The 288,358-nt window shown below is 46.0% G+C and overlaps 1 protein-coding gene across 1 annotated transcript; it reads right to left on the reverse strand.

The window, feature by feature from the left end:
- Positions 1-20,639: 20,639 nt before the first annotated feature.
- LOC140396925 (zinc finger matrin-type protein 4-like) lies at positions 20,640-243,298 on the reverse strand. The gene is made up of 7 exons (XM_072485858.1): positions 243,123-243,298; positions 219,124-219,228; positions 179,375-179,464; positions 124,336-124,489; positions 102,585-102,797; positions 80,377-80,473; positions 20,640-24,823 (listed from the first exon to the last, which is right to left on the reverse strand). The coding sequence occupies exons 1-7, from the start codon at positions 243,207-243,209 to the stop codon at positions 24,805-24,807; spliced, it is 765 nt and encodes a 254-aa protein (XP_072341959.1). The 5' UTR covers positions 243,210-243,298; the 3' UTR covers positions 20,640-24,804.
- Between the last annotated feature and the right edge of the window lie 45,060 nt (positions 243,299-288,358).

The following is a 288,358-nucleotide window of genomic DNA, read 5'->3' on the forward strand; positions in this document are numbered from 1 at the left end:
TCGAATAAAGTGAAAGGGCAAGTTCTCATCAACTCATGTCCGAGTTAACATTATCACGGATAAGGGTCTCAGCAGCAGATAAACAATGGACAGAAACAAAGTCGGGCACCAGCAAAGAGGGTAAGTTGGCCTCGGACCTTTGTATCCAAGTTGCAGAGTGTTTGTATTGTTTGAGTTTTCACAATTTTGCACTCACTTTTTAAAAATAACTTTTTATTCCTCCACCAATTCTGCTGGGCTTCCCATCTCATGCACAACCCTCATGACAGCTGCTTGGCCCCCTGATTGTTCAACACCTGTGCAGTTCAGAAACCATTTTGTGAACAATGAGCTGTTGCCATTCTAACTTCATTTCAAAAATAAAATAATTGCAAATGCAAAAAAATGTTTTTCGTTTAACTATACTTTGTACCAATGCAAATGGCTTCAGCTGCATATTAATGTATTCTGACTTCCAAAACACAATAAAGCCAAGTGCTCTGAGGTCATTTCAGGATATACTTGTGACGTTTGCAGCTTCATTGGAAGATGTATAATTCCAGTCTAGCGTGAAGCTGTCTCTTCAGTGAATGTTTGCATTCCACCTTTAGTATTAATATGAAGCTTGGTTCCTGTTTCTCACAAACAATGGTGTGTAAACAGGGTTAGTTGCAGATGGACTACAGAACCAACTACATTGGAACCAACAGCATTTGGTGGTTTCAAACCCAATTGCTGAGCTCAGACTGTGGGGTTGATGTGGTTTCCTGCCATTTGGGGTTACAAACTGCATATAATTTCATGAAGCATGGTGTCAGCCATGGCCCAGTTGGAGAATGCTTACCTCTTCAATGAGAAGGATGTGGGTCAAAAATATAAGCTGGCACTCAGTGAAGTACTGAAGGCATGCTGCATCGTCAAAGGTGAGGTCTTTTGAATGAGACGATAAGCCAAGACCCTGTCTGCTCTGTCAGGTGAATGTAAAATACTTTGAAGTCGTGCAAGGGAAATCTCCCTGATGTCCTTGCCAATATTTATCCCTCAATCGACACCACTTCAAAAAGGGATTATCTGGTTATTGTCAAATTGCAATTATTGGGAGCTCGCTGTGCACAAATTGGCTGCAGTGTTTCTTCCATTACAACAATTAAAAATAATTAAAAATATCTCTTCTCGGCCTTTTGGCTAAGATGAGCGTGAGGTCAGGTGTAATGCCTGGACCTGGTATGTCTCTCTTGTGGGGACCATGAACTGGATTCAATTTGAATTGGTTTTTGGAGCATGCAAGGAGCTGGGTTAGGGGTTTGCCCCTGTCCACACTCTGAGCTCTGGCTTTGTAACTCTGATAAAGTAAGAAAAGAAACAATTCAAAAGGACTTCACCGGCTGCAAAGTGCTTTGGGACATCTTCTGGTTGTGAAAAATGTGAAGGTTAGGTGGAAAGGCTATGCTAAATTGCCCCTTAGGGTCCAAAGATGCGCAGGTTAAGTGGATTGGCCGTACTAAATTGCCCCTTTAGTTTAGGTTCAAAGATGTGCAGGTTAGATGGGGTTTATTGGGTTACAAGGATAGGGAGGGGTAAGTGGGCTGAGGTAGGATGCTCTTTCAGATGATTGGTACAGACTTGATGTGCCGAATGGCCTCCTTCTGCACTGTAGGAGTTCTATGAAATGTGCACGCTGTGAGTGCAATTTAAAAAAATATAAATGTATGCATTCTCCAATTCCTTCACACTCCTCAGGGGACAATTTTCAATAAAATTTTAATGCACCTTGCTTAAACAACAGTTTTATGTTCAAGCGTCATGGTCTTCAGCAGTCTTTAAGCACATTGTAAATTCTGAAAATAAGAGCATGACATTCCACAAGATTTTGGAGGTCATGTTGGAGTTTTCTGTGAAATGTCTGATTAGGTCCTGTGAAATTTTCAGTTCAATATCTAATTTTTTTTTCATAATTGCAACTGATTGAATGTCAACCTGGAAACGAAAGATAATGTAAGAATTTAGCCAAGTAACTAGAACATTTAAAAAAATGTAAATAGCATTTCTGAAGTGAAAATGTACATGAAGCGGGTAGGACAATAATTAAGAGACACCTTAAATGATAATCCAATGTAAGTCTCAGTAAATATTATTTCAACTGATTAATGAATTGAGAAGATCCCTTTCATATGAAACTTGTAAAAAGTGTTTCTGTTTCACAGAGATTTATCCCTTGGCATTGCACTCCTCCAGAAATTAGGGTTTTCATCAAAAATTCGATACTTTTGTAATTCACCATTTAATGCTGTTCATTGTATTGTTATCTAATACATCACACTTCTACTGTAGAGCTTTTGCTACATTATATTTCCATCATGATACTCTCTCAAGTATTCGTATTACTGACTTTAATGTCAAGCGTGACTCAATTGGAAACACCATCACCTCTGAGTCCAAAGGCTGTGGACTCAAGCCCCATTTTAGGACTCGGAGCACAAAAACCATGGTTGCAATTCAGTGCACTTCTGGGAAAGAGCTGCACTGTCGGAGGGGCTGCCTTTTGGATGGTTCATGGAAAGGAAGCGGCTACAAGGAAAGGTAGAATAGAAAGGGAATGTGGAAATTGGTCCCATGTCTGCAGATGCTATCGCCAAGAGGCAGGGTATCGGCGAGGAAGAGGGGAAATTCAAGGATAGCCAAGGTTGCAGAATCAGGAATGGGAGGGAAACACTTCTGCCAATGTTCCAGCTATGACTGAAAGAGGACAGTATCCCATTCAATGGGAAAGTGGAGGTGAGGAACGGTCTTCTATGGCAAAGACTAAAGAATGATTGAAGAGGGCGAGGTGTAACTATGTACCTCAGTCACAGAGAATGCCATTTGTAACTTTGTTTTTGATGTTTTGCAACTATGACAGAGGCAAAAGTCTAATTGCAGAGATTCAAATTCAGTTGTTCGAAAGCTCCACAAACATGTAGGAGGTAAACAGCATTATCAAGAACCATGGAGAGAAAAGGGATGTTAAAGATTGCATGATAATTTGCAAGGGCAGAAGGGCTGAGAGTGACTTTATTTAGCAAGTAAGTGGTAACTGAGTTTGAAAGGGAGGGTATGTTTGTGTGGTTAAAATACTATCCAAGAACAAGAAATAGAAACATCAAAAATGTTATGATAAATAACATTAGAAAATAATTATGATCTTCGGGCCCTGTCTTGCAGTCTACTTTGAAGGATGCTTTTCTGACACTGATAGAAACAATTTAATATTAATTATTATGGAAGTTGCATTTTGATAGCCTTAAGCGCAGTAATTAACCTCCGAGTCTTGGCATGATTTTTGAAACCCTGACCTCTGGTGAGTTATTTGATCCTGTGGAAGAGGAAAACTTGCTTTGTCAAATGGTGCGCATTTCACACTTTTTGGCAGCTGTTAATAAAATTTGGCGCTTACTTTGCAAGTCAACCATTTCAGAACATTTATACTCTGAATATTGTTATTAAAATCACATGATTTTGCTTTCAAGCTGCTATATTTTAGAAGAAGTGCCAGATGCTAATCTTACTTAAAAGCCAATGCACTGCTTCTCCATTTCACAGTTGCATTGCACAGGCTGTATGTAAGTGTACTATTGCAGCCATCAAATTAAATATATTCCCTGTTCTGATGCCTGCTGTGAGGAGCTGATTTGATGCAAATGTGATATTTCTTCCCATCTGTGACTGGAAGCTGCTGTGAGCAATTAGAGACTCTGAGCATTATACAAGAGATCTCTTCTGGGTTGCAGTGTTGCAACATGTTTGGGTTACATGATACAGTTTGAAGCCTGTCACTCTTGTTTTCCTGGTTAAACCCACTGCAATTGTTGACCTGTCTTTTTTTAAATAGCTCACGGTTAAAATATTCGGACCATTTTGGGCATCACGGTGACACAGTGGTTAGCACTGCTGACTCACAGCACTAGAGTCCCGGGTTCAATTCCAGCCTCGGGTGACTGTCTGTATGGAGTTTGCACTTTCTCCCGTGTCTGTGTGGGTTTCCTCTTGGTGCTCCGCAGTCCAAAGATGTGCAGGTTAGGTGGATTGGCCATGTTAAATTGTCCCTTGGTGTCTGAGAGGTTAGGTGGGGTAACTGGGTTAGGGGGATAGGGTGGAGGTGTGGGCTTAAGTAGGGTGCTCTTTCCAAGGGCTGGTGCAGACTCGATGGGCCGAATGGCCTCCTTTTGCACTGCAGATTCTATGATTCAAATACTGGCAGGAATTAAGCATTTTACGACGGAACATTTGTGAAGCGCACTGACATATATATGAAAAGGAGGACTGGAAAAAAGTCGTCCAGATTTGGACAGCCATTAATCCATTCCTTTACGTGGAACAAAACTGATGCAAATTCAGGAAATTCACAGGAATTTTCTCTCCAAATCCATAAGTCAATCCAGAAGACTGCGATTCCCCATGAATCATCGTTATTTCAACTAATAGCTCACCATCTACATCTGGATGTGTCTTCTTCACTCAGGAACTTGTCAAGTTGTCTTTTAAAGGGTCAGAGTGAATTTAGATCCATGGTATGTTCCCCAGTTCAAATACATCCATGAAAAGAAAGGCTTCTCAATTTCCAACCTAACAATGCACCCAAAGATTTTACATGTATGCCGTTCTGTCTTACCATGACATTGTGCCACAAATACATATCCGACTTGACTGAATCACATCCATTCATCACTTGAAAAATCCGAACCCTCCAAATCTGTTAATCTAAATTAAATAGCCTGAATCCTTGGGTGCCCATCCTCATAAGTAAGGGACTGAAAAGGTAAGTTGTAATTTTCTACTGAACCTCAGCATCCTTTCCCATGTGAAGGGATCAAAATGGAGCAGGGTGTTCCCAAGTGCATCTGCCCCAAAGATTAAAATAGCTCATGTATATTGTGGTCTTCATCTTACACTCAATGTCGTAGACATTGGAAAGTCAGCCATCAGATCTCCATCATGATTATTTACGAATTCAGCCACTTGACAAAAATAACAAGGAGACTTGGAGTTTGCAAAACATGACGGTGCACACAGCAAAACACAGCAAAGTTTAAATGACACCAATTTTCACTTACAATTCTCGCTTAATTGTGGCCTTGAGCCTTTAAGGAACATTGAGGCCAGAAGATCCATAGTTCACCAATAGCAAGGAAGACAACAGAATTGAATTTTATCTGATAAAGGTAGAAAATATGGGAAGAAACTTTTCCAAGAAGATGTATTCAAATATCTGGGGTATCAAGGAAGACTTGCAAAGGACTCGATAGTTTCACATTGAAGCAAGAAACCTGATACAGGCTCCCTCACAAGTCGAGAATACAACATGGTTGGTTTATTTCAATTAAATACAAAACAAAACAAAATAGAATAAATGTTTCTGATGTAATTGATTTGGATCCAGAGACAGAAGGGACAATACTGAAATCTAAAATAATTAAGCTGTGAATTTATTTGTATCCACGCACAGGGATTATTGTGGCCAACATTCTTTGGTTCCAGAAATAATGTTTTCTTTAAAACTGAAGTGGAATGTACTCATGTTTTGCTCAATGTCACCTCGTTATTTAATATCACTAGTCACTTAATCCAAATTAGAAAGAGAATAGATACAGTACATGTGGTGCCCCAAAACATGAAAGTTGACAATAGAACATTACAGCGCAGTACAGGCCCTTCGGCTCTCGATGTTGCGCCGACCTGTGAAACCACTCTAAAGCCCATCTACACTATTCCCTTATCGTCCATATGTCTATCCAATGACCATTTGAATGCCCTTAGTGTTGGCTTAGTTTTGGGACAGTCATATTTTTGGATGAATCTGAAATGGTTTCCGATGATTTTCAAGAAAGCCTGATCTACGAGCACCACTAAAGAGCTTTGTCCACTTTGCGTTCTGAATGAAAAACCAAACTTGGATTTACAGGGCAGTGAGACAGCAAAACGGGCCGCTTGTGATTAATGGCTACTCTGTTGATTGGGTTCTGGCAAGTTACCAATTAAGCTAAGTGCACAGAGGGAAGGTCACCCAAATGTGTCAGTCATTTCGCATGGATATAGCAACATTAGTTTAAGGATTAAGGATTAGTTAAATTATTCAATTTTTGCTTCTAAACTCTGGAATTATTTCCTGGAATAGATGAATTACTTAGAAACCCATTCAACTCTGCTGATGCCGGATTGAACGACCACCAGGCATCTACCGGCCTCACCGAGAAAACTCCAGCCGGGCGCCATTTAGCACTGGTCCCCACAAACGGGGAGCAGGCGGAATGGCACTTGGGGAGTTTCCCAAGTGTTTGGAGACCCCTGGATGGTCAGCATCTGGGCAGGATGGTATGCTGGCAAAGCTGGTGCCACCTGGGCACCTTGGCACTGCTAGCCTGACACCCTGGTAGCATCATACGGGTGACAGCCCGTCACTTCCAGTGCCCGGGGAACTACCAGTCTGGCAGGGGTACCGCCAGGCTGGCAGTGCCATGGTGCCAGGCTGGCATTTTGCCTGCACCTGGGATCAGACCTGGGGATGCCCTGTCCACGTGAGGTGGGTTGTGGGGAGTGGGGGGGGGGGGGCCCAGAGGACCCCTTATAGGCTTGGGTGTTGGAGGGGTCCAGGGGTCACTTAGTGGAGCTCCTTAGTGCAGAAAATGACACTACGTGCGGTCTCGGGTGGTTGGGTTCCCCGCTGGGGCCCGAAATAGCAACAGAGTGTCGTACGATAGCGGGGTTGTTCCCCGGCACTTGTACAATCCTGCCCAGAACGGACTCTTGATTTTGTTTGGTTCGATCGCGCCCAATGACTTTGGCCTTAACAATGGAGTGGGGAATATTTCTGCTCATCAATACAGGATGTGGGACTAGGAGACGCAAAATCAGAAGCAACGGAAGGGTTGAGAGAGTGGTGGTGAAGTCAAGCTGGTTGTACATATTCATGTGGAATCTGAACTTATGTTACAGATGGCTGTCTGGCCACTGGCTTGGGTCACTGTCTGTGAGGTGTCTGTACGTTCTCCCTATGTCTGCGTTTGTTTCCTCCGGGTGCTCCGGTTTCCTCCCACAAGTCCCAAAAGACGTGCTGTTAGGTGAATTGGACATTCTGAATTCTCCCTCTGTGTACCTGAACAGGTGCCGTGAGTGTGACGACAAGGGGCTTTTCACAGTTGAAGGGACTGGGTGTGGCCTGTGTGGGGGGAGGGGGTGTCCGACCCCGGGGGGGGTCCTCCGTAGTGTCCTGGCCCGCGATCGGGGCCCACCGATGGGCGGGCTGGCCTCTCTGCCCCCCCCCCCTCCTTTCCTCTGCGATGGCTCCTGTAGCCCTGCGCCATTTGGCGTTGGGGCCGCCGCGGGGATGAAGGCCACTGTTCATGCGCTAGTTGGCGCCGGCCCAACTGCACATGAGCGGACCCCGCAGCACCGGGTTCAGGCCGGGATCGGCAGCTGGGGCGGCGGAGGCCACTCTAGCGCCGTCCTCGCCCCCTGTGGGCCGCAGAATGGGGTCTCGGAACGGGCGCCGACGCCAGAGTAAAACACTCCCGTTTTTCCTCCGGCGACGGCTCTTAGCCGCCCGTTGGGAGAATCCCATTTCTTACTCAAGGTGCTGTGTTGAGGCACCTTAGTTGTCCGATTGACTAGAACAGTCTGGTACTTTTTTTTTCAGGGCTCCTCTCTCTCCCTGATGAAAAGCAGTCGGTCTTTGATGCGGTCCCTCTGTGAAAAATAGCTTGAATTTTATCTGTTATATCTTTTACAGAGAGCCAAGATGGCCATTGTACCATATGACCTCACATCACTGCCAAGCAAGGTCCCAAATAAGGTACTGTAATAATTTGAATTACAGTCTACATCATTCTCCCACCTGCAGTTCTTTGTTCTTGATGAGGACATATTTGCATTCTTACAATGAGCGCTGACAGAATTTAATTTATCTTCTGGTCTGACAAACATCGAGTCCATATTGAATGAACAATTGTCTTTGTCTTCTTGAAAGATAAATACAGGATGACTCTCGGAGCTATCTTGATATTAATAATCTGTCGCGAGGAATTAAAACACAGAGTTGTAGGAAAGATGGACACGGATTTGTAAGAAGTCTTTTTAAAAGTGTAGATGTTTAAAAGGAAGTGACAATATTGTCACGCCAGAATGGAGATGACACATGATGGATAAGAATGGCACCCAGTGAGGGGAGGTGGTCCTACCCAACTGAGGGGAAGGATTGGAGGATGGTGGCGTGGTCAAAAGCTGTAGACAGTTGAAAAGATGAAAGAGGGTAAAGTTTTACCCCAGACACTGTCACATCGGATGTCAGTTATAACTTTGATGTGGAGATGCCGGCATTGGACTGGGGTGGGCACAGTAATAAGTCTTATAACACCAGGGTAAACTCCACCAGGTTTGTTTTGAATCACTAGCTTTTGGAGCGCAGCTCCTTCCACAGGTGAAAGAAGAGGGGGGTTCCAGAAACTCATATACAGACAAAGTCAATGATGCAAGACGATACTCCGAATGCGAGTCTTTGCAGGTAATTAAGTCTTTCCAGGTCCAGGTGGAGTGACTTTGTTCAAGGCTGTACCAATGCTGCGGCAGTGTGGAATTCTGACCAGAGGAAGAATTAAAATACGGAGTTGCAGGAACGATAGACGCGGATTGGCTCAAAGTCTTTGGAGAAAATAAGGAAGGTTGAGGCTGGGGAAGTTGTTTGCAGGGTCAGAGAGCTCAATGGTGGTTCAGTATACACTGAAGGATCAATAATTGAGGCATGATAATTGCAAATGTAATTATCAGTGAGGCACACTTTTGCTATGTTCCAGACTTTATGCATTCAAATAATGATTTATAATTTGGTCTGAGCTTACAATACAAATTGAAGAAATACAGCCATCACTTTGGTCACTGAAAAGTAGCCAGTTTTAATCAATATTTTAGAAGCTAAAACAGCAACAAGCAATTAACTACTCTCTAGAGCATACTATATTGTCTATTAATTATTATAATTCTAAATAGCATTTGTGTGACAGATGCAGGGAGCAACATTTTAATAGACTTCTTCAGTCAAACACAGCGAGACCCTAATGGAGCATGTTCATCTCTGAAAGAGGCAGGAAATAATTTAAAACGCTATGGGAAATGTCCCATAGATTATTAAGCAAGCTCAAGGTACAGAATAAAATCCTGCATCTCTAGACGCAATGAGACACTTGTAATGATTCACAATCGCTCAGTTACTATTGACCACAGACACACCAGTCAACAACAGATCTTTTTTCAGTGAAACAGCGGGTGAACATTTGCTGAAGAATTCTCAGTTCATGAAGTGGAGTTTTCTATGTTATGTATACAATCCTTCCTCAGTTTTGTTACCTCCTTACCCGTGATAGGCCCAATGGCACATTTAGCTGAGAACCTATCTAAATCTGTTACCTGTTTTAATCTTAGCTATCTGTAATAATGCTCATGAGGCCCACGGGGATACCCTAATTGATCTCCCCCTGGTACTTGTGGAATTCGAGCTTCCTTGCTAGTGTGTGGAGGCCCACCTAGTTGGGCTCATTACTAGACGATATAAAAGTCAACGTGGACAGAGACTGGCATCTTGGTAGCCCCGACGGGGACTTGTGTATGTACACCGCTGTAGTGGCTGTTTCCTTTGACCTAAATAAACTACCGTTTACTTACCTTCTCGGGCCTCCCGGGTCTTCATACTGGCGAGGAGGCAAGAGCAGCTATTATGATTCTGGACACCCCAGCCACATTAGTATATTACTCCGCAGAACGTCATTAGTGAAGTTTCAAAATACGTTCTTCAGGAAATTAGAGGCCTTCGAATGTAGGATTGGCGCAATACGGCAAACGAATGCGTTACTTCTTCCAGGCGAACGGCATCAGTGGAGAGGACCGACGGAAGGTATTCCTCCTGATGGACTGCGGGGTCCCAAACTTTGGCATAATCAAAAGCCTCGTACTCGGCAGCCCCAGACTCAAAGTCATTTGATGAACTAGTGGAGTTGGTGTCGACCCATTATGACCTGAAAGCGTCTGTGATTATGCAATGGTACCAATTTCACAGCTGCGTGGATTCCGAGGGCATCGATAACCTACTTTGTGCCACGGCTCAGAAGGCTGGAAGAATATTGTGAATTCAGTCCATCCCTCTCGGAGATCTTAAGGGACTGTTTGGTGTGCGAGATTAACAACGTGACAACTCAGAGGATGTTGTTGGAAGAATTAACATTGGACCTGAAAAAAGCCATTGAGATTGCCCGTCACATGAGAACACGAAGAAGGGGGATTCAGGAACTCATGAGTTCCATTGACTACAGCGTCCATCATGTTAGATGACTCCCGAACTGGAGTGCACCAACTACTCAGCGCAGTACTCGCATGACCGGATCGCCACGGAAACAGCAACCAAGTGCATAATGTTGCGTTTGGGCTCAATGGTTAAGGGCCACCACAGACCAGTGTGACAGCTCCCCGGAGGAAAGTGGGGAGAACTAATTGTATTGCCAAGCTTGCGGTTGCAGAACGCGCAGCAACAAAGACAGCCAGAATCAGCAAAACGCGCCACCCTGGGAAGATGACAAGGTTGCGTTGAGCCGAGACCTTGTATGTGGCCAAGCCTGAGAAAGGTGACCTGATGCAGCTGAATTGCATCATGACCCCTAAAATGGTACCGATTCGGACTCAACTTCAAGTCAACAGGCACCCCCTGGTAATGGAGATCGACACGGGCTGCCATCTCCATCATCAGACCTTCTGCCGGCTTTGCATGGGCATTCTGCCCTTGAGTTTATGCAATACCAAGGTCCAGTTGTCAACATATACTGTCTGGACCGATATCTCACGCGGTGTGTAGAGGATCTGTACACGAAGTTAGCAGGGGGCCATTCGTTCACTCGACTGGATATGCGCCACGTGTATCTCCAACTAGAGCAAGACACAGCATCTCGAAAGTTTCCATGAATAGCCATAGGGGTCTGTATACTCAGCTCCCCTTTGGGGTCTCAACGGCGTTTGTGATATTCCAGAGGGTGATGGAAGGCATTCTCCAGCGGCTACTCAAAGTGGCAGTATACCTGGACTTGCACGTGCTCATTACGGGGGCCACCGAGAAAGTCCACTTGGATAATCTGGAAGAGATCTTCAGGAGGTTCTCCTTAACGGGCTTCCACCTGAAGAGAGGCAAGTATGTGTTTCAGGTGAAGATGGTCAAGTACCTGGGATACCACAGACAAGAATGGCATACACCCAGTAGAAGGGCATAAATGAGCTCTAACACCATAACATTCACACCTCTTTAACCTGGTGTTACCCCATCTCTGGATCTGTAAAGATTTAATAACCTGCTAATGCTCGCATTCCAAGCATTGTCTGGCATCTTTGAATCTGTCTATATATATATTTCTGGAACATACCTCTGCATTCACCTGACGAAGGAGCAGCGCTCCGAAAGCTAGTGACATCAAACCAAACCTGTTGGACTTTAACCTGGTGTTGTAAGACTTCTTACCATAAAATACGTCCAAACTGAGGTCTTTTTTGCAACTTGTGAACTGTTACGGGAAGTTTATCTGGAATTTAGCCATTCTTTTTACACCTCTTCATCCTCATGTGCTGCTAAAGAATAATCAAAGATGGGAATAGGGAATGCCACAAGAGGAAGCGTTTGCTAGGGTGAAGGGGCAGCGACTATCTTCCCAGCTGTTGACACATTACGTGCGATGCCTCCCTGTATTGCATTTGAGCAGTGTTAACCCATTGGTGAGAGGACGGCACAGAATGCTCAATAGCATATGTTTCTCGGATCCTGGCCGATGCGGAACGCTGCTACACCCAGATAGCGAAAGAAGGGTTGGCCATGATATATGCAGTCAAAAAATTTCATCAGTATGTCTGAGGATGTCAAATCTTTATCATCACAGACCATAAGCCCTTGCTGTACCTTTTCAAGGATTAGTAGAGTTCCCCATAGCCTCAGCCCGGATCAGTGAAAGGCCTTGTTATTAGCGGCTTACGAGTATATGTTTCAGCATCGCCCAGGTATGCAGACAGCAAACGCCCTCAGTGGACTCTCGCATGAGATCCTCTGCTCCACCAGTAACGGACAAGGTCGTGGCAACGCTGAATTTTAAGGACACTGCCGATAATGACCTTGCAGGTTCATACATTGACCCATAGAGATCCCACATTAGCAAAACAATGCCACATCATCCTGCACGGTGGGTTACAGCGAAGCACCCCAGCAGCCCCACAGTCCTACATTACGAAACAGCAGGATTGCAATGTGGAAGATGGTTTCCTCCTATGGGGAGCTTGCGTGATAATTCCATGTCTGGGTCAAGAGACGATCCTACTGGACACCCTGCCACCCCTAAGATGAAGATGTTAGCAAGGAGCTATGTGTGGTGGTCTGGAATTTATGGTGACATTCAGAGCATTCACAGTAAAACAATGTCTGGCATGCTACAAACACCAGAAGCTCCCTCTGTTGGCCTGACTCCATCCCTGGGAATGGCCAGGGCACCCCTGGGTGCGGTTGCATGCTGACCTCACCAGGCTGTTCATGGGGTCTATGTTTCTGGTCCCCATGGATGCCCACTCCAAGTGACTGGACGTGCAGCAGATGCCCACCACCACCTTGAGAACTACCATGAGGAGTGGTTTGTGTGTTCCAAGTGCTAAGGCACATTCAGACTGCACTATCCTCGAATGGTTTGGCGGAATGGGCGGTGTAAACATTCAAACAAGGCATGAGGAAACAGAATATGGGCTCCCTTGATACAAGGCTGTCAAAGTTCCTGTTCCATTCTCAGATCATGACTCATGTCACAACTGGGGTAGCACTGGCCGAGCTATTTCCGGGCCGTCACCTTTGAACCCCCTGAGGCTGACATTTCCAAATCTAGGGGAGAAAATAGAGTCAAAGCAGGAGCTCCAAAGGAAGTACCATGACCACCTTGGAGACACCGTGCATGTCTGTAATTTCAGGGACAATGTCAATTGTATCCCTGGTGTCTGTTTCGTACAAGGTCAGAATCTGAGAGAAGACCGCACGGAAACATGTGGACCATCTCAGAGGCAGAGAACCCACCTCTGAGGAAGCCACGTCAGGTACATTGGTGTCTCCATCGCCTCTGGAACCGGCTCACATTCCAGAGACACAACCCTCTGTGAGCCAGCATCCGGACTGACATGACAACGACGACCAGTGCACAGACGCAGAAGTGTCAGTACTTAAGGATGCCGCTGCAACTGGAGCCAAACTCCCGGCAGTGATTCTCCATTGTTTGGCGTGAAAAGGGGATCAGCAAATCGATACACACACGCACACCCCTGGATGTGGCCCCACCACTGAAAGAGGTGCAATCACACGAGAAGCGGCGAAGAAGGCCTCCTCCTCTGGCCACTGGAGGGGTACTGAACTTGGGGGAGGATGTAATAACCCTTATGAGGCCCATGGAGATGCACAAATCGATCTCCTGTCGGGACTCTCGGAATACGAGCTACCCGCCAGTAGGAGGAGGCCGGCCCAATTGGGGCTCATTATTAAACTAAATAAAAGACAACTTGGAAACGGACCAGCATTCTGGTCGTCTCAACAGGGATGGTGTGTACACCGCGTAGTGGTCGCTTCCTTGACCCAAGTTGCTTCATAATTGGAGGTAAATAAAATCAGCGAATCAATGATGGCAATAAATTTGACCATTTGTTTTTTTTTTAATAAACATTTTATTGAGGTATTTTTGGTATAGTGACAACAACAAAATAAACAATATACATGAAACCATAAACATAGTGCAAAAGCCATTTACCTCTCGTACAGGTCCCACCCTTATTGACCCATTACTCTAATCTAAACTACTCCCCCCCCCCCCCCCCCCTGTCTGCTGACGATTAATTTCCCACAAAGAAGTCGACAAACGGTTGCCACCTCTGGGTGAACCCTAACAGTGACCCTCTCAAGGCTAACTTGATTTTCTCCAAACAGAGAAAGCTAGCCATGTCCGATAGCCAGGTCTCCGACATTCGTGGGCTTTGAGTCCCTCCAAGCTAGTAGTATCCGTCTCTGGGCTACCAGGGAAGCAAAGGCCAGAACATCTGCATCTTTCTCCTCCTGGATTCCCGGATCTTCTGATACCCTGAAAATCGCCACCTCTGGACTCAGCGCCACCCTTGTTTTTAACACCGTGGACATGACCCTCCACCTTCTCTTCCAACCCGATCGGGGCCCCCCAGCCCTTCTACCAGCTCCCTGTCCACCTTTGGGAAATTCAGCCCCTCCAAGAAGTGCCTCATTCCCTCTGGCCCCAGAGGGGGTTCCGACCTGTATAGCCTGCTGTAGAAATCCCTAAATGTCTTATTCACCCTTACTGAATCACCAACCAGGTTCCCATCTCCGTCCTTTACTTTCCCTATCTCCCTAGCTGCCTCCCTCTTCCTGAGCTGCTGTGCAAGCATTCTGCTGGCCTTCTCTCCATGTTCATAGATCCCTCCTCGCCTTTCTCAGCTGCTCCACCGCCCTCCCTGTGGTCAGCAAGCTAAACTCCGCCTGTAACCTCTGCTGTTCCCTTAAAAGCCCTGCCTCTGGGGTCTCCGCATACCTTCTATCAATCTGTAGTAACTCCTTTACCAGTCGGTCCGTCTCCGCCCTGTCCACCTTCTCCCTATGGGCCCAGATCAAGATCAGCCATCTCCTGACCACCGCGTTCAGTGCTTCCCACACCACCACTGCTGAAATTTCCCCATGTCATTGACCTGCAGGTAGCTCTGAATACATTTCCTCAGCCGCTCGCACACCCGTTCGTCAGCCAAAAGTCCCACATCCAACCTCCAGTGCGGGCGCTGGTTACTCTCTTTACTAACCTGCAGGTCAACCCAGTACGGAGCATGGTCTGAGACTGTAATTGCCGAGTAGCCCATGTCCACCAGCCCAGCCATCAAGGCCCTGCTCCAAATAAAGAAATCAATCCGGGAATACACTTAATGTTTCTGTGAGTAGAAGGAGTACTCCTTCACCCTCGGCTGCCCAAATCTCCATGGATCCATCCCACCCCCCCATCAGCTCCATGAACCCTCTTAGTTCCTTTGCCATTGCTGGCACCCTGCCTGTTTTCGAGCTTGATTGGTCCAAGCCAGGGTCAATAACTATGTTGAAGTCCCCATCCAATGACCAACCTGTGCGAGTCCAGGTCCGGTATCTTCCCCAGCATCCTCTTTATAAACTCCACATCATCCCAATTTGGCGCATACACATTTACTAATACCACCTGCACTCCCTCCAGTTTCCCGCTGACCATAATGTACCGACCTTCCACGTCCGAGACTATTCTACCCGCCTCAAACACCACACGCTTATTGATCAGGATAGCGACTCCTCTAGTCTTTGAATCTATTCCCGAGTGAAAGACCTGACTGACCCAGCCTTTCCTCAGTCTAACCTGGTCCGTAACTCTGAGGTGCATCCCCTGCAGCATTACCACATCCGCCTTCAATCCCCTAAGATGAGCGAGCACACGTGCCCTTTTGACCGGTCCATTTAACCCTCGAACATTCCAGGTGATCAGCCTAGTTGGGGGGCTCATTGCCCCGCCCCCCCCCCCGCCGATCAGCCATCCCCTTTTTTGGGCCTCATCAGTATCCAGCCCGTGCTCCGCACCTCCACCGGTCCATCCCCAGGCAGCCCCCAACTACCTCTCTGTCCCTCAGCCCAAGTCCCTCCCTCGTCAGCAGAACATTCACCCCCCCCCTCCCCCCCCAGTAACAACATTCTGTAATCCAACCCCTTTACTAAACCAAACATATGCACCCCCCCCCCCCACTGCGCTTCCGAGACCGAGCTCGCCCAGCTAGCTTGGTGGCCCCCATTCCCAGCGCCAGATAGTTTCCCATTTATTGTTCCCACCCCACCCTCCATCCCACTCATACAAACAAACCCCAATATCAAACAATCCCCACACAAATGCCCAACAGAATAACACCAAGATCAAAACAAGCACCCCTCCATCCCCCAACAATGCAAATGAAAACCTTAACTCACTCAGCTCTACCGCTGGTTCCAAATCAATGCAAACGGCATCACAAACATCTTCCTTGAAAATCAAAACGGGAAACTTTTTCCAAAAACAGAGAAACAAAAGGAAAAAACAAAAACGTGAACGTTGCAGCCAAGTTCAAAAGTTCTCAATCCATCACCAGCTCTTTCTTTTTCGCAAAGTCCAACGTGTCCTCAGGCGACTCGAAGTAGAAGTACTGATCCTCATGCGTGACCCAGAGACGGGCTGGGTATAACAGTCCAAACTTCACCTTTTTCTTAAAAAGGATCGACCTGATCTGGTTGAAGCCTGCTCTCCTCCTGGAGACCTCCCATTTACAGCTCTGTGTCTGCTTGGCCCACTGCGCTCCTTATCCGAGAACCTGTGGAATCTCACCACCATTGCCCTCGGGGGATCTCCCATTCGCGGCTTCCTCGCGAGTGCTGTGTGAGCCCCATCCACCTCCAAGGGCCGGGAGAATGCCCCATCCGCAGCAGCTTCACAAACATGCCTGCGATGTATTCCCCAGCATCCGTTCCTTTGGACCCCTCCGTGAGCCCGACAATTCTTAAGTTCTGCCGGCGGGACCGATTTTCTAGGTGCCACCGGAAGTTAAATTTGACCATTTGTGAGCTAATGTACTTCTGGAGCAGTGTTTCTGCTATAAAATATATAAAATGGGCAAGATTTAGTGAGCCTGTTAACCCAGTAACCCCCTCTCCACTCCAAGCCCCCACAAACCTCAAGCCCAGAAGGATAAAAAAATAGGAAAATAGTTTAGTTGGGAAAATAATTTGGAGACAGCAGCTGCAGGTGAGAAGGGTGTATGCTGAATTAATTTATCCTTGATCCCAGAGGGAATGTCCAGGGAGGGGGAGAGTATGTTGGAATATGTGCTCATTTCACTGTCATGTTGAAAGGCACAACTACCATGACTGAGTAAATCTCACTCGTTTTAACTAGTAAATCTGAATCTATGTTTCAATATTGAGTTCAACAGCTTTTGACTGTGACCTGTCTCCTCCATCTTAACCCCTTTTTATTTTAATATGCCAAACATTTTCTGTCGCAGTGTAAAAATTCTCCCCCACCCCCCTTCCATACTGGGCCATCTGTCTCTTGTTCTTAAGTTTGTTACATCTTTGTGGCAATCTCTCCCAGCTACAGTATAACATCCAACACATTTTCCTTCTCTTAGTGACTCATGAAGAGTGAAATGGACTTGAAGTGTTAACTCAATTTTATCTCCCGGCAGGTGCTTCCAGGCCTACTGAGTTTTTCTGGCAATCTCTGTTTTTGTTTCAGCTCCCAGCATCCGCAGTATTTGCACATTGAATCTGTTTATATTGACCATTGTCTCCAGTGACTGCTTCTGCCGATTGCAGTGCATGTCGATAAATATGTACAGATAATAGAGATTCGACATACACAGAGATATATATTATTTATTTTCCTTCACACATTGCCAGCTATCTAAAACAATGGTGCTTTTGTTTCAAACCACTACAGTCCAAAGATGTGGAGGTTAGGTGGATCGGCCATGCTAAATTGCCTCTTAGCGTCAAAAAGGCTGGGTGGAGTTACTGGGATAGGGTGGAGGCATAGATTTTAAGTTGGGTTCTCTTTCCAAGAGTTGGTTCAGACTCGATGGGCCGAATAGCCTCCTTCTGCACTGTAAATTCTATGATGAATAATTAATCATTATTCCAAATCTCAATAGTTTATGCCAATTTACGAGACAGGATAATCAGTGGCCACTTATCATGATGTTAGAACATTGTGTCCTGATTAAAATGAGGGATTAGCTGGGAAGCATGGAAATATGAGGTGATCAAGGGATTGAAGGTATTTATAACACAATTGAAGCATGAGGAAAATTACTGACTGGAAATTGGGTACCTAGAATTTCTCTACTAATGCATAAGGAAGATCATTTTACCTTACCTGGACTAGAGTGCAATACCAGAGCTTTAACAAGTGTTTTGAGAGAATGGACTTGAGATAGATCTTTTCCCACAGATGATTAGTCTTGGAGAATAATCTCCCAGTTACATAATTTCAGGCCACTTTGAGTTACGCCTTTTAAAAAGGTAATAGTTAGCAATGAGCTTGAGGATTATGATCACAAGTAGAGAGACACTTTTAATCATTCCTGGGGTGTTGGCACTGCTGGCTAGGCTAACATTTATTGCCCATTCCTAACTATTCTTGAGAAGGTGGTGGTGAGCCACCTTCTTCAACCTCTTCAGTCCATACAGTATATCTAGACACAGGTTGTGACAGTGAAGGAACAATATATATCCAAGTCAGGATGGTATGTGACTTGGAGGGGAAGTTGCAGGTGGTGTGTTTGCTGCCTTATCCTTCGAATTGGTAGAGGTTTGGAATTCAGAAGATGCTGTCATAAGGGCCCGGCTAACTTGCTGCAATGCATCTTGTAGCTCTTGTAGAAAGTCATCTGGGAAGAACAGTGCACAAGTTTATACCATTTCATAATAGCATGGTCATTGGTGGTCTTTTTTATCATTGTTGCTTCTTTATATACAGAGAGAAAGACAAGAGTAACAATGCTGCAGGAATACTATTGTCTCCAAACAATCCACAAAAAAGCATATCCTGACAGACGCACCACCATCGTCTCGAGACAAGGAGGGATGACCATCAGATTCAGTCATGCCAGTCAGTCAAGTGCTAGGAAATGTATTGCATGACTACCTTCTTCATTGCTGAAGTGGCTTCAGGAAGCTCTTTCCTCTTTCAGGCATAACGTCTTTTATCTTCAACAACTCTTAATTATGTATAAAACCTGACTGCCAAATACTTGAGTACGGTCCCCATCCCAAAGAGGTTATGGTAACACCTCTTTGGGATGGGGACCGTACTCAAGTATTTGTGGACACATCTTATCAATGAAACTTGCTGTCTGTAAGGTTACTGCTAGTTCATCTCTACCATTCAACAATTCTTTCTCCATCACATAAACATTCTTAGCTTACTCCATCAGTATTAATTTTTCAGAATAAAAAGAGAAAATGCTTGAAATGTTTCACAGGTCAGGCAATATCTGTGGAGAGAGAAACATTTAACATTTCAGTTCTATGACCTTTTTTCAGTTTTAATTGTTGTTTCACAATTACTGAATTCCCCACCTTCTTCCTGGTAGGCTCCAAATATACTACTGGAGATACCTTTCTTCCTTTTCACATCTTACTGCATTCAAGACTGATCAGATAGTCTCCTTTGTCCCCAACTACGTCTCTCTGTCTTCACTAACATCTACAACTTTCAAGATCTACTTCGACAGCACTTTTAAAATCTGCAACCTCTACCACTACAAAGCAAAAGGGCACACATTAGCACCTGCACGTTTCCCATCCAAGTCAGGCTTGGAAATATGTAGTCATTACTTCATTACTATGGGAATGCCTACACCACAGTGACTGTAGCAGTTCAAGAAGGCAGCTCTCACCATCACCTTCTCAAGAGCAATTACGAATTAGCAATAAATGCCGATCTTGCCAGAAATGCACACATTCCATGAACCAAATGAAATCAAAAGGTTTTTAAAAACTTACCGAAAGAGCTGCTTACCAATTTATCTTCTCCTTTGCTTTTAAGCTCTAGTCTATAGACTGTGTCCTTCCTTTTCGTTTTTTAGGAACAATAAAACTTCCACTTGTGCTCACTTTAAATATCGACCAGGCCTGTGTTTTTGTTAACAGCAGACCTTCCAGTCCTCAATGCCTATATCCAATTCATCCATTCATGCAAAATACAATGTAAATTCCAGTAACTTTTATTTTATGCGAGTTGCTGCCACTTTTATTTAATGCAATAATGGCACACAAAATGTCTTTGGTCAATGTTATGTTTTATTGCACACAGGAAATGCAGAGATCATCATGGAAACTAAATACACTTTCTGTACAGTATTTTTCAGACTTTTGTCACAAATACAAGGGAAGAAACAGCACAGTTTCTCCCTCGAGACACAAGGAACTAATCTGTGAGTGTAAAAAAAAGCAGCAACATAGGTTTACATAAAGATGTGTACACCACAGAAGGCCACACTAGCTCATTGGTGCTGACGTCATGCCGTCACAACTTTAACACAGTCCAAAAGACTTTCCATTCAGAGTTCCTAGACTTAAGATGAAAAACATTCACTGAAGTAATTAAGAGTTTGCTAAGCATTCTACGTCGTGCTTCCCTTTGAAAACTAAATACACTTTTCTGCATAATGTTGTCCAATTTTTATCTTTTTAGTTTGAATATTCTGAGGACTTGTGATTGGATAACTTTATCTCCTGGCCATGGGCAAGATGCAATGACTCTTCTATCTACTTTGCAGTGTCACTGGGTTGTTTCAGATCTGTGGTGCATTTCCAGCATTTTCTGTTTTCATTCATCTGCTGTCAAGACTTGTTTAATTCTGCATCATTTCCATACCTTCTTCAGCATGAAGCGCCAAGTACTTATGTTGAATGGATGATACGCAGCTTGACAGAATGATAGGACCAATTGCCCTCTTAACATCCCCTTCCCCACCAGGGCCAGTGAGAGAAATTATTGACCCTGGTGCACCTTCTGTTTTGGTGTCCCTCATCTCGCATTCCCTCCCCCCCCCCTCCCGCACTCTCCATTTAATCCCCCACTTCATCATATCCCTTGTGTGCTTAGATTTGGGAACTGCAGTCACATAGCAAAACTTCTTGGCTCTATTTACAAAGCCCATTGAAAGCTCAGCTTTCACTATGATACACTTTACAACCAAGGCTTGGTCAGACAATTACACAAAACATGGTTGTTTGTATCATGCAATCAGCACCGCTTCTTTGAAACTGGTTCTATGCAATATCCGGAGAGCAACATCCAAAAGGCTTGAACTTCAGAAGCACTGCAAACAACAATCCCACGAAAAAATTAGAATACTTAGAACTAACAGTCACATTTTCTATTGGGTCAAGACTCCTGGTTTCACTTCCAAGTTTAAAGATGGCAAAACCTTGCAGTAAATTAGCCCATTCACCAGCAATAATGCTACTGCTATCCCCCCAATTGGGTGTTGCGAACAGAAAAATTACATCTTGCATTGAGTATAAACATTTTCTCATTTTAAATTGAAACTAACCATATATACTTTTGTCCAGCATGGAACATATAAGAGAGTAAAGTACTGCAGATGCTGTAAATCTGAAATATGAACAGAAAGTGCTGGAATCACTCAGCAAGTCAGGCAGCATCTGTGGAGAGAGAAACTGAGTCAAAGCTTCAGGTCTATGGTCTGCACTAGCTGCACAGATGCTACCAGATGTGCTGAGCAGTTCCAACATTACTGGAGTAAAAATAACACCAATGGCCAGCCCTCTGAAAAGCAATCAGAACACGTGTGAACTTACTTCAGTAAGAAACCCAGCAGTAGATGCCCGACGTTTGATTTGACACATTATTAAACATGAATTTTTAAAGTTTTATGGTATGAATAAAACAGAAAAATTGCTGAGCAAATAAAAAATCAAATTATCAATAAATTGATAATTTTACAATAATGAGTAATTAATAAAAATGACCATGAAAAAGTGAGAAGCAGCAAGGCTAACTAATGAAGGCCCTTGTGGCACACAATCCACTCTTGCACACACTCATGCACGCAAGCACACGTGTACTCACACACTTGTATTCACACACACATGCTCTTACACACATGCATGCACGCACATGCACACGTGTGCACTCACATGCACTGTGTATTCACACACAGATGCGAGCTCACTCACTCCTTTATATACATGCTCTCACTCATTCATCACCTCACACACATTTACTCACACAGGGCTTTGCCATCATGGAAGTCTTAAGGAGAGATTGGCAGATAAAGGGCCCCAGGCCCAGAGACCACCTACAGAGGGAGGACTCAGTGGAGAGGTTAGGAAACCAAGGGCCTTGTCGGGATAAAGTAAATATCGAGGTATTAGGCAGCTTCTCACCAGGTGGGAACTTAGAAGTAAAGAAAGCAGCTCCTGACGAGGCCCAAAAAGTTCATGAGGTTACCAAGAAAGTGGGGATGGGGTGGGGGAGGGGGGACGACAAGGGAAACTGCTAGTTCTGGCGCCTCCTACTTGACTGAAGAATGTTGCTGTTCAGAACAAGAATTATCATTGACCATACAGCGGACGGCACGATGGCGCACTGCTGACTCACGGCACCGAGACTCAGGTTTGATCCCGTCCCCGGATCATTATCTGTGTGGAGTTTGCACATTCTCCCCATGTGTGGGTGGGTCTCACCCCCACAACCAAAGATGTACAGGGTAGGTAGATTGGCCATGCTAAATTGCCCCTTAAGTGGAAATTAAAAAATTAAAAAATCAATGACTATACAGATTGACAGTCTACTTAACCAATTAGCCAAGGGTCCCCTGGAGCACTGGACCCAGTGATCAGCACTCGTGCATCTCCCTCTCCAGGGCCTTACTCCCCATAATGTACAGTCTTTGTAACTTTGTCTAATTTTTTAACATTCCAGGCATTCTGTTTTCAGGTACAGCTATCATTTCAGAGTGTTTTCTTTAACGTTCCGTACACTAGACAAAGTTTAAATTAAAGCAAACTGAGAAATGTTACGCAGATATATTTTCTCATAATGATGTATACTTTTCAGTTGCCAAAGAGTTAATCAGGGATTAAAACTACACCTCAGACAGTTGAAAATTACGTTCTGGATATATTTTGCATCAAGGTGTTTCCTCTTGGTGTTTGTAAAGAATCAAAAAAAATCAATTATAGAAATGAGAATTCTCAGTGTTGGGTGACTTAAGATGTTATATTGTACCCTTGTGAAACCAGAGTGTGATCTAGCTTGAACAGTAAAACTTAACGCTTTCGAAATACATTTCAGCATTCTTGTTCCATTCTAAGTTGGCAAAATCAAGTCATTGATATGAAGTTGCTCTTCAAAGTCACTTCTACGTTCTCTGCAAATGAGGGATTATTTGTGAGAAGACTTATTGTCTTGGTTTGGGACACCAAATAGCGAAGCTGACACATCACAATCTATTTGGAAAGGCCCTTCCAGCACTCAAAAGGGCATTTTCCATCAACTAGTAGACATGAAAATCTCTGCAGATAAAAATGACAACGTTGAGGTGCGGCATCACCATGCTAGAAAATATAAATTAGAGACCAAATTTGTCATTTCATGCTCATATGTCCAGCCTTTTACCCACCTTGATTGCATTGCAGTGAAGCAAGCAGTTTGAACACTGCCCAGCGGAAACATTGCTCTGTCTCCTGGCTGTCAGGACCCCACATGAAATAAACTTCTCCAGCCTCAACTATGCTAAAAGTGGATGAGGGCTTCAGCATAAAACCATTTACAACTTGACAACAAATTGAAAACCATGGCCAGGGAGGGGGATTAGCAAAGTTTGCCTAACTTGACGTCATTCAGGGAATTCTTCTGAGTTTCATACCAAGGTGTATCCATAGCACATTTGGCCTGAAATGTTCAGTCCTGACACTGGGTTACAAAACTGGAAAAAAGCACTCCATTCCTCCCAAGCAACATATTTTGGTTCTAGAAGAACAAAGGTGACCACCGCTTTAGTATCACACTTTAAATGTGACAAACATATTCATTTACTCTCCCAATCTTCTTTCTCTAAAAACTCGTAAAAAGTAGTTATATTAACCTTATTAACAGTAATATTTTGTTTTAAAAGAGATCACAGAAAATATTTTAACATAAAGTACATTCCTCCCTCCCTCTTGAGTTTTAAACAGTTGGGAATATTGAATTATTGGACTCATAAAAACTGGGAATGCTGTTGACCATGCCCAAGATAATTTCACCCAAGATCCATACATCAGTCAAAGGCAGAGATCTTCATCCTGTGAGATTGAGCTACATTGCAATCCAGGCTCCGGAAAAGAATAGAGTTGAGTGCTAATCCATTGAATCAATTTCTTTATTGCCCACTCAACTCTCAGTCAGTAGGTCACGGGCTCAAACCCTACTCCAGGGACTTGAGCACAGGTTCTAAACTGCTACTTTAGTGCAGTACTGAGTTCGTGCTGCATTATCAGACGTGCATCTTTCAGGTGAAGTGTTAAAACCAAGGTACCATCTGCTCTCTCGGGTGGATATAAAAGATCTCGTGGCAAATGTAAACAGCAGGGTAGGTCTACTGGTGTCGTTAGCAATATTTATCTCACTGCTTTTTGTCATACCCAACTTGCATTTCCCTGCATTACAAACATGAATAGACTTGAAAAATACTTAATTAATACTGTAACACTTTCAGACATTCTGTGTTGTTGTGACATTTGCTATACAAGTACAAGTTATTCAATGCAGCTCTTCAAAAATTTCAAAACTTCAAAAAGAACATTTTGGGTATTTTCTTGTTGGAAACAGCCTTCTTCACCATAAACCTGGGATAACCAGAACTACAAATGACTGTAATAACAACTGTGTTTTAGGATCAGTTCGGAAAAAGTGTGCTTGAAGTGCTCTGAGTTTTCCCTGCCACCAAAACAAAGTGCTCACTCTCGTGCTTAGCTGATAACCAATGGAATTCGCTTGTGACAGGCAGATTAGATTGAGACACCTCCATGAGTTCCTTCTGTTTTTGGAAAAAAAAGAAAAAAACGCCATTTGAAAAGTCTCCAATGCACTTTGAGGAAGATGTCCATCTCTGCACGGAATAAAATATTGATGCCCCGTAAGGAAAATAGAATTCCTTCAAGTTGAACTCAATTCACAAATTTGCTCTTGAAGGATTTCACAACTGGTTTTTCAGGCTGAAATGCAAAAAAAACCAAGTTAAAACAGCCAGAATATGTATTGCACACCATTTAGCAAAGATAATTGCCAAACTATGCTGCAAAATATATCATAAAGCATATTGTTGCAAGTCTTTGTGCAATGGGATTACTGCCCCATCAGTTATAATTATATTTTGATGATTTGTCACCTTTGAAAATCTTCAAGCCTCGAATAGAGACCCAAGTGAGAAATTGCAGGCAATAGTTTCTTCTCAGACCTTTTTATGCTGCCTGATAACTGAGCAGCACCTCCAGGTCACCTAGATTACTGCTTGCCAATTACTTTGCTTTTCCCTCATCCCCTGTAAACAATTGGATGAAGCTCTGCTCATCACCTCATAGTGGGAGGGTAGCAGACAGTCACGACATTATACAATCCTTCACAAGCAGTATGCTTTCACACACACTCGACTAGGTTATCAGCTAGGCCGCTTCTTTCCCCTTAAAATTGCACTGTGTGTGTGGGTGGATTGATAAGTGTTGTGTTGCCTTACCATTGCGTGGCTCAAGGTGGACCAGTGGCTGATGAGTTTGAAGGTGGTGTTAATTAATTGCCATTTGCCTCCGTATAACACATGCAAATCACAGAGCTATTGCACGGTGCAGGAGATGCTCCTTGGAAAGAGCAACTTTGAAGAAGTATTCTTTATGTGAAACTACTCCTGGTGCAAGTGAGGACACATTTGTTATTGATTTCCTCCATTTGGCAGGAGATATTTCACATAGAACAGACTCTGAAGACAGTTGCCGTGAGGAGCTACTTGATTGGATTTGTTTATTGTCACGTGTACCGAGGTACAGTGAAAAGTATTTTTCTGCAAGCAGCTCAACAGATCATTAACTTGTATGAATTCTGAATGATGCAGCTGGTGAGTTTGTCTCTGGATGGGTGTCAGGAGGAATGAGGAATAAGGAATCTCAGTCCTCCACTGATGTATGAACGTACACAATGGCACCAAGCACAAAAAGTGCCTGCGGAGATGCTCTATCCAACATGAAAGCAGGACACCAAACAATACTTCATATTTAATTTGACAAAACAACGATATTACAGGCTGCAATAACTTTTAATACCTGATTTTATAAATATTTAATCTTTTAATCAAATGATACCAGGTGAATTTCAACAATTTGGAAACTATTATTGGTTCTAATTAAACTGGCAGCTGAGGGTTCAATGCAAATTGAAGTGTCACTTTTCTTTGCTCAAGTGTGTAATTACCGTTGACGACCATGCATATATATAGAACATAGAACATAGAACAATACAGCGCAGTACAGGCCCTTCGGCCCACGATGTTGCACCGAAACAAAAGCCATCTAACCTACACTATGCCATTATCATCCATATGTTTATCCAATAAACCTTTAAATGCCCTCAATGCTGGCGGGTTCACTACTGTAGCAGGTAGGGCATTCCACGGCCTCACTACTCTTTGCGTAAAGAACCTACCTCTGACCTCTGTCCTATATCTATTACCCCTCAGTTTAAAGTTATGTCCCCTCGTGCCAGCCATATCCATCCGCGGGGGAAGGCTCTCACTGTCCACCCTATCTAACCCCCTGATCATTTTGTATGCCTCTATCAAGTCTCCTCTTAACCTTCTTCTCTCCAACGAAAACAACCTCAAGTCCATCAGCCTTTCCTCATAAGATTTTCCCTCCATACCAGGCAACATCCTGGTAAATCTCCTCTGCACCCGCTCCAAAGCCTCCACGTCCTTCCTATAATGCGGTGACCAGAACTGTACGCAATACTCCAAATGCGGCTGTACCAGAGTTCTGTACAGCTGCAACATGACCTCCCGACTCCGGAACTCAATCCCTCTACCAATAAAGGCCAACACTCCATAGGCCTTCTTCACAACCCTATCAACCTGGGTGGCAACTTTCAGGGATCTATGTACATGGACACCTAGATCCCTCTGCTCATCCACACTTTCAAGAACTTTACCATTAGCCAAATATTCCGCATTCCTGTTATTCCTTCCAAAGTGAATCACCTCACACTTCTCTACATTAAACTCCATTTGCCACCTCTCAGCCCAGCTCTGCAGCTTATCTATATCCCTCTGTAACCTGCTACATCCTTCCACACTATCGACAACACCACCGACTTTAGTATCGTCTGCAAATTTACTCACCCACCCTTCTGCGCCTTCCTCTAGGTCATTGATAAAAATGACAAACAGCAACGGCCCCAGAACAGATCCTTGTGGTACTCCACTTGTGACTGTACTCCATTCTGAACATTTCCCATCAACCACCACCCTCTGTCTTCTTTCAGCTAGCCAATTTCTGATCCACATCTCTAAATCACCCTCAATCCCCAGCCTCCGTATTTTCTGCAATAGCCTACCGTGGGGAACCTTATCAAACGCTTTGCTGAAATCCATATACACCACATCAACTGCTCTACCCTCGTCTACCTGTTCAGTCACCTTCTCAAAGAACTCAATAAGGTTTGTGAGGCATGACCTACCCTTCACAAAGCCATGCTGACTATCCCTGATCATATTATTCCTATCTAGATGATTATAAATCTTGTCTCTTATAATCCCCTCCAAGACTTTACCCACTACAGACGTGAGGCTCACCGGTCTATAGTTGCCGGGGTTGTCTCTGCTCCCCTTTTTGAACCAAGGGACCACATTTGCTGTCCTCCAGTCCTCTGGCACTATTCCTGTAGCCAATGATGACATAAAAATCAAAGCCAAAGGTCCAGCAATCTCTTCCCTGGCCTCCCAGAGAATCCTAGGATAAATCCCATCAGGTCCCGGGGACTTATCTATTTTCAGCCTGTCCAGAATTGCCAACACCTCTTCCCTTCGTACCTCAATGCCATCTATTCTGTTAGCCTGGGGCTCAGCATTCTCCTCCACAACATTATCTTTTTCCTGAGTGAATACTGACGAAAAATATTCATTTAGTATCTCGCCTATCTCTTCAGACTCCACACACAATTTCCCATCCCTGTCCTTGACTGGTCCTACTCTTTCCCTAGTCATTCGCTTATTCCTGACATACCTATAGAAAGCTTTTGGGTTTTCCTTGATCCTTCCTGCCAAATACTTCTCATGTCCCCTCCTTGCTCGTCCTAGCTCTCTCTTTAGATCCTTCCTCGCTACCTTGTAACTATCCATCGCCCCAATCGAAACTTCACACCTCATCTTCACATAGGCCTCCTTCTTCCTCTTAACAAGAGATTCCACTTCCTTGGTAAACCACGGTTCCCTCGCTCGACGCCTTTCTCCCTGCCTGACCGGTACATACTTATCAAGAACACGCAGTAGCTGATCCTTGAACAAGCCCCACTTATCCAGTGTGCCCAACACTTGCTGCCTACTTCTCCACCTTATCCCCCCCAAGTCACGTCTAATGGCATCATAATTGCCCTTCCCCCAGCTATAACTCTTGCCCTGTGGTGTATACTTATCCCTTTCCATCATTAACGTAAACGTCACCGAATTGTGGTCACTGTCCCCAAAGTGCTCTCCTACCTCCAAATCCAACACCTGGCCTGGTTCATTACCCAAAACCAAATCCAATGTGGCCTCGCCTCTTGTTGGCCTGTCAACATATTGTTTCAGGAAACCCTCCTGCACACACTGTACAAAAAACGACCCATCTATTGTACTCGAACTATATCTTTTCCAGTCAATATTTGGAAAGTTAAAGTCTCCCATAATAACTACCCTGTTACTTTCGCTCTTATCCAGAATCATCTTCGCCATCCTTTCCTCTACATCCCTAGAACTATTAGGAGGACTATAAAAAACTCCCAACAGGGTGACCTCTCCTTTCCTGTTTCTAACTTCAGGAATATATGGAATATAAATATGACTGAGGACCCAAAGATAAAATACAGCAGATTTTGATCTGTTTTATTAACAGCAATGGTTTAACATATATAATTACTTACTGTAACCTTTTCGAATTCCGATTCTACCTCCAACAATCTGTTGGTTAAAATGCAAGTTACTAACCTCAAGCTGAATGAAGTCTTCCTCTCGCACTGGGCCTGTCATTCTCAATGTGAGAGGTATAAGCATGCCATTATGGCCATGTCAAACCATCAGAAATCTACCCCATTTCTGAAGGAACACATGGCTTTTGTAAAATATTTTAAGAGCCCTGTTATTAACTCTGAGACAAGGTGGGAGTCATGGAGGGTTGGGGGTAGGGTTCCAATATTGCATGAGATATCTACAAGAAAATACAGAATTTCTGATGTTAGGTTTTTCACAAAATCATCCCATTTGTAGCCTCTGGATCATTTCCGGGCTCTGCCAGAGACACATCCAATAATTTGTGACACGTATATGCACAAGGTAGGTGATTGATGATATGTTCACTGGAGCTAGCAATTTCTGAACTTTGCATGCAGTGATGCCAGTCAGAACGTGGGGCTGCTTGGAGTTCTGTGTCTGACTGGTTTCCGTTGGACACAGGGCATCTGCTGCACAAACCTTGCAATCAGTGTGCCCCAGGTCAACCAGGAATATTAGTCAACAGCAAGGATATCGACACGACCAATGCTTAACTGAAGTAATACCACAAAAATCTATCGATGCAGTTTTGTGCAAGATTTCAAGATTACTGTAGTGTTTCAAGCTTTCAAACATCTTTTAACCTGCAAGCAAACTTGAGGAGTATCTGTTAGGAGATGAGGGAGACTCCCATTTCAAACTTGGCAGTTGTCACCTGTCAGAAGGTTTATAAATGAGGTCAAAAAGTGCGACAATGAATGTCATATGACCATTGTTACCGAACAGGCCATCAGAATACCTAAGAAAGGCTTTAGACGTCAGACAGATCTGGAGGTGCCCTTCAATATGTACCAGCCAGGGTGATGGCATGCTGTACTTACAGGAGCAAGGAAAGAGCAGACCTATAGCTGGGTGGAGTTCATTTGATGAGCAATAGTGATGGAGGGGTAGATGTAAATGTGAAGAAGTGCAGAGAGGAATAGGTACAACTGCAAAGTAAGTGGATGGAAGGAATAATGTGAGAATTTGAGAGAACATAGGTGAGGGGGAATAGGACGATGTGTGCAGCAAGATGTAGCTGAATGTGCAAGTGTACTCTCCTGACCTGGTGAGATCATTAAAGTGCTACAAAAGGGTGCGGATGGTAGTGACATTGCCAACAGTTGGTAATGCTTGGCCACGTTTTTTTTCTTGGGAGGTTGCAGATGGCTGGTACTGCCTGACACAACAACCTGAGCTTTCTGAAAGGCTACAGTTTGACTGTACCTAGGAAACCCAGCCTCTACCTCTATACCTTGGCAGTGCCTCCAATAAGTTACTCTCCTCTCTGCTGCCCAGCTACCCGATTCATTCATTGCAAGCTAATGTTGCTGGTACTGGTCATATTGGGCCACATCCAAGGCCCAATAAAACACAGACAAGGTACCCCACCCCATCCATGCGCCATATGCTGTGACTCAGAAAACCTCAAAGTGTATAAGATAAATTCTCATTAAAAGTACTGTGAACAAGTCTATTCCCACCAGCAGGTAAGAAAGCAGCTATGAATACTAAGAAATATTTCCATGAGAAGGATTAATCTCAATTTGCACTGTGTTCATGTCATTTCATAGAATTTACAGTGCAGAAGGAGGCCATTCGGCCCATCGCGTCTGCACCAACCCTTGGAAAGAGCACCCCACCTACGCTCACACCTCTACCCTATCGCTGTAATCCCACCTCGCCTTTTTTGAACACTAAGGGCAATTTAGCATAGCCAATCCACCTAACCTGCTCATCTTTGGACTGTGGGAGGAAATCGGAGCACCCAGAGGAAACCCACGCAGACACGGGGAGAACGTGCAGACTTTGCACAGACAGTGACCCAAGCTGGGACTCGAACCTGGGACCCTAGAGCTGTGAAGCAATTGTGCTAACCACTGTGCTACTGTGCCACCCTTTCACTGGTGAGTTTCAGGAAGCCTGGAATCTATGGAAGTTGAGTTAAGTTTCAAAGTGAATTGAAATATTGCTCCGATTGAGTGATTAACATTTGTTGATTGTCAACCATCTCTCTTGTGAGGGTTGCATGCGAGCAGCCAAATGTCCTCGAATTGAACAGTGAAATCAGTGAATTGGACTTCCCAATGTCAACCATCTCTCTTGTGAGGGTTGCATGCGAGCAGCCAAATGTCCTCGAATTGAACAGTGAAATCAGTGAATTGGACTTCCCAATGTCAACCATCTCTCTTGTGAGGGTTGCATGCGAGCAGCCAAATGTCCTCGAATTGAACAGTGAAATCAGTGAATTGGACTTCCCAATGTCAACCATCTCTCTTGTGAGGGTTGCATGCGAGCAGCCAAATGTCCTCGAATTGAACAGTGAAATCAGTGAATTGGACTTCCCAATGTCAACCATCTCTCTTGTGAGGGTTGCATGCGAGCAGCCAAATGTCCTCGAATTGAACAGTGAAATCAGTGAATTGGATTTCCCAATGTCAACCATCTCTCTTGTGAGGGTTGCATGTGAGCAGCCAAATGTCCTCGAATTGAACAGTGAAATCAGTGAATTGGATTTCCCAATGTCAACCATCTCTCTTGTGAGGGTTGCATGCGAGCAGCCAAATGTCCTCAAATTGAACAGTGAAATCAGTGATTTGGACTTCCCAATGCGTCTGCATTTTGTCGGTATTAATATTCTGCTCACATCCAAACCCACGCTTGTGCCAAAACCGCATGAATGGCCATACAGGCGTAGCAACTTGAGGTTAATTTTTCAGCCATCCTTTTATATTTAGGGATACCTCTTTCTTTTCAAAGACTCTCAACTGTCATTCAAATCCTGAATGAATCCACATCCCATTCACAGATGCTCAAGGTGCATTGTACATTATGCATATATATTACCAGCAATGTCACTTTAATATCGCTCTGATCTTTCTTCTATTCAGTAACATAATACAGCAGAGTCTTTATCACTAATGGGAGTTACTAACAGTCTAACTGATGTGATTTGATGATTACTGCATTCTTGCATCTCTTTTAATTAAATTATAAATTATGGTATCACTCTGTTTTTGAAGCTGCTTAACTCAACCATTTAATGAGTAGTTTGAGGTTAAAATGCTGATTATGCTATTGCTGTATTAAATGACAGCTCCTTTCCAGACAGTAATACATTTTTGTTAACAGCGCTGTTTTATCAAAAGACTTCATGTCATTCCAAGAGCTACATCAAACATATGAGACTCGGAGGTTGCTAATTTGTGCAATTTTGCATATGTGAAAGATACATGAAAAGCCTAGCCAATCTAGTTAGTGGGAGGATCATTATTCGCACTTGAAATTACCAGCTCACGGGTTCCCAAATGTCGAGGAGTCAGCAATTTCTAATTGTTTCACTCGTGCAGCACACCAGTGTTGCGCAATCAGAACACTGCTGCTTTCGGTTAAGCTGTTGCTTTCAACCACTGAATATAGATTTTGCGAAATGTTTCACATTCCAGTTTCTGCTGTTGATGGTTCAACTTATAGTTCATTTTGGTTGCTGGGCAGGAACTTATTCTTCCACAGTAACGTTTATACCAGAGATTTTCCATCAGTAATGCCGAGAATAATCTAGTTTTAAGTTTTAAAATTCATGGTTATGCATGGAAAATGGTCCCAGGGATCAAAAGTCACATGGTTTCTCAATAATATCATAGCCAAGAGGAATACAATCAGTTGCAGCTACCAACCATTGGAAGAATAGAAAAGGGTACTGTATAACAGTAACAGGGGCAGCATGGTAGCATTGTGGATAGCACAATCGCTTCACAGCTCCAGGGTCCCAGGTTCGATTCCGGCTTGGGTCACTGTCTGTGTGGAGTCTGCACATCCTCCCCGTGTGTACGTGGGTTTCCTCCGGGCGCTCCGGTTTCCTCCCACAGTCCAAAGATGTGCAGGTTAGGTGGATTGGCCATGATAAATTGCCCTCAGTGTCCAAAATTGCCCTTAGTGTTGGGTGGGGTTACTGGGTTATGGGGATAGGGTGGAGGTGTTGACCTTGGGTAGGGTGCTCTTTCCAAGAGCCGGTGCAGACTCGATGGGCCGAATGGCCTCCTTCTGCACTGTAAATTCTATGATAACCTGCACAAGACGGGGTTGGAGAATTATTCTCCCTGTGAGCCTCGGCGAATATGAGCTCCCCTGCTAAGGGGGCGGGGAGCCGAGGACATTCATGATGGGGATCTGTATAAATTCGGCCAGGTATGGAACTGACAGAGCAGACCCCGATGGGATCTGATGTACATTGTAAGTATAATTGTTTGCAATAAACCAAGTTTTCTTTTGACCAACTCAGTTCGGACTCATTTCTGGCTGACTAAAGGTACAATTATTAAAAAGTTAGGAAATTTATATAATGAAAGGGAATAAAATTTCACTAAATTTAATTTGAAAATCATTGTTAACTGCAGCTCACTGAGCGGCATCCTCAATTCTGAGTCATAAGGTTGTGGGTTCAAGTCCCACCGCAGCGCTAATGCACAAAGAAACTAGACTTAATTGCACTCTGGTGTGGTACTGAGGGAGTGCTGTTCTGCCAGAGGTGTTTTTTTTTGATGAGACAGCCAACTACCTTCAGCTGCTTCATCAATGACCTTCCCTCCATCAGAAAATCAGAAGTGGGGATGTTCATGGCAGATTTCACAATGTTCAGCATCATGCACATCTCCTCAGATGCTGAAGCTGCCGGTGTCCATGTGCAGCAAGACCTCGACAACATTCAGGCTTGGGCTGATAATTGTCAAGTAACATTCGTGCCACACTAGCATCAGGCAATGACCAACAAGAGACAATCTAACCATCTTCCCTTCATATTCCATGGCACCATCATCGCTGAATCCCCCACTATCAACATCCTTTAGGTTACCACTGACCATAAACTGAACTGGACCAACCATATAAATACTGTGGCTACCCAAAACCTGTCCAACAAGTCAGGAGTGTGATTGAATACTCCCCACTTGCCTGGATGAATGCAGCTCCAACAATATTCAAGCACTTTTACAGCATCCAGGACATAGCAGCCCACACCAGCTTTAACATTCCCTCCCCTGTACCGCCAATGCACGGTGGCAGCAGTATATACCATCTGCAAGGTGCACTGCAGCTACTCACCAAGGAACTTTCTACTAACTAGAAGGACAAGTACAGTAGATGCTCATGGCAACACCATCACCTGCAAGCTGCCCTCCAAGTTACACACCATTTCGAGTAGGCACTATATCACAGTTTGCTGGCCCACATCTCATCAAGAAGAAATGAAACTGAGGCCCTGCCGGCATTTTTAGGTGAATTTAAAGATCCCAAAGCATTCTTTTGAAAAGCAGGAAGATGACCACATTAGTATGTATCCCTCAATCCACATTCCAATATAAATTATCCAGTCATTATCAGATATCTGTTTGTGGGTGCTTATTGCTTCCAAATTGTTGCAGTGCTTTCTACATTACAACAGCAAATATACTGCTGAGAGAATTTTTGGCTTTCATTTCTCCAACCTGCAGACCATTTTTTACTAAGTCTGAAACCCGTCACTTCTCGATAGTCTGCAACAGTTTTCTGTGCATTTATGAACCCCAGTCTTTGGTGAGATTCTTGGCAGCCAAGCTGTCCTTCAGGACCATGGACAGTGCAAGCACACAGCATTTCAGCAGCACCCATTTCTCCTCATTAGCACGCTGAGATATTTATGTTTAATCTCTGTTTCAAAAACATACAGAGCTCATACAATCCTGGGATTATTGGCTAGAAACAGTTTGGACATTTGCAACAATGCACAGCAAGTTACAGGTAAACTGCTGCACCATCAGCATTTTTGCAAGGTTGCATTCCTCCTGTAATGAGAATCCTACAATAAATTTGCAGCAAAGGATTTTGGCTCATGCTGATCAGCATTTTAACTCTGTATATTGCCACAATTCATACCACAAGATGGATATGATCATTGAACTCAGTTTCCGTATCCCGTTTGGATTTCTCTCAATTTGGATATTTTCATTGGACACGACTGCAATTTGAAGTTTGTTGGAAATAGTAAGGGTGAGGTTTTCCCATGGGTGATGCAAAAACATGTACCAGTTATCACCTTGCTCCAATACACACACAAATATTTCAGAAAATGTCAACACCCAGGAGAGGTCCTTATTCACTTCAGCATCAGTTCGATATTGTGTACTGAAATAACAAATGCTTCTCATAACCCAGCCCCCCTTCTGGAGTGAGTCGAGTAACGTGGTTCATTTTAGAATGGTGATCACCAATTTCAGGATCAGCATATGTCAGTTCGATTTCTAGGGCCCATTATTGCAAAAATATTAAGTCAATATTTGGCCTCAGTTCGTGAGCCTACCAGCCTGCAATTAGCTAAACAGCTTCACTCTTTTTTTCAAACTGTAGAGCAGTCAATCTATCAGGTGCTGTCTTCACTGAGGCCAACTCAGTCTAATTGTGATTCGGACTGGGAACATTCCAGTCTGTATAGCTCAGTGGTATACACCAGGCAATTCGTATTCTTTCCAGCCATGAGGGGCATAGATAAGGTAGATAGTCAACATCTTTTCCCAAAGGTAGGGGAGTCTAAAACTAGAGGGCATAGGTTTAAGGTGAGAGGGGAGAGATTCAGAAGGGCCCAGAGGGGCAATTTCTTCACTCAGAGGGTAGTGAGTGTCTGGAATGGGCTGCCAGAGGTAGTAGTAGAGGCGGGTACAATTGTGTCTTTCAAAAAGCATTTAGATGGTTACATGGGTAAGATGGGTATAGAGGGTTATGGGCCAAGTGCGGGCAACTGGGACTAGCTTAATGGTAAAAACTGGGCGGCATGGACTGGTTGGGCCGAAGGGCCTGTTTCCATGCTGTAAACTTCTATGATGTAGTCCACTGAGACATCCTGACTTCTGAATCGAGGAATATGTTCCTATAAATAGCTGTGAAGTAGTAGCCTATGAAGGTTAACTGTTATCTGCTGACACTTTGGAGTCTCAAGGTACTGGATGTCTCATTTTTACCTATTTATGAGCCTATAATTTCACATTGGAAATGAAAACAGTGCACAAGGCCCTGACACAAAGATGCCAATCTCTTCAAAACAAAAAGTGATAAGCTTGGATTTCAACACAGCAATTATTCATTTAGGCATGTTTTGACAAGTGAAGAAGCACTGATCAACTTGTTTATTTTCTTGGCTTCAGTCTTTAAGGTCCTGGGAGGATTCGAGGAGGTGGGGAAGAGGAGAGCAAAAATGAGGCTCAGCACAAGGCCATACTTTGGAAACTGCACGAGATTTGTGCTCCCACGTGGTAAATCTGCCACTGCTTCATACTGTGTAGAGTCTTGGGACATTTTATTATGTTAAAGTGACTACATAAATTCAAGTTGCTGTTGCTGAGATGAGAATTATTGGTCCAATTGGCAGTCAAATCATGGAATCCCTACTGCACAGAAGGAGACCATTCGGCCCATCAAGTCTGCACCGACTCTCTGAAAGAGCCCCCTCCCTTGGTCCACTCCCCTACTTTATCGCCATAACTCCACCTATCCTGTAGATCTTTGGACCCGAAGAGGCAACTTAGCATGACCTTTCCACCAAACGTGCACATCTTTGGACTGTGGGAGGAAACCGGAGCACCCAGACGAAACCCACGCAGACACAGTGAGAAAGCGCAAACTCCACACAGACAGTGACCCAAGGCCAGAATTGAACCTGGGTCCCTGTTATGTGAGGCAGCAGTGTTAACCACTGTGCCACTGTGACCTCCTTTGATTTTTAAGGGTGGGGTGGGGTAAGGCAACTGACAGAAAAACTAACGTAAAATGAAACGGTCATCAAAGATGGCATGCAGTATCAGGTGGAAGGTAAGGTGGGATTCTCTGATAATGGGGCTAAGTGTTGACGCCATCGTAAACGTCGGAGCGTTTTATGACGGCATCATCTGGCCCCGAGGAGCAGCGATCCTGCGCCACACAGGGGGCCAGCACGGCACTGGAGTGCTTCACGCAGCTCCAGCTGCCGATACGAGTGCCAGTACGGGTGGCACGAATCCACGCATGTGCGCCACGGCAGGCACGGGTCCACGCATGCGCGCAATGGTCGACGCGCGTCCGCGCAAGCACGTGAGTTGCCTTCTCTGCACCAGCCCCGGAGCAACATGGCAGAGCCCTACAAGTGCCCGGCGTGGAGGAACATATGCCCCCCCGGGATTAGCCCACCCGCCGATCAGATTGTGGGCCTGGCCACCGTGGATGCCCCCCCCCGGAGTCAGATTCCTCCTTCCCCACACCAGGACGTCCCCCACAGCATGAACGCCGAGGTCCCGCCGGGTAGGACCACATGCGAACGACGCCGGCGGGACTCGGCGCCAGCGCCTTTGCCGCCGATTCTCCGGTCGGCGGAGAATCGGTGGTCAGGCGTTGGAACGGCGGTGCGTAATTCGCCCCCCCCCCCCCCCCCCCCGCGATTCTCCGGCCGGGCGTGAGGTCAGAGAATCCCGGCCAAGTTGTCAGTTGAGGACACAAGTCAGCAGCCAATGGAGAATGAATGTATGCGGAAGATGATAGTACCGCTGCGGTCCAACTCAGATGATCTGTCTTCTTCTGGTTCAGTGACAGCACATTCAGAGTGACTTTGTGCAACCACAGAATATCTCCAATGTCTGGCCTTGAAATTCATCAATTACAAAAGGCATTTTGCAGACATAAAAAATGTTCCTTTAATCGAGAACCACTGAAATCATGTGTTTCTGTTGCAAGGGAAATACATTTTCGGAAAGCCTTTTTAAACATATAGTTTAGTCTCCCTCCCCTTAAGCAGTTTGAAAATTCCATTTCGAAATCATTGTGGAAATTATTTTATTTTTACAAGTTTAATTGAACGATCAGACCATCTCTGATATCATTGTCACGAGTTCATGTCAAGTGGGACACTTTTACTTATACTTCAGTGAGCTTGTTCTCTTGAATTTACATTCAAATAGGAAATTCAATCTCCACGAGTACAGTACACGCGTGTATTGGGCTTGAGTTCTCCTCTATCTGTAGAAACAAACAGCCACCAAATGTGCAGGACCAGTGTTGACAAAATTGGACCTAAAAGGCTAGTGATAACACGGAAACCATTGTCTCTGACATAAAAACCCACCTGGATCACTAATGTCCTATAGGGAAGGAAATCTGCCATCCTTAGCTGGTCTGACCGACATGTGACTTCAGATCCACAGCAATATGGCTGACTCATGACTGCCCTCTGAAATAGCCTCGCGAGCCACATGAAGTCAATACCATTACCGTTTCACAATGAAAAACAAAGTCCAAAATGCTATTTGCCTGACAGCAGAGTACTGACAGCATGCTCTTGTTGCAAATATCCCTTTGGGGTTTAAAATAAAAGTATAGAGCTCAGAACAGGTCATGTCACTTGAATTTGAAACTACTGGCTTTGGGGAATTCACAAAGGACAAAAATTGTTGGAGTGCTTGTCTGCCTGAGTCGTGTGGCATGAAATCTGTCACTTTGTACTTGGATACCTCCAGTTGGTGCTTGACATCAATGTCTCCACATTCAGCATTCTCTGGAAACTGCGAGAGATTTGTGCTTACGTGGTAAGATGAGGTCTCGCTGTGCCCTTTTTCCATGTGTCTTGGATATTGACAGCTTTCTGACCCCGCCGCGAGATTTACAGATAAACTTCATATGCATTGCTCCATTACAGGTCTGACAGTGTGTAGCGCACAAAGACTCCATGAGACGAATAGAGTGAAGTCGATGAGGCTTTATTAAGCGTGTCTGTTCCCCCGCAGCTCGATAGTAAACTGGCCTGCGGGGGAAGACTCCGGCTTCTTATACTCCGCCTTCAGGGCGGAGCTTGAGGTCAACGGCCAACCAGGACCCGGGATCTGTCAGCCAATGACATTAGGGCTTCCAGTCCCACATGACCCCCAATACATACTACCACATTCACCCCTTGTCAAAAATGAACCCGTCGGGGTGATGCTTCGTATGGTGGTAAGGGTTTACAGGGCTGGTCCTGGGAGGACAAAACATTCACATGGCAATACAGTATTGGACAATTTCGTCCTGTTGCAACTATTTACAGAGGGTATAGGAAGAAAAGCAAAATGTTCTTGTGAACAGTCCATATTTGTTTTACATCGACGCCACGAGTCGGTCGGGCGTCTGGTCGTCCGTGTCGATCGCCTCGGCCCCGGCGGTGGTGGTGGTGCTTGTACTAGTGTTGTCGCCTCCAGGAGCCGTACGGTTTCAGCTCGGGTCGGTGCTGAGGGGAGGGGAACCGATCCTCCTGGGAAGGGGGCGGTCGCGGGGTGCGGCGGTGGCAGGAAGGGGGGGGTTGGGTTGATGGTGTCGGGGGGGTGTGCGTGTTGCCGGCGGGCGCCAGATCCCGCAGGGAGACCGTGTCCTGTCAGCCGTCGGGGTACTCCACGTAGGCGTACTGGGGGTTCGCGTGGAGGAGGTGAACCCTTTCGACCAACGGGTCCGCCTTAAGTGCCCGCACATGCTTTCGGAGCAGGATGGGTCCTGGGGCCGCCAGCCAGGTCGGTAGCGACGTTCCAGAGGAGGACCTCCTAGGGAAGACAAGGAGACGCTCATGAGGCGTTTGATTAGTGCTCGTACATAATAACAACCGGATGGAATGGAGAGCGTCCGGGAGGACCTCCTGCCACCTTGAAACTGGGAGGTCCCTGGACCGTAGGGCCAGTAGGACGGCCTTCCAGACCGTGCCGTTCTCCCTTTCTACTTGCCCGTTCCCCCGGGGGTTGTAGCTGGTCGTCCTGCTTGAGGCTATGCCCTTGCTGAGCAGGAACTGGCGCAGCTCGTCACTCATGAAAGAGGACCCCCTGTCGCTGTGGACGTATGCGGGGTAACCGAACAGTGTGAAGATGCTGTTCAGGGCTTTAATGACTGTGGCCGCGGTCATGTCAGAGCAGGGAATGGCAAAAGGGAAGCGGGAGTATTCGTCCACTACATTAAGAAAATATGCGTTGCGGTCGGTGGAGGGGAGGGGCCCTTTGAAATCGAGACTGAGGCGTTCAAAGGGGCGGGAAGCCTTAATCAGGTGCGCTCCATCTGGCCTGAAAAAATGCGGCTTGCATTCCGCGCAGATGTGGCAGTCCCTTCTGACTGTATGGACCTCCTCTAAAGAGTATGGGAGATTGCGGGACTTGATGAAGTGGTAAAACCGAGTGACCCCCGGGTGGTAGAGGTCTTCGTGGAGGGTTTGGAGGCGGTTAATTTGTGCGTTGGCACATGTGCCGCGGGATAGGGCATCGGACGGCTCGTTCAGCTTTCCGGGACGATACAAAATCTCATAGTTGAAGGTGGAGAGCTCGATCCTCCACCTTAAGATTTTGTTGTTTTTGATTTTGCCCCGCTGTGCACTATCGAACATGAAGGCTACCGACCGTTGGTCGGTGAGGAGAGTGAATCTCCTGCCGGCCAGGTAATGCCTCCAATGTCGCACAGCTTCCACTATGGCTTGGGCTTCCTTTTCTACTGAAGAGTGGCGGATTTCTGAGGCGTGGAGGGTCCGGGAGAAAAAGGCCACGGGTCTGCCCGCTTGGTTAAGGGTGGCCGCTAGAGCTACGTCGGAGGCGTCGCTCTCGACCTGGAAGGGGAGGGACTCGTCGATGGCGCGCATCGTGGCCTTTGCGATATCCGCTTTGATGCGGCTGAAGGCCTGGCAAGCCTCTGTCGACAGAGGGAAGGTCGTGGTCTGTATTAGGGGGCGGGCCTTGTCTGCGTACTGGGGGACCCACTGGGCGTAGTACGAAAAGAACCCCAAGCAGCGTTTCAGGGCTTTTGGGCAGTGTGGGAGGGGAAATTCCATGAGTGCGCGCATACGTTCGGGGTCGGGGCCTATTATCCCATTGCGCACTACGTAGCCCAGAATGGCTAGCCGGTCGGTGCTAAAAACGCACTTGTCCTCGTTGTACGTGAGGTTCAAGGCTTTGGCGGTCTGGAGGAATTTTTGGAGGTTGGCGTCGTGGTCCTGCTGATCGTGGCCGCAGATGGTTACATTGTCGAGATACGGGAACGTGGCCCGCAACCCATGTTGATCAACCATTCGGTCCACCTCCAGTTGGAAGACCGAGACCCCGTTTGTGACGCCAAAAGGGACCCGTAGGAAATGGTATAATCGCCCGTCTGCCTCGAAGGCTGTGTACTTGCGGTCACTTGGGCGGATGGGGAGCTGATGGTAGGCGGACTTGAGGTCCACGGTGGAGAAGACTTTATATTGGGCAATCCGATTGACCATGTCGGATATGCGGGGGAGAGGGTACGCGTCTAGTTGTGTGTACCTGTTGATGGTCTGGCTATAGTCAATGACCATCCTTTGTTTCTCCCCTGTCTTCACTACTACCACCTGCGCTCTCCAGGGACTATTACTGGCCTGGATTATGCCCTCCTTTAGTAGCCGCTGGACTTCGGACCGAATGAAGGTCCGGTTCTGGGCGCTGTACCGTCTGCTCCTAGTGGCGACGGGTTTGCAATCCGGGGTGAGGTTCGCAAACAAGGACGGGGGTTGCACCTTGAGGGTTGCGAGGCCGCAGATAGTGAGTGGGGGTATGGGGCCGCCGAATTTGAACGTAAGACTCTGTAGATTGCATTGGAAATCTAATCCCGGCAAGGTGGGGGCACAGAGTTGGGGAAGGACGTTTAGTTTGTAGTTTTTGAACTCCCTCCCCTGCACCGTTAGGGTAACTATGCAGAATCCCCGGATCTGTACGGAGTGGGATCCTGCAGCTAGGCAAATCTTTTGTGCGCTGGGATAGGTGGTCAAGGAACAGCGTCTTACCGTGTCGGGGTGTATAAAGCTTTCCGTGCTCCCGGAGTCGACTAGGCATGGCGTCTCGTGGCCGTTTATTAGTACCGTTGTCGTCGTCGTCTGGAGTGTCCGGGGCCGGGCTTGATCGAGTGTAATCGAAGCGAGCCATGGTTGTAGTAGTGGAGTGGAGTCAGTTGTTGCCGTCCAAGATGGCGGCGGGGATGAACAAAATGGCCGCCCCCATACATCGCACGTGGCTGGGGGGTCACAAGATGGCGGCGGGGTGGACAAAATGGCCCCCCCCCATGCGTCGTACAGGTCTGGGGCGGTCCAAGATGGCGGCGCCCCTCCTCCCCTCGTGGTGGCCGGGACCCAAAATGGCGGCGTCTGCGGGTCGCACATCGGCGCCCCTCCTCCCCTCGTGGTGGCCGGGACCCAAAATGGCGGCGTCTGCGGGTCGCACATGGTGTGCTGGGGGGGCTGGGGAGTGCTAGGACCGCGAGCGCTAGGACCGCACGGAGCTCCCTCACCGCGAGCGCTAGGACCGCGAGCAAAAAAGGAACGCGTGGAGCTCCCTCACTGGGGACAGCGGTGGTCGGGGCCCAAGTCGGCGGCGCCGGCGGGTCAGGCGTGGGGCCGCGAGCGCTGGGACCGTGCGGTGCTCCCTCGCCGGGGACAGCGGTGGTCGGGGCCCAAGTAGGTGGCGCCGGCGGGTCAGGCGTGGGGCGCGGGGTGGGGGTTAGGGTGGCGTTAGGGACGCGGAAAACCCCCTCCTCTCCGTGGAGAGTGTTGGCCGGGACCCAAAGCGGTAGCGCCGGCGGCAGGTCATGCATGGGCTGCGGGGAGGGGGGTTGGGGAGCGTAGGCGGCGTGCAGGGCTCCCAGTTCTCACGGGACCGCGGTGGTCGGGACCCAGAGCGGCTGCGCCTGCGGGTCGTACATGGCGTGCTGGGGGGCGTAAACTGCTTGCAGGGATCCCTGTGCTCCCGGGACGGCGGCGACCTCGCGGGACCAGCACACAACCGCATAATGGCCCTTTTTCCCGCAGCTTTTGCAGATAGCTGCGCGGGCCGGGCAGCGCTGTCGGTGGTGTTTCGCCTGGCCGCAGAAATAACAGCGGGTGCCCCCGGTGCGACTCGGCGTTTGGACCGCGCAAGCCTGTGGGGTGCTCGGGGGGGGTAGGGGGTTTGCCGCGACGGGTACGTACGGGGCCCAATGGGTTGCCGCGCGGTCGGGGCCGTAGGCGCGGGTATTACGCGCGGCCACGTCTAGGGAGGCTGCTAAGGCCCGTGCCTCTGAGAGTCCTAGCGACTCTTTTTATAGAAGTCTTTGGCGGATTTGGTAGGATTGCATACCTGCCACAAAAGCATCGCGCATTAACATGTCCGTGTGTTCGTTTGCGTTCACCGACGGGCAGCTGCAGGCTCGTCCCAAAATCAGCAGCACGGCGTAAAACTCGTCCATCGATTCTCCGGGAGCTTGCCGTCTCGTCGCGAGCTGGTAGCGAGCGTAGATTTGGTTAACTGGGCGAACGTAGAGACTTCTCAGTGCTGCGAACGCCGTCTGGAAATCGTCCGAGTCTTCGATGAGGGAGAAAATCTCCCTGCTCACCCTCGAGTGCAGGACCTGCAGTTTTTGGTCTTCTGAGACTCGGCCGGTGGTCGTTCTGAGGTAGGCCTCGAAGCAAGTCTGCCAGTGCTTGAAGGCTGCTGCCGCGTTCACTGCGTGGGGGCTGATCCTCAGGCATTCCGGAATGATCCTGAGCTCCATAATCCTTTTTAGGCACGCTTAATAAATTGTAGCGCACAAAGACTCCATGTGAGGAATAGAGTGAAGTCGATGAGGCTTTATTAAGCGTGTCTGTTCCCCCGCAGCTCGATAGTAAACTGGCCTGCGGGGGAAGACTCCGGCTTCTTATACTCCGCCTTCAGGACGGAGCTTGAGGTCAACGGCCAACCAGGACCCGGGATCTGTCAGCCAATGACATTAGGGCTTCCAGTCCCACATGACCCCCAATACATACTACCACACAGTGTTTTTGTTCCCAATGAGAACCACATGAAATCATTCTAAGAAATCTGGCAATATTTTCTATGATTATGGTGTGGAGGTGGCTCTAAACATTCACTTTGCCGTTCTGTGAAGCTTTTCAAACAACATTGAACACAATTATTCCGGAGGTCACAAGAAATTGCGTCTGGTTGATGATCAGCTATTATCGCAATTAATATTTACACCTTCCATTATTCCATAAAAAAGTACGAAGTCTTACAACACCAGGTTAAAGTCCAACAGGTTTGTTTCGATGTCACTAGCTTTCGGAGCGCTGCTCCTTCCTCAGGTGAATGAGATCATTCACCTGAGGAAGGAGCAGCGCTCCGAAAGCTAGTGACATCGAAACAAACCTGTTGGACTTTAACCTGGTGTTGTAAGACTTCGTACTGTGCTCACCCCAGTCCAACGCCTGCATCTCCACTCCATAAAAAAGGACCATGCTGGTTATGAAACAGAATGTTAAAGGAAGCAAATCACAAGACAAGGGTTGACAGCTGTGTCAGCTGCCAGTAATACTGCTGTACTCAGTTTGCCACCCCATCCAACACTTTGAGCTGCCTTTAATTCCCACTGTATATTCAAATTATGTAAGGAGTGGTTAATGACTCCAAGCTGACAGCTGAGAAAATAAGTATCCCTGTTGGTATGAGGCTAGACTTTGACAGAAGTGATTTTCAACAGCGAACCAACTGACACAGTGAATGGCAGTTTCAAGAGGCTGGGAGGCTTGCATCTGTGGGGACATGAGCATGAAAAAAATGACGGCTCGCCCGCTGATTCGCCAGCCTCCTGCCAACAAGTTGGAGCAGCATTTCAGCTGCACTTGCTCAGCCAACCCCAGCCAGCTCGCAATAATGACGCCGAGGAGACCAGCCCCAAGATTTGGGGACCCTGACCAAGGGAGGCTCCTAGACGTGGTGGAGGCCAGGAGGGATGTCTTGTTCCCCCGAAGGTCCAGGAGAGTGAGCCACAAGGCAACCAGTGCTGCCTGGGACGAGGTGGTAGCAGCCTTCAGGTCGGGGAGTGTGACCAGGAGACTGGCCTTCGGTGACAGAAAAGGTTAACGACCTACACCGGACAGCATGAGTGAGCCGACATCAATGCCCTCCCCCCAACACCCCAGGCGACCCCCACCCCTCCCTACCCCCCTCCCCACCATAGTGATCCATGCATTGTGTCTCTTCAGGAAAAGCTCGTCTATAATTGGCGGGAGAGGGCATGGAGTGACTGTGGGGTGCTGGGCATCAGAATCCTCATCTCCTTCAAGGACTGGACCCTGGAGGTGATGTGTGGTCGAGGTCAGGGCGGTCACCAAGGCGGAGGCTGGCGGATGCCGCAGAGGTGAGGAACTACTGGGCTCCACCCGGAGGACCTGTCAAACATGTACTTACTGACTGACCCATTCCCTCCCATTGACCACATGTCCATTCTCCCCCAGGTCCTCCAGCCCTGATGGTTGGCCCATCCCGGGCGGCCCCCTCTCCTGACTCCGAGGAGACCACCTCGGAGGAGAGCTCTGAGGATGCATCTGTTATATTCATGGCAAAGCTCTCATCCCCGCCCTCCACCAGCGTAGATACACATAACTCAGTGAGAAATACCAGTGGACAGGTTCTTGGGCACAATCTGGTGAGCACCACACTGCTGCTGATGTACATCAGGTGAAGGCAGGAACCCCCAGACGAGACAGTAGTCGGAGGGCTCCTGGATCCCAGGACCCAGCTGGATCCCAGCTGATGCTGAGCCTCTGGAAGTGGGTAACCTGAAGCTGATGGAGACGATCATGATGAAGGTGCGAAACAAAAATAGACATTAACTCACACGGAGGGAACCTTCCTCTAACATAGCGAAGACAGAACTAATCCTACAAATCCCTCATCCCCCTCCAGTTCTGCTCATCCTCCCCCCAAGGAAACATTGGGCTAAAGAGACTGTAGACAAATCCCTAACTCAGCATTCAGCATAAATTGAAAAAAATTCTTAAATCAGGATAACCAACGGTGCAGGACATTGTACCCTGAATATTCACTTCTCTGCAAGCAATTATGCTGACACCACGATTATTAGGGAGTAAAGTCCAGGATAACAAGTAACATGCGAGGAAGATATCAAGGTAATGACTTTTCCACCGGTGCATGAAGAATGTGGAATCAAGGATAAAGCAGGAACAAAAACATCGAGCAATATTCAGGATCTTCCATGGATTCCAGTGATTAAAACATGAAACCTCATTGTTTCCAGCAGGCCATCTCACTCAAGCAAAGACAATGGGTGCGGGGGATGGGGGGGCCTTGACCAGCATCAGGAACAAGACATCGGACCAGGGGCCACGAGGCCAATCCCACCCCCCGGTCTCAAAGATAGCGTTAAATATGCTCCATCGATGGTGCGCCCTCTGCAACAAGAACCTCTTAGTGTGCCTCCAACACCTTCATGAAAACGTCTCGCAACTCTTGAAATTGGGCACTGATGACTTATACCGCAGAGCCCAGACATTCAGGCGGCTTAAAATTATCGTTATCAGCCACTATCTGTCGGTGCACATAGCACCATCAGGACGGGAGACCTCCCAAGAGTAGCTGCGCCATTGAAGACAAGGCCCCATCCCAACTCCTTCCAGCCACCATGGATCAACGAGGACTTAAGCATTTTGTCTCCATTCGAAAGTGCCGAAAAACTGACCAAATGGCATAGTAAAAACTATGTAGACCAAGAAAAGACATAAAGTAAATGTGCACACGGATAAAAAAGGTTAAAAGATGACCAGAGTTGGAGCTCACAAAAGACACAGCCGCTCACGCACTCATCACGTGACACCCCATGTCGGAGCTTTGACACACTTAAAGTACCGTGAACAGTTCTGGCCTTCAAATTACAAAAAAGAACGCAGAATTGCTCAAGAGAACACAAATAAAAGACTAAATAAAGGAGGAAAAGGGGACCGAGTGATTACAACTATCAGGAAAGACTGAGCCAGCCAGAAGTTTTTTTTAAGGGTAGACGGTCAGGTGATTTCGTAGAGATCTTTAATAGGGCTCACTGGGTCAGAGGTCGAGCTGTTTCCACTTTGGAGGAGTCCAAAATTATGGACTATAAATACAAGATGGTTCACAATAAATTCACGCGGGAACTCAGGAGAAACGTATTTATTCAGAGACTGGTAAGAACGTGGAACTTGCTGATAAATGGAGTAATTCAAGTAAATAACATGAGTGCATTTAATGGAAAGGCAAATAAGCGAGAAGGGAACTGCAGGAAACATCAATCGAGTGAGATGAATTGAATAAAATAGGAGCAGGTTTGTGGAGCGCATTAACACTGGCATAGGCCTGTGGAAAATCCCAGTTTCTCTGTTGGAAGTTCTGTGTAATCTAATCTCAGGTTGATAAATTAATCAAGCTTTGCTCTTATTATCTGGACCCCTCAATTCAGATTGCGGCTTTTTAATTGTTCTTAGCTATCCATTATTCAGTGTAATTTGTTAAAAAAACAGATGGCATTTTGGAAACTGCCACAAGACGTGCTGTAGTGCTCTTGTTTATATCGCATCAGGTTGTCCTACTGACAATCTCTTCCTCCTGTGGGAATGAGCTGCTCTTGCTAACTTCAGTGAAGCGTATCGATGACAACCACTCAGCTTAATTTAACGTAACTGCACCGTATGAAAGGAACAAAACACAAAGGAAGGGAGATCTGAATTTGAGGCCAATGATGATTAAAGTCAAATGGCACAACCTGTGGAATCTTGGCATCTTCCACAGTGAAGAAATGGCCCTTATTATTAATTGGAAAGCCTTGAAGGCAACTTTTAATGGCATACAAATTTAAAGTATGCATTTGGAAGCATACAGGTTTAGGATTGCCAGTGCTTTTCCAGAAACGCAGCTCAGTACATCAGTTCTGTCCTATTACATTAGTTCTTTCTTTCTCATGGAGCTGTTGCATTTTAAATCAATCGGCAGCTTCTGGCACTGTGTACGCAAAGATTGGCACAGGCTGGAGATGAGAAGATTCTGACTGCAGAGACCTAGTTTCATATTTACACTTTGAGTGGCACAGACCAAGGCACACTTTCCCTCCATATGAACGTTGGACTTTTATCCAGTAAGCACGTTTGACTGACGAATGTTTGATTTTTGCATTCCAGCAAGCCACGTTTCTTACACTGAACACTACAGGTCCAGAACTACACTCTTCTAATTTCCAGTGTCGGCGGTGTGTAAAGATCTGGGACAGATTACAGAAAACCCATGCATTGATTTTAAATTTATACTCTGGTTTAGACATAGATGAAGAAAAGTATTGCAGAAACAGAAAATGTTGGAAGCGCATTGCAAACGCACTGATGAGAGTCAGAAAAGGTTTAAATGGTTCCAGGGATGAGAAACTTCAGTTCTGCGGCTAGATTGGAGAGGTTGGGACTGTTCTTGGAGAGAAGAAGGTTAAGAGGAGATTTGATAGAGATATTCAAAATCATGAAGGGGATGAACAAAGTAGATGGAAAAAAAGTTGTTCCCATGTGTAAAAGGATCAAGAGCGAGAGGACACAGATTTAAAGTGATTTGCAAAAGAAACAATTGTGATCGAAGAAATACATTTTTTCACACAGCGAGTGGCTCGTGTACGGAATGCACTGCCAGGAAGTGTGGTGGAGGCAGATTCAATCAAGGCACTCAAGATGATTACTTGAATAGAAACAATGTGCAGAGGTATGGTGAAAATGCAAGGGGCTGGCACTAAGTCATGATGCTCATTTGAAGAGCACAATGGGCCAAATGGCGTAGCAATTCTGTGATAGTGTGAAATACTCAACAGGTCAGCAGCATCTGTGGAGAAACAGAGTTAATGTTTCAGGTCAATGCCTTTCATCAGAATTGGACGTCAGAGAAGGGAGTGCAGCAAGCTCAGAGACAGACAGGTTGGAGTGAGTGAGGGGAGCAGAAGGCTGGTGTGACTCTGGCAGATCACAATGAAAAGACCACGAAAGGGGAAGAGGACAGGGTGAGTGGTCCAAGTGAAGGGCGAATATAAGGGTCCACTGTCATGGGGTGCACACCCTTCCGTATTTGATATGGAAGTGAAGCTGATGGAAGATGAGCTTAACATCGTGCTGGGCTTAGGATTCATTGAGTTGACGAATGAAGCTCAAACCTTTGTTCAGGTCAGAGCGATCAGGATCAAAGACTAGAAGGCCGGAGGTTACTGTGAACTCATGGCTTGGGCTGAGATTAGAAGAATTGATGGGGACGGAGGGAAGTGAAGGAGAAAAAAGAGCTGGAGGGATTTGTACCCATGAGTCATAGTAGCTTACAATTCTTCACACCGGAAAGGAAATAAAAGGTTTTCTGTTATGGTACCAGATGTGATGAAGGATGAAATAATACTGCAGTTGGTATGACTGAAGGGAGAGATTGATAATGTGTATGCAAGGGCAGCACGCTGGCGCAAGTGGTTAGCATGGTTGCCTCACGGCGCCGAGGTCCCAGGTTCGTTCCTGACTCTGGGTCAGTCTGTATGGAGTTTGCACATTCTCCCCGTGTTTGCGTGGGTTTCGCCCCCTCAACCCAAAGATGGGGATTGGCCACGTTAAATTGCCCCTTAATTGGAAAAAATGAATTGGATACTCTAAATTTATCTTAAAAAAAAAGAGAATGTGTATGCAGCATCAAGCAAGTATCACAGGACATGACAAGAAGAGTTGCTTTCGGAAAAGTTGTCTATTCAAGAAATATTTACCATTGAAAGTGAATCAGAGACATGAAGAATGGAATTTTAATAGAAATCCATGTGGAGGGGACTTCGGTGGCGCAAAATAGGGGAAAAATATATATGAGGTGGCTCCCTTGAGAGTACTGCAATTTTTCCCTTTTCTCTCAGTTTCAGGGGCATTTTTCTTTTGAAAACCCACATAATTAATGGGGTAAGGATCCGATATGAATCAAATGCCCAGAAATGTCAGGGGAAAGAAGGTGGACAGCAGACATTTATCGGTGAAATTGGAGACCTCACAGAGTTCATCGGCAGATAAAATGGTGGAGGCAGCCTTTGGGGTACTTTCAAGTACCTTGGCTAAGGAATTTGATAAACACTGGCGTGTTGTATCGGAGGACGTCCAGAAATCAATGGAGGAGGCCATAGCCCCCATCCAAGCGGCTCTGGAGAAGACTAATGAAACCGTAAAAGCCCATGAGCCACGTTAAAGGATAAGGAAGTGGCCCTTTCAAGACACAGTGATCATATTATTTAATTGGAAGCGGAGATATCTTTGGTGGCTGAAGCAAACAAATCATTGAAGACCAAGTTAAATGATTTAGAGAATCATCCAGGAGACAAAACATTTGAACTGTGGGGCTGCCAGATGGGATAGAAGGCCCAATGCACGTGGAGCACTTTGCAGAGATGTTTGGGAAGATAGTGGCAGAGAGTGGAATCGCAAGTCCTCCTGAGTTGGACCGGGCCCACCGTACAGTCCGGCAGAGGCTTCGTCCTGAGTTCCACCACATGCGCTAATAGTGAAGTTCCATAGCTTCAAAGACAAAGAGCGTGTTCTGAGATGGGCAAGGGAGCATGTGGCTTAAAATGGAAAGACCATGCCATTAAGCTTTACCAAGATGTGAGAGCGTAGCTGGCGAAGAAGAGTGTTGCATTCAACAAAGCCAAGGCCGCTCTGTACAAAAGTGGAGTTCGGTTCAAACGTGGTGCACCCGGTGTGGATTAAAGTGACTTTCAAGGGAAAGGACTATTTATTTGATGCGCCGGGAGAGGGGGACTCCTTTGTTAAGAAACATGAGCATATTGAATTGTTGGGGTTCCATTTTTATTTTTGTATTTTCCTGTTCTTGTTGAATCTTTACAGTTTGGGCTTAGGTTTGGGTTCAGTCTTATGTGGGGTTCTGTTCCAGATTGGTTCTGAAAATATATTGCTCCCTGTTGGAGCACAATGGTTGAGGGGCTTTAATATGTTGTTGTATGTATCCATTTTTCTTAGCTCTAGTTGGGAGCCTCCCTGCTAACCTAAGAGTTAGCTAATGGGAGCAGTGTTGAAGGGTTAGCTGCAGCTCATTACAGTAGTTTTCTTAGATAATCAGCTAAGAGTTCTTGTATGCCTATTTGGGTGTGGTCATATTAGAGGGCAAGGGCGGTCAGAGGGTGGGGGTAGTATGCCGACGGTACCTGCAGCTGGGTTACTCTTGGGATTTGATTTGGTGGCCATCTTGGGTGGGCCTGGTTGTTGTACCTTTTATGTATCTTTGGGTAATCTCTCTTGGTGGAAATGGCTTACTCGGAATTGGGGCAGGGGGAATGGGAGACCCCCAAATTTGTTTGGTTATCTGGAACATCAGGGGATTGAATGGCCCAGTGAAAAGGTCGAGAGTATTTGCTCACTGAGTTTCAATTCCGATGTGGTGTTTTTACAAGAGACCCATTTGTGGGTCAGGGACCAGATAAGGCTACGGAAAGGGTAGGTAGGACACGTCTTTCATTCGGGCTTTGATGGTAGGGCCACATTAATTTATAAAAGGGTTCAGTTTTCTGCATCTAGGATCTTGGCCAACCACAATGGCAGACCTGTAATTGTCTGTGGCTCTTTGGCAGGCACTCTGGTGGTTGTGGTTAAATCTATGGCCCAAACTGGGACGGTATGAATTTTACAAATAATCTGCTGGCCTCCCTCACCGGTTATTTTGGGTGGGCACCTAAATTGTATTCTGAACCGAAGTCTGGATCAATCCAAGCTCAAATCTCTGACTCCATCCTGGGTGACCAGAGCTTTGTTGTTTTTCATGGAGCAGATGGGAGGGTCGGGAGGGGTGTGGGGGGGGGGGGGGGGGGGGGGTGGGGGGGGGGGGGGGGGTGTAGATCCTTGGTGTTTTTGCACGCTGGTGTCAAAGATTTTTCATTTTTCTCATTTGATATACTCATCAGGTATACTCACAGTTCGTTTTTTTTTGTGGTGGATAGGTCTCTCCTCCCATCTGTGGTGGTGGCCGTGTATTCAGCAATTGTGATTTCAGACCATGCCCTGCACTTTGTTGATTTAGCACTAGAGTTAGGTCCCTCCCAGCGTCCGTCATGGAGGTTGGACATGACATTATTAGCGGTCAAGAAATTTTGTGAATCACACCCTCCATGCTGTGGGAAGCCCTTCATGTAGTTCTCAGGGGGAGATTATCTCCTGTAAATCGCACATAGTAAAGTCAGTGAGGGCAGAGCAGCAGAGACTGGTGGACCTCCTTTTTGAGATGGACCACCAGAACTCACTTGCCTCTATCCCAGAGATGTTGGCAAGTAGGAAAAAGCTGCAAACACAATTTGAGCTATTGAATCGTTCTATCGGGCTCTCTAAAGATTAGACCCTCCAGCTGAGGGAGCGGCCATGCATTTCTCTCCGGTAAGGTTTTCCCTGAATCCAGTGGTGGTGTTCACCCTCAGAATTTGGAAATAGGAAAGCCCCAGAACACGGTGTTCAAGGATGGGGATCATTGATGCAGGACATTGTTCCCTTCATCCTGATCCCTGTGTAAAACTCTGAGTTCTCAGATGCAAGAGTCAGTCAAATTGACCTTAGTATCTCAAGGACCTTGCCTTTCTTATTGTGAGGTTTACACCAAGTACACTTTTTAAAGATGTAACCAACTTTATTGCTTAACACCATGCTGCATAAAGGGCATAGTGCTGCAATTCAAATCCATTTTGAATGCAGATGCAATAACATGTGGAGTCCACCTGAGTTATGCTATTAGTCAATGTGAAAATAGTGGTTAGCAAAGTACTTTCAAACAGAACTGTACATCAATAGTTTTAATAACTGTAATTTATCATGCTTTCATTTTGCAAACTTGAATGGGTTTATAGATATTTAAATGCAAAGGGAAAGTACTTTGTTCATTTTAATGAGGTATAGACCTGCATTATGTCTTCAAGCTTATTTGCCTTGTGCTGTTTGCAACACAGGAGAGCAAATAATTGCACTGAACCTCAATTAAGAAGTGGGACAGGAATAAATTTGATGATTTATGATCAGTCTTCCTTGTATTGTTACTCACTATCCACGTGCAGAATGTTTGCAATATCATCTGCTAACATTGTTCAAGATGTGTAATGAAAATGCCTGCAGCATTAATACAGTGCAAGATCAATATTTAATGACTCGCTGATATAATAATTCTTCTGTTTTCAATTAAAGGTAATGAAATTGAAGTTACTGAGTGGTTTGCTCTGTTTGAATATGAGTGGCTTTATCCTGTTTGAATTTCAGGAACCTGGGGGTTAGGAAATTACTGCATTTAATACAATTTCCACATTAGTTAAGAAATGCGAAATCAAAACACAAGATTTGTTCGTACCAGCAACAATGGATTTCATCTTGTTGCTCCAGATTACACATCTGGGCTGCCGACAAAAACAAAATCTTGAACAATCCTGCAGCACAAGCCGTTCTCTCCACCGCCAGACAGGAGGATAGAGTGCCACAGCATGCCCTGACGGTGGAAGGAAGCAAGGAAGCAAAGTGTGTGCAGCAGCAGGCCATTTAGGAAACCCCACCACGCCGAATGAAAAGGCATGGGAGAATTTGTGCGCAACGACTCAAATTGTGGGTTTGCGACTCCCGAGGCAGATGTCAGAACACAGAACGAATGTGCAGTTCTGTTTGAACGGGGGTCAGTTTGGTGGGAAGCCCACCACACGCCTGAGCCGCCTCAACACCACAAGTGCCATTGCGTCAGAGTACCACAATTTTCGGGATGTGGATGGCTTTGGTCATGAGCTGGATATTAACACCTAGCTAGTTCTTGCAGCACCATCCAGCCTGCTCCTCCGCCATCTTTTTTCAAAAATAATCGTTATTAAAGCTGCAATGAAGTTACTGTGAAAAGCCTCTAGTCGCCACATTCCGGCGACTGTTCGGGTACACAGAGGGAGAATTCAGAATGTCCAATTCACCTAACAGCACTTCTTTCGGGGCATGTGTGAGGAAACCGGAGCACCCGGAGGAAACCCATGTAGACACGGGGAGAATGTGTAGACTTTGCACAGACAGTGATGCAAGCCAGGAATCGAACCTGGGACCCTGGAGCTGTGAAGCAACCGTGCTAACCACTGTGCTACCTTGCTGTCCCCTAGCACGTGCTCGAGCCCTCTCTTCCAACAAGCCATCCGAATCTCTACTGATGGAGAGGCGGATTCCTGAGCAGTGGTTCTTTGAGGTTAGCAGCTACTCATAATGGGAGAACACTCTGGCATGAGAGACTCACTTTCAATGTGCTCAAAAACAATTATTCAATCATTACCCAACAACTGTTCACCCTTAACCTCAATTATATCATTGACGGGCAGCATTGTGGCGCAGTGGTTAGTAAGCACTGCGCCTCACGGCATCAAGGACCCGGGTTTGATCCTGGCCCCTGGTCACTGTCCGTGTGGAGTCTGCACATTCTCCCTGTGTTTGCGTGGGTTACACCCCCACAACCCAAAGATGTGTAAAGTAGCTGGATTGGCCAAACTAAATTTCCCATTAATTGGGGAAAAAAATGAATTAGGTACTTGAAATTTTTTTTTAAACTACATCATTGACTTTACACTAACACTTAGATTTGTTCTTTCAACCAGGTTCTGGTCACTAGTCCTAAAATCTGCTCATGGGTCTTGGTGCCAACATTGCTTGTTCACACTCCTGTGGAGTGCTAGAGGACATTTCACGGTGTTAGAGGTGCTATACAAATGCAATTTGTTGACATGAAATGAAAAATGAAATGAAAATCGCTTATTGTCACAAGTAGGCTTCAAATGAAGTTACTGTGAAAAGCCCCTAGTCGCCACATTCCGGCGCCTGTTCGGGGAGGCTGTTACGGGAATTGAACCATGCTGCTGGCCTGCCTTGGTCTGCTTTCAAAGCCAGCGATTTAGCCCTGTGCTAAACAACCCCTATTCACATGGAACAATGTCAATGGTGCAATAACAGGTAAATGGCGGTCCAGCCTAATCTTTGCTGCATCTGGTCAGAGCTTTGTTGCTGGTCAGAATTAGCTTCCTACTCCCACACACCAATATTAATTGGGGACAACATTTCACCAAGCCTTAGTTTAAAGTAATTCATGAAAATATGGAACGAACAACAAAACATAGGTGGTGAATTTTGACTCGCAGAGAATTCTGACAGTTTTTTTCCTACAGTTATTTCTGGCTGATTTGTGATCACCAGAATTAAAAATTTACTGGGGTCCTGGGCTCCATTCCTCACCACTCCAATCCACTTAAACATAAATATTCACATACACTTGTAACAGTACAGCAAATTATATTACAATACACTATGTTTAAGTGAACCTAACCAGTGGTTTTATGCAGCTTTCCTGCATTGCACTGCAGTTTACAGGGCTCAAACAGGTCTGAGCCCTATAGGCCTTCCTGCTTGAAAAGTGTTGCATGTTTCCCCAAAACACTCCAGGGTAAAGGATCATTGATGATCTCAACTTCTTGTATTTAACGTGATGGATTTTGAAATAAAGCACTCACGAGAAGGTTAGAAGGAAATCCAGCTAATATCACAAAAAGGGGCAAAAATCACATAAACCAATCTGAGAACAAGCAGAATGTGCAGAGCAAGCTGAGTCACGGGAAGTAGTCAGAGAAAAAGAAAACAAACACGTGCCTTGCACTGCACTGGTGGAATATGTACACTGCAATGTACCAGTGCAGCCTAGAACATGTAAAATGTTGTGCCAAACCCTGCATCTGTCATATACGTTGATCGTACTTATTCTCCGAATCTTCTGAAGTTGCTTCAAGTGTTTTTATTTATTAAGGGATGTGCAGCCATAGACACCTCGTGATTCAAATTTGTTCATTGCACTAAAAGAGGAATTATCCAATCATTTGAATAAACAGTGGAACGCAGCAAAATTAAAATATATTAACTGAATTTGAATTGAGAAGTGGCAGGTTTATATTTGAGGGATGTCTTGTGTCGCAGTGGGTAGCCACCCTTGCCTCTGAGCCAGAGGCGAGGTTCAAGCTGTGAAGGTCAAGGAAGGTTTATTCAAAACACAGTCAAACAGGTTGAATGTCGACCGGAAAAATCCTTCCAACACGGGTGGTAAGAGTGGACGAGATTTCTAATTGGCCATGTGGTGGAAAAAAAGTTGGCATCTCTCCCATCACTGTCCACAGCTCTAGACTACAACATGCATTAAAAGTTCATGTTGCCACAGCAACTTGGGACTCCCTGAGCCAATTGTAAAACACACAGGCTATATTTATCTTTGAAAGTGTAAATCTTCCACAATAATAGAGTTCATTTAATTGTAATGTTAAATATTTTTCAAGTTGTATGGAGATATCACGGAAAACTGGAACCATATTTGATTTGAAAACGTATTTGAAGAGAATCTTAAGAATGTTCAGATTGCAAATGCTGTATGTGTGGAGGAATTGGAGCCTGCATTGCCTCCAGTTATACTGGCACCAAACCACAAATAAATATAGTGAGCTGTTAAACCAATTGCTTTCACAGCTTAAGCTCATTACCATTACCTTGTTCTTCAACGGATTCATCTTTAGCACATGATCTCAGCAGTGTAAGTTATGAGGAACTCGCGGATGTAATTTGTAGCTCCAGTATTTATGGAGCTGGCCAGTACTTTAGCAGCTCCATCACTTGAGCTTTATCAGGTCAGAAATTTGAAGGTCTGACAGGTCTTCAAGTTACATCCACTGCTTTGGCAATCACAACAACAGGGCTAATTGTATCATTTTACAGTCATGGAATTTCCTTGTAATCAATTTCAAATTATTCCTTGAGAAACATGTGATACTTATATGACAACCAGCTATCTGTGGGAGTTAATCAGCAATGATGTGAATATGTGGTTTGGTGACGATTGTTCCTGAGGGAGATAAAGAATGATAAAATCGCAAAATCTAATAAACTCATAGGTTATAAAATTGTTACGGACAGGAGGGGTGGTTAATTTAAACTCCCCACCAGTCTGTCAATAGAAAGGTGTTTTTCAATTTACTTCCCCCTTTAGAAGTGGTAACGTAATTCTCAACGCCTCAGTTTTGTTGTGATCCAATTTTTTAGAAATAACCCCAGATAAACTTGAAATAGGATGAACTCAATAGGATGAACTCTATTTACACACACTCAAATGTGGGAGGAAGGTAGCAGTATTTGTCATTTTCACACAGACAGAAAAGAGGGATAGAAGAAGATGTACAGATCAAAGACCTGAGAAAAGAAATATTGTTGCATCTGAGCCTAGAGTCCAGAATCAAAGTCCAATGAGATATTCCTTAATGGAGGTCGGCAGTTTGAAAACCGATGCTGCATAACTTATTTTCCAGTGGACTTTAATTCTCATGAGGGGATAGGCACACAGAGATGGATCAGTCTTGTATGCTGCTACAGATGTTCCAGTAGAAAAAATGAAGACGGTGAGGTATTGGGTGCTCTGAGGTACAGGCAAACCAACATGGTTGCGATTAGTACAACGCAGTTTTATTCCGTCTAACTATTTATACATCTGACTTGGTACTCAGCACGTTGTGACTGTGTGAGTGTCTTGCTAGTGAGGTCCTGGCCCTGTGCTGTCTCCAGATGGACTGCTCAGGAAGTGTCGTGTTTCTTGTCTTATACTGTGTCTGCTCTTGTCTGTGATTGGCTGTCGTGTTATGTGTGCTAATTGGTCCGTTGGTCTGTCTATCATTATGTATGTGTTATGATGTATGTTTGAATATCATGACATCCCCCTTTTTTACAAGATTATGTGCCTACGTGGTTATAAATATAAATGTGTCCAGAGTGCAGCTAAAGGTGTGTGTGCGTAATATTTACATCATGTACATGGGGCTTAACTATATACAAGGGGCGATGTCAGGTGTGACATGCTAACGAGGTTGTACCATAACATAAGAAGAACAACGTTGAAATTTGGAACGATCAAACGAGGCCTGGAACGATAAAACAGTGACATGTTACAAAACAGTAGTTGCTAAAGTTTGACGTGTGAACAGTCTCATAAGTCCAGTCTAGTAGGTGGGCGACAAATTCGGGTTGACCGCCTCAAGGGTGGGTCGAGAACCACCGGCTGAGGTGCGAGCCTGGCCACGGGCGGCGACAGAAGGGGCATGGTATATGGCAGCTCCACGAAGTCGCTATCAGGAACCAGTGGAGGACACGGCGTCTGTGTAGGGTCCCGTTGCGAGCGTGGAAGTAAGCGAAGGGCTCGGCGATTGCGCCTACTCACGGATCCATCCGGCATACGTACCAGGAACGAGTGGGGAGCCACGTGTCGGAGAACTTCGGAAGGTGCTGACCAGCCACCGTCTGGTAGGTGGATGCGGACGTTGTCTCCAGGGGCCAGGGAGGGAAGATCAGTTGCCCGTATGTCGTACGATCTCTTCTGGCGATCGCGCTGCAGTTGCATCCTATGCAGTACCGGAGCATGGTCTATTGTTGGTGCCAGGATGGAAGACACAGTGGTTCTGAGGGCGCGACCCATCAGCAGCTGTGCTGGTGAGAGACCAGTGGCTAGTGGGGCCGAGCGATAGGCCAGCAGGGCGAGGTAGAAGTCCGACCCGGCAGCAGCAGCCTTGCAGAGGAGCCGCTTGGCAATGTGAACGCCCTTCTCCGCCTTTCCATTGGACTGGGGATGCAGAGGGCTGGATGTCACGTGTGTGAAGCCATACGAAGCAGCAAAGGACGACCATTCATGGCTGGCAAAACAGGGCCCATTGTCCGACATGACAGTCATCGGAATGCCGTGGCGAGCAAAGGTGTCTTTGCAGGCCCTGATGACAGCAGACGACGTCAAATCGTGCAGGCGTATGACTTCTGGGTAGTTTGAGAAGTAGTCAACTATGATGACATAGTCCATGCCGAGCGCGTGAAATAGGTCGACACCCACCTTCGCCCAGGGGGACGTCACCAGCTCATGGGGCAGAAGCGTCTCAGGAGGTTGCGCCGGCTGAAACCTTTGGCAGGTTGTACAGTTGAGCACCATGTTGGCAATATCGTCACTGATGCCCGGCCAGTATACCACCCCTCGAGCCCTCCGTCTGCACTTCTCGACCCCCAAGTGGCCTTTGTGTAGTTGGTCGAGAACCAGCTGGCGCATGCTGTGCGGAATCACAATCCGGTCCAGCTTCAGAAGGACACCATCAATGATGGCTAGGTCGTCTCGTACATTGTAGAACTGCGGGCACTGCCCCTTGAGCCATCCTCCCGTCATGTGGCGCATCACTCGCTGCAGAAGGGGGTCGGCCGCAGTCTCTCGGCGGATACGGGCCAGACTGGAGTCGTCAGCCGGCAGATTTGCCGCTGTAAAAGCCACCTGTGCCTCGACCTGACATACGAACCCCTCCGCATCTGGCGGCGTGCTCACTGCTCTGGATAGGGCATCCGCCACGATGAGGTCCTTCCCTGGAGTGTAGACCAGTTGGAAGTCGTACCTCCTGAGTTTAAGTAGGATGCGCTGGAGGCGAGGGGGTCATCTCGTTCAGGTCCTTGTTTATTATGCTGACCAGGGGGCGGTGGTCAGTTTCGACCGTGAACCGTGGAAGACCGTAGACGTAATCGTGGAACTTGTCTAAACCGGTTAGCAAGCCCAGGCATTCTTTTTCGATTTGCGCGTAGCGCTGCTCTGTGGGGGTCATGGCCCACGATGCATAGGCCACTGGGGCCCATGATGCCGTGTCATCCCTCTGCAGGAGCACTGCTCCAATGCCGGATTGGCTGGCATCAGTTGAGTTTTGGTGTCACGAGATGTGTCAAAAAACACCAACACTGGTGCCGTAGTGAGTTTGCGTTTGAGCTCCTCCCATTCCAGCTGGTGTGTGTGTTGCCACTGGAACTCTGGATTTTCTGACGAGGTGGCGCAGAGTCGTCGTGTGGGAGGCAAGGTTGGGAATGAACTTCCCCAGGAAGTTGACCATGCCAAGGACAGCCTTCTTGTCGGCCGGCTGCGGCATGGCTGTGATGGCGCTCACCTTGTCTGCATCCGGACGGACCCCTGACCGGGAGATATGGTCCCCCAGGAACTTCAATTCAGTCTGGCCAAAGGCACACTTGGCACGGTTGAGGCGCAGGCCATTTTCCCGTATGCGGGCAAAAACGCGTTGGAGATGATGTATGTGCTCCTGCGGTGTGGTGGAACAGATGATGACATCGTCCACATATACGCGCACTCCTTCGATGCCTTCCATCATCTGCTCCATGATTCTATGGAAGACCTCGGATGCCGCGATGATGCCAAATGGCATCCGGTTGTAGCAGAACCTGCCAAAAGGGGTGTTGAAGGCACATAGCTTTCGGCTGGACGGGTCCAGTTGGATCTGCCAAAATCCTTTATAAGCATCCAGTTTCGTGAATATCTTCGCCTGGTGATCACCTCCCGTTTGGGTATGGGATAATGTTCCCTCATAATATTATTATTGAGGTCTTTGGGGTCAATACAGATGCGGAGCTCGCCAAAGGGTTTCTTGACACACACCATGGAGCTGACCCATGACGTGGGCTCCGTGACCCTGGATAGGACCCCTTGGTCCTGGAGATCCTGCAGCTGCTGCTTGAGGCGGTCTTTAAGTGGCGCAGGAACCCTGCGTGAACGACCGGGATGGCGTCCGGTTTGAGGCGAATTCGGTAGGTATATGGCAGTGTTCCCATGCCTTCGAATGCCTCCTGGTTGTGGGCGAGGAGCGATTGGAGCTGTGCGTGGAACTCTGCATCCGGGAAGTCAGACGTGCCGTCTGGAGAGAGAGAATTTGTTGCACAAGGTGGAGAGCCTTACATGCCCAGCTTCGATGAGCCAACTATCTCGGACTAGAGTGTGGCCGTGTGTGTTTTGTGTGTCACCTGGAGCTGGCAGGATCACATGGCCGGGATAACGTTCCGGGATGGCTGGATTGGTGGTCTGACCTTCATGGCATAGAAGGCTGACCATGCAATGAGGTTGGCGGAGGCGCCAGTGTCCAGGCAGAAAGTGATCGGTTGACCGTTAGGGTGGCACTCCATTCATCGCCCGGATTGATGGTGTTGACCTGGTTCGCATCAATGACCGCAACCCGGAAGGCGTCTTGGTCATCTGTGTCGTCGGTTTGGATGTCGTGATGTGGAGGCTGAATGGTCCGCAAGTTCCTGCGAGGTTGTCGGAGATGTGGAAGATCAACAGGTTGAGCCGCTCGACAGTAGGCAGCGTAGTGGCCCATCTTGCCACAGCGTAGGCATTGTCGGGCTTTTGCAGGACATTGCTCTTTTAAATGTGCAGCTCCACAGTTGCCGCACGTCATGACGTCATGGCGTTCGTTATGCCACTGCGCATGCGCAGTTCGGTCTTGCGTCGGGCGCCCTGCGCAGCACGTCCCTCAGTGTTGCTGTAGGTTTTGGCGCGCACAAACGCGGGAGGCCTTAAAAAGCGCGCGAAACGGCCGCCCTCGTCCGGGCCGCGGGCTGGGAGAAACTCGATTGCCTGGACGCGTTCGGCCTCGTGGGCGGCCTGGCTTGCCTATTCGATCGCGTGGGACCCCCTCCGTGCCGATTCGGTCGCCTGAAATTGGGCATAGCGGCTGGTCGCATTCTCATGCAGGACACAGGCTTCAACTGCAGATGTTCAGGTCAGGCCTTTAATTTTTAGAAGCTGCTGGCGTAGGCCACTGGAGGCAATGCCAAAAACGATCTGGTCCCGGATCATGGACTCGGAGGTGGCGTCGTAACCGCAGGACTGTGCGAGTATGTGGAGGTGCGTCAGGAAGGACTGAAAGAGCTCATCCTTACCTTGCAGGCGCTGCTGAAAGACATACCTCTCAAAGCTTTCGTTGACCTCAACGTTGAAGTGCTTGTCGAGCTTGAGGAGTACCGTGTCATACTTAGCTTTGTTCTCGCCTTCCGCGAACACCAAGGAGTTGTATACATCGATGGCGTGCTGACCTGCGGTAGTGAGGAGCATGGCAATCTTTGTTTCATCCGAGGCGCCCTGTTTTTCAATGGCTTGCATGAAGAGTTCGAATCGCTGCTTGAAGAGCTTCCAATTTGTGCCCAGATTCCCAGCGACTTGCAACGGCTGCGGTTTGTTGCGGGTGTCCATGGCTCAGGATGGCAGATTTGCCGGTAGGTATCGATTCACTCCTGGTATCATGAGGTGTTGGATGCTCTGAGGTACAGACGAACCAACACGGTTGCGATTGGTACAACGCAGTTTTATTCCATCTAACTATTTATACATCTGACTTGGTACTCAGCACGTTGTGACTGTGTGAGTGTCTTGCTAGTGAGGTCCTGGCCCTGTGCTGTCTCCAGATGGACTGCTCAGGAAGTGTCGTGTTTCTTGTCTTATACTGTGTCTGCTCTTGTCTGTGATTGGCTGTCGTGTTATGTGTGCTAATTGGTCCGTTGGTCTGTCTATCATTATATATGTGTTATGATGTATGTTTGAATATCATGACAGACGGGGCCAGGCAAATCTGGTTTATTTTCTGATGCTTGTAGATGGTGAAAAGGCAAACTGAGTTTTGCAGTTCCAGAGGAAATATTATTGGTAAGCTAAATCCATGTCCCATGACTCCCACCTCTCTCTCTGGTTTTGACAAAGGGAGTGAGTATATTAAATGTTCCAATCATTCAGACTTGGAATGGTGGTTGTGGGATCCTCTGTCAAAGCAGACAAATAGGATTTGGTTGGCCCCTATCTTATGAAAAGCAGATGGTCTTTGATTAGTTCTCTCTAAGTCTTTGGGTCTCTACAATCCCAAGTTGTTATTGTTTCTTCAGAGGTAGTGAGGTATAACTTTCTGTGAAACTGCCAGATAGCTCTTTTTGCTCAAGTGTCACAGACAGACATTGTTTTAGCCATTTTAAAAGGTCTATGTCCGGTTTCTAAAATTTTAAATCTCAGCCACGAGGGTCTCTGTAAATCTTTTCATAAAAACATATAGTGCAAGGTCTTAGGCCCTTGTCAGCCGAGCTCTGTAACTGATCAAACCTGCAAATCATTTGTGAGATAGTTTATTTGCTATAAATATTGCTCCTGAATTTTGGCACCGTCATTTGTGCTATTGCTGCATGATAGCCAAGCTGGAGAGTTATGTTATTCACCAGCAGGGGAATTTACACATTCGATTCCTGATATGACTTGAACATATTAGGGCAGCACGGTAGCCTTGTGGATAGCACAATTGCTTCACAGCGCCAGGGTCCCAAGTTCGATTCCAGCTTGGGTCACTGTCTGTGCGGAGTCTGCACATCCTCCCCGTGTGTGCGTGGGTTTCCTCCGGGTGCTCCGGTTTCCTCCCACAGTCCAAAGATGTGCAGGTTAGGTGGATTGGCCATGATAAATTGCCCTTAGTGTCCAAAATTGCCCTTAGTGTTGGGTGGGGTTACTGGGTTATGGGGATAGGGTGGCAGTGTTGACCTTGGGTAGGGTGCTCTTTCCAAGAGCCGGTGCAGACTCGATGGGCTGAATGGCCTCCTTCTGCACTGTAAATTCTATGATATAAACTGTAAGTCTTGACCCATCCCTCCCCGACCTGGGAGCAGCACGGTAGCATTGTGGATAGCACAATTGCTTCACAGCTCCAGGGTTACTGGGTTATGGGGTTAGGGTGGAGGTGTTGACCTTGGGTAGGGTGCTCTTTCCAAGAGCCGGTGCAGACTCGATGGGCCGAATGGCCTCCTTCTGCACTGTAAATTCTATGATTAAAAAAATTCAATGACCCACTGCCCACGAGTGTCTGTGCTGTCATTGAGTAACTACTTAAAATGCTCCAGAGCCACAGCATTGGATGACTAAAGATAATCACACCTGACAAGTGTCCTTACTGCCATTTTCCATGAACCTATGAAATGATATCCCTTGTTCATAACATCAATCCAGTTTGGCATCAATATGCCCATACCTCTCCATCGTAAAGAACACCTATGTCCACTTCTGTAATATCACATGTATTCAATGGCTGCCAAAATCCTTATCCATGCCTTGACCAAATCCCAGAGAGCAGACAGGAACAGAATGCGGTCCCAGTTCAGTTAAGAAGAGTGTAGCAAAGGAAATAAATGCTTCAAATGGGAAAAGGGCTGTGAGGAGCAGACTTGAAGTGAACAGGGCTCAAGGGAGCACAGAAGGAGCTCTGATGATCCAAGAAGGCAGCCAAAGTTTGGAGACTGTGTGCCTCAGCCATTGAAGCAAGGATATAACTTTGGAGAAGTAGTGTTCTGCTCAAAGTTGCCAAAGACATGCAGCTGTACTTGTGGGTTGGTGTTTGAGTGTACAGTTGGAAATCCAGCGGAATGGAATCTTGGGAGACCAAATTACCCTGCGAGGTGGGCCATTATTGATGCCGTCTGAGTTGGAGTGACCTTTGGAGAGAATTCCCAGGTTAAACTTTCGAAGGTGAAGATGGGAAACACTCATGAGTACACAGAGTTTCAGCGAGATTGGTTTATTCATAATATTACTAACATCTGGGCTGGTTGTTGAGAAATCAATGGTTTCTGTCTTGGTCACATGGGCCGTTTATTGTGTATGTCATGTGTTTGACCACAGTTGTCTTGTTAGTTTCCATGTCCCTCATATTAACCATGAATGTTAAGAGTATAAGAAAGATATTGGGCACGATTCTCCGACCCCCCACCGGGTCGGAGAATCGCGGGGGCTGGCATGAATCCTGCCCCCACCGTGTCCCGAATTCTCCGCCACCAGAGATTAGGCGGGGGTGGGAATCGCGCCGCGCCGGTCGGCGGGCCCACCCCCGGCGATTCTCCGGCCCGCGATGGGCCAAAGTCCCGCCGCTGTCAACCCTCTCCCTCCGGCGTGGATTAAATCACCTTTTGAACGGGGGGACAAGGCGGTGCGGGCGGGCTCTGGGGTCCTGGGGGGTGCCCCCACGGTGGCCTGGCCCGCGATCGGGGCCCACCGATCTGCGGGCGGGCCTGTGCCGTGATGGCACTCTTTTTCTTCCGCCTTCGCCATGCTCTTCACTATGGCAGAGGCGGAAGAGACCCCCTCCTCTGCGCATGCGCGGGGATGACCTCAGCAGCCGCTGACGCTCCCGCGCATGCGTCGCCCGGCGAAGACCTTTCGGCGCCGGCTGGCTTGGAGCCAAAGGCCTTTCCCGCCAGCCGGCGGAGCGGAAACCACTCCGGCGTGGGCCTAGCCCCTCAAGGTGAGGGCTTTTCCGCACCTTTGGGGTGGCCCGACGCCGGAGTGGTTCCCGCCACTCCATTACGCCGGAACCCCCCGCCCCGCCGGGTAGCAGAAAATCCCGCCCATTGTAACTATTGTTTTATTTCTGACCTTGAATTGTGAAGTTTATTTTTGTTTGTTCAAAGGCCGTGAAATCTTATGGTTTACTTCACTGAGCAAGTGTCTCAAAACTCAAACTTTGTCTTCTTTAAAGAAAACGTTATTAGTCCCGAACCGGATCTTAACAAATGGAGATCTGTACTTCGATCTTCACACTTCCTTGATGAACTTGATGGCAGGTGTAGGAAGATTTGCCTAATATTAAGGATGAACGTGACTGAGGCACGTCTGGCAGAAAATAACATGACTAGTTATGCTATCCGGTTACTGCAAATTTCTAATTATCAAACTCAAGTCAGCTGAGGTACTGAATGGATTAGTCAGAATGGAGCAGTTTAGCAGGCCAGCAGTGGCAGACTTATTGGAGACGTGCCAAAGGGGAGGTTACAGGCATTCAGAACGTGGATTAAAGAGAGAGCTATGCAGATATGAAACATCATCCTCCTGGGAGACGTGCGGAGGTATGGGGCTGGATTCTCTGATGTCCGCAGGATCGATTTGGTCTCACAACCAGAAAGTCTGCACCGCCCCCTCACCGATCCTCCGTCCGGTGGGGAGCTAGCAGCCATGCAGCGTAAAGCCCCCAGCTTTAACTGCAGAAACGGCCGGAAAATGGCCGGGTCCGTGGCCACGGATGAGCAGGGCGGCGGCCGCGCTGTGCATCATGGCGCCAGCCGTGCATAGACCCAGCCTGCCAAATACCGCCCCCCTGTAACCAGCCTCGCCTCCCCCAGACCACTCCCCACCAGTCTCCCCAGCCCCCACCGAACCCCCCACGCCAGACTATGGCAGCGCTGGACTCAATCCACAGTTGCCACACGAAGTCACTGAACAGTGTGAGCACATGCGAGCAACCCCGTCGGGGATTCGGAGCATTGGGGGAGGGCCCTGAGTGACATCCTGATGTCGTCCATATGGTGTGCAGTGTACTCCCCGAGTATGCTATTTTTGAGGGGTGGAGCATCGCAAAGTTGCCACCGCCCTGATTCCAGCGTAAACGGGGATTCTCCAGCCGATCGGCAAACGTGATTTCGGCGTCGGCAATCGGAGAATCCCGCCCATGATTTTTCAGGGATGTAAGGAAGCAATCAAAGATAGTTTTCTCAGTAATTCAGAATGGGAAGGCCACAAATGACAGTGAAACTGTGCATATAGAATCATAGAATCCCTACAGTGCAAAAGGAGGCCATTCGGCCCATCGGACCTTCATCGATCCTCCAAAAGAGCACACTCCCTCGGCCCACTTCCCTCCATATCCCCGTAATCCCACAATCCCACCTAACCTTTTGGACACAAAGGGGCAATTTAGCACGGCCAATCCACCTAATAAGCACATCTTTGGACTGAGGGAGGAAACTGGAGCGCCCGGAGAAAACCCACGCAGATACGGTGAGAATGTGCAAACTCCACAGAGTCCCCAAGACCCACAAAGACAGTCATCCAATGAATGGAGACTGAAGCCAATATGAACTTGGAAATTGTGCTGTGCAATATCTTCACACATAACCTTGCTGTTGTGATAAATGTAGAAACTATTATATATTGTATTTTATATTTGTGGCAGTAATGTTATTAAGCACCAGGGGTAAGGTATATATTTGTTGCAATAACATTATTGAAGAATCTAGGTTAAGGTATCCAGACTGTGTGTTGGCTAAAGCTGTAATTAAGGAGTCGGAAAGGGTGAGATCATGATTGATTCCAACCACTTACTTGGTGACAGATAAAGGGCTAATGGGATATTGTTATGATTACTGGAGATTCCCTGGAGAGTAGATAATTTATTAATGTTTGTATCTAGTCCTAGCTAAGCAGGTCATGTGACATCTTAGTGGGATTCATGTAATTAATGGGAGGAGCCAGGTAGATCTGTTGTTTTGGAGGATTTGAGTCTGACGAGACAGAAAGATTATAAATTGAATAGCAGTTAAATTGAACAGTTGGCTAAGCAGATGAGTACTGGATATGGTCCTGAACGGGTCTCTCTCTCTCTAAAGGTCTACACAATTAAGTAATCTGTTTGTTAACTTTTTTTATAAGTGGCATTTGAACTGTATAGGGTTGCTTAATTGGAGTTCGTAGCAGCTATAGTTAGTAAGTTTAAGCTTTTCTTGTGTTTAAGAATAGTTTAACTGATTATAAAGCTATTTCTTTGATGTTAGTGTGGTTAATTCTGTGTTTGAATTCAAGTTTGTTTTCACATAAATGATACCTTTTGGTCAGAGTCTTCACTCCTGGGATGAAGTATCCTTTCCTCAAATTAAACAAAAATAGTTTGGGGTTCTTGTCTGATATCCGGAAAAATGGTGGAGTCTTGTACGGCATCTTAACACTATATTCCTATCAGATGAAGCTGAATTACTTGAATTTATATAGCGCTTTTCCCAACCTCAGGGTTCCCCACCGTGTTTCACAGCTACTTACGTGCTTTTGAAGTGCAGTCACTGCTCTAGTGATAATTCCATTACTTGAACAAAGACAGGAACTGGATAATTTTTAAAAGGGTTTGTACCAAGCTGAAAATAGCAGGAAATGCTTCACAACTTAATTTCAGTAGTGTCTTTGAAGGTTCAATTTCTTTCTCTCACAGTAAGCACAGTACCACAGCTGTGGAAGATTTGGAGCTGTCAGTTCCCTGACATTTCCTTCCCTGACAGTGTCTTTTGTGGCTGGTTTTGACGCTTTGACATTTCCTCACTGCAAGCTGCTTCTGTGCCACATCCAGATCGGCATTACACCAAATTCCTCATGATTTAAAATGTCCTAATTAAGCATTGGCTTTGAAATCGTCTCCAAAATGGGCAATGAACTAAATAAAAATTATTTTAATTGTAATAAATTATCCTGTCAGTTGCAGGGATAGCCATGGTTCTGAAATACATTCTCTGAAGGAAAACAGCCCCGCATAAAAAAGGTAATGTATTTTCTTGTAGGTCAAGCTGTATCCTTTTAATTTGTTTTCTGGTCAGATAAACTCTTTATCTCTGCAAGAAAGATAGGATGCAACCATTGTTACAAACATACATAAAATTTGCCAGTACAGTTGAACCCTGGCATGCTCGGCTCTGAAATATTGCATGTGTGGCATAACCTATTAATATTTCTGCAGATGAGTAATTCTGAATCTCTTAAGCAGCTGAAATCCAGCGATTCGATAATAAACGTCCCCACACTAGGACTGAGAGGCATGAAGTTTTTTGTTTTCAGCGGGGCAATTAAAAAAGAGCGATTGAATGGATTCTTTAGGGAAGCTGAATGGAATTATATTAAACTCACATTAGTACTGAAGAGAGAGGGAAGAGGCGCAAAGCACACATGTAATGAGCTGAAATATTAAATAGGCTGGCAGAATGACTGACAGTATGATTGGCTTTCATAATATTACAATCACAGCGGAACTGACAATGAATTATATGTCAATCACTTATTTGATTTTCAAAACACCTGCGGAATTGTCATAAAAATAACTGCAGTCATGTCAGAATGATATTCTTATTTGGCTCAACAAAATATATTTAAAAACTAACTTGTCTGCTAATCAATGCACAGCACAACAGATTGGCTCAAAGATTTGGAACTTTCAAGCTTTCAACATGGGAGATTTGTTCGAATTGACACTTTTTCATTTTGCTATGGTGAATGAGTGCCGTCTCCTGCAACAACAACATAAATGACGACCTTGCCAGATCCAGAGAAGGACAAAAGACCATTCAGCTCAAGTTTAGGTGTTAGTTGCTCTGACAGTGTAATTTTGGCTGAAGTGCTATTCCAGCAAATTCTTCTTCGACCAACTGATAGTTGGTTTGGCAAATGTGATGGTGAATTATTTTGGACATGTTGCTGGCCATTTCCCTTCACCCACTTGAGTGGGTAGTGTTGTATTATTTTCGGGGTTATCTTTGAAGTAAGGGGCGTTAAGGGATCCAATGTTTATTTAAAAGGTTAAGTTGAGTTCATGGAATAAACATTGTTTTGTGTTAAAAACCACATGTCCATAACTGTATTACCACACCTGGGGAACAAGCCGTGTGCTTCAAAAGCAACAATCCATTAAAGGGAGAGGTTGGTTGAACTCCATGATACATTTTGGGGTTTGGAAAACACCTCGCCCATAACAATTGGGGGCTCGAGCGGGATAAAAGTCGATCTATTCGATTGGCTTTTGTGAACTTTAAGACAGTGAAGGTTTGTTGCTTTTCCGGTGTGGTATTTTAAGTGGAGAGAGTGTTGTGAACAATGGCTCTTTCAGAGGCTCAGAAGTTTTTGGCGGTGGACACGGTAACACGTGATACCTGACGGACAGAGACTAAATACAGGCTGTTAAGTTTGGCAAAAATCATTGCAGTTAACATTACCTGACAAAATACGAAAAGATGAGGTACTTAACGCGGTATCTGCGCATTTACGTTTGCCTGTGATACATTCTGACTCATTAGATATGGCAAAGCTCCAGTTGCAGATTAAGCAATGTGAACATGAAAAAGAATTAAAGCAACTTGAACATGAAGAAGAATTAAAGCGGCTTCAATATGCAATGAGAGAAAGAGATAGAGATAGAGAGGAAAAAGAAAAGGAGAGAAGAAAGAAACAAAGAAAGAGAGAGGAAAGGGAAAAAGAGAAAGAGTTTGAACTTCGGAAAATGGCTCTGAAATATGAAAATCAGTTAAAATTGGCAGACTCAAAGGGACACGTACAGTTGGAGGAGATGGATGAGGATAATGAGATAGAGCGTCATAGTCGAAGACGTGGTGGGGATCTATTTAAATATGTCCAAACATTGCCAAGGTTTGACGAGGTGGTAGAAGCCTTTTTCATTTCATTTGAGAAGGTAGCTAAACAAATGCAATGGCCACAGGACATGTGGGTATTACTGATTCAAATAAAGCTGGTAGGTAGGGCTAGTGAAGTGTTTGCATCACTACCGGAGGAGGTATCTGGAACGTATGAGGAGGTGAAGAAATACATCTTAAGTGCATGTGAGTTAGTGCCTGAAGCATACAGACAAAGGTTTAGAAATTTAAGGAAAGAATTTGGTCAAACATACATGGAGTTTGAAAGGCTCAAACAGAGTAATTTTGATAGGTGCATAAGGGCTTTGAAAATAGACCAAATGTATGAAGCTCTCAGAGAAATTATACTTTTGGAGGAGTTTAAAAATTCAATTCCTGATGTAGTGAGAACTCATGTGGAAGAACAGAGGGTTAAAGCTGCGAGATTAGCAGCAGAAATGGCAGATGATTACGAATTAGTTCATAAATCAAAGATTGATTTACGACATCAGTTTCAGCCGGTGAAGAAACTGGGGACGTGAGAAATACTCCAGTGGTAAAGGTAAAGGTGACCTGATGGGAGACAATAAAGAGAGTGTACCTCAGATTAAAAAAGAAATCCAGGAGGCTGGAAAAGAAATGAAAAGTTTCAAATGTTTTCACTGTAATAAACTAGGCCATGTAAAGTCACAGTGTTGGTGGTTGAAGAAAAGCACTGGAAAGGCTGATGTGGTAACACAAGATAAGAACATAGAAAAATACAGCATAGAACAGGCCCCTCGGCCCACGATGTTGTGCCGAACCTTTGTCCTAGATTAATCATAGATTATCATAGAATTTACAGTGCAGAAGGAGGCCACCCGGCCCATCGAGTCTGCACCGGCTCCTGGAAAGAGCACCCTACCCAAGGTCAACACCTCTACCCTATCCCCACAACCCAGCAACCCCACCCAACACTATGGGCAATTTTGGACACTAAGGGCAATTTATCATGGCCAATCCACCTAACCTGCACATCTTTGGAATGTGGGAGGAAACCGAAGCACCCGGAGGAAACCCACGCACACGGGGAGGACGTGCAGACTCCGCACAGACAGTGACCCAAGCCGGAATCGAACCTGGGACCCTGGAGCTGTGAAGCAATTGTGCTATCCACAATGCTACCGTGCTGCCCTTAAGAACAAATCAATCTACACTATATCATTCTACCGTAATCCATGTACCTATCCAACAGCTGCTTGAAGGTTCCTAATGTTTCCGACTCAACTACTTCCACAGGCAGTGCATTCAATGCCCCCACTACTCTCTGGGTAAAGAACCTACCTCTGATATCCCCCCTATATCTTCCACCATTCACCTGAAATTTATGTCCCCTTGTAATGGTTTGTTCCACCCAGGGAAAAAGTCTCTGACTGTCTACTCTATCTATTCCCCTGATCATCTTATAAACCTCTATCAAGTCGCCCCTCATCCTTCTCCGTTCTAATGAGAAAAGGCCTAGCACCCTCAACCTTTCCTCCTAAGACCTACTCTCCATTCCAGCAACATCCTGGTAAATCTCCTTTGCACCTTTTCCAAAGCTTCCACATCCTTCCTAAAATGAAGCGACCAGAACTGTACACAGTACTCCAAATGTGGCCTTACCAAAGTTTTGTACAGCTGCATCATCACCTCACGGCTCTTAAATTCAATCCCTCTGTTAATGAACGCTAGCACACCATAGGCCTTCTTCACAGCTCTATCCACTTGAGTGGCAACTTTCAAAGATGTATGAACATAGACCCCAAGATCTCTCTGCTCCTCCACATTGCCAAGAACTCGACCGTTAACCCTGTATTCCGCATTAATATTTGTCCTTCCAAAATGGACAACCCCACACTTTTCAGGGTTAAACTCCATCTGCCACTTCTCAGCCCAGCTCTGCATCCTATCTATGTCTCTTTGCAGCCGACAACAGCCCGCTTCACTATCCACAAATCCACCAATCTTCGTATTGTCTGCAAATTTACTGACCCACCCTTCAACTCCCTCATCCAAGTCATTAATGCAAATCACAAACAGCAGAGGACCCAGAACTGATCCCTGCGGTACGCCACTGGTAACTGGGCTCCAGGCTGAATATTTGCCATCCACCACCACTCTCTGACTTCTATCGGTTAACCAGTTCATTATCCAACTGGCATAATTTCCCACTATCCCATGCCTCCTTACTTTCTGCATAAGCCTACCGTGGGGAACCTTATCAAATGCCTTACTAAAATCCATGTACACTACATCCACTGCTTTACCTTCATCCACATGCTTGGTCACCTCCTCAAAGAATTCAATAAGACTTGTCAGGCAAGACCTACCCCTCACAAATCTGTGCTGACTATCCCTAATCAAACAGTGTCTTTCCAGATGCTCAGAAATCCTATCCTTCAGTACTCTTTCCATTACTTTGCCTACCACCGAAGTAAGACTAACTGGCCTGTAATTCCCAGTGTTATCCCTAGTCCCTTTTTTGAACAGGGGCACGACATTCGCCACTCTCCAATCCCCTGGTACCACCCCTGTTGATAGTGAGGACGAAAAGATCATTGCCAACGGCTCTGCAATTTCATCTCTTGCTTCCCATAGAATCCTTGGATATATCCCGTCAGGCCCGGGGGACTTGTCTATTCTCAAGTTTTTCAAAATGGCCAACACATCTTCCTTCCGAACAAGTATTTCCTCAAGCTTACCAGTCTGTTTCACACTGTCCTCTCCAACAATATGGCCCCTCTCATTTGTAAATACTGAAGAAAAGTACTCGTTCAAGACCTCTCCTATCTCTTCAGACTCAATACACAATCTTCCACTACTGTCCTTGATCAGACCTACCCTCACTCTAGTCATTCTCATATTTCTCACATATGTGTAAAAAGCCTTGGGGTTTTCCTTGATCCTACCCACCAAAGATTTTTCATGCCCTCTCTTAGCTCTCCTAATCCCTTTCTTCAGTTCCCTCCTGGCTATCTTGTATCCCTCCAGTGCCCTGTCTGAACCTTGTGTCCTCAGCCTTACATAAGTCTCCTTCTTCCTCTTAACAAGACATTCAACCTCTCTTGTCAACCATGGTTCCTTCACTCGACCATCTCTTCCCTGCCTGACAGGGACATACATATCAAGGATACGTGGTACCTGTTCCTTGAACAAGTTCCACATTTCACTTGTGTCCTTCCCTGACAGCCTATGTTCCCAACTTATGCACTTCAATTCTTGTCTGACAACATCGTATTTACCCTTCCCCCAATTGTAAACCTTGCCCTGTTGCACGCACCTATCCCTCCCCATTACTAAAGTGAAAGTCACAGAATTGTGGTCACTATCTCCAAAATGCTCCCCCACTAACAAATCTATCACTTGCCCTGGTTCATTACCAAGTACCAAATCCAATATGGCCTCCCCTCTGGTCAGACAATCTACATATTGTGTTAGAAAGGCTTCCTGGACACACTGCACAAAAACCACCCCATCCAAACTATTTGATCTAAAGAGTTTTCACTCAATGTTTGGGACGTTGAAGTCACCCATGACTACTACCCTGTGACTTCTGCACCTTTCCAAAATCTGTTTCCCAATCTGTTCCTCCACATCTCTGCTACGATTGGAGGGCCTATAGAAAACTCCTAACAAGGTGACTGCTCCTTTCCTATTTCTGACTTCAACCTATCCTACCTCAGTAGGCAGATACTCCTCGAACTGCCTTTCTGCAGCTGTTATACTATCTCTAATTAACAATGCCATCCCCCCACCTCTTTTACCACCCTCCCTAATTTTATTGAAACATCTATAACTAGGGACCTCCAACAACCATTTCTGCCCCTCTTCTATCCAAGTTTCTGTGATGGCCACCACATCGTAGTCCCCAGTACCGATCCATGCCTTAAGTTCACCCACCTTATTCCTGATGGTTCTTGCGTTGAAGTATACACACTTCAACCCATCTCCGTGCCTGCCAGTATTCTCCTTTGTCAGTGTTCCCTTCCCCACTGCCTCACTACACGCTTTGGCGTCCTAAATATATCGGCTACCTTAGTTGCTGAACTACAAATCCGGTTCCCATTCCCCTGCCAAATTAGTTTAAACCCTCCCGAAGAGCACTAGAAAACCTCCCTCCCAGGATATTGGTGCCCCTCTGGTTCAGATGCAACCCATCCTGCTTGTACAGGTCCCACCTTCCCCAGAATGCGCTCCAATTATCTAAATACCTGAAGTCCTCCCTCCTACACCATTCCTGCAGCCACGTGTTCAACTGCACTCACTCCCTATTCCTAGCCTCGCTATCACGTGGCACCGGCAACAAACCAGAGATGACAACTCTGTCTGTCCTGGCTTTCAACTTCCAGCCTAACTCCCTGAACTCGTTTATTACCTCCACACCCCTTTTCCTACCTATGTCGTTGGTACCAATGTGCACCACGACTTCTGGCTGCTCCCCCTCCCCCTGAAGACACGATCCGAGGCATCCCTGGCCCTGGCACCCGGGAGGCAACATCCCTTCCGGGAGTCTCGCTCGCGACCACAGAATCTCCTATCTATTCCCCTAACCATTGAATCTCCTATTACTATTGCTTTTCTATTCTCCCCGTTTCCCTTCTGTGCCCCAGAGCCAGACTCAGTGCCAGAGACCTGGCCGCTAGGGCCTTCCCTCGGTAGGTCATCCCCCCCCAACAGCATCCAAAACGGTATACTTGTTTTGAAGGGGAACGACCTGTCTGCCTGTTTGTTTTCTTTCCCCTGACTGTAACCTAGCTACTCTTGTCCTGTACCTTGGGTGTGGTTACCACCCTGTAACTCCTCTCTATCACCCCGTCTGCCTCCCGGATGATCCAAAGTTCATCCAGCTCCAGTTCCAGTTCCCTAACACGGTCTCTGATGAGCTAGAGTTGGGTGCACGTCCCGCAGGTATAGTCAGCGGGGACACCGGTGGTATCCCTCACCACCCTCATCCTACATGAGGAGCATGCAACTGGCCTAGCCTCCATCCCCTCTTACCTTACAGAATATAACTGCCCTGTGGACCAACTGGACCTCCGCCCTCCGACTCTGCTCCCAGTCAGCTGCACTCTCTGTAAACTCCTGGCTTCCTTCTCGTTCTTTGCGGAAATGTAGGAAACAAAATGAAAGGAGCACTTTACTCCCTCCTCACCCAACTCCCTCAGTCACCAAACTCTCACTATAGCACTCAAATGCACCAAATTCAGCACTCCCTCAGTCACCAAACTCTCACTATCGCACTCAAATGCACCAAATTCAGCACTCCCTCAGTCACCAAACTCTCACTATAGCACTCAAATGCACCAAATTCAGCACTCAGTAATATTACAGCTAAAAGGATTGTGGAGGAGTTACTTAAATTCTTTACTAGATATGGATTACCCACAGAAATTCAATTGGATCAAGGATCAAATTTTACTTCAAAGTTATTCAAAGGAGTTATGGATAGCTTAGGAATAAAACAATTTAAATCAACTGCGTACCATCCAGAATCGCAGGGAGCGTTAGAAAGGTGGCATCAGACATTAAACACACTGTTGAGGGCGTATTGTCAAGATTATCCAGAGGATTGGGATAAAGGAATCCCATTCGCATTGTTTGCAATTAGGGATGCACCTGATGAGTCTACCAAATTTAGTCTTTTGAACTAATTTTTGGTCATGAGGTAAGAGGACCATTTAAATTGATTAAGGAAAAATTGGTGGGTGAGAAATCGGAAATTACACAATTGGATTAAGTGTCAAATTTTAGGGAACGATTAAATAGAGCAGGTGAATTAGACGACATTTGAAAGTTGCACAAAATATGATGAAACGGGTAGCGGGCAAGAATTCCAAAGTTCGTAGGTTTGCCAGTGGGGATAAAGTTTTAGTGCTGTTACCAGTGATAGGTGAGCCTTTAAAAGCTAGGTTTTGTGGACCGTATCAAATTGAAAGGAAATTAAGTGAGGTGAATTATATGGTAAAAACACCAGATAGAAGGAAGACTCACCGAGTGTGCCATGTGAATATGCTTTAAAGGTACTTTGAAAGGGAAGGAGAGAAAAAGGAGGTTTTAATGATTCTAACTCAAAGTGACGAACCAAATCCAGATGACTGTGAATTTGACATACCTCAAATTAAATTGGAAAATGAGGATGTTCTTAAAAATTGGGATGAATTGTTAAGTTACCTTCCAGAGGAAAAATGAACTGACCTAAAAGAGTTATTGATATCACATGGGCAAGCTTGTAGAGATAAATTGGGAAGTACTAAAATGGCTATACATGATATAGATGTGGGAAATGCTGTTCCTATCAAACAACATCCATATAGACTTAATCCTTTAAAATTGGCACAGGTTAACAGAGAGATTGAGAGTATGCTTAAAAATGGCATAATTGAAGTGGGTTGCAGCCAATGGAGCTCGCCCATAATGATGGTACCTAAACCAGACAGTACCCAATGGTTGTGTGTGGACTATAGAAAGGTGAATGCAGTTACAAGAATGGACTCTTATCCTATCCCACGTTTGGGCAGCACGGTAGCATTGTGGATAGCACAATTGCTTCACAGCTCCAGTGGTCCCAGAATTCAGGTCCCAGGTTCGATTTTCGGCTTGGGTCACTGTCTGTGCGGAGTTTGCACATCCTCCCCGTGTGTGCGTGGGTTTCCTCCGGGTGCTCCGGTTTCCTCCCACAGTCCAAAGATGTGCAGGTTAGGTGGATTGGCCATGATAAATTGCCCTTAGTGTCCAAAATTGCCCTTAGTGTTGGGTGGGGTTACTGGGATATGGGGATAGGGTGGAGGTGTTGACCTTGGGTAGGGTGCTCTTTCCAAGAGCCGGTGCAGACTCGATGGGCCGAATGGCCTCCTTCTGCACTGTAAATTCTATGAAGGATTTCATTGAGAAAGTGGGACAATCCGCTTTTATTTCCAACTTCCAGACATGGAAAGAACATTTAAAACATCTTATGGAGTTCTTCAATCGACTTCAGGAGGCGAGTTTGGTGATGAACCTAGCCGAAAGTGAATTTGGAGAAGCCCGAATCACTTTCCTTGAGGAGAAAGGGAAATAATGCGATTTCTTAGCACGAATGGATTTGATCGAACATTTGTGCAAAAGCTTTGTGGCGTGATTACTCCACTGATGGACTTGCTAAAGAAACGTAAAAAATTTCAATGGACAGGGGACTTTCAACAGGCATTTGACTGCCTGAAAGCTGGGATCACCAATGCTCCTGCATTGGAGAATGGCAAGGGGCTCTGTGGTCAGATTGAACTAAAGTATCTGATTCTGAAGAGAAATGCCGAGGAGTAGAGGAATGGATGGATCATGCAGAGACTTTTTTGTTCCAAGAGACTGTCAATCAAAAAGGATTTTGGTTGGAGGAAGAAGAACAAAGAAAAATGGACTATGTTATTATACCTGTTTGCGTGTATTGTTTTTTTTTTAAATGAAAAGGTATATTTACTGTGTACATTTCTTAGTGGATGGTGCAAAAGTGAAAAATGAAACCACCTTGAAGTTGATGGTTTTTTTTTTCTTGGGGGGTGGTGTCATGCGAGAGTGCCTTTAAGAATTGGATGTTGAAGAAATGTACCTTTAACAAATGAAGCTGATCCTATTATTGAAGTGATGTCAGAGGGTAGGGGGAGCTGAGCTGAGCTCATTTCTGCTTTTGGTTTCAGTTTGAGAGACCAGCTGGGAGTGTCTGTGTGTTTTGGCTGTGAGCTGCAGGAAGAAAAGCAAGGTGCTGGAGATGAAGTCAACCAAGCTGATATATCTCTGCCATCCAACAGAAAATATATATTAACTGTGACCTGGTGTGTTACTGTTTTTTTTTTAAAGGTGAAGTCTTGTGGATGTTTAAAGGGACAGTTTGAAGGTTTGGGTAGTGTTGTATTATTTTTGGGGTTATCTTTGAAGTAAGGGGTATTAAGGGATCCAATGTTTATTTAAAAGGTTAAGTTGAGTTCATGGAATAAACATTGTTTTATGTTAAAAACCACGTGTCCATAATTGTCTTACCACACCTGGGGAACAAGCCGTGTGCTTCAAAAGCAACATTTCATTAAAGGGAGAGGTTGGTTGAACTTCATGATATATTTTGGGGTTCGGAAAACACCTCGTCCATAACACTCTTTCCCTCCACGCTGGCCGGTGTAACGGTCCGCCATGGCCGGCGCGGAGATTAACCACCCTGCGCATGTTCTGGGATGACGCCAGCACATGCTGGTGCTCCCGCGCATGTGCCAACCCGTGCGGCGGAGGCCCTTCGGTGCCGGTTGGCGCGGCACCAACCCCGCCGGCGCCGGTCTAGCCCCTGAAGGTGCGGAGGATTCCGCACCTTCTGGGCGGCCCGACGCCGGAGTGGTTCACGCCACTCCTCGGCGCCGGCACGGCCCACCCAGCCGGTTGGCGGAGAATCCCGCCCCAGAGCTCCGTGACTGTGTTCAAGCAAATGTGCAGCACCCTCTTGTCACTGATCTGCATGTGACTGGCAGTGATGTAAAGTTGGCAACAAAACTCTTGTTTCCCCACGTGTATTTTCGATTATAGCCTGAGCCCGCCAATGGTAGTATGAGAACAGCCTAAACTGTTTGCAATATGTCAAGGTATATATGTCGTAAATATTTCACACAGTCTGTAAAATGGTAGTAACACTGCCTGAAGTAATTGGTCTCTGGTTTTACTGGAGCAGGGAATTTCATGCTGTGCATCGTTAGTTAGATATTTTACTACATCTGGCAACTCAAAAAAGAAATTCCAAGAAGGTCGCTGGAAGTATGAGCCGCTAATGGCAATGTAACGGCGAAGGCAGGCTACCTGGTACCTTCATGGGTCATTTCTGGTTGACTTAACTGCCCTGCGAAATAACCAACTGGCCACTGAGTTCAAAGGCAATTCAGGATGGGCAACAAATGCTGGCCTTGCTCGTGACGCCCACATCCCCATGTAACATCATGGGCTATTTCCTCCTCACTACAGGCCAACTTATGCAATCACAATAACAAGGTAATTTAAACATCAAAATATGGGACAAGCTTTGTTTCACAATTGCTTTGAAATAATGAAATACATGGTGCAAAAGGGAGTCATTTTTTACCATGTTAAAAATAACTTTTTAAAAGCCCTAAAAATAACCATGTTCATGTTTGCAAACTACATTATCAAAGCCCCATAATACAGCACTCCGTTCAGGCAGACGAAAGAAAACTTGAATATCTGGTTATGTGGGCACCACAAAATAATCTCTCCCACGTCTCTCACATTTGGGGCAGCACGGTAGCAGTGGTTAGCACATTTGCTTCACAGCTCCAGGGTCCCAGGTTTGATTCCCGGCTTGGGTCTGTGCGGAGTCTGCACGTTCTCCCCGTGTCTGCGTGGGTTTCCTCCAGATGCTCTGGTTTCCTCCCACAGTCCAAAGATATGCAGGTTATGTGGATTGGCCATGATAAATTGTCCTTAGTGTCCAAAATGTTTAGGTGGGGTTACTGGGTTACGGGGATAGTGTGGAGGCGTGGGCATAAGTAGGGTGCTCTTTCCAAGAGCCGATGGGCCAAATAGCCTCCTTCTGCACTGTAAATTCTATGATTCTGTGATGTCAGCTACACATTAGCTTTACCGAAATGTGTTCCCTTTCTGCAATCCAGGAACAGCAATGATCCTTTACCAAAGAAAGTACCCAAACCTTTAATCTGCTCCATGGGAGTGATGTAAATTGGATCAGAGACCCCTTTGCGAAAAGGTTATGCTGAAGGTGAATATTGTTCTGTCAATTTTCATTTGGAATCAAGCAATTGAAAGCTCGGAGCGGAGATCCCTTGTGAACCAAGAACAGTTCTCTCTGGGTGATCTTGTGTTACCAATTATGCCATGTGTAATTGGTTTTTAAATTTTTAATAAAATGTCTACGTATGTGGGCTTCCATCAGTGCAGATAATATTCCTGCAATGACAAAAACCAGCCTACATTCTTTGCTTATTTGTCCACAATCTCTGTACCTATGAATTAAACCAGAGGCCATGGGCCCCACCCGCGCGTATAAAATGGAGAGATGGAATGAAAATTGTATTTTTTTCAGATATGAATATATTCCTCATGTCCAAAACGTTCCTTCATGGCTTCCATTTGTAATTTATGGAGACAGTTCAATTATATTTCTGAGCATGGAAAACGTCATCTTTTAGCAACAGCTCTGGTGTCAATGGGTCAGCAAAAGGGACCCCAAAAGGAAAAAAACGGTTTGGACCAGTATTCTTAGTCCCCCGTTTTTACTGCTTTTCCCTCTGGAGAGACATGTGGGTGTAGGCATCGCTAAGTTATACACATGGCGAGTTCATCAGAGCAGAAGCACAAGTCTTAACGCAAATCTAGGGCTCTGGCTTGCTCAGAATGGTTCGCAGTCTGACTTCTACACCCACCAGGTGGGAAGCAAGAGCTAGAGCTTGAAAGTGAGCATGTCAAGTATCTGAGCCACCTTGTTCCTGGGATTCTTTTCAGTTATGCTATTGTTGCAGGGCCTCTTCAATGAAAAACTCAGACCAGGTGCTAATCTAGGGCACTGCCGAGGTGCACTAGCCTGGAATGGTAGAGTAACGTCAATTAAGGCCACTTACTTGGTCTGATGTTTGGATCCCTGTAGATGGGCATGGTACTGTTCTATGGAATTCAGGATCACATGACACAAACTGCAGGTATAACTGCGCTTCAGTGCTGCAAGAGAAGAAGGACAGATCAAACTGCTGAGAAACTAATGATCCTGCTTTCATGGCAGGAATTTCATTATTTGTTTTTTTTAAAATACATTTGTTGAAAGTATTCCACACTAATCAAAACAACACAAACAATCAACCAGATATACAAAATGGAAATGAAAAAACAACAAAGCAAAAACATACTCTACCCCAAATTAACTTCAACCCAGAAACTAACCTAAACCCCCTAACAACTGATGGTGACTAACTGCTTAAAAAAGGAAATCAATGGTTGCCATTTTAGGTAGAACCTCTCCATCGACTCACTGATGGTGAGCTTGACCTTCTCCAAATGAGGTCACCCAGCCCAACCTAGGCACTGGGCAGAGTAGGAGACCACCACCCAAGCAGATTTTGCCTCGGGGCTATCAACGAGGCAACGGCAAGGACATCCGCCTTCACCTCAAACTGAGTCTCCGGTGAGTCTGAAACCCCAAATATGGCCACGAGCAGACATGGGTCCAGGCTTACACAGGGTATCTACTGGAATAGTGTTTTTAAGAAAGAGGCCCAGAAGCCTATCAACTTGGGACAGGGCCAGAACATGTGTGTATGGCTAGCCGGCCCATGAGAGCAACGCTCACACTTACCCTCCATCCTCGCAAAATAACTAATCATTCTATGCAAAACCTTGAATTGAATCAAACTCAGCTGTGCACATGAAGAAGTGGAGTTGACCCTGTGAAGGATCTGTCAGGAAAAGGCGATTTTTACAAATGGGGGCCAGTGAAGACAGGGAGAGGAGCTTGAAATGCTGTCTCAACTGCTTCCAAATTCTCAAGGACAAGACCACCACTGAATTTGATGAAAATCTAACTGGAGAAAAAGGCAACGGTGCAATAACTATTGCACAAAGACTAGAGGTAGTACAGGACCATACTTCCATTTGTCACCATATGGATCTGGGATCACTCGAACCACAACAATATTTTGTGAAAATTGGCTTCCCAAAAGTAATACACCAAACTGGGGAGGGCCAAGCACCCCCCACCTCCCCCCTCCGACTGCTGCATAAGGTACACAATATAATTACATAACACCGGCATCGGATGAAGCATACAGGGTGTAGTGTTAATGAGGTCAGTCCATAAGAGGGTCATTTAGGAGTCTGATAGCAGCGGGGAAAAGCTGTTTTTGAGTCTGTTCTTGCGTGTTCTCAGACTTTTCTCCTGCACGATGGAAGAAGCAAGGCACCATAGATTCTGGGCAACTTGCCCACCCAAATAAAGGAAGATTCCAATTTCTTGACCGTTTTGTTGACCGTACAAGAAAAAGATTTGGGGAGGAAAAATGGGGAGACACTGAAAGAAGAATAAAAATCTCAGGAACACGTTCATTTTAATAGTCTGAACACTATCCGCCAAGGATATTGGGAGGTTGTTCCACCTCTGCAAATCTGTTTTAATACTGCTAACTAAACTAGTGTCATTTAATTTATGACGTGAGGTCCAATTGTGGGGTGCCTGGACAAGTTCTATTGTTTCTGCCGATACTGGTTTTCACAACGTTATGAAAAATATCTTGGTGTTTTTGAAATGCAACCATGAAGCAATAGTAAAGAGATTTTCTTCCCTGGCCTTCCTGGCATGAAACTCAGCCCAGTGGGGGCACTTATCAGGGATTTTCACAGCCTCCTCACCCAAACCCACGGCACATCCATTTAAAATAAATCAAAGTAATGTCACAACTTGGTGTCGCACGATTTTACATAATGTGAAATCGACAACTCACTTTCCACACCGAGATTACGAGAGAATCTCACTTAATATTTGTATGTTCCCTCTTATAAAATGAATAAAGCTGAGCTTGAAAATACATTGTTTGGCGATAAACCGAAGTCATGCACAGATGCAAACTTGGGCCCACATGTTCAACTTGCTCTGAATGCTGTAGCTCCCTCGGTAAAATGTTCCTGTTATAACAACAACACTAACTTGGGCTTCACAGAAGCGCCCAGAAACAGAATTCACACTACGCCCTGTAAGGTGTCTCAAAACACATTGGGTTTTCTGTTTGGGACAATGCTTAAGACACCTGGATGCACTTGCTTGTATTTTATCTGCATTGGTTAAATTTGGAAGCTCACAGATGCATAAATGGTTAGCAGAAGTCTGAAGCCGCAAGCTCCTGAAAAAAATCTGATATAGGCTCTGGATTGACAAGGCTGGATAATGGAAGAAAAGAAGCTGTGAGCTGGTAATGGAAAGATAATGAACAACGGTTACTCAGCACATACAGTAATGGGGAAATGACAATCCAGCTGCTATTTAGGACAATTTCATTAACAAGAATAAGAATAACATGCATGCTAATTAATCGTTACTTATGGCTTTTATCTCTTATGAAATGCTATCAGTTTTCTGATAGCCCACTGAAGCTGTAATTAATGCATAGAGGGGGGAAATGAAAATTATTGTAAATGTACAGGGAACCGGGTTCAATTCCAGCTTTGGACACTGCCAGTGTGGAGTTTGCACTTTCCCTCCATGTCTGCATGGGTTTCCTCCCACAGTCCAAAGATGTGTCGGTTAGCTGGAATGGCTGTGCTAAATTGCAGGCTATCTGGGGTCATGCGGTTGCGGGGATAGGACGGACCACTGGGTCTAGGTAGAGTGCTCTTTCAGACGGTCAGTACAGACGCGATGGGCCAAAAGCCTCCTTCTACACTGTAGTAATTCGCTGGTTCTATATAATATTGCCTCAAATTTACACTCAGTCTTCCCCCAAATCTCCAGTCATCCTAAAGTATCTCGTAAATACCACACAAACAACAGGACATTTAACATTCAAAGCAACACAATGTCCCAGGATTCATTATCTATCTGTGAACTCAAGACAGTGCTGGGGGTTGGAGAACCCAAGACCCTATGTATGTTACCTCTGAAGTGGCTGCTATGTTGAGGTGCATTGAACAAGGGGCTGGTTTAGCACACTGGGCTAAATCGCTGGCTTTTAAAGCAGACCAAGCAGGCCAGCAGCACGGTTCAATTCCCGTACCAGCCTCCCCGAACAGGTGCCGGAATGTGGCGAGTAGGGGCTTTTCACAGTAACTTCATTGAAGCCTACTTGTGACAATAAGCGATTTTCATTTCACATTGTTTCTTCCCGGAGCTGGGATTTGTTAACAACTTACAACATTGTACTTTTAACGTAGTCAAACATGACAACCGCTTTACAGGAGTGTTATGAAATAGAGCTAGATGCTCAGCCACATAAAGGGACATTACGGCAGGTGACGAAAGGTTGGTTAAAAAGGTAGGTCGAAAGTAGTCGACAAAGTTGGGAAGGTTTAGGGACAGAATTCCAGTTCTTATGGTCTAGGCAGCTGAAGGTTCAGTCAATGGGGAAGTGGTTACAATCAAGGACCCTCATTAGGCCAGAAATTGAGTTACTGTAGACTATAACAATAGCATTAATAGCAGCTCCTATCTTCATTGCCGCCTGCAGAAAGTAGGTAAATGTTTATTTAAACACTGCTAAATGTTTATAGGGCCTCATTTAGGCGGGCTACATATTTCCACAAGTAAAAGATCGGGGTGATCTCGGAATCATATAATTTTCCTTTTATTCTAAAGTAAAGAGGAAAGAAAAATCACGCAAAACACAAATAATAATTCTCCAAACATTGGAAAAAGGGCTGATACAAAGGATGAACAGTGGTAGTTGCTATACCCTCTTTGAGAAAGGGAGAAATCAAGAATCCATAAGCCAGTTACTTCAGTGCAAATAATGTCAAAAATGGTGTGATGGAATGAATGAATTGTCAGAAAGGCACAGGGTAAATATGGATTGATAAGGATAGATCATACTGGATTACTTGAATGTTTTGACGAATGTGCATAATATACGGATCGAGGGATGAGTGGACGTGCTTATTCAGCAGAGTTTCAGAAGTACCACAGATGAGACAGTATGTAAAATTAGACAGATAGTTAGCTGATAGGAGACAGTGATTAAGACCAAATTAATGCTTTTTGGATAAATGAGGTGTGTTGTGCTGTGCTCTATGAATCTGCTCTTGGACCTATTTTAGTTTCCCACTTATGGAAAGGATTTGGACATATATACCAACATGATGTCAAAATGTGCAGATGTTGGAAATAAAAAAGGAACCTGGTCTATTTAACACCTTTCATTGTTGCAGGATGTTCCACGAGATTCACAGACAGTTACATTTGACTTGTTACAAAGTTCCAGGGAAGGACAAAGAAAATGTTTCCAAACACATTTTGGAGCTTAACATGAAGCCTGGCAGCATTGGCCTGAATGGCAGTGAGGAGGTTGCTACAAATCATTCAGAATGGTGACAAATTGTCCATCAAACTGTCACACGTTTTAAGTCTCAGCATCTTAATGATGAGGCAGAGTGGCAGCAGGCAAGGAAACAAGTAAAATGATGTGCTCCAGACCCCAATATCAGGTGGGATGTCCTCCCCCACAAGCCCAATGCGGGGTTAGAATCACCTGTTCAGCCATATGAGCGCCCCATGGCTGAAACGTGCAACCCTCAGGAGACATCATCCTTGAACTGAGCGACAGCCTCTGTCACTGACTCTTATAATCCAAAGAATCACAGCAGCCAAAATTGCACACAAGTATCTACAAGCAACAGTGAGATAAATGACGAGGCAAGTTTGTTTCATTTCATTGGCTGAAGGCGGTACGTTTTTCAAATCATGATATGGGATCTTTGACATCTGGCAAAGTGGGGCTTGGTTTAACCTCACGTCTGAAAGACAACACCTCCAATTCTCAACATTGCTCGGAAATGTTAACCTAGATTATAAACTGAAGTTGTGCTGAAACCCACAAACCTATGGCTTAGAGGCAAGAAACCGATCACTGAGCCAAGACCCCTGATAACAGAACCAAGTGAAGGAATGCACGGGATTACAAGTTCGGCCAAGTGGGCAACTACTGAGTTCTGAAGAAGTCATGTTCGACTCAAAACGTTAACTCTGTTTCTCTCTCCACACATGCTGTCAGACTTTCTGCTTTTATTTCAGGTCTGCAGCATCCGCAGTATTTTGCTTGTGGTTACCAACAGCTGTTGTTCAACTTTGACAAGTGTGAAGTGCAGCATTTTGTAGAAAAAGAACACAAAGTAGGTGTGTACATTAAATGGTTAGGTTTTTCAGTCGAGTGTGAGGGAGATCTTGGGAACATGCAGGAGTAAGCCATTTAGCAACACGGGCCCTCCCCTCTCCCTCCCCCTTCCCCCCTCCCCTTCCCCTCCCCTCCTCCCTCCCTCCCCCTCCCCTTCCCCCTCCCCTCCCCCTTCCCCCCTCCCCTTCCCCACCCCTCCTCCCTCCCTCCCCCTTCCCCCCTCCCCCCTCCATCTCCCCTCCCCCCCCTCCCCCCGAGCCTGCTCTGCCATTCAATTAAATTACGGCTGATTGGTATTGAGGTAGACATTTTCTCCACACTATCTCCATATCCTTTGATATTAAAGGTGTCCAGAAACCTATCGATCTCTGTCTTGAACATACTCAATGGCTTGGATCCATAGCCCTCTGGGGTAGTGAATGATGTGTTGGGTGTTCTGGATCACATACAGGTCACCAACACTTGAAGTAGTGCAACACTATTTTATTAAAAGGTTAACTATTTAAACATACTTGAACTGTGGGTAAATACGATACCAGCTTTAACTAAAGACCTTTGCCTTGTCCTAACCAGTTGATGCACTCAGCACATGGTGAATGTCTGTGTTGCAGGTTGTGAGCTCTGTGCTCCTAGCTAGCTGCTACTCGAATGAACAGGAACTCTGATGTCCCCTGTCTTTGTAGTGCGTGTGCTCTCACTGGTGATTGGCTGCGGTGTTGTGTATGTTAATTGGTCTCACTGTGTGTCCATCAGTGTGTGTCTGCACCATGATATACTGGTGTATATTATGACAGTGAATTCCAAAGATTCACCACTCTCAGAGTGAAGAAAGTTCTCCTTATTTCAACTGGTTTACCCTCAATTCTGAGACTGTGTCCCCAGTTCTAGACCCCACTCAGCTTCAATGAGATCACCTCTCAGTCTTCTAAACAACTCGAGAGAATGCCCACTATTCTCAGTCTCTCCCACAGGACAGTCTGGTGAACCTTCGCTGCGCTCCCTGTGTGGCAAGTATATTCTACCTTAAAGTTGAAGACACGTGTATCTTGAAAGATAGAAAGAAAAAAGGGAAAGACACAACAACAGGCTTTTGGGATGTGCAGGGACAGTGAATGAAAAAATAAGGAAGGTTGATGAGTCTGTACAAGATGCTAGCTACAATTGCAGCATTAGTTCAAGCTGGGGTTACCATATGCGGACCACAGAAAGGATTCAGCAAAGAATTTCACAATTGTGAGAAGTTTTGAGACAGTTGACAGTGAAAGACTGCACCCACTGGGTTGCTGAATCAGTTTCCAGGCTTAAGACTAAGCAAAAGTGGAATATTTTCACACGCAGGGTTGTAAGAATTTGGAATGATTTACCATATAGGGGACTTAAAAATAAGTCAGTAGAAAGGAGGAATGAAAAAGGTCACATCCCGAGAATGAGTAACACAAATAAAAGACACAGGTCGTGTTTCTGTGCATTTCAAGCAGCCCTTTTATGCTGACAAATTCATAAACCAGTTTCATCAATTAATTCTGGATCGCGACAAGTCAGATAAATGTGGTCATTCCCCCTTTAAGGGCAACACAATGTAGTCCAATAATCAGTTGTATTCCACATTTGGCATGAGAAATTTTAAGTAGACAGGAGTAGATTTGTTAATACCCAATAGCTCCTTGTAAGAAGAGGTTAAAATGCCTCTGATTGAAAATTCCAAGGAATAACCAAAACAACTAATTGTTCTATACTGATTTACCATCTGCTTTTATTTTCTACTCCTCCTCAACTGGGTTGAAAGTGCTCAATTAAAATGTATAATGGATATTCAATTAAAAGACAGTAAACTGCATGTAACCATACAGAAATCCAAGAGGTTAATCAAAAAACTCAAACAATGACTGTTTATCAAGGCTTACCATTCAATTTTCAAAGCTCCCTGATCATTATTTTTGAATAATATTCCTTTCCAATGGGCCCATGCCTTTTATTTAAATCGAGAACAATTATCCCACTTTCAGGAAAATGAAAATAGATCAGAGAGGTTGGCACTATTCTCGAGGAGAAGGCTAAGAGGAGATTTTAAGGGAGGGGGTGCAAGTCATGGCCCCTTGTTATAGCACTTGCTGCTAGTAGGCAAGTTTAAAGTCCAGCATGAATGTTACCGAGTGGGTGAGTGGATGTACATTAGTGAGTGGGTGAGTGGATAAATGAATGAATGTGCAGGGTTGGTCGGATGGGTAGAGTGAGATGGGAGAGGAGTAATGTTCAGGCAGATTTACTTCAAGTTACATCAGGTGGTTGTTGGCCTAGATAGCAGGTGAGTTGGGTGACATATGGGTGAGATGGGCAGGTGGGCTGGGGGTAGTCAGGTTGGATCAGGCGGTGTAGTCAAGTCAAGAGCTAGTCAGGTTGGGTGAGGGGGATGGTGGAGTGGTGAGGTGTAGTCAGCTCTGGTTGGGAGGGGTAGTCGGGTCAGGTTGAGGAATTTTTCAGGGAGGGAGGGGTCGAGGGGTAGTCAGGAAATCAGTGGGTAATTGGGACATAGTCGGAGAGTTAGGGGTGTAGTCAGAGAGCTAGGGGTGTGGTTGAGGGGTTCGTGGAAGTCTTCTGTTGGGGAAGGTGATTAGTCAATGCAAGTGATTGAGGGGGTCAATTGTTTAGTTACCCAGGAGCTGGACTAGATTTTTCTGTCTAACATTTTCCTGGGAACTATCCAGATTGGTCAATAGGAACTGTTCAAAGACCCAGAATCTAACTCAGAGTCAGACTTTCGCAAAAGGTTCCAAGGAGCGGGGGAACTGTCTGTCAGAATGACACACCTCACAGGCAATTCCCACACAGGTCATCACGCTGGAACATCTGTGGGGCACCAACATGGACCTTGGACCGTAGGTCCGGTCTCCGATCTGGAGACCAGAAGATCTGGGCCTATGACCTTTTCTATTTGCCTCAAAGGCACTTCCTTTATCAGAATCTGTAGGATTCTATTTATCTTTGTAAATTACCAGACTGCAATTTAATCGTGTGGCTTTACACATAGAGCACCAAATTCCTGGTAATGACCACAGCCCATACTAGAGATTGTAGAAATACAAATGGGGCAATTTTGAGCCCACATTCTCCGCCCGTGAAAAACATAGGGCGAAATTCTCCATCCCGCCGCGCCACATTTCTGCCCCGACCCGCCGGCGGGATGCTCCGTTACACCGGCCGGTCAATGGGGTTTCCCATTGTGGGGCAGCCCCACGCCGTCGGGAACCCCCCGGGCGCCGGCAAAACGGAGACTCCCACCGGCGGAGAATGACGCCCATGGTGCGGGCTCAAAATCTGGAGAGGATCAAAAAAGTCTCTCCAGCATGATTGGGTTCTGGAAATGTCACCACCCTCTCTGGAGGAATAGTGCGAATCATGCTGCAGGAGCCCGGGAACCTCATTTTAATACATTAGCACGTCGTTAGCGAGTACTCTCTCCAGCCAATCATTCCCCCCTCACGGAATATTCACCGAGTGCCAACGTGACATCACACCAGCATCATTTACAACAGACTTGGCAAGGCACGAGGCAATCAAGGGGATCCCTCTGGGAGCACAGAGTTGAGTACAACCCCCCCCCCCCCCCCCTGCCACCCCACCCGTTGTAGGACTGCAGTGCCCAGGCACATGTTGCCAATGCCAACCTGGCATTACCAACCGGTGTCTTGACAGTGCCAGAGCCAGCCCTAGTGGGCTGAGACCATCGTGGTGTGGGCTGGTGCCATTGAGTGCAGCACTGGTTGGAGCGCCTTTTAATGATGGTGCCCCAATCTGTTTGAAACCGGTTCCTGGCTGTAACAAACCCCACCCCGCCAGAGTGATGGAATAAACCACACGCACTCACATTTTTTTGACAAAGGGGCTCAAAATTCGATGAGAAATTCCGCTGACGAATTCATCATGCTTTTCTCACCGGAACTGACACATTGCCATTTTTTGGTGTACTCCACATGTGCCTCCTTCTACCTTGCTTCATCGCATTTTATCCTTTTATTGCTTTCTACCGTGTACTTGACCTCGGGTGGGATTCTCCGGTCGCCGGGCGGGCACGGCTGGAGAATCCCGCCCAATGACTCTTCTTCAGAGCTCCAAAGAAGTTCCAAAGAGGAGTCATATTGAACTCAAAACACTGTAGGAATGTTTTTGAAATTCCTTCCGTTAAATCACCTAAAACTCTGTCAATGCGAGAGGGCTTTTCTAGATAGGTGATCCAGATCATTTAATGAACCGAGAACCTTTTCAGGACTGATGACCTTTTCAAATTCTATGCTGTGAAAGATGTTGGATTGAAAGCATTACCCATCTTCAAATGGGAGAATTATGAGGTATTAAATTGTACAAAGTCATCTATCAATATGTCATTGAGACATGTATTTGAACCTGTATCAACACCAAGTTATCTGGCTTGCTGCCAGTGCACAGTAAAGAATTGCAGCTGCTTTGCCAAAGGATCTTCAAAATCGACGAGCATTGAGCAAAATATAAAATCAGAAAATCATAATGCCGCTTATTAGTAATTTCCATTTGCTCTCTTCAGTAGTTCAACATGTGTTATCTGGGAAAGAAATACATTATCAAGAACTCTTTATGATCTAGAAGTTCCATTCCATTGATATCCTGATTGAAAATGTGTCAAATCGCCCGATTCACATCATCATTGGAAAATAAATTTGCAGAGTTTGTCACAAAATGCTATGATTGTTCGAACAAGAATCCCTCCCACCCCTCCCTACATGCCCCCTCCAAATGTTTCCCCTACTAATTTTCTTGTGATAGTACTGATGAGTCCTGATGTGTGGTTTCTCTTTCCACATTGAAGCTGAACTCCTCAGCTTGTCACTGTAGGGTGTTAGCAGAAGACATTGCTCATGCTCGCTGTTGAAGTGCCAGCTGCCAGACTTCTGAAGCGGCCATGCTGAGAATGATATTGTCTCCACACACGTGCACATGTACTGAATATGTTTACGCATCCATCTGCCTTTCAATTGCTGGTGGACAGGCATGTCACATCCAAAGAGAACGTCAAATAAAAGTACATTTTCTACTTTGTCAGCATGATCCCTGTCATCAACCCAACAGTAGGACTTTGTCTCCAGTCCCCAGGCTTATATATCTCTTGGAGTCATACCTCCATAAGATCTGCCTCTCTTCCCTTCCTTGCAACAGACACGTTACCCTCATGGTTCTGGTTTACCTTATGAGAAGTGAATGATAAGGCATTATTCTTTTTTCCTCGCGCAGTCCCAGCATTATTTAATTCATTTTTGAAATGTACCTGGAGTTACTTTCTTTTGCAAAAGAAACATTGGAACCAGCATGTCCACTGTTCTAATGGTTCAAAAATAGCTCAGATGAATGACTGTTCATTCATCATCTTCACAAAACTGTTTTGGAGCGGTTCAATTACTTGTAATTTTTTCCCCCTTTTTTGTTCAAAACAGTTTTGCGGCATGTGATTCACTTTCTGTATTCTTGTTTCACTTTATATTCATTGGCCATCTGAACCAGTGATATCTCATTGACATAGCACTAGGGGAAAGCAAATCCATTCTTTTTGCACAATAAAGGAATGGGTGGCAACAGAATATTCGACCACTGAGGTGTTGCAGCCAAATCTAGTTCTGTCATCGCTTACTTTGACAGTGAGACAGGAGAATTAATTTTGTAGCAATCAGGAATGGAAATGTTGCTTTAACTGTCGATCTATTCAGTTCAAGACTATTGTCAGAAAGTGCAGTACCTGTACTGCTTCCCTGGTGGAAATCAGCACAAACCCAGTTTGGGACCTTCCTGTTTTGTATGTTTCATTGCAATGTACAATTCATTTATGGATCGAGGTATTGGGAGATTGAGAGTTGAATGTCATCCTTTTTTCTGTGTTGTAAATATATTGGCCGGGATTCTCTGAAATCAAGGCCAAGTGTTGACGCCGGCATCAACGGGCCTCCTGGCCCAGCAATTCACCGGTTTTTAGGGGGCTAGCACTGCACCTGAGTGCTGTGTGCTGATCTGGTGCCGAAAGGCGGCCCTGCAGGGCCAGCGCGGGTCCGTGCATGTGCACGACGGCCATCACTGCGCCGGCACAGAGCAACATGTCGGGGACTTAACAGCGGGCCCGCGCGGAAGGAGGTAGGTCCCCTCCAGATCACGGCTGCCCGCCGATTGGATGCCCCCGATCGTGGAGGCCCCCCCCGCCCAGAACGTCCGTAGCGGCCGCGGGTCCAAGCTCCTGCCGGGTGGTACCAGGTTTGAACCACGCCGGCGGGACTCAGCGGGAGTTCAGCCTGTCGCCCGTGGAGAATCAACGCGGGGACTATTTCAGCGGCCCCCAACCGACGCCGCGGCAACCGCGCGGGCGAGATTGACACCGGTTCTCTGGTCGGCAGAGAATCGGCGGCCCGACATGGCGGGAATTTCCCGCGCCCCCGGCAATTCTCTGACCCGTCGTGGGCTCGGAGAATCCCAGCCATTATCTACTTAGAAATTACACACCATCATAACTTGCGAACCAAGCATAAAGGCATCTTATGGCAAGGAAACCACAATAATGCTTGCCTCATAAACAAAATGCAAAGAAGTATATGCTGTGCTGTTGTATATTTTAAAGAGTTGGATGTTGCGCTGTACATTTTAAGGAGTTGTGTGTTGTGATGTTGTATATTTTAGCCTGTTGTGGTGTTATATATTTTTAAAGAGATATGTGTTATGTTTATTTTAAAGAGTTGTGTGTTATGATGCTGTATATTTTAATAGTTACGTGTTATGGTGTTGTATATTTTAAAGAGACATGTGCTGTGTTCTTGTATATTTTAGAGAGTTGTGTGTTGTGGTATATATTTTAAAGAGTTGTGTGGCGTTATGTTGTATATTTTCTATTGATAACTGATACCTTGGAGTGATGACTAGCCAGGAAACTGAGTGAGAGAATTACATTCCGTTGTGAACTCATGTGCCTTCCAGTGCCAAGCTCCTTGTGCCTTCCAGTGCCAGGCAGTGCTGCACTGTTGGAGGAGCTGTCTTTTTGATAAACTGACAGCCTTTTTCATGAAGTTTCATTTAGGGCAGCACGGTAACATTGTGGATAGCACACATTGTGGATAGCACTGTGGATAGCTTCACAGCTCCAGGGTCCCAGGTTCGCTTCCGGCTTGGGTCACTGTCTGTGCGGAGTCTGCACATCCTCCCCGTGTGTGCGTGGGTTTCCTCCGGGTGCTCCGGTTTCCTCCCACAGTCCAAAGATGTGCAGGTTAGGTGGATTGACCATGCTAAATTGCCCTTAGTGTCCAAAATTGCCCATAGTGTTGGTTGTGGTTGCTGGGTTATGGGGATAGGGTGGAGGTGTGGACCTTGGGTAGGGTGCTCTTTCCAAGAGCCGGTGCAGACTCGATGGGCCGAATGGCCTCCTTCTGCACTGTAAATTCTATGAAGTCTGACTATCCTTTCCTCATCAACTGTTCTCAAACCTATGTTCTTGCCAATGTTCTTCAGAGCTTAGAAACAAAGAAATATTGTCCAGCCAAGTGCAGAAGCGTCTTGCTCTTATGATGGCTACGGATGGATACCCCCTGAGCATTGGCATAAAATGGAAACGCAATAATATTACAGTGTGTTATATATGTATAGTCTTGGCATCCTTCATTTGAAGAACCATTCACAAAGTAACAAGGTCTTGTGCATAATTATCACTTGTAAACTAGCCTTATCCATGGGAAACATATATTTGAAACTTAGGTTGTGATCGAACCATGGATTATTAATATTTACATATAATTTTAATGACATGTCACGTCATCAAATACTTGTGGTGTTCAGTCTTTGTCTGATTTGCTTACTGTGATAAGTTGATTTATTTTGAAGAATCATCATGGATAATCAAGTTTCAACTGTATTTCCTTAGTCTGTGCTCAGCAGGGAAATTCTCGTAGAAACAGCAGCTGACTGACAGCTAAATCAATGAAACTGATAACTAACCAGATACTGTTGGCCATGGGGTGGGCCAGAGACAATGGGTGGGATTCTCCCATTGCCGACGCCGAAATCGCTTTTGACGATTGGCCAGAGAATCCTTTTTTATGCCAAAATCTGGGGTGGCACCCTTTTTCAGATGCTCCGCCCCCTCTATGCGAAACGGCATATTCGCTGAGTATGGTGCACACTGTTGGGACGGCCTCAGGATGGTTCCTGAGGCCCTCCTCTGATGCTCCGCTCCCGATGGGCCGACTTCCCGACGGCATCGGTCGCGTATACTCACAGTTTTCGGGGACCTCATGTGGTGGCTGTGCACTGTGTCCAGGTTCACCACAGTCGGGGAGTGAGCCATTCTGCTCGCCAGGGGCCTTTGGCAGGGGGTTGGGGGCTGGTCTTGGTATGGCGAGGAATGAATCTTCACTGCTTCATACGGGAACGGGCGCAATCAATAAAACAATGACACATTACTTCTGATGGGATGGTGCAGTTTTAGAATTGGACTTCTCCATAAAGTGCAAACCAATTAAAAGCATTTGAGCATTTTAAAATAAAGGTCATTTAATTTTCAGAAGAAAAGCTGGCAAAAATAATACTGTTTCATGCCAAGTGTTTGTCCAATTTATATAGTGAGACATTTGCTTAGAAGAAGGGAGTGAAAAAGGTGTGCTTCCAAGATGCAGAGAGACCTAGCAGGTTAGATGACTCTCTGTCTCTCGGATGGGCCATTGCATGACATCACAGAAAGGCAGCTGATCGTTCATCTCAAAATGGCTTTCTTTGAAAGCAATATTGGCTCTTGTTTTGAACAAGCCTGTTGGTAGACCTGAAGATGTACAATGCTGGAATTCCATGCTGAAAGCTGGATAAGGACATTGTCAGTCAATACCATGGTTTTCTGTTTGGGCAGCTCGACAGGCATGGCCAGAGGTTGGTTCCAAGTCATGGCTCTCTATATTATTGTTAATGGGTTAAATCTGGGATGCATAGCCTGCTTCAGCTCGTTCCTTGATGAGCAGCAATATAGACTTAACCAGTGGAGCCTCAATGCCATCATGAAATTGAAGATTTCTGGAAAGATCAAACCACATCATTGGCAAAGTACTTTGAAAAGTAGACCACAGCATCAGTTGCATTACACCTACCACATAAAGCCACTGAGCGACAAGGGCTATTTGCCGATGATATGGTTTAAGACTTCGATGTGCAACACCTGACATGTGATCGAGAGGGCCTTTTCTAGATGGGTTGAACCATTGTTTCATTTTTATCTATCATATGATCAAACATTGAGATATAGTTAGTGTGATTCCACTGGCTGGATTATAGTGAACAAACAACAACTTGAGAGTACAACAGCAAATATACATAGGTTAGTGAAATGATTCTCAGGTGAAGAGTTATTACAATATGGAGTGTGTTAGCACAGGCAGCTGAGCGAATAATGACATTTCAGAGAGAATTGGTCAAAGAGCAGGGTAGTTGGATTCTAGTTAATAGTTCTGATATGTGCAGCTTCTACTGCTAAAAATATGCTGGCCTCTCTTTCTAAGCAGAACATGTTCAAGATCTGCGAAATGCACTTGCTGCTGATCCAAAACAAGAGAGTCGAATTTGTTGTTAGCATATGCACGGAAAGAGGTCACTCAGCTCCTCGAGCCATTCAATTAGATCTTTGCTGATCCCTATCTTAAGTCTATTCACCTATCTTGGCATCAAATTCCTCAACCCCCTTCACTTGCAAAATACTGACCACAGATTTTAAACTATTCATTAAGCTTGTGTCTGCTGTGTTCTATGGGACACAGTTCTACATTTCTACCACACCGTTTGGGAGAGGTCTTCCCTAACCTCTCTCCTGAATAGCCTGTCTCTGATTTTAAGGTTATGACATCTTGCCCTGGACTACCCCACCAGCAGAAAGAGGTTTCCCTCCACCTACCCATCAATTTCTTTCAAATCTCCATTAAATCGACCCTTAACATTCTCTAACTTAGGGAATAGAGGCTTACTTCATGTCATTTCGCCTCACAGCCTTCTTGGAAATCTGCGCCGCACTCCTTCTGAAACCAATATATCCTTCCAAAGAGTTGGTGCCCAGAGATGTGCACAGAAATCCAGATGTGATCTTATCAGGACATTGCATTGCTTGAACAAAACATCTGCCTCTTTACATCTGAGTCCAACAGTTGTAAAGCTTTTTGATTATGTCCTGACCACTAAACAAAGAATCTGTAAACTCCTTGGACCTCTTCTTAGTTCTTAGTTTTGCACCATTTAAAAAAATACTTGGATCTATATTTCAGGTCCACGTGGATCACCTTACATTACCTGCTTGAATTCCATTTGGCACTATCTTGCTCACACGTTTAATCTATCAATGTCTCCTTGTAATTTTATGCACAGAACAAGATTCGTTGTCCAATAAAAAGGTAGTCTAAAATTCATGATTTTCATAAATTTTCATCTGTACTTATTTATCATGAGTCAACTGCTAATCATTTGATTTCCCACAGCTAAAATATAACCATATGAACGACTCTGCATGATTTTGTGCTTTTATATATTTGTCACCCAGTAGCTGTTATTTGCAACAGCTCTAATTAATGGTAGCCTGTCAGCATATCATGCTGTAAATGGCTGTCACAAACACATTGTCAAACATGATTTGCTCTGGAAATAAGGGAACAAAATGTCATTGTTGCATGACTCACTGAATACTGATCAGCAAGTGTAAACACTAAAGAAGATGGGATGTAAAAATATCCAAAAGCTTTCATCATCAACGCAAGTCCACGGGATCTGGCTAGCATTGGCAGTCGGGTGCCTCCCGCAAACTACATTTCATTGTCTCTTGCCAGAGGCAAGCAGGAGGACTGGGTACATGGTTTTGTTAGGATTGCAGGCTTCCTTGTGTGCACCACTGCACGTCACTTTGCAGATGCCCCCATGTCAACTCTTCCCTACACCATACCTGAAAGAGATTTCGGTCCCTATATATCCAGGGGGCACGCTCAATATGCAGAAAACTGTGCAGGCCTGCGCCTGAAGTCCTAACATCAGTCATGATGCCCTCATTCTGCAGCAGACCACAGCATCAGCTGCATTATACCTACCACAGAAAGCAACTGGGCGACAAGAGCTATTTGCTGATGACATGGTTCAAGATTTCGATGTGCAACACATGACACATGTGGACAGCATGCACACAAGGAATAAAAACAGAAAATGTTGGATAAGCTCAGCAGGTCTGGCAACATCTGTGGAGAGAGAAAAACGGTTAATGTTTCAAGTCCATATGACTCTTCTTCAGTTTAGAGACAAACTCTAAAGGAGAGTCCTCTGGGACTCTGTTTCTCTCTCCACTGACACTGCCTGACCCGCTGAGCTTGTGCACATCGGCATTCGCAGTATTTTGCTTTTCCTTTTGTGCATCCCAAAGCCACATTCCCGCATAATATATGCCAGTGCAGTCTACTGCTGTATGAGTGGCTTCCACTGTCTGGAACATTCTCAAGGATTCTTGTCGTACTTGGGAGAGTGACCACTGAGATTCATGGTGACGACTTCCGGTGACAAAATGTAGGGGAGCAGTTGCACAAGAGGTGGTTCCCACCAGAGAGCTTTATTTAAGCCGTTTTCCCCCAATTTTTGGAGATACTGTCAGCTCAAGTTTATTTTTTAATCGCTGAATTCAGTATCCCACATCAAGGGAGACCCAATAGGTACCGGACCAGACAGCAGAAGAAGAAAGAACTAGCGTTGAACTTAGAAGCTTCGAGAGTCTCGATTGGAAATAAAGTGGTGGAGGCTGCTGCAGATGCAGGGCCCAATCCATTAACTGTTAAAATCTTAGCGGTAGAGCTACAGAAATTACGTTGGGAGGTCTCTGGGATCCATGCGAAAGTGATTGTTGTGGCGATAAACTCGATTCGAACAGCCTTGGCTAAAGTGGACGAGGTAGTGAAGGTGCAGGGTGTGGAACTGAAAGAGGTGGATGTGACTCTGTCGAGGCAGAGTGATCAGATCACTGCCCTGGAAGGGGAGATGGCACGGGTGGCGGCCGATAACAAAATATCAAGGGCCAAGGTGGACGACTTGGAAAATTGGTCTTGTAGTCAGAACTTGAGGGTGGTTGGGTTGCTGGAGGGTGTGGAGGGCCCAAGCCTGACAAAATTAATGTTGCAGCTGTTTTGGAAGATGGTGAGTGGAGGGAATGGAGACCCCGCCCAAGCTGGATCGTACCCACAGATCGCAGAGGCAGAATGCATGAGATCACTGTGCGCCTCCACAGCTTTCAGGACAAAGAAAAAGTGTTGCGGCAGGCAAAGGATCAAAGCAATTGCACATGGGAGGGCCATGCAATTGAGAATTTATCAAAACGCTGGAGCGAAGCAGGCCAAGGACGTGCTGTATTTTATAAGGCCAAGGCTGTATTGTATTGCAGTAAGGTTGATTTGATGTGGTTAACCCCGCTTGTCTCCATGTGACTTATGAAAATAGAGACTATTACTTTGAGACTCCAGTGGAGGCTGAGGCGTTCATGTAACGACGCAGACTGGGAGATAAATGTTTCCTTTTTGGTATTGGTTGGGTAATGTTTGTATGGAGGCGGGTGGGTGACTTATGGGGGTTGATGGGGTGTTTATTGGGTGGTTGTAGTGTTTTTTCGCAGTGAGCTTTATGCTTACACTATCTGTAGTTTATAAATCAGAAGGAAAAGTGAAAGGAAAGTGAGATGTGAGGGGGAGGAGGATGAGCTATGAGGACAGTTTCAGTCTTGCTGCTGACCACAGCCTCAGCAATGGCCATTCCAATAATGGCCAGCACTGTAGCTTCAATAGGCATGCCTGGCCTCTTCCAGCTAACTCCAGTTGTGCACTATGTTTCCGCAAGTGAAAGGGAAGTGGCTCAGTGAATATTGACTAATGTGTTTTGCTGATATAGCTGACATGTTTACACAATTTGTAGTGTGCAAGCTATGTGATGTGAATTTCAGGCTTGCAGCAGGGCCAAGTGAATGAAGCCATGAATGTGAGGTATGAATCCTGTCTGATAGGCATTGTTTGTGGGTTAGTGGTTGGAGTGTGCTGAATTGAACAGTGGTTGAGGCTAATGGCACAGTTAGAAGGATTGGCATTTGGAAATATAATCTCTGACCTTGACAACTCATGTGAGATCACTGAACTTCTTGTAACACCGTATTCAGATCCTCGGCTGTTAACAAGTGACACTGAGCTCCATAGCTATCTATACCCACAGCTTGTCTGGAAGTCTCCCAGCTCCGTGTTTTAAGGACACCTTTCCTGGTTTTCAGCTCCTCCACTAAGGCCTCAAATGAAGAATATAAAATCCTTTTGAGCCCATTCTCTCCCATGTTGTGCCTTCATTGTTTCCCTGGTTAGATTCAGTTCTTATATGATTCCAACACTTGCTCCAACTCAAAATACATCTGCGTATTAAATATATGTGAGCAACTTTTTCTTTTTTAAAATAAATTTAGTGTACCCAATTACTTTTTTTCCAATTAACGGGTAATTTAGCGTGCTCAATCCACCGACCTTGCACATCTTTGGGTTGTGGGTGCGAAACCCACGCAAACACGGGGAGAATGTGCAAACTCCACATAGACAATGACCCAGAGCCAGGGTCGAACGTGGGACCTCAGCGCATGACACAGCAGGGCTAACCCACTGCTCCACCGTGCTGCCCAGTGAGCAACTTTTTCAATCATAACTTGGGAGGCATGGTCGCACAGTGTTGCTTCACAGCGCCCGGGTCCCAAGTTCGATTCCCGGCTTGGGTCACTGATGTGCGGAGTTTGCACGGTCTCCCCGTGTCTGTGTGGGTTTCCTCCAGGTGCTCCAGTTTCACAAGTCCCAAAAGACACACTTGTTAGGTGAATTGGACATTTTAATTCTCCCTCCGTGTACCCAAACAGGTGCCGGAGTGTGGCGACTGGGGACTTTTCACAGTAACTTCATTGCAGTGTTCACGTAAGCCTACTTGTGACAATAATAAAGATGATAATAATTATTATTAAAGGATTAGTTTAGCAAATGAAAACCTAAACCAGATTTAGGGAAGTTAACCAAAGGCTGACAATTCAGAAATAATTGGACACTATGAACAGCTCTTTCACCATGCAATGTAAATGCTATGTCAAACTTTAAGCAGTGCAGGTTATCTTCAAGTGGTGCTAGAAACATTTGATTTTGGACTTCCTGCTGCTGTGTGTAACCAATAAACCACTTGTTTAAACATGGCTGCATGTTACACTCATTGAAATGAGCTGGTAGATGGATTTGGCATGTTGCCTGTACTACATTGAACCGGCACAGGTTAATCACACATCACGCACCTGCTCTTCGAGCTATCCAAGTTAGCCGCTACCGTATGGCACGCGGCATACTGCAGTGATACATATCATTTCCAGCATGTAGAAAACTAGCAAACACACAATGATCTGAGAGATATAGCAACCAATAAATAACATCACATTTTATGATTTGAATTATGATAAATCTCCTATTCATCATTGATCTCTGGCAAACTATCTTTCCAAATCCATTCTGTAAGAAGGGATTCAGTGTCCCTCAGTCCTTATCTCTCCTGTAACCTCTAATTTACCACAGATAATGAGGTCATTTAACAGAGAAATCAACATTGCGAAAGAAATCCAATGATACCAGGTAGCTTTTTTTGACAGTATACAGATCGAGTCGCTTTAATTCTCGCAGATAGCACCAGAAACACAAAGACTCAGTCGCAGTGAGACGTCGAGATGTTTTTTCCAAATAAAGCTTAATTTATAAAATTGCAGCTCGACGTCCCTGAAAGAAGGAAACCCAAGGTAAGGAGGCACAGTAGCACAGTGGCTAGCACTGTTGCTTCACAGCTCCAGGGTCCCAGGTTCGATTCTCACATTGGGTCACTGTCTGTGTGGGGTCTGCATGTTCTCCCCGTGCCTGCGTGGGTTTCCTCCGGGTGCTCCGGATTCCTCCCACTGTCCAAAGATGTGCTGTTAGGTAATTTGGACATTCTGAATTCTCCCTCTAAAGGTACCTGAACAAGCACTAGGATGTGGCGACTAGGGGCTTTTCACAGTAACTTCATTGCAGTGTTAATGTAAGCCTACTTGTGACAATAAAGATTATTTAAAAAAAATGTAATTTCAAAAATGTTAAAATTAACTTGGTAACCTTCAGGATGGCATTACCTCAGGGTAAAACGTAATGTTCAAAAATACCAGATACTAAAATGGCAAACAAAAATGAAATGAGTTACAAGTGAAGGTAATGAACTAAAACTGCATAAAAACAAGAGCAGAATAAATGTACCATGTAAAATTTTAAAACGAAATTAAAGCTGCATTATTAACAAAATCTCAGTAATAAATATTGTAACTAAAATTAAAACCAATCCATAAAATATTTAATGAAAATGAATTTAAATAAAACGTATTGTAATAATTTAACAAGACCAAAAAAAAAATCAGGTTTATTAAAAGCGTGAAAGGGAAGCAGAAATGATTAAAAAAGAACATTTCAAAAGACATTTTAACATAATGAATTCACAACTGAATTAAATAAGACTAAATGACAATTTCTGATAAAATTCAAATCCATCTGAAAAGGAAGTTTCTGATCATATCCCATACTCAAAGAACATAACGCTAAAGGTTATTATTTTAATTAGAACCTCGATGTGACTGACATACCAACATTGGATCCTGTGACACAGTGATATGTTTTCTGTTGAAAATGAGGAGCGAATCACAGATTTTGGCAATCCTTGCTGTACTCAATGACGAGGTTAAAAAATCTTGTACAGATTGGTTAATTCCTCTCTGGTGGGAGAATCTAGAACTCAGGAGTCACTATTTAAAAGAAGGAGTTGCCCATTTAAGACAGAGTTGAGGAGAAAGATTTTCTCCGTGAGTCTTTGGAATTCTTTTCCTCAAAAAGCGGTGTTCCTCAAAAGGAAGCAGAGTTTTTGGCTGGGATTTTCCAGCCTCACCGTGGCATATTTCCGGCGGTGGAGGTGGCTCACCATTGGCCACTGGCAGAATCTTCTGGTCGCACCACAGCCAATGCTCATTTGAAGTGGTGGGTGAGGGGGGGGGGGGGGGGGGGGGGGGGGGGGGGGTCACCGTTGGCGAGACCAGAGAATCCCGCCGGCAGTAAGGGCTGAAAAATCCCCGCAAAACCTTTAAGGCAGAGCTGGATAGATTCTTGACAAGCAAGGGGATGAAAGGTTATTGGTGGTAGGTGAAGTTGAGGTGAAAAACAGATCAGCCATCACCTCATCAAATAGCAGAGCTGGCTTGAGGGGACGAGAGTCCTAATCCGGCTCCTAAATCAGGGGCCGATTTAGCACAGTGGGCTAAACAGCTGGCTTGTAACAAGGGAAGGAACAGAACTGAGAGTTGAACAAAAAGGAAGCTGGGAAAGCTTTTCAAAACAAGAAAGAGATGACCAGGAATAGAAACAGGGAGAGAATGCTAGAGAGGAATGATTCAAAGTGTGGCTACTAATTGGAGAATACAGCAATGTTGGGGAACAGAATATGTGGGCAGGGACAGAAGGCAGGAGGTAATTGCCAAGATAGTGCGAACCAAATTCATGGAAGACTTTGAAATGCAAGACTCTTTCTTCCCTAATATCAACAGGTCAGGAACTTACTGCCAAACATCTGTCAAAGGCATTCCAATCAGACACTAAATTGCTCACGTAAGCAAACAGAGGACAAGACTGCCATTCATTTATTAATTTAATTACTTGTCCCTTTTACAAAATATCTTTGTTTCTGCTCAACATCTTCCCAACATGGAAATATAGTTGAACTGCTGACTGGCAACTCTGTGATACCATGCATTGATGCTCTTAAAACACTGACACACAGCGCTTTGGATCAGTAAATGTCAACACAAAATGCAATGAGCTTAAACTCCATGTAAGCTTGTTCGAAAGGTTTACCTCGGAGTGCTTCAGGGTCTAATGTCTGGCCGAGCTGTTCTAATAAATCTGCTCGTGCTGCATTCTTCTTGTGTTTTTTACCATCGTAGTGTTGCTGGGCCATCATTGGATTATTAAACCAGGCATTGCAGAGCTGACAGAACCTGTCTGAATCTCTTCTCTGTCGTGATGGGTTTATTATTGGACTGGGCCTTGAGGAAATCTGCTTTGGTTCTGCACGGAGAAAAAAAAGAATAAAGGGATTAAATGTGGTAGGGAGAGGAAATCATCATGCTGTAAAGTGTGATCAAATATTCAATACTTCTATTCTTCCATCAAAAAAACAGTGAATTAAACTGGATTTCCTAACTCATTCTATTAATTTTACCCCTGATTGTTGCATACTTGAGGAAATACTATTGGTTTTGTTTGTTATCATAGCATTTACGTTGCATGGTAAAAATGGTATTAACAGTGTTTCTGACGGTGTTAGCCTCTGGTTAACTTGCCTAAATTCTGGTTTAGGTTTTAATTGAGTAAAATGTCAAATTAGTTTGTTTTTATTCAAGTTGCTGACATATATTCAAACGTCTGAAGAGGGCACCCAGTAGAGTGCATGCCTCCGCCACGCTACGTTCATGTTGTACAATGAAACAGTTCTTCCTTGAAGTTTTTCCTTGCCTGGTTGATGTTCTATGGCAACATAGCTGAAAAAAAAAAAAATTTCATTCAGAGCTTCTATCTCACTTAAGAGGTTTTGGGCAATCCACATGCAACAACCTGCTCCGAAAAGTCTGCTCACATTTTGACACCTGTGACAAGTTGCACCACAGTAGCTGAGACAATCCACAACATTCTACAACAATCAATAAATTCTAAATCAAACAATCCACAACATTCTTAAAAGAAAATTCAATTCACTCCATCTCACAATGTTACCTGATTACAAGAGAGCTGGGTTGCACTTAATAAAGCAAGAACAATGGTGCTTGCAAGGAGCTACTAGATGGATGGGAAATGGGCAATAAAACAAACACTGAATGAGTGGGAAGCAGCTGACAGACTGGTGTGAACACAATAATGGCCGGAGACCTTCAGATACCAAACACTAGTCAAAGGAGGAGGCAAATCTACAATAAAGTGAACATACACAAACGTGGGAAGCATTATGAATAGATACCTCATCCACAGTTAATGGTTTATGTGACATAAACTAGAATCTGGTAGGAATGTGAGAAACACGGCTGGCTCCAAACAATGACAATGCGCTGCAGGAGGAGTATGGAGCATTCAAGAATGATAGTAGATTTAGATTTATTGTCACGTGTACCGAGGTACGTTGAAAAGTATTGGGCTGGATTCTCTGCTATCATGATTCTCCATTGCGCCGGCAGCCCGGACATTTTTTGACGCCGTGGGGCTTCCCACAATGGGAAACCCCATTGGCCAGCAGGCGAGATGCAGAATCCCAGGTATGCGCTGCACCAGACATCTGGTGTGACGGGATGGAGAATCTCGCCCGTGTTCTGCTTAAGATGATGCAGATCATTCCATACATGAAAGACATTGGACATACAATAAATATACAATGTAAATACACAGACATTGGGTGAAACATACGGAGTGTAGTGCTACACAGTAGAGAAGATGCGTGGAGAGATCAGTTCAGTTCATTAGATCGTCATTCAGGAGACTGGTATCAGCAGAGAAGAATCTGTTTTGTATCTGTTACTACGTAGTTCTCAGACCTTTGTATCTCCTACCCAGTGGAAGAGGTTGGAAGAGAGGATAACCCGGGTGGGAGGGGTCTTTGATTGTGCTGCCTGCTCTCCTGAAGCAGAGTCAATGGATGGGATGCGGGTTCACCCGATGGACTGGGCTGTGTTCATGACTCTCTGTAGTTTCTTACGGTCTTGAGCCAATCAGTTGCCATACCAGTCTGTGATGCAGCCAGACAGGATGTTTCTATGGTGCATCTATAAAAATTGCTGAGAGTAAATGTGGACATGTCAAATTTCTTAGTTTCCTGAGGAAGTATCGACACTGTTGTGCTTTTTTGGTCGTAGCGTCGAGGTGGGTGGACCTGGCAGATTGCTGGTGGTGTTTACACCTAGCAATTTGAAGCTGTCAACCATCTCCATCTCGGCACTATTGACGCAGCCTGTGTGTACGATACTTTGCTCGCTGAAGCCAATGATCAGTTCCTTAATTTTGCCGATATTGAGGGAGATTATTGCCGTTGTCCCATGCCACTGGGTTTCCCATCTCCCTCCTGTACTCTGACTCATCATTGTTAGAGATCCTAAACACTGCAGTTGTGTCATCAACAAACGTGTCGATGGAGTTGGAGCCAAAGTTTGCCACACAGTCATATGTGTATAGGGAGTATAGTAGGAGGCTAAGTACGCAGCTTTGCGCAGCCCCACTATTGAGGGCTATCATGGAGAAGGTGTTGTTGTTTTTTATCCTTACTGATTGTGGTCTGTGGGTCAGGAAGTCGAGGATCTAGTTGCAGAGAGAGGAGCCAAGCTGGAGATGGAAAGCAGCTTTCATCAAGTGCTTCCTTAGGGGTGCCACAGTGGTTAGCACTGCTGCCCCACTGCAGGGACTCGGGTGACTGTGTGGAGTTTGCATTTTCTCCCCATGTCTGCGTGGGTTTCCTCTGGGTGCTCCAGTTTCCTCCCACAGTCCAAAGATGTGCAGGTTAGGTGGATTGGACGTGATAAATTGCCCTTAGTGTCCAAAAAGGTTAGGTGGGGTGACTGGGTTATGGGGATAGGGTGGGTTATGGGGATAGGGTGGAGGTGTGGGCTTAAGTAGGGTGCTCTTTCCAAGGGCCGGTGCAGACTCGATGGGCCGAATGGCCTCCTTCAGCACTGTAAATTCTATGATTAACATTGAAAGACTGAATCTAACACAAGTGTATACACAATGCACTGTTATTGAGGTTGCAGGAGAGGAAAGGCAAAGTGAATCTGAAAGAGAAATCACTACTGATGTGAACCCCATTGGTCTCTAAAAATAAGAGGACAATCAGGGGAGAGGTAAGAATCCAAACAGATACAAATGGGTCAAAACTGAGGATAAGCTTGAAATGATTCACTGTATATAATCACCAGGAAAGATAACGGCAACACGCTTTCCTTTATGGGTGATAATCCAATGGAATAGACTTCAACATAACTGAAATGTTTATACTCTGCAGGCTAAAAGGGCTCATAAACAACAAATATCTAGAAATAGGTGGCATTAATTTTGGAACACTCTCCTCGCTTCTGTACAAGTGCATTGTGAGGCACCTTGCGCACAGTGCATTTATCACCATTGAAGCACATACATTGAATTAATGGCTCTCACTTGTTGTGGTGTCTCACTGCCAGCTTTGTTGTAACTATTGTTACTCAACATATCTCATTCAGAATTCAAACTTTACTTCTTAATTTCATTTTTCTTGTCAACGTTCCTCAATTTTAATTAGAATGGAGATTGTAAACCTTTCCTTTTCCGGCATCCCAGTGTCTGCCTGGCTATATCAGGTGTTCCACAGCACGACTGCGTGAAAGCATCTAATTTCACTTTCCACACCACACGTCTTTAGAGGGCTATCAGTCACCTTGCTAGCATTAATTTCAATGCCACAATCCCGTTGCTATGATTGGCGCAGCACCATTGAAAGTTTCAAGCTGGTACAGTCCAAACTTAGCACTGCTGACAGGAGTAAGAAGCATTTAACATTTTAATGTGCAGCTCCAATCTAACATCCAGATATGACAATGCAGGATTTGGCTTCATTTTTTTATTTCAGCACTATTAGAACTTGGTTGACATATCTTTAGGTACATCTGTTAAAATTATCTTCTGTATATGACATAACTGCAAAGAATGATGGATAATCTCAGTTGAATGTACAAAACTTTAGCTAACAAGTCACATACAAAACGTTGATAAGCAATGCAAGATGGTTCGTTCAATTCAGGAAAATGTCACTGGCAATGCTTTAAACCATGGACAGCTTCAGGGAAACCTCCGATCCATTGCTCAGTAAAGACTGTAAATACACTCCATCTGGCAAAGAGCTGCATAAATTGACTGTGCATACTGGTCCTTTAAAGTAGTCACTGTTAGGCAAGTGACCACGGTAGGGATGAGCTTTTGGTCTAAGAACTGTAAAAGACAAAGAGTATGAGTACCATAAAGTTAACAATACCAGGGAAGTGAGAGACTGAAGACCCACCCTTCAAACAATAGACATGAATCAAATGGTCGTGAAAATCTTGAAATACATGCCTGCTCAAGGTTTAACCCTGGCAGAACAATCAGGCAATTATTGACCAATGATGATGGTCAGAAAAGGAGTTTTACCAAATATGGCACAGAGCCAAGCTGGGAAAAAGTACATAGAATAAGGATTTGTATGACACAAAGCACACATTGTTGAGAAGAAAGAAACTAAACTTCAATCAGCAGAGGAGTGTTGCAGTCAATTTGGGGTCGAGCGCTGGTGTTCCACAGTGAATGAAACTGCTAACTACGGCCTGTTGTTAAATTCCTGTTGTGACGGTGGACTGTGTGTGTCTCTGTCCATGATTAATTACTGGGGGAAGATTAATAGAGATAGCTTGTCTGTGAGAACTGAGTGATAAAAGGGGAAAGGTGCTAGATGCATGCATTTGTAGACAAAGGCTGTGGTGAAGTTGGATTACAGGATAGGTAGGGACTTGGCTTCTCAGCTGTCAAGTTTCCATGGGGAGAAATTGCTGGAGGTGCTGACGACAGGGGGACTGGAAAAGGGGGCAGTATCGGCAGTTTACAGGGCTATTTTGGAGGAGGAGAAGGTGCCGCTAGAAGGGATCAAGGCAAACTGGGAGGAAGAGTTGAGAGAGGGTATGGAGGAAGAGTTCTGGTGTGAGGTGCTCCGGAGGGTGAACACCTCCACTCGTGTGCGAGGTTGGGGCTGATACAGCTGAAGGTGGTGTATAGAGCACACCGTACAAGGGCAAGGATGAGCCGGCTCTTTGAGGGGATAAAAGATGTATGTGAACGTTGCGGGGAGGAGGGGGAGGCACAAACCACGTTCATATGTTTTGGTCCTGTCCAAGGCTGGAGAATACTGGAAGGAGGTTTTTAGGGTAATCTCTAAAGTGGTGCACGTGAAACTGGACCCGGGCCCTCGGGAGGCCATATTCGGGGCGTTGGACCAGCCGGGGTTGGAAACGGGCGCAGAGACAGATGTTGTAGCCTTCGCCTCATTAATCACCCGAAGGCGGATCCTGTTAGGGTGGAGATCAATCTCTCCACCCTGTGCCCTGGCGTGGCGGGGGAACCTGCTGAAATTCTTGACGCTTGAAAAGGTCAAATTTGAACTGAGGGGAAGGGTGGAGGGGTTCTACAATTCATTATGCACTTTTGAGAATTGGATCACATCGAACATTAGTGGAGGGGGGGGGGAACTGGGACTGTATGTGTTAATGGTGACTATGGGTGATTCCTGATTCCTTTTGTTTCTGTTAACATGCGGGCTAATGTCTGGGGTTTGGTGGGAGGATGGGATCTTGTTATTGATTTGGGGATTGACATTACATTCGTTACTGATTATTGTTTATTGTTAGGTGTAAATTTGGGAGAAAATGTGAAAAAGGAGAATAAAAAATATTTTTTTAAAGTTTCCATGGGGAGTTAATAGACTTCTGCAACTTACAAGAGTTACATAAGTAAACCGGGGGAGGTTATTAAATTTTATTTGACTTGAAAGTGGAGGCATTCGGAAAGCATGAAAGTTTTTATATTTTGGAAAATTTCAGTTTGAAGGGGCGCTCAGGGCAGGACAATAAAATCAGAGATGAGAGCGGAAACAGATCTTTCAGGAAAAGTGCTGAGCTGTGGTCGTAACATTTTGGAAATTATACAATTGTACCGAGCACGATCTGCAGCTAGTTTGAACTGAAAGACTCTTTTAGTTCAGCTCTCCCAGCTTACCCGATAATTGTAACTGACCCAAGTCTTACAATTAAATTAAAGAAAACCTCAGATCTCACAACACAATGGACCAAAACAATATTGTCAAAATAGCATCGCTGATGCCTCACTTAATTGCAGCGATAACTCAAAATACCACACTCAATGAACAATGAATATCCAGGCAGTTAGTGCTCGTACAAATCAAATAATGAATCCTGTACACAACTTGTCACCTGACCTGTCCTGAATCACAAAGAACTTGTGCATTCTCTTGAACTTTTGGGTCTGTACATGGTTGTTTGTATATTCATGCTGGTTGTATTTGTCAGCCTTCATAGTTTGGAAAGAGATAAAAAGAACATTTGGAAAGGGTAATAAGGCAGGCATGAGAATCTACAGGGTTCATACTTTTGCCCCAGGACAGGCTACTGGAGTGAGGTTGGCTGGTGAGAACCAATGAGTGAAAAATGGAGGCGTGACGTAATCCTAACCTCTCCACTGCAATACTGTTGGAACAGGCATGGCATATATTCATTGGCACGGTAAATACAGCCTAATTGTTTTCATTGGGCCAAACATTTCAAACCGAGAGTGGTTTTCTTCTCCTTCATCCAATAAATGTTGCTTGTCAAACAGGACTGGCCAATGTTCTGCAGGTTAGCCATTTGCCATTTTCTTATCCATGCTCAGTAATTGTCAATTTATTTTTAGGATATGGATGGGTAAATTAGGAAATTAGCAACTAATTTACTTGAATCTTAGCTGTCCAGTAAAATGCAAAGATTGGAGACTGCTTCTATCTGACATTTTTGCATAATTAACAGCAAGACAAATTAATTCTTTGCGTGCTCTTTGGTAAGTATCATTGCATCAATAGTTTGAAATTCACCTTGGGAAATGCAATGAAGAGTCAGATCTATAACATAGCAACTTGCCCAGCAGATATTTAAAACAGAGGGAAGCTGTGCGTTTATCCAGCTCAGCTGATAGCTATGGAGTGAAGAGGGGAAAATGTAGACTGTAGAAAACAGTCACAAATTAACTTGTATTCTTTATAGACCTCTCTGCAGGAGGTGATGGGCCAAAGAGGCATTTTCTAATATGGAGGAACATGTGCACTTCCACCTCCGATTTTATGGTGACCATTGAAATCTCAAGTGTTCAGGATGAGAACATTTTTTCTGCCATTCCCAGGATCCTTTACTGACTGACTGCCATTAGAAGTTGATCTGGTTCCTAGTGAGTACAAAGTAAACAAGTCCATAATTTGACACAAATTGGGAACCTTTGGGACGATATATTGAAACAAAAATGTGTTTTCGTGTAGATGGGGGCACGCCTGCAATTTGGGTTGAGCAATGTTAATTGGGTAGAGTGGATTCACACCGTTTCCATACAGAGTTGCATTTGACTGCAATGTGAGGGCAAAGTTATGGGTAAAGAATTCCCAAGTAGCAAAATCTTGAGTACTTCCTTGCGAATGCATCAACAATATAACTACACATTATGATCAGAGCTAATCTTCTTTGCGGTTATAAAACATTTTTAAAAATGTTTTATTCCCCATTATGGACATCCCTTCATGCAGTGGTCCTATAAATTTCCCAAAATCAGATTGGTGTGACTCAAAAACAGCTTTGTCGCTCTTAACCTACAGTTGGCATTCTGCATTTGGAAGAAATGCGAAAAGGAAATTTCAAGCTTCAGTGGAAAATAACAACTATAATTAGAAGAAGAATGTACGGCATTACTGTAAATGAAAATTCCTATTAAAGAGTCATCCATGGGCATGTGACTGCAAAACTGTCATAACCATTGGTCTCCAGATCGGAAGGCAACATTGATATCATCTACCTACTATCACTTTTCATAACTACATGACCTCCGCTGAGAGAAATATTGAGAAAGCCATGTTTGATAGTCAGTTTGTGTCTCCTCTTTATCGTTCCGCATCACAACAACATTGCTGCTTCCACTTGTTGTCTGCGAGCGGTGGCCAACCCGCTTTCGAGAAAGGGCCATTTACAGTGGGGAACAGTGAGAAACACATGAACAGAAGCAGGCCATTTAGTCCTCCAAGCCTATTTCGTCATTCAGTGACAGAGGGGTGTTTGTGCTCTGATCAAATTAGAAAACAAAATTCCAGGGTGTCATTTGGCAGCATCGTCATTTATGCTAGCTTATAGCTTCATACCATGATGTATGACCAAGTAAGTGTTGGCAAACTATTTGATCTTGAGGTTGGCAGATCACTTCAGCCTGAACCGCTCCTGGCCTTGGAGGCCCAATGTATGAGCAGTTTCCACAAGGATCACTGATGATCAGAAGCAGAACCCAAGTCTTTTTTGACCCTTCTCCAACTCAGGATTGTTCCAGTCACTTGTGGTGCAGCTCTGCCACCTCAGCGGAGGTTTTTGCGTCGCCTTGAGTTTGTGTTGGAAGTCTTTACACAAATCACACACACAGACGGCAATCACAAGGCAGAAATAAAAATAATTACGATTTGGTCGTTGCAAGTATACTGTCAATTGTTACGGGGCAAAATTCTGAAGGTAGCATAAACTATAACTCTCTTGAAAGTCCTGGTGCTGCCATTGTAACTTTGCAGGAAGTGCTTTTCAAATTCAGGTTGCACTACACTTGGGGCAAACTTACAGCAGGAAAAGATCGGAGGAAATTCAGGGCTTTAAGTATTTGGATAACTGGACATCCAGCAATCTGAAAATCTGGGAGCTGCTCTTCCAGCTGCCATCATCTTGGCTTAAATGAGATCAAGGTCTGCAGTGTCGTTTAAATGTAGCGTCCCCTCGAGTGAAGTGCTCAGATGACCTCCGGCGCAGGCGCATCAGGCGTTTTGTGCCTCAGGCATGGCGCTTTTCACGTGGGAAGAAATTGTTTACCCCCAAGTGCCTAAAGATTGCAATCCCGAACGTGCCACCAGGGCTGACAGGATTTGCACCAATTTTCACGCCGAAAATGACACTTGACCATTTTTTTCGGAAGGTTCCGTCCTTTATCTCTACAATTTGTCATTGTACACTCATTGTATATCAAATGTATTATTTTCCACGTTTCGTAAGCGGGTATGTCAAACTTAGCTGACGACCTCACAAGAACGGTGGAGTACAAGGGTCATAATAACGATGGAGGGCTGTTAAAAGTGACATTTATGATCAGCTGGAATGATGTCGGCTGCAAACCATTAAAACGTGATCAGTTTTGTTTATTTCTTTTTAAAGAATGATGTGTCAAAATGGAAGGCATTTTAAACCTAAATGAGTGATGTCTCGCAGCTTGCTGATTAAGTGGAACTTCAAGGTGCATGACATTAGCTGAGAGGGATGATAAATTGCCAGCTTTTTTTCCAGAAGTGTATTTCTGTTAAATACATTATTCTGCAGCTTGGACATTATTGCTTGTACAATTCAGAAGGTAGAGAAGACAAAAACAAATCTGTACGAGAGAAATGTCATTAAGTGCTACTGCAAAGCGCTTACTATAATGGCAAAAGGCACATTTTTCTTGTGAGAAAATGTTAGGCTTTTGTATCTGTTGATTTGTCATTTCTGACTTACGCACCAGATGTGTTCAAAACGAACTGTGTTGTTTCGAAAGGGCAATCTGATGCCAGAAATTAACTCCAGGATGATTTTTAAGCATCGTCAGCTGGTTTCCATTCTGATAGCCAGCCAGATTTACAGGTTTTCTGTCTGTTGGGCAGGAAAGCAGCTGGGGGCGATAATGTCAGAGTCAGGGATTACAAGAGGTGGGGGAGTCAGGGATCATGGGAGGAGTTGAAAATGGTGAGGGAGGGGGGTGTAGTTGGTCATGAAAAGTCACAGATGGAAGGATGGAGAGTATGACACAGGGGGTGTGGAGTGGTGGAGTAGTCAGAGATTGTGGTACAGAGTTTGGAGCTGGGGGGTGGGGGGGGGGGGGGGTCAGCCGAAAATTGCATGTCTGAGGCAATTTAGTTTTTTTAGACTCAGAGGAAACAGCCCTGCTCATCCTGGCCCACAGGCAGTGCTGCAAAAACACCTACCGCATTGCCCTTTTATCTGAGGATTTTCAAGCCTAGGGAAACCCAGCCTCCATTAGTTAACAATAAAAGTACTGTTAAAACGGAGGCATACAACTTCATGAAGGACTTTGCAGAGCAATCTGCTTCTTGAGAGCAGATTGGTCATTGGTCCTCCCATGATGTTCCTCCCTTTAAACCAAAGGTTGATGGTCAGAGGTGGGCTTAGATTTTAACTCACTTAAACTACAATTCTTCATAATCCTTACCAATTATTCAGACATTATGTGAAAATAATAATTGACTGGTTGTTTCTATTCATTGTGCTAATGGCCAATATTTGGACATATATAGTATTTGTTGAATTCTTCTGAGATTTATCTTACTGAATTGAAAATTAATATTCTGATTTATGTTTAATATTTAGCCATTTCTGAAGAGAGTGTGCAAATGTACAAGTTAATATTTAGTATAATATTGTTGCAAGTCAAATAATTGTTCATCTTCAGGTAACTAATCAGGCTTAGATTACTGAATATGTACAGACTCCAGACAGAACAAGGACTGGTAACCGGAAACCAGTTTTAGAAAATAACAAATATCATATTTCACGAATCTCTTTTTGCGACAAAGTTAGATGTGAGCCAGTTTTACATGCACACTGATAGAAAAATGTCACAGATGAGAGTGAATCCTTGGATTCCCAAAAAATGATTACAGCAACACATCTGAGAATCATTGAATCCATAAGCGCGGAAGTAGGTCATTCAGTCCATCAAGTCTGCATCGACCCTTTGAAAGAGCACCCTACCTAGCAGGCCCAATTCCCTGTCCTATCCCCATTGCCCCACCTACCCTTTGGACACCTGGGGACAATTTTATCATGCCCAATCTACCTAACTCACATATATTTGGACTGTGGGAGGAAATCAGAGCACCCAGATGAAACCCATGCAGACATGGGGAATATGTGAAAGCTCCACACAGTCACCCGAGGTAGGAATTGAACTTGGGTCCCTGGTGCTGTGGGCAGCAGTGCTGACCACTATGCCACCCTGCTGCCAGACTACTTCCAGTAAGTCATCTTGGGCATTGCCTCTGGGTGTGTACAAAACCACAGCATAATGGTTTCAACATTTAGCCATAATGAACAGCTTAATTTTATCATATGCACAAAATGCTGAAAATGAACGGCAGTGAAGCTCTGCACCTGTAACCACACAATGATGAGATGCGCAGATCAGTATCGCCCAGTTCAAAGTAAGGCAGCATAACCTCTTCCTTTAGCTGTGCATTACCATATACAGCCTTGCTGAATGTAACCAAAGTTTGATTGAATGTGCCTGATTATTTTGATGGACCAAAACACCACCACTTGGTCTAGCTTCTCCTGTTGTGAGTCCACAACCCCAAGTCCAAACCTGCCTGGAGCCAAATGTCCCCATTCTAAATGGGAGTAGGAGCCCATACCTTTCCCAGTTAACTTAAGGGGCACTGAGGTCAATTCTCATGCACGTGCTGCCATCCAGGTTTGACATCAACAATCTCAACACAGACCGGGATTTGGGACTAAGACCTTCTGATCTGGTCACAAGCAGACTTTCCCAAATAAACCATGGGAATACTGTGAAGATGTTTCTAATTGTAAAATGTTTTTCCAATGTGCTTTCCCTGATTCAGTGAAGGGACGGCGCACAGATGAAATCTGTTGGTAATTACCCGTGTCACTTTTTTTTCAGCATAAAATACACTGGAATGGTATTAACCAAAACAAAACACATGTTTCAAATTACCTGAAGCATAGCTGTATTTTAATTAATGCTACACTCTTCTCTTCTGCCTCCATTAAGCACCATTAGTCCCCAGAGTACTGAGAGAAATATTGTCAACATTACTTTGCAATGCTCGATAGCAGCAATATGCTGAGAGTTATGCAGAATTATTTTCTGCATTATATGTGCTATCTTGAGCTGCTTTATCGGAGTTCAAATCCTTTTTCAGTTAGCTCTGCTCTTCGCAATTCACTTAAAAGATTGCATGCTTTTCAAAGCAAATCAAGCAAATGGTTTTGCACATTGTGCAGGTACAGATTGCTTTTGGTGCCATTTTCATATTGACAAGATCACTCCTCTATTTTCATTTATCGACTGTACTTCAATTTTGTGGCTGTGGCTGGCAGAGAGAGACCAGCCATTCCTTTTTACTGAAGAGCACCACAGGTAATATTTAACGGGGAAAATGAAATCAAATGACAGATGCAAAACGCTGTCACACTGCTGAAAGAGACTACCAAGTTGTGGGTGCTCAAAATGTGAAACACAGGCAGGAACAAACTTTAACTCTGTTTTTCTTTCGCCACAAATGCTGTTGAATGTTTACTTTAGATTTTATATTTTATTCATATTTACATAATATTATGAAGCTGCTTTGGATTCATGAAAAAAATTAGGAGGACAGTTTGTGTTGAAAATAAATGATTAATCATCCTCCTCCCACCAAACAAATTTGTAACTTCACAATAAGTAGAACAATGTGCATGCAAAAACTGCATTAATGAAAAGTTCACTCATTTGTTTGATCAGATGTAGTTTTCATTAAATATCATCCTTTAGTCCACTTGACCCTAAACATCTCACCATAAGCATTGATCGTATCTCGTCATTGTTTCTAAGTTTCTACTGGAGTCAAGTTGTCACATCATTTGATAGGCAATGTTGGAATCGGTGTACAGATAAGATGCCAAATTATAATTAAAACATTTTTTATTTTATTTTTTTAAAGAGTACCCAATTATTATTATTTTTTTCCAATTAAGGGGCAATTTAGCATGGCTAATCCACCTAACCTGCACATCTTTGGATTATGGGGATGAAACCCGCGCAGGCATGGGGAGAATGTGCAAACTCCACACGGACAGTGACCCAGATCCGGCATTCAAACCCGGGTCCACAGCGCCACAGTCCCAGTGCTTACCACTGCGCCACATGCCACCCGATAAGGTGCCAAATTAACGTTAGCCACAACACCAACTGTGAATTGCGTTGGCCAATTCAAAAAATCGTTGGTATTAGATGGAAAAGAACTGAAACACTTACGGATGAGCCATACCTGCCAACAAGCAATATAAAATTAGGCTGCAGATGTACACAGGTCTTATCAGAGGTCCTCTTAATAGGGTAGACGGTCACATTGAGTATTCAAGAGGTCTAAGTGAATTCTCTGGGGACATAGGTTCAAATCTCACCACAGCAGCTGGTGGAATTTAAATAGTTCTTTCCCATTTTAAGACAGAGATTAGGAGAAATATTTCCCTCAGCGGGTTAGTCTTTGGAACTCTCTTCTCCACAGACCAGTAGAGGCAGGTGTTAGGATACCAGACCAGGCCCCAACCTTTGTTAGGACACTGGACGAGAACCCCAAACAATTTTGTAAAATTTGTAAAACTGCGAGGAAAGGATACTTCACACCAGGAGTGATGACTCTGACCAATAGGTATCTTTTGTGTTGAAGCAAACTTTAAACCCAGAATTAACCACATAAATATCAAAGAAATAGCTTTATAATTATCAGTTAAACAGTTCTCATATAAAAAGAAAATCTTGAACTTACTATCTACACCTGCCAATAATTCCATTTAAACAACCCAATGCCAGTTCAAATGCCACTTGCAAATAAAGTTAACAAAGCAGGTTAGTTGCTTATCTGTGTGGAGACTTTTGGAGAGAGATAATTTCAAGTGCAGATCCAGTACATTTCTGTCTTGTCAGGCTCAAATCCTATGGCAAACCTAAAACTACAGACAGACCTGGCTTCTACCATTAATTACATAATTTGTGTCCCACGAAGCTCCATGATTTGCTTAGCTAGGACTAAATATAATCCTTCATAATTTATCTACACTCGAGGGCATCTCCACCAATCGCAACACTATTCTATTAGTCCTTTATCTGCAACCAGTTAAGCGGTTGGAAGGAATGATTACCTCATCCTTTTCCGAATCTTTAAATACAGTTTTAGTCGACACACTGCCTGAATGTATTTTCATATGAGTTTTTCATAACACTACTGCAACACGGCAGCATGGTAGCCTTGTGGATAGCACAATTGCTTCACAGCTCTAGGGTCCCAGGTTCGATTCCAGCTTGGGTCACTGTCTGTGCGGAGTCTGCACATCCACCCCGTGTCTGCGTGGGTTTCCTCCGGGTGCGGTTTCCTCCCACAGTCCAAAGATGGGCAGGTTAGGTGGATTGGCCATGATAAATTGCCCTTAGTGTCCAAAATTGGCCTTAGTGTTGGGTGGAGTTACTGGGTTATGGGGATAGGGTGGAGGTGTTGACCTTGGGTAGGGTGCTCTTTCCAAGAGCTGGTGCAGACTCGATGGGCCGAATGGCCTCCTTCTGCACTGTAAATTCTATGATAATAACAGAATAGAAAATATAGTTTACGTATCAATTTCTACTTTCATCTCACATGTTGTTGAATACTTTTAAGGCAGATGAAGATAGATTTGCGACTAACAAGGGAGTCAGGTTCTTGACTAACAAGTGAGTCAAAGGTTACCGGGGATAGACACGAATGTGGAGTTGAGGCCACAATCAGATCCGTCATAACCTTAGTAAATGGCAGAGCAGGCTCAGGGGAGGGGGGACCAAATAGTCTGCTCTTGCGTCTAATCCACATGCTCTCTGGTCTTCATAGAATCCCTACAGTGCAGGAGGCGGCCATTCGGACCATTGAGTCTGTACCGACCCTCTGAATGAGCTCCCTAACCAGGGTCAGGCCCCCACCCTATCCCTGTAACCCAGCCTAACGTTTGGGACATTAAGGAGCAATTTAGCATGGCCAATCCACCAAACATTCCCATCTTTGGACCGGGGGAGGAAACTGGGGATCCCGGAGGAAACCCACGCCGACCGGGGAGAATGTGCAAACTCCATTAAGACATTCACCCAAGGTCGGAATTGAACCCGGGTCCTTGGTGCTGCAAGGCAGCAGTGCTAACCACTGTCCCACTGTGCTGTCCCGTGTCTTATCTGTTCAGATTACATATCTGGAAACACTGGCTCTCCATGATTTCTTGTTTGGTACTTCTGATCTCGGATAGGGAGAAAAATCATGGGACTTGGTGCTTCTGCATTTTTGGGGCCCCTCACTGCCATCTTCTTTTAATTTGCATCCCTCACATCCTTTGGGTGTCCAGAATTGGAAACCCAGTCACAACGGGGTCAAATACTTCTACATAGGTTTATCAAAACTTGTGGCTTTGGTGTGCACCCCAGAAGCACTGCAAAAAACAATCCCATGCACAAATCAGAATATTGGGAACTAACAGAGATATATTCTATTGGTGCAAGACTCCTTGGGCTGTATTCTCCACCCCACCACGCCATATTTCTGTTACACCCCACTGGAGGATGCTCTGTTACCCCGGCCGGTCAATGAGGTTTCCCATTGTGGGGCAGAAAAACCTTCCAATAAATTAACCCATTCACCGGTAATAATATGTTATGTCTATCATGTGTGGGTTTTGTTGCCGAAAAACTACGCTTTGCATTGAGTGATAAATATTTTCTCATTTTAATTTGAAATTAACCACATTTATAAAACCAGCATGGAACATACAATGGGGAGCAAAGTACAATGGGGAGCAAAGTACTGCAGATGCTGAAAATCTGAACAGAAAATGTTGGAAATACTCAGCAGGTCAGGCTGCAGCTGTGGAGTCAGAAACAGAGCCAAATTTGCACGAGTTCATTGCCCTCTGTCATTCTCTGCAGTGATGCCACCAGACATGCTGAGCAGTTCCAACAGTTTCCATTTTCATTGCAGCAAAAATAACCCCGATTGCCAGCTCTCCAAAAAGAAACCAGAATCCTTGTGAACTTCTCATTCCCCTTCAGCAATAAACTCAGCAGCAGATGCTGCGCTCTGGTTTTGAAAAAAGGGATGTTATGAAGAAAACATAAAACTGCCTGAGCAAACAAAAACAGTGCAATAATAAATCGTTTTAAAATAATGAGTAATTAATTTTTTAAATGACCATTTAAAAGTGCCAAGCGGCAGAGCTAACTAATAAAAATATTTGTCAGTGCAGGCTCCAAGAGAGAGTTTGTGTGTCTGGTTCATCCTCGCTCCCCCTCTCGTTCTCTCACACACAAGCTCATCCGCACATGTCCGCTTCCCCCCTCGCTCTCCTGCACGCACGCGGGCTCCTCCTCTCCTGCTTGTGCACGTTCCCCCCCTCACTCTCCTGCACCCGCCCACTCCCTCTCCTGCATGCGCTCCCCATCTGACTCTTGCTCCCTCTCCGACACATGCATGCGCCACTCTCGCTCTCCAGTGTGTGTGCACCCTCTCCCTCTCCCATGCCTTTTCTCTCTCGGTCTCCTGCACGTGCCGGCTCTTCCCTCTCACTCTCTCTTTCTCTGCTGCATACCCTCCCTCTTGCTCAGAGGTCAGGCAGTGAAAGACCAGAGGCCCCAGATATCATGGGCTGAGGAATGTTTCAGTGGAGTGACTGCGAAGCCAGGGGCCTTTGGGGATAAAGTAAGCATCGAGCCACTCAGCTTGCCATGTGCTCTAGCAGTTTGCAGCCAGGTCTGAACTTGGAAAAGTGAAGCAAGCAGCACCCTACAAGGCCCAAACAGAACTGTCCACGAGGTCGAAGCGAGGAGGTAACCAAGAAGCGCAGGGGGGGTGGGGCGGGTGGAATTCTGGCACCTCCGACTTGGTCAAAGAATGCTGCTGTTCAGAACAAAAACAATCGTTGGCTGACTATCCTATTAATCAGGTCAGTGTGCACACCGGGTCGGCTGCTTTGGACACTGACTAGAGATTGACAGGCTTCTTGGCCAAAGATCTGGGATCACCCAGAGCCCAGGCCTCGGTGATTAACTCCAAGACATAACCCTCTCCCAGCTCAGGAGCTGGCAACCAGCAGCATGCATTTATGTTATGCACACGAGCATTCAGCTGGCTGAAAACCTGAAGTGATGCTCGCGGCAAGTTTCTGAAAGTTGCACTGCTCGTCATGGTCTGAATAAGGGGTCAGATTTTGACATTCTTCTGCCACCAGAAGCAACTGGAGAAACAGCCTCAGCAGTTTCTCAAATTTGCTTCAGCTGTGAGCTGAGCTGCAAGTGGGAGGACCGTTGAAACAGCACCAGCTGACATGCCCAAAGCAGCTGTTGGCAAAGCTTGCCAGAAATGAGAATCAGTAACAATTATTGAAGTAGACTGACAGTCCACAAAGCCTGGTACCGTACCAAAAGACTTCAAATCTCTGGAGATACGAATAACATCGCTGTTCTGTATGGATAGCATGACGCAGCAATCCATCAGAAGGCAAGTTCTCTAAAATAAGGACATTTTTCATAGATCTCTTTTTATAATGACTTGTGCACTGTCTCGCTGAGGCCACGCCATCCTGGAGACTGGGCGAGCACGCCTCTGCTCAGTCCAGGTGGAAATATCCACCAGAAAGTGTTCAAAATTTATCTCTGGCACCTTGCCCTTGATTTCACTTCACTGCCCTGTAGAGAAGGACCTGAATTCTGCTTGATTCTTCACTTGTGTCATGTGGCTAGTGTGGTGATATGCCTTTGGACTATATCATAGATGGATGGTGTGTGACCTCCAATCAGCAGGTGGTGGTGCAGACACAGCTTGCGTTCTCTAGATCAAAGTAATGTGATCACTGACTCCCATATAAGGAGAAATACATCCTGCTATCTTCAGAAGAAGATTGAGAGGGTAATAAGACATACAAGTGAATGGTCAGTGTGAGGTGCAGATTCCACAGCAGTCATAAGCAGACTCCATGATAACATGCTCTGTAACATATTGCTGTCTCAATAAAAGATTCTGGTTTGGTGGATTCCTTCGTTATGGTATAAAAGACCAACCACAACAGCTAGGATTGCAAATAATTGCTCGTAGGGAAGAATACGTGGAATTTCTGTCCCCAGTCTTCCTCCCTCTTTTGGAGATGGTCCAAACTCACTCCTCCGATTGGGGATAGGCTGCAAATCATCTTGTGTTACCCCACCTTTGCAGCAACCCTTGCTTTATGGGTGTAAACTCCAGAAGTTTACATTTCATCACAAACAAATGCACATTTCCTCCCAGATGCAGAGAAGTCATGAATAAAGTCACATTCTCTTGTCAACGTATCTTAACCCAAGCCCAACAGTTAAGACCACTTCCCATCATAATATCATGGAATAAAAGTTTCCTCTCTGGCACAGATCAATGAAAGAAATGCATAGTTTATTTGAACAGTGTCATCTTAAGTTCAGGCCGATTTTAGATATTCCTTCAAACTGATTTAAAAACAAACACACAATTATATTGTGGCCATTCAGCCAGCTTCAGTTCAAGACTCAAAGGAGCTCATCATAAAACAATAAAACAACTTTGTTTTTTCACAAACAACTGCTTTCCAGTTCCTTGACTACCGTGACAGTTAAGGATCCAACAGAAATTCCATCTGACCATGTTGAAAGTGGCTAACTTAGAACATCATTAACATTAGTCCACCCCAAACAAAACCTGAGAGATAGTCTACTGTTACAAAAATCTTGCACATAACCATCTTTTATTTCTATTTATTCCTCTACATTCAAGGACGGCACGGTAGTACAGTGGTTAGCACTGTTGCTTAACAGCGCTAGGGACCTGGGTTTGATTCCCAGCTTGCGTCACTGTCTGTGCGGAGTCTGCACGTTCTCCTCGTGTCTGCGTGGGTTTCCTCCGGGTGCTCCGGATTCTTCCCGCAGTACAAAGATGTGCAGGTTAGGTGGATTGGCCATGCTAAATTTCCCCTTAGTGTCCAAAACGGTTGGTGGGGTTACTGGGTTAGGGTTGAGGTGTGGGCTTGTAGGGTGCTCTTTCCAAGGGCCGGTGCAGACTCGATGGGCCGAATGGCCTCCTTTTCACTGCCAGTTTATTTCCTCTGTGCAACTTTAGAGGTCCATCAATCACAACAACCTTAACTCTTTCACCAATGACACCTTGCCCAAGTTGAAAGAAAGCACGTACCATAATATGGTACAATAAGCTCAGTGGGGTTTGGGGTTTGGATTCCCTATCGTTCGATACTAGGTCAAGACCATATGACATAGGAGCAGAATTAGGCCACTTGGCCCATCGAGTCTGCTCCGCCATTCAATCATGGCTGATATTTTCTCATCCCCATTCTCCTGCCTTCTCCCCATAACCCCTGATCACCTTGTTAATCAAGAACCTATCTATCTCTGTCCTAAAGACACTCAGTGAATTGGCCTCCACAACTTTCTGCAGCAAAGAGTTCCACAGATTCACCACCCTCTGACTGAAGAAATTCTCCCTCATCTGTTTTAAAGGATCGTCCCTTTAGTCTGAGATGGTGGCCTCTGCTTCTAGTTTTTCCTACGTGGAAATATCCTCTCCACATCCACTCTATCCAGGCTTCGCAGTATCTTGTAAGTTTCAATAAGATTTCCTCTCATCCTTCTAAACTCCAATGACTACAGGCCCAGAGTCCTCAAACATTCCTCATATGACAAGTTCTTCATTCCAGGGATCATTCTTGTGAACCTCCTCTGGACCCTTTCCAAGGCCAGCACATCCTTCCTTAGATATGGGGCACAAAATTGCTCACAATACTCCAAATGGGGTCTGACCAGAGCCTTATACAGCCTCAGAAGTACATCCCTGGTCTTGTATTCTAACCCTCTTGACATGAATGCTGACATTGCATTTGCCTTCTTAACTGCCGACAGAACCTGCACATTAACCTTTAGAGAATCGTGAACAAGGACTCCCAAGTCCCTTTGTACTTCTGCTTTCCGAAGCATTTCCCCATTTAGAAAATAGTCTCTGCCTAAATTCCTCCTTCCAAAGTGCATAACCTCACACTATTCCGCATTATATTTCAGTTGCCACTTCATTGCCCACTCTCCGAGCTTGTCCAAATCCTTCTGCAGCCCCCTTTCTTCCTCAATACTGCCCGTCCTTCTACAGATCTTTGTATCATCTGCAAACTTAGCAACAGTGCCTTCAGTACCTTCTTCCAGATCATTGATGTATATTGTAAAAAGTTGTGGTCCCAGCACAGACGCCTGAGGCACACCACTCGTCACCGGCTGCCATCCTGAAAAAGACCACTTTATCCCCACTCGTTGCCTTCTGCCAGTCAGCCAATCCTCTATCCTTGCAAGGATCTTAACCTGAACTCCATGAGCTCTTAACTTATTTGAGTCTCCTGTGCGGCACCTTGTCAAAGGCCTTCTGGAAATCTAAATAAATCACGTCCACTGGTTCTCCTTTGTCTAACTTGCTTGTTACTTCCTCAAAGAACTCTAACAGATTTGTCAGACATGACCTCCCTTTGACAAAGCCGTGCTGACTCAGTCCTATTTTTCCATGCACTTCCAAGTGCTTCGCAATCTCATCTTTATTAACAGACTCTAAAATCTTTCCAATGACCAAAGTCAGGCTAGCCGGCCTATAATTTCCCATCTTCTGCCTCCCTCCCTTCTTAAACAGTGGTGTTACATTAACCATCTTCCAGTCCTCTGGGACCTTTCCTGCCTCCAGTGATTCCTGAAAGATCATCACTAATGCCTCCACAATTTCCTCAGCTATCTCTTTTAGGACCCTGGGGTGTAGTCCATCTGGTCCAGGTGACTTGGGGTGTAGTCCATCTGGTCCAGGTGACTTATCCACCTTCAGACCTTACAGTTACCCCAGAACCTTCTCCTTAGTAATGGTCATGCATTCACCTCTGCACCCTGGTTCTCCTGGAGTGCTGGCATCCCACTGGTGTCTTCCACCATGAAGACTGATGCAAAGTAACTATTCAGTTCATCTGCCATTTCCTAGTTTCCTATTATTACTTCTCCAGCCACATTTTCTAGTGGTCTAATGTCTATTTTTGCCTCTCTCTTACCTTTTATTAACTGAAAAAATCTCTTCCTATCTTCCTTTCTATTACTAGCTAGCTTGCACTCATACTTCATCTTCTCCCCCCTTATTGCTTTTTTAGTTGTCCTCTGCTCGCTTTTAAAAGCTTCCTAATCCTCTGGTTTCCCACTAATCCACACCACTTTGTAATGCTTTTTCTTTAGCCTTTATGCTGTCCTTGACATCCCTCGTCAGCCATGGATGCCTTGTCCTTCTGCCATGTTTCCTTCTCCTTGGGATGAATTTCTGTTGTGCCTCCTAAATAACCCCTAAAAACTCCTGCCATTGATGTTCCACTGTCTTCCATGATAGGCTCCTTTTCCAATCAACTCTGGCCAGCCCCTCACTCATGTCTATGTCGTTACCCTTATTTAATTGTAATACCATTACATCTGATTACAGCTTCTCCCTCTTAAACTGCAGGGTAAATTCTATCGTATTGTGGTCACTGCTCCCTCAGGTTCCTTCACCTTAAGTTCCCTAATCATGTCTGCCTCATTACACATCACCAAATCCAGAATTGCCTGTTCCCTAGTGGCTCTGTCACAAACTGTTCCAAAAAACCATCTCTTAGACATTCCACAAATTCCCTTCCTTGGGACCCACTACCAACCTGATTTTCCCAGTCCACCTGCATATTGAAATCCCCCATGATTATTGTAATATTGCCTTTTTTACATGCCTTTTCTATCTCCTGTTTTATTTTCTGCTCCACATCCTGACTACTGCTAGGGGGCCTGTACATAACTCCCATCAGAGTCTTTTTACCTTTGCGATTCCTCAACTCTACCCACAGAGATTCTATGCCTTCTGATCTATATAAAAGTCAAAACTCAATATGAAGGGGCCCACCTGTTCCTAAAGGTGGTTCCTCTCCCAGCAATAGTCTGAGCCTTTTGGCATGAATTTTGCCTTGGTAATGTGACTGTGCCACCACTGCAGAGGTAAATGACATATTACAGAGTGTGCAGCATTTGTTCTTGTCCACGTCTCCTTCATCACTTCCCTGCACAAAGGAAAGAAGACAAATATGTTAGTTGTCTCTGCATCTGTCCACCTCCCCATCTTTTCACCCAGATTCTGCAAATAAAAAGACTGGGAACATAGCTCGTGAAAAACACTTGATTTTAATGCTTCTCAAATCCCAGGGGAAGATCAGTATCCATTCTAGATTGAGGATTGGCGATGAATGAAATGATAATGATTTCAGTGTGGTTCAGTCCATGATTTTAAAAGAAAATAGATCAAATGATACTCATGTCAGAAGAAAATAGATCAAATGATACTCATGTCAGTGAAAAAGTTCAGAAAGAGACTGCACTACACAGTTATTGGATCCTGGACCTGTTCCCTAAAACTACACTTCTCAGCTTTTATATCCTTTTCTCTGCCTTGCTTTCCATTATACGTTTCAATTTTAATCTTTGTTTTCATTCATGGGATCTAGGCATCACTAGTTGGGCCAGCATTTATTGCCCATCCCTAATTGCCCTTGAACGGAGTGGCACGTTAGGCCACTTCAGAGGGTATTATAGGTTTAGAGTCACTTGTAGGCCTGACAGGGTAAGGACAGCAGATTTCCTTCCCTAAAGGACATTAGTGAACCAGATGAATATTTACGACCATCGACAATGGCTTCATGGTCAACATTAGACTTTCAGTTCCAGAATTTCTTTGGATTCAAACTTTACCATCTGCTCTGGTGGAATTCGAACCCGGGTTCCAGAACATTACTCTGGGTCTCCGGATTATTAGTGCAGTGACTACACCATTGTGCCACTGCCTTCCACCTTAATTGTGTTAGTCTTTACTTCAATAGCCACTTGCGATCAACAGCTTCACAGGGCAGGGAATTCTACACAACCCCTTGGGTGAATACATTCCTCCTCAACACAGTCCAAAACTGCTCCTCATTTTAGGTTCTGCCCCATAGTTCTAGTTTCACCCGCCAGTGGAAACAACCTCCCTGCTTCTATCTTATATATTCCCTTCAGAATTTTAATGTATCTATAAGATCTAATAGATCCTGAAGGGGGGGGGGGTTCAGCGATGATACCTCTTAAAACTGAATCTTTACCATGTCACTCGAGTAGTTTAACATAAGTTGTTTTATTAAGAATTGAGATGAATTATAGGACAGAGTAATCATTATTAACCATTAAACATGTATTTTTAGGACGTAGCAGTCATAAATAATCAAATGGGATTTAGGATAGCTAACTTGACCAAAAGGACATTACTTCTGACATCCCGGGCGCGATTCTTTGACCCTCCCCCGGGTCGGAGAATCGGCGGGGGCCGGCGTGAATCCCGCCCCCGCCGTGTCCCGAATTCTCCGCCAGCGGATATTCGGCGAGGGTGGGAATCGCGCCGCGCCGGTCGGTGGAAATCCCCTGGCGAATCTCTGGTCCGCGATGAGCTGAAGTCCCGCCGCTGTCAACCCACGCCAGCCGGCATGGATTGAACCACCTTTGGGATGGCGGGACACGGCGGCTCGGGCGGGCTCCGGGGTACTGGGGTGGGCGCGGGGCGATCTGGCCCCGGGGGGTGCCCCCACGGTGGCCTGGCCCGCGATCGGGGCCCACCGATCCGCGGGCGGGCCTGTGCCGTGGGGCACTCTTTTCGTTCTGCTTTCGCCATGGTCTCCACCATGGCAGAGGTGGAAGAGACCCCCTCCACTGCGCATGCGCGGGGATGCCGTGAGCGGCCGCTGATGCTCCCGCGCATGCGCCGCCTGGCAAAGTCAGTTTCGCGCCAGCTGGCGGGGCACCAAAGGCCTTTCCCGCCAGGCGGCGGGGCGGAAATCAGTCCGGCGCAGGCCTAGCCCCTCAAGGTGAGGGCTCGGCCCCTCAAGATGCGGAGACGTCCGCACCTTTGGGGCGGCGTGATGCCGGACTGATTCGCGCCGTTTTTGGCGCCGGTCGGCAGACATCGTGCTGATATCAGAGAATCCCGCCCCTTGTCTTTGTGAAACAATTCAGGGTGCTGGTTCTGTTGTTCTGCTTTTCACAGTCAGCAAGCTGCGGGGATTGTACGCAGCTGTCATGATGAGGATCAATTATGTGCTGCTTGCGACTCTATTGGGTGAAGTTTAAACACTGCTTGCAATTCTATTGGATAAGTTTAAAAGAAGCAGCTTCAGGGATTGGATCACGTAGGGATCACGTTCAACTGGGGTGGCTATTGATTTTTGGACATTGTATAATTACTGTGTTCGGGTCTTTGTTCGGCAGAACAGGTCTTGGCCGATATCCAGTCTGTTCTCCGTGTACACGTAACAAGCTTGATTACATAAGCCATCTTCGTCCAGCTTGTCGTATTTGTTCCTCTCTGTACTGAGTTGAGCCACAGGGAATAACGCCACGTGGAAGCTGACTCAATACACAGGTCTTGAAACCGCTCCTACAGATCCAACAGATCTTGAAAACCTATTATTTGTTTATAGATAACTAGCTAATGGAATTTGATTATCTTTGAATGACCTCTGTGATGTAGATATTTGGGTATTCTGTTTAGTCCTGGCTAAAGAAGTCAAGGGACATCTTGAAAGAAGAGACAAAAGAATGCTTTATGCTTTGGGTACAGATGATTAAGTTAATAGGAGGAGCCAGATCGTAATGTCTGAAAAGTCAGTTGGTCTAAGGACTCCCATCCGAACAGAATTGTTTCAGTTTGGTCCTGAAAGGTTCTCTCTCCAAAGATTCTCCAGAGAAAAGCAAGTAGAAACCTGGTTGCTACCACATGAGTGGCATTTGAAATATATTAGTTTGCTTAATTGGGATATAGTAGCAGGTTCTGGAAGTTACAGTTTTCTCTTTTACTTAAGAACTGTTAAACTGATAACTGGAAAGCTATTTCTTTGTTGCTAATGTGGTAAATTCTGTGTTTGAATTAAAGTTTGTTTTGACATTAAAAATACCTATTGGTCAGTGATATCACTCCTGTGGTGCAGGAACATTTCCTCACAGTTTTACAAATTGTCGGTAGTTGCTTTTTCATCCAGGATCGTTTCTCATTCAGGATCCTAACACGGCGCAATTATCTCTCAGCCGTTTATCTCTAGAAGGGGACATTAAAAGCCAGGCTAAAGAAATGTTATAAATTAGAAGAAATGTATAAAATTATACATTCTGAATGATTTTAGGTTTAAATAAACACATGCTGCAGAGGAGGTCATGACGTTATAACAAAACCACCGACTCTGCACCAACCTCTGGAAGAGCACCCCACCTAGGTCCACTCCCCCACCCTATCCCCATAACTTCACCTGTTTTCCTTGGATAAAGAAAGACACTGAGAACAAATCCAATGCCTTTGAATGAAGATGTAACTTACAAGTCTGAATGTTATTTCATAGAATTTACAGTGCAGAAGGAGGCCATTCAGCCCATCGAGTTTACACCGGCCCTTGAAAGAGCACCCTACCTAAGCCCACACTTCCGCCCTATCCCTGTAATCCACCTAAAGTTTGGACATTAAGGGGCAATTTATCATGGCCAATCCACTTAACCTGCACATCTTTGGACTGAGAGGAAACCGGAGCACCTGGAGGAAACCAAGCAGACACGGGGAGAACGTGTAAACTCCACACAGACAGTCACCTGTGGCTGGAATTGAACCCAGGTCCCTGGATCTGTGCGGCAACAGTGCTAACCATTGCACCACAATGCTGTCCATGAATTTTGTTTTAAACCATGAATTCCTTACAAACTTGTGATGTAATTGCAAATTAGATTTTAAAAACCTTGCACATGAACTTGATGAAAATGATCAGACTCTTGAGTAAAGCTCACAGTTAGACCATTTGGCTGCAGTGATGCAATGCGACCCTTCGGTTAAGAAGAAAACTGTTCACTGGGCCTGTCTTTCTGAAACAGCAAGCCCTTTCTTTGCTCAGCAAGACAAGCTGCGGAGGTTTTGTGCAAACATCCCGAATGAAACAGGAAAGTGTTAGGGTGTGTGAATAGAGATCGACTGACCGCTAGCTCACGGAGCTCTTCAAATGAAATGTGTAGTTCATGCTTGGCTGCAGGTCCAAGCTTCCAGTGGCTTCAATGGACTGCAGACAACCAGATTAACCATTTCTCATGATCTGTGCAATTAGCAGGTCATTCAAACAACTTCTGAAATGAGTGCCAGTACATGGAGTTTCAAATTGACCTCTCACTCAGAGACGTTTTACTGCTGCTAACTATATGCCGAATATTAATTAAATCTGCCTGGTTTGCAAACTACTATTTGTCTGTAGGACTTGGCTAATCTGTCCAAAACTCAAAGAGACAGCGGTTTTAATGTTAAATTTATATGGAGAGCATAAGCTTGGAATTTAATATTTCTGTGAGAGAGACCAAGAAAAGACAACTGTCCAACTGAACATACAAGAAACTCAAATTTGAATGAAAAAGATCGAACAAAAATCAGTCTAATAATTGGTTGGCACCACAAGAAAATGAAAGGTAATTAGTTTACCTGTGATGACTGTGAAGTCGATGTAACCAAAGGAAAAACCTGAACGACACTTTAAAACCAGAACTGAATGAATTGAATAATTTAAAGACATACCACATATATTCAAATGCTAACAGAGTCAACAAAGACTGAGTGTCTAACAAAAGGCCAGGTAATACAAACTGGTGCTTCAACACTTCCAAAAGATGACACTGAGGTGACCATTATGGAGCTGGATAGATCACCACAGCTACCAAAGGAAAAAGCACAAGGCCCCTGCCACAAGTTGTCCTCTGTGACATTTTCACACAAACACTCAATACTCACTATGCTCAATATTTTTACAGGAATAAAAATAACAGAGGGGAGAGAACGATGTTGAATGAATGCTAACACCTCAAGCAGATTGCAGTTTTTAATGTTGGGGCAGTGGGCAAGGAGCCATGGCAACCTCTGCAGCAAGGTGTGCTCTTGGAAAGCTCAAGGAACGCAGAGGCCCTTCCAATCTCAATGGGAGAGGGAGGTGGGCAGGGTGAAAGGCAGCTTAAAATCACAACGCACTGTGTTCCTCAACCCTTCCTAGCTTTGCATATTCAGAGCTGTCAGCTAATTTCCAAGTTTGGCCTCTGATGGTGAAGTGGGTCATTGCTTAGAACAAATAGGAAGAAATGGCAGCTGTGGTCAAAGATGTACAGTTGGAGAATCATAGAATACCTACAAGTGCAAAAGGACGTCGTTCGGCCCATCGACTGTGCACCAACCCTCTGAAAGAGCACCCCACCTAGGTCCACTCCCCCATCCCATCCCTGTAACCACACTTGACCTTTGGACCTCCGGCCTTGGGTGACTGTCCGTGTGGAGTTTGCACTTTCCACCTCCCCACCACCGTGTCTGCACCCCACCAAGGTCCAATCCCCCACACCATCCCCGTAACCTTACTTGATCTTTGTACACCAAGGGACAATTTAGCATGTCCAATCTGTCGTGTTAATCACCCTGGGGTAACTCAGACTGCAACTGGATGCAGTTGAACTTGAAAGTAGACTCCAAACTTTGGTGTTGGTTCAATACGCTTTATTGAACTTGTTAAGCAGTGCACACAGTTCGCTGTGGTTTGACACTCTATTAATCTAAGTGTGCTTACTATAACTAACTAGACCAGACTAGCTCTGAGCCACGTAGAGAAGGTGCTAACTGATATATACACCCTGACTGTCACTCCAGTTGTCACCAGTGGAAAGAGGCAGAGTGTTGATGCCTCGTGTGTTTTATAGTGGGAGACCACCTTCTAGTGTTCTGCCTGGTGATTGGTTGTGTTCTGTCCTGTGTGTTGATTGGCTGTACTGGGTGTCTGTCACTGCCTGTCTGTATCTTATTATGTGCATGAGTGCATATCATGACATCTCCCCTTTTTAAAAAAAATAAAATGTTGGTTGCTTGGAGCATATGCGACTGTATTTACATGTAGAACTATTTACATTAAATGGCGAGTGGATGAAAGCGAGTGGATGAATATATACAGAAGAGGTGTCTCGCGTGGAGATACAGAACAAAATTTACAAGATAAATGTCTATAAGTCCAATCTTTGGGGCTTGCGTCTGATCTTTGCCGACCGCCTGAGAGGTGGAGGTGGGGATGACGGCGCCTTGACAGGCGGGATTGCTGCCAGATGGGTGGCCTCATGGTGCGAGGTGTCCGGAGGAGGCACAACAACATGTGGAAAAGTAGGATCTGGTGGTGGGCAGGCAACCTTGCGCAGTGCCCTTCTGTTGCACCTGACAATGGAGCCATCAGCCATACGAACTACAAACGATCTGGGAGCAGCCTGTCGAACAGCAACAGCTGGAGCTGACCAGCCTCCATCAGGTAGCTTGATTCGAACAGCATCTTCCGGAGATAGCACAGGCAAATCGGTAGCATGAGCATCGTACGTCAGCTTTTGTCGGTTCCGGAGTTGCTGCACCTTTGCAGCACTGGGAGGTGATCCAGGTCTGGTCAGTGTATGGCTGGAACAGTCGTCCGCAGGTCTCTATTCATGAGGAGTTGAGCCGGAGCCATACCGGTGGATAGAGGGGTTGCCCTGTACGCCAACAGTGCAAGGTTGAAGTCAGAAGCAGAGTCCGCAGCCTTGCAGGGCAGTTGCTTCACTCTATGGACCCCTTTCTCAACCTTCCCGTTGGACTGCGGGTAGTGTGAGCTTGAGGTGATGTGGTTGAATTGGTACGACTTGGCGGAATTGGACCACTCTTGGCTGTGGAAGCAGGGACCATTGTCAGTCATTACAGTGAGTGGAATATCATGCCTGGCAAATGTCTCTTGCAGGCCTTGATGACTGTCCTTGATGTGAGGTCTGACAGCTTCACAACTTCCGGGTAATTTGAGCAGTAATCTATGATGAGTACATAGTCACGCCCATTGGCGTGGAAAAGTTTGATTCCCAGCTTGGACCATGGAGAGGTCATGATCTCGTGTTGCTGGAGTGTTTCTTTTGTTTGAGCAGGCTGGAAACGCTGGCAGGTCGCACAACTGAGGACCATGTTGGATATGTCCTGGCTGATTCCAGGCCAAAAGACAGCCTGCCAGGCCCTGCGCCTACACTTTTCAACACCTAGGTGTCCCTCGTGGATTTGTTTGAGCACTAAGCTCTGCAGACTGTGAGGAATAACGATACGATCTAACTTGAGGAGGATCCCCTCGACGACTGTCAGGTTGTCCTTCACATTAAAGAACTGAGGGCATTGCCCTTTTTGCCAGCCATTTGCAAGGTGGTGCATTACACGCTGCAGAAGAGGGTCTTTGGCAGTCTCTTCATGAATGCTGATCACTCTTTAATCTGAGGCCAGGAGGTTGCTAGCACACAGCTGCACCTGTGCCTCAATCTGGCGGATGAAGTCAACCTGTTCACAGGGCGAGGTGATGGAGCGGGACAGGGCATCCGCAATTATCAGCTCCTTGCTGGTGTGTATACTAACTCAAAATCGTACCTTCGGAGTTCGAAGGAGAATGAACTGAAGCCTGGGCGTCATATCATTCAAGTCCTTATGAATGATATGGACCAAGGGTCTGCAGTCAGTCTCCACTGTGAATGTAGGTAGACCGTAGACGTAGTCATGGAACTTTACAATGCCGGTTAGGAGGCCGAGGCACTCTTTTTCTATTTGGGCGTACCTCTGTTCAGTAGGAGTCATGGCCCTTGCTCCATAAGCAACTGGAGCCCAGGACGAGGTGTCATCCCTCTGGAGGAGCACCGCACCAATGCCATCCTGGCTTGCGTCCGTGGAGATTGTTGTTTCCCTGTCTGGGTCGAAAAACCCTAGTACCGGAGCAGTGGTGAGCTTTGCCTTTAGCTCTGCAGTGGACTTCTTCACCAGATGCCTGAGAGCCGTGGTGTGTGAGGCCAAGTTGGGAATGAATTTTCCCAAGATGTTCACCATGCCGAGAAAGCGTAGTACTGCCTTCTTGTCTTCCGGGGTCTTCATGGCGTTCATAGGGTTAACCTTGTCCGAATCTGGTCGCACACCCTGCTGGGATATCTGGTTGCCCAAAACTTGATGGTTCACATGCCAAAGGAGCACTTGGCCTTGTTCAGCTTGAGGCCGTTTGCATGGACAAGTCAAAAGACTTGTTTGAGATGAGATATGTGTTCCTTAGGGGCCGTGGACCATATGATTACATCATCTACGTAGACACGCACATCCTCAATGCCCTCCTTCATCTGCTCCATGATCCTGTGGAAGATTTCAGAGGCTGAGACAATGCCAAACGGCATATGGTTATAACAGCACCTGCCAAATGGTGTGTTGAACGTGCAGAGCTTCCTACTGGACTCGTTCAGTTGTATCTGCCAGAAACCACGCAATGCATCTAGCTTTGTGAAGAATTTGGCGTGTGCCGTCTCACTGGTCAGTTCCTCCCGCTTTGGGGTCGGGTAGTGTTCCCGCATTATGTTCTGGTTAAGATCTTTGGGATCTATGCATATCTGCAACTCAAGCAGAGGGCTTCTGCACACAGACCATCGAGCTGACCCAGTCAGTCGGTTCCGTCACTTTGGAGATGATGCCCTGGTCTTGGAGCTCCTATAGCTGTGCCTCTAAATGTTCCTTCAGAGGAGCCGGCACCCGGCGTGGTGTATGGATTACAGGCGTGGCATCAGGCCTGAGTAGGATCTTGTAGCAGAGTGCCCATTCCATCAAACACATCCGGATATTGAGCAAGGATGTCATCAATGTCAGCCTGAAGATCCACATTGGAAGAAGACTCGCTGTACGAGTTTGAGTAGCTTGCATGCATGGACACCGAGCAGGGATGCCTTATCAGGCTTGACGATTTTGACTCGCAGTGTGACATTGATGGTCTTGTTGGAGACGAATAGATGACAAGATCCTAGTGCAGTTATGGCATTGCCATTATAATCGAGGAGCTGGCAGGCTGGCGGAAGAATTTTGGGTTGCTTTTTAATGCGGTCAAGATCAGCTTGAGAGATGAGATTGGCAGAAGCACCAGTGTCCAGCTTGAGCTAAATGCTGCATTGATTAACTTGTATGACAGCACGCCATTCGTCCGCGGAATCCACATTGAGGATAGATAGGTGTCTTGCTGAATTTGAAGAGGCATACTCACATGTAGTGATGATGCCCACACGATAGGGGGACTCCAGACAGTCGTCCTCTGGATCCATAGTGCTACCAGGATCAGAATCCAGTAAACCTTGCTGCATACATCGAACGCGCTTGCGTTGGAATTGGGATCGCTGGCCCTTGACTGGTGCTGCAGACCTGCACAAGGTTGCATAATGTCCAGGCTTCCTGCAATTTAAACATCGCCGGCCTTTTGCAGGGCATTGCCGCTTTAAGTGGGCGGTGCCGCAGTTCGGGCAAGTCATGACGTTGACGTCATTACGCTCCGTGCATCGGCGCACATGCGCACTGCGGTCAGCCGACATTCGCACCTGCGCAGTTTGGTTTTTGGCCGCTTTGTTCTCCCGTTCGTGTTGCGCATGCGTGGGGCCCTGGGAAAAGCGCACAAAATAACCGCTTTCATCGATACTGAGGCGCTGCATCCGGGCGATTGCCTGTACAATCTCTGCCTCGTGGGAGGCAAGTTTTTCATATTCTGCCGATTTAAAACGGGAGTACCGATTTCTCGCATGCTCATGCACTATACACGTCTCGATTGCGACTGGCAGGGTCATGTGCTTAATTTTGAGGAGTTGCTCCCGCAAGGAATCGGCGTGCACTCCAAACACAATCTGATCCCTGATCATAGAATCAGTGGTTGCACCATAATTGCAGGACTGCGCTAATATACGGAGATGAGTCAGAAAGGATTGGAACGGTTCATCCTTACCCTGAAGATGTTGCTGTAAGATACAGCGCTCAAAGGTCTCGTTTGTTTCGACTTCATAGTGACTGTCGAACTTCTCCAAAATGTCTTGAATTTGGTCTTGTCCTTGTCATCGGTAAAATTAAGCGAGTTGAAAATCTGGATGGCTTGGTCCCCCACAGTTGATAGGAACAGCACGATTTATCTGGCATTGGACGCATCCTCGAGGTCATAGGCCTCAATGTAGAGAAGGAACCTTTGCTTGAAGACCCGCCAGTTGGCGCCGAGATTGCCGAAGATCCGTAGCTGTGGAGGGGCCTGGATCTTCTCCATGCCGTTGGAAGGCACTTGCTGGTCGTCACGGAATCACTCGAGATAAACCACTTAGAGATAGTAGACTACTGGTACCATGTCGTGTTAATCACCCTGGGGTAACACAGACTGCAACTGGATGCAGTTGAACTTGAAAGTAGACTCCAAACTTTGGTGTTGGTTCAATACGCTTTATTGAACTTGTTAAGCAGTGCACACAGTTCGCTGTGGTTTGACACTCTATTAATCCAAGCGTGCTTACTATAACTAACTAGACCAGACTAGCTCTGAGCAACGTGTAGAAGGTGCTAACTGATATATACACCCTGACTGTCACTCCAGTTGTCACCAGTGGAAAGAGGCAGAGTGTTGATGCCTCGTGTGTTTTATAGTGGGAGACCACCTTCTAGTGTTCTGCCTGGTGATTGGTTGTGTTCTGTCCTGTGTGTTGATTGGCTGTACTGGGTGTCTGTCACTGCCTGTCTGTATCTCATTATGTGCATGAGTGCATATCATGACACAATCCACCTAGCCTGCACATCTTTGGAATGTGGGAGGAAACCGGAGCAGCCACGGGGGGAAAGTGCAAATTCCACACGGACAGTCACCCAAGGCCAGAAATGAGTGGTGCTAGTGAAGAAGCCGATGACTTTCACAGCTCAAAAATAATGTGCCAATGCTCACGGTGCGGGAGTTGAAGAATGGCCCCACCTTGAGGGACTTTCATTTGTGAACCATTAACCCAATAGGTATCGGCACTCTCGTGAGAGGTAACCTGCTGTGACTAATATTAACAAAAGGGAGTGGGTGGGACAATTTTGTGGCACTTTCCGTCAAACGAGTCACTGGTTATTGAAGTTTCACAATGCTGCAGCAAAGAAGAGCTTAAGACAAGCAGAGAGGGGGGAATGCCGGTGACACTAAACATTTGTTAAACACGCAAAACTTTAATTTTCACACAGCAGGGGCAGCTGTAGTATTACCAAGCATATGTGTTTGGTTACAAATCACTTATCTGTAAAGGATGCAGCAGTGATGGAAATAAAAACTGCGGAAATGAACAGGTTTTGGCACAGTAGGGTAGCATACAGTTGCAAAGAATTTAACCACTACCTGAAGGATAATTATTCGCAGTCAGCAGCAAATTCAAATATGGAGGTGGAGGAGAGAGCAAATTGTGGCTCTCCTCCTTTTACTGTGGGTAATGAATTTAAAAAACAAGTCACTGTTTTACACAATGGAAACATTTTTGACAGTGTTCCTCTTCAGGCTGTTACCATTTAACAACGTGTGAAGGGGTTCCATATGTTTTTTTAACTACTTATTTTTTTATATAGTCACCTTTGTACAAAAGGGACTTTGATTCCTCTGCTGCTATCCACACTTTCTGTTTACTTGCTCTCCACGAGAGTGCTGGAAGGAGCTGAGACATGTTTTTGCAAGAGATTGAGCAGCAGACTTTCTTCACTCTCATGATTGCCCATCTGTCTCCAAGGATGTTCCACCTCTGACAAAAATACACAATTGATGAGGGAGCTTCATCATGTAAGGATGAACTCTCGAATATTCTGACTGGTTGCAACCATGGAACTTAGAACGCCATCACAAATCTACCAGGGAGATGACAGAACTAAAACGGTGGGGTGATTTCCTCTGTACTATCTGTATGTTACAAAAATGAGGTTTTGTTAAATACAGAGCAGCGGTGGGTGCCAACAACAGGAATCCCCATTGACAACGGCAGGACTGAAGATCCTGCTGTCGGCCAATAGTGGGCCACCTCCGCTGCTGCCAAACCCACCGCTGGAATGTATGGAAAATCCCACCCATTATGTTACACGCACTGGGTAATATTAAGGAATAGACCTTTCTTCTTTCAGCTGAGGTACAGCATACATGTTCTTGAAACAACGAATAAGAAACTAACCTATTAAAAAAAGGCAAAGAAGATGCAAGCTTAAATAATGTTATTTTGATGCCCACTGTACACTCCAGTTCCTAAGGTACCCACTGGTTATGAAACAGATCAGCCATCATCTAACTGAATGGCAGAATATGCTCAAGGAGCTGAATGGCCTCCTCCCATTCCTATAATTGAACAAGAGGCAAGACCAAATGTACAGGATATTAAACAGACTGTCAGCAGTTGCAGACATCAACACAACTTGATGAACCAAGCAGGAGAGTAGGTGGCGTTATGCCACATTAGGTGAGTGGAACTTATGAGATATAGCATGTGGTTCCTCTGTACAATGCTTCCTTTTCTGTATCAGAAGTACTGCTGTCTTGATAGTGGTGATGGGACCATTCAACCAACTCCTGCCATGGAGCACGGTCCACAGTTGGAGGTGCTGAGGTCCCCCAGTGGCGCAGTGGGAAACTGCCTTTCCTGATGCGTTGCCAAGTCACTCAGATTGTGCACAATCTCAATCGACTGATGAAACTTGAGATGCTGTCGGTGATAAAACAGCTGGTGTCAAGTCTCTCAAGCTAGGGAGAGAGAAAGTGAATAATAGGAATGAGCTTTAAAACCTCTGGAAGGTGGCAGCACAGAATAATCCATTTGGTCTAGCCTGCCTACAAAAGAGCTTTGGGACAGTTATCAATTAGTCTGACACCTTTCTTTCTCCATAGCTCAGCAAATAATTCGCCATCAATTATTTATCCAGTGTCTTTTAGAAATTTGCTGTGCAGTCTGCTTCCACAATGATTTCAGGCAATTCCATATCATAACAACTTGATACGTAATTACTTCCCCTGATATTGGCTCTGATTCTTTTTCCAATTAATTTCTAATTGTTCCCACTGCTTATCGATTCTTGTGCCTCGAAAAACTTGATGAAATCCCTTTGACTTTTGAACATCTCTATTAAATCTCTCTTTGTTTTAAGGCTGATTAAAGCATAGCTTCTTCAGTCTCTCCATATAACCGAAGTCCCTCATGTCTCATACCATTCCAGCAAATCTCCTCTGCATGTTTTCTGAGGCCATGACATCCTTCTTAAGTCACGGAGCTGGACACAATACTGCAGCTGAGGCATTGCTGGTGTTTGATACACGATTAAACTGGGCTGCTGTGCCCCTCTGGCTCGGCTGACTTTGTTGGCATCCGTTGTGCCGGCTGACATGTGGACAATGGGTGAGGTACTAGAGGCACTGTTTGAGCCACATTCCTACCAGCTTTTCAGTGAAAAGCAGCAAAATAAACTTGCATAATGTGACAATTATGAAATTAACTGCGATTTACAAGCGAGGCACGATAAAGAAACATGAGAATTATAAGCTAAGCGTGCAGGGAACACGCTGAAATTTACTACAGTATGCACTCAGAATGGAATCAATATCAGGGACTCCCAAAATAATCTGGCAGCAGGTACTGTCTAGCAGATGAGCAGAATACAATGAGCACTTTGGTCCACTGCAGTCTGAATAAATATTCAATGGAGTCATGCACAGAATCCCAATGAACCGTTAGCATATTCTCACCAAATAAGTTATTCAGAGCACACCTCCAATGTGAGTAAGACATTTCATCAACTCTGTGCGCTGCCTATCCACATCAAACTGAATGCTGTTGTAGTTTTTATTCCTGAAGGAAACAGGGCCAGCCAAAATCCGAAAGATGTTTGCAGGGGTCACAAAGCACTTCACTGTCTTGTAATTCAAGCAAACTGGCTTCACTGCTCTTCATATTATGTATGACTGTTAATATTTCCAATTGTTAGGATCTCCATTAACAAGGAAATATCAGGAACGGGTTTACTGGATAGTTTTGTTTCAGTTGTATGGAGACAGACAAAAGGGCAGCCCCAGCCACTGCAAACAGGTTGACCATGCTGCAGAATGGAGTACTTTCCTAATTAATGCTTTCAACACACTTTGATTCTCCTTCCCTGTCCAGAGGCAATGAATCATACAGGGTTATCATTCCATTCAGCACTGGCGATGCGCCAATGCTATATTTAACTAAACATTATATTAATGTGGGAGCCGAGACATCAGTTTCACCTGGCACCTAAATTTCAGTTCTTGCAGTTTGTATTCCCCCTTCTCCTCGGCCTGGGAAGGTTGTGGTAAATTGGACATTAGTAAACTCCAGCATATTGTTGAATGGAAACTATGACCTTTCTGGCCTTAAGTGTGCATCATAACTCCATACCTTGGACTGCATTCTCCGATTTGAAGACCAAGTGCTGACGCCGGCGTGGGAACAGTGGCATTTTATGCCCGAAAAAATGGTGCCAAAGCTGCACTGATCCTACGTGTGATGGGGGGGCCAGCAGGCACGCAGCGTAAAGCCCCTGGTTTTACCTGCAGATACGGCCGGAGAATTGCCGGGTCCGTGGCCGCTCATGCGCATGGTGGCGGCCTGCCGCGGCTGCACCATGCAACATGACGCCGGCCGTACGCAGACCCGGCCTGCCAAAAACTGCCTTCCTTTGACCAGGCTCGCCACACCCAGACAACCCCCCACCAGTGCCCCAGCCCTTGTCAAAGTCCCGCCCCCTGCCCACGGAACGGCTCCCTCCCAACTGTGGCGGTGCTGGACTAAGTCCGCAGCCGCCACGCCGGGCTCACGAAAATAAAAAGGGAAAGTGTTTCACGCCGTCAGAAACTCGGCCCATCGGGAGGCAGAGCATTGGGGAGGGCCTCAGGTGACGTCCAGAGGCCGTCCCAACAGCGTGCGGCGTAATCTGCGAGTAGCCATTTTCGAGCAGGCGGTGCATTGCAAAAGCTGCGCTGTCCCCCGATTTCGGCGCAAATGGTGATTCTCCGGCCAATCGCCGAACCCGATTTCAGGTCAGGAACCGGAGAATCCCGCCCCTTATCTTTACCCATGGATCTGAGCTTGATACAAAGACTTTCAGCTTAAGTAGTAAATGGTTCTCTAATCTGATAAATTTGTCCAATTGTGATGGGCTTCCCTCAGTTACTTTGTTATTCCGAAGAGCACTTTCATCCCGAGCAAGTTTGTGGGAAACCTGGTTTAGAAAAATTAAACATTGCACTTTGGAAAATTCTCCCTCTCGAGTTTTTTAGATGTCAGCAAGATTAATTCGGGGCTGTGAACATGCCATTTCTCAAGGAACCACGGGTCAATGGACCCATCAAAACGGGTGCAACGGGGTCCACGGGAGAGGGAAAAGATACTTTGCATATTGAAGTTAACAAAGAACTGCTGCCGCCAGGCTAAATACTCTTGCTGATTGGTTGAAAACTGCCAGGCCTTGATCGAAGTATTTTCTGAATATTTTATTCTTTGAAAGAGAAAGAGAGACAGAGACTGTGTGTGTGTATGTGTGTATTTGCCGGAGAGGCAGGCAACAAGAAGGCCCTCTCTGCCCCACCTTTGTGTTACATGCAATCTAGTATGAGTAAAACTTTCATTAGAAATATCTCATCACAACAACTCATCTTTTTTTTAATGTCTGTAGAGTTGTTTTAAGTGAGACTCATCATGAGAACTTCACCAAAAACTCGTCTGAAAGAACTTGCATATCTATTGCGATCAGAATTCTATCTATTGCGATCAGAATTCTGTCAGATCAACAGCATCAAGATTCTTTCAAGTTTTATCCTTTGAGAAGAAACATTCCCATACTCCAGCCTCTACAGGGGACACTGTTTCGTCTTCTTTTGTGCGAGTGTATGGAACTTTGAATACCTGTTTTTTTAAAAAGGGTAAATTGCAACACTTTTGAACAACTTTTCTGTTAACCAGTTTTATAACTTTTTTTTGAACTTTATAATAAGTAAAATATTTTTAGCGTTTGTTAAAAGCCTGGGTAGAATATATAGGTGAGGTGGTGGCATAGTGGACTAGTACTCCAGAGATCCAGGGCCCCAGATTTGAATCCCACATGGTAGATGGTGAAATTTGAATTCAATAAAAATCTGGAATTAAAAGTCTAATAATTTTTAATTTAAAAAAAAAATCAAATTTAGAGTACCCAATTAATTTTTTCCAATTAAGGGGCAATTTAGCGTGGCCAATCCACCTACCCTGCACATCTTTAGGTTGTGGGGGCGAAACCCACACAGACACGGGGAGAACGTGCAAACTCCACACGGACAGTGACCCAGAGCTGGGATCGAACCTGGGACCTCGGCGCCAAGAGGCAGCAGGGCTAACCCACTGCACCACCGTGCTGCCCTAAAAGTCTAATAATGACCAATGCATCCATTGTCGATCATCGTAAAAACCCATCTGGTTCACTAATGTCCTTCAGGGACGGAAATCTGCCATCATTACCCAGTCTGACCTACATGTGACTCCAGACCCACACAGCAATGTGGATGACTCTTATCTGCCCCCTGCATTGAAATGGCCTGGCAAGCCACTCAGTTCAAGGGCAATTAGGGAGGGGCAACAAACGCTGGCCCAGCCAGCAACATCCCAAGAACAAATAAAAATCTGTTCCTGCTAGGAATAACAGCATTAAAGGCAACAATTGGCTAGTTTTTTGGTAAGTTAGATATTTTAACTATGTACTACCTGTGGAGCAGTGAGGTTAGAATTGACTACTCTCCCATCACAGTTCTTCATACACTGCAAACAATATTGAAAGTTGACAAATAGAGATAATATGCAAATTGAAAAAAAATATTATTTTCCAATTTTCAGCTTTAAATATAATGAATATAGATTATTTGGAATTAATAATGGTCACCTTATTTTTCCAAGATCTTCCGGTGTTTGCATGTTTTAATTATCAAATATGTAATGGTGAAAAAACAGGATACCACTTGCTTTGCATCATTCCTGCAACATTAACACTTCTTCCATTGTGCTTTTCTTCAGGTCACATTAAATATGCAATGGAAATTTGTTTTTCTTTTTTCAGTACTTGCATACTACCATATTGTGGTTAACAAGAAACAATATGTGGAAAAACAACATTCGGGCACAAGTGTGATGATCCTCCCCTGGACTAAAATGGAATAGAGATATCACTCTTTCCTCTCAGTGGATCCAGGTTTATGACTATTACCAGATCACAAGAGATCTCGATGCATGTCCAGTGCTCATAGGCAGCTGAACATGTTAGCACCGTCAAATTTCCAGCCAGACAGTCGCATGCACACCTCAATACCACCAAGGATTGGACACACGTTTAGCACAGGGCTAAATCGCTGGCTTTGAAAGCAGACCAAGGCAGGCCAGCAGCACGGTTCAATTCCCGCAACAGCCTCCCCGAACAGGTGCCGGAATGTGGCGACTAGGGGCTTTTCACAGTAACTTCATTTGAAGCCTACTTGTGACAATAAGCGATTTTCATTTCATTTCATGCTCCACATGGAATTTGGACATTTTCCCACAAGACTATTGAAGATATGATCACAAACCTACCTCAGAGAAAACAGCAACCTTCGCCTTCTATTGACTGCCAGTTGACGTACCACTAACTGCATCTACGTGAGGCAAAGACTTAGTCATGATTATAAGGGGAGTGTCAGTCACATCGCTATGGGTCTAGGGTCTCAAGTAGGCCAGACCTGGTAAGAATGGCAGATTTCCTTCCCTAAGTGATATTAATGAACCAGATGGCCTTTTATGACAATCAACAACAATTTCGTGGTCATCATTAAACTTTGAATTCCAGATTTTTATTGAATTTGAGCTTCTGCCCTGGTGGGATTCGAACTCAGGTCTCCAGAACATTACCCTGGGTCTTAGATTACTAGTCCAGTAATAATGCCATCACCTCCCTGAAGTGTTGGTGGTAAGAAGACATCAGTCTGGTGTACCAAATTCCTTTTTGGTACTTGCCAAGATTGATCAACGAATGGAAAGTGTGTTTTGAACCAGACCAGGACAGGAATCCCTGAAGTTCTATTCACTGCCCAAAATGGGGCTGCTCCACCTTGTGGCCAAGAGGAGAAGTGGTTAAAACTCACTCAGTCAAGATTCCGCACTACAAATGATCTGTGATTTGAAGTCGAATGCCTATCGTGGCAAATGGGAACTGAATCAACGGACCAATTAAAATCGTGATTTCCCTCCCATTTGTCTCAGGGTTTTTTTTGCTTAGCTTCAGTACTTTTGAAGAAACAAGGTGCACTGTTTCTGACAGTATTATAATGCTGGAGGCCAAATTCTGAATGTGAAAAGAAACCAGAATTCAACACTTGAATAAAAGCCTTTTTTCAACTTGGCTTTAAAATGTTAAGAAGAAGTGCGACAAAAAGATACAAATTTTACATTTGTTCTCAGAGCGTGAACATCGCTGGCATGGTTGGTGTTTATTGCCCACATTGGGTCTCATTCTTTTTTTAAATTTAAAGTGCCCATTTCTTTTTTTTCCCAATTAAGGGGCAATTTAGTGTGGCCAATCCCCCTAGCCTGCAGATCTTTGGGTTGTGGGGGTGAAACCCACGCAGAAACGAGGAGAATGTGCAAACTCACAGGGACAGTGACCCGGGGCCAGGATCGAATCCGGGTCCTCAGTGCCGTGAGGCAGCAGTGTTAACCACTGTGCCACCATGCCGCCCTACTGGGGCTCATTCTTTATTTGCTGGCTGCAGTTTGATACAACAAGCTGGTGACTCACTCGGACAGTTCAGAGCACAGACAAAAGTCATCCAGCTCAGTGCAAGCCTGAAGTTGCATGTGGGCAGGCTGAGTGAGGAAGGTAGGGTTCCTTCCATAAAAAGGATATTTATGAACCAGTCGGACTTTCACAACAATCGCACAGCTTCTCGCTCATTCGTACTGACAACAGATAGAGTTTAAATTCCCCAAGCAGCCACAGCAGTGTTTGAGGTCTCCCGCCTTTGACTTAACTCTTGGGCAGTCCCTCAGGGTCGAGGAGGACTTGCTTCCACTCCAGGGAGGCAGGTTCTGCGCTGGTTGGCTAGTCCAATCTTGGAGCGTGATTCTCAGGCCTCCGTGCAATCTCGCTCAAGCGAAACGAGGCTGGTGAATAGCAGGAGGCGCCCAAAATGAGAACCGTGCCAGGTGCCACGGACCGCTCCCTTAGGCGAAATCGGGATCTCGCCGCAGTGTGGCGAGAAACCAATTATCACCACTTAAGCCCAATTTCCATACAATTAACGGCCTTCTGTCATTCCGCGGCCTCTCCAGCAAGTGCTCACACTGGCACCGATTCGCACTCTTTTTGAAAAACGTGAACCTGGCTGATGGGCTTCTGTGGGGAGTTGAGGACGGGAGTAGCCATTTTTGCTCACAGGCAAAGAGCCCTGGGGCGCTGGAATTGCCGCCCCAGTGCTCGGTGGGTGACCGTCGGCTGGGGGTGGGTGAACCCTCCTCATGATTGGGCCGCCATGGGATGGGGTGGGGCATCCGATCGCGGCGGCACCATGCGAACCCCAGAATCATTTACCTTTTTCCAGGGACAACCCTCGTCCCTGTTCGTCTGGCCCAACGACCACCCATAACCCCCACCATCTGTCAAGGCCTCTGGCCATGCAGCTGAAGGTTATTACTAATAGGGAATTGGCAATTGTGGTTAAGTGAACACTTCACACATCCCAAGTGGATTCCCTTGGGTGGGTGAGCCATGTAGCATGTAGTAGCCTAGCAACCTAATCACACCTTGAATCATTGACACTGAGCTTGAACACTGCGGGAGGCAACACCACACAGGCAGCAGCCAACATCCAAACACCCAGGGGATGAGACACAGCTCCGTGGACATGTCCACGGCCGGAGGCTGGGTGGATGCCATGGGAGGAAGAGATGGGCTCAGGGTTTGGAGGTCAGGTTTCATTGTGGAACAAAGTGACAGTGGCATCATAATGGTTGCGCACAAAGGTGTTTAATGTGTTTTACAATTCCCCACTCTCCCGATGTGCCGCCTCCCTCCCAACCACCCCATCCCCACCCCCAGTCCCCCCCCTCCTCCAATGCCCTCGGTGATCTTCGATATGCTTTGCCCTTCTAGCTCTATCACTATGTCTAGGTGTGTCCCCAGGATGTACATCAGAGATGGAGGTAGCCAACTGCTTACAATAACCTGTGGCCTTCGATGCCCCTGGCGGGCGTCCTCTGGGGGGTCTGAAGTCAGAGAGACCCGGCTCACTTGTCGGCGGGATATGCCACCCGGTTCCAAGAGACACGGCCTATTTAGAGGGGTGGAACTCGGGGCAGCTGGTTGCCACCATCGCCACTCCATGGGACGGGTCCAGGTTGGCACCCACTCAACCTCCCGGTTGGTACCTACAAGGCCCTGGGGTTCACAATGGGACAGAGGGGCAGCTGGTTTAAGCCCCGGCTGCCCCTGCACCATCTGGCTCTGCCAGCCCTGGTGGTTCCCCATTGTCCGCACCATCCTATCCACGCCCTCGGACCTTGGACACCTTTACTAATGGTGCCGATGTCGTGCATCAGGCTCTACATTGCGGTCACCATTGTAGCAGTGTTGGCCTCAGTGCCACGCATTGCTGCCGACATTTTCTGGGGCTCCTCCAATCGGCTATAGACCTGCTGGAGTGACCCTGACATCCCCGTCTGAATGTCCCGGCTGCTCCCTATTTTCTCCATCAGCTCCGGGTATCTCTGAACCGCAGGCTCAGGACCAGTCTGGGACCAAGCTGGGTCCTGGGATCCAGCATCCCTCCAACTGCTGTCTCATCTGGGAGCTCCCGACTCCATCTGATGTCCATCATCAGCAGTGTGGTACTCACCAGATTGTGTCTCCGAAGCCTATCCACTAACATTTCCCACCGAGGTGTGAGTATCTGCATTGGTGGAGGGTGGGAATGACAGCTATGCCATGAATACGGTTGCATCGTCGGAGCTCTCCTCCGAGGTGTTCTCCTGGGAGGCAGGAGTGGGTGCCACCCAGGATGGACCGCTGCCGTCGACTGGAGGACCTGCTGGAGAATGGACATGTGGTCAATGGGAGGGATTGGTCAGTCATTAATACAATAACTACTCACGTTTGACAGGTCCTCTGGCTGGTTCCTCACTTCTGCAGCGTCCGGCAGCCTCCACGTGACTGACCAATCTGTAATCAGCCACCTCAGTCACCTCTCGCGCATTCTCCTCGAAGGGGGGGGGGGGGGGGCAGTGAAGGGTGGGTCGGGGTGGGGGAGGTGCAGGGAAAGGTGAGGTTTGCATGGGAGTGAATGCTCCCTTGGTGGGGGATTCCTCACGAACTCATCTTTACAGGGAGGGTCTACTGACTCGTCCTGCCCAGTGTAGGTCAGTGACCTTTTTTCAGCACTGAAGGCCAGTCCTCCTGGTCACATTCGCCAAGCTCACAGCTGCCGCTATCTCGTCCTAGGCAGCACTTTGGGGAACTGGACATCCGTCCTCGCCTCCACGGCACCTAGCAGCCTCCCCGGATCTGTGTCCCCGAATTTTGGGACTGGTCTCCTTGGCCCCATCGTTGCGAGCTGGCTGGGGTTGGCCGAGCAAGTGCAGCTGAAGTGCTGCTCGACCTTGTTAGTGGGGGGCTGGCGAACACGGTCCCGGCGAATCAGCTGGCGAGCCTTCATTTGCGGCGAGAGGCCCATGAGACCTCGTTAAGTGGACCAATTAACGTTGAATTGCATCCCCGGCCTCGCTGGGCCGAGCGCCGGGAAACACCCGGCAATTCCCACTCTATACCACACTCAAGGTCCCGCAGATTCTGCCACAGGTTAGGCAGATGGTGATTGATGAGGTGGGTGGAGCATTCTGGATTCCCTTTTGACTATTATCAGATTGTAGTCCAAAGGCATACCCATTACGCTACCATACCCAATTAAAAATATAAATTTAAAATAATTCTGAAACATGCCTATGAGAAATGGGAAACATATTTTGTTTTGGACCCTCCTGGATTTAATCTGTGATATTGCGCAATTAGTAAAACACTAAAGCAAATGTTTAAAACTTGTGTCTGAAGCATTGTAACCCTTTACTTAATGCAATTCTGAAACTTCCTTGGGTGCTCAGAGCTTGAATATTCTGCTATTGCCATGATTATCTATCACTGTGGTTAATGGCTGTTTTTTTAATTAAGCATATGAACAGATGGGATGAGGTCACCCTCGAGTTTTCTGTTTCAATTATGTGTGTTATTAAAGACGAGAGATTTCTCTTCCCTGTTTGTTTGTTTCATGGTTGAATGTTTCGTTTGATGGTGAAAGGAAGTTGGCATCTATTCCGAACTGCAATGAAGCACGATTAGAAAAAAGTAAAACACCACCCAGCTATAAATATGGATCCTCCAGCTGCACTACATCAGGGAGGCACAGCTTGTTTGTCCACTCCATTCCACTCCCCACCTCCGCAATCCACAACACTCAACACTAGCATTCTTCATGTCTATTTTTGAAATGTTAGGGCATTCTGCAGTTCGCTTCTGCAGTTCTGCTGGGTTTTTCCCCCTTGCACGAGGAAGCAAGTGTCCAATATTCCCACCAGGTTATGCAAGATGCCTTTCACACTGGCGGCAGTTCAAATATTGCACAAATACGGGGCTGGCACTTAATGGGGGAACATAGCCATGTTTCCTTGCCTGATGTGTTCATTTTATTCAGCAAACTCAACACATAAGCAGTGCTGTTTAAGAGCACTTGGTGACAAGAGCCCATTAATATGCCGGTGCGTTATGCCACAGTGCATGATGTGTGGGTTCCACTTTCTGTCGCAGTTTGAGTCTCAAGTCAGGGCTGCCTACACAAGATGCCACCTATAGGAGCGAGTCTGAAGCATGAGTCAACCTACAAGCTGCACCTCTTCATCTCCAATGTGAGAAATTCAGCATCCAGGTTTCAGCTTCAGGAGCTGTGGAAAGCAGTGCTTCAGTCAGTTCAGCACAAACATCATTCTTTCCTCTTAACTCTGCATTTGTCTTCCTAGGAGAAAGATTGCCTAAATATAACCACTTGTATGATGTAAAATGTCAGGCTAATATTTTTAGCTGATTAATAGTAGCATGGTGTATGGATGACAGTTGTAAATCTCCATTCGGAAAGCTCCAACACTTAAAAGTCATTGGTAATAGTATTGCTAACTCCAGTCTACTCGAATTGTCTTGTGTACAATATTAATGCTTGACTTTTGCATTCAATTGTACTGATGATCTTCATCAGTGGATTGTGGGCAAGTGTCAGGAGGGACACGGAGCGATCGGTTGTGCCGTTCCCGATCGTGGGAGAAGCGTCCAATGGCCGCGACCGTCAATCAAATTGAGAATGCTCGTCACGACTAGCTTTTAAATAGAATTATGCAGTCTTCCAGCCAGAAGCGGCGGCAGAGTGGTCACACGCCTGGAACGTACACTGATCTCCGGCACCCTGTACATCCATGCTTTTGCCGCGAAATCACGAAAGAGAGATTCCTGCAGTGATCAAGCAAGGCAACAGAACTGTGAAGAACTGAAGATGAATCGTTTTAAACAAAGAAAAAACTGAAACCGGGAGCAAATGGAAAGATGAGTTCTTGAGGTATGCCTTTGTTAATTGTGCCAATGCCAATCAGGATACAAAGCCCACGTGTGTTATATATGTATGATGAAAATGCTCAACTGGGACTTCAGCGCTTGTGAAAAATACAGGTGCCCAAGAAACCCGAGCCTGCAATGCTTTGTGGCCTGAAGTGAAAAGAGAGGGCGGGACAAGTTTCAACTTTCTTTTGTTGCAGTGTTGATTGTTTACACTGGCAAGATTATGAATAAATAAAGCAATTGATACATTAATGTCATGTTTACCTTTTGAGATTGATAATTATATATAATTTCAATTGAATCATCGTTGATCATATCATCCACCTGATTCATTCACTTCACTTTGTTACTTCAGAGCAAGGACTTTTTTTTTTAAGAAATGCTGAGCATTTTGCACAGAAGCTATAGTGTCCTCCTGATGCTGCACTGTGGAGAGAGAGGTCTTCTGTCTTGGTGATGATTTCTCTGCGACACCGGTTATACAAAATTACACCGTCCCCAGTTTCAGCATCGCAGATTGGTCCAAATTGTCAGCTTCATACTCTGGGAAATTTAGTACAAACTTTCCATATTGGAATTTTGGTTCAACATATCATGGAAAGGTACCTCTTCTGAATGACGCAGAGCACAGCATCCTGAAAGTCACACCCTACAGCCATGTAGGGATCAGTTTTCCTTCCAGTGTCTTGTGAGTTTCAGATGTTGATAAATCTAAGCTGCCATGAGTGTAATGCAACCGCCCTAACCTCAGCTACATATTATTGTATCAGGAGCTGCTGTGCAACAGTCTGGTGTTTCGCCACAGGGTAGCGAGATTAACCCAGACTAATCTCGCATGCCTCCCACAGTGTGAAAAGGTCTTAGTGCCTCCTGCCATTAACCAGAAATGAGTGCTGGTGCATGAAAGTTAAGAAGCTTCCTTGTTGATCCAGATCTCAATTAAACAACAATGTAAGTAGCTAAAGGGGTAATTCCTAGGAGCGATGAGCCACATCTGAAGACCTTACCATTGCTTCTTCAGGCATTAAAGTTCAGGGCCACAGCACCAGTTATTGACCTGTTTATGGGAAATAAAAACAAAGTGTCCACCAAAACAGATATTTCATGTGCGGCACAGTGGCACTGCTGCATCACAGCGCAAGGGACCTGGGTTCGATTCCAGCCTGTGTGGAGTTTGCATGTTCTACCCGTGTCCGCATGGGTTTCCTCCGGGTACTCCGGTTTCCTCTCTCAGTCCAAAGATGTGCAGGTTAGGTGGAATGGCCACACTAAATTGCCCCTTAAGTGTCCAAAAGGTTAAGTGGGATTACTGGGACACGGGGAAAGGGTGGGCCTAGGTAGGGTGCTCTTTCTGAAGGTCAGTGAACACTCGATGGGCCAAATGGCCTCCTTCTGCACTGCAGGGGTTCTAGGATTACATGTGCCTTCCTTGTTTGCATACATAGAGAGGCCTGTGTATTGACGATGGTTTGAAAACAGCTCCAAGGATGTGACAATGTAACGTCACAAACATTAGTCAGAAATGCCAGGTTTTCACTCCATTATTGAACTGGAGAACTTCCTGTCAGATTGCTCGGTTTATGGATACCTGTCAGACTTTTGAGGCCAGTGTTTTGCTTTGCTCTCTCTGAAATCATAAATACGACTGGAAGAGCTCAGAGTTGAGGAAAAAGGTGATGGATGGGGGAAGGATGATGAACGAAAGGGGACTGAGGATGAAGAGTGAATTAACTTATTCTTTTAATGCCATTAGTCTTATGCAGCTCTCATGTGATGGAATAATTTTCCTTAGATAAGCACAGAGTGCAGGAACTGAAGAGTGGACACCCCTTTTTGAGGAACAGAGGGAATTATTCTTTCCAGTTGATGCTACTTGACATTGACAGAGCAATCGAATCTGTTTTTGTTTCATCTCAGAAGAGATGTTCTCATTGATAGCTGTTAAATATTGAATGCTGACCTAGAATTGCTCTTATTAACAACTCATGCATTTCAATGCTGCAGCCCTCTTCTGAGCAGTGAGGATATGATTGCACTGGTATCATTTAGCTCAACATGTTGAGAATATATCAGGTGGAAGAGCCGCAGAAGGCTTTGCACTCATGGTGGCTTACAGATTTATTAATATTTGAAACCCAAGAGGCAATTTGGATGCACAAAAACAGGTTCCATGTTGCTGTACAGTGCTCAGGAGTTCTGGCTGTGAGACTGCCCATGAGGGAATTATGTTCAGAGTACTGTGCCTTGCATCTGTTGGAAGAGGCATATTTTCATGACGTGTGAAACCCAAAGTCCAAGATAGTAAGTTTGTACTGATTTTCCAGGGTTAGATTTTCCCCCAATCAGGAATGCTGCATTTCTTGGAAAGAAATACTGATTCCAGGGTGAGCTTCGATGTGAGGTAACCTATGAGTTCATATCATAGGAAGATACAAATTAGGTCAGGCCCCTCGAACTTGCTCCGCCATTCAATATGGTCATGGCTGATCTGCTTGTGACGTCAACCCTCCAGTCCTGCCAACCCCCGATAACCTTCCATCCCCTAGTTCATCAAGAATCTATCTATTTAAGCCTTAGAAATATTCAAAGACTCTGCTTCCACTGCCTTTTGAGGAGAAGTCCAGAGACTCACGATCCTCAGAGATTTAAAAAAAAAAAATTCTCCTCATCTCCATCTTAAATGAATGACGACTTATTTTTAAACAGTGACCCCAGATATAGATTCACCGACAAGAGGAAACATTCTCTCCACAACCACCCTGTCAATATCCTATTTTAAGCTGTTTCCCTTGAATCCATTAACTCCTGAAAAGCATTATTACGAGAACAGCATGTGATAATTAGTTCTTCAAGCATAGTTTTATCAAGTCACATTAAATATGTACCATGAAAAAAAAACTATGCACAATGATAATTTGAAAAATTGGGACAAAAAATATAATATTCGATCTTTAATGCTTTACTGCTGAGGAACATCTACACCCCTCGTCACTCAGGGCACCCATGCTCCTTCTATGTCTGTATTACTAATTTCTTCATCAAGGGTTTTAAACTTGAACAGAGACCTACAGTAACTTGAAAAAAGGTTTGTACAAAATAACTGTCCAGAAGATCTGCACTCAATGGGCAATTTCAAATTTCCCATGATGCATCATCACTGTCAACCATAGTATTTCAAAGATATACCCTTGCATGTTAAGTGACAAGATTTGGGACTTCTGGTTGCGGCTATGCGGAGCTAAGTCGCACATTCGGCGGCTCCCGCAAAAATGGATTTTTGGGCTCTTTTCAGGGCCCCCAACGGGGCTTTTTCGACGTTGCCCAGTGTGGGAAGGAGATTACAACAATTCCCCGACAATATGTGGCTTCTACTAGGAGCGGGGCGACTAAAAAGGTGGTGGTGGACCTAAAGAAGGTGCGAGGGAAGAAGAACAAAATGGCGACAGGCGGAGACAAGGCAGTGTGGATGCAGTGGGCGGAGGAGCAACAGGAGGGTATCCAGCGCTGCTTCAGAGAGATTAAAGCGGACCTGCTAGAGCCGATGAAGCTTATCCATTGATAAGCTGCTGGAGACACAGACGGCCCAGGGGGTGGCGATCCGCGAGGCTCGACAAAAGAGGGGAGGTCCGAGTGGGGATGGTATGGGAGGCGCTGAAGGCGGTGGTGAGGGGAGAGCTGATCTCCATTAGGGCCCACAAGGAGCAGAGGGAGCGGGGGGGAGAGGGAGAGGCTGGTGGGGGAGATGGTGGGGGTAGACAGGAGGTACGCGGAGGTGCCCGAGGAAGGATTGTTGAGGAAGAGGCGCAGCCTCCAGGTCGAATTCGACCTGGTAACCACCAGGAAGGCGGAAGTGCAGTGGAGGAAGGCCCAGGGGGCGACTTAAGAGTATGGGGAAAAGGCAAGCTGGATGCTGGCGCATCAGCTTCGGAAGCGGGACGCAGCTAGGGAGATCGGGGGAGTTAAGGACAGTGGAGGGAGTGTAGTGCGGAGTGGGGTTGGCATCAATGGGGTCTTCAGGGACTTTGACGAGGAATTGTACCGATCCAAGCCCGTACGGGAGGAGGGAGGGATGGGCCGCTTCCTGGACCAATTGAGGTTTCCAAAGGTGGAAGAGGGACTGGTGGCGGGATTGGGGGCCCCGATTGGGCTGGAGGAGCTGACCAAAGGGATAGGAAGCATGCAGGCGGGAGAGGTACCGGGGTCGGACGGTTTCCCGGTCGAATTCTATAAAAATATATGGGCCTGTTGGGCCCGTTGCTAGTCAGGACCTTCAGTGAGGCAAGGGAGGGGGGGGCTTTGCCCCCGACGATGTCCCGGGCACTGATCTCCTTGATCCTGAAGCAGGACAAGGATCCCCTGCAGTGTGGGTCTTACAGACCGATTTTGTTGCTAAATGTAGATGCCAAGGTGCTGGCAAAGGTCTTAGCCATGAGGATTGAGGATTGTGTGCTGCAGATCATCCATGAAGACCAGACGGGGTTTGTGAAGGGGAGGCAGTTGAACCGTGTTTTGTACTTAACCCTGTTGAGTTCCTTTTTCATTTTGTTATTGATATTTTATGAAAACCTTAATAAAACATTTTTTTTTAAAAAGTGACAAGCTTTGATGTTAATTTTCAACCTTTCATAGAATCCATATTATAGAATCCCTATAGTGCAGAAGGAGGCCATTAATTCTGCACTGACCCTCTGAAAGAGCACTTTGCCTAGGCCCACACCCCCGACCCTATCTCCACATAAGCACACAAAAGATTAAGGAAGCATACTATCTCAGTGGAGTTCCATCTTTTATCAAACTTTTTTTTCCCTGAGATAGAGGCTATTCTGGTCGGGTTAGGAGAGAAGTGGGAGGCAGCTTATGTGGAGCATTAACAATGGTATCGACTGGTTTGTTTCAGTGCTGTATATTCCATGTATTTCAGTAACTAATTCAGCAACTAAATAAAAATCTGGCAATGATAGTTTCTGTACTTCCCTGCTGAAAGACAGCTTGGAAAACATGCCATCAATTTTGCTTGGTCGCTAATAGTTATTTCACCTTGGTGAAATTCAAGGTATTTGAAGAAATTTCCAAGATGAACTTGCATATATGAACACACAGAAGGAAGTCCAATATAATCAGGTACAGAAATAACAAACATGCAATGTTACTCAAACACCAATAATGATGATCAAAGAAAGATGGTAACTTGCTACAGGAGCTGAAGTCTAATTCTAGAGCAAACTATATGCTACAGAGGAAGGGTGTCGAATTGTGCTCATGTCACAAAGGATAACCCAAATCCTGGAGCCTGTGGGCAGTATTTTAATATACTCAGCTTGCACCATAACCTTGGACTCGGAAGTTATTTTTTTGATTCTGAGACAAACAGCTGAACTTAAATATTTTGATGCACCTCAACCAGGGCCATGTCAATGAAGATCTAGAGAGTAAATATTAAATTACTGGAGAGTAATTTTAAATGTATACCCTCTCATGGTATTAATTGAGATATTTTTGATTCTGTGAAATATTAAGCATTGCAGTATCTGACTTCATTTTTAATGACACTTGAGGGGAGCAGTTAATTACACTACACTTCACTGTACTTCTGCAGAAATTGATTTGGCTTGGTAACTATTGATCTAATTTGAACTGGGTTGTGTAAGACAGATGAAAGGCAAGCTCATTTATTCATCTTATGAATTTTAGAACATTAAATTTGAATCTGACTTCCCAATGTTTACATGTGAGAAAGGGAGTGGAAGTCATCTCAACCATTAGGCTATATAAGAACATTAGAAATCAGAGCAGGAAAGGCGTCACAGCTTCTCAATCCTGCTCCACAATTAATGGAATCATAGAATTTACAGTGCAGAAGGAGGCCATTCAGCCCATCGAGTCTGCACCAGCCCATACCTCTACCTTATCCCTGTCAACCCAGTCACCCGACCTAACCTTTTGGACACGAAGGGGCAATTTAGCATGGCCAATCCACCTAACCTGCACATCTTTGGACTGTGGGAGGAAACTGGAGCACTCAGAGAAAACCCACGTAGACAAGGGGAAGAAGTGCAAACTCCACACAAACAGTCACCCGAGGCAAGAATTAACCCGGGTCCCTGGAGCTGTGAGGCAGCAGTGCTAACCATCGTGCCGCCCTATCCAATATATGGCTCAACTTCTATATCAATTCTTGGGGCGATTAGGGATGGGCAATAAATGCTGGTCTATTCAACAATGACCACATCCTGTGAATGAATTAATCGAGAAAAAAACCCAAAATCAATTCCTCTTTCCCACTCTATCGCCAATACCTTTTGATTCCCTCAGTGCCCAAAAGTCTAGCAATTTAACTTTTGAATGTGTTCATTGACTGATCATTCACAGCCATTTGGGGAAAGCAATTTAAAAGGTTCAAAATCCTCCGAGTGACAAAATCAATCATGGTTGGGCAATCCCTTACTCTGAGTCTGGAATGCCCCTAGTTCACAGCTCTCCAGCCACGTAAGCAGCCTCTCAGCACCTACCTCGTCAAGCCCATCAAGAACTTGATATGTTTCAATGTGTTCACCCCTTATTGTTCTAAACTCCAGAGACATTGGGCTGGATTCTCCGCCCTGCCGTAACTTTTCAGCCTCGACCCGCCGGCGGGATTCCGTTACGCCGGCCGGTCAATGGGGTTTCCCATTGTGGGGCATCCCCACGCCATCGGGAAACCCCCGGGCGCCGGCAAAACAGAGAATCACGCCGGTGGAAAATCCTGTCCAGACTCAATTCTACTCAATTTCCTTTTGGAGGACAGCTCTCTCAATCTGCAAATCATCAATGAACTGGTGTTGCATCCTCTTTAAGACAAGTGAAACCGTTCTTTGCCTAGAAGATGAAAACTGTGCACAGTACTTAGTGAGGTTTCACCAACGCCCGGTATAATTGCAGCAAGGCTTATTACTCTTATTCTTCAACCCATTGCAATAATGGCTGGCATACAAATTGCCTTCTTAATTGCTTGTTGTCTCAACATACTATGTTCTGGTCTACATGTTCTGATCCGCATGGAGGCCAACAAAGTTGCCATGTGTCCAAGAATGGGAACACCAATTTGGCCTGAGATTCTGGATGAAAACCCGACTTTTGAACTTTGGAAAATGGTGAAGAAATGTGACTGCACCACAAGACTAAAAACACGGTCCACCAAGAATTTTTACATGGTAAAACATACTTGAATTTAAACACAGAATTAGACACATTAGCAACAAAGAAATGGCTTACATTTAACAGTTCTCACATCTTTTTTACTTTCTAAACCTGCCTCTATTTCCAGTTAAGCAAACCAATACATCTTGAATACTACTCATGAATAAAGTTAATCACCCAAGTGTTTTCTTGCTCATATTGGTGCAGTCTTTCAGAGAGAAATTTCTTCAGAACCAAATTGAACCATGTCTTGGTGTTCCAGTACAACTGACAGTCCGGCCCCTCCCATTAACTGTACCACCTGCAATCTAATCACACTCATTCATGTGTCTTGTTACAAAATGTTACATTACCCCAGCAAAAATCAATGATTCTGTCCCTTAGTAATCACAGCAAAAATACAAAATACAAACATTAAAAAATGGAAATTTCTCATATTCATCACACCTCCCCCAATAAAACAGAAATGAACCAGCAATATAAAAAGCTGGCTTCATTTTTGAAAGCCTTTTCAAATTAATATACTATTCACTGCTCATCCATTATAAAATACATATCGTTTCATAACCATACGTGCAAATTTTTCAGTATAGTCCATTTCAGTCTTTTGTTCACAACCTTTTTCTCGGTCAAAAATCTTTCTAACATCAGCATCATTGCCTTAATCCCTCGCTCTTTCTCATGCATTCTGTTCAGAGTCCTTCCTTTTGATTTTCCTTTGCTCCCACTCCTTTTGTTTTATCCAATTATTTTTGACCCATTGACTCATAATTCAAATGCACCTTTAAGCATTGGACTTAAGCCGAGGCAGCCTGCTAGTCAGGACAGTGTTTTCCAGGATTTATTTTTTGGAGAGGAGAATACAGACTCGGCGGAGGGAACCTTAAGGACCAACTTTGGAGGTGGTCGATTTTATTGGCTGGCTGGCAACCTGTGGGTTGGCCAGGGACAGTGTTCTGGCTGACAACAGTCAGTGATTGGCTCCTGCAGGATGCTTCTGAGAGACCTGGTCAGAAGTGATCAGACCTTGAAAGAAGGAAGGAAGGCTCTCTCTAACTGCTGATAGTAATGGACTGCTTTATTGTTCTAAAACTAGTGAGCGCCTGACACATCTTTTTCGATATGGTTCAAATGATCTTGAATCTTCAAAGAAAGTAGACAGCCTTGCTGGAGAAAACCCTCTCAAGCTTAGAAGAAAGAAGCAGCTTGAACTCCTGAAATATTTTAACAGAAAACCATTGTAGTGTATCGAACATCTTCATCCTTTTAATTTTATCATAATTTTTCTTCCCTCTCCACACCCTTTCCCTCTATGTTGTGTGTGTGTTTATGTGTATGTGTGGCGGGAGTGGGGAAAGTTGGAAAGGTGGGGTTGGGTGAGGGGTAGTCAGTTACATTTCTGTCAGTTTAATTATATTACTGTAAAATAATAATGTTATTTATGCTAAATTTGCAAACCTAGTGACTGCAGTTTATTGGGGTCAGCCAAGGGCCTCAGCTATTTTAAAATATGTCTAATTTCACTTGTGTTGCAACTCAGGGTAAAGTGGGTCCGGAATTGACCACACACTAGCCCAGGGGATTGTGACATAATTTGATCGCAGACCTCGGAGATGTCCGATTGATATTATAACTGAAAACAGCAACGATTTATCTGAAAACTGTTGACAAAGCCAGTGTTCGAAGTTTCAATCTGTTGCGTCTTACAGCCCGAGACCTCAGACACGGGCTGGAGACCGTCCGTCTGCGTTGCTGGTTGGGGCACCCTTTAAAGATGGTGCCCCAATCTGTGTGGAGCCGGTCCCCTGTTCTAACAGCCCCCACCCGAGTGTCGGGTGTAAACTATGCCCACTTCCATGTTTTTTTGGCAAAAAGGCTCAAGATCTGGAGAGAAAACTGGGGTGTGATCAGGAATAAAACAGAGTCCAATTTTGGGTGTGAATAGCGGGGTGCTTCTTGGCACCTGCAGCGCTGAGAATGACCCATGAAATGGGACACTTTTATTTGGCCCCGCTGAGACTGCACTAGTCTTCAATTCCTGCACTGACAAGCCCCGATCTCTCGTGCCCCACCCCGGCCTTTCGTCCCCCCCAATGTACTTGCAGGGGATCAATTACTTAACTGGTCCATGTTCCTCAGCAGCCTCTTTGTCCCCTCCTCGCAGTTTACTTTGCTACCTAGCTTTGTATTCTCAGAAAACTTCGATGATTACACTTAGTCCCTCATCTGGGTCACTGATGTTGCTTGTAAATAGTTAAGACCCAAACTCTGATCCTTGCAACACTCCATTAGTTACATCCTACATTCCTGAAAAATAAATTTATTTTCCCCTACTCTCTGTTTTTTGCCTGCTTATCAATCCTCAAGCCATGCTAATATGTTATCCCAAGCCCTAATCTTGGATAACATTCACTAATGCTGCTCTTTAACAAATGCCTTTTGTAAATCCAAATATACTGCATCCACTGGTTCCCCCTTATCGACCCAGTCAATTACACCCTCTGAATTTAAAAAAAAATTTAGAGTACCAGTTTTTTTTCCAATTAAGGAGCAATTTAGCGTGACCAATCCACCTAACCTGCACATCTTTGGGTTGTTGGCTTGAAACCCACCCAGACCCGGGATGAATGTGGATTGAACCCGGGTCCTCAGCGCTGTGGGCAGCAGTGCTAACCACTGTACCACTCTGCTGTCCTACCCTCCGAAGTCGCTAATAGATTTGTCAAACAAGATTTCCTAAAACCGTGTTGACTCTGGCTAATTGTGATTTTCCAAGTGGTCTGTTACCAAGTCTTTAATAATAGATTCCAGAATTTTCCCTACTTTGGTGTAATTTCTAACTGGCCTATTGTTCCACGTTTATCTGCCTAATTCCTTTCTTGAACAGCGGGATTATGCTTACTATGTTCCAATCCACAGAGACCATTCTAGAATCTAGGAAATTCTGGGAGATCAAAACAATGTTAGATTTGGGATACAATCATTTTTCATGTTGCAAAGGATTTGGTGTTCATCTATCAGACACCTTAATGGTCATTTTTAAGTGCCACCTTTGTTTTATCCTCATTATTTCTTGTCCCCTTTGCATTTTCCAAAATTAAAGATCTTTAACTCCAGTAAAGAAAACATCCAGTCATGGTTACTGTCCTGGTTGTCCTTCATCTTGAGTGTGATGTAGCTGCAAGTGTTGACGGTCGAGTTCCCATGGTTGGCTCCACTGCCCATTGCACAGGTTCGACTTGGCAGTGATGATCCACTGATGACCCCCTCAGAAATTCAGGTAGAGAGGACGCATCCAAGTGTTGCCAGCATATTTCGGACTGCCAACTGGCCCTCGCAATCTCACCCACCAGCAGTCACAATTTCAATTCCTCAGTCTTTTGGTTATTAATACAATCAAACTGTTTAATTCTTCTAGTACTGTCCCTATTTACTTCCAGACCATTATCAAACCCCGCGTTTCAGAAAACACTTCCACTGCTGCTTAACACTTATCCAACTGCCATGATTTTTACGAAGTCTTCTTTTCCAAAGATCCGGAAGGCTGCCGCACTGTAAATTTTCTTAACCTTGTTTTCCTGATGCATGGTTTAAACCAGCAAAAGATAATCACACGTACACCAAGTTGCCCTCTGTTTTCCAATAGCCATGTGGAATCAGGAGTACCTGAGTTTGTTGCAGGACAGGGCAAGCAGCTTACAGTTCCACACGTCAGTCCATTGGGTAGGCTCAGCATTTCCTGTCCACCTGTAAGTCATGGTGATTTGTGGATTCAGAAATAAAGATGTCTGAGTTCTTGATTTTTCCACCCCCCCCCCCAAAGATATAAGCCTTGATCTCATTAATCCCAGGATATTGAAGAATCAGGGATGACCAGAAGTCACTTGACCCATCAAAGCCGAGAGAAGCTGATCTCTCTGATACATTAACTCTCCCATCATGGTATTGAATTATATCTGAGATGACCACAAGAGTTTTACCTCCCACCTTGTCTGGTAGGTTATTTCTCACAATTATCACATACTGCATGATAACTTTCTTCTGGAATGGTAAGACTACCCTCCTCCACCTGTATTCCTCCCTCTCTAACAACAAAACTCCAATTTCTGCCTCCATCACTTGACCACCTTTCCAACACAAACCTAGCCAGCCAAGAAAAACAATTTTGCCTTAAATATCTAGTTTACATTTATTATTCACCAATTCCCACTTACGTCTCTTGGCCCCATTTCCTTGCTTAATTTTGCAGAAATAATTTGGGTTTAATTTATCTGTCACATTTAATACTTTACACATTTCAAAATAAAGTATGTTAAAAAAATATTAAGCATGTTGCTTTAATTTGCTCCACTTTTTGTTTGTTTTTTTGTTGTGGTGGAGTTAGACGACATCAGTACATCCAAGCGCCATTTCATAAAGATAAACCTACTCTTAAATGTCCCTGTTAAGAATAAAATATATTCTGCAGACAACAATTCCTATATATCCAAGACCAGCAAGGAGCTTGCTGTTGTCATAAAACATTGCATCTTGGTGTCTGTAAAATGATGACTAGTAGGTTTTAAGATAGCAGGTTGGTTTGGATATATGGTTGGTCATTGGTGCTTGAAATGAAGCAACTGATCTGCTGATCCACTGTTAAATTTCTGCTGACGAATCAGTTAGTTATGCTGGTCATTAACCGGCGGGGACTCTGTGCAGCAGTACACATTCTATCTGATGAACCACTGTCCTTGATAGAGAAGCAATTTTAAATTACAAATTGATTCCGGCACCGAGATGCAAAATGATATAAAATCAGATCATTAGTGACATCACAATAGCATGATGCCTGCAGTCAAATCTATTAGTGCGCGAAAAGATCTTGTCCCTATTTAACATTTTGTCGAAAATGATGGTTTGATCAGGGTGAAACGCATCAGTGTTTGCAGTAAGCTCTACATTCGCGAGGTAAGAAGGGGCCTTGAGACAATGAGTAAAATGGTCGCACCATGTTTCTGGGTGAACAGGTAATTGTGAAACACATGGATTCTCCTTTAGTCCATTCTGGAACAACTGCATTGCATTATCAGGAGGAAACTTCTGCTGCAAGCTGCACACTCTACATCACGGGCTGTGTTTTGGGTGACGCCACATATGTTGCAGTGAAGAAAAATTATGTTTTCCTGTGCTTCTCAGTGAAATTTGACCTATTGCTGCAAACAGAAAAAAACAGCCCAAGGTTCATGTGTCCTGCCTTCTGTCAGAGTGTCATCGGCCAAGCAAGTTGTGCTGGAAAGCCTCAGCACACTCACTCTTGGCCACAGAAGGAACCCTTAAACTCCAGATCCCAACCCCCTGTTGGAAATATGAGGGAGACTGTGCTTAGCTGCCCTTCCCTGATCACACACTTACCCTATGCTGGTGAGAATATCGCCAGTGCTGAAGCCCAGCTCTCGAGTGTTTGATTGTTGTTTGCTGCCTCTATGGTGCTTGTAGTAATCTCTAAACTGTTCAGGCGTCAAAATATATTGAAATGAGATGCAATAATCATCGTCTGAGACATGGTACATGTACATTTGAGAGCTGTGAAGTGTTCTTGCAACTAACAAGAACAATTCCTCATTTACCAATGGCCTTCAGCTGCGAAGCTAGAGGCTTCTCACAGTCAAAGGGAGTTAAAATGATGTTCAGCAGAGAACCAAGAACAGGGCTCTGTCCTGGAAGTGTTTGGCAGGACAGGCAGGCAGCAGCTGTAATTGCCCCTGTTATGGGTATCCACAATAATTAAAGATTGCTCTTGAAGGTCTCACAGACGAAAAGGCCCACAACACCCCCCCCCCCCCCCCCCCCACTGGGGGGTGGAGGTGAAGTTGAGGGCCAGTCCCAGGCGGATAGGGTGTGCTGGTTGCATCTCTTTTTTACTGATCTCAAATGCACCTTGGTAAGCATGTTGCGAATGGTCTATAGTGGCTTTCTTGTCATCCCCAGAAGCCACTTCAGCTAAGTAACGAAAGTAATCTCCCTTCATTTTCAAGTAGAAATCTTGTGAATGAGATGGAAATGAATGCAAATGAGAATTAAAGGAAATTAATGAAAATGAGAGTTAATGATATGCTCGGCATATTTGGTCAGGATCTAAAACTCACCATCGGGAGTGGGCTGATTAGAACAAACTGATTCACGAATCTCGATTTTGACCATTTCCACTATTACTTCCCGTAACAGCCTCCCCGAACAGGCGCTGGAATGTGGCGACTAGGGGCTTTTCACAGTAACTTCATTGAAGCCTACTTGTGACAATAAGCAATTTTTATTTCATTTCATTTCATTTAACCGGTGCATTCAGATCTGTGCCTGACGCAACACAGTGGTTAAATCATGCCCAATGTGTTTGTACCAAATCCTCAATTTTAAAAAGGCATCATCCACTTATTTATTCTAAGTCATGTTAATGTCACCATTAAAATAGTTTACAGAAAGAAGAATTTGATATGAAAACACGAGGCATCACACAGTAATCTCAAACCCGGTACTAATTTTCTCCAATTAAATTGCACGTCTTAAAAGTTGCCATGATTTAAACAACAAAAGCCATTTATTGTCCGCTTTCAGTTCTGGAGAAGGGTCACATGGACTCAAAACCATTAACTCTGTTCCTCTCTCCACAGTGTCATGATATTCAAACACACACATCATGATAGACACACCAACAGACAAATCAGAACACACAACACCACAACCAATGACAGAAAGATATAAAAGCACAGACATGACCCCCGGTGGTCAGTATTAGCTGCAGAGGAGAACCAGGACAGATCTACTACACGACACACTCAGGGAGACAGCACGTGCAGAGTATCCAGAACGAACTGTATTATAAGAGTTAAAATAAAATAGAGTTGTACCACATACAACTGTGTTGGCTCATCTGTGCACCAGAGCACCCAACACCACATGGTACAGGAGTGGATCGATACCTGCCGGCATACCTCAGTGTACACAGACAACCAGCAGTGCCCAGGCAAAATGATAGAGCTCCCGGTTCCGCAGCCGCTCCAGTGCCACGGCGACCTCCGCGAAAACTGGCGGCGATTCCGGCAAGTGTTCGAATTGTTCCTGGTGGCAGCTGAACTCCAAGACCTGGATGATAGCGAAAAAATTGAATTTCTCCTCACCATCGCCGGTGCAAGGGCAAGAGAAATATTCACAAGGTTCAGGTTCTTCAGGAGGCAGCAAAGGTACGATTACCAGGCAGTCCTGGACAAATTCTCCAAGTACTGTGAAGAAAACGCAATCCAATCGGCAAGTAAAGGTAAGAAAAGCTGCAGTACTTACCTCGTGGCTGGCCATCTTGCTAAAGGTATCACGCTAGCACAGTTGCGCGAGCAGTGCGCAGAACCGGAAGTTTCGTTTGCGCATGCGCGAGATGCTGCGCATGCGCAGTCAAGAAAACGGCCATCGGTAAAGGAACAGCGATCTGAGCATGCGCAGTCGCTTCCTACGTGCTACATACCGAGCGTCAGGATGTCAGAGGCCCCAGACTGCACCAATTTAAAGGGGAAACGTCCCAAATCCAATTTAAAAGGGAAACGTCCCAAATCAAAAAAACAAAAATCTGTTAAAGCTGTAAAACAACCTTCCCTCACCTGGAATGACAGCACATTGCCGCAAATTGACCCAGGAGATGAATTTGACCTCCGAAGAACCCTCCGACAAGCAGTTACCTACGCACAAGCCGATGATTCCGACCTCGAATACTTCGATGATGATCTTTACAGTGTTTCCGGATCTCGCGAGCCCAATGATAGCTCCGTGGTCCTATACGACTATGACTCGGACGAACCTTTTGTGTTGCACATTGGCGGCCCCCACATTGAATCCGACGCAGATGCGGATTCATTTTTCGGATTTGAGGATCTTCAATCCAGCAGATATGACGTTCCAACTTATCAGTACCGGATGATGCTGCAGCCTGACATTAACAGACAGGGAGCGCTGCAAGCACACGGAGAGCGCCCTGCTGCCACACAGAGCGTGGTCCACGTCCCGCTCAACGTTCCCGACTCTATGAAAGAAGACATGCAAGACTCCAGAGCGCAGTCCTCGCATGAACCAGAAGTGACTCCAGTGTCACAAGCCTCCACAGCAAGCTCGTGGACAGACTCCACAATTGCAGAAACGCAAGACTCCAGAGCGCAGTCCTTGCACGAACAAGAAGTGACTCCAGTGTCACAAGCCTCCACAGAGAGCTCGTGGACAGCCTCCACGATAGAAGCAACGCAAGACTCCAATGTGCAGTCCTTGCAGGAACAAGACCATGAGGGTCTAGCAACCTCTCCTGACCAACCAGCGGCAGATGATGCAAGTCTGCCATGCTCACGTGAACAGCAAGAAGGCTATAACAGCCTACCATGCTCCACTACACAGCAGCATGACCATGACGGTCTCTCATGCTACAATGAAGGGCACAGCGCTGAAGACTGTTCAAGCCCAACTGAAGACAAGCCAAAGGAATCGCCTCGTCCAAGCCCGAAGAAAAAAGGTTTATGCGCTGACCTTCAGGATCATTATAGCCGAACAGAGATTAATAATGCTGCACGGCCACAGAAGGATGCTGAGGATTTGCTAAAGAAATTAATTGAATGTTTAACTTGCAAGGAGCAGACTGAGAATTGCCAGTGTTTTAGTACGGATCGAGAAAATGGACAAGACATTGATCCTCAGGTAATGGAAATAACACAACCTGAATCATATCTACAGCAGGGACAAATGTCTCCCTTCAACACAACGCCGCATATTCCCAACTTCGGAGACCAGCAGTTAGTCAGTAATGACTCTTCAAACCTTGAGGGGAACATTAATTGCATTGAACCTATACACACTCCACTGATAAATGAGCAGAACATTGGAGCAAGAATCCTGAGGACACCGACATCGAGTAGCCAGATAACGAATTTAAAACCCACAGCAGTTTCACGTGAACCAAGTGTGCTTTCCACTAATGGTGAAGACGCAGATAAGGTCGACCCGATTATCCATTGTACCACACTAACCCCAGTGATTAAGCAGTTATGTATGGGGAGTATAATGTGGGCAATTGAGAACAGTAAAAGAGAGACTGTGACCATGCCAGTCCCAGCAAAATCAGACCCAGAGACCATGAAGGCATGTACATTAGACAAAGATACATATGAGGTACCTGAGAAGAAAAGTGAAACGGAATGTTCTTTGGAAAATAGTACAATGTCGATAGAAACATTGGATCCTATATTAGAGACCATACATATGGGAGAATTTGGGGGTAAGAAACAAGGTTCTGCAATGTCTGGGGGAAGATTTAAAATTCCAAAGAAGAAAAGCCCAAATGAAGGACAACGGCAAGACAATGACAGTCCACCGACATGGTGTGCACCACCAGATGAAAACTCTGACAATTTACCCAACCCTAGTGAACAGCAAGCTGCTAATGAGGATCTATCCACGGGATGTGAGACGAGTGACGACAGCATCCCACTTCCCATGCAAAAGGTGCAAGGTGACAGACCTCGCCTAGTGCGTACCGAGGCACTCGACGATCACGGTGGGACCACTGACGACTGCGGTGGCGGCGCACCGCTTCCACCCTCGATGGCTCGAGCCTCTCCACTGGTTGGTGCATTCCTGCATGTTCCGACTCCAGAAGTGCAGCTTCAGGGAATCTCGGCTGCCTCCAGTGAACCTGTTGGGACTCCGGACGGGGGGCATCGACGGAAGGCAGACCGGACTCCAGATGGGGAGCAGCCAAGCGCCGACTCTGATTCGCGCACGCCAGACCTTGCTCCGGACGGGCGGTGTCGCGGCCTCGGTGATGGCACGCTCAGGGTGACGGCGGATGCCACGGCGACAGGGAATGGATCGCGTGGCAGTCCCACTGGGTCGGCAGTGGCAACCAGCACCGGAGGTCCAAGATGGACACACCAATTCGCGCCATCGCCAGACGTTGATGCGAGCAACAATTCTCTCTCCAAGGCGACATGCTTCGACGTTTCTCTGCGGAGTCGCCCTTCCGGCACAGCAGGTGGCCGGAACCAGCGTGCACGGTCTCGGCCAACTTCCACATCTGGCACCGTCATCGCCTTGCATGATATTAGTGATGGTGCTACTTCGATGGCAACAACCCATCGGCTACAAGATGCCGTCCACCACAAACATAAAAAGAAAACAGACTCCACCTTGTTCCTGGCATGCAGGGCGGATGGATTGGTGCGTAGGCGCAATCAGCGAGCTTTGCGCCGCCTTCCACGCTCGCAACTGAACCGTACGCACACGCCGGATCCTCCACTGGTTCCCAAGGATGACTTCGTGGAGATGCCACGGATCATGCCCCTTCCATCGCCACCAGAACCAAAACACGGCCAAGGCAACAATAACAAAGATGTTGAATGTTATATTTGCACGAATGAAAAACCAAGCACTGCACGAAGTACAACAAATGGTAAAGTAGAGACTTCGGCATCAGCATCACCTCCAACAGTCCAAGGTGAACCAGTGTGACCCCAAATCTCCACAGCTGAACCGGCTTGAGGACCAGCCCATTCTTGAGGCGGTCACCCATTAGACTGGACTTATAACGCTGTTCATACGTTCAAAAAGTCAAACACTTCTGTATTATAACCTGTTGTTGTTTATTGTTCCAGATATCGTCTGACCGGACCACTGTTCAAGTTTTTTTTCTCTCGCATCCATGTTTTGTTATGGTACAACCTTGTTAGTGTGACGCACCCGACATCGCCCCATGTAAATAGTTACGTCATATACACACGCTGTACACAACACACACACACACACTCTTAGATGCACTCACGACACAATTATATTTATAACCACGTAGGCACATATCTTTGTAAAAAGGGGGGATGTCATGATATTCAAACACACACATCATGATAGACACACCAACAGACAAATCAGAACACACAACACCACAACCAATGACAGAAAGATATAAAAGCACAGACACGACCCCGGTGGTCAGTATTAGCTGCAGAGGAGAACCAGGACAGATCTACTACACGACACACTCAGGGAGACAGCACGTGCAGAGTATCCAGAACGAACTGTATTATAAGAGTTAAAATAAAATAGAGTTGTACCACATACAACTGTGTTGGCTCATCTGTGCACCAGAGCACCCAACACCACACACAGGTGCTGCCAGAATTGAACATTCTCGGTTTTTATTTCTTGCTTATATTGCTTGGTTTATATTATTTTCTGTTTTCCACTGGATTAGAAGTTGGGGCATTGTCCCCGTGGGAAGTATCAATTATCTGTCAAACCGAAAGGTGAAAGGAATTCGTAAAGGCAATGTAGTTGAGTAGCTCGAAGAAAATATCACGCTGCGTGATAAATGCAAGAAATATAAACATGTCTTTTCTTACCGTAGGAATTTGTTTGGGTAGATGTGGTGCAATTGTGACCATAGGTACGTGAGTCAGGAACAAGAGTTCATAAATATGTCGGGGTACAGATCAGAGAGAGAATTTAGGAGGAATTTCTTTCCTCAGCAGTGAGAACGTGGAGCTTGCTGTGACAATGAATAATTGAAACACAGCACTGACACCTTTGAGTGGACAACTTGAAGCATGAGGGATAAATGAATAGTAATATTTTGGAGCTGGGTGAACGTAATTCGAGTGGACAGGCTCGTGAACAGTGTAAACACTGGCAGAGGCAAGCTATACTGAATGGTCTGTTTTAGTGCTGTAGATTCTGAGCAATGCAATAGTGTTCTTGAATTTGTACACCAACCATTTGTTGAATAAAATTGTTTCAACATTTGGTGATGGCGTTATAGTGCACTCGGGTGCTGTGGCAAAGTATACTTTTCCATGCACTTTGTAGTCTGGAGCGAGGGATAGTGATGGCAGAAGCTCCAGATTCCTTTTCATTGTGTGGTGACCAGGAATCTCTTCCACTCTTACCACCTGACATGGGCATGTGTTGGAAGGATTTGAAGGTTGGGACCTGATTGGTTGGCACCTTTGAAGACCAGAATCTGTTCTGAAAGGGTCATTGTCGCCTCCATGAGGAGTGCGATGACGTGTTGAGTTGAAAAAGAGCTCAGCCCAAAAAACAATGCCGTCAAAGAGCAGCAACACGGGGATGGTGGGAATGAATGTTTAAGGTGGTGAATGGAATGCCGATCACGCGAGCTGTTTTGTTCTGGGTGGGGGTCACGATTCTTGCATGCTGTTGGAAGTCCACTCACTCAGGCAAGTAGAGGGTATTCCAACACGAGCCTTATCTGTGCTTCCTGACGACAACTTCACCCATTCAATTGTTCATCATCGGGGCCCTTGAGGGTTGAGAATTACCGGAACATGAACTCACCATGAGATGTGCCCCATGCATCATTAAAATCCTAACCCTCACATTGCGAAGCAGGTTTGATTTGCTCTCATGGCTCAAATGCAGCAATTTCTTGGGAGATCGACGGTGAGGTCCCATTTTTGTGAGGCTAACAGCCTCGTGGAACAAATCACTAACAATGTGCATGGCAACTCACAATGTATCACTTCCTTGTCACCTGTTGCTGGGATGCTTAAACATTGACACTTTCCCAGAACATTCTGACCCAACGTCACATATTTAGGAGGAGGGGTGAGCGGCTAAGTCTTCGTCCCCGAGGGAACCTTAACCCGAGGGCAACACCTTTTCTGAATCTGGTGCTATTTTTAGAAAAAGCCTGAAATTCCAGTCATTTTATTGCAGATGATTGCACTTATTCCCTTTCAACATTAAACTGGCCTCACATACGTAGGGTCGACCACAGGCCCGGGCAAAGGTACGACGCATGGGCAGAAGCATGCATCTTTCTCTGCTTGGAAATTATCATTTTCTGCAGCTTCGCTCTCGACTGACAAGTCGCACAAGACTCAATCTGGCCCCCAAATATTCAGGATCTTCTTAGCCAGGGAAATTAGTTTCCTTTTATAGGTTAAGAAAGCTGGCACTTGGCTGCATCATTGCATTTCATGTCACTCAGGATGACAGGATTATGAGACATGAAATAAATCTCATGGATACAGAGAAATTGTAAAAACAAAGAAACATCAAAATTACAATACAGAAGGATCAGCAGCAAGAGAGAGGCAAGAGACCATGCATTCCCTGAACAAAATACTTATGAAGTCACGCTATACCCGATCATTGCTCAGCTTTGCTATCATCCAGGGAATTATTTTCCATATCTGCTGGGGAAAACTTGGAATTGAAAATGCTGCAATACAAACTTCAGCTTGATTTCCTAAAATAAAAGATAATTCAGTCAACGGCGATTAAATTGCAGTTGCTGGTTTGTCACATCTGAGTTGCAGGTGGATTAACAAACTCATGGGAAGGATGCAGGGGCTGAATGAATGAATGAAAACATTGTTTTAGTGGTAACTTTGCTGAGAATGGTCAAAGCTCACCACCTGACTTTTTATTCCCTCAAATATAAAACGTCCAGTTACTTTTCTGAAGTTTGTGGTAGGTATGATTTAAAAGGAAATCTGGGCACGATATGCTGCTGGACCTATCCTTGCCACTCCAGAAGGATGGAGAACAGTGGAACTGGATTGGAGCTGTGAAGTAACCCTCTTTTTCCCACTTCTTTAATAAATGCTTCATGTCCTTTTATTCATTCTCTCTCTTTCTCGCCTTGTGTGTCTCTGACTCCATTCATTATCAAGAACTAGGTATGATGAGATATTTCCCTGGCAACAAACAGATGTGATTGTGGATGATATGGAGATATTTATTTTGTTCAATTTGCCTTGTTCAGCTCCATGCAGAGCAAAAACTGATGAAACGGGCCTAATTATGTTGTCAACATTGATTCCAACATGCTTTGTGGCCAACTGTATACTTAGCTTTCTGCACAATCTGCCTGGCACTCTGCTTGAACCTGGTAATCAGATGGCCAAATCTCTTAAAACTTGGGCCTCGAGTCCCCAAGAAACTGGTGGAATCACAGAATGGTTATTGCACAGAAGAGGCCATTTGACATATCCATGATGGCCCTTAGGAAGAGGCAACGGGCCTAGTCCCACAATTGCATTTGTTTCCTGTAACCCTGCTAATGTTTCCACTTCGGATAACTATCGAACTCTCTTTTATCGATTTAATCTGCTTCCGCTGTGCTCTCAGGCATTGTGTGCTGAATCCTAAGTATTAAAGCTCAGGAAGGGCTGAGAAGGTACGATAAGCAGTATTTATTGAAAAAACACAAAGCAAAGGTCGCAACGTGGATTACAGTCCAGAAGGGACTTCCGAGGACGGGAATGTGCTGAGACGTTGCACATCAGGTGGCTCCGACGAACCCCAAATAGGTTCTTTCACCCAAAATATTAGTCCACGAATACGAAGAAGAAAATATCCCTGCACTTGAACCAAAATCAATGCAAAGGGAGATGCCTAACAACAGCCACTCCAGAGGCCTTGTAGAAACAAGAAGTGGAAAAAGTCAGGAGAAGTAAACGGCTGGCCGGCAGACGTACGAGGCGTCAAAACTTGAACTCGCAAGGGCAAGAAGGACGGACCCATCGCATACGGCACCCCCCCTGCCCCCCTCCCCACCACCCCCCCATCTCTCACCAGGGGGTGGTTGGAGAATATTTCTCTCAAGGGAACTGAAAGAACACAGAGAGGAGACGTAAACCAACATCCAGGCTGGGGTCAGGGTGGTGGTCGCGCTAGCTGGTTACCATGCAGGTGCCCCTAGACAAGGCGGAGAGGCAACTGCCAGCCCAGGAAAGCATTAAAAAGGAGCTAGAGAAGGCCTCAACCGGACCGCCGACCTGGAAAACGAAATACCAAGGTTGGTCATGACGCAGGGGAGTCGAAAGGGACGACTGAGAATCAGGAAAACCGATTGAGTCACCAGAACCTACAGACTGTGGGCCTGCCGAAGGGGATCGAACGTCGGAACCCCACAAACTATGATATAGAATTTACAGTGCAGAAGGAGGCCAATTGGCCCATCATGTCGTTCGCACCGGAAAGACAAACCCACATAAGCCCACACCTCCACCCTATCCCCACAACCCAGTAACCTCACCTAATGTTTTTGAACACTATGGGCAATTTAGTATGGCCAATCCATCTAACCTGCACATCTTTAGACCGTGGGAGAAAACCGGAGCACCCAGAAAAAACCCGCGCAGACACGGGGAGAACGTGCAGACTCCACACAGTGACCCAAGCCGTGAATCGAACCTGGGACCCTGGAGCTGTGAAGCAACAGTGCTAACCACTGTGCTACGTGTGCTGCCCATAACTATGACGATGTGGCCCAAATACTACCCCACCCACCAGAAATAGACATGAGCCCACAGGTCACGTTGTCCAAAACCCAAAGCCGGGAAAACCAAGGGTGATGATCGCTAAAATGCACCGGTATTAATACCGGGAAAGAATCCTGCGCTGGGCAAGGCAAACAAAGAACTGTAACTAGGAAGGTCACCGGATCAGGATCTACCAAGGCATTGGGGATGACCTGGCCAAGCGTCGGGCAAACTTCAACAGGGAGAAAGCAGCCCTGTACAAGAATGGTGTAAAATTTGGGATGCTGTACCCAGCCAAACTTTGGGCCACATTCCAAGGCAGGGAGCACTTCTTCATGGCCTCTGTGAATGCAGACAAATTTGTCCTGGAGAATCAGCTGGAGAAAAGGCAGCAGGGAACAGTGGTGAAAAGATCATCCGAAGAGACTTTATTCATTCACTAAATATTAACCAATCCAGATACCGGACAGATGAGGGGGCCATCCGACTTTACTGTCTGCCCCTTGATCGCAGCTGTCTTCATGGCTGGATGGTCCAGGAGGACACATGGTGCCCACTGGTACATTGAAGGCCTTCCACGACTGGTGGGCACCACAGGGGTCAGGGTGCATTAACACCCCCAGGGAATGATATTTTAGTTTAATTTGTTAAGTTTCCTTTGATGTTTTGTTTTAGTTACAGTGCCCCACCAGGGTCTGTCACCGCCTTTTTTGTTTAATTTATAGATTTTTGTTTTATTAAAAGAGTATAAATAGGGGATAACTGGGATATGCGTAGAATGGGGGTGGGGTGGGGTGAGCTCAGAGCCTGATCAAGTCAATAAACTCTCACAATAAAGAAAAGCTATGTAAAAAAATAAAGCTTTGACAAAGGGTCACCTGGACTCAAAACGTTAGCTCTTTTCTCTCCCGACAGATGCTGCCAGACTTGCTGAGATTTTCCAGCATTTTCTCATTGGTTCAGAAATGCTATGTCTTAGTTACGGCTTCACCTTGGCTTGGATCTAATTGACGGAATTTTGTCCTGAATTATTGTTCCCACCAGCTCTGAAAGTTGCACTGACAAGGTTATAGTTACTGGGTTTATCCTTCAATTTGTTTTTGAATGAAGTTGCAACATTTGCAATTCACCAATCCTCTGGCACCAGCCCTGTGTCTACGGAGAATTGGAAGATAATAATAATCTTTATTATTGTCACAAGTAGGCTTACACTAAATCTGCAATGAAGTTACCGTGAAAGGCCCCGAATTGCCACACTCTGGCGCATTTTTGGGTACACAGAGGGAGAATTCAGAATGTCCATTTCACCTAACAAATACGTGCTTCGGGACTTGTGGGAGGAAACCGGAGCACTCTGAGGACAACCCACGCAGACACGAGGAGAACGTGCAGACTCCGCACAGACAGCGACCCAAGCCGGGAATCGAACCTGGGGTCATGGCGCTGTGAAGCAACAGTGCTAACCACTGTGCTACCGTGCTGCCCAATTTATTGATTATGGTCAATGTGTCTGCAATTTCCACCCTTACTTTGCCCAGTATCCTTGGATGGATCTGATCCAATCCTGGTGACACATCAACTTGAAGCACAGCCAGCCTATACAATATCTCCTCTCTTCTCAATTTTTGGCCAATCTAGTGTCTCAACTACTTCCTTTTCATTATGACTTGGGTGTCATCTCTTTCCTTTGTAAAGACAGATGCAAAGTGCTCCATTGTATTGCAGTCACAATGCACAAATCCTCATTTTGATTTTAAATTTTCATATGTTGTTTGTGGAACAGTTCAGACTTCTGCACACTTTTATGTGAAGAAGAGCTTTCTAACTTCCCTCCTGAAAAGTCTAGCTCTAATTTGTTTTTTTTAAATATATGTTTATTAAGAATTTTATAACAAAATTTTCAACCATACAAACAACACCGCACCCCCCCCCCCACCCCCCCCCCCCCCCCACCCCCCGTAACAAAAAGAAAAGAAAGACATAAACACATGGCAAGTCAATATGATACAGAACTTTGTACATTGGATTCCTCCCGTACATAGCAGTTTTCCGGATCATTCATGTGTTTTCGTGCTCAGATGCCCCCCAGAAAAGCCCCCCTTCCCCATCCCCCCTCTTCCCCTGCACCCCCCCCAAGAAAGATATCCCCCCCCCCCCCTCCCGCTTACCCCCTGGGTTGCTGCTGCTGCTGCTGACCGAACTTCATCTAACGCTCCGCGAGATAGTCTAGGAACGGTTGCCACCGCCTGTAGAACCCCTGCTCAGACCCTCTCAAGGCAAACTTTATTCTCTCCAACTTGATAAACGCTGCCATGTCATTTATCCTTCTTCCACACTGGGGGGCTTCGCATCTTTCCACACTAACAAGATCCTCCGCCAGGCTACCAGGGACGCAAAGGCCAGAATGCCGGCATCTTTCGCCTCCTGCATTCCCGGCTCGTCCGCTACCCCAAATAATGCTAAACCCCAACTTGGCTTGACCTGGACTTTCACCACCTTCGATATAGTTCTCGCAACTCCCCTCCAGAACCCATCCTGTGTCGGGCACGACCAAAACATATGGGCATGGTTCACCGGGCTTCCTGAGCACCTCCCACATCTGTCCTCCACCCCAAAGAACCTACTCAGCCTCGCACCCGTCATATGCACTCTGTGAACAACCTTAAATTGTATCAGGCTAAGCCTGGCACACGAGGAAGAGGAATTAACCCTACTTAGGGCATCAGCCCACAGACCCTCCTCAATCTCCTCCCCCAGCTCCTCTTCCCATTTACCCTTCAGCTCCTCTACCAAAGCCTCCCCCTCTTCTTTCATCTGCTGGTATATCGCCGACACCTTGCCCTCTCCGACCCATACGCCCGAGATCACCCTGTCTTGAATCGCCTGTGCCGGGAGCAGCGGGAATTCCCTCACCTGCCGCCTCACAAACGCGCTCACTTGCATGTACCTGAAAGCGTTTCCCGGGGGTAGTCCAAATTTCTCTTCCAGCGCCCCTAAGCTCGCAAACGTCCCATCGATGAACAGGTCCCCCATTCTTCTAAACCTGCCCGATGCCAGCTCTGAAACACCCCGTCCATCCTTCCTGGGACAAACCGATGGTTATCTCTGATCGGGGACCACACTGAGGCTCCCATCGCACCCCTGTGCCGTCTCCACTGCCCCCAGATCTTTAGCGTTGCCGCCACCGCCAGACCCGTGGTGTACCTTGTCGGCGAGAACGGCAGCGGTGCCGTCACCAGCGCCCCCAGGCTCGTTCCTTTGCAGGACGCCATCTCCAACCTCTTCCATGCCGCCCCCTCTCCCACCATCACTCACTTACGGATCATCGCCACGTTGACTGCCCAGTAGTAGCCACCCAGATTCGGCAACGCCAGCCCTCCTCTATCTCTACTACACTCCAGGAACCCCCTCCTTACCCTCGGGGTCTTACTCGCCCGCACAAAACCCATAATGCTCCTGCCTACCCTCTTAAAAAAGGCCTTGGTGATCACAATTGGAAGGCATTGGAATACAAAAAGAAACCTCGGGAGGACCACCATTTTAAACGACTGTACCCTGCCCGCTAGCGAGAGTGGCAACATGTCCCACCATTTAAAGTCGTCCTCCATCTGCTCCATCAACCGCGTCAAATTAAGTTTGTGCTGGGTCCCTCAGCTCCTAGCTACCTGGATCCCCAAGTATCGAAAGCTCCTTTCCGCCCTCCTCAACGGTAGGTCATCTATCCCTCTTCCCTGATCCCCCGGATGCACCACAAAGAGGTCACTCTTCCCTACATTAAGCTTGTAGCCCGAGAAGTCCCCAAACTCCCTTAGGATCTGCATGACCTCCACCATCCCCTCCACTTGGTCCGCCACAGACAGCAACAGGTCGCCTGCGTACACTCGATGCTCCTCTCCCCCTCGGACCACCCCCCTCCATTTCCTGGACTCACTTAATGCCATGGCCAAAGGTTCAGTTGCTAATGCAAACAACAGGGGGGACATGGGGCACCCCTGCCTCGTCCCTCAGTACAGCCGAAAATACTCCGACCTCTGCCGATTCGTAACCACACTCGCAACCGGGACTCTATATAGGAGCTTAACCCAACTGATAAACCCCTCCCCAAACCCAAACCTCCGCAACACTTCCCAGAGATACTCCCACACCACTCGGTCAAAGGCCTTCTCCGCGTCCATAGCTGCCACTATCTCCGCCTCTCCCTCCACCGATGCCTTCATAATCACGTTTAGGAGCCTTCGCACATTGGTATTTAGCTACCTGCCCTTTACAAATCCCGTCTGGTCCTCGTGAATCACCCCCGGGACACAGTCCTCAATCCTCATAGCCAACATTTTTGCCAGAAACTTAGCATCTACGTTGAGGAGCGAGATCGGCCTATACGATCCGCATTGCAGTGGGTCCTTATCCCGCTTCAGGATCAAAGAGATCGTCGCCTCCGACATTGTCGGGGGCAGGGTCCCCCCCTCCCTTGCATCATTGAAGGTCCTTACCAGCAACGGGGCTAACAGGTCTACATACTTCCTATAGAACTCCACCGGGAACCCATCCGGTCCCGGGGCCTTCTCTGTCTGCATGCTCCCCAGTCCTTTAACCAGCTCCTCCACCCCAATTGGCGCCCCCAAACCAGCCACCTCCTGCTCCTCCACCCTCGGGAACCTCAGTTGGTCCAGGAATCGTCGCATCCCCTCTTTTCGCCCTGGGGGCTGGGACCTATACAGCTCCTCGTAGAAGGCCTTGAATGCCTCATTCACTTTTACCACACTCCGCACCGTAGTTCCCCTGCCATCCTTGACTCCACCTATTTCCCTCGCTGCCATCCTCTTACGGAGCCGATGTGCCAGCATCCGGCTCACCTTCTCCCCATACTCATACATCGCCCCCTGTGCCTTCCTCCACTGTGCCTCTGCCTTCCCTGTGGTCAACAGGTCGAACTCCATCTGGGGACTTCGTCTCTCCCTGAGTAGTCCCTCATCAGGGGCCTCTGCATATCTCCTGTCCACTCCTAAAATCTCCCCCACTAACCTCTCCCTTTTCCTGCTCTCTCTTCTCCCAATGAGCCCTGATGGAGATTAACTCTCCCCTGACCACCACCTTCAGCGCCTCCCATACTACTCCCACCTGCACCTCCCCGTTGTCGTTGGCCTCCAGACAACTTTCGATGCACCCCCGCACCCTCCCACACACTTCCTCATCTGCAGTCCCACATCCAACCGCCACAGCGGGCGTTGGTCCCTCTCCTCCCACAGCTCTAGTTGCACCCAGTGCGGGGCGTGGTCTGAAATGGCAATGGCCGAATACTCTGTTCCCTCCACTTTCGGGATCAATGCCCTGCCCAGAACAAAAATTCTATCCGGGAGTAGGCCTTAAGTACATGGGAGAAAAAAGAAAATTCTCTGGCCAAAGGCCTGGCAAATCTCCACGGATCTACTCCCCCCATCTGATCCATAAACCCCCGAGCACCTTGGCCGCAGCCGGCCTCTTTCCGGTCCTAGATCTGGAGCGATCGAGTGCTGGGTCCAACACCGTGTTGAAATCCCCACCCATTATCAAGCTTCCTACCTCCAAGTCCGGAATACACCCCAACATCCGTTTCATGAATCCAGCATCGTCCCAATTTGGGGCGTATACTTTTACCAATACCACCCTCGTCCCCTGCAACCTACCGCTCACCATCACGTATCGGCCTCCATTGTCCGCTACTATGTCCTTGGCCTCAAACGACACCCGCTTCCCCACCAGTATTGCCACCCCTCTATTTTTCGCATCCAGCCCCGAATGGAACACCTGTCCTACCCATCCCTTCCTTAACCTGACCTGATCGGCCACCTTCAGATGCGTCTCCTGAAGCATGACCATGTCTGCCTTCAGTCCCTTTAAGTGCGCGAACACTCGGGCCCTCTTAACCGGCCCATTTAGGCCTCTCACATTCCACGTGATCAGCCGGATTGTGGGGCTACCCGCCCCCCCCCCCCCCCCCCACCCCCCCCGCCCTCCCACCCCCCCGGCTGACTAGCCATCTCCTATCTTAGGCCAGTCCCATGCCCGCGACTCCCGCACCCTCCAGTCCCCCAGACGGCGAACCCCCGCCCCGACCATCTCTTCCATTTTCAGTTCCTCCTCGGCCAGTGCAGCAGCAACCCTATTGTTCTCCCCCCCCTCCCCTCCCCCCTCCCTGCTAGATCCGAATCTAGCTCTTTTGCTCCCCCCATAATACTTCCCTAAGTCAGCTGACTCCTGCTGACCCCGACTTCCCGTTGACCCCCCCCGCCCCGTGCAGAAATCCCTCCTCCTTGTTCTCCTCCATCCCCCCCTCCCTAATGCGGGAAAAAGCCCGTGCTTTCTTGAGCCAGCACCACCCCGTGGCGCAGCTCCTGTTGCGGCCTTATCCCAATTCCCCCATCCCCGAGTCTCACCTCCCTCCAGCACCGACGCCCACATTCCCCACTGTCCCATCAAAAAAACTCTTCCCCATCCCCATCCATCGCCCCACCCGTGAAACATTCTTTTCCCATATTAACAACCCTGTATACAGTCAACATCTCACCCACAACCACAGTCCCTCAGTTCGAGTCCAATTTTTCCATTTGGATAAAGGTCCAAGCCTCTTCTGGCGTTTCGAAATAGTGTTGTTGGTCCTGATAAGTGACCCACAGGCGGCTGGCTGCAGCATTCCGAATCTCACCCTTGTTTTATGCAGCACCGCCTTGGCCCGGTTGAAGCCAGCTCTCCTCTTTGCCACCTCGGCGCTCCAGTCCTGGTAGACTCGGATCACCGCATTCTCCCATCTACTGCTCCGCTCCTTCTTGGCCCATCTCAGGACAGTCTCTCTGTCCGCGAAGCGATGGAACCTCGCCACTATTGCCCTTGGCGGCTCGCCAGCCTTGGGTCTCCTCGCCAGGACCCGGTGAGCCCCTTCTAGCTCCAGGGGGCTCGGAGAGGCCACCGCACCCATCAGCGAATGGAGCATCGTGCTCACATACGCCCCGGCATCAGCCCCCTCCACTCCTTCAGGGAGACCCAGAATCCGGAGATTCTTCCTCCTCGACCTGTTCTCCAGGACCTCAAATCACTTGGCCCACCTCTTATGCACCGCCTCGTGCACCTCTATCTTCACCGCCAGGCCCAAGATCTCGTCCTCGTTCTCGTTAGTTTTATCCCTCACCTCTCGGAGCTCTACCGCCTGGGCCTTCTGGGTCTCCTTCAGACCCTCGATCGGCAACAGCATTGGCGCCAGCACCTCCTTTTTAAGCTCCTCCACGCAGCGCCTGAAAAACTCCTGCTGGTCCGGCCCCCCTGCTGCTCGATCTCCGTTCTCCGCCATCTTGTTTTTTCCCCCTCGTTTCTGCCGCTGCTCCGAAGTCTCTTTTTCCACCGCTCCACTGCTAATCCCCGCCATACGACGGAAGGGGGACCTTACTTCACCTTCCCACATGGGATTTGATCAAAAAATTTCCATTGGGGCTCCTCCGGAGAGCCCAAAAGTCCGTTATAGCGGGAGCTGCCGAAATGTGCGGCTTAGCTCCGCATCGCCGCAACCGGAAGTCCCTAGCTCTAATTTTTAAGAGTATGTCCCAAGCATCATCATCCACGCAAATTGAAGGGAAAACTGAGCTTTTTTGATCTCTCCTTGGAGTCCAGTTTAAGCCAAGTAATTCTGGGAGCTACCTTAAGTTCAACCTCTGGATTGAAGGACGAGTTGACTCTTAAACCAGACTGATCCGGGTTGGTCCTCCAATAGCTTGGAAGTTTCTGTTGCATTTCTGGCAGAGCAATGTGATGTGAACATGGCATTACAGGCTAGAGAATTGTGTGAATCTTTCATCTGATTTGGGCATCGCTGAGAAGGCCAGCATTCATTGCCCATCTCTAATTGCCCTGGAGGAAGCGATGGTGAAAAGACTTCTTGAACTGCAGTTTGTATGGTGTTTAAGAACCAGCAATGCTGTTAATCACAGCTAATTTCGAGACCTTTATCCTTCGGCTTTAAGTTGAAAAAGAGAAATGCACTAAGATTTGCATTATTGGAGGCTAAAATAGCTGAACATACTTTATCGATGCTATTTGTTTATCTATTGCGGTGTATATCCCTAATAAGATGGAGAGTTCTGAAACCCATTGGACATCCAATTATTGTTGGAATAACATTATGAAATCAGTGCATAATGCTCATGTACAACCCTGGACCCAGAAATTGTTATGTTTAATTGTTACCTTGGACTTTGCTTTGAAAGGTCTAACTAAGAAAATCCAGGCAATTATAACTAATCATAGACTGTTGATTCAGTCCAAAAACAGTTGTGGGTTGCTTACACGTTTCATGCTACAGCTCAATAACTCTGTTTTCTCTCTTTCTGAAGGTTTTCTGACATCAGTAACACAATGTGATGCCTAGTAAACATGCATTAGGTGCACAAAAGAACCTTTAAGGGTTGCATTTTCAGTCGGTTGGCTAACATGTTGTCAGATTCTAAGTCAAAAACAAGGAATAGCTTTTAGTTTGCACAGAGCAAACAACTTGAGACCACCACTAAACCCCTCCCCCATTCCCGAGGGAAAGAAGTTGGCTTGTAAAAGCTAAATTCAGGAACATGTAGTGGCAAAATGGTGAAATAATGATACTTTTCATGACTGATTACATGGCTGAGCGAATATTTAAACTCAAATTTCAAAATGACTGATAAAAGCATGCATTCCGTAAAGGCTGCAGTGCAGCAATATAATGCACTTCTTGCAGACTTGGCTTAGCTCAGTGAGTAGGCATCATATGCCGAGTGGAATTTTCCAAGAAGCATTTTCCAGGTAAGTGAGTTCACCTCAATCTTCTTTTGCACACCAACAATTCCCCTTTCCCAGAAATCATTTTCAAATGGATGCCATCCATCTTTCACTGACTTGGCGTCTAACCTGTCCCACACTTTTCCCGAAAAGTTAAAACTACTTACATTTTCCGACCGGAGTTTCTTTGCTGGGCATCCTCCATCGACTGGATGAAGCATGTAGTAAAGTCGAACCTTGCTGGCATGTTTCCGGCTCTGAAGAAAACAAAGTTATAAATCTGTAGCAACTCTGAAACAATTTTTTTCAAAAACCACGTCCCTCTTTGACTCCCCTATTTTAATTTGCAGTCCAGAGATAGCAGTAGTCAGAATGGAGAACAATGTGAAGCACTGTGATTGATCATGCATTTCTCAACCTTAGTAAATGGGCTGTTCCCTTTCTCTCACAAGCACTCACTCACGTAATAGGCATGGTAAGTCAGCTGGCTATGGTTAGAACAACTGCATTTATTCAGCCACACTGCTGTTTTCAGGTCAGATCAAGAATACCAGGTCAGAAGAATGTTCTTTGACCATTTCTGATTTCATAGAATCCCCACAGTGCCATTTGGCCCATTGAATATGCACCGACCCTCTGAAAGGGCACCCCACCCAGGCCCACCTCACGAGCAAACCCATCAAATCTTTTAGATACTAAGGGGCAATTTAGCGCGGCCAATCCACCTATCCTGTACATCTTTGGATTGTGGGAGGAAACCGGAGAACCCGGAGGAAACCCATACACACAGTCACCCAAGATGGGAATCAAACCCGGGTCCCTGACGCTGTGTGGCTGAAAAATGTTCTCATGGTGATTGAACCCATGCGCATACTTGCTTTGCACTTCTGGGGCATTTTCGTACAAATGAGAGGTTGTACAAATGTGAATTGCTGTTGCTGTAATTAAACACACACACTGTTCATTCATTTTTCCAAAGATTATCGGAATTTTTACAGTAATAGATTTGCTGAAAATCATATCCTTGATTACATTTGGAATTGAAAGGCAGCAATGCTTTTCTTTGTGACCCCTGCACTGTTTAACCTCTCCCTGTCAGTTGACCCTGCCAATAATCTAGAAACCAGCAGGGGTAAAGCAAAATGATGTCAACTAAAGCTGTTTGCAATGACTTGACTTTTTAAAATTGGTAGTGCCAGTGACACTCCTGGCATGCTGAAACCTCTCTGGTGATACTGCGAGCTTCATTTAAATTTCTGCATTTGAATTAGGTGGTGGTGTCGTGCTATTGTCAATGGACTAATAATCTAGAGACACAGGGTAATGTTCTGGGTTCGAATCTCAGCAGGGCAGCTGATGAAATTTGAATTTGATAAAAACCTGGAATTAAAAGTCTAACGATGGCCATGAAACCATCGCCGACTGTTGTAAAAACCTCCTGGCTCACTAATGCCCTCCAGGGAAGGAAATCTGCCATCCTTACCCAGTGTGGCCTTTATGTGACCCCCACATCCACAGCAACCCTCGCAAGCCACTCAATAAGAGATGGTCAATAAATGCTGGCCCTGCCAGTGATACCCACATCCCATGAATGAATAAAAAAAAAATACTGGCTGTTCAAGTTGTTTCACCAAAGTTGTTTCATTGAACTATCAAGAGGCGATTGGGTCAAATAGACTTACTATTTACTGAAAGCTAAAAGCTGCCTTCCTGTTGAGTGGATCTATTAGTGACACGTATTTACATAAACAAAGGTTAAGCCTGTGTTCGTGTGGAAGGCAGGAGATATTAGATGACAAATTGGGTAATGTCACAAGGCAAAAATGAGATGGTAATGGGACCAGGGAATACACAAAGGATGGGTTCAGGCCTGCAAACATCACAACTGCCATTTGATAAAGCAGGGACAGAGTTCATGATTTGAAATTATTGAACTCCATTTTGAGTGTGGGAGACTGTAACGCGCGAATCAAAAGATGAGGTGCTGCTCCTCAAGCTTGCATCGAGCTTCATTCGGACAGTACAAGAAGTCAAGAACACAAAGTGAGAGTGGGGTGCAGTCTTAATGACAGGCACCTTGAAGTTTGTGGTCACAGTTGCGGACTCAACCGAGATGACCCAGAAAGTCTTCATCCAATCGGCAGTTAATGACCCTAATGAAGAGGAAACCACGTTGTGAGCAGTGATTTAAAAAAAAAATACGCTCATTGAATGTGGGCATTGCTGGAAAGGCCAGGATTTATTGCTTATCCCCAATTGCCATTAAGCAGGTGGTGCTGTAATTCTTTCTTGAGCTGCTTCACCCCATGACAACGAAGTAATGGCAACATATTTTCAAGTGGGAAGTGATGTGTTAGACAGGTTGGTTCGGTGTGGACTGCACTTGATGCAGCGATGCGAGAAACAGACGTCTAACACTGTAGAAGATCCAACACGGTTTTATTGAACGATAGAACTAACATACATGTTTAACTGTGGGTCGGCACAATACTGAACTGACTGGAGACCTTGTACTAGCCTGACCAGATTCACTAGCTACCGCATGGTGTTTGCACTGTGCTAGCTCGTGGACTCTGACTGTCTCAGTGGCTGGGTCCAGAGAGAGCGGGAAACCTAGTGCCCTCTGGCTTTATAGTGGTGGTGTACTGTCTGGTGATTGGTTGCACTGTGCTGTGTGCTTACTGGTCATCCTGTGTGTCAATTCCTGCCTGTCTGCACTTCATTATATACATGTGTGGATATTATGACAGGAAGTGTGTGTGTTTTGGAGGGGAACTTGCAGCTGGTTGTGCTTCCATGCGTTTGCTGTGGTCGACGAGGTGGATTTGGAGGTCATTGCCGAAGAAGCTTTGACAAGTCACTGGAGTACATTTTGTAGATGGTATACACTTCTGCCACTGTGCGCCCACTGGTGGAGGATGTGAATTTTTAAGCCAGTGGATGGATGCCAGTCATGAGGCTGCTTTCTCGTGGATGATGCTGAGCTTCTTGAATCCTCTTGCAGCTGCAAACCTCAAGGCACTTGAGAGTATTTCATTCTGACCGGGCATTTGCTTTGTAGATTCAGGAGGTGAATTACTCGCTCATGTACTGCTTTCAATTTAGCATTTAAGTAAATTGCTGTTTCGCTTGGGAGGAGTGTTCAAGACCTTGGATTGCAGGAAGAGAGGAGGGAAAAAGGCAAGTCTTCTATCACCTGCAGTGCATTGGAAGATGCCGTTGGAAGGGGAGGAGGTATTGGAAGTGACTGAGGAGTGGGCCAGTGTAGAGAATTGTCCCTTTGAAGTGCTGAAAGGGGAGGGGGGGATGGGAGAGAAGATCTGTTTGGTGGTGACATCAGGCTGGTGGTTCAGATGGGAAAAGGGTGATCCACTGAGTATAGAGAGAGGTTAATGGAGTGGAGTGAGGGACAAGAGAAACCCTATCACGCTTCTGTGACGGAGGGGAAGAGATGAGAGCAAGGTGTGCGAAATGGACACATGAAGGACCCTCTCAATCATGGAGCAGGGAAATGATCAGTTGAGGAAAAAGGAAGACTTCTGAAACTTAGGTTCAGCGAAACATTGGCAGCTTTCAAAAAGACAACTTGTCATTGCGAGGGTATTGCTGGTTAGCTTGAGTGATGCTGACGTGCCCGATGGGGAGTGCTCTTTTATTTCATTTTGAACAGAGAACCCAAGGTTCAGACAGTAGCGGTTGCTTGTAACTGGCAGATAAAATTGCACTCAAAGCTATTGCTTTCACCCACCCCACAACACACCTTCCACCAATCCAACAAAGTTACCTTTGCAGATGCATCAATCTTACTTATCAAATTCAGGATGAAACAAAACGTACAGGGGAGCTTGTTTGTGATAATCCTTTGATATTCCCAGACAGTTTGCTGCCTCTTATCATAAAATAATATTTCATTTAGTTCACTCTGATAAAAAAGCTTGATCAACACAAATTCATTCTCAGCTAAGCAAATTGTGAAAATTGCAAGCGTAACACAAAGTTTATTTCGTTTCACGGCTTAAAGGATTTGTCGTTCTGGTGTTGCAGAATAATGCAAGGGTAGATTATAGGATTGCGAACGCATCACCCTGAATGTCTCAATAATACAAAAAAGGATAAACTGAGATGGTTTCCATCAGACTCATAATCAGTGATGTCTCTGTGCACTGAAATTCACAAACAGAGGTCCTACATCATTCTTATAACTGACTGTGTCATCTCCACCTAGAGTGCAGTTAACTCACAAAACTATAACCTGGAAGCATAAATTTATTAAAATCATTCTGTATCATTTTAGGACATAATTTACTATCTGTCATGTGAGCGTACCTTTAAGAAATGGGTGTTTATAAATGGGTATGTATATAAATATCTGTAGTGATAGTACCTTTAAGAAATGGGTGTTTACTACTGCAGTGATGTCAGAGAGTGTGTGGAGCTGGGCTGTCTGCTTTTTACTTTCGTTTTAGGCTGTTTGTTGCAGGGTGTGTTTTAGTTTTGTTTTCAGAGCTGGATAGCTGCAGTCACAGCCAGAAGGGGTATTAGAGTCTCCCTCTGTAATCTAAAGACTGTAAATCGATCTTGGTGATTTAAAACTAATAACAGTAGTGACTTTAACCTGATGTGCCTCTGGCAAAAGGTATTTTAATTCTTATGGATGTTAAAAGGAAAGCTTAAAGGATTACTTAGTGTTGTATTCTTTGGGGGTTGTATTTGAATTAATGGTTGCTAAGATGTTCACTGTATGTTTCAAAAAGGTTAACTTGAGTTCATAGAATAAACATTGTTTTGCTTTAAAATATACTTTTCCATTTCTGCTCTACCATACCTGTAGAGTGGGCCATGTGCTCACCATACCACGATCTGGTAAAAGTTGTGGGTCAGGTGAACTCAATGAGAACTTTGGGGTTCTCTAAACCCTGGCCCATAACAGTGTCAAATAGATAGGTTTTTGATGGCTAGCACAGGAACAATGAGCCTAATGCCTTAAAACTCGATAAATCTCTGGCACTTCCCATTATTTGTGCTCAAATTCTCCCACAGCAACTTCAGGCAAGGATGCAGGTGTGTGAATAAATGCCTAAATCAAAGAAAGTGTGCAAGAGTTCCACTGCTCTGCTGTTAGACTGTGTGAGCAAGGAGCAGCAGTAGGACCATTCAGCCCCTCCAACCTGCTCCTCCATTCAATAAGGTTATACAAAGAACAAAGAAAAGTACAGCACAGGAACAGGCCCTTCGGCCCTCCAAGCCCGTGCCGACTAAACTACAATCTTCTACACTTCCTGGGTCCGCATCCCTTTACTCCCATCCTATTAATGTATTTGTCAAGATGCCCCTTAAATGTCACTATCGTCCCTGCTTCCACCACCACCTCCGGTAGCGAGTTCCAGGCACCCACTACCCTCGGTGTAAAAAACGTGCCTCGTATATCTACTCTAAACCTTGCCCCTCACACCATAAACCTATGTCCCCTAGTAATTGACCCCTCTACCCTGGGGAAAAGCCTCTGACTATCCACTCTGTCTATGCCCCTCATAATTTTGTAGACCTCTAGCAGGTCGCCCCTCAACCTCCGTTGTTCCAGTAAGAACAAACCAAGTTTATTCAACTGCTCCTCATAGCTAATGCCCTCCATACCAGGCAACATCCTGGTAAATCTCTTCTGCACCCTCTCTAAAACCCCCACATCCTTCTGGTAGTGTGGCGACCAGAATTGAACACTATACTCCAAGTGTGGCCTAACTAAGGTTCTATACAGCTGCAACATGACTTGCCAATTCTTATACTCAATGCCCCAGCCAATGAAGGAAAGCATGCCGTATGCCTTCTTGACTACCGTCTCCACCTGTGTTGCCCCTTTCAGTGACCTGTGGACCTGTACACCTAGATCTCTCCGCCTTTCAATACTCTTGAGGGTTCTACCATTCACTGTATATTCCCTACCTGCATTAGACCTTCCAAAATGCATTACCTCACATTTGTCCGGATTAAACTCCACCTGCCATCTCTCCGCCCAAGTCTCCAAACAATCTAAACCCTGCTGTATCCTCTGACAGTCCTCATCGCTATCCACAATCCCACCAACCTTTGTCTCGTCTGCAAACTTACTAATCAGGCCAGTTACATTTTCCTCCAAATCATTTATATGTACTAAAAACTGCAAAGGTCCCAGCACTGATCCCTGCGGAATGCCACTAGTCACAACCCTCCAATTAGAAAAGCATCCTTCCATTGCTACTCTCTGCCTTTTATGACCTAGCCAGTTCTGTATCCACATTGCCAGCTCACCCCTGATCCCATGTGACTTCACCATTTGTACTCGTCTACCATGAGGGACCTTGTCAAAGGCCTTACTGAAGTCCATATAGACAACAACCACTGCCCTACCTGCATCAATCATCTTTGTGACCTCCTCGAAAGACTCTTATCAAGTCAGTGAGACACGACCTCCCCTTCACAAAACCATGCTGCCTCTCACTAATACGTCCATTTGCTTCCAAATGGGAGTAGATCTTGTCTCGAAGGATTCTCTCCAGTAATTTCCCTACCACTGACGTAAGGCTTACCGGTCTGTAGTTCCCTGGATTATCCTTGCTACCCTTCTTAAACAGAGGAACAACATTGGCTATTCTCCAGTCCTCCGGGACATCACCTGAAGTGAGGATCCAAAGATTTCTGTCAAGGCCTCAGCAATTTCATCTCTAGCCTCCTTCAGTATTCTAGGGTAGATCCCATCAGGCCCTGAGGACTTATCAACCTTAATATTTTTCAAGACCTCGTCTTTTTGGATCTCAATGTGACCCAGACTATCTACACACCCTTCTCCAGACTCAACATCCACCAATTCCTTCTCTTTGGTGAATACTGATGCAAAGTATTCATTTAGTACCTTGCCCATTTCCTCTGGCTCAACACATAGATTCCCTTGCCTATCCTTCAGTGGGCCAACCCTTTCCCTGGCTACCATCTTGCTTTTTATGTCCGTGTAAAAAGCCTTGGGATTTTCCTTAACCCTATTTGCCAATGACCTTTCGTGCCCCTTCTAGCCCTCCTGACTCCTTGCTTACGTTCCTTCCTACTTTCCTTATATTCCACACAGGCTTCGTCTGTTCCCAGCCTTTTAGCCCTGACAAATGCCTCCTTTTTCTTTTTGACGAGGCCTACAATATCTCTCGTTATCCAAAGTTCCCGAAAATTGCCGTATTTATCCTTCTTCCTCACAGGAACATGCCGGTCCTGAATTCCTTTCAACTGACACTTGAACGCCTCCCACATGTCAGATGTCGATTTACCCTCAAACACCCGCCCCCAATCTAGGTTCTTCAGTTCCCGCCTAATATTGTTATAATTAGCCTTCCCCCAATTTAGCACATTCACCCTAGGACCACTCTTATCCTTGTCCACCAGCACTTTAAAACTTACTGAATTGTGGTCACTGTTCCCTAAATGCTCCCCTACTGAAACTTCTACCACCTGGCCAGGCTCATTCCCCTATACCAGGTACAGTACAGCCCCTTCCCTAGTTGGACTGTCTACATATTGTTTTAAGAAGCCCTCCTGGATGCTCCTTACAAACTCTGCCCCGTCTAAGCCCCTGGCACGAAGTGAGTCCCAGTCAATATTGGGGAAGTTGAAGTCTCCCATCACCACAACCTTGTTGTTTTTACTCTTTTCCAAAATCTGTCTACCTATCTGCTCCTCTATCTCCCGCTGGCTGTTGGGAGGCCTGTAGTAAACCCCCAACATTGTGACTGCACCCTTCTTATTCCTGATCTCTACCCATATAGCCTCACTGCCCTCTGAGGTGTCGTCCCGTCGTACAGCTGTGATATTCTCCCTAACCAGTAGCGCAAGTCCGCCACCCCTTTTACATCCCCCTCTATCCCGCCTGAAACATCTAAATCCTGCCCTTCCCTCAACCAGGTCTCTGTAATGGCAACAACATCATAGTTCCAAGTACTAATCCAAGCTCCAAGTTCATCTGCCTTACCCGTAATACTTCTTGCATTAAAACATATGCACTTCAGGCCACCAGACCCGCTGTGTTCAGCAACTTCACCCTGTCTGCTCTGCCTCAGAGCCATACTGTCTCTATTCCCTAGTTCTCCCTCAATGCTCTCACCTTCTGACCTATTGCTCCCGTGCCCATCCCCCTGCCATACTAGTTCAAACCCTCCCGTGTGACACTAGCAAACCTTGCGGCCAGGATATTTATGCCTCTCCGGTTTAGATGCAACCCGTCCTTCTTATACAGGTCACACCTGCCCCGGAAGAGCTCCCAGTGGTCCAGATAACGGAAACCCTCCCTCCTACACCAGCTGTTTAGCCACGTGTTTAGCTGCTCTATCTTCCTATTTCTAGCCTCACTGGCATGTGGCACAGGGAGTAATCCCGAGATTACAACCCAAGAGGTCCTGTCTTTTAACTTTCTGCCAGCTCCCTGAACTCCTGCTGCAGGACCTCATGCCCCTTCCTACCTATGTTGTTAGTACCAATATGTACAACGACCTCTGCCTGTTTGCCCTCCCCCTTCAGGATGCCCTCTATCTGTTCAGAGACATCCTGGACCCTGGCACCAGGGAGGCAACATACCATCCTGGAGTCTCTTTCACGTCCACAGAAGCGACTATCTGTGTCCCTGACTATAGAGTCCCCTATGACTATTGCTCTTCTGCGCTTTGACCCTCCCTTCTGAACATCAGAGCCAGCCGTGGTGCCACTGCTCTGGCTGCTGCTGTTTTCCCCTGATAGGCTATCTCCCCCCCCGACAGTATCCAAAGGGGTATACCTGTTCGAGAGGGGGACAACCACAGGGGATTCCTGCACTGACTGCCTGCCCTTTCTGGTGGTCATCCATTTCTCTGCCTGCACCTTGGGTGTGACCACATTTATATAACTGCTATTTATGACGCTTTCCGCCACCTGCATGCTCCTAAGTGCATCCAACTGCTGCTCCAACCGAACCATGCGGTCTGGGAGGAGCTCCAGTTGGGTGCACTTTCTGCAGATGAAGCCATCCGGGATGCTGGAAGCCTCCCGGACCTGCCACATTTCCGCCTGCTCCCGATAACCTTCAATTGTGCAAAAAAACAGCACTGCAGTGACTGGCTCATCACGTAAACACAGAGTGACGTGAAGTTACTGTACTTGTGCAGAAGATCGGAAATAAACTCACCACAGCAAGGTATGTCAGTGGATTTTAACAACATTTGTTTTTTACTGCCAAATGATATGTGTTTTGGTTGTTCTGAACATTTCTTTAAAAATTGAAGCCTACTCATTATATCTTCTTTTTTTCATTGATTCAAATTTTTTCTCCCTCTCTATTTCATTGCCTGTATCTGATTACAGATTGAATTCACTATTCTCAGTTATTTCATTGCCTGTATCTGATTACAGGTTGAATTCACTATTCTCAGTTATTTTTCTCAGTTCCGACCTTTGCTGGTTATTTCAAAATTCTTCATTTTGATTGGTTAAAAAGGTAAACAGCCGCTTGCATTTTCACACCGATTTTAGATATCTCACAGGGAACACACAGCATTTGCATGTCGCACTCCCAACTTGTTGAACAAGTTGTGTTACAGCCAATGAAACACTTCTGAAATGTAGTCACTGTTGTAATGTGGCACATGTGGTTGCCAAGCTTCCTGCAGTAAAATTTTTATTGGAAGAGCATTCATTGGTAATTTCCGTGATTGTTTTAGATAATTATGGCAAAAAAAAGAATTTTTTAACTACAAAGAAGCGAGGTCTTCATAGCTCCCCAGCATCAGATTAAGGTGTGGGGGTGGGGGTGGGGGGGGGGGGGTTAGGTTAGGCAAAGATATGCTGGGGAATCCCTCTTGTAAGTTCTCACATAAGGGTTTAACGCAAGTGCTGTAAATAGGGGACGTGTTCCTTTGCTCTGCTCCTTTTACACAGGGCAGCACAGTAGCACAGTCGTTAGCACAGTTGCTTCACAGCTCCAGGATCCCAGGTTCAATTCTCAGCTTGGGTCACTGTCTGTGCGGAGTCTGTATGCTCTCCCCATGTCTGCGTGGGTTTCCTCCGGGTGCTCCGGTTTCCTCCCACAGTCCAAAGATGTGCAGGTCAGGTGGATTGGCCATGATAAATTACCCTTAGTGTTCAAAAAAAAAAGATTAGCTGGGGTTAATGGATTATGGGGATAGGGTAGATGTATGGGCTTAAGTAGGGTGCTCTTTCCAAGAGCCGGTGCAGACTTGATGGGCCGAATGGCCTCCTTCTGCCCTGTAAGTTCTGTGATTCTCTGTAAATTCTATGACTTCACTGTTGGAGCCACTGACCTGCTTCAATTTTCTCAGTCTCACCCGGCCTCAGTCAGGAAGGTGAACAGGCACTTTGGAATTTAAACACAGTAAGTCACGACCGAGCGGAGATCTGCCACTGAATGGCACTCCGAGGATGTTACAGGTCAATGTCACATATCTATGGCGAGAATGCCGGCTACCCTTGCTTATTGAATATCCACGGGTCAGGATTATATAATTCAAGTAAAAGGTAAGCCCACAAATAAGTCAGACTTTTTTTAATACATTGGGATTTCAAAAATAATAAATAGCACATCCATTTTGTCTATCTTACAATAAAATATTTATTACCCAGGATACACAGGGAATGGATGGTGCTGGCTGAACAGAAATGCTAGTTAATGAAGGGTCCCATTTACCAAGGAAATGCAGGGCAATAGGTGCAGCATGAACTGATATGCACCTACTCGGGAAGTAAGGTATTATTTTTATTTCTAATCTTCAACAGTACATCAAAACATCAATTAAAGTCGAAAATAATGCAGCATGAATTATTTCCAATTCGCATTAGGGGAACATAAGGAATTCCGGTTCACAGATAATCCTGTTTGCTAGAGTGCCAGATAACACAAAGTTTACTGAATGCTTATTTTTAGAAACAGACGGCGCCAAGGACCCAGGGCCGGAATCGACTGTCCGTGTGGAGCTTGCAGATTCTCCCGTGTCACCCCCACAACCCAAAGATGTCCAGGGTAGGTGGATTGGCCGCACTGAATTACCCCTTAATTGGAAAAAATGTTTAAAGCATATCTTTTTAAGGACATGGGCATTGCTCGCAAAGTCAGCATTAATCTCCTGTGCTCAGCTGCTCGAGAAGGTAGTCCCTAAGTGTATGCGATAAAAGTTTTGTCGCCCCCACCCCTCCCCCTCCATCCACCACCACGGTGCTATTCTGGAAGGAGTTCTAGCATTTTGATCCAGTGATGATGAAGGAACAGTGACATATGTCTAAAACAGAACGATGTGCAACTTGGAGGGGAGCTTAGAGGTGGTGGTGCTTCCATGCACCTGCTGCCTTTATTCTTCAAGGTCACAGAGATTTCAGGCTTGGCAGTTGCTGTTGCCTATGGTTGCCTATGTATTATTTAGGGTCCATGTATAAGGATGAAAGTACTTGTACAATAGACAGGTTTCCAGCACACCCGCAAGGTAGATTTTTCTGTTCTATTTATTTGAAATTAAATTCCCAGTTGCTGCAGCATGAGTCACATATGGAATAAAAACACTGTGGGATGAGTCAGCCATACATGTACAACTCCACACACATTTTGAAAGAACTAGATTCTCTCACTGTTCTTCTGGAAGACAATTGCAAAATAGAGTCAGGGCCTTCAGCCCAAATTATTTGATTGTTATATAAAGGACAAAGAACAGTACACCACAGGAACAGGCCCTTCGGCCCTCCTTGGCCGATCGAGACCAGCCGCCTGTATCCTTCTATTCCCAGTCTGTTTGTGTGCCTATCCAGATAAGTCTTAAAGGTTGCTAACATATCTGCCTCAACCACCTCACTAGGCTGTGCATTCCAGGCCACTACCACCCTCTGTGTAAAAAAACTTCCCCCGCACATCTCACTGAACCTTTCTCCCCTCACCTTGAACTTGTGCCCCCATGTAAGTATAATTTCCGCCCTGAGAAAAAGCCTCCAAATGTTTACCCTATCTCTACTAATAATTTTATAACCTTCTATCAGTTCGCCCCTCAGCCTCCATCTCTCTCGGGAGAACAATCCCAATTTATTCAATCTCTCCTCATAGCCAATACCCTCATCTTTCTGTAGAAGCATAATAGGTTTTGATGTTCAAAGTCAGAAAAGCACCAGCATCATCTGAAAGTGTGAATTGTAGTGATCTCTGTATGTAGTAATACATGATCAGACTATGTTGAGCAAGTACAGGCAATTGAACATTAGATGGCCACACTATCAGTACCTATATAAACGTTTTCCCACTCTTTCACAGAATCACAGAATTTACAGTGCAGAAGGAGACCATTCAGCCCATCGAGTCAGCAATGGAGTGTGTCAGGATTGCAGAGAGAACAGAAGTGAGAAAGCTAGAGAGAAGTTATTAGTTATTAAATTATATGATACAATAATCTGATAAGTTTATTCTACAGTTATTTGTTTGTTTTACTAGTTCAGTATTAAGTAAAAAGAACTCACGAGGTTATTTTATATTACTCAATAATTAGTTTATCATCACTGGAAGACTACGGCTATATTTCAACAACTCAGCTCGATGAAAAAGTAATATATATATATTACACATCGTAATATAACATGGATGATTTCTGAGCAAGTAAAGTCAAGAGATAGGGGGCCTGTTCCAGCAATCAGTCTCACACTCCGCGTGATTTGTGTCACAGTTTAACCTCCATCCTAGCGTAAAGCAAAATAGCAAAACTTCCTCAGCCGGGCATCTAGAACCTTTGTAAATTGAAACTTCAATGTTTTTGCTCAAGAGAAGAGGGAGCCCAAACTCTTTCTCAATCTTTGAAACGCCTTTGCCCCTGGATGGAATGGAATGCAAAGCGATCAGCATGACTCTGATCCAGGAAGGTGGACGTTCGGAAACTGGTATCTGTAGTTTTACTTTTAAAATACAATGTGGTGTACGAAATGACCCAAACTGTCGTGATATTATACCAATACTCTCATCATGTTGTAGAGTTTTTGTTATATTTTCGTGATTTTAATATATCTTCCCTGTCCAATAGAAACACAATGTACCCAGCTTTGGTTTGGAACCTGTAGTGGATTAGAATCCAGTTCAAAAATCACAGAGGACTAAGACACTTAAAATTAAATCCAATTAATTGGTCACTTCAACAATCTGTGACACACGGGTCTTAAATTGTGCCAAATATCCAATATTGAAGCAGCCTACAACTAATGCGCTTTTCCATGACACCAAACAAAATGGCCAGCCAATATATTATTGCCCTTTTGGGGTGACCACCAAAGGCCAAGGTCACTCCTGGTGGGTCATAATACTTACAATTGATAATCGCCCCATTGAGTAACACCATCCTTTTAATGACTGCAACATAATTATATTGACAAAGATTAACTCAGCAACTGAAAGTTCAGCTTTTGAATGAATTAGCTGACCATCTCACTATTAATAAGCCCATTTGTAAAATAGGAATCGAAAGGTTAGGTAGCCTTCTGAGTTGTGTTCTGAAAACTAAAACCTGAAGATATTTTAATACATTGTCCTGTTCAGGAGATAGGAAGAAAGGTACACATATATATATCTCGTCATCAGCCTGGCCACTTTTTATTTCTTTGAAAGGGACAAATGATGGAACTGGTAAAATGGCCACACTGACCACATGATGGTAGTTCTGGATGTTTCTGAGCAGTTTAAACATGGAGAAAGGCTACCATATCAAACATCTGGAAGAGACAGTTCTTGGATTGTATTAACATTCCAACCACGCCAACACAATGGATTCACAGACAAGATGCCAGCTATGGACAAAGGTCATTTTTGTGACTCATCTCCAGCATTGTGATAATGGTTCTTCAGTTACCTGCTCAAAAGACAATGGGTTTCAACAAGGGGCCTCGTTAGCGGAATCGTTTGACCCAAAACCACCTTGCCACATGAATGAGACTTCAGCTGTTTGAATTCCTTCGATTATATGGCTTTTGAACTTTTCTCTTCATTTGCTGTTTGACCTCTAAAGAGAACCGGACTTTAGGCTGGCAGCCTGCCTGTGACCGCCAGCTCTCTCCAAGTCTGATTTCCATAAACAACTCTATAGTTCAACAACAGAGTGAAAGAATTTTCAGGATACAAGAATACTTTGCTGCATCTTCAGCGGACCCAAACTGCAATCGAGCTCCGAGAACCAAGACCAGGAATTCAGCCAAAGTCAGCTGGACTTTGACTTACAGGACTTGCATGAAAACTTAATATATTTCTATTGTTGGCTTTACCCTGAACCCTTTTCTTTCCCTTATCCCTCTTTTATTGTGTGCATGCAAAAGAGGTGAACACTGCAAAACTCTTCCCACGGTTTGTGGGTGTGTAAAATATACCAACCTCATTACTTTGCCGTACCTCCGGTTTGCTGTGGAGCTATTAATAGAGGATTGGACCACTCCAAAATATGCACTCCTTATTTTTTATTTTTTTTATCAATTTAGAGTACCCAATTATTATTCTTACAATTAAGGGGCAATTTAGCATGGCCAATCCACCTAATCTGCACGTCTTTGGGTTGTGGGGGTGAAGCCCACGCAGACACGGGGAGAATGTGCAAACTCCACAAGGACAGTGACCTAGGGCCGGGATTCGAACTCAGGTCCTCAGCGCCGTAGTCCCAGTGCTAACCACTGCGCCACATGCCGCCCCTAAACATGGACCTCTTATTAATGGGGAAACAAAATTTGAAAACATCTTTCCGTTTACGGATAGGAAGCGAGTGGAGAAATCAGGACTGTTTTAATTAAACCCCCTCCTGTCCATAATGACATATACCTGAACTCTTCATCATGTTATTTGTTACCATTTGACACAGGCTGTTAGATCAAGTCGGTTGAATGGGCTTGTACTATTCAGATTTTATTGTTTTCATGTGTTGAAGTAAGATACTTCTTCAAGACATTCAGTATATATGTCATTTTCTGCGTGACGCAGAGCAAGATGTTTATTTTCATTCCACTGAGACACACAACATTTCTTCAATTATTAGACTTCCTGACAAAAAACTAAAACTAATTATGACTTACGCCAATCAAAACTCATTACAGCAAACTCATGGGGAGCTGGCAAAATGCTTCCTTTCGAATGACTGAGATAGTCTATAATGTTACACTGGAACATCTGTCGCAACCATGAAATTAAATACAGCTTTGTGTACAGCTTTGTACTGTAACATGTTAACTAGTTTTTGTACTAGTTTCAGGCAAGTAATTGATGTAATCTTAAAATAGTTACAGGCAATATTTGTGAGAAGAATGACCGATCAATAAATGTCTTGATTCTTAAATTATTGATCTCTTCGATTAGAGTTGAGTGATATTTCTTTTGCAGCCTTCTCAAACAGCATATTAACATTGACATTTCCAAAGTACTAAAAAATACGAGGAGGGAATAAACTGAACCTTTTGATAGATGCGAAATGACAATGGCAATTTAACCAGTGTTGCAGAGATTTATGGTGGTTTATTTAAAATGGAATGAAGTTGTTCCCTGTATTGGCTTTTTCTTCACCAGGGGGCCCAATGGTTGAGTAACCATCAAATTGCTGCTGACTTGCTTCACTGCATCAGAAAGGGGACATTGCCAGAAGAGGTAGGCTTAGAGGTAAGCTTCCTTCGCAAAAGCATTGTTTGTGCTTCATTATGCATTCATCAGCAACCAAGCGCCTGGCCTGTGACGGCAGGCGGGAGGCAGCCGCACAATGGAGGGCTCCCATTCGGGAATGGCATTTTCGGGGCTTTAAGCCCAGTCCCAGGGTCCACGGAGGCGTCAAAAGCAGGGAGAAGGCACAGAGGAGGCACAGTGAAGGCACAGTAAAGAAAAATGTTGAGGGGGAGCAAAAGAATGGCTGTAAAAAAAACAGCTGAAGGTCCGTTGGGGAGTGGAAAGGTCACCACGGGGTCACCAAGGAAAATGGAGGCTGGAGCACCAGGGGAGGCCGCATTGCTTACGGCTGAAGGAATAACTAAGGTGATGGCTGCGGAATTCGAAAGGCAGTTTACAAAATACATGGAGACAATGAGGAAGGAGATGAGGGAGGTTTTGAGTGTGTTGGTGGAGGAGGCGATTTCCCCGCTGACGACGGCGGTGGCGAGCGCAGTAGCGGAGGTGCGGGAGCAAGGGAAGGCGCTGAAGGATCTGCGAGGAAAAATGGAAGACCTAGAAAACAGATCCAGGCGATAGAATTTCAGGATTGTGGGGCTACCCGAAGGAGTTGAAGGCCGAGGCCGACTGAGTATTTTGCCGCGATGCTGGCGAAATTATTGGGGAAGGGGAGGTTCCCTCCCGATATGAGCTGGATCGGTCTCACCTGTCGTGGAGTCCTATACCAAAGGCGGGTGAACCGCCAAGGGTAGTGACTCTGTGCTTCTGGAGGTACAGTGTGAAGGAGAAGGTCCTGTGCTGGGCCAAGCAGAAGCGGGTGGTGCAGTGGGCTGGAGCTGGTATACTTGTATACCAGGACTTTACGGTGGAGCTGGCGAGGAGGCGGGCTGCCTTCAACCGGGTGAAGAGGGCACTGTACATTAGCAAGGTGAAGTGCAGCATTGTATATCCAGCGAAGCTGAGGGTGACTTACAAGCTCAAGGACTTTTATTTTGGAATGGCGGAAGCAGCGGAGGGGGGAGTTTGCGAAGGCAGAAGGACTGTGGCAGAACTGAGAAATTGAGAAATGGCCACGTGCCGATGTAACCTCAGGACTGTATTTTCTTCTTTTTTGTTTCACTGCGTGCGGGTGTATGGGCTAAAGGAGCAAATGTTGTATATATTTGGACAAGGGAAGTGATGGGACTTTCACTCGAAATGAGGGCTCTTTGGTGTGTAGGTGGATATGCGGGGGTTGTGTGCTAATTTCTGGGCTTTCCTAGCGCCGGGCAAGGGGGAAAGGGACCCTGGGCGGGGGCCTCCACACTGACTGGTCTAAGCCGGCCAGTGAACGGGAGTGAGGTGGGGGGAGGGGCTGTGGCCATCGGAGCCTGGCAGAACAGGGTCCGAGTGGTCTAGCCGGGGTAGAGAGTTGGGGGGAAGGAACCGAGGTTGGGGGGAGGAGTTCTACAGGAGGCAGTGGACGGGAGGAGTTGGAGAGTGGGGGAGGGCGGGGGGGCATTTACAACTCTTGGGTATCATGTACGGTACTCTTTCAGAGGTTGGATGGTGTTAAGTGTAGAGGGAGGGGGAGTGGACTCTATAGGTTAATGGTGACCATGGGCGGTCCCAGACTCCTTTTCCTTTTTCTCCTTTGTTTTTTGTTTCCACCGTAGGAGGGTTTGATTTATTGGATGCATATATTGAAAGGTGGGCCATTGTTTGGGGTGGTGGGAGGATGGGATCGTTGATATTGTCAAGGGGATTGATTTTGTATTTGTCACCATTTACTTTCTGTGGGTGGGGTGTAAATTTTTAAGGAAAATGTGAAAATGGAGAATAAAAACATTTTTTAAAAAACCAAGCACCTGTATCAAGAACCCAGCAGAGGGCAGTAGAGCGGAGCTGCTGACCCTAACTTGAAGGTGCACCTGAGCAAGAGACCCTAGCTGTTCAAGTGAAGATAAGCATCCAGCAGAAGGCAGTAGAGTGGAGCTGTTGATTGGCTGTTGCGGGGGCAATTTGCATACATCTGTTGTGCTCACCCTAACTTGAAGGTGGTTTGTGGAGGAGTTGTTGTCAAGTGACACTTAAACCCGAAACACTTCTTCAGTGTTTCCCTCCCTACCCCCTCCTCTAACCAAAAAAAACCCAACTGCCGTAAAGATCAAGAGGAAGGCTCGAGGGCAGGTAGCAGTAGAAAGAAGTTGAACTGTGAAGTCACAGCCTGCAGGTAAGGGATTGGCTGGTGATTGGTAAGTAGTTTTTCTTTTATTTTCCATCAGGTGTTATCGTGCGGGGCGCAGAGGTTGCTGAGTGAGTGCTTGCTGAGAAGGGGAGTGAATAACAGGTAAGCTCTTTCTTTTTCTTTTTTTATCTAGAGGGGATGGCAGGGAAGGTAATGCAATGTTCCTCCTGCAGAATGTTTGAGGTAAGGGATGCCATCTGTGTCTCTGCTGATTTCATCTGTGGGAAGTGCACCCATCTCCAGCTCCTCAGAAACCACGTTAGGGAACTGGAGCTGGATGAACTTCGTATCATTCGGGAGGCAGAGGTGGTCATAGATAGAAGCTTCAGGGATGCAGTTACTCCGAAGAATAAAGATAGATGGGTGACGGTGAGAGGAGCTGGGAGGAAGCAGTCAGTACAGGGATCCCCTGTGGTTGTTCCCCTTAGTAACAAGTATACCGCTTTGAATACTGTTGGGGGGGGGGGGGGGGGGGGGGGAGAAACTTACCAGGGTTAAGCCATGGGGTACAGGTCTCTGGCACAGAGTCTGTCTCTGTTGCTCAGGAGGGAAGAGGGGAGAGGAGTAGAGCATTAGTCATTGGAGACTTCATAGTTAGGGGGTTAGATAGGAGATTCTGTGGGAACGAGAGAGACTCGCAGTTGGTGTGTTGCCTCCCAGGTGCCAGGGTCCGTGATGTCTCGGATCATGTTTTTGGGATCCTTAAGGGGGAGGGGGAGCAGCCCCAAGTCGTGGTCCACATAGGTACCAATGACATAGGTAGGAAAAGGGATAGGGATGTAAGGCAGGAATTCAGGGAGCTAGGGTGGAAACTTAGATCTAGGACAAACAGAGGTATTATCTCTGGGTTGTTACCCGTGCCACGTGATAGCGAAATGAGGAACAGGGAGAGAGAGGAGTTGAACACGTGGCTACAGGGATGGTGTAGATTATCACACAGTGCAGAAGGAGGCCATTCGGCCCATCGAGTCTGCACCGGCTCTTGGAAAGAGCACCCTACCCAAGGTCAACACCTCCACCTTATCCCCATAACCCAGTAACCCCACCCAACACTAAGGGCAATTTTGGACACTAAGGGCAATTTATCATGGCCAATCCACCTAACCTGCACATCTTTGGACTGTGGGAGGAAACCGGAGCACCCGGAGGAAACCCACGCACACACGGGGAGGATGTGCAGACTCCGCACAGACAGTGACCCAGCGGGGAATCGAACCTGGGACCCTGGAGCTGTGAAGCAATTGTGCTATCCACAATGCTACCGTGCTGCCCACGGTAGGAGGGAGGGTTTCAGATTTCTGGATAATTGGGGCTCATTCTGGGGTCGGTGGGACCTCTACAAACGGGATGGTCTACACCTGGACCAGAGGGGTACCAATATCCTGGGGGGGAAATTTGCTAATGCTCTTCGGGAGGGTTTAAACTCGTTCAGCAGGGGCTTGGGAACCTGAATTGTAGCTCCAGTATTCAGGAGGTTGAGAGTAGTGAGATCATGAGTAAGGTTTCAAAGCTGCAGGAGTGTACCGGCAGGCAGGAAGGTGGTTTAAAGTGTGTCTTCTTCGATGCCAGGAGCATCCGGAATAAGGTGGGTGAACCTGCGGCATGGGTTGGTACCTGGGACTTCGATGTTGTGGCTATTTTGGAGACAATAGATAGAGCAGGGACAGGAATGGTTGTTGCAGGTGCCGGGGTTTAGATATTTCAGTAAACTCAGGGAAGGTGGTAAAAGAGGGGGAGGGGTGGCATTGTTAGTCAAGGACAGTATTACGGTGGCAGAAAGGACGTTTGATGAGGACTCGTCTACTGAGGTAGTATGGGCTGAGGTTAGAAACAGGAAAGGAGAGGTCACCCTGTTAGGGGTTTTCTATAGGCCTCCGAAAAGTTCCAGAGATATAGAGGAAAGGATTGAAAAGATGATTCTGGATAGGAGTGAAAGCAACAGGGTAGTTGTTATGGCGGACTTTAACTTTCCAAATATTGACTGGAAACGCGATAGTTTGAGTACTTTAGATGGGTCCGTTTTTGTCCAATGTGTGCAGGAGGGTTTCCTGACACAGTATGTAGATAGGACAAAGAGAGGCGAGGCCATAATGGATTTAGTACTGGGTAATGAACCAGGACAGGTGTTAGATTTGGAGGTAGGTGAGCACTTTGGTGATAGTGACCACAATTCGATTACGTCTACTTTAGTGATGGAAAGGGATACGTATATACCGCAGTTATATCTGGGGGAAAGGCAATTATGATGCGATGAGGCAAGACTTAGGATGCATCAGATGGAGAGGAAAACTGCAGCAGATGGGCACAATGGAAATGTGGAGCTTGTTCAAGGAACAGCTACTGCGTGTCCTTGATAGGTATGTACCTGTCAGGCAGGGAGGAAGTGGTCGAGCAAGGGAACTGTGGTTTACTAAAGCAGTCGAAACACTTGTCAAGAGGAAGAAGGAGGCCTAGAAAAGATGAGACATGAAGGTTCAGTTAGGGCGCTCAAGAGTTACAAGTTAGCTAGGAAGGACCTAAAGAGAGAGCTAAGAAGAGCCAGGAGGGGACATGAGAAGTCTTTGGCAGGTAGGATCAAGGATAACCCTAAAGCTTTCTATAGATATGTCAGGAATAAACGAATGACTAGGGTAAGAGTAGGGCCAGTCAAGGACAGTCGTGGGAAGTTGTGCTTGGAGTCCGAGGAGATAGGAGAGATGCTAAATGAATATTTTTTGTCAGTATTCACACAGGGAAAAGACAATGTTGTCGAGGAGAATACTGAGATTCAGGCTACTAGACTAGAAGGGCTTGAGGTTCATAAGAAGGAGGTGTTAGCAATTCTGGAAAATGTGAAAATAGATAAGTCCCCTGGGCCGGATGGGATTTATCCTAGGATTCTCTGGGAAGCTAGGGAGGAGATTACTGAGCCTTTGGCTTTGATCTTTAAGTCATCTTTGTCTGCAGGAATAGTGCCAGAAGACTGGAGGATAGTAAATGTTGTCCCTTTGTTCAAGAAGGGGAATAGTGACAACCCAGGTAACTATAGACCAATGAGCCTTACTTCTGTTGTGGGCAAAATCTTGGAAAGGCTTATAAGAGATAGGATGTTTAATTACCTGGAAAGGAATAATTTGATTAGAGATAGTCAACACGGTTTTGTGAAGGGTAGGTCGTGCCTCACAAACCTTATTGAGTTCTTCGAGAAGGTGACCAAACAGGTGGATGAGGGTAAAGCAGTTGATGTGGTGTATATGGATTTCAGTAAAGCGTTTCATAAGGTTCCCCACGGTCGGCTACTACAGAAAATACGGAGGCATGGGATTCAAGGTGATTTAGCAGTTTGGATCAGAAATTGGCTGGCTGGAAGAAGACAAAGGGTGGTGGTTGATGGGAAATGTTCAGATTGGAGTCCAGTTAATAGTGGTGTACCACAAGGATCTGTTTTGGGGCCACTGCTGTTTGTCATTTTTATAAATGACCTGGAGGAGGGCGTAGGAGGATGGGTGAGTAAATTTGCAGATGACACTAAAGTCGGTGGAGTTGTGGACAGTGCGGAAGGATGTTACAAGTTACAGAGGGACATAGATAAACTGCAGCGCTGGGCTGAGGGGTGGCAAATGGAATTTAATGCAGAAAAGTGTGAGGTGATTCATTTTGGAAGGAATAACAGGAAGACAGAGTACTGGGCTAATGGTAAGATTTTTGGCAGTGTGGATGAGCAGAGAGATCTCGGTGTCCATGTACATAGATCCCTGAAAGTTGCCACCCAGGTTGAGAGGGTTGTTAAGAAGGCGTACGGTGTGTTAGCTTTTATTGGGAGAGGGATTGAGTTTCGGAGCCATGAGGTCATGTTGCAGCTGTACAAAACTCTAGTGCATTTGGAGTATTGCGTGCAATTCTGGTCGCCACATTATAGGAAGGATGTGGAAGCATTGGAAAGGGTGCAGAGGAGATTTACCAGAATGTTGCCTGGTATGGAGGGAAGATCTTATGAGGAAAGGCTGAGGGACTTGAGACTGTTTTCGTTAGAGAGAAGGTTAAGAGGTGACTTAATTGAGGCATACAAGGTGATCAGAGGATTAGATAGGGTGGACAGTGAGAGTCTTTTTCCTTGGATGGAGATGTCTAGCATGAGGGGACATAGCTTTAAATTGATGGGAGATAGATATAAGACAGATGTCAGAGGTAGGTTCTTTACTCAGAGAGTAGTAAGGGCGTGGAATGCCCTGCCTGCAACCGTAGTGGATTCGCCAACACTAAGGGCATTCAAATGGTCATTGGATATACATATGGACGATAAGGGAACAGTGTAGATGGGTTTTTAGAGTGGTTTCACAGGTCGGCGCAACATCGAGGGCCGAAGGGCCTGTACTGCGCTGTAATGTTCTGTGTTCTATGTCTGTGTCTGATCTGGTACTGAACAACTGCAGCTTTGATCTAGTACTGAAAAACTGCAGTTTAAAGCTCTTTTCCACAGTCTCAGAAGGGGACTCCTTCAGAATTAGCATCATATTGATATTTCCAACGGTGATTTCCTTCCTGCTATTTTGCTCAAATAATGTTGTGATGTAAATTCATTCCATTAGAAATGGGTGTGTGTAGGGTATGTGTCCGTGTGTGGGGGGCTGTGTGGTTGAGATTGCTAGATTGATTTTTCTATTTCACAAAGGTTTCTGAATGTTTTTTGCCTGAAGGGATAGTTGGGGCAGGGAAGAAGTTCAAGTTAATAAGCGATAGAAGGATTAAGTGGATGCAGTAAGAATATATTTCCCACAAATATGCATTTAGGGATTACTGAGATAGCGCGATTTCAGTGCTGACCTGTGACAGTTGTTAAATTTCAGTGCTGACAGTAACATGGCTTAAAGAGGGACTGGAATGGCAGCTAAACATTCTTGTTTGCAGAGTTTTCAGACGAGATCGAGAAGGGAATAAAAAGGAAATGCAGGTGTGTGGAAACTTTGGTTCGGGAAGCAATTCTAGCTGTGAGGAAGGACACTGTGTTAGGAGGATCATGAATTGAGGTCATATGGATTGAGATGAGGAACACAGTCACACTACTGGGACTGTAGTCTAGACACAACAGTCAGATGGAGAATGAAGAGCAAATGTGCAGGCAAATCTCTGACAAGTACAACAAAACAGTATGGGAAGTAATAGTTGGGGGATTTTAACACCCCGATATTAACTGAGATAGTTTTAGTGTCAAAGGAACAGAGGGAACAGAATTCTTAAGGTAAATTCAGGAGAACCTTGTGGCAAGTATGTAGCAAGTCCGACAAGAGAGGGCACGGTTCTAGCCTTAGGCTTGAACCTCCTGGCTGTTCACGCTGGTGGGATCTTCCAGCCCTGCTGACGGCCCACCCCCCACCGCGGTGGCGAGGGACGCATTTAATGGGAAATCCGGTTGGCAATGGCGGGACCAGAAGATCCTGCCACTGGCCAATGGCGGGCCACCTCCACAAAACACGCAACTGGTCAGGTGGAAGGAATGACAGAGGAAGAGGATTTTGGTAGCAGTGATCAGAATTCGGCTAGTTTTAACATAATTATGGAAAGGACAATGATAAAACAGGAGTTAAAGTTCTAAATTGGGACAAGGCCAATTTTACTAAGCTGAGGAGTGATTCAGCAAAAGTTGACTGGAAATAGCTACTTAAAGGTAAATCAGAGTGTCAGAGCAGTGGGAGGCATTCAAAGGGGATTATTCAGCGTGTTCGTAGTCAATATGTTCCCAAAAAGCAAAAGGGTGGATGGTCAATTCTAGAGTCCTCTGGATGTCAAGGAACTTGTAGATTAAGATAAAGCAGAAAAAAAAAGCTCATGTCAGACACCCGGAACTCATACGACAGAAAGAGGAGAAGAATATATCAGGAGGAAGGGTAAAATCAAAAAGGAAATTAGGAAAGCAAAGAGAGAGCATGAAAGAATATTGGCAAGAAATTCAAGATGAACCCAAAGATGTTTTATCAATACGTTAAGAGTAAGAGGATAACCAAGGAAAGAGTAGGGCCCATAAAAGACCAAAAGGTTAACTGGTGTGTTGAGTCAGAGGATGAGAGTGTGGTTCATAATGAATATTTTGCATATTTCACAAAGGAGAGGGACAATGCAGACACTGGTGAAAGATGAGATCTTGGATGTGATAAACGTAGGGAGAGGAGAAAGTGTTACGGGAAATAGCATCCTTCGTAGTGGATCAACCACCAGGGCCGGTTACCCCAGGCTGTTAAAATAAACCAGGAAGGAAATTGGGGAGTGTTTAACTGTAATTTTCCAATCCTCACCGATACAGGTGAGGTGTCGGAAAGTTGGACGTTAGTTAATGTTGTACCTTTGTTTAAAGAGAGAGGGAGATAGACTGAATCATTACAGGCCAGCCAGTCTGACCTTCGTAAGGGGCATATTATTGGAATCAATTCTGAGGGACAGGATGAACTGTTAATCAAGGACAGTCACCATGGATTTGTTAAGGGAAGGTTGTGTCTCACTGATTTGATTGAATTCTTTGAGGAAGTAATGAGGAGGCTTGATGAGAGTAGTGATGTTGACATGGTCTATATGGATTTTGGAAAGACTATTTTTGACAAGGTCCCATATGACTGGCTGGTTGAAAAAAATAAAAGCTCATGGGACCAAGGGGAATAGAGCAATTTTTGGATACAAAATTGTCTAAGTCGATGAATCAGAGGGTAATGGTTGATGTATGCTTTTGTGACTAAGAGGCTGTTTTCAGTGGGGTTCCGCAGTGTTCAGTACTAGGTCTATTGCTTTTTTGGGGGTATATATTAATGATATGGATGAAAATGGAGGGGAAATAGTCAGGAAGTTTACAGGCAACCCAAAAATTGGCTGTGCAGTAAATAGCAAGGAGTCATCAATCGACTGATCGGGTGGGCAGAAAAGTGGCAAATGGAATTCAACTCAGAAAAGTGTGAGGTGATAGATTTGAGGAGGTAAAACAAGACAAGGATTACACAATAAGTAGGAGGATATTAAGAAGGTGTCTGACGGGGGAGGGTACGCAGCTTCCCTCTAGACAGGAAATCAGGTACCAGGTTCAACTCTTTCGGTGGAACCACCACGTGCCGTCAAACGGAAGGGGTACAACACACCCGCGGGAATGGTGTGTGACCTTTAATTTCTCCCTTTAGTTGCTAGAGAAAGTGTGTTCGGCCGCAGGAACGTGGACACTATGCTAGGAAAAGCCAACACTGAAGACTCGGAGCCTGTCCACAGATCCCTGAAAGTACAAGGACTGATTGGTAAGATGGTTTAGAAGAGGTATAGACTCCTTTCATTTAAAAGCTAAGGCATAGAATAGAATATAAGAGCTGCGAGGTTATGCTCAAACCATACAAAACATTAGTTAGGCCACAACTGAAGAACTGCGGTCACCTTACTACAGAAAAGATGTATTTGAATTAGAGAGGGTACAGAGGAGATTTACAAGGATGGTGCCAGGACTGGTGAATTGCAGATGAGAGAAAGATAGGATAGGCTGGGGTTGCTCTCCTTGAGGGGAGACCTGATGGAGACGCACAGAATTGTGAGAGACCTTGATAGAGTGGATGGGAAGGGCCTCTTTACTTTAGCAGAGAGGTCAGTGACTAGGAAGGCATAGATTTAAAGTGATTGGTAGAAAGATTAGAGGGAAGATGAGGAAAAAGATGAGGGGCGACACGTGGCACAGTCATAAGCACTGCTGCCTCACAGCTCCAGGGACCTGGGTTCAATTCCGGCCTTGGGTGACTCTGTGCGAGTCTGCACTTTCTCCCAGTGTCTGCGGGGGTTTCCTCTGGGTGCTCCGGTTTCCTCCCACAGTCCAAAGATGTGCGGGTTAGGTGGATTGGCCATGCTAAATTGCCCATAGTGTCCAAAAGATTAGGTTGGGTTACTGGGTTGACAGGGATAGGGTGGATGGGATTAAGTGGGGTGCTCTTTCCAAGGGCCAGTGCAGACTCGATGAGCCGAATGGTCTCCTTTTGCACTGTAAATATTATGATTCTATGAAAAACGTTTTTCACCCTGAGGGTTATTTGGGGGAGGGGGGTTGGAACTCACTGCCTGAAAGGGTAGGAGAGTCAGAAACCCACAATTAATTTTAAAGGTGTCTGGATCTGGATCTGCACATCAAGTGCAGTAACCTATACGGCTGCAGACCAAATGCTGGCAAGTGGGATGAGGCTGGATGGCTCATTTGTCAGCCAGACCAGACATGATGGGCCAAGTGACCTCCGCTGTGCCGTAAGCTTTCTCCGAATCTATCAAGCATGATCTCATTGAATAGCAGCAGGACAAGGTGGAGAGGCTAAATACATCTTCCTGACCCCATGCAAGTACTCCGAATATTCACTTTTGGAAGAGGAAAGCTCACTGGGTCTTGTTAATTTTTTATATCCCCGTCGTGGACTTTCGATTACACCAACTGCTCCCAGCCACACGCAGTGGGCTCTCTGGATATTGGCACCGTGGGCTGGCTTGTGGTCAAAAATGTGAAAGCGACTGGACCTCCATTCTTGTGTATTCGTGCTCGGTTCCACTCACACTTCCTGTATTCCTGAATCAGGAAGGGTTAGTCAATTTTAAAATCAGACCGAGGAATGTGTTCAGCTGAATAGGATAGATTGAGCACCAGTTGGTTGCTTGCTGCCATTGCAACATGACAGCACACTGACAGAAAATTAAGCAGAAGAAGAAAACCATTCACTCACAGCCTGCCTGTCATATTTACAGTTTCAGACAATGCTATCATAACTTAATATTTTAGAACAAGAATTACATTTGGTCACCGGATTCTGAGAAATCAGATGGAGTGTTGAGCTTTGGATTTCTGCAGCTCATGCATACTACAGACTAGGCGTGCCAGATGGTGCAAAAGTGGGGTCTGGTAATGTGCCGTACAACAGGCGCCTTTTTAAGAGCATTATCAGTGGGCAACTAAAGGTGACTGCCTGCTTGCACCTTTATTACGTGGGAGAAAAGCACAACTCTACACATGGGCTCAAACACAGTCCCGAATGCTCCTCGCCCACCTATTACTGTCAAGGAAATGGTTGGAAGCATTTAGGGAGAAGACCTGAATGAGTGTCAAACGCTTGGTATCTACCCACGCACTGATTTGGTTCCTTGGATCATTAAGTATAAGCTCCCGGTGGGGTCTCCATTATCAAGAGGGAGCTGGTCAGTGCAAAAGAGTGAGCTGCCTGCTATGTTACAGCAGCAGCAGCAGTAGCAGCAAAGCAGCCTGAAGAGTAAGATACTCCCATGCACTGCCTCCAACAGGAGGTGAGTTTAGAATGGAGATCATCAACCCCAGTTGGGGTAGAAGCTTGGGGCTTGGCCTCACCTACCCGTTCTTCCTAATTTTGGAGCAGGATTGCAGAGAAACATCTCCCCCAGTATCCTATCCAAAAAAGCTGATAAACATACGGACAAAAGCGGATAGGAAAAGACTCTCTGGTCAACGTAGCCCACCATAATTGCGATATCTTGCATGTCACAGTATTTACAAATCGCGAGCTCCCAAAAAAGCCATACAGTCTGAAAGAAGAGAAATGTGGGAATGGGGGGGGGGGCCTTTCCTGACCATCAGAAATAGAACACAGAAAGCAGCCGAGTTTATTAAAAGACACATGAGAAGTTGAACTTGATCGCATTTTTCCAGAGCTACTCTGCAGTGTGTACACAATGCTGGGTAAGTGTGCAAGAGCTTCACCATTGAGAGATTAACTGAGTTGCAGCTTGATGCAAAATCTTCAGTCTAATTAGACCATGTAGCAGCTCTAACATTGGGATGTATTCTTTAGAAATACAGGATTTTTCTTGTTCAGTTTTATTCGCATGAAGACTGGGAAATTAAAAATATACTGAAAGATACTTGCAGCCAGCTTCATGTTGAATTTCGTAACGTTTTGTGTGCAAGCACTCCAACCCAGACCACAAAAATCTGACACCCCAACGCAATACTGAGGAAATGCTACACTGTCAGATGAGATATCAAAACTGAGAACATATCAGCTCTCAGGTGAATGCAAGAGATCCCAGGCGGCTCTATTTTTAAAAGATGCAAAAGAACAAAACCACCACAAAAGCTGCAGACAATGGATATCTGATATTAAAACAGGAAATGCTGGAAATACTCAGGAAGCCTAGTATTCTCTGTGAAGAGAAAAACAGAGTTTTTTTTTTAATGTTTATTCTCCTCCATTTTCACATTTTCTCTCACATTTACATCCATCAACAATAAACAATAATCAGCAAGATATGTCAGTCCCCATAATAACAATGATCCCATCTACCCACCAACCCCCAAACCTCAACCCACATGTTTACATAAACAAATGACAAAAAGGAATCAGGCATTACCCGTAGTTACCCTTAATCTTACACAGCTCCCACCACCCCAGGTCTCCAGCTCCTCCCGTCCACTGCCTCTTGTAAAACTCCTCCGCCCACCCTCGGTTCCTTCCCCCCCAACTTTCCACCCCGGCTAGACCACTCGGACCCTGTTCTGCCAGGCTCCGATGGCCGCAGCCCCTCCCCCCACCTCACTCCCGTTCACTGGCCGGCACAAACCGGCCAGCGTGGAGGCCCCCGCCCGGGTCCCTTTCCCACTTGCCCGGCCCCAGGAAAGCCCAACGATCCCCTTTTAGCACACAAACCCCGCATATCCACCTACACCCCAAAGAACTCTCATTTTGAGTGAAAGTCCCGTCCCTTCCCTTGTCCAAATATATACCACCTTGGCTCCTTTAATCTCTACACCCGCGCGCAGTGATACAAAAAAGAAGAAAATACAGTCATGAGTTTACATCAGCACATGGCCATTCCTCAATTTGTCAGTTCTGCCAGTCCTTCTGCTTTCGCAAACTCCTCCGCTGCTTCCGCCGTTCCAAAATAAAAGTCCCTGAGCTTGTAAATCACCCTCAGCTTCGCTGGATTATACAATGCCGCACTGCACCTTGCTAATGTACAGTGCCCTCTTCACCCGGTTGAAGGCAGCCCGCCTCCTTGCCAGCTCCACCGTAAAGTCCTGGTATACACGTATACCAGCTCCAGCCCACTGCACCACCCGCTTCTGCTTGGCCCAGCTCAGGACCTTCTCCTTCACCCTGTACCTACGGAAGCACAGAGTCACTGCCCTTGGCGGCTCACTCGCCTTTGGTACAGGCCTCCACAACCGATGAGCCCGATCCAGTTCATATCGGGAGGGGTCCTCCCCCTCCCCCAATAGTTTTGCCAGCATCGCAGCAAAATACTCAGTCGGCTTCGGTCCTTCAACTCCTTCGGGCAGCCCCACAATCCTCATGTTCTGTCGCCTGGATCTATTTTCCAGGTCTTCCATTTTTCCTCGCAGATCCTTGTTAGTATCCATCACCTTCCGCATCTCTTTCCCCATCGAGGCAAGTTGATCACCGTGCTGCAATAACGTCTCCTTCACTTCCTTCAGCGCCTCCCCTTGCTCTCGCACCTCCGCCACTGCGCTCGCCATCTCCGGGAAACCGCCTCCTCCACCAGCACACTCAAAACCTCCCTCATCTCCTTCCTCACCGTCTCCATGCATTTCGCAATCTGCGCCAACTGCTTTTCAAATTCCGCAGCCATCACCTTGGTTATTTCTTCAGCCGTAAGCGGTGCGACCTTCCCTGGTGCTCCAGCCTCCATTTTTCCTGGTGACCCCACGGTGACCTTTCCACTCCCCGACGGACCTCCAGCTGGTTTTTTTTCGGCCGTTTTTTTGCTCACCCTCGACATTTTTCTTTGGGTTTTTTTCCCTCCTGTGTCTTCACAGTGCCTCCTCCGTGCCTTCTCCCTGCTTCTGCCGCCTCCGTGGATCCTGGGACCGGGCTTAAATCCCCGAAAATGCCGTTCCCGAACGGGAGCTCTCCATTGTGCGGCTGCCTCCCACCCGCTGTCACCGGAAGCCGAGAGAAAAACAGAGTTAACACTTCAGGTCGACGACCTCCCTTTCATTACTGCTCTTAGATCATCAACTCACTTTCTGCAAGCCTTCAATATATTGTCTAGATGGCCATTCTACCGATGGGCCAGAATCTCTGCTGTACTCGATGAGAGAAAGACAGAAAGGAATGTGAAAGAAATTTCTGATGGCCACCTCAAGTCAGAAAACTGGTCAGTATTTGATTTTGTATGCCAGCAGACTGAACTCATTTCAACTGAACAGGAACAAGGGAGTTCTCCCAAAGTGCAGATAAATATTTATCACTCACTCAACATCACTAAAACAGATTACCTGGACTTTTATCTCACTTGTGAGGCTCTGCTTTGTGTGGATTGCTTCTCCAAGACTGTGACTACAAATAAAAAGTACCTTGTTGGCTGTGTTGGATGAGGGAGGCCCCAAGGTCGTGAATAGCATTATCCGAAGGCAAGTTCATTCTTTTTATCGTCTTCACATTTCGGAAAGAATAGGTCTGTCTGGGTAGATTAATTAGCATCTGGCACAGATGCAAAAATTGTGCAGGTTAAGGTAGTGGGGATTTGAAATAATTCTGCGCTATACAAAAAAAACCTATAATTTTTCTAAAGAACTGTTCTGTTCCAATTATTTTTATGTTTTATTGTTTTGAGGATCAACGAGGTGGATCAGTTAAAAAGCATCAAGAGACAAGTGAATTCGTCGTTGAAGAGAGATGGGCTTTTGGAATATGCCAGTAAAGTTGTTATTGATGTTGATCTTTGAAAGTTTAATGGGCTTATCTTTCCCCAAAAGTTCTGATATTCTCGATCAAAAATGAATGGGAATGGAAATTGTTCAATTCATTCCAAAGATGGCATAAAACAATGGTACAAAGGAGCAGCACAGTGGTTAGCACTGCTGCCTCACAGCGCTAGGGACCTGGGTTCAATTCGACCTTCGGTGACTGTGTGAAGTTTGCACGTTCTCCGTGAGTTTCCTCCGGGTGCTCCGGTTTCCTCCCACAGTCCAAACATGTGCATGTTCAGTGGATTGGCCATGCTAAAATTGCCCCTTAGTGTCCAACAACGTGCAAGTTCGGCGGATCCGCCAGGCTAAAGTTGCTCCATGGTGTCCAACGATGTGCAGTTTAGGTCGGGTTGCAGGAATGGGGCAGGGGAATGGGCCTAGGTGGGGTGCTCTTTCTGAAGGTCGGTGCAGACTCGATGGGCCGAATGGCCTTCTGCACTGTAGTGATTCTATGGAAATGGAAAACACTAAGTCAAAAAGTTTGCATTTCCACTGGCTGTACAACCATTGGAGTTAAAATTGCGGAGTATTGGCTTTGGCATTTACTGAACATGATTGACAAAGTGTCATCAAATCCATCGATCTCAGAATACTCCAGTTTCTGATCAGCTTTCGGTTTGCTGTGTTTTCTCACTCTCACATTACAAGCAATGATTTGGGATCTGATTTTATCATAAGGAGTGAACTTTTCATTGTGCGAGGCTATCTTAGCTCGAATTCATGTGCATTGCAGCTACTCGGCATTGAACCTTAACATATCATTGTTCATTACATTTTGCTCCATGTTAAATGTGTTGCTTTTCTTTCCTTTAGATTTGATTTTTATTCTTTCCTTCAGTACACACCACCGCCAAATAATAGAGGGTATGAAACTGCTCTCTTTTGACACCTCTGCCTGTGTGAACTGGAGTATTCCACAGTGACTTGCACAAAAAAGTCACTCCCGAAACACTTGGCCTTAACAGTAAAAATGAGATGGAACTTGCTGCATCTGTGCATTCCAAGATTGAAGACATTTCCTGCTCACGACACACCAGATTGGGTCATGTGAGCCCAAGACACTGGCCTGAATTATCCAGTTCCCCCAGCCCTCGTGGTGGGTTTTCCAGTGACGGAGTCAGCTCTCCATTGACCGCTGGCAGGATCTTACAGTTCCGCAGAAGCCAATGGCCATTTGTGTTGCTTGCTGGCCGCACCACCAGGGAATCCACCTCGGGAGATTGCTATCAGCAAAACCGAAAATCCCACCGGCGAGAAGGGCTGGAAAATCTCTGTCCTTGTCTGACATAATAACCCAGCATACTAATTTACAAATGACACATCGGACTCATATTATTCGAAGGAGGCTGTTCAATACATCATATCACAACCAGAAATTTGATTAAGCTAGCCAATTCACCTCACTCCCCAGAACTTTCCCTGTCACTCTGTAAATCTTTACACATTTGAGTATTCATCCAATTCCACTTTGTTTATGAGGAATCTGCTTCCACCAAACTTTAGGGCAGTGTATTCTAGATCTGAACAATCTGTCGTGCAAAACAAATTGCTAATTTTGCCTCTGCTTATTTTTCTGAAATCAGTGTGTCCCCGTCACCGATACTTTTACTACTGGGAATAATTGCTTCTTATTTATTCTATCAAAACCTCTCATGACTTTGAACACCTCCATAAAATCTCCTCTTAATCCTCTCTGTTTTGAGATGAACAATCCCAACTTCGCCAGCCTCCCCACATCACTGGTGGGTTAAATTCCATTTGCCACTTTTCTGCCCACCTGACCAGTCCAGATTTGTCTTTTAACAAATCCATGCCAACGTTTGTTTATTCACCCATAGTTTTCTAAATGCCAATTCATTTGTCCCGGGTTCTCTCTCTTTCTTCATCCTTGGTTGTCTATGGTATGGATTGCTAAACATGGCTCCCCAAACATCTCCATCTCTCCTTGATACCATGAAACCACAATGTGCCATACAGAAAAGGCAGGTCTCAAGGGCCACTTCAGCGGTGCAGGGACTGAAGCGAAATGAGTGCTATTAAACACGACACTCCTTGTGATCAACAGTAGATGTCTCCTTAATCAGCCCTTCCCTTCCTTTCACTTACTCTTACCCTTTTCTTGTTTTTAAGATTGGATTCTCCTTAATGTTAGTTGCTATTCTATGCTCTTACTCTTTCTTTGTCCCTTCTTTTATTTTTTAAGATCTCCTCAAATTCTGACATGCTGAGGCAGAGGACAACACAAGACAATGTGTTATGCTGTACTTCAGAAAAACAGTTGTCACTTTTATAATTCCACCTAAAATTTGAAGATGAGCTCAACTGCAATGTTTTTATTGCCATTGTAAGTCATGTTTTCCCTTCCCTTCCACTACTTTTGCCCTTCTTTGGCTCTCTCATGACAAAATTCCCTTTTACGCTCTTCTACATAGGGGATGGCAGAACTGTCTTATGAAGAGAGATTGGGCAAACTGGGCATGTATTCTCCAGAGTTTCGAAGAATGAGAAGGGCGCTCATTGAAAGCTACAAAGTACTTAAATGAATAGACAGGGTAGCTGCAAGTAAGATGTTTCTCTTGGTTGGGGTGTCCAGATCCTGGGAGGGCAAAATTTCAAAAGAAGGGGGATGCCACATCGGGCCGAGATAAGGGGAAATTTCTTTCCACATAGGGTTGTGAATATTTGGTATTCTGTACCCACAGAGGGCCGTGGAAACTCAAGTCATTGAGTATGTTTAAAGTTAGAGATTGATAGATTTCTGATTGAGGGTTATGGGGAGAGCGTCTGTAAAAGGCATTGGCATGTCCGAACAGCCATGATTGAACTCAATGGGCTCAATGGGCTGAACGGCCTCCTCCTGAACATAGAACACGAATGAAATGAAATGAAAATAAAATGACAGAAAACACAGAACATAAGTGCAGAAGTAGGCCATTCGGCCCATCGAGTCTGCACTGAACCACGTAAGCCCTCACTTCCACCCTATCCCGTAACAGCCTCCCCGAACAGGCTCCGGAATGTGGCGACTAGGGGCTTTTCACAGTAACTTCATTTGAAGCCTTCTTGTGACAATAAGCGATTTTCATTTCATTTACATTTAATCCCCGTAACCCAATAACCCCTCTTTAGACACAAAGGGCAATTTATCATGGCCAATCCACCTAACCTGCACGTCTTTGGACTGTGGGAGGAAATCGGAGCACCCGGAGGAAATCCATGCACACACGGGGAGAACGTGCAGACTCCGCACAGACAGTGACCCAGCAGGAATCGAACCTGGGACCCTGTTGCTGTGAAGCCACAGTGCTAGCCACTTTTGCTACCGTCCTGTTCCTATGTTTCTACTCCCATTATGTCAACCATTGGAAACTGGGACAGTGCCTTCTTTGAGTAATTTACTGTGGTTACAAAGTGGAGCCTTGGAGATTCTACTTGTTGCGGATCACAATTGAAAGATTCAGGCCAATTTGTACTGCAGCACACAGTTTGAATCAGACTATACTCGTGGCTTGAAATAGGTCAAGTAGCCTTTTGCCTTCAGTTCGAAGAGCAGCCGGAAATGAATAAAAGGGTTAATTGAATGAGGCACTAGCGAGTATATTGATATCAAACAAGTCTTCAATGGCCATTGGATTTATTTCCACTGCCGTCCATAATTAATACTACCAGCTGACCTCAAGACAGAAGATTGCTTCCATGTACCCTGCAATTTTATAAAATAATCATTAAATATTATTTCTCTCTTCTATTCTCAATTTAAAAACACAATAGTACATTTACAATGTTAGGTGCACTACACAGTCATAATTCGATCAAGTGTTTATGCTGATACTAGAATTTATGAATGTCAGCAGAGTCAAAAGAGTAAATTGCAGCCCTAAACTCACTGCCTGCAGATAATTATATGCTGAACGGTCCTTTTTCCTTTCAAATAATATTTGCTTTCCACCTTCTTCACTGTTGCATGGCAGGCATGATAAGCACACCATAATCTGATGTGATGTTTGGCATAGTGAAAAAGTATACCAACATAATGTGGGTTTTGAAGCTTTTTCCACACAGCAGTTGTTCAGGACCTGGTAAACAAAATGTGGAATAGAAGATGTTCATCTGCGTCTGTCCACAAACTATACTATTGTTTGACAAATAGTTACGTGGTACAACAGTACCACCATTTCTCCAGCTTCGATGTGTCCCACAAAGTTTGCAAAGATCCACAAATTGGCTCAACATCCACTTTCCGAGGGCAATTCATTTGCACAGCTTCGGATGCAAAGATTTGAACAGTCGCAAATGTATATGGGCACTGGGGCTAGAACAAGTTTAGGTATAATTTAAAGAGAAGGGGATAATTAATTACATCCAAATATAGACAAAGCTTTGGAAAGACCCATTGAAAACCTTTGCCAAAAATGAAGTGCCAAAGCACTAGAAAGTGGCAGGCAAAAATGAAGAGAAAGCAATCTCTGTAGGAAAGCAATGAAGCCATGCAGCATCTCACTTACTGACTGCTGAATTGAAGGTGGTGTTGGAAAACATGTTGATGGTGCCAACCCATAGCACTATTATTAGAGGTCAGCATTGCCGATAAAGCATGACATTTATCAGGAACCATACACCATATTGTGGCCCTTAAACCATTCACATCCAATCCAGTTGCTGCTTCAAGTTTCCATTGCCAAGAGAAGCATCTGCATATACTAGTTGGTTATGAATTGAGGTCTGGCCACCTCTGTTTACAGATTTCCGGGAAGGATTCTGGTCGGTTGGTCCAGATTACCTCCTCTCCAGTCTGACCAACTGATGACAATCTCTTCCAAACGTGTTAGACGGAGGGACTCCTACTGGGAAACCCACTGATGCCAGTAATAGCACTGATCATCACAGAATCGTCACTGTGCGAAAGGAGGCCATTTGGCCCATTGAGTCTGAGCTGACTTTCTGAAAGAGCATTCTGCTTGTCCCACTGCCCTGCCTTGTCCCTGTAACCGTGCACATATTTTTAACTCCACCAAAATTGGCAGAAAGGCCTGTAAATCTGAATACCAGCAGAAAAGTGCAATGAATAGTCAAAAAGTGACTGTGATGCAGAATCAATTGACTTGCAGATTCAAGTGACTTGCAAGTGTCTAAATTCAAATTTAGTTGTATTCAAATGCATGTAAACAGTGCACATTTTAGCAAGAAAATTAGATTTTGGATGCTCCCCAAATCCCTGAGACTTACAATTAATTGGGTGTCAAGGGACCTCAGACAAGCAGTTTATATCTGTTTAGTTGCCAGCTAGAGCTAACAAAGGGGGAGGAGGAGAGGGGTTGTTAGAGGATGGTCACTTTAATGGGGGGTGTCTCAAACAGTGCAAGTTACCAGGAAAACTCAGGAAGGCAAGCTGAAAATTGTCTTACAGACACATTCCTGGTTGCAAACAGGCCATGAAGGCTTTGTTGACCACCTCCTCATAGAAGAGCTCATGACCAAATCTTCAGGAGCCTTTCAGGTACCATGTGTCAAGTTGGTGACAAAAAAAAACAGGAAACGCACTTTTGGTAGCAGGAGGGTGGAAACCCAAACAGGGAGACACAACAGAGAGAAACAAAAAGGTAGAAGTGGAAGACGAAAAGGTAGAAAGCAAGAGTCAAAGGCAGAGGAAACAAGGCTGAACAGCAAATAGGGCCAAAGTACAAAAAACTGTGTAAAAATGTTAAAAAGACAATTCTAAAGGCACTGTATCTGAATGCAGGGAGCATTTGCAACAAGGTAGGCAAATTAACAGCTCAAACCACAGTGCACATTAATATAAACCGGTGCAATATGATTGCAATTACAGAGACATGGCTGCAGAGTGACCAAGGTTCGGAACTGAATATCCAAGGGTACCCAATATTTAGGACAGGCAACAAGGAAAAGGAGGTGGGGTGACATTGTTAGTTCAGGATAAAATCAGTGCAATAGTGAGGAGGGGGTGATATTGGCTCAGAAAATCTAGATATAGAATTAGTCTGGGTGGAGTTAAGAAGCCACAAGAGGCGGAAAACATTAGTCGGGATGGTCTATAGCCCTCCCAACAGAAGTGGTAATGAAGGGAATGGCATTCAATAGAAAATTAGAGATGTGTGTAACAAAGGTGCAACAGTAATCATGGGCAGCTTTAATCTACATGCAGATTGGACAAACAAAATTAGCAATATACTGTGGTGGATGAATTCCTGGAGTGCATCGGAGATTTTTTTTAGATTGGTCTGTCCAGGAACCAATTATGCTATCCTGGATTCAATAGTATGAAACAGTCCAATCTGATATTCGGTTCCTAAATTTAAACAAAGGAAACTATGACTGTATGAAGCGTGAATTGGCTAAGATAGATGGCTAAACTTCATTAAAAAAGGCATGATGGTGGCTAGGCAATGGCTAATATTTGATGTACAAATGCAGGCATTGCAATTATATATTCCTTTTTGACGCAAAAACACAAGAAGCAGCCCAACCAAGGATCACATTCAATCTAAAAAGGGGCCATATAAAGTTGCCAGAAAAGTAGCAAGCCTGAGGATTGGGAGCAGTTTAGAATTCAGCAAAGGAGGACGAAGAGATTGATCAAGAGGGGAAAAATAGATTACAAGAGTAAACTTGCAAGGAACATAAAAGCGACTGTAAAAGCTTCTACCAGTGTGTAAAAAGATTACTGAAGATTAACATTGGTCACTTACAGTCAAAAATGGGAGAATTTATAATGGAAAACAAGGAAATGGCAGGATAATTAAACAACTAATTTAGTTCTGTCTTCACAGAGGAAGACACAAGTAACTTCCCAGAAATGCGAAGAAATAATGGGACTAGTGAAAAGGACAGTACGAAGTCTTACAACACCAGGTTAAAGTCCAACAGGTTTGTTTCGATGTCACTAGCTTTCGGAGCGCTACCCAGCAAACTACCCAGTCTTCAGAACAGCGACCACGACACCACACAACCCTGTCATGGCAATCTCTGCAAGACGTGCCAGATCATCGACATGGATACCACCATTACACGTGAGAACACCACCCACCAGGTACGCGGTACATACTCGTGCGACTCGGCCAACGTTGTCTACCTCATACGCTGCAGGAAAGGATGTCCCGAAGCGTGGTACATTGGCAAGACCATGCAGACGCTGCGACAACGAATGAACGGACATCGCGCAACAATCACCAGGCAGGAATGTTCCCTTCCAGTCGGGGAACACTTCAGCAGTCAAGGGCATTCAGCCTCTGATCTCCGGGTAAGCGTTCTCCAAGGCGGCCTTCAGGACCCGCGACAACGCAGAATCGCCGAGCAGAAACTTATAGCCAAGTTCCGCACACATGAGTGCGGCCTCAACCGGGACCTGGGATTCATGTCGCATTACATTCATCCCCCACCATCTGGCCTGCGAAATCCTACCAACTGTCCTGGCTTGGTACAATTCACACCTCTTTAACCTGGGGTTACCCCATCTCTGGATCTGTAAAGATTTAATCACCTGCTAATGCTCGCATTCCAAGCATTGTTTGGCATCTTTGAATTTGTCTATATATGTGTTTCTGGAACAGACCTCTTCATTCACCTGAGGAAGGAGCAGCGCTCCGAAAGCTAGTGACATCGAAACAAACCTGTTGGACTTTAACCTGGTGTTGTAAGACTTCTTACTGTGCTCACCCCAGTCCAACGCCGGCATCTCCACATCATAGTGAAAAGGAGGAATGGAAGTAAATTAGTATTAGTAGAAAAACAGTGTGGGAGAAATTAATGGAACCAAAAGAGAAACAGAATGGCAGAGCATTATTTAAATGTTGATAGGCTGGGAAATGAGGCTGGGAAACGTTGACATACAAAGAGACCTGGGCCTTGTGAATCAATCACTGGAAGCAATCATGCAAGTACAGCAGACAATTAAGAAAACAAATGGTATGTTGGCCTTCATTGCAAGAGGACTAGAGTACAGCAGCAAGGATGTCTAATTACACCTGTACAGGGCCTTGGTGAGACCACAGCTGGAGTATTGTGGGCAGATTTGGTCTCCTTACCCGAGAAAGGCGATATTTGCCTAAGGGGGAATGCAACGAAGGTTCACCAGGCTGATTCCTGGGATAGCAGGATGCTGGAATGTTGTTTTCTCTGGCTCAGGGAAGCCGGGGGGGGGGGGGGGGGGGGGTTTGCTCTGGAACAAGTAGTTACAGTCTCACGATACAGGATAGGCCATTTGGGACTGAGACGAGGAGAAACTGCTTATCCCAGGAGGTGGTGAACCTGTGGCAGTCTCTACCATGGCAGGCTATGAAGGCCAATATGTTTAAGAAGGAAAAAGCTATATTTCTAGACTCTAAAAGGTGTCACGTCGTATGGGGAGAGCACAGAATCCTATATTCCCTACAGTGCAGAAGGCGGCCATTCAGCCATCAGGTCTGCACCGACCCCAGAGTATCCCACCTACCCCGACTCCCCCACTCCATAACCGCACCTAATCTTTTGGACACTAAGGGGCAATTTAGCATGGCCAATCCACCTAACCTGCAGATCTTTGGACTATGAGAGGAAACTGGAGCACCCAGAGAAAACCCACGCAGACACGGGGAAAATGTATAAACGTGACACAGTCACCCAAGGCCGGAATCAAACTGGGTCCCTGGCGCTGTGAGGCAGCAGTGCTAACCACTGTGCCATCATGCCATGGAATGACACTTGGTCTGTACTCTTTGGAGTTTAGAAGGATGAGGGGGGATCTCGTTGAAACTTACAGGATATTGAGTGGGCGTGGAGAGGATGTTTCCACTTGTAGGAAAAACTAGAAGCAGAGGACACAATCTCAGACTAAAGGGACAATCTTTGGAACAGAGATGTGGAGGAATTTCTTCAGCCAGAGGGTGGTGAATCTGTGGAACTCTTTGCCACAGAATACTGTGGAGGCCAAATCACTGAGTGTCTTTAAGACAGATACAGATAGTTTCATGATTAATAAGGGTATCAGGGGCTATGGGGAGAAGGCAGGAGATTGGGGATGAGAAAACTATCAGCCATGATTGAATGGCGAAGCAGACTTGATGGGCCGAGTGGCCTAATTCTGCTCCTATGTCTTATGGAATGGTGTTGAGATAAAGTATCAGCCATGTTGAATGACAGAGCAGGCTCAGAGGGCTAAATGGCCTTCTCCTGCTCCTACTTTCTCTGTTTCTGTGTTTTTCAGCAGAAATGATAAAATCCAAAAGCACTCAATGTTTTCAACTTCCTCTGAAGTTTCTTGGCTGAATATAATTCGTTGAGAAAAGGTGATCTTGAGATGAAATGTATATTTTTAAGTAAACAGCTGACATCTTACCTCATAATGTGCCACTCTCTGAGACTCTGAGATCAGCTGGGCACTGCATACCTTACAGTAGGTGTCAGTAAATAAATTCTGATCAACAGTTCCGGCAGACTTCATCTAATGGAAAAAAATAAATGAGACAAACACATCAGACAAAGGATCAAGGGGCGTGTAACCTCAAGCAATATTTCATAGAATCCTTAAAGGGCAGAAGCAGACCTTTCGGCCCATTGAGTCTGCACCCACCCTTTGAAAGACCACTCTAGCTAGGCCCAATCCCCCGCCCTATTCCTGTAACCCCACCCCAAGGGGCCATCGAGTCTGCTCCGCCATTTATCATGGCCAATCCACCTAACCCGCATATCTTTGAACTGTAGGAGGAAACCTACACAGTCACAGGGAGGACACAGGGAGAATGTACAAACTACACACAGTTACTCAAGGTCGGAATCGAATCCGGGTCCCTGGCGCTGTGCCACCGAGCCACCCCTGCACTACACTGATTTTACACGATCACTGATCATAGAATTTACAGTGCAGAAGGAGGCCATTCGGCCCATCGAGTCTTGGAAAGAGCACCCGACTTAAGCCCATGCCTCCACCCTATGCCCATAACCCAGTAAGGGAGGAAACCGGAGGACCTGGAGGAAACCCACGCACACATGGGGAGAATGTGCAGACTCTACACAGACAATGACCCAAGCCAGGAATCGAACCGGGGATGATCAGTGCTCCTATGAACTGGCCTTGCTTTTTGTTCCTTCAGCATTGCATATATACTGCTCTACAAAGCCTTTCTTGTTGCACCCTAACGCTATTGAAATCAAGACCTCTGACAGCATCTCCTATTTTAAAACAGGTAATTGTGACTTTTTTTTTTAAAAGTGCAAAATGGATAACATCAGATCAGACATCATTGATGCATCCCTCCATTTTCAGTTGAACTTAAAATTTGGAGAGAGGTACAATGGGCAGCTGATGATATCATCCAATGGCAACACTACCCACTAATATTACATTGCAAAATGACAAGACACCTTTGCTTTCCTCCTACCATCTTCAGGCTTTTTAAAACCCTACATTCCTTCCTGACATTTTCCTCCTGCTCTTTCACAATCTTGCTGGTGCCCTGTATTATAGTCCTGCATTCAGGTTTAGTCTTATTATTTTAAGCCCACCTATTGATAAGCCATCTGCAATTTGCACTTGCGACTGTGTCAGCCATGACTCAATGATAGTATTCCCATCTCAGAGCCATGAGCTTCTAAATTAAAGACCCAGTGCGTAGAAAAGAACGTTTGAAATAGGAGAAGTAGACCATACGGCTCCTTAAGCCTGCTCCACCATTCAAAACCACCATGTCTGATCTTATACCTTAACTCCACATTCCTGCCTTCCCCCCACCTCCCCCCAATATCCTACAATTCCCCGAGAAACATCATCCAAGTTGACACTTCAGTCGAGCTTGGGAGGGTACAACAGTGAATACACCTCACAAGTAATTCCTTGGCTGTAAAATGCTTTGAGATATGCTGAGATCAAGATAAATACACGATCTTCCTTTCTATTTTTTAAACACACAACTAAAACAGGAGTGGAGCAAATTGGACAGCTCTTTCACAGACCTGGCACAAGCATGATGAACTATCTGGCCCCCTTCTTCATTGATCATTTTATGATCCTATGACACACTCTTCCGTGAATCAGATATATTGCCACAAATCATACAAAACATTTCACAGTCATCTTTCAGTCAGATGTTATTCTGATATGAAATGTTATTAAGGCAGAGCAACACATGTAGTTGTCCGATGTTTTTAACCTATCGACAAACATACTACCTGGTTAAAACTTCTGTACGAAGGTTATAATGGCATTCATTTAAAACATGTTGTGACTTTTGCTAAAATAAACTTGTCCAGATCTTCCTCCTCACCTGCACATATAATACAGATACTAAAAGGTTCATCTGTTAGGTGCTAAGATTCCAACTTAAATTTCCATAATTTATTTTCACGACTTATGTAATGAATTTGTTGAGTTTTCTGCAATTTTAGCACAACAAATATTTGCATTTACGTAATTCCTTTAATACATTAAACATCCCAACTCACGGGAGTAGCTTCAGGCTCCATGGTGACAGGCCAATAGGTGAATGGCCAAAGAGGGAGTCTGTGAGGAAAGTTTTGAAGGTTGAAAAACAGGTGGCACAGCGAAGTGAGGTAAGAAGGGCTTGGGTTCAGATGGTGAAGGAGTGGTTCAGATGGTGGAGGAGTGGGGAAAGAAGGGGCAATGGGGTGCAATGATGCATTTTTGAGAAACAGTTACAGTTTAATGTTGAGGCTCACAATCTATTCAATGGCTTCAGCTGTGAATGGTTGTCATGTGACCGGGAATGAATCTCTCAGGGCCAAAGTCCAGTAGATGGATGATGACTTGACTTGGACAATCACCTCCTCATTGTGTTCCACTTGTGCAACAAGTGACCACATCTTCCCCTGGCCAATCCTCAAGTGACTGGGGGTTTTCTGTGGAAGGTTCAAAACCTGGGAGTTCACACTCTGGTCACTTACCAGATTGTGACTGGTGATGTTCATAGTCAACCCGGAGGTGTGCCATCGAGAGGCGGGGCTGTTGTCAGTTTGTAGGGTGTGGGGTGTGTTCTAGCAGGACCTAGGAGCGCATTGTTTTTTTTTTAAGGTCCTGCTGTGTCAAATGATGCAAATAACACAAAAGAGTAAAGAAAAAAAGATGACATGGAGATCTATGAATGGTAGTGATTTTGATGACAATGTTAGGAAAGGCCATGAAGAAAGATGAAATGAAATGAAAATCGCTTATTGTCACGAGTAGGCTTCAATGAAGTTACGGTGAAAAGCCCCTAGTCGCCACATTCCGGCACCTGTTCGGGGTAGCTGGTACGGGAATTGAACCGTGCTGCTGGCCTGCCTTGGTCTGCTTTAAAAGCCAGCGATTTAGCCCAGTGAGCTAAACAGTGAGCATTTCACTTTGGTCTGTTTGGGGGACTGGGAGTCAATGGAAATTAGCATCTACCAAATTAATCAGGGAGAAGGGCCGAATGCAGGGTGAAACGTGGGGAGTTGGTGCTTTAGAAAAGTTGAAGCTTATCTGGGACGCAGTACAGGAACGAGACAGCAGTGAGGACCCTGGCAAGTCCAATCAGGAGATGGCAAACCTGTTCAAAAATGTTTTCAAAGTGAGTTTCGGTAACATTGCAGAAATGGAATTCAGCCCTTGGTAAAGGATTATGAGGTTTGACGTTCAGCTCAAGGTGCAAGAAGATGCTGACGTTGTGCATCATTCTCTTCAGCAGATCTGTGGATACACCGAAAAGTTGGAAAACAAATAGCTTGGCCTTGATTGATGATGTTAACTTAGTGCAAATCGGACAGAGAAAATAACAGAACCTCACAGTTAGTTGTCCATTGGTACTTCTCACTGAAAGAGATAATCCACTGATCCCATTCGCCCATCTGCCACTTGGTTGCCTTTTGGAATTTTGACCCTTGATATGTCTCAAAACAAGGTTTAAATCCACTTTAATTTTTCTGCACTGACAAACTGCTGCTGTAAGAAGTTTTACAACACCAGGTTAAAGTCCAACAGGTTTGTTTCGATGTCACTAGCTTTCGGAGCGCTGCTCCTTCCTCAGGTGAAGGAAGAGGTATGTTCCAGAAACATATATAAAGACAGATTCAAAGATGCCAGACAATGCTTGGAATGCGAGCATTAGCAGGTGATTAAATCTTTACAGATCCAGAGATGGGGTAACCCCAGGTTAAAGAGGTGTGAATTGTGTCAAGCCAGGACAGTTGGTAGGATTTTGCAGGCCAGATGGTGGGGGATGAATGTAATGCAACATGAATCCCAGGTCCCGGTTGAGGCCGCACTCATGTGTGCGGAACGTGGCTATAAGTTTCTGCTCGGCGATTCTGCGTTGTCGCGCGTACTGAAGGCCGCCTTGGAGAATGCTTACCCGGAGATCAGAGGCTGAATGCCATTGACTGCTGAAGTGTTCCCCGACTGGAAGGGAACATTCCTGCCTGGTGATTGTTGCGCGATGTACGTTCATTCGTTGTCGCAGCGTCTGCATGGTTTCGCCAATGTACCACGCTTCGGGACATCCTTTCCTGCAGCGTATGAGGTAGACAACGTTGGCCGAGTCGCACGAGTATGTACCGCGTACCTGGTGGGTGGTGTTCTCACGTGTAATGGTGGTATCCATGTCGATGATCTGGCACGTCTTGCAGAGATTGCCATGGCAGGGTTGTGTGGTGTCGTGGTCACTGTTCTGAAGGCTGAGTAGTTTGCAGCCTTGACGCGCGACAACGCAGAATCGCCGAGCAGAAGCTTAGAGCCAAGTTCCGCACACATGAGTGCGGCCTCAAACGGGACCTGGGATTCATGTCGCATTACATTCATCCCCCACCATCTGCCCTGCAAAATCCTACCAACTGTCCTGGCTTGACACAATTCACACCCCTTTAACCTGGGGTTACCCCATCTCTGGATCTGTAAAGATTTAATCACCTGCTAATGCTCGCATTCCAAGCATTGTCTGGCATCTTTGAATCTGTCTATATATATGTTTCTGGAACATACCTCTTCATTCACCTGAGGAAGGAGCAGCGCTCCGAAAGCTAGTGACATCGAAACAAACCTGTTGGACTTTAACCTGGTGTTGTAAAACTTCTTACTGAGCTCACCCCAGTCCAACGCCGGCATCTCTACATCAAAACTGCTGCTGGTTCACTCTTCGCTTCTTTTAGGAATATCTCTAGTTTGTTTCCCGTACTTGATGCTGGCTAAGAAATCTGACATGTACATGAGAATGAAAGTTAAGGATGGTGGCAGAGAAGTGGACTTGTCTCAACAGCATACGCATGAAGGTTGGATCATGTGTACACACCATGTCATATGGACACATTCAATCTAGTGCCCACTGAAAAACAGCACGACTCATAATTCAGGGATCCGAAGAAACTAATGAGCTGTAAGATCAACCTGAACTACTGAGACTTGCCAAAACCCATGGAGACTTGAACTGAATTGCTTTATACTTCGGTGAATGCCAGTGAAATTGGATTTCCAGGTCACTGCAATTCACAAGGTTTCATTTCACAGGTATTTCAGCAGACTTTGCGTTGCTTTAAGTTTCAGCTGTTACAAATTATTTAACTTTGTTTTTCAATACTTATTTTGCTGCTGTAAATTAAGAGCCACGTTTTACATAGAGTCAGAGCGGTCTACAGCATAGAAAAGACCCTTCAGCCCATTGTGTCTGTACAGGTCAAGAACCACTATTGCCATACGTATTGCTGAATAAAGGTGTTTCTTTGCAAGCTAAGTTTTTAAATCTGGCATTGACACAAGATTAGCACATTCTTTTGGCCTGATTAATCCTTAGCTTGACATTGGATAAGCTGTGATATATTCTTGGTAATTGTGCTGTCCAGTCGATCAAAAGAAACAAAACGCTCGAAAATGAAGACAGAAGGTAAAATGTGACTGCAACACCTAATAAAGAAATGAGTGTGAATAAAAAATGAGCCCCAGAAAAGCAAAAGTAGCCCCTGAGTAAACACTCAACCTTATTCAGCATGCTGTAATGAATTAATTCCATCGTGTTATGGGCCAGGTTTAGAGAATTCCAAAGTGTATCATGGAGTTTACCTGACCCACAACTTTTAACAGATTGTGGTATGGGGAGCACAAGGCCCACTCTACAGGTTTGGTACAGCACAAATCAAAAGCAAAACAATGTTTATTCTATGAACTCAAGTTAACCTTTCTAAAACAAACAGTGAACATCCCAGCAACCAGTAAATCAAATACACCCCCCAAAGAAGACAACACTAAGTAATCTGTAAGCTGTCCTTTTAACACCCAGAAGACTTAACAAACATTTAAACAGAAGCACATCAGGGTTTACATTCACAATTGAGAACATTTATAATTCTGAATTCACCAAATGATCCAGAGATAGTCTTTCATGGCAGAGAGCTCAACAGTACAGCTGCTTTATCGGACTTCAGCTGCAACACTGAAACATGAAACCAAAAAGATACAGACACACCCAAGCTTTTCTCAAAGTGAAACTAAAAAACAGAACCAGAGCTCAGCTCCACCCACACTGTAGTAACATGGGGCGCGATTCTCCGATGCCGCGCCGGTTGGGAGAATCGCCTGGCGCACCATTTTTCCACGTGACACCGGTCCGTCACCCTCCTGCGATTCATCCAAGCAGCGAGATCGGCCTCGTCGAGTTCTGCACGGCGCAGGCCGGAGAATCGCCCGAAACACCCAAAATGGTGATTCTCCGCTACCCCCGCTATTCTCTGGCCCGGATGGGCCGAAGTCCCAACGGCGTGACCCCACCGACACCTGGGCTGCCCTCCGACCGTCCAGCCCCTCGGCTGTTCCAAACTCCACCTGCTGTACCGGCTTGGCTGTGTGGTGCACACCAGACCATGACCCGGGAGCCTCATCACTTATCTGCCCAACCGAGGGGAATGTCTCTGCGATGGTGGATGGTGTGTGAGACAGCAGTGCCGCTAGCTCGAGGTCATCGTCCGTTAGGAAGTCTGGTGTGTACTGGTCCCCCTCACGGCCCAGCGCAAGGTGCATGCAGCCCATGTCATGTTGCCCTCCAGGTGATTCCGTGGACTGTGTGGCCGTTCTCTGTGCGTCATTGTCACGGTCCGTCCTGTGCCCCTCTGTATTGTCTCTCCGTCGTATGTGCATCCCCGTCCAGCGTCCAATACTGAGAGGATCGCCCTCCTGTCCGACCGACTGCCATCCTCTGGCGTGCGTCCCTGGGTGCGCTTGAGGTTGGAGATGGTCGGCTGTGTCCTGGCCGAGACGACCTTGAACGTTCGGCGGCTGGCCCTGGGAAACACAATGATACGGGGTTCGTTAGACACGCTGGGCCGGGTGTATGGTGGTGGTGAGGGCAGTGTGTGTGTGGGGTGGGGGGTGCAGTGGCCAGAGTCTGAGGGGGCAATGACGGGTTTGGGGGGGGGAGGGGGTTGAGGACATGCAGGGTTATCTCACTTGCTTCTGCACCTCCGACCTGGCATGTCGCGACCTCCCGGTTGGCGGATCCCCCAGCGAGGTCCAGGGCCCTCTGCTCGTGAACGTTTAGGGGGTGCAGCACTGGAGAACCCCCTCTGGCTGTCATACGCTCACGTTGGTTGTGAGCTGTCTTGTCCCGGGAGCGGGGGGGGGCTTGGATAAAGCATCACAATTAGGCGGGTATCATCAGGGCGTGCAGATATAGGCAATATTAATGCTGGATGAGGAGACCGTTGGAGCCACGCCATAGCATCTCTCCAGGGGGTGTCCCGGTGCTCATGTGGGTCGAGGGGGGGGGTTGTGATCTGGGGGCACCCTCATGGCACTTACCCTGCCAGTCCGAGTGAGGTTGTGCTGCTTCTTCCTACACTGCTTCCCGGACTGGGGAGTGTGCCCCACAGCAGTGCCAACTTCACGGCAACCGCGCCTCACCCTGCTGGACGGCTGGCGATGCCCACGTCTTGGGCAGAGGGTGGCCCTTCGCTTTTCAACCACATCGAGGAGGGTGTCCAGGTCCGTGTCCCGGAACCTCGGTGCGGCTCGTCGGGGCTCAGCCATCTCTCCTCCTTCGCCTCTTTGTGGGTCCTCCCGTGCACGGATCGTGCCATTTATGGCGCAGCGTCGCATCATTTGGGCGTCGCGTGCTTATGACGCTGCTTTCGTGCCACCCCCCCCCCCACGAGTTCCTCGCGGCCCCGCTCCTAGCCCATTTTCGCGTCCTGAATCGATCGCGATTGTGAAACTCGACGGCGTTCACGACGGCATGGGCACTTAGTCGCGGGAGCGGAGAATCGCGCCCATGAGCAGCCAAACATTTCTATTCTCATGACAATCTAAATCAAAGAACCTGCATTTCCATGCTGTGCACCTGATGTCTGTTTCTTTAATTATACAGCTGGATTAAACAATTAAGAATCATTGTTTTTTCTTTCATGCATTTTCTTTCCAAATCACCATTTTGCTGGCTTGAGATGTGATTTTTCTTAATAACAGGCACTATCTGCCATCTGCTGCCTACTTCAAATGGTTGTTCTTCATGTGTCAGCCTGACGCGTTGCAGGGTTTACAACCACGACTGAACTTGAAGTTCTCTTCATCCATCTATTCCTGGACCTCCAACAAGGGCTCCAAGTTACTGAACAGAAGCACTAGTCTTGTAGTACACAAATATATAGTTGTATGCTGTATTTATTAAGGTCTGATTACTCAGAAGGTTAAATGTGGCCCTCTCTCTCTGCTGCCTGGTTATGACCTTTTGTGACATTTGTCACTCAAGTGAGTAACACTCTGCTGCTGAACCACAAGTTTATGGGTTCAAATCTGTCCAAACTGGAGGACAAAAATATCGGCTGGCATTCCAATGCAAGACTGGGGGAGTGCTGCATTGTTGGAGGTGCTGTCTTTCACATGAACCATTGCCCTGTCTGCCTCTCAACTGGATGTTAAAAAAAAAATCCCATTACACTACTATTGGCTAATCCCATTCCACTACTTTGATAAAGAGTGGGGTCTTGGCATCCTGGACAGATTCTCTCCCTCAATGGATTATTAACCCAGATAAATAGATCATCTGATCATTATCTCATAGCTCCTTGTGGGAGCTAGCTGTGTGCAAATTGGCTGCCATATTTCCTGCACTGCAACAGTGACCACACTCCAAAATTACTTCACTGGATGTTTGGGACTTTCCAAAGATGTGAAAGGTGCTGTGTAAATGTGTTGTGCCCAGGACATAGCGGACGATCATACAAGACAGTGCTGAATCAATGAGGAAAATTTATATTTTCGAAAGAGGAAGCTGAAGGTCACTGAATTCGAAGAAACAGTATTTACTGAGATAAGTGACTGCCATTCCACTATTCCCCGAGAGACCTGTAGAACTGAAATGTTCTTGGCATCAATTCTTCAATTTAATGGCCTCCTTGCACCCTAACTAGGTTTTCACATTGTCTGAAGCGTACTGCTTTATGTTTATAAACTTTCCCAAATATCACACTTGTGACTGGTTTGTCGGAAATTGCGACCTGCAAATTGGTCTTCAATGACTGAATTTTTTAAATGTAATTAATTGGCTATGAATGACTTTGAAACATTCCAAAGATGAAATAAGGTGCTCTTTCCCGTACCAGCCTCCCCGAACAGGCGTCGGAATGTGGCGACTCGGGGCTTTTAACAGTAACGTCATTTGAAGCCGACTTGTGACAATAAGCAATTTTCATTTTCATTTCAAATGCAAGTGCTCTCGACCTGATCCCAGGCTTCTCCCAAAGGTCCAACTTGCCTCAGCTGTTGGCATTCTTACCTCAACAGTCAAAAGATTGCGTCTTCAATCAGTGCTTTTGGGACTTAAGCACATAATCCAGATTGGCACTCCAATGCAGTGCTCGACAAGTGCTACACTATGAGAGCTGATGAGTTGACGCCCTTCATCCTGCTCACGTGATTCAGTGGATTGTTAAACGTTCTATGGCTGATGATTCAAATGTAGAATGACTATTTTACTTTGTATGCCATGCAGTTCAGGTTTACCGTTAGCTTGACATTAGGGTTGCTTTCCTTTGTGGGACACTTTAGGACCACAGGGCAGAATCTCAGAGTAAGGTCACCAATTTAAGACAGAGATGAGGAGAGATTTCTTCTCTCAGAGGGTAGTGAATCTGTGGGAGTTTTTACCCGCAGAGGGCTGGAGACGTTAGGTCATGAAGTATGTTTCTGGTTGAGATGGATAGATTTTAATCAGTAAGAGAATCAAGGGTTCTTGACAACATCTAAGACAAAGCTTCCCACTTGATCGGCACCCCATCCACCATTTCAAAATGCACTCTCTCCACACCGGTGCATGGTGGCTGCAGTGGTTCAACAAGGCGTGTCATCACCATCACCTTCACATGGACAATTAAGGATGCACAATCAATGCTGGTTTTGTCATCAACACCCTCGAGAGGTGGATGAATAACTAAAGAAGCAGAATTAATGCCTCGGTGACAGAATATATTGCAAGCCACTCTGAGCCAAATGGATGCAGAGAGTCCCAGGAATCATCCTTCGTACTTTATGCGCTTAGCTCAACACCATACTGCAGCTGCCCAGAGTGTCGAACATAGTAGTGGTGGTGACTGTCCACTATATTTAGTGGACAGTCCAACTGCATAGGAAAATAATTGGGGTCAACTCCCTCTCTGGTAAAATAGCCATTTGAAACAATGTCTTGTCTGGGACCTGATGCTTTAGCGAGTTATTACAGGGCTGCTAGAATCCAGGGAACGGTAGTGCGACAAAGAACCAATCTATCAGAAAAAGGGGAAAAGGGCAGCACGGTGACACAGTGGTTAGCACAGCTGCCTCAAAGCGCCGAGGTCCCAGGTTCAATCCCGGCTCTGGGTCACTGTCCGTGTGGAATTTGCACATTCTCCCAGTGTTTGCGTGTGTTTCACCCCACAACCCAAAGATGTGCAGGGTAGGTGGATTGGCCACGCTAAATTACCCCTTAATTGGAAAAAATTAATTAGGTACTCCAAATTTATTTTCAAAAAAGAAAAAGGGGGAAAATAAATATACATGAGAAACTTAAAACGTGGCACTTTCACAGCAGACAAAATCACCTCTGCACTCTTAGGTCTTACCATCCTCCAAGTGTATTGCCCAGATTGGGTCAAAATGCACAAGCTGAGGCTTAATCATTTTTAACAAGGTTTGACATAAATTCAATGTTTTTGTACTTTATGCATCTACTTGTGAAGTCATGGGTCCCAGGTGCTTTTCTTTCTCCGCAAAGCCTTCTCAGATTGTCATCGCTTTGGAAAATTTATGCCCATACACCCTCAGGTATCTTTTCTTTAAAATTGAAATATTTAACTCGTATTGCCTTTCCTTGTTCTTCCCACCAACATGAATCACTTCACTGCATTAAATTTGATCCCCGTGCTTTTGGGGATTTCACCCAGTCTATGTCCTCCTGAAGTCTGTTCCTATTCCTCTCACTGATAACATTTCTGAATTTTGTGTCATCTGTCCTGTATACCAAAGTCTAAATTATCAAAACGTATCTAGTCCCATTTTCTCATCCCATCACAACTCCTGGGGGTTAGCCCTGCACATTTCCCTCCAATCCAAAAAAAAACTCTTCCAATTTGTTGGAAGTGGCTCATTAATGTTTCAGAACATTTTGATTTGACAGAGACGGACTTGAAGAGTAGAATCTTGCGAGGGTTTGATCTGAAACGTAATTTGCCTGGCCGCTTGCAAAGTAATTGTACCATGTGTGGTTTAGCTCTTCAGGATGGAAGGTTCCAGGTTCATTGTCCATGTCTGTATGGAGCTAACTGATCTCGGCTGGGGAAACAACTAAAGTGCCACAACTGGCTACTTCGACTGCAACAGCGAGGATTGAAAATCAGCCCCTGATTGCAACGCATGTGACTAATCGAGTTCCTGTGTCATGTCTTGAAGGTGCCGCCTATCAGATGAGACATTAAACCAAAGCCCCATTTGCTCTTCCGGTGGAGATAGAATCATAGAATCCCTACAGTGCAGAAGGAGGCCATTTGCCCATTGGGTCGACACAGACCTGCCGAATGAGCACTTCACCTCGGCCAACTCCCCTGCCATATCCCCGTAACCCCACCTAACCTTTTTGACACTGAGGGGCAATTTAGCATGGCCAATCCATCTAACTTGCACATCTTCGGATTGTGGGAGGAAAGCAGAACACCTGGAGGAAACTCTCACAGACACGGGGAGAAAAGCGCAAACTCCACATAGAATCGAACACAAGTTCCTGGCGCTGCGAGGCAGCACTGCAAACCACTGTGCCACCCCTAAAGGCACCATTTCAAAGAAGAGCATGGAGTTATCCCGGGTGTCCTGGCAAATATTTATCCCTCAATTATCTTAAAAACAGATTTTATGGCCAATTCACCTTTTCCCACCTGATTCTGGGCACTTGAGTTTCCTCAAGTTGATTGTTCTGTTTCCTGTGTTACAACAATGACTGCATTTCGGAAATCCTTAATTGGCTGGAAAGTACTTTGGGAAGTGTGCTATACAAATAGAAAACGTTCTTTAACTGTCTTCAGTCACGACTTCAGTCCAGCATTGAGGGTAACATGAGGAACTGTATCCCAGCACATTTCCAACCAAAAAGGGATCAGCACATTCAGGAGGAAATTGGAGGTGGCGAGTTGTTGGGAGACATAGCAGCGGCTTTGACCAGTTGAGTCTGCTCTGCCATTCAATTTGATCACCTATCCCCATATCCCTTGAGGCCATTAGTCTCCAGATATCAATTGATTTCAGTCTCAAAATGCTCAACGTCTCACGAGATTGCGTTATATCTCGCAAGGAACTGAGAGCCGAGTAGATCTCGGGAGCAGAGTCTCCCGGCTTCTATTGGCCAGGCTGCGCCGTGGTGCACTGCGTTTCGGGCGCAGCATGGCCGTTTGAACGCACCCCCTATCTACATCTGCCTTGTCAGCACCCTATAAGGGGTCAGGGGAGAAAACTACCCACATAATTGACTGTTGTCACTGTTATGGGCCAAGGTTTAGAGAACACCAAAGTATATCATGGAGTTCACCTGACCTACAATCTTTGATACATTTTGCTTATGAGGGGCACAAGGGCCCACTTTCCAGATGTTATGCATCAGGGTTCTTAAGTATTTTTAAACAAAACAATGTTTATTCTATGAATCCAGTTAACATTTTATAAACAGACAATAAATATTTTATCAACTACCAACACAAATCCCCCCCCCCAAAGATACAGTACTCTATAGGTAACCCTTAATAACTTTCCTAACAACATCCGCAAGCCAAACACCCTTTTTTCCTACAAAATAGTTGGTTTGAATTCCTTACAGAAACAGGTATTACTTCGAAGTTATCCAGTGGTCTGGAGACATTCTTTAGCATGCAGCGAGAGAGACCAAAGTACACCTTCTTTGTTTGAATGCAGCTCCCAATTGAAAACGAAACCAAAAAAAAACGCAGAACCACAAAGCAGCTTCCAGCTCAAAACGAAAACAAAAGACAAAATCACAGCCCAGCTCCACCCACACAATGACATTACTGCAGCCATTTGATAAAACACCCGTTTTTTTTTAAAGGGACCCTCACATGACATCACCCTTGATTGATCAAATTTGAATGCACGGTGTGCATCGGAAAGCAACGCAGTCTTTCCTCAAGGTTTTAGCACTTATCCTATATCAACTGAAAATTCATTGCTGCTGTGCAGAGATCTAATCCAGCAATTGCTAAGTCAAAAGTTATGGAAAAGTTTTAACTTTAAGCACCACTGCTTGACAGAAAGGTCCCTGTTTAACACAAATTGATCTGTAAAAGCCTGCAAACGCACATAGTATTGTTGCAGAAGTGATGAATGCCAAAGAGTGCCTATTTAGGATGTTCAGTGACCTGGAGCGGTTCTCCATTACCTGCAGGTCTTTGCCTTGAAATTTTTCCAATGTGTCATAGGACAATTACAGCACAGGAGGCCATTCAGCCCATCTTGTCCATGACAGCACAAGGATACCCAGGTGCCCTTTTTAATCGCACCTTCCTGCACCCGGTCCATAGCCCTGTAGCTTGGCGCACTTAAGGTGCAGGTCCAAATACTTTTTAAAAAGTTTAGGGTCTCCGCCTCCACCACCAACTACCCACAATCCTCTGGATAAAAAGGTTCTTTCAACACCTTCTGTCACTTGTGCCCTGGTTCTAGAATTCTCCACCAAGGGAAACAATGTTGTCCTGTCCACTCTATCTCATACCCTCATAATTTTCTACACCTCAATTAAATCACCACTCAGCCTTGATTGATCCAAGGAAAATGACCCCAACCTATCCAATCTCTCCTCACAGCTACACTTTTCTAGCCCTGGCAACATTCTTGTAAACCTCCTCTGCACCCACTCCAGAGCAACAACATCCTTCCTGTAATATGCTCGGTAAAAAATGAGAGATAGGCAGGAAAGTTTCACTGTTGCCTGAAAAGCAGAGCAATAACACAACCAGATCCAGAGCTGATACAGCAGTGTTCTAGAACCACAGAATCCTGCAGCACAGGAGGACATCATCAATACATTTTGCCAGTGCAACCTCTTGAAATGATTTCTTCAATGAGTCCTACTCCCCTCTTCTCTCCCTATCTTCCTGCAATAATTGTTACCCTTCAACTAAAAGACCAATTCTATTTTGAAAGTTACAATGGAAGTTGCTTCCAGCCCCCTTTTTGGCAGTCGGTTCAAGATCTAAAAACAAAACCCTCTTTTTTAAAAAAGTACTACTTTGTCTTTGCCAATTATCTTAAGTGTGGCTACTGATTTTCTGCCACTGGATCCAAACTTCCCATTATTTACTCTATCAATATCTCAGTTAATGCTGAAATGTGCTTTTCTCCCCCAAGCAGAGCCTCAGTGTGAATGCAGTTATGCCCCTTTAAGTTATTTTTTCTGGCTTTATAATTTGATGAAGGCAATTTGAGCTATTTTCAAGGCACTGGCCTGTGTTTTCCTTCAGTGAATTCATTCATCGTTGGATGGTCCTGGTGTGGTGAAGCAGAGATGGTTGTAGTGGGGTTCGGGAGTAAGGAGGAAAGATCCTTTCTTTTTGCTATCTTTGTCATCCACTCAACTGCCGACAGATCTCCCGGAGGCACCATTTAACTTCACTTGCTTTGAAGGTCTTGCAGGTTTTTTCTTTTAAATAGTGGACTTTGTGTTTCAGGTGCTGCAACAGCACAGCATTTTCCTCCCTGGTACTGCCAGACTCCCTCTTGTGAGTGAAGAGGCCACTGGGAGTCATGGCGATGTGTTAAAACCCAAATCAGGAAAGTCAATCAAGTAATACAAGTACCAGCAAAAGTTCCAGCCTTAAGCCACTTGCAACCAAAGCAAGGAAATCCAGGTCATCACACCAATGCTGATCCGCACTGATACCAATTTCTGCCCACCTCAACTCAAGACACTGCCCTCAGGTACAATTCCACTGAGTCTGGATATTTGACTCAATGTTTCATTTGTTCAGTTGAAATAGTGAGCATCTTGATGCTCTGTTTGACCCTAAACTGACCTTGAAATGCAATATCCCTACTCTTTGATTTTTGCCTAACTGGCACAGTCTCAACATTAAAACCGTCAAATGTTGTTCCCCCTGCCCCATTCATCTCTATTCCAAACTATACAATATCCAAGTTCCAATGTTTCCAAAATTCTGCTCCTAATATTAGCAATATTTTGTTATCTATAAAACTTGTTTCTGTTGACCCTCATTTACTCTCTGTCCCCAATGCAGCATCTTTGAAACAAATTTCACCCCCACCATTGCCTTGCAGCATCCTCACTCCACAATCTCCTCCAGCCTCAAGGTCCAGGTTGTGACCAGCCTGCCACTTCTGGTTTTCTGCCCGAGCTTCCTCCATAGATATTCCTTACTTATTGGTCGAGCTAGGTTCTATCTCCTGGAACTGTGGCCAAATTATGTTGCCAAAATTCCAACTTCAATCCTGTTCTTATCTCGTGTCTAGATGTACAATTCCCCAACAAGAAGGAAAATTACTATGCAGGGACAACTCCTTACCCCAGGCTAACTGTACTATCTCAGTTGCTGGCTTTACTGAAGTAAGGTAACTTGCCATACAAAACAAATTGGATATCTTCCAGCCGTGACGGCTTAGTGCTCTGCTGGGTTGTCTTCACATTGTGAAATACTAATGAACGAACACTTAATAATTTGCGGACAGAATTTTTGAAAATTCTTTTAAGCGATGAGGGCGTTGCTGGCGAGGTCAGCATTTATTGCCGATCCCTAATTGGGTTAATGTTTCCCTGAAAATAGCAAAGAAAGGAAGGTCATATAAATGCATCAAGTATTCAAGACCACATGAAAAGTGTGCACTAAATATAGTATTATTGTGAAGCACCATTTTATCAAAAAGAGGTTAACACAATAGTATGGCAGCAGAGTTTCATAGTGTAAGGTGCAAAACACAAATTTGCTTTAAATTTTTCCCCAAATCTGACCATGCTATTTGAATTGAAATTCATGGTTTTGTTGTGCCTATTATGCACTGGTATTACCTTGATGTGCAGTCCCAGCCTATCATTTTTGCACATTGGCTGCAGAATGTGATCGATCCCCAGGGTTCTTGCACGGAAGATGCCGATTGAGAGTCAGGGGAACCAAGAGACAAATGGATGACAAGATTACTTTCAGGACCCGCAAATTGCCAGAATCGTATTGTGAGAAGTCGGAGGACAGGTTTCGACACTTCATTCATTAGCACAGGGTTAAATCGCTAACTTTTAAAGCAGACCAAGGCAGGCCAGCAGCACGGTTCAATTCCCGTACCAGCCTCCCCGAACAGGCGCCAGAATGTGGCGACTAGGGGCTTTTCACAGTAACTTCATTTGAAGCCTACTTGTGACAATAAGCGATTTTCATTTCATTTCATTCTTGGAAATGACAGTATTGTGCCTTGACAGAACAACTTAAAAATTTATTAAAATAATGCAGCGCAAGCTTACTAATGCTTATCTAATTGGAGTTCATTTGCAAGTGACATTTTGTCAGGAGCTATTCATTGTCTGCACACTGGAACATGTGAGAGAATATTTCACCCAGTATATTTCAGAATGCACCAACCAGCCAAAATCACACTTCTACACTAGTCCATTTTATTTTTAGGTGAGAAGTTGGACACCTCGAGCCAGAAAGTATTTTTGAGGCTGTAATGATTTTCTAATGCCAATCTCAAATTTCAAAACCATGCTGCTTGTAAGTGGAAGAGACCAGCAGGAATGAAAAGGTTCTAGAGTGGAGTTTCAAGATATGAAGACATTTGATCAGCATTCCTTTAAACATACAGAGGGCACAGAATGGAATACATTTCTTTGGGTAGATAACAACATATGTTCATCTGCTCAGAAGATAAAACCATATGATGTTCTCCATTCTCTGCTGTTCTTGAAGAACAGTGAGAGTGTTGGGAAAAAAATGCTTCCTCTTGAATATGAACCAGGAAATCACATTTTGTATGAATGCTTCTTCATTGAATTTTTAAACACTCTTGTGTATTGCAAGTCCACTGATTTTAGTTTCTTCTGACCCCCTTTTTCTTCAGCTGTTTTTCTTCCTCTCTTTAGGCCTCACACTTGGTACCATTCCCAGCGGCTCAAACAAGTGACCAGGTTTAATTCTGCCAATGCTGCTTCCGAATTAAGTGTTAACGGGTGTGGTATTATCAGGTGTAGGCTGAAGACCATTGGTTAAACCTAGGAGTTTACCATTGGCTGTTTGGTATGCAGCTCCGCCCTGACAGGCAGGGTATAAGAAGCGGTGCCGTCCCAGCAGCCCTCATTCTGTACGGAAGCTGCTGGGGAACAGGTCTAGTCTATTAAAGCCTTCAGTTATGTTACAACCTCGTCTTTAATTGTAATTGATCGTGCATCAATTTAATAGACTACACTTAAGCTGAAAGGATGGATCTCTGAATCAAGCCGGAGTGTCTACAACTCAGCCCCCACGCGGAGAACTCGGCGGCGATATTTAAGCACTGGCTGGCGTGCTTTAAAGGCTACCTCGAGACAGCCGGAGGCACCCCTTCTGGAGAACATAAACTGCATCTCCTGCACTCAAGGGTAAGCCCTGTGATCTACACCCTCATCGAGTAGGCAGAGGACTTCGATGCTGCGATCGAACTGTTAAAAGGACATTATATCCACCCTGTAAATCAGGTCTATGCACATCACCTGCTTGCAACTAGACAGCAAAGCCCCGGGGAATCATTGGAGGAGTTCTACCGTGTGCTACTGGTGCTGGGCAGAAACTGTGGCTGCCCGCAAGTTTCGGGGAGCGAGCACATGGAACTCCTAATCCAGGATGCCGACGTAGCAGGTATGAGCTCCTCAGAGATCCGCCAAAGACTCTTAGAAAAAGACACCCTGGGACTTAGAGAGGCACAGGCCCTGGCAGGGTCCATGGGCGTTGCCTCCAGAAATGCGCAGTCCTATGCGTCCGACCACACGGCGACTCCCTGGGCTGCGTGGCATCCCGCAGCGGCAGCCCCACAGACCTTCCCCGTGTCCCCGCAGGCCTGCAATGTAAGACAGCCTGCTAACTCTGTCGGGCCCCGCTGTTTCTTCTGCGGGCAGGCGAAACACCCCTGCCAGCGCTGCCCGGCCCGCACCTCCACCTGCAAAGGGTGCGGCAAGAAGGGCCATTTTGTGGGGGTCTGCCAGGCACGAGCCGTGGCCGTGATCTCCAGCGACTCCGGACCGCCGCGGCAACCTTCCCTCCGGACCGCCGCAGCAAACTTCCCTTCGGGCCCCAGGCGGCCAGCACTCACCACCACCCCCCTATCCTAGGGCCACGTGCGACCCACGGGCGCGGCCATCTAGCCCCTCGGACACCACGCTGGACGGATGGGAGCCGCCATTTTGTCCATCACCACCGCCATTTTGTCCATCCCCAACCACCATGTGCGACCCATGGGAGATGCCATCTTGGATGGGGCCCCAGGCCCCCAGCACGGCCGACTACACGCAGCCCGATCAAAAACCGCAACTACTTCATCTGGCCTCGGTGACTCTGGACCAAAATCGACCACGGACACTTGCAACAGCAACGACGACGGTCTTCATCAACGGCCATGAGACGTCCTGCCTGATCGACTCTGGGAGCACGGAAAGCTTAATACACCCCGACACGGTAAGGTGCTGTTCACTTGTTCCCCACCCTGTAAACCAAAGAATCTCCCTGGCCTCCGGGTCACACTCGGTGAAGATAAAAGGGTTCTGCCTAGCAAACCTCACTGTCCAAGACAGGAAATTCAACAATTTCCGCCTTTATGTCCTGCCGCACCTCTGCGCGGCTACACTCCTGGGGTTGGACTTCCAATGTAACTTTCAAAGCCTGACCTTCAAATTCGGCAGCCCTATACCCCCCCTTATTGTCTGCGGCCTCGCGACCCTTAAGGTCGACCCACTTTCCCTGTTTGCGAACCTCACCCCGGATTGCAAACCCGTCGCCACCAGGAGCAGACGGTACAGTGCCCAGGACCGGACCTTCATCAGGTCAGGGGTCCAAAGGCTACTGAGGGAAGGGGCCATTGAAGCTAGCAACAGTCCGTGTAGAGCTCAAGTGGTGGTAAAGACCGGGGAGAAACATAGCATGGTCATTGACTACAGTCAGACCATCAACAGGTTTACGCAGCTGGATGCATACCCTCTTCCCCGCATATCCTGAGGGGCTGTTTAGCACAGGGCTTAATCGCTGGCTTTGAAAGCAGACCAAGGCAGGCCAGCAGCATGGTTCAATTCCCGTACCAGCCTCCCCGAACAGGCGCCGGAATGTGGCGACTAGGGGCTTTTCACAGTAACTTCACTTGAAGCCTACTTGTGACAATAAGCGATTTCCATTTCCATTTCCATATCCGACCTGGTAAACAGGATCGTGCAATACAAGGTCTTTTCCACGGTGGATCTCAAGTCCACCTACCATCAGCTACCCCTCCGTACTAGTGACCGTAAATACACTGCCTTCGAAGCAGATGGACGGCTCTATCAATTTTTAAGGGTTCCCTTTGGTGTCACTAAAGGGGTCTCGGTCTTCCAACTCGAGATGGACCGAATGGTTGACCGGTATGGCTTACGCGCAACGTTCCCGTATCTTGATAACGTCACCATCTGCGGCCATGACCAGCAGGACCACGACACCAACCTCCGAAAATTTCTCCAGACCGTGAAAATCCTTAACTTAACGTATAAAAAAGATAAATGAGGATTTAGCACCGACCGCCTATCCATCCTTGGCTACATAGTGCGAAATCCCCGACCCTGAACGCATGCGCCCCCTTATGGAGTTCCCCCTCCCTCACTGCCCCAAGGCCCTGAAGAGCTGCCTCGGGTTTTTCAGTTATTTACGCCCAGTGTGTCCCTAACAACGCAGACAAAGCCCGACCCCTAATCCAGTCCACAATCTTCCCCTGTCGACGGACGCCCGCCAGGCCTTCAGCCGCATCAAAGCAGACATTGCAAAGGCCATGATGCGCGCCATCGACGAGTCCCTCCCCTTCCAGGTCGAGAGCGATGTGTCTGACGTAGCTCTGGCCGCCACCCTCAACCAAGCGGGCAGACCCGTGGCCTTCTTCTCCCGTACCCTCCATGCTTCTGAAATTCGCCATTCCTCGGTCGAAAAAGCCATAGTAGAAGCTGTGCGACATTGGAGGCATTACCTGGCCGGCAGGAGATTCACTCTCCTCACTGACCAACGGTCGGTGGCGTTCATGTTCGATAATGCACAGCGGGGCAATATAAAAAAACCAAGATCTTGCGGTGGAGGATAGAACACTCCACCTACAACTACGAAATCTTGTATCGTCCCGGGAAGCTAAACGAGCCTCCTGATGCCCTGTCCCGTGGCACATGTGCCACTGCACAAGTGGACCGCCTCCGAGCCCTCCACGAGGACCTCTGCCATCCGGGACTCACTCGTTTTTTCCACTTCATTAAGACCCGCAATCTGCCCTACTCCATCGAGAAGTTCAGGACAGTCACCAGGGACTGCCAAATCTGCGCGGAGTGCAAACCACACTTCTACCGGCCCGAGAGCGCGCACCCGATAAAGGCTTCCCGTCCCTTTGAACGCCTCAGCATGGACTTCAAAGGCCCCTCCCCTCCACCGACCGCAACACGTACTTCCTGAACGTGATTGACGAGTACTCCCGGTTCCCATTCGCCATCCCCTGCCCCGACATGACCGCAACCACCGTCATCAAGGCCCATCAGGGTATCTTTACACTGTTCGGTTTCCCTGCGTACATACACAGTGATAGGGGGTCCTCCTTTATGAGCGACGAACTGCGTCAATTCCTGCTCAACAGGGGCATTGCCTCAAGCAGGATGACCAGTTGCAACCCCCGGGGAAATGGGCAGGTAGAGAGGGCGAACGGAACGGTCTGGAAGACCATTCTACTGGCCCTACGATCCAGGAATCTTCCAGTCTCCCGCTGGCAAGAAGTCCTCCCGGAGGCCCTCCACGCCATCTGGTCTCTGCTCTGTACAACTACCAACCAGACACCTCAAGAACGTCTCCTAGTCTTCCCCAGGAAGTCCTCCTCCGGGACCTCGCTCCCAACCTGGCGAGCAACACAAGGACCCATCCGGCTTTGGAAGCACGTGCGGGCGCACAAGTCGAACCCGTTGGTCGAGAGGGTCCACCTGTTGCACGCTAACCCCCAGTACGCCTACGTGGCGTTCCCTGACGGCCGGCAAGATATAGTCTCCCTTCGGGACCTGACGCCCGCCGGAACCCCACGCGCACCCGAACCATTACCCCCCCCCCCCCTCCACAGCACCTCACAGGTGGGTCAGTCCTCCTGCAGCTCCTGCCTAGGCCCTCCCACCCACCGACGCCCCCTACAGGCACCCCCCTCTCGTGTCAACCGTTTACCCCACCAGCGGCATCTAGGGGTGACAAAGCTGCCATGGAGGCTGAAGCCACGCTTCCGGAGTCGCAGATGCCCGGACCCCCACCAGAATCACCACCGAAGACCAGATGATCCAGGAGGACGACCAGGCCACCCAACCGACTGATTGCTTCATATGTAACTATAAATGGACACTAAATGTATATATCTTCCACGCTTGTAAATATTCTCGACAACCCTGTAAGGAGGTATCATGGTACCTCCATATCTGATCATACCATGTGAGATGCAATTGTAACCACTGGCCACCACCCCCACCGGACTTTTTTTTTTTTAAAACAGGGGCTGGTTTAGCACAAGGCTAAATTGCTGGCTTTGAAAACAGACCAAGGCAGGCCAGCAGTACAATTCCCGTACCAGCCTCCCCGAACAGGCGCCGAATGTGGCGACTAGGGGCTTTCACAGTACCTTCATTTGAAGCCTACTCGTGACAATAAGCGATTTTCATTTCATTTCATGTGGTATTATCAGATATTGCAGTACCCGAGAAGCTGAAGACCATTGGTTAAACCTAGGAGTTTACCATTGGCTGTTTGGTATGTAGCTCCGCCCTGACAGGCGGGGTATAAGAACCGGTGCTGTCCCAGCAGTCCTCATTCTGTACCGAAGCTGCTGGGGAACAGTTCTAGTCTATTAAAGCCTTCAGTTATGTTACTACCTCGCCTTTAATTGTAATTGATCGTGCATCAACAGGTAACATAATAAATAATAATAATAGTCTTTATTGTCACAAGTAGGCTTACATTAACACTGCAATGAGGTAGGTTACTGTGAAAAGCCCCGAGATGCCACATTCCGGCACCTATTCGGGTAGACAGAAGGAGAATTCAGAATGTCTAAATCTCCGAATAGCACATCTTTCGGGACTTGTGTGAGGACACAGGAGCGCCCGGAGGAAACCCACACAGACACGGGGAGAACATGCATACACCACACAGTGACTCAGCCGGGAATCGAACCTGGGACCCTGGCGCTGTGAAGCCATAGCGCTACCACTGTGCTACCGTGCTGGTAGAGCACCTGCTTCTGCATTTCGTTTCTCCTGGATGGGATTTAATGCTTCACCTGCACCAAGCATCTCCACCTCATAACCCAACCAAGATTGAAAGCAGGTTTGTCCCACCATATTGCTCAGAGGCTTCACACACCAGAATAAAGTGACTTCAACTGCAAAGAAAACTGTAACTTCTAAAGCCACAAAAGTCTTCAGAGCCTTCTGAAAACATGATTTCCTTGTGCCCCGGAATCATAAGCCTAATGCCATCCAATGCTGTCGGATGAGAAGAAATACTGTACTCGCTTTTTCTCCATGAATAGCAAATCCACTCTTCAAACTAAGATATAGCTAGGGGCTATAATAAATATTTCTAGTTGATTCTGAAGGGAGGTCATTTATATTTGGCCAATTTAAAGCAGCTGTTAAATATTAACTTACATTTATCATACTTGCCTCATAAAATAATACAATTATCAGCATGGTTTTTTTCAGCATGCAGTAGCAAGGAATATATTTTCTGCTGATCTTGACCTGTGTAGTTTCAAAAAATATTTATGACCGATCATAAGATTCTCATTATTCTCAATATGTTTTCATGTCTATTTATTTACCTTCTTTGTCGATGCCATATTTCCTATTAACAACAAAATTATTTGGAACAGTAAGTTTATTTTGTGTTTCAGAAGATCATAAATTTTAAATGTCTGGCAGCATATGGCACAGCCAGCTAGTGCTGATTGACTGCTTCTGTAATAACTTAATGCCCTGGCAGCTCTCTCTCGTGTCACTTTACAGAATCTGAATAGTCATTTTGTTTAAAATCACAAGCCATGCCACTGTTTTGGAAATTTGGGTATCGACACTGGAGACGTATTACATTTCATGCTCTCTTTGATGCAGCAAAGGCTGGTTTGGATTTGCCACTCTTAAGCTCCTGTTTGTCATATCAAATCATAGCACAAATCCTGCAATGCTTAATTTGTGCCATTCAAAATTCTACCAAAAATATGTCGCAGTATCCTGTTCGTGAAGCATTGACATTAAGGACATTTTAGTAAAGGTGAGCCTTTGATGCCATGAACCGTCCAAACCCTGAAAGACTATTTTGTGCACTAAAGTCCACAGAGCACATAATTCTTTTCTCTGCCACCTCAAAATCCATGGCAACAATCTGCATGTATGAAAACAGGACACAATGAGCAAAAACAGTACACAATATGGCATTGTAATGCAACCCACTGCTGCCTCATTTTTACCTTGCAGAATGCAGAAAAAAACTTCAGCAAAAAAAAAAAGGGCAACTCTTGCTGCAGAAAGTGTGACAAGTTTTAGCATCTCACCCCCTTTGGGTGGTGAAAACTGCAAGAGGAATAAAAGAAAGTTACAATGCTTGATTTTTTTTTTTATAACAAGGAAAACCCCACTTCACAATTACCTGCAATTCCAAGCTAGCCTCTCCGTAATATCCAGAAGGAACCACACAGAGATTATGCTGTAGTTTGACAGAGACACTGTAAGCCATTCGAGGTAAACATTCACAAGATGACAGCAGGGAATAAAATCATCACCGTATCTTTTTTTTACCCTCTGTCTGTAGCTGTAACATTTGATGCTCAGGAGCTGGACTGGATACAATGGGAGCTCCCGCCTTAGACCCGCCCCTGCCTCCTGCCGCCGCACCATTGGCTACCAATCCCAGGATCCTGTAATCTGATTGGATTAAGTCTCTGTCAATCATTCCCGCCTGCCATCCTTGCAACCAGGCTGCTCAGCTGGAGTTGGCGCTTGCTTGATTGCTCCAAGAGGCAGGGAGATGAGAGGTCCTTATTCTCTTTATTCTTTTTAATCTTGACTCATGTTTACCTCACATGCAATTGGAACATCATTTGTTCATCGTATTTAGTAAGTTTTTTTTAAACTAAAGAAAGATGTGTCTTTTATTTTGTACTGAACCCAGGGGACTGAAGGAAATAATGTCTTCTCAAATTTGAGAAGTTTCTTCACCGCATTGCCCGAATTGTACTTTGCAGATTTATTCCTTTTGTAGCTGAAGTTGAAAAATAATCATTCATTGGGGGGGGGGGGGGGGGAATCGCCATGCACCTTAATCCCAAATTTAAATTTGACTGCAGATTGCATCTATTTGTGTGGTTTTTTTTAAATGAACATTATCTTAATCATATTGGACAGTAGCTTATATTGAATATTTTAGATGTTGCATTCAAAACTTTATTGTTAAGACCTGTGCAGGGAAACCTCGATGGAAGTGAAAGAAATAGGACACCACAGTTTAAAAAATAGAATTGACCTACAAATCAGCCTTTCCTCCTATTCGAGGACTTGGGGAAAAAAAGCCGAATTATTTTCAGTCTCACAATGAATTTAGATCATAATTTGAGCACCATGTTGAAGTTGAATCACAGATGCATAATTTTTTTAATGTATTCTTTCCTGGAATGTGGGCAGCACTGTCAAGCCAGCATTTGTCACCCATGCCGAACTGCCCCTGAACTGAGTGTCTTGCCACACCAGTTCAGAGATTAGTTAAGTTTCAAACACATTGCTGTGGGTCTGGTGTCACATGAAGGCCAGGCCGGGTAAAGATGGCAGATTTCCTTCCCTAAAGGAAGGACATGAATGCACAAAATGGGGAGGCACAGCAATCGACAATCGTTTCACCAACTTTGCAATTTCAGATTATTAAATGAATTTAAATACCACCAGTTGCCAGGGTGGGATTTGAACACGAAACAAAATTAACCTGGCTTCTATATTTTTAGTCCAGTGACAATCAAAGTATACAACTGTCTCCCCTCAAAATATAGAAAGCATGGTGGAAGGTGGAATTTAATTGGGAGTGGGTTTCAGTGGCAGGTGAAGAATTGATTGAGTGTGGTTTAAGACTGGCATCTCTACACTCTTGGGTCATATTTCCTGGCTGGCTGACGTCCTGCTGCCTCCCCTGCCGCACAACGCCGACAGGTCAAAATCATGGGGTTTGGAGGTTGCTTGCTGGCACCAGGGTAAATCAAGGGGGTGGGATGTATCAGGCCCATGTTGCAGGAGAGCGTAGAGGTTCACAGTCTGACTTCCCATTCATTACATCGATAGGAGAACTCCTACCCTTACTAGGCATGCAAAGGAAAGTTTTTGACAACATAGGGTGCCTCCTTTTCTTTGTTTGGTGGTCGCTCCACTCAGTGAGCCATTGAAATGTCGTCAGGATCAAAGTTCCATCACAAGGCCTGATATGCATGCATTATTAAGATTCATAGATAAGCCAGCAGCTGACTTTGAAAAAGAGCACAGTAAAGTCTTTGCACAGATAATCAAAGAATATTCTCATCTTATTCACAATGAATGTGGCAGGCTAAAATTCTTCCACAAACACAAAAATATAAATGCTAAAATACCATGGGGGTGATTCTCCAATATGGAGCCCAAGTGTTCGCGCCATCATGAACGCCGTCGTGTTTTACAATGGCGCGAACCGGGCCCGGGTACGACCGATTCTGGCCCCCACAGGGGGACAGCACAATGCTGGAGTGGTTCACGCCGCTCCAGCCTCCTTTCCCGGTGGCAAATGGATGCCGCGCCAACCTGCGAATGCGCAGTTGGGCCGCGCCAACTTGTGCATGCGTGGGGGACTTCTTTAGCGCGCCGGCTCAACATAGCGTCGGTGTTTAGGGGCCGGCCGCACCAGAAAGTAGGCCCGGGGGGAGGAGAGGCCATCCCGCCAATTGGTGGGCCCAGATCGCGGGCCAGACCCCATCGGAGGCCCCCCCGGTGAAGGAGCCCCCCCCCCACCGCCCCACAGGCCGCCCCCCAACCGTTTGCGCAGAGTTCCCGCCAGCAGCGACCAGGGGTGAACGGCGCTGGTGGGACTCTGTCGGATCCACGCAGCCACTCAGCGCGCTCGGCGCAGGGCTCGGAGAATCACCCCCCACGTCTCACCCATATGGGTGAGTTAATTCCAAGGTTAACTAATATTTTGATGAGAGATCAAAGCGATGGCTTTTCAGTGAGGGAACCAATTAGGAGCCTGCAGATATTGCGGTTCTGGTATTTTCGGCATCTTGTCTTTGTGTTACTAGTTTTGCTGTGCCAGCTGACATCACTGAGGGCAACAGTTATGGCCCAAAGATTTGTTTCAATCACCCAAGAGCAAGAGAACTGAAAAATACGCTGCCTTTGACTACTTCTCATTACTGGACTGTGTATGTGTGTGTGTGTGTGAGACTGATTGAAGTTAAGTCTGGTTTTGGCTCTGGAGTAGGCTGCTCACTGAGCCATCTGATTTCGACATTGGAGGACTGAGTGTTCTCAGGGAAGTTTCCGTGTACTCAGATGGCCCAAAGCACTTTACCATTTATCATTTTTTGAGGTATAGAGAATTGAAAATGTATTGATAATGAAAAAAAATACATCGACTTGTTAACCCAGAAATAAAAACTGAAAATTCTTCGAATTAACATCACGTTTGTCATCATCTGTGTGAAATAAAGAGGTTGAAATTTTATCGGTCCTTCCATAGAGACATTATCTTATCAATTTTTCTTTCAAGCACTGACTGAATTCTTCTCCATAGCCAGCCTTATCGGTTTTTATATACCATGTATCATGTACTTTGTTTATATATAAATGCTGGTGAATATTCAAGACTGTTAATGTTTATCCTGTGTTGTCTTTTTGCAGCTTGGATAACAAAGTGGATTAACACCATATGTACTCTGCTCTGTCCGAGTTTACTATTGCCGGCAGTTCAGAGTGCAAAAAAATGATGTCACTTGACCACAGCAAGCTGTTTGCTTAAATCAGACCAGATGGGCCACAGTAAGAGTAAAAGTGGAGCTGCAAAAGAAATGAAGTGGTGAAAGAGAACAGTGTGAATATGAAGGAAAGTGGAAAGCAGAAGTGAGTGTTGATAGAACTCTCTTTGATATCACCCTCTTTGTAAAGGAGGCTTATCTGAACCAGTTTCATTGCTGGCATAACCATAAGACTAACCTTCCCTCCCTCCAAATTCGGTTTCATGCTGCAATTGCTGACAGTCGCTGTACAACACAAAATTACCTTAAACTTATGAATGTACAGGGCTGGGGAGAGGGAAGAGGGCACTGCAGCCTTCCAGCATCTGGTGAATATCATGTCCCACCAAGCTTCTCATATCATTTGATCAAAACGTTCTCCAGATACTTGTCCAACTCTCAAGTTTCCTGGTATAATCATGATTTACTGCCTCGCTGGTTATCCATTCCAATCATTCCTCATTCCTTGTGCAAAGTTGGCGAACAGTTCTCTCTCCCCTAACTCCTGATGATATGACCTATTAATGTTGACACTTTTAAACACGCTGATGTTTATCTTGGCCATATTGTTTCTGGGTATGATGATCCCTCGTACCTCATCTCTCCACGGTCAACAGCAGTTCCGCCAAGTCAATCCGGTGAGCACTTTGACTGCTCCTGATTGCGTCCTCTCCAAAGCCCAGATTTGTTTCCCCCTGATATGGTGATTGAAACCACATACAGTATGGTGCATGATGCTGAGTAAACAACCTGTACAAACCCAGCACCATTTGGAGACTTGTGCTGTAATCCTTTGGTTACACAACCCAGGATCCTACTTGCTCTCTTTACTGCTATCACAGGCTGTGCTGATGGCTTCAACAGTCTATCTGCTGGCAACCACTAATCCCCTCACTTGTTTAGTGGCCTGCGGCATAACACCATTTAGTTTGCATTGCTGTGCACAGAATGTTGAAGAAAATCAGTAATTCTGACATAATATTGTATTCCTTTAGCTCTCCGGTGAATATTTTATTGCCCTTTCCGAAGTATCATTACAAATTAATAACTGCTCATTTTGAGGTCAGGAAGTAAACAGTTGATCAGCAATTAATCTTTATTTTCATGGGGGGGGGGGGGGGGGGGGGCGGATGTTGTTATAGTATTTTGTAAGCTAAAGCAGATATATTATCAATTCCTGATAGTGGAGCTGGCTAAGGGGAGACAATTAGTACATGGTCGAAGCCAGAGTGCTACAACAAACTCAACTGTCACAGGTCAATAGTTACATCACTATCGAACCTACAATGAATCATGCCAGCAAAAGAGAATATCAAGCTGATTTGACCACCCAGGCATGCCTCATGCTTCAATCTGGCATTTAGGTAAGTTATCTCGGCATTCATTTGGAATCGTGTCGTAAAAAGAAATGCTCGTTTGTGATTCAAAATCCACCTCAACGACTGTCTTGCGGCAGTGTAGAATCATAGCAGAACGGGATTGGTGAAAATAAAAATAATCGCAGCAGTTTTACGGTCACTGTGAACCAAGCATTTTTGAAAAAAATGAAATTTAAAAGATTTCACAAGTTCTGGAGCATATGGCATACAAGGCACAAGTGACTGTGTTCTGATTCAATTTCAGTGAACCTGGCACGCTAAAAAGACATTTTTGCTGACCTCCTGAGCTTTCTGATGATCAATATCGGAATACCTCTGTGGATATGCAGCATTGTAAATCCATTATGCTCATAGTATAAGCCAATTGAGCTCAGTGTGTATGCTCTATTTTATACAAAATTTGAAAGTTATTTCTTACTCCTTCCCCCATTTAACAATCAGCCCAAAATATCACCATGACGCATGTAATTCTTAAATAAATTATGCCTTGCTCATGTTAATAAAAATTAGATTATAAAGTGCTTGCAGTCCTCCACTTTGTTGATCCAAACCTTCGCCACCTGTCTCAGCAAACGTCTCAAAACACTTCAGTAAATTTTCCGCAGCTGGTGTTGAATTCAGGGATTGACACAGGCTTTCTGGCCAACAATAGTGACTTTGGCTCTGTGAATCAAGAGAGGGATGTAGTAATGACATGGTAATTGCATTGAATTAAATCTGGGGTTGTTCAACGGTCTGTTCTGCAGCTGATAGTGATAAGTTGTTTTGGAAAAGCAATGCCATTACCAGTTTTTAAAAATTCACTGAGCCTTGGTCAGAAAGAGTGGAACAAAATACCTGTACAGATGCACAGTGAACATTATATCACAAAGTCATTGAAGAATCCAAGAAAAGGACACGATTATACCAAAAACTAATCTCCTTCAGATGGGTGTCTGTAAATTTCTGCCCAAACACCGAGGTTCATAAACTTGCTGTCATTGGAGGCTTCAAACCTTCTTGTTCCTCCGTCATTTGGCCCGAAAATTAAATTGGACAGGAAACCTTCAAGGGAAAGGAAACAACTGGCCGTTCTCGAAAGGACTGAAAGCTGAGACACATCAGAGGTTGTGCCGGGGTGAACTTCATGAAGGTACCACCTTCTAGGCTTTCCAACTTCATAGGCGCGTTGTGGTTTCAGCCTGACCACAAGCTCCATATGCACAGAAATATTGTGGGGGTGTTGTGAGGGAGTGTAGGGGCAGGGGAGGGTGGGTGGTACAAAGGGGAAGCAGAGTGCTGGGGCACACACCTGTATTCTAGCATGGCCATCTGCTTTAGTCTTATCAGCCAAGGAATGTTAGTAAAGAGACACTGTCCTTAAAGAAAACTATTACAGTTGGGTGAGCAATAAATGTCTGAGTATTGTCGCAGTTATCAGTGAGCTGTTGCAATCAATTAATCACAATTGAGAACTGCAGCAAAATTTCAGGATTAATCTGTAACAATATATGTGATTGAGGAGATCACCAAGTATTCCAGGAAGCCTCGGGATGATGCTTGATTTTTGTCAATTTCTCCAATTCCACTTTTAAGGTGCAGGTTGTTGGGATTTGAGATTTTAAAAAATTGATTTACAGGATGTGGGCGTCGCTGTTGAGGCCAGCATTTATTGCCCATCCCTAGGTGATGGTGAGTTGCCATCTTGAACTGCTGCCATCCTGAGGTGCAGGTACGGCCACAGTTGTTATGGAATGTGTTTCTGGATTTTGACCCAGTGACAGTGAAGGTATGGCCGATATATCTCCAAGTCGGGATGGTGAGTCACTTGGAGGGGAACCTCTGCTGCTCTTGTCCTTCTTGATAGTCGTGGTCATGGGTTTGAAAGGTGCTGCCTAAGGGACCCTGGTGAGTTCCTGCAGTGCACCTTTAAGATGGTATACACGGCTGCCACTGTTCTTCAGTGATGGAGGGATTGAACGTTTGTGGATAGGGTAGCACTCAAGCGGGGCTGTTTTGCCCTGGATGGTGTTGAGCTTCATGAGTGTTGTTGGAGCTGCACTCATCCAGGCAAGTGGAAAGCATTCCATCAGCCTCCTGACTTGTGCCTTATAGATGATGGACAAAATTTGATGAGTCAAGAGGTGAGTTACTCGTCATAGACTCCGAGCCTTTGACTTCCTCTTCATAGAATTTACAGTGCAGAAGGAGGCCATTCGGCCCATCGAGTCTGCACCGGCTCTTGGAAAGAGCACCCTACCCAAGGTCAATACCTCCACTCTATCCCCATAACCCAGTAACCCCACCCAACACTAAGGGCAATTCTGGACACTAAGGGCAATTTATCATGGCCAATCCACCTAACCTGCACATCTTTGGACTGTGGGAGGAAACCGGAGCACCCGGAGGAAACCCACGCACACACGGGAGGATGTGCAGACTCCACACAGACAGTGACCCAAGCCGGAATCGAACCTGGGACCCTGGAGCTGTGAAGCAATTGTGCTATCCACAATGCTATCGTGCTGCCCTACATTTAGCCCCATATCCTAGCTTAATGTACATTTATATTGAATCCTGAGTAATACACCATTTTCTAATGCAAGATCAATCCTAATGCGAGCAACAAGTAATTTTATTTAAAAGTACAATCTCATTACACATCGGTGTGTGTTGAATTTAAATACCTTTCCAGAATATTCAAATGTCTCTAGACAAAATTTACATAACAGATGACTTTGAATTGGTCAAGATTGCTAACTCTTTAATAGTATAAATATCAGACCTTAGGGAAAGGGTGCAGTGGCTAGACTATGTGGAAAACAACTGTCAATCTACCGTTTCATCATTAGCTATTGATAACTTGCTGGAATTAGAGTGCCCGAGAAAAGTATTTTAATTCAACAATTTTGCTGAGAATTCTTTTTGAATGATGCATTTTTGAATTACAATCAAATGACAATAAATTGTGGGTTTTTTTTTTGGTGCAGGTTCATAAACAAATCTACAAATGAGATTTCCTTAAGTCTTCAAACATTTTTTTAAATAAGACAAGATTTCTTCACCTGATGACCATATCACAATTGATGGCTGCATAGAACCACAGTCTCCACCAACCAATTTATGAATCAGTTTTTCTAACTTGTACCCTTTTCTGACCATAGCAACATCATACTCTTTCAAACCTTTAATGGGGCACAAGTCATTCGCTCCATCCCCTGTATAAATAGTTTTTTTATATCGTACCCCGGCTTTAAGTTGGTTAGCCACAAAGTCATCCAGTGCTTTTTTTTTTTGCAGACACATTAATTATTATTAATATGGCTAGTCCAGTTCAGTTTCTGATCAATGGTAACCTCCCAGGATATTGATTGTGGGTGACTCAGTGATGCTAATACCATTTAATCACAAGGGGCAGAGGTTAGATCCTCTCTTGTAGGAAATGGTAATTGCCTGGCACTTGTGTGGCGCGAGTGTTATTTGCCACTTGTCAGCCCAAGCCTGGATATTGTCCAGGTCTTGCTGCATTTGGACTGCTTCATTATTTGTTTTATGCAGGCCAGTCACATGACTTAAGCAAATTGAAGCTTTTGGGGTACACTTGTAAAATTGTCTTTTCCCCCATTTTCCCTTCACAATTTCCCCTAAACTTATTGTTGTGTGCATCTGGCCCATGTCTTTTTAAACTCTACCATTTTCATATTATTCTGCATGGATTGACTGATCGGCTTCCATATCATCTATCAGATTCCTGTTAAAACAGCTGACAGGCTCTCTCAATCCATTCACACACACCCTCTCTATGAGGCATATCTGTTGATTCTCTCCCACCCCCTTCTTCCAGCCTGACTAAAATGCCAGTTTATTTTTCAGTCTTCGGTCCTGATGAAGTCCACAAATCCGAAACGTCAATCTTCCACAGAGCTGTGCCCTTCTGGCATTTTTCTGTTTTTATTTCTCGCCACGCTATTGTCTCAAAAGCCTTTCCATTGCAAGGAACAGAGCAATCATTATAATCTTTGCTGTGTGACTTCCTTTGAAGACAGGATAATTGCTTTCACCTTACTTACAATGCTTGGTGAAAACTGTAAAAAATTTCATTTGAATGCCATTACCCACAGACCAATGTTATTGCTTCCAGCATACAGATGGCAGTAATTCACCCCTTATTGGCTGGACAGAGCAATGTCAATCTCTGATTCTGAGTCCAATTAAGCTTACATTCCATCTCTGTGCAATTTATTAAAGTGCTTCCAACAAAGATAGTGAATAGGCTGGATGGAAACAGCCTGTTCTGTTCAATATTTCTCTCTCACACACAGAATGAAAGCAGTAGAATGTGTTTTTGTACTGTTTACTTGGAAGGCCACACATATTAAATGAGAAATTTTAAAAAGGCATTTTTTATGTTATGAAGTTTGCAAAAGATAACTTTTCCTGTTCAGTTGTAGCACACTTTGAAAAAACTTGCATCGTATCGTGTCTTTCCACCAATTAAAGCAGTGCAGTCACTATTGTATTGTAGGAAACATAGCAGCCAATTTGCGCACAGCAAGCTCTCACAAACAACGGTGTGATGCCAATCAGATAGCCTGTTTTTGAAGATTCGCTGGGGATACTCGCCTGTTCTTCTTTAAAATAGTGCTGTGGATCTTTTATATCTCATGCAAAAGACATTGCGGTGATCCTTCAGTACTGTACTGAAGTGTTGGCTTAGATTTTTCTGCTCAAGTTTGTGGGTTGGAATATGAACCTACAATCTTCTGACTCCGATGTGAGTGAGTTCCCCACTGTGATGTGGCTGACACAGAGTAAGTGCAGTACCAACTGATCTGCCACTCGGCCTCCAGCCCACACCTTGTGAAAGAGTTGACTGGGAGTGGATCAGTCAAAGGAAAAGGAGAACTTGCCTTCAGCTCACTCCTTTTGTAGCTTGACAATGTTCCAAAGTGCTTCACAATTACATTATTACTCCTTGAAGTAACCACAATTGTTCTGTGGGCCAACGTGACAGTTGACACACAGAATTTGGGGCGGCACAGTAGCATAGTGGTTAGCATTGTTGCTTCACAGCTCCAGGGTCCCAGGTTCAATTCCCAGCTTGGGTCACTGTGCGGAATCTGCACGTTCTCCCCGTGTCTGCTAGGGTTTCTTCCGGGTGCTCTGGTTTCCTCCCACACTCCAAAGCTGTGCAGGTTAGGTGGATTGGCCATGCTCAATTGCCTTTAGTGTCCAAAAAAGATAGGTGGGGTTACGGGGATAGGGTGGAGGTGTGGGCATGCTCTTTCCATGGGCCGGTGCAGACTCGATGGGCCGAATGGCCTCCTTCTGCACTGTAAATTCTATGATTCTAATTCCCCACAAACTGGAACATGACAAATCCCCAGCTGAAAAACTTTGGGTGGCGCTGTTATTGGCGACTGAATAATTTCCCAGCTCTTCTTTGAATAATACTATAATGTTCACAGGATTCCCAAGTTGTCTTAAACACGCAGGTCTATTCTGTCAAAGGAAAACAAGCTCCCAATGCAGCGTGCAGCACATCAGTCCCAGTCGGGGCCATCCGACGTCCCGGTTCCAATCTTCGCCAGCTTTTAACTTCCTGGTTCATCAAGCCCCAGCTGCTAGGCCTCCGCCCTCAGCGAGGGGGCTCGTATTCCATAAGCCCCCTGGGAGATCAATTGGGTCATCTCTTTGGGTCGTGTGAGGGCTATTACAAATACAATTGGGTATCCTAGCAGGCAGCCAGGCAATACCCTGACATTTCATTCAAAGGATTACACCCACAGCTCTCCCTCACTATGAGCCTAGATAATCCCTCACTATGAGCCTAGATAATGTGCTGGAGGCCGACATTGAAGCTGGGACCAACAGCCTCTTGACTCAGAGGGAACAGTGCAACCGCTGAGCCTATTTAATGAGAATGCCATTCACAAAAGACTGACTGGCCTTTTTCTGGGCTGTAAAATTCTATGAATCTTATTTCCTTTACGAGTATGGGCAGAGGGATCTGGGTGTCTTTGTTCCTGAATCACAGAAAGTCGGTATATAGGTACAACATGTAATTAAAAAGGCAAATGGAATGTTAGTGTTTATTGCAAAAGGGTGGGAGGTTTGGGGGGGTATTTGAGGAAAAACATTTTTACCCGGAGGGCATGACAGTCTGGGATGCACGGCCTGGGAGGGTGGTACAGGCGGGATGCCTCACATCCTTTTAAAAAGTACCTGGATGAGTACTTGACACGCCATAACATTCAAGGCAATGGGCCAAGTGCTGGCAAGTGGGATTAGATGAGCAGGTCAGGGCCTTTCATGTGTCGGTGCAGACTCGATGGGCCGAAGGGCCTCTTGGGCACTGTAGTATTCTGTGATTCTGTAAATGGCAGGCCCACTGAAATGAAGTTGTGCCTCTGGTCTGCATTCTTCTGGAGAATAGCCAATGTTGTTCCTTTGTTTAAGAAGGGTAGCAAGGATAATCCAGGAAACTACAGGCCGGTGAGCCTTACGTCAGTGGTAGAGAAATTATTGAAGAGAATTCTTCGAGACAGGATCTACTCCCATTTGGAAGCAAATGGACGTATTAGCGAGAGGCAGCATGGTTTTGTGAAGGGGAGGTCGTGTCTCACTAACTTGATAGAGTTTTTCGAAGAGGTCACAAAGATGATTGATGCAGGTAGGGCAGTGGATGTTGTCTATATGGACTACAGTAAGGCCTTTGACAAGGTCCCTCATGGTAGACTGGTACAAAAGGTGAAGTCACACGGGATCAGGGGTGAGCTGGCAAGATGGATACAGAACTGGCTAGGTCATAGAAGGCAGAGAGTAGCAATGGAAGGGTGCTTTTCTAATTGGAGGGCTGTGACTAGTGGTGTTCCGCAGGGATCAGTGCTGGGACCATTTCTGTTCGTAGTATATATAAATGATTTGGAAGAAAATGTAACTGGTCTGATTAGTAAGTTTGCAGACGACACAAATTGCGGATAGCGATGAGGACTGTCAGAGGATACAGCAGGATTTAGATGGTTTGGAGACTTGGGCGGAGAGATGGCAGATGGAGTTTAATCCGGACAAATGTGAGGTAATGTATTTTGGAAGGTCTAATGCAGGTAGGGAATATACAGTGAATGGTAGAACCCTCAAGAGTATTGAAAGTCAGAGAGATCTAGGTGTACAGGTCCACAGGTCACTGAAATGGGCAACACAGGTGGAGAAGGTAGTCAAGAAGGCATACGGCCTGCTTGCCTTCATTGGCCGAGGCATTGAGTATAAGAATTGGCAAGTCATGTTGCAGCTGTATAGGACCTTAGTTAGGCCACACTTGGAGTATAGTGTTCAATTCTGATCGCCACACTACCAGAAGGATGTGGAGGCTTTAGAGAGGGCGCAGAAGAGATTTATCAGGATGTTGCCTGGTATGGAGGGCATTAGCTATGAGGAGCAGTTGAATAAACTTGGTTTGTTCTCACTGGAACGATGGAGGTTGAGGGGTGACCTGATAGAGGTCTACAAAATTATGAGGGGCATAGACAGAGTGGATAGTCAGAGGCTTTTTCCCAGGGTAGGGGGGTCAATTACTAGGGGACATAGGTTTAAGGTGCGAGGGGCAAGATTTACAGGAGATGTACAAGGCACGTTTTTTGACACCGAGGGTAGTGGGTGCCTGGAACTCGCTGCCGGAGGAGGTGGTGGAAGCAGGGACGATAGTGACATTTAAGGGGCATCTTGACAAATACATGAATAGGATGGGAATAGAGAGATATGGACCCAGGAAGTGTAGAAGATTTTAGTTTAGATGGGCAGCATGGTCGGTGAAGGCTTGGAGGGCCAAAGGGCCTGTTCCTGTGCTGTACTTTTCTTTGTTCTTTGTTCTTTATTTCAGTCAGTTTGAAGATCCTACCCAATGTGTTTGGTTTCATTACAGCCCAGGCTCAGTGCAAAGTGCAATGTCGTGGATTTTCCACTTTTGAGTGATGGCAGGAATCTTGAGGAATTGAATATTGGTCAATTGGAAGCGGTCACAATCTGTGATCTCAGCACACAAAGCTCAGAACAGTTCAGTGCAACTCTGGGACTTTACTATCATTTTTTTTTTTCAAAATCACTCCATTTGTTCAGGTTTTTATAATGCTGAAACCTCAGCATTTTGATGCTGGGCATGTTCTGCAGTGGACTTGAACAGCCAATATACTCAGCTCGTTGATATTTAATAGCATTTCGACTGAAGGAATATGAGGCAATCACTTAATTGATAATTAGAATATTTTGAGCAAATAGACATTATAATTTGGCCGACCACCATGAAAATGAAACTACACAAATTGGAAATGTATGAACATGGAATATGCTGTTGGTGTTCAGTGGACAGATATTTCTAAATCAACTATTTTAGTGGAAGTTTTAACCTGTTCAAGTTGAGGTAATATCCATCTCAAAACCATGAGCAGAAAAATAGCATGTAAATCCAGTGGTATCATCAACAGTATGGTCGGATAGATACTGCAGGTGGAGGTGCTACTGTTCTCACCTGTTCCTGTGTATCACATTCATCGGGGGGAGGAGTATCTTGATGAAATACAATGTTCAACGTGCTCCCCATTCCTATGGAATGTTTCTCTCCTTTTTTGCCTTTGTGAACAGTAGTGCAAAAATGGTGAATATAATTTAAATTGCCTGTGCTGACAAGGCTATAATAGGCAGGAGAAATTTCACGGAAGTCCTTCAGTAAGATCTTCTTCTTGTCTGACTGTTTCAATAACATCAAAAAAGGAAACATTGTGTTGCAGATCTTGACAACAACCTGTAGTAATGCAGTTTCAAACTTGTTTCAGAGTCATTTCAGCTGCTGGGAAATCATGCTATCTATCAGCTTGTCAGATGTGATTTTCCAGAGTTGTCTGGTTCTTCAATTATTCCTGCTGATAATACTCTGAACAAAAAGGTATTTCCCTGAGATTTTCTTTCCTCATTTAACACAAGCGTAACACAACACGATTCAATGGATGAATACATTGACTCAGTGCCATAAATTCATGGCATTGGGGAGCGAGACAAACCACTGAAGACCGTGTTCAATCGGTGATCTACGTTGAGTAAGCTGATCTCAGTTTGCATGTCATTAGCATTCCAAAGTTAGCCCCAGATGAGAGAGGTAAAATCAGTCAAGGTTTCAAGTCTGAATCATTACTCGATGTTACCTGTTGGAATGTGTAATTCATTGGAAAGGTTCAGACGCAGACCGTGTCTTCTCGTATCTCCCCTGCACTCCGGGAACTGAAAAGTTGACAATCACTGACCTTAACCAACCTGTGAAAAATTGATCTTTTGATGAGAAGGGGAGGGAAGCATGGGGCGACAGGGGCAAGCTGTGAGATGGAGTGTGGGGGAAATTAATCACTTGTCTCATCATTACAATTGACCCCAACATAAACTTCCACTTTTACAGGCATAATGCCTACTTCTAGAATAGCGTCATGGAATGATGCAGCAGAGAAGATGGTCACGTGGCCTCTTATGCCTATGCCAGTTTTTTGAGAGCTTATTCAATTCTTCCTCTTCCTCTGCTGTTCCCCCATAGCTCTGCGAATGTTTCCATTTCATGGACTTATCCAACTTCCGTTTTGATAATATTGAATCTGTTGGCAGAGGATAACAACTCACTGTCTTTTTTTCCCTCGTGTCACTACTTGTCATTTTGACAATCTTCTTCATCATGTATCCAATGGTTATCCACCCTTCTGCTACTCAAAACAGTCCCTTGTTCTTTACTTTGTCACAACCTTTCATGATTTTGAACACCTCTATCAATTCTCCCCAAACCTGAAGGAGAAGAACTTTTGTTACTCTCGTCTCTTCACATATCCCTCGAACCATCCTGGTAAATACCATCTGCAGTTTTGTTTTAGTTTTTTTTCAAGACTGGTGCTCAGAATTAGATAAGGGAATTAGATGAGGCCTAATCCATGATGTATAAGGAGTGAAGATTGCTGTTGTACTTTGCACCTCCATTTACAAAGCTAAAGATCCCATATTCCCTATTTCAACAGCTTCCTGAGAATGTCCTGACACCTTCGAAGCCACTCCCTGGGTCTCTCTGTCCCTGCACATTCATCCAAATTGTTCCATTTGGTTTATGTTGCCTTTCTTTATTCTTCCTACCAAAATGAATTATTTCACACTTGTATGCATTTTAATTTTATCTGCCATTTGTTCTGTCATGGTCCCATTTATAGCTCGCGTGAGTTTGTGCAGGGAAGTGTCAGAACAGAATTTAGTGTTCCAATTACAGGGCTGGATGAACAGGATAGGCCAATGAAATAAGGAGACAAAGGTAGGGTAGAATATATATGCAGAAGAACATGCAGTATATTAATATATCAAGCACAACTGATCATGGTCAACAGAAGGTAATGGACTGTAAATTGAACTGTGTGTAATACTTTCATTAGATCTTATTAAATTGCCCGGTTAATTTGTGGCCATGTATGTTATTTACTCTGCAATTCATCCATTTGAGATTTCCATTACCATTTGATGAATTATGATTCCCCACACTGTGAGTGGTTTTCCATTTTTTCATTTCTTACTGCCCAGTTTTAAATGAGATTTCTACCCACAAAGTGGTGGTGACACTTCTCTCCAACTGATGAGATTTCCAGAGCCTGTGAAAGAGGAAATATACCTAGGTACACAGAACGATAAATTTTGATCTTTGCTGAGGAAACAGACCATTTCAAATTTTTATTTTGCCCACACAAATATTCCCCCACATTTCTTTTGTGCCTCCGATGGCTTTGACCTTTCGAGCCCTTTGATGGTTGACCAGCTACAAACATGGAGAATAACTGAGCAGTCCACCTTTCAGGAAAATACATTTGGTGAATCGTTTATATATTTGTTTGTGTTGAGTGCATCAAATCTCTCTGTTTTCTTCCCAGTTTCTTGTTTCCCAGGGTCGTGGACGAAAGGCAACATGCCAGTTCTCCAAACTAGGCAGCAAGGTGGTGCAGTGGTTAGCACTGCTGCCTCACGGCGCCGAGGTCCCAGGTTCGATTCCTGCCCTGGGTTATTGTCCGTGTTAAGTTTGCACATGCTCTCCGTGTTTGCATGGGTTTTGCCCCACAACCCAAAGATGTGCAGGCTGAGTGGATTGACCATGCTAAATTGCCCCTTAACTGGAAAAAAATGAATTGGGTACTCTAAGTTTATTTTTTAAAATGTATTGTCCAACCTCCCTTTAAATGCACCAGTGATATTTGCTCAATTACTCCACGTGGCCGTGAATTCCACATTCACCCCACTCTCTGAGGGAAAGCTTTGAGTTCCTTATTCGATTTATTGGTGAACACCTTACATTTACTCGCCTCTGGTTTTGAACAATTCCAAACGTGGAAAAATCTTCCACATCCATCCTGTTGAAGCCCTCAACATTTTAAGGAAATCTTTTAAGATCACGTCTTAGCCTTCCCTTTTTGAGAGAAGAGTCCCAGTCTGTTCAGTCTTCGTTGAAAACCTCGAAGTACGGGTTTCATCCTTGTAAATAGTTTGTATTCTGTCCTATGCTTCTACATCCCTTTTGTAACATGGATACGACAATTATGCACAGCACTCAATGTGTGGTTGAACCATCCTTCTCCAGAAATTCAATATAACTCCTCTGCTATTGAATTTTATTCCATGAGAAATGAATCCTAGTGCTTTGATTGTACTTCTTATGGCTTTGTTCTGGCCCTGTATTGTTACTCTGTAATTATTTTTAACTCAAAAAGGAAAGGAATGTGTGGCTACAGAATTTAAAACTTTTCATTTCAGGCACTGAGCGTCCTTTATCATTCTTTGGTTAGGTTAGGTGCAAAGTAAAACTCCATCCACCCTGCTACAACAATGTGTTTCAGCTCCAAAATTTGGAAGGCGCCTTTCACTGTGCAACTGTGCTGTTTTCTATTTCCCACAACGGTTATTTTGTGGTCCCCATGGAGCCTGATTGCCACTTGCTTAATTTGTGGCAGTCCTATTCTGCCCACTGAGAATTGCATCTAAACAGCGAAACAGTTCTTTTTGATTAAGACTGTCTCATTGCATTGGCCTTGCTTGTCTCCCAGAATTTTCTCAGGCTGGTGAAGCTAAACCGCACTTCATTTGAAAGAAGGTGCCTTGTTGGTCCCTTACACGTGGAAGATCAAAATGGTTAATTCCTTTGACTTACTTTGCACCACATTCGTTTGGTCAGTGATGTAGTTCTGCTGGAGTGCACCAGAATGGTGCATTGGACCTCCAACCAGGGCCCGAGGGACAGAGTGCAGGGGAGCTGTGGCCCCTGGAAAGAGAGGCCCCACAGTGAGACGCTGCCGGTGTGGTGTCCCAAGTTGTGAGGCCGGTGTGGGCGTGGAGGGAAGAGGCTGACTGAAATGTGTGTCGGGGAGTCAAAGAGTGTGCCTGGGAGTGTGAGTGAATGTGTGGGAGTGAGAGAGTGTGTCTGTGTGTGGGAGTGAGAGAGTGTGTGTGTAAGAATGAGAGTGAGTGAATGTGTGGGAGTGAGAGAGTGGGTGTCTGTGTGTGGGAATAAGAGGGTGAGTGTGGTAATACCAGGTATTGCAGTACCTGAGAGGTGGATGGTCATTGGCTAGACCTAGGAGTCTACCATTGGCTAATGTGCATAGCTCCGCCCTGAGAGGCGGGGTATAAGAACCAATGCCGTCCCAGCAGCCTTCACTTTCTGTATTGAAGTTGCTGGGTACAGTTCTAGCTGATTAAAGCCTACAGTTATGACTCACCTTGTCTCGAGAGTAATTGATTGTGCATCAATTTAATCAGCTAGTACTTCTGAAAGGATGGATCTCCGCATCAAGCCAGAGTGCCTTCAGCTCAGCCCCCACGCAGACAACTCCGCTGCTATCTTCAAGCACTGGCTGGCGTGTTTTAAGAGCTTCGTCGACACGGCCGCCAACACCCCCACGGAAAGGCAGAAAATGCACCTTCTATGCTCCCGGGTCAGCCCTGCAATCTACCCTCTGATCGAGGAGGCGGAGAATTATGCTGCAGCTATCGAGCTGCTAGAAGGACACTATATCCGACCTGTGAACCAGGTCTACGCCCATCACCTGCTGGCAACTAGAAGGCAAAGCCCTGAAGAAACACTGGAAGACTTCTATCGGGCACTGCTAGTGCTGGGCTGGAACTGTGGATGCCCGCCAGTTTCGGGGAACGAGCACACGGAACTTTTGATTAGGGATGCTTTCGTGGCAGGTATGACTTCTCCCGATATCCGCCAAAGGCTCCAAAAAATAGACACACTGGGACTTACTGAGGCACGGGCCCGGGCGGGGTCTATGGACGTTGCGTATGAAAACGCGCTGGCTTTTGCCCCCGGATGCGCGGCGCCCCCCTGGGCTGCGTGGCACCCCATAGCGGCAGCACCCCAGACCTATCCCCTAACCCTGCAAACCTGCGCGACGAGACGGCCCACTATCGCTACCGGCCAACGCTGCTTTTTCTGCGGGCAGGCGAATCATCCCCGCCCGCGCTGCCTGGTCCGCACTGCCACCTGCAAAGGGTGCGGCAAGAAGGGCCACTATGTCGGGGTCTGCCAGGCCCGCGCCGTAGCCGCAGTCTCCAGCGACTATCGTCAGCCTATAGTTCAGGTCCCGGCCGTCCAAAGCACACCGCCACCCTCCTATCCCCTGGCCGCGTGCGATCCACGGGCGTGGCCATTTTGCCCCCCGGCCACCACGCTGGATGGGTGGGCGCCACCATTTTGTCCCTCGCCGCCGCCATGTTTGGCATCCCCGGACTCCATGTGCGACACGTGGCTGACGCCATCTTGGATGGGGCCTCAAGCCCCCAGCACAGCCGACTCCACGCTGCCTGACCAGAACTTCCCCTTGCTGCACCTGGCCTCCGTTACCCTGGACCGGACTCAAGCCCCAGCACAGCTGACTCCACGCTGCGTGACCAGAACTTCCCCTTGCTGCAGCTGGCCTCCGTTACCCTGGACCAGAGTCGGCCCCGGACGCTAGCGAAAGCCACCACAACCATCAATGGCCACGTGACGTCGTGCCTGATCGACTACGGGAGCACGGAAAGCTTTGTCCACCCCGACACGGTAAGGCGCTGTTCTCTTGTCACCCATACCATAAACCAACGGATCTCCCTGGTCTCCGGGTCACACGCAGTGGAGATAAAGGGGTTCTGCCTAGCGAACCTCACTGTCCAAGGCAGGGAATTCCGCAATTTTCACCTGTACGTTCTGCCGCACCTCTGCGCAGCCACCCTTCTTGGGCTGGATTTCCAGTGCCACCTACAAAGCCTGACCATTAAATTTGGCGGCCCTATACCCCCCCTTCCTGTCTGCGGCCTCACGAGCCTTAAGGTCGACCCGCCTTCCCTGTTTGCGAACCTCACCCGGATTGCAAACCCGTCGCCACCAGGAGCAGACGGTACAGTGCCCAGGACCGGACCTTCATTAGGTCCGAGGTCCAAAGGCTGCTGAAGGAAGGGGTAATCGAAGCAAGCAACAGCCCCTGGAGGGCTCAAGTAGTGGTGGTAAAGACCGGGGAGAAACATAGGATGGTCATTGACTATAGCCAGACCATCAACAGGTTTACGCAACTGGACGCGTACCCTCTCCCCAGTATAGCCGACCTGGCAAACAGGACTGCACAATACAAGGTTTTCTCCATGGTGGATCTCAAGTCTGCCTACCACCAGCTGCCCCTCCGTCATGGTGACCGCCAGTACACTGCCTTCGAAGCAGATGGGCGGCTCTATCACTTTTCGTGTCACGAACGGTGTCTCGGTTTTCCAACGTGAGATGGACCGAATGGTTGACCGGTACGGCTTACACGCAATGTTCCGTATCTTGATAACGTCACCATCTGCGGCCATGACCAGCAGGACCACGACACCAACCTCCGAAAATTTCTCCAGACCGTGAATATCCTTAATCTGACCTACAATAAGGATAAATGCGTGTTTAGCACCGACCGTCTAGCCATCCTAGGCTACGTAGTGCGAAATGGAGTCATAGGCCCCGACCCTGAACGCATGCGCCCCCTCATGGAGTTCCCCCTCCCTCACTGCCCCAAGACCCTAAAGCGCTGCCTCGGCTTCTTTAGCTATTATGCACAATGGGTCCCTAATTATGCCAACAAGGCTCGACCCCATATCCAGTCCACAACCTTCCCCCTGTCGACGGAGGCCCGCCAGGCCTTCTGCCGCATCAAAGCGGACATCGCAAAAGCCACGATGCGCGCCATCGACGAGTCCCTCCCATTCCAGGTTGAGAGCGACGCGTCCGACATAGCTCTGGCGGCCACCCTCAAACAGGCGGGCAGACCCGTGGCTTTCTTCTCCCGCACTCTCCATGCTTCCGAAATTCGCCACTCCTCGGTCGAAAAGGAGGCCCAAGCCATAGTAGAAGCTGTGCAACACTGGAGGCATTATCTGGCCGGCAGGAGATTCACTCTCCTCACGGGCCAACGGTCGGTGGCCTTCATGTTCGATAATGCACAGCGGGGCAAGATTAAAAATGACAAGATCTTACGGTGGAGGATAGAACTCTCCACCTACAATTTCGAGATCTTGTATCGTCCCGGGAAGCTGAACGAGCCTCCTGATGCCCTGTCCAGTGGCACTTGTGCCACCGCACAAGTAGACCGCCTCTGAGCCCTCCACGAGGACCTCTGCCACCCGGGGGTCACTCGTTTCTTTCATTTCATTAAGACCCGCAACCTGCCCTACTCCGTCGAGGAGGTCAGGACAGTCACCAGGGACTGCCGAATCTGCGCGGAGTGCAAACCTCACTTCTACCGGCCAGAGAGAGCGCATCTGATAAAGGCTTCCCGTCCCTTTGAACGCCTCAGCATGGATTTCAAGGGCCCCCTCCCCTCCACCGACCGCAACACGTACTTCCTGAACGTGATTGATGAATACTCCCGGTTTCCATTCGCCATCCCCTGCCCCGACATGACCATGACCACCGTCATCAAGGCCCTCCAGGGTATTTTTACACTGTTCGGTTTCCCCGCGTACATTCACAGTGATAGGGGGCCTCCTTTATGAGCGACGAACTGCGTCAATTCCTGCTCAGCAAAGGCTTCGCCTCCAGCAGGACGATCAGTTACAACCCCCGGGGAAACGGGTAGGTAGAAAGGGAGAACGGAACGGTCTGGAAGACCGTCCTGCTGGCCCTTCGGTCCAGGAATCTCCCAGTCTCCCGCTGGCAAGAAGTTCTCCCAGTGGCCCTTCACTCCATCCGGTCGCTGCTCTGTACTACCACAAACCAGACACCTCACGAACGTCTCCTTGTTTTCCCCAGGAAGTCCTCCGGGACCTCGCTCCCAACCTGGCTAGCGACACCCGGACCCGTCCTGCTGCGGAAACATGTGAGGGCGCACAAGTCGGACTCATTGGTCGAGATGGTCCACCTGCCAACCCCCAGTACGCCTACGTAGCGTTCCCTGACGGCCGCCAAGACATGGTCTCCCTTCGGGACCTGGCGCCCGCCGGAGCCCCACGCGCACCCGCACCATTGCCCCCATCCCCACCCTCCCCGCAGCACCTGACCGGAGGGTCAGTACTGCCGCCGCCCCTACCCAGCACCGAACAGGCACCGATACCCCCTACAGGCGCCCCTCCCCCTGCCCACTTTTCGCCCCAACAGTGCCGCCTAGGGGTGACGAAGCTGCCTGGGAGGAAGACACCACGTTCCCGGAGCCACAACCGCCGGGGCCCCCACCAGGATCATCGCCGAAGCCCAGACGCTCCAGAAGGACGACCAGGCCACCCGATCATCTGATTGCTGCACCATAAAACAAAAACAAAAAACGTTTTCTGTTACCCTCGACATCACGGTACCTCCATACCTGGTCCTACCATACAAAAGGCGACAGTAACGCTGGCCATCACCCCGCTGGGTTCTTTTTTAACAGGGGGTGAATGTGGTAATACCAGGTATTGCACTACCTGAGAGGTGGATGATCATTGGCTAGACCTAGGAGTCTACCATTGGCTAACGTACATAGCTCCGCCCTGAGAGGCGGGGTATAAGAACCAATGCCGTCCCAGCAGTCTTCACTTTCTGTATCGAAGCTGCTGGGTACAGTTCCAGCTGATGAAAATCTATTAGTTATGACTCACCTTGTCTCGAGAGTAATTGATTGTGCATCAGTGAGTGAGTGTGGGAGTGAGAGAGTAAGTGAGTGTGGGAGTGGCTTCCGGTTGCGGCGATGACGAGCTAAGCCGCACGTTTCGGCACCTCCCGTTTCAACGGACCTTTGGGCTCTTCTCGGGAGCCCCAACGGAAATTTTATGCGGCCAAACCCAGTGTGAGGTGACAAAGGAAGGAGTCCCTCTGGGTGTGGATGGAAAGGAGCGACAGTAGTGGCCAGATTGCGGAGGATCCTTTGGAGCAGCGGCAGAGAAGAGAAGGGAGAAGCAAGATGGTGGCCGAGGGAGCCCAGATGGTATGGGGCCCGGAACAGCAGGAGTTCCTCCGACGATGTGTGGAGGAGCTCAAGAAAGAGGTGCTGGCGCCGATGTTACTGGCAATTGAGGGACTAAAGGAAACACAAAAGGTCCAGGCGATGGAACTCTGTGGAGTGAAGGCAAAGGCAGCCGAGAACGAAGACGAGATACAGGGCCTGGTGGTAAAAACGGAGATGCATGAGGCACTACACAAGAGGTGCATAGAAAGGCTGGAAGCCCTGGAGAACAGCTCGAGGAGGAAGAACCTACGGATTTTAGATCTCCCCGAAGGAACAGAGGGAGCTGATGCTGGGGCGTATGTGAGTACGATGCTCCATACACTAATGGGAGCTGAGGCCCCAACGGGCCCCCTGGAAGTGGAGGGAGCGTACCGGGTCCTCGTGAGAAGACCAAAGGCAGGGGAAACACCAAGAGCAATGGTGGTGAAGTTCCATCGCTACAGGGACAGGGAGATGGTCCTGAGCTGGGCTAAGAAGACACGGAGTAGCAAGTGGGAGAATGCGGTGATACGCGTGTATCAAGACTGGAGTGCGGAGGTGGCGAGAAGGAGGGCGAGTTTCAACCGGGCCAAGGCGGTGCTCCATAGGAAGAAAGTCAAATTTGGGATGCTGCAGCCGGCGAGATTGTGGGTCACACATCAGGGCAAACACCACTACTTCGAGACGGCGGAGGAGGCATGGACATTTATTCAGGAAGAGAAATTGGACTAGACTTGAGAAACTGATGCCCGGAGAGGGGTAGCGAGGTGGTGGCACAGAAATGTAAAGTGGGGAGAGGGGAGGGCTAATGTATAATAATGTTGGACGGGGAATTTTTCTCCCCCCGATGTGGGGGACATGAAGAAATGTGGGCGCCGGTGGAAAAGGGGACAGGGAAGGGGAATGAGGGAACTGTGCCATTAGGGGCGGGGCCGAGAGGAAGGCGTGGGTATTTTCCCACGATATGGAAACTATGGCGGGAAAAAGGGCGCAGGAAGGAAGGGAGCCTCACACGCAGGGAGGTCAAAGGATGAACGGGGGAAGCCGAGGTCAGCCAGAGTTAGCTGACTTCCGGAAGCAATATGGGGGGAGTAATCAAGCTAGAGGGGGATCTGGGGGGGGGAGGGTGGGGGGTGGGGGGGTGGATTAACTGGGTTGCTGCTGCTGAGAGTAAGGGGGAGCTGATACGAGACGAGGTGGTCGGGACGGGAGGGCGCCGTCTGGGGGGCTGACAGGTGCGTGAGACCTGGGTGAGGAGATGGTTTAAAAAAGGGGATGGCTAGTCGACGAGGGGGGGGTAAATGGCCCCCCAACCCGGCTGATCACGTGGAATGTGAGAGGTTTAACTGGGCCGATTAAGAGGGCAAGGGTGTTTGCGCACTTAAAGAGACTGAAGGCGGACGTAGTTATGCTCCAGGAGACGCACCTGAAGTTGGCGGATCAGGTTAGACTAAGGAAAGGATGGGTGGGACAGGTATTCCACTCAGGGTTGGACGCGAAAAACAGAGGGGTGGCAATACTGGTGGGGAAACGTGCATCGTTCGAGACTGAGACCATAGTGGTGGATAGTGGGGGCAGGTATATGATGGTGAGTGGCAGTTTGCAGGGTGAGGCGGTTTTGCTGGTGAACATGTATGCCCCGAACTGGGATGACGCGGGATTCATGAAGCGAATGCTGGGACGTATCCCGGACCTGGAGGTGGGAAACTTGTTAATGGGGGGTGACTTTAACACAGTGCTTGACCCAGGGCTGGACCGGTCCAGATCCAGGACCTGGAGAAGGCCGGCAGCGGCCAAGGTGCTTATGGGGTTCATGGAGCAAATGGGGGGAGTAGATCCGTGGAGATTCGCCAGACCGATGGGTAAAGAGTTTTCCTTTTTCTCCCACGTCCACAAGGTATATTCCCGGATAGACTTTTTTGTTTTGGGAAGGGCACTGATCCCGAAAGTGGTAGGAACGGAGTACTCGGCCATAGCCGTTTCAGATCACGCCCCGCATTGGGTGGAGCTGGAACTAGGAGAGGAAAGGGACCAGCGCCCACTCTGGCGATTAGACATGGGACTACTGGCGGACGAGGGGGTATGCGGAAGGGTGAGGGGATGTATCGAAAGATACCTGGAGGTCAATGACGATGGGGAAGTCCAGGTGGGAGTAGTATGGGAAGCGCTGAAGGCGGTGGTTAGAGGAGAGCTGATTTCCATCAGAGCCCACAAGGGGAAACAAGAGGGTAAAGAAAGAGAGAGATTAGTAGGGGAAACTTTGAGGGTGGATAGGAAGTATGCGGAGGCCCCAGACGAAGGGCTATACAGGGAAAGACGAAAATTACAGACGGAGCTTGACCTGCTGACCACGGGAAAGGCAGAGACACAGTGGAGGAAGGCACAGCGGATACAATATGAGTATGGGGAAAAGGCGAGCCGGCTGCTGGCCCAACAACTTCGGAAGAGGGGGGCGGCGAGAGAGATTGGAGGAGTTAGGGACGAAACAGGAAAGATGGAGCAGAGAGCAGGGAAAGTGAACAAGGTGTTCAAGACATTCTATGAGAGGCTGTACAAGTCCCAACCCCCGGAGGGGAAAGAGGGAATGATACACTTTTTGGACCAGCTAGAGTTCCCGAGGGTGGAGGGGCAGGAGGTGGCAGGTCTGGGGGTGCAGATTGAGGTGGATGAGGTGATCAAAGGAATTGGGAGCATGCAAGCAGGGAAGGCCCCGGGACCAGATGGGTTCCCGGTGGAATTTTATAGGAAGTATATGGACCTGTTGGCCCCGCTTTTGGCGAGAACCTTTAATGAGGCTAAGGAAAGGGGGACATTACCCCCGACAATGTCGGCGGCGACGATATCGCTAATCCTGAAACGAGACAAAGACCCGCTGCAGTGCGGGTCATACAGGCCCATCTCCCTCCTAAACGTAGACGCCAAACTTCTGGCCAAAGTGATGGCAACAAGGATAGAGGATTGTGTCCCAGGGGTGGTACATGACGACCAGCCAGGGTTTGTTCAGGGGAGACAATTGAACGCCAATGTACGAAGGTTGCTGGGGGTGATGATGATGCCCCCACCGGAGGGGGAGGCAGAGATAGTGGTGGCGATGGATGCAGAGAAGACATTCGATAGGGTGGAGTGGGACTATTTGTGGGAGGTGCTGAAGAGATTTGGGTTCGGGGAGGGGTTCATTAGATGGGTTAGACTCTTGTACGCGGCCCCGGTGGCAAGCGTTACAAACAGGCAAAGATCGGGATACTTTCGATTACATAGGGGTACAAGACAAGGGTGCCCCCTGACACCGTTACTGTTCGCGTTGGCAATTGAACCATTGGCCATAGCGCTGAGGGACTCTAAGAAGTGGAGGGGGGTGCTTAGAGGAGGAGAGGAACATCGAGTGTCACTATATGCAGACGATTTGCTGCTATATGTGGCAGACCTGGTAGAGGGGATGCCAGAGGTAATGCAGATACTCAGGGAGTTTGGAGAGTTCTCGGGATACAAATTAAATATGGTAATGAGCGAACTTTTTGTGATGCACCCCGGGGAACAGGGCAGGGGGATAGATTCTCTGCCGCTGAGGAGAGTAGCAAGGAATTTTCCTGGGGATTCAGGTGGCCAGGAACTGGGGAACCCTACATAAACTTAACCTGACGCGATTGGTAGAGCAGATGGAGGAGGACTTTAAGAGGTGGGATATGGTGCCCCTGTCATTGGCGGGCAGAGTACAGGCGGTTAAAATGGTGGTCCTCCCGAGGTTTCTTTTCGTGTTTCAGTGCCTCCCCATCCTGATTACATAGGCCTTCTTCAAAAAAATAGACAGGAGCATTATGAGCTTTGTGTGGCGGGAAAGACCCCGAGGGTAAAGAGGGGGTTCCTGCAGCGCAGTAGAGACAGAGGGGGATTGGCACTGCCGAGTCTGAGTGACTACTATTGGGCCGCCAATGTGTCGATGGTCTGTTCGTGGAGGGAAGAAGAAGGTGCGGCATGGAAAAGGTTGGAGATGGCGTCCTGTAAGGGAACGAGCCTAAAAGCGCTGGCGACGGCGCCACTACCGTTCTCCCCGAAAAGGTACACCACAAACCCAGTGGTGGTGGCGACCTTGAAGATCTGGGGGCAGTGGAGACGACATAGGGGAGTGACGAGTGCCTCGGTGTGGTCCCCGATAAGGAATAACCACAGGTTCGTCCCAGGGAGGATAGATGGGGGATTTCAATGTTGGCAGCGAGCAGGAATGAGGAAGCTGAAGGACCTGTTTGTGGACAGGACGTTTGCGAGTTTGGGAGCATTGGAAGAAAAATATAAGGTGCCACCAGGGAATGCTTTTCGATACATGCAAGTGAGGGCATTTACGAGGCAACAGGTGAGGGAATTTCCGCGGCTCCCGACGCAAGGGGTCCAGGATAGAGTGATTTCGGGGGCATGGGTTGGAGAAGGTAAAGTGTCCGAAATATACAGGGAGATGAGAGACGAGGGGGAGGCGATGGTAGAGGAGCTGAAGGGAAAATGGGAAGAGGAGCTGGGGGAAGAGATTGAGGAGGGGCTGTGGGCAGATGCCCTAAGTAGGGTAAATTCCTCGTCCTCGTGTGCCAGGCTTAGCCTGATTCAATTTAAGGTTCTACACAGAGCGCATATGATGGGAGCAAGACTGAGCAGGTTTTTTGGGGTGGAGGACAGGTGTGGGAGGTGCTCGGGAAGCTCGGCGAACCATACTCACATGTTCTGGTTGTGTCCGGCACTGCATGAGTACTGGGAGGGTGTGGCAAGAGTGATCTCAAAGGTGGTGGGGGTCCGGGTCAAACCAAGCTGGGGGTTAGCTATATTTGGGGTTGCAGAAGAGCCGGGAGTGCAGGAGACGAAAGAGGCCGACGTCTTGGCCTTTGTGTCCCTAGTAGCCCGGCGAAGGATTCTACTTATGTGGAAAGAAGCGAAGCCCCCGGGCGTGGAGGCCTGGATAAACGACATGGCAGGGTTCCTAAGACTGGAACGAATAAAATATGCGCTAAGAGGATCGGCTCGGGCTCACCAGGCGGTGGCAACCGTTCATTGACTATCTCGCGGAACGATAATGGAAAAACAGAAAAGACAGCAGCAGCAACCCAGGGGGGAGGGGGGAGGAGGATTATTTTGTGTTCTTGTTTTTTCTTAGTTAGTTGTTGATATTTGCTTTTTGTTTATTTATTTTTCCATCTGTTGTTCATTTAATATATTATTTAAATAACGTTTAATGTATATTCCTTTATTAAGTTGTAAAAACGGAAAATCTTTGTTTGAAAAACTTCAATAAAAGATATATTTTTTTTTAAAGTGAGTGTGGGAGTGAAAGAGTGGGTGTCTGTGTGTGGGAGTGAGAGACTGGGTGTGTGAATCAGGGAGTGAGTGAACGTGTGAGAGTGAGTGAGTGTGGGGGTGAGAGAGTGACTGTGTGTGTGGGAGTCAAAGAGCCTACATGTCTATAGGCAGCAAGACCATGACGATATTAAGGCTCGGGCCAATAAATACAAAGCAACATTTGCACCACTCATGTGCCAGGCAATGACTATCTCCATCAAGAGAGAATCTAACCATCTCCCCTTGATAGTCAATGGCATTATCATTGCTGAATCCTCCATTATCATACCTAACATAGATACAAATTAGAAACAAGAGTAGACCATTTGGCCTTTCAAGCCCATTCTGCCATTCAATAAGATGATGACTGATCTATTTTATCTAATTCAGCCTTAAAAATATTAATTGACCTTTCCTTTTACCAGAATTCCTCAGATACACCTACTGAGAGAAAAGATTCCACCTAATCTCTGTCTTAAATGGGAGAGCCCTTTGGCAGAAGTCTCCATCCTGGGACTCTCATATCATGGGCTGGATTCTCCATTGATCCATCCATCGATGTTCCGATGGAGTGGAACTAATGTCGTGGGACTATGTCCCCACGCCGGGTGTCAAAACAGTGGAGTTTCACGCCAGAAAAACTGGTGTGAAAGGACTACTAATTCCTAGCCCTCAGGGGGCTAGCAGGGACCCGGAGTAAACCTTGCAGCTTTTGCTGCAGATCCAGCCCCTGCACTTCTGGGTCAGAGGCCGAGCATGCGCACGGAAGCGGCCTCCAGCAGCCGAGCCGTGCTACATGGCGGATTCGGACCGCGGAGCCAGACCCAAGAAAGAGATCCGCCTGCTCCTGACCAGGGCGGCTGCGGACTGAGTCCGCAACCGCCAGGTGAGCATCCCACCGGCTGGAGCACATTAGTTCCACGCCATCGGGACATCTGCCGGTCGGGGGCGGAGAATTGCTGAGTGGGCCTCTGGCAATGGTCCCAGGTGGTGCGACGGATTTTCGGGGCCCACAGAATTCGGTGAACTGGTGGCGGTCCCGATTTCCTGCGGGAACATCGATTCTCGGCCCTGCGCTGGCCGCAATTTTGGCGCAAGGATGCGGAGAATCCAGCCCCATGTTCCCCATTGGGACAGAGAATCGGGAGCCGGACATCAATGCCGGGCTCTGTAACGATCGTGATGCTATGATCTCCCCCCTGGCAGCGGGGCTGAGGTCGATGACCGCGTGCTGGCGGGGGAATGTAAATGAATGCAAATGGCTTAAGGACCCATTTGTCGCCATTTAGCGGGCCCGCCACCATAATCTCTGGCTCTATGTGATTCTACAGAACACGTGGCCAGGGATCATGTGCAAGCGATCACTTATAAGACCATAAGCCATAGAAGCAGAATTAAGCCACCTGGCCCATCGAGTTTGCTCCGTCATTCAATCATGGCTGATATATTTCTCATCCCCATTATCCTGCCTTCTCCCCACAACCCCTGATTCCCTTATTAATCAAGAACCTATCTATCTCTGTCTTAAAGACTCTCGATGATTTGGCCTCCACAGCCTTCTGCGGCAAAAGGTTCCACAGATTCACCACCCTCTGGCTGAAAAAATTCCTCCTCATCTCTGTTTTAAAGGATCGTCCCTTTCGTCTGAAATTATGTCCTCTGGTTCTAGTTTCCCCTACAAGTGGAAACATCCTCTCCACATCCACTGTATCCAGGCCTCGCAGTATCCTGTAAGTTTCAATAAGATCCCCCATCATCCTTCTGAACTCCGATGAGTACAGATCCAGAGTCCTCAACCGTTCCTCATGCGACAAGCTCCTTATTCTCGGGATCATTATTGTGAACCTCCTCTGGACCCTTTCCAAGGCCAGCACATCCTTCCTTAGATACAGCCTCAAAAGCACATCCCCGGTCTTATATCCTAGCCCTTTCAACATGAATGCCAACATTGCATTTGCCTTCCTAACAGCCGACTGAACCTTCATGTTTACCTTCAGAGAATCTTGAACAAGGACTCCCAAATCTCTTTGTGCTTCTGATTTCCTAAGCATTTCCCCATTTAGAAAATAGACAGTGCCTCCATTCCTCCTTCCAAAGAGCATAACCTCAAGCTGTTCCACATTGTACTCCATCTGGTCTCTACTATTGTGGCCCTGGCATGGTGGACCACATGGTTGGCCAAGGGAGTAACTCCCCCAAGGAGTTATCCCCTTGGACCACTGCGAGGTCCACCATACAAGGGCCACACTGCTGAAGACTATCTGAGCTCAATGGTGTGCCATTCTCCCCACAATGCACTGCCTGCTCATCCCACTGTATCAGACCACCCGTACGACCATCCCATGGACCCTTGTAATGCAGGGACCTCCAAAGGACCCTTATAATAGAGGGACCCCCGAAGGACCCCTGTAATAGGGGGACCCCCCCCCCCCGGGACCCTCGTAATAGAGAGATCCCCAGGGACTCTATGATAGCAGACCCCTCCCTGAGATCCCACCCCCCAGGGACCCCCTGTAATAGGGAGATGCCCAGGGACCCAGTAATAGGGAGACCCCCCACAGGGACCCCTGTCCTGGAGAGACCCCCACCCAGAAAAGAGACTGCCGCCTTGAAGCTAGAGAGCAGTTCAAATAGGGGCAGCAAGAAGAATTACAGCTGTAACACTTACCTTGAAGCTGCAAATATCTATTCCTTCAAGGAAAACAGCTGTGACCTGCATCAGGTTCCCACAGAACCATTGTCTGCAAGCCATTCACAGCTTTCTCCAAGAGGTCTGTGATTGACAGCGTTTACAAACCGCCCGCAGCTTTGATTCATTCATGTCCCTTCATAGTTCAGTGGCCTAAGTGGTGAAACTCCAATGTTTACAAACATTGACTAAATCAAAGAGAGGGAAGTGCAGAGCATTCACACGCTTGAGTAATTGGAATGCCCAGTGCTTCTAATGCACTTCACCTCTCTGTGATGTGATCATCGCCCCCTTGTTATTGTAATTGTTTTAAGTTCCTCCCTTTCACCTATTGATGCAGTCATGTTTCCAGAATGTTCTTTGTTTCCTCTGCAGCAGTCATTTTCAAACCCAGGTCGTGACTCGCGGGCGGGTTTCAGGAGGGTCGCAGGGCAATGCATCGTGGCTTCCAGATCGTGGGGCCATGCGTCACGACATTCCCGATCGCGGTGCTATGCGCGTGGCGTTCCCAATCATGGGGCAAAGCATTGCAGCATTCCCGATCGTGGGGCTATGCATCACGCCGTTCCCAATTGTGGAGCCAAGTGTCTCGGCATTCCTGATCGCAGGGTTTTGTGTTGTGGCATTCCTTTTTTTAAAAAAAATATATTTATTAAGAATTTTTCAACAAAATTTTTCACGCTTACGTAACAAAAAGAAAGAAAGCTCACATAGCAAGACATGAACATGGTAAACCGATATGATACAGAGCTTTGTACATTGGATTCCTCCCGTACATGTCAGTTTTCCGGATCATTCATGTATTTTCTTGCTCAAATGCCCCCCAAATAAACCCCCCTTCCCCCTCCCTCCCTCCTCCCTCCCCCATGAAAGATATCCCCCCAACCCCCCCCCCCCCCCCCCCCAACCCCACCCTGGGTTGCTGCTGCTGCTGACCGACCTTCATCTAACGCTCCGCGAGATCGTCTAGGAACGGTTGCCACCGCCTGTAGAACCCCTGCGCAGACCCTCTCAAGGCAAACTTTATCCTCTCCAACTTGATAAACCCTGCCATATCATTTATCCAGGCATCCACGCTGGGGGGCTTCGCCTCCTTCCACATTAGCAAGATCCTTCGCCGGGCTACTAGGAACGCAAAGGCCAGAATGCCGGCCTCTTTCGCCTCCTGCACTCACGGCTCGTCCACTACTCCAAATAGTGCTAGCCCCCAGCTTGGCTTGACCCGGACTTTCACCACCTTAGATACTGTTCCCGCCACTCCCCTCCAGAACCCCTCCAGTGCCGGGCATGACCAAAACATATGGACATGGTTTGCCGGACTTCCTGAGCACCTCCCACATCTGTCCTCCACCCCAAAGAACCTACTCAGCCTCGCCCCTGTCATATGCGCTCTATGAACCACCTTAAATTGTATCAGGCTAAGCCTGGCACACGAGGAAGAGGAATTAACCCTACTTAGGGCATCAGCCCACAGCCCCTCCTCAATCGCCTCCCCCAACTCATTAAAAGTCCTCACCAGCAATGGGGCTAACCCAGGTACTTGCGATAGAACTCAACTGGGAACCCATCCGGTCCCGGGGCCTTCCCTGCCTGCATACTCCCCAGACCTTTAATCAGCTCCTCCAACCCAATTGGTGCCCCCAAACCAGCCACCTCCTGCTCCCCCACCCTCGGGAACCTCAGTTGGTCCAAGAATCGTTGCATCCCCTCTTCCCCCGCTGGGGGCTCAATCTCCTCCCCCAACTCATTAAAAGTCCTCACCAGCAACGGGGCTAACAGATCTACGTACTTGCGATAGAACTCAACCGGGAACCCATCCGGTCCCGGGGCCTTCCCTGCCTGCATACTCCCCAGACCTTTAATCAGCTCCTCCAACCCAGTTGGTGCCCCCAAACCAGCCACCTCCTGCTCCCCCACCCTCGGGAACCTCAGTTGGTCCAAGAATCGTTGCATCCCCTCTTCCCCCGCTGGGGGCTGGGATCTGTACAGCTCCTCATAGAAGGCCTTGAATGCCTCATTTACTTTTATCGCACTCCACACCGTAGCTCCCTTCCATCCTTGACTCCACCTATCTCCCTCGCTGCCATCCTCTTACGGAGCTGGTGTGCCAGCATCCGGCTCGCCTTCTCCCCATACTCATACCTCGCCCCCTGCGCTTTCCTCCACTGTGCCTCTGCCTTCCCTGTGGTCGACAGGTCAAACTCCGTCTGGAGACTTTGCCTTTCCCTAAGTAGTCCCTCTTCAGGGGCCTCTGCGTATCTCCTGTCCACTCTTAAAATCTCCCCCACTAACCTCTCCCTTTCCCTGCCCTCTCTCTTCTCCCTATGAGCCCTGATGGAGATTAACTCTCCCCTGACCACCGCCTTCAGCGCCTCCCATACTACCCCCACCTGCACCTCCCCGTTGTCGTTGGCCTCCAAGTACCTTTCAATGCACCCCCTCACTCTCCCGCACACCGCCTCATCTGCCAGCAGTCCCACATCCAACCGCCAACAGTGCGGGGCGTGATCTGAAATGGCTATGGCCGAATACTCCGTTCCCTCCACTTTCAGGATCAGCGCCCTGCTCAGAACAAAAAAATCTATCCAGGAGTAGGCTTTGTGCACGTGGGATAAAAAAGAAAATTCCCTGGCCTGCGGCCTGGCAAACCTCCACGGATCCACTCCCCCCATCTGGTCCATAAACCCCCGAAGCATCTTGGCCGCAGCCGGCCTCTTTCCGGTCCTAGATCTGGAGCGATCCAGTGCTGGGTCCAACACCGTGTTGAAATCTCCACCCATTATCAAGCTTCCTACCTCCAGGTCCGGAATGCGCCCCAACATACGCTTCATGAATCCAGCATTGTCCCAGTTCAGGGCGTATACATTTACCAATACCACCCACGTCCCCTGCAACCTACCACTCACCATCATGTATCGACCTCCATTGTCCACGACAATATTCTTGGCCTCAAACGACACCCGCTTCCCCACCAATATTGCCACCCCTCTAATCTTCGCATCCAGCCCTGAATGGAATACCTGTCCTACCCATCCCTTTCTTAACCTGACCTGGTCTGCCACCTTCAAATGTGTGTCCTGGAGCATGACCATGTCTGCCTTCAGTCCCTTTAAGTGCGTGAACACTCGGGCCCTCTATACCGGCCCATTCAGGCCCCTCAAATTCCACGTTATCAGCCGGACCCCCCCCCCCCCCCCCCCGTGTTGTGGCATTCCTGATCTTGGGGCCATGGGTTGCGGTGTTTCCGATTGCGGGACCATGCGTCATGGCATTCCCGACCATGGGGTCATGTGTCATGGTGTTCCCAATCGCGGGGCCATGCATCGCGATGTTCTCGATCGTGAGAACATGTGTCAGGGCATTTCCAATCAAGGGACCATGTGTTGTGGTGTTCCCAATCGCGGGGCCATGCAGTGCGGTTTTCCCGATTACGGGGCCATGCGTCGTTCCCGATTGCAGGAAGTAGTGCCCAATGACATGACTGGCCTTTAAAAACGCCGGCCACAACCAGCTTTCAGACTGGCATCTGTTCCGCGCATGTATGCCCCCTCAGGAGTGCGCAGGGCTGGAGCCCAACGGATCAGAACACCTCCTCACATGAGCACGCTGACCCAGGAGCAGACAATATTTTAAATCGCTGGAGTCTTCCTGCCAGAAACCGTGGCAGAGTGCAGATCACGCCATCTTCATACCCTCATAATTGTCCGTATTTTAATGTAAAATACATCTCTCAGAAAACCCTTTTCTCCCTCAAACTCATCGTCTCAGCTATATTTGTTAATCTGATTCATTCAAACTCTATATTGAGATTAAAATCACCTGTGATTAGCGGTGACTCTTTCTCCCAAGCCCCCACTATTTCTTCCTCCATGCCTTGACCTCCAATGTGGTTGCTGTTCGGGGGTTTATAAACTGCATTTTAATCTTGAGAACGAAGGTCATCTCCTGCTTTTTACTAATGTCATCATTAATTAACAGAGCTGCTACTCCTATCAACATCCTGGGGTTACCATTAGACAGAAACTGAAATGAACTTGCCATAAAAATACTGTGACTACAAGAGCAGATCAGAGGTTGGGAATTCTGCAGAGAGCAACCCACCTCCTGACTCCTCAAAACCTGGGATGTTATTTGTATTCTCCACAGTGAAGACAGAGGATACAAATCAGGAGTGTGATGGGATACTCTCTACTTGCCCGGATAAGTGCAGCTCCAACAACACTCAAGAAGCTTGACACCATCCAGGACAAGGTAGTCCCGTTTGATTGGTACCCAATCCATTGCTTCAACATTCATTCTCTCCATCACTGATGCACAGTGGCAGCAATATGTACTATCTACAAGTTGCACTGCAACACTCACCAAGGCTCCTTCAAGAGCACCATCCAAACCTGCAACCCATGCCACTTCAAAGGACAATGGCAGCAGATGCATGGGAACACCACCACTGCACATTCCTCTCCCCAAGCCACACACCATCCTGACTTGGAACTATATCATCATTCCATCATCATCACTGGGTCAAAATCCTGGAACTCCCACTTTGTAATAGCACTATGGGTGTTCCTACATCATATGGACTGCTGCGTTCAAAGATGGTGGTTCATCGCCAACGCCTCAAGGGATGTACAATAAGTGCTGACCCCACCAGCAAAACCAAATGTTACAAATTCAGAAATATAGGGTATCGCAGGATTGGGCCTATGTATTGCACAAATGGTAGCTGGGAGAGTTTTGGATGAATTGGATTACAATGGAGAATTGTAGACTGGAAAGTTAATGCATTACAGTGATCATACTTTAGTCACCTTTATCCCAATATGCCTAAACCACCAGGCATCCCTGGATAGTGATCAAGAACCTTGTCTGAGTTTTTCATTGAATCCAGGCAAAAATGAGAGATTTATGATTTATAGGGGGTTTGAAAAAGGGAGTAAGAGCTTACAGAGGAAGTCCAAACAGATTCGAAGCAGGTATTCAGCTCCTGGATGTTTCCAGCAGTTTATGGGAAACAGAACAACATGTGATTTGGAAGCCCAACTTAGGACTTTGGTTTGAGAGGGATTCATTGATTTCCACCTGTGGGCATTAAGAAGCCACAATGGGCTGATCCACTATCATTCAGCGACAGTTCTTGATGACATGCCAGGATGATGGATGGGAGTATCTGATATTCATAAAATCAAAGCCCCATATCGAGGAGAGATGGGCGAGAAAAGCAATTGGCAAAGATAAAGCAGAGTTTCTTTGCACATAATTTGTCCAGTGAATCCTCACTGTTGCTCCTGGATTTGTCTGTAGAGAAAATGTATCAAGTAAAGTGTAGAAAGACCAAAACTGTTGCAATGATAGCTCGTTAAATAGCGAAACGATATGAGTGGTGCACTTTCTTCTGCATCTTATGTTACAGTGGAATTATTTTTCTGGGCTGTCATTATAATACTCTAATGAGATTTGAGAAGTTTTTAAAATAAACTTTGCAGGGACAGGAAAATATATGCCCAAACTGGTTCAGTATGTCAAAGATATTTAATCAGCCTTTCCATGCATTTGAATAATTCATGCACCGACCACCTTTGTTTGAGGAAGGAAAGATGAAATAATCACGTAAAGTCAACACCAGTTTAGTGCTACACATAAATGTGAGTTTTACCATTTTATTTCCCCGTGTCATAGCAGTAGTATTGTGTGGCACGGTGGCACAATGGTTAGCATTGCTGCTTCACAGCACCAGGGGCATGGATTTGAATCCAGCATTGGGTGACTGTGTGGAGTTTGCACTTTCTCCCTGTGTCTGCGTGGGTTTGCTCCGGGTGCTCCGGTTTCCTCCCACAGTCTAAAAATGTGCAGTTTAGGTGGATTGGTCATGCTAAATTGCCCCTTAGGTGTCCAAAGAAGAGCAAATGAGGTGGGGCTACGGGGATAGGATGGGGGAGTCGGATAGGGTGGATTGGTGCTGACTCAATGGGCTGAATGGCCTCCTTATACACTGCAGGGTTTCTATGCATCCTCTGTCAAATTTACTTTTCGATATAACAGTTTCTGTGAAACTTGCAAAAATGATGCACGGTAAAAGACCAAATGGTGCAGCATGTCTGGCAGCATCCGTGGAGGAAGAAAGAGAGTGAATAGAGAAGAATAAGAATCATAGAGACTCAAACATTAACTCTTGTTTCTCCCTCCACAGATGCTTCCAGACCTGCTGTGTTTTTCCAGCATTTTCTGTTTTTGTTTCAGGCTTCTTGTATATGCAATATTTTGCTTTTCTGTAACTAGTGCACCATACCTGATCCACAGACACCCACCCACCCGCTCTTCCCACCACCATTATACCTTCCACCTCTGCAACAATGTAATAAAGACTTTTGTCGGATTTGCACCGTGTCTTCCTGACTCTGTGTATGTTTGGAAGTGGTGCACAAGACCTGGATGGAGAGATTTCATAGAATTTCATAGAATTTACAGTGCAGAAGGAGGCCATTCGGCCCATCGAGTCTGCACCGGCTCTTGGAAAGAGCACCCTACCCAAGGTCAACACCTCCACCCTATCCCCATAACCCAGGAACCCCACCCAACACTAAGGGCAATTTTGGACACTAAGGGAAATTTATCATGGCCAATCCACCTAACCTGCACATCTTTGGACTGTGGGAGGAAACCGGAGCACCCGGAGGAAACCCACGCACACACGGGGAGGATGTGCAGACTCTGCACAGACAGTGACCCAAGCCAGAATCGAACCCGGGACTTCTGCCCCTTTTTCCAACAGAACCCATATTTACTGGGAAGGAGGAATGGGGAAAGGTGTGTACCATACAGGAGAGAACTCCAAACTCAGAAGGGCTGTTTGAACAAGTGTTGCGTTCAAACAGACCGCATTTAGGGGTCTGCTGGACTGCTTTGACCAACAGGCCATCTAGTGTAGGTTCAAAATAGCATTATTTTCTGGTATGTAGTTTTAATAGAGTTCCTTGTTGACATTTCCCCAGGGCTATTATGGCAATATGAATGGTCGGCTGAGTTTTAAAAGCTACAATGATCTCAGCAATGATTCTGACCACAGTTTGTTTCACAGTTTAATGGGGTACAAAATGATTAACCTGTCTTTGATATGGGGTCTGATTTTTCACAAGAGATTAATCACTTTAGATTAAAAGGCTTTTTTTGATTTCTTAAATGAAAGTTTTTCATGGTCAACCATGTGGGAATGAAAGCTGTATTGGATTGTTAGATTCATCCCCACATGACTCCTGAGGTCTGTCAATGGTGGATACTGGGTAAATGGTGGTGGAGGCACCATGGGTCATGAGGGGCCATGCTGGGTGTGGAACATCTGTTGGTAAGGAGGTGGCATAGGAGTAAAAGGGCCTAAAGGGTGTGTGGGGCACATCACTTGGCAGAGAGATATCATGGAGGTTGAGTGGGCATAAGGATAGGGGCAAATAACATCTAAAACAACCCAGGGAACAGAGATAGACCTTCTAGCTCGCCCATTGTGGCACTTTCCCACCCCCACAGTTGTCTAGGATATGCTGGCAGGATCAGAAGGTTTGTCTCGTTCTTTCCTATGCCTCTCCAGTGTGAACATTGGATGTAACGGGGATTTTTTTGGTGGGTCAACCGAGTTGCGAAATTTCCTGACTTGAGCTCGCCCTCTTTGGTGGTGAAAATTCACACCCTTGTTTTTAACAATAGCAAATCTAACGTGTATTTATATGGTGCCTTAATGTCAAAAATGTCACACAGCAGTCAAGTTTAAAAAAAAAACTCATCATTAAAAAGTCATCATTTAAATATTTATGTGGAGGAAGGGAAAAAACAGATCATATTTTTGGAAGCTATTAAAATTACCATTCTTTATGGCAACAATCGAATCAATTCAGAATATTTCTATTTGAAAAGCAGGAATTATATAAGTGAACAAGGAATGCAAATTTGTATTTCTCACCATGTCCATTTCCTTTTTCGAACACTGTACACTTGCCAGAAAATTTGAATAATGCGATCAATGTAACATTCCCTGACTGTTAAATATATACTTGTGGTGTCTGAATAAAACATGGAGGACTCTTTTCTGTGGTAACAATTGTAGAGATGGCAGCTGCAACTTCATACAGATAAATATCCTAATTTTGTTTTAGTTGAAATGGCATTAAGCTGTGGACAAACCAGTGGTGATTTTTCAACATAATTTCAATGACTGGGATTTCAACTCTCTTTTGCTCATCTTTGCAGTTACACAGGAGTTATGAATGGAGGTGACTGTGATAGAACACATTGGCAGTGCAGGAAAAGCACACACAAGCATAAATTACCCCACCTGAATAGCAGTTTGCAAACAGAGGTTATAAAATTGTTCTTTTTATCCAACACCAAAAAAAGTTGTGAATGATTGACTAATATCAGTGTGGTAAAATGTCAAATGTTTAATGTTGACACAGCGGGTACTGCAACGCACTGGACAACACAGTACTGGTATGTGAGTTCCTGTAATTCTCCATCTGGTTTAGACTCGATGGTGCGATTAGAGCACAATGCTCAGATGTTGCGTGACAGCATCACCTAAGGGAGGAATGGATAACGAAAGAAGGTCATCCTTGTTCGCTTTTCAGAAAGTGATTGGAGAGTGACTTTGGTAAAGACCTGCAACGCTCCTGGCATGTGGTTAGAAGTGTCATTACAAAGGAGAAAGGATCACTAAATAACTTGCAGCAGAATTGGGAAAAAGGTACATGACTAGGGTAACCAAGATTATAGGGAGGCCTTTACCTGAACGCGGATGATCACATTTCTGCTACGTTTATAACAGGATTAATTGCAAATAACTGGAATATTTCACCAATCTTCTTGAATAAATCGAATTATGAATTTCTCATGTCATGAATAACAACACTGAGAAAAACATTTTAATCGAGTTGGGCACAATATTGCACCGTGGCGATAGAAGTACCTCATGTGCTGACTTGGTTCTCTTTGTTGCATTTGACATTACTTTGGCCGTAATTTTAATGAAAGACTCAGCCCATTTATTTTATACTGGTTCATGACATCCTTCAGGTAGCAGGCAGGGGGAACCCTCATAGACGTATGCCTGAGATTGAACAGTATGTGTCCAACTCATTTGGACTTTGGAATCCATGAAATACCAATTGGCCGTGAAATTTCTCAGAAATTAACTTGAGCTTACTTCTGCAAGAACTTGCAGTGGATTTGTTCCCATATTGCATCAGAGCAGTTTGGTGGTCATCATTTACAAGCACTTTAATGGACCCAAACTAAATAAGAACTCCTGTGAAGTGTCATAAAATATAGGTATCCTTAAGTGATTATCTAATTGCTGGAATGGCAAAACAACTCAAAACCCCAAGATTTTCCCTCTTGTGATTTATGACTTCACGTGAACATCTCGATCAGATTAATAACTTGTGCATATGTCTGCTCTTCTCTCTGTGAACAATATATCAGACATAGCATTATGTGAATGAAAGGGGTAGTAACCCCTTTAAAATTCATTTCAATCAACTGGACTCATTATTTTGAAAGCAAAACAGAGTTTAGCTGTGAAATTCATTTTTCTAAATTGCTGCCAACTGAAAATAATAGGGATTGATAAACCTGTACAGGTGTTTCCCCTCATTTGAAATCACATGCAGCTTCATCACAAATTGCCACAAACAAATAATTTTTTCCTTTCCTTGGCACAGAAGTTGAATATCGAAGTAAACACACCAAGCATTATCAAAATACTCCTCGTCATGCCAAACAATAAGTCATTCAGTTATTTTCAGTGTTTTGTTTTGTACTGGAAAGTAGATCTTATAATATCATTGGGTCACACACATCCATTGCAAAACTAGGATGAATTGATTAATTTTTCTACCCAGCCACACCCACAGGTGGTAAAGGTACAATTACCAACTGAGGAATGACAAGTTATTGAAAATACCATCCCACCACTGACTTCGGGAGGCATTTAGCATATTCCCTTTCCTGTTCCTTATATCGCCACCTCATAATTTTATTTCCTTGGCGAAATTATACAGATTATTTATCGGACTGATTATGAATCCCTCAGGGGAAGCACTGTGACATCCACTGTTCCAATAATTTCATATCCATTGATTTGAACCAAACTTTACATGTAGATTAAACAATGCCCTAATGTTGATCCAGAGAAAATCCGGACTTCAATTTCATCTAAATTGATAAATTCATCAAATTGCCACTGATTAGCTCAGGAGATTTTCTGGCTCAATGCGGCTCGTCATTGGAGGCCGGTGGGAATCATCTGGCCCGCTGAGGTCTATGGCATTTTGTATGGCTCGCCTGCTCTACCACTGGGGAATCTGCCGATGGCGGGGAGGGTGGGAGGGGGTGCAGGATGGTGGGGGCCTACAGTGGGGCTGGAACATCCTGCCAGTGGGAAAGGCCTGAAATCCCACCTGTTGATTCTTCTGAGCAAAGCACCATGCTGGATTCAGAGAAGAGAATTTGCAGTGCAGAAAGAGGCCATTTGGCCCATCAAGTCTGCACCGGCTCTTGAAAAGAGCACCTTACTTAAGCCCACATTTCGACGCTAACCCTGCCCAGCAACCCTACCAAACCTAAGGGCAATTTTTGCTTGGCCAATCCACCTAACCTGCACTGTGGGAGGAAACCTGAGCACCCAGAGGAAACCCATGCAGACCCGGGGAGAACGTGCAGACTCCGCACAGACAGTGACCCAGTGGGGAATCGAACCCGGGACCCTGGAGCTGTGAAGCAACTGTGCTAACCACTGTGCGACCTTGCAGTATGAAAGTTCTTCATTGATATTCTGTCAGTGCCTGTTTCAACCAGCTGCTAAGAACTGCCTATCTTATTTGCTATGTAGCGTGTTGTTCAGGGTGCTCTATATTTTCTAGTTTCTACACGAGTATATTGCACTGTGATGTTTCACCTGCCAATTTCATCACATCACTCACCCACATTCTTACTTTTCTGCTCACCAATTTATTCCCGTCCACTTTTCAGTGAATAACCCCAGCAACCAAGGGCAGCACGGTAGCATAGTGGTTAGCACAATTGCTTCACAGCTCCAGGGTCCCAGGTTCGATTCCGGCTTGGGGCACTGTCTGTGCGGAGTCTGCACATCCTCCCCGTGTGTGCGTGGGTTTCCTCCGGGTGCTCCGGTTTCCTCCCACAGTCCAAAGATGTGCAGGTTAGGTGGATTGGCCATGATAAATTGCCCTTAGTGTCCAAAATTGCCCGTCGTGATGGGTGGGGTTACTGGGTTATGGGGACAGGGTGGGGGTGTTGACCTTGGGCGGGGTGCTCTTTCCAAGAGCCGGTGCAGACTCGATGGGCCGAATGGCCTCCTTCTGCACTGTAAATTCTATGACATCTATGACAACGTCTCATCTGTCTCCTGAATAACATGCTCCCAGTGTATCATTTTCTCATCAACATCTGTCTCATTGCTTCTGCCTTTTCTTCAGCTGACTGAAGGACATTCTCGTATTGTGTTATTGTCCAACTCATATTCAGCAAGGCACAATAACTCAAAAGCCACCACTCTTGCTTCATCCAAGGTCTAATTTCCCTATTCTTCTCTTCACACACACCAGTACTTCTTTGTCACCAGTTTCACTTGTACTTTGTGGAGACTTGTACAACCCTTTTTACCCTTACTATCCTCATTTATTTTCTTTAGTCCATCTGCGTGCTGTAATTATCAGACTGGACAAACAAATAATTTCATCTACTTGTCATATTTCAATATTAACAAAAACAGAAAATACTGGACAATCTCAGCAGGTCTGACAGCATCTGTGGAGAGAGAAGGAAGCTAACGTTTCGAGGCTGGGTGACTCTTTGTCAAAGCAATATATTTCAACATTGTTTGTTCCAGTGATTGTTTTGGAATTCTCTTGCTTTGTGAATGCCATTGTGAAGTTGGTGAAATCATTATTGTTTTAAAGAGAGAGAGTGATATTTGCAATTTTACCAATGCAGGTAACTGCGATGCCCCCTGTAATTATTTGCAAAACTAGCTGAATTTTCTGATGGCATTGAGCTCTCAGCGGTATCTCTTCATAATCATGGAAAAGGTCGTTTATCATCTGTCCTTTTTGGTTACCTGTTTAACGTGTGTCCCTGAATCTTCAATAATAGCACTGATGCTGAAAATGCCTGTGGATTTATGAAATAAACTGCTTTCAAATTCCCAATTGCTTGGTAACTTTGTTGTTAAAAGATGGCAGTAGTGAGCTAGGTCAGGATTGGAACACAATTTGGTTTTAACTTTCAAAGCATTTCAAAGGTAGAAAACCCTTCTTTTAATGGTGTCTGGAAGACTTCGGAGCCAATTCCTTCTGCCCCCAAAGAAATGCATTGTTGGGAAGTATTGTCTGACTGTGAAGTTAAGTTGACCTTGAAATATCATTTAGTTGCAGCAGAATATCTGTGAGCAGATGCGAGGTTAAAACCTGGACTTGTGAACATTTCAGGGACAAAGGTGGTGGCCACTCCCTTTGGCAAATAAAAAAGAGGCCCTGGTCGTTCATGAGCTTGTTTGTGATAGTCATAATTAAAGATCAATCACTGGAAACTTAATGGAAAGAAAATATCTTTTACAATCGAAAGGCTCAAAAAAAATCTTATCACACTTTCTCACATTATGAGAATTAATATAAGGTTTGTACAGGCGCCATGTTCACTCTTAACATTTACGATCAATTTAATTTACAGCATTTATTTGCATTCTGAAGTTTGCAGTATCACATCACCGCTAAAATTAGCTCGGAGTGTTTGCATTGGATGTGCTGCAAAACATGGCTTGACTCGTGTAGGTATTACTGAGGACAGATATATTTGACAGAACCTCGTGTTGATTTGATATGTTTACACACGCCATAAATTGACCTGATCATGCCACTTGCAGCTATGAGATTTGGAATTTTCAATTGGAGAGTATGCTTGCCATTAATGCCAGTGAAAATACAACTTTGAAATGAACCTATCTTTGTAGTTCAGGATTACTGCTGTAACAGTAAAAAGGTCACACTGTGTGAGTATAATCAAAGCAAACTGGTACAGGGCATAAATAGGTGAATGAATATTCCTTCAAAAAGGTCAGAGGTCAGGATTTTAGCCTGAGCTCTGTAAATATCCACAAACTAAATGTCACAAGGAAATCTATGCTGTTTGACTAATATATGCCTGTGGGGTATGTTGCACAATCTTCCACCATGTTTGTGAAGGTATGGCCCAGATTTTCCTGTCAAAATAATATTGATGCCAATGGCGTTTGCTGTTAACGTGCCAATAGTACAGAAACCTCTGACAAGGGACAGATGTGCGCTGCGCTATCCAAATATTGGCATTGCTCCGCTCTAAGCTTTCCAAAAACGGCGTCTCACTGACTGACTGATATTAAAATTCATTGAGTAGCGTGAAGTTCCCGTACTTGGTAAATAGAAACTAAACCCGCTGCAAAACATTCATCATATCCATTTCAGTCTTTTAACTATGTGGCAACTGTTAGTTAGTGTTCGATACCCTCGCCAGCACCAGCAATGAACAGTTAGCAATAAATATGAGGGATGGAGTTTTTTGACCCATCCCACCGGCAGGATCTTTTTGGCCCCGCCCCAATATCGTCCGGGCAATAAAATTCCACCCAAAGTCTCATTCGTTCAGGTTTTAATTGGAGCAGATTTTAAAAATATTAAGTTTTAAATTAAAATTGCTCTTTTTACTTTTCTCCTTTCTGCTCTTTCTCTTCTCTTTATTTCTCTTTCTGGCCCTGATTTGGCATTGAATTAAACCGCTCGAATGTACTCGCCTTGTCTGATTGTTTAGGAACAAAAAGAGCACGCTAGGTCATTGAACCCCTCAAACATGCTTCTTTTTATTTGTTTACAGGATGTGGGCATCACTGACTAGGCCAGCATTTATTGCCCATCTGGCCACCATTCAACAAGATCATGGCTGATTGTCTACCTCAATGTCATTTGCTATCCCTATATTCCCCTCCCCTACTCACCACCACCCACTTGCAACCCCAGCCAAGGAAACCATCCTTTCTGCATCTACCCTGTTCAACCATTTAAGAATTGTGCAAGTTCCAATGAGATCACTTCTCATTTTTCTAAACTCCACTAACAGCAAATGAAAACAGCATAGATACCTTCTCTATCTCCAATTAAGCCAAACTCATCACAGGTCAAAAGCCACTTATAAACATATTTAGCAAACACAGGGATTCTTTTTGTCCCTGGAAAATGATTTCTTGGAAAGGCTTCTTGGAGAGAGAGAAAAACGCTTTCAGACACCAGCTGCAAGCCTTGTTGTCTTTGAGAGACTAAAACTAAACTAGCTGGTACAGACCTGATGCCTCCTATTAATCATATCATCTTTATCCCAGTCAGATCCCCTGACCTACTTACCTAAGTCTAAACACAATGTCTCAAATTATCTACTCTCCAGAGAATCTCCAGCAATTATCACAAAATTCCATTTGGCCTTCTGCAGTTAAATATGACAAGAATGAATGATAATCTTTTATGACATCTTAATTGCACCTTTTGTGTGCTGCCACTCTCGCTAGCGGGCTGGGTGCAGTCGGTTAAAATGATGGTCCTCCCGAGGTTTCTCTTTGTGTTCCAGTGCCTTCCCATTATGATTCCCAAGGCCTTTTTCAAACGGGTAGGTAGGAGCATCATGGGTTTTGTGTGGGCAAATAAGACCCCAAGGGTAAAGAGGGTGTTTCCGGAGCATAGTAGTGACAGGGGAGGGCTGGCTCTGCCGAATTTGTGCGGCTGTTATTGGGCTGCCAATGTGGTGATGATCCGTAAGTGGGTAATATAGGGAGGGGGGGTGGCGTGGAAGAGGTTGGAGATGGCGTCCTGTGGGCACGAGCCTGAGGGCGCTGGCGACGGCACCGCTGCCGTCTCGCCGACAAGGTACACCACGAGTCCGGTGGTGGTGGCGACGTTGAAGATCTGGAGGCAGTGGAGATGACACAGGGGCGAGGTGGGAGCCTCGGTTTGGTCCCCGAT

The sequence above is a fragment of the Scyliorhinus torazame genome, chromosome 20 (assembly GCF_047496885.1).
Source record: "Scyliorhinus torazame isolate Kashiwa2021f chromosome 20, sScyTor2.1, whole genome shotgun sequence".
In the NCBI taxonomy this organism is placed as follows: Eukaryota; Metazoa; Chordata; class Chondrichthyes; order Carcharhiniformes; family Scyliorhinidae; genus Scyliorhinus; species Scyliorhinus torazame.

Coding starts and splice junctions, on each gene's coding strand:
- LOC140396925 (XM_072485858.1), bottom strand. CDS start 243,209: ATGGCTTACAGTGTCTCTGTCAAACTACAGCATAATCTCTGTGTGGTT. Junction 219,229..243,122: donor AGGCTAGCTTGGAATTGCAG/GTAATTGTGAAG, acceptor TTTTTCCATTAG/ATGAAGTCTGCCGGAACTGT. Junction 80,474..102,584: donor AGACCCTGAAGCACTCCGAG/GTAAACCTTTCG, acceptor CTTCTCTTGCAG/CACTGAAGCGCAGTTATACC.